Genomic DNA, 265,562 nt, shown 5'->3' with positions numbered 1-265,562 from the left:
CCAACATAATATAACATGTACTAAATTAATTTGATTTCGCTATTAATATTCAAACATAATTAAAATTTAAAATTTAAAATTCACTCCATAGACCACTCATATTATTCTTCGTATATTTAAGAGAAAATCCTATATTTATTATATTTTTTTCATTTGAAATTTTTTCTATAAAAGGTAGATGTTGTTTCTTCCTATATTTTTCATTTGAAATCCTATATTTTTTTCATTTGAAATCTTTTCTATAATTTAAATTTGATGTTTATCTAGGTATAGTTATTTCATCTTACTCCATTTGTGTGAGAAAAAAAATAGTTCTTTTTAATCAAAACAATTAATAAAGAAAATGGATTATTACTAAACAATGTAATTCTTTTTTGTATCATATTGATTCGTATTAGTCGTATTATTTAAAGATAATATTTTGTATCACCGTGAGGTGTTTAATAAAATAATAAACGAAAAACTAATTAATACAATAACTTTAATAGTCTCGCGTTGTATGTAAATCTTTCCTATTAAATTTATTTGTCTTAATTTTTATATCGGATTACTAATTCTAACAGTCAAAGCCAAAGCAGTTGCTAAAGCAGGGACATCAACTAATTAGCATTTGGAATACATCTCATATCTTTCTCGAATGTCAACATAGGAGGAGGAGGTTGTCGGAAACAAAGAAATAATGGGTCAGAAAAATATAAAAGGCACGAGACTTTAACCTTTTACTTTCACTGTTCACTGGTGTATATATAGAAACAGGAATCAAATTCAGAGGAAAGAGTAACTTCTCTTCAAGTCGACTTAGTTACTCTGAAGAATGATAAAACAAAGACGTATGGGACACAAACATATCCCAAAAATAATTTGCCACTTTCACTTAAAACCATGTGTTATACGGATACAGATAATCATATTGAGAAGAAAAAAAAAAGGAAAAGAACGAATAAATAAGAAGCTCGTGTCAGAAATCTGCAAAGACGGCAAAAAGATCACCATTGATGTAATCGTTGTCGACCAAACTGACCAAGAAGTAGCTTCCACCCACCTGTGACACAAAAGAATTATCAAAGCTCTAGCATCTAGCTGAAAACAAAAACACAGCACAGCCATCAAATACACAGGTTTTACAGGACCATAGTTTTAGAAACCAACCTCTTCAACCAATTTCCTGGATGCATCACCCTCAGGGTACAAGCTGGCCCATCCTCTTGACCAAATTTCAAATGCCTCATCTTTCCATACATTGAAACTGACAGGATCTACAATGGTTGGTTGTTTTATCTCCTTAGCTGGGAAGACACCCCATGTCACAGCATTAACATCAGTTTGACCCACATTAGATTTCCAGCTCCCTTCTTTATTCACAGCCATATAAGTTAAAGAGGTCCGATCCTTGCATTTATCAACTAGTGTATCCAGCTTTTCCTTGGAGCAGAAGAACTCTACATATGCCTTCTGATAAACATACCCACCAGATCCACCCCAGCCTAGGCCATATCAAAACAAAGGATTTAGTGTAGATTTATTGCAAACCCACAAATACGGACAAGATATCAATACCCTCAGTCATAAAATCCACTGATATTCTGCTCAGAAGATCTCAATATTCGTTCTCTATCCCTATTTTGTTTTCAGTATTCTGTTCAATCTTCCTCTTTCATTTTACAACATAAACTGGAAGATCATGTTCGAAGGGTAATCAACCTAACTGTAAGTAACCGAGTTGTAATAAATAATAGAAATAGTAAAAGGTATCAAAATATTGGGGAAGGAAATGAGCCTTACTCAACCCTAAAACCTAGCTAATGGAAGCGGACTGTGCAATTCTTGTAGGGAATATTTGGGCCATATTGCTAGCTAGACATCTTAACAGAATCCCAGATCTGGACATGTTCAGGTACCTAACACCTAGATGTTAGGCTCTCAAACCCATAAACTATGTACAAGTCAAGACAGAAAGGGAAAAGGTTGGCAAACATCTGACCATAACCATGGTCCAGACACAAGTAACTATAGTTGTTTGTGCTTTCATCCTGCCACGACTGCCTAGCACCTTCTTCTAACTCATTCCAAAATGCAAACCTCTAGAGATATTCAACTATCTAACTTGAATCAGAAAGTTAGTCATTCTTTCTATAGCTAGTACAAACTAGAATACTGTAAACCCACGTCCAGAAAATATCATGCATGGATAAAAATAAACTTCTTTTACACCCACCTACAGTTGGAGAATCTGACTTTTCCCCGTTAACAGCTGGCTGGCTATTGATGGTGAGAAAGCCCTTTGAGTTAATCCTCTCCAGCTGCTCATTGATGATCTTTGTCTCTGGCTGAAGACCATCTAGTTCTGACCAAGGATTGCTTCTTAACTTTCCAATGCAATACATTTTAAATCTCTGATATATAACAAGAGTGGGTAAATTTAGATGATGTTTAAGTGTTAGCAAGACTATTCTAGCAATGTTCGAAGTGCAAAAATAACTCCACCTCATATATATCTTCAATGCTTTTCAAGGGAACAACCCATTCTTCAATAAGCTTCTTGTCCCGCGAGCGTGGTCGCATGAACTGCAAGAAAAAAAAATGATGAATTATAGCACTAGCAAATTACAAGACGTACCAATTTCTAAAAGCTTCAATGTAGTTTTCACACTTCTGTTTCTGCCTTGTTTTCTTTTCCATGTGTTTTAGGCTTTGCATGACAAAGTAATTAGGCTTTGCGTATGACCTTTCTATTCATTTTTTTCAAAATAAAGAGTTTATACAGCGTCATAATCACACAAAAAATATGATACCAAAACCTTGTTTTCCAATGTAGGGTGCTCAATATAACTCACATGAAATCCAAGGTTTCAAATTGCAATTTACACTACAACCATAATTGTAGCCACAATATTGTGGTTTTGGAGGTTTCCAAAAACGGCATCAGAATCAAAATTGTGATTGCATCAACTACATTTGTGAACAATTTTCCACAATTCAATATCAATACAATTGTGACTACAGTTTAGACTATCGATCTTAATCTATTCAAGATAGAGAAGTATGCAGAGAGTCAATGTTTCTTAAAGGACTATTCTGATATGAATGATCGTGTGTGCAAGCGTCTAGGTCCTCTTGTAAAAGATTTCGAAGAACGATTAGGCTTTGGACAAAGGGAACCTTTAGGTGGCTTCCAATTATACCAAGAACGAGAACAACGATAGAGAATTGAGAAAAGGAAACAAGGTGCATATATTATTCATATCCCAAATAATAGTTCAATACTCTATTTATAGAGTACTAAAGATTACAAATGATAGAGATAAGTTATGCTAATTAAATCCCAACTAATTAAATCCCAATATCTACTAATTAAATCTTAACAACCCAACAATAATATTAATTAAATCCCAAAACTTTAGGATATAACATATTCTTATTAGATTCATCACTGGCAGCAGTATGTTTGACATTACATTTGGATTGATAGTTTGCACTTTTAGTTTCTCCCCAAAGTACTAATAAAATTTAATTTTAGATAAATGGTCTACTATTAAAAAATTTATCTTGATCTACCAGTAGTGCAGAGACTTTTTTATCCTCTGGGAAAGAAAATAAAAGTGTTAAATAACATACACAAATTTAAATCACTAAGTAACCGTGTGCACCTGATAATCAGTTAATGCACCATATGATGGGTTACAGGAATCACCCCAGCGCCCATGTGGATATTGATCCCATCCTATGGTTCTTGATATGTAGCTTTTTGGACGATTTGACCTTTGATAGTTGTATAAAGAAAGTAAGAAATCATTCATACAGATTCACTCATTATGGAAGACAACATGACAGTTGCAAAGGTAACATACCAAAAGATTGGACGGACGTCTTCTTTAACACGGAAAACATTTGTGGGACGTCTCCATGGTAAGGATCTAGAAATTTTGGACTCTTCAATTAAGCCAAGGTTCTGCCAAAAGCAACATTAATATCAACTTTCAAATAGGTTAAGTCTTCAAAAACTAACAATTAAAGTATACACATCACATGCCATAGGAGCCAACCATTAGTATTGCTAAAGCTGATTTCTCCATATTTAGTGTATAAAGATGCAATGCCTTAATTCCATGAGATAAAATCTTTTTGCACATTTCAGTTCCCAAGTGAACTCCATAAGACTTGACAGCTTCTTCATTGTCCTTGATAGGCTCTAAAGCAGACATAATGTCAGCTGGTATCTATATTGTGTCATTGAAAATAAAACAATGTATTAGTTCAAGGGACTTGAGTAATATAACAAATTGGTAAAAAGTGACAAGTACACGCATATTACATAACAATGACATATTATGTGGAAACATATTATCTTAACATTGATCCCTAATACTAGTTAATTATGTTCACTCGTCCAACACAACATTCTAGAATTTAACTATCTATCGCAAGTAATACTTTACCTCCCACTGTATGTTGAGGTTTAATTTTTATTAATATTCTGAAGCACAAGTGATATTTTCTTCCAGTATACATGTATATAAAGAGAGATCAATATGTATCGTTCAAGTGCCTTTTTTATGCTTTCTTTAGACTCCCATCCTGCAAGGTCCTTAAGATTATTGAAGGTTTCCAATACTTAATAAAAGGTCTATACAATAAATAAATTCTTACCTTTGTTTTACAAAACCCAGTCATGCGGAGAAAGCCCTTGTAATTATTAATGGGCATAATTCCAGGTACAATAGGACAAGTTATTCCAATTTGGCGACAGTCATTCACAAATTTCAGGAATGTATCCGTATCATAAAATAACTGGGTGACAATCAGATCTGCTCCGGCATCAACCTATAGAAAAACATGAACTCAGAATAGGAGGGCCGAGAAAGAGGCAGAAAATTAACAAAAAAAATCCTTGCAAAAGAATCCTTCACGACTGTCAACCCTTCACTTGCTACTTTTCATTTTCATTTAAAAGAAAGCTAAGTTTATCCAAAAATGACGCATTTCTCTTTAGTATCTTTTTTTTTTTTTTTGCCGCTCTTGTTTAAGAATAAAAGTCACAGATTAAAATAATTCCCTAAATTATGTTCCAGAACTGATAAAAAAAACTTTTAACACATAAAACGGGTGGATTCTAATTCAATGACTAGACCTTGCTCTTCAGGTATTCAAGATCTTTTTGATAACCTTCAGCTGTAGCCAACCCATCACTTCCAATAACATCCGGATGTGCCTCTGTAGAGAAAGACTGTAGATTGTAAGAGAAAATGATGGTGGAAAAAGGAGCAGAAAAGCACTAAACAGAATGAGATAATGAAGTTGAAAATCATGAGATATGCGGAACCTGGATAACCAGCGATTGTAATGCCAAAGTAGTCACCATATTTAGCTCTGATATGTTTCACCTACAAAAAATTAGCACCCAAAAAATCAGCACTCAAACAAACTGAACTAACAGGATCAACAGCTAGTATCAAATATGAAACTAAGCCCAAAGTTTTATCATCACTAAAAATGCAGTATAATGTTCCAAAATTCATTAAGCGTTTGATTTAAAAAAAAAAAGTTTCATTCTTTATATTTTCAGGCAGTGCAGAGTATCCAGGTGCTTTGCCATTAACAAATTTCCATCAAGGAACACGACTGACCCACCTTTAGAGGGTTCTCCCCTCCCAAACACGTTTTTTCCATCCACAAGACTTAAATCCAAATCTAAATCAAAAGGAGCAAGTTGCCAACAACTCGTTGGTTCAGCATATCTCAGATCTCAGATAGTGCAAAAAATGAGACACTGACAAGTTACAAGAGAGGAGTCGGTCTGTGTGCACAATTGAAATCTTTTCTTAAAAAAGGGTTTCTACGAAAATAGCTATAAACCATCAAAGTCCTTCCAGATGGAGTCTAGAATTGGTAAAATAGAGCCTGAGTGAGGGTGATAGGGTTCTGTAACTATCCCAGCTGAGATTGGCAAAAATATAATGAATTATATAAATGAGGAAAATTGGAGGTGAAAGGAATTGGTACCAGGTCGCGTGCGCAGGCAAAGCCGCCTTCAACCTGCACAAATTTGTCCTGGCCATGTGGGGGGTCACCTCGAAGAGCAAGCACATTCTGGAGGCCATTGGACTTGATGGTGTGGAGAGCATGGTCTATCTTCTCAACAGGCATGTTGGTGCAGGTGAGGTGCATCATGGTATCCACACAGACAATGTTCTGCATCTTGTTGGCAATTTCCAAAGTTAGATCAGCGGTGGTTCCACCAGCACCCCAGGTGATATCACAGAACGAGGGATTGTGCGCCACCATGCGGTCCATCCTCTCGAACAAATTGTCCACCCCATCCTCAGTCTTGGGCGGGAAGAACTCAAACGAGAACACCACCCTATTTGGATCAGCTGCGGCTTCATGTATTTTATCTATGATCTTCATTTTCTACAGTTTTTATCCCTAAGACCAGGCCAACCAAAACACTAGTAGATCAGATCAGCTAGATCCAACAAACAATCGGAGATTGGTATTCATACAATAACATTATACATCATTTCACATTTTATAATTATAGCATTAAGAAAGAAAAGTTGAAAGGAACGGGAGCAATAGTCGTTCGTACCTTGTGGTGTGAGGTGAGGTAGGGAGAGATAGTGTAAGCGCGCAATGTGAGCAATGTGAGGAGTGGAAGTGCGGTTATATATAGACGGAACGAGCGCAGATACAAAGGTAGATCTATCTCTGAGACACTATGGTTGGTGGCAACTGGCTACCGGTTACCGACCCTTGTTCAAAATTTCCTAACATTTGTGGGTGAGTGGGGACAACAACTAATTTCTTCACAACAATTTTGGAGATATTCTTTCTCCTCCTTTTTTAATTAAGATGGGTTCAGCTACTACAGTCATTTCAAATAAATATAAAAATTGTATACACTATTTTATTTTATTTTTTTATACTCAACTTTTCTATAGCATTTATTTTATTAATTATGGTATGGAAATAGATTGTGAACTTTCTAGTATTTATGTTTTAATTAATTTTTTAACTTTAAATTTCAATATTTTTAGTTTATATTTTCTTGTTTAGTATAAGAATGATTATAGCCATCATCTTTTCAAATAAATAAAATTTACTGACTTTTTCAATATAATTTTTTAGTTCACACTACTTTTAGTTAAATGTTAAAGAGAGTTGTTTATATATATATATATATATATATATATATATATATATATATATATATATATATATATATATATTCTGGGTAAGTTATTCCTTTTTCTTGTTTTGAAGAGTTTATAAAAATAATTAAAAACACTTTTCAATATTGTTTTATGGATTCTTTCAAATATTATTCAAATTACTTATAATTCTTCTCAGATTTTCACACTTCCACACTCTCACACCCTCAACTTTCCACTATCACACATCCGCTAATCCAAACAAAGTCTAAAGAAATCATATTCACTCCTCTTTTACCTATCCACTAAAGTTATGCTACTCGGCTAATATCTAAACTTGTTATCTACCATATCCAAAAATCTATATAATAAAATTCTATATAATAGAAAGATATATATATAAATATATAAGAAAATTTTAACTTGTGAAAAAATACTAATTTTTTATCTTATGTAAAAAATATTGCAACTAATTTAATAAATGGTTTAATAATAAAACAAAATAGCCAAAACCGATCATTTTTAATTGAAGTGGCATTTCAATAACACCAGCAACTAAAAAGAGTTAATTATGTTCAAATTAAAAATATTAAAGTGTTTTCCATAAATTTTAAAATATTTGCATGCTAGTTTTATTTTTAAAAAATAATGTTAGAGATCTATATCAACTCTATATAATCAAATTGTAGAAGCGAAAGAGTTTACAGAATCTATCTTAATGAGATTTTTTAAATCTATAGTTTAGTTTCTATTTTACTTTTTAATAAAAAAGTTATATTTTAATTTTTAACATATATTTTTGTCTGTGTGTATTAATATCTTTTAAGTGATAGATTATCTTTTTAGGTGAAACTGTAATTTTAAATTGTTTTGTTTAAAAAATCAATTAATGTGATTAAACAATTTGTTCCGTCGATTTGGTTTACAATGCTTATTTCTTTCTTTCCTATCTCACAAGCACACAATTTACAATTGATAAAATTTTGTAAAAACTCATTGAAAAGAAGAGTAAAATATAGCACATCTCACATAAGCTAACATAAGCTATAAAGAATTGAGAGATGTGTGTTTACTGAAAACAATGTTATATATATATATATATATATATATATATATATATAATGTGTATTTATGTCATGCTTCCAAGAACACACACAATATAGAAAAGAAAAGCACACAAATTACAAAAAGTCAAAAAATAAAAAATTAATAACAAACAGAAAAGAAGATAATAACAGTTGAGCTTTCTTAAATATATATATATATATATATAATTCATATTTATATTTGTATCATAATATAATCTAATATAAATAATAATTATTTATCTACCACTTTTATATTACTAATAAATTTCAATAAATTTTTCTCACAAATTTATTATAACATACTCAAATCCAAACAACATCACTTTCTTCATTATTTTCTCTTAAATTATTTCTCCAATACAAACACACCTTAAAATGAGTTTTTATTTTCTTAAATTTGAAAACATTGTTTTTTATTTTAAAAAATATATTTTAGTCACTTTTTATAAAGATATTTTTTATTAAATAGTTTCTTTGTAATTCACTTCTAAATTTTCTGTAAAGAGTAATTTTTGTTTTCTCTTTATTATACCTTTTAAGTATTAAGAGTTTTCAATATGATTTTTAAAATTTCATGATTCTTAAAAAGAAAATGCTGCAATTAAAAATTCTCAAAAATACCGAAAAAACTTGTTGAGTGGGTAATTTTAATTTTACATATATATACGAACAATTGCAGCTCATAAAACCAAAGGATCGTAATAAGAAAATAAAAATTGGCAAACCTATAGGGATTGATATAGTAATTTAACCTATAGATGTTTAACTATAAAATTTCGAAACTCATTAAACAGAAATTATAAATTACCATTTACTTTGTAATTATTATTAATTCCCATATTATTTTTCTTTTACTGCCGTGGTTGGTGGCTTCAGTTGGTAAGGATTTGGTGGTGGGCCAAATACTTGTGTGGTAGGTGCTATTTTGCATTATCTTTTCAAAAATAGAGAAAAGAAAACTATGTTTGGTTTGGATCACACAGAGGAATTAGGTTAGATTGCAATAAGGTATATATGTTATTTGTGATTAAAGCTTCATCCTAAAGGTTCATGCGAACAAAATCATCTTAATAGTCCCTCATTCTTCTCGTGTTGCACTTATTAAGATATTTTAAAGGCTAAAGTAATTTTTCATTTTTTGAAAAAAGTTGGTTTTTGCACATTATGTTGAAAGTACAAAGAAGATGAAGATGGAAAAGTAAGATTAACCAAAGTAATTAATAAAGAGGAAGTTTGTATACCCCTTAACTCAATGAATACGTAGTGAAACCTTAAGGAATAATAAATATTTTAACCTAGTTTTAAGTCTCTAATTTTAAAAGACTTATATGCTGAAAAGAAATAAATATGTATATAAAATTAGACATAGTGGAATGATTATTAATTTAAGTAATTTTGAATTGAAAATAGAAATGAGTTAACGAAGAAAAGAAGAAAAGAAGAAAAAGAAATAAAAGGGAGGGTTGAGAAGAAGGGAAGGAAGATTTGAAAGAAGAAAGAAGGAAGCATAGCAGAGAAGATGCGGTCTCAGGTGTTCTCGCTCTCAGCCAACAATACCTTTCTGCGACAAGCTCTTCCTCTTCTCGTCAAACCCTACAAATCCATTCTCTTTCCAACTGCTCTCACCTCCACATCTGCTTCACAAACCCTCCTTCGCAATACTCCACTTCTTCCATCGCTTAACCTATTCACCACCAATTCTCTTCGCAACTTCACTTCACGCGCCACCCATGTCAACGATGCTGGCTCCGTCGACCTGCCTCTCATTCAGTCCATGCACAACAAGGTATTCTTTCCCACCTTTCACTCCATTCACAACAATATTTTCTCACATACCTTATAAATGTCAATTCTCCCCAACAGATAAAGGAACAACTCAATGCAGAATCTGTCTCCGTGAAGGATGCTTATGGCGATGGTCGCCATGTTACGTGAGATTTCCTTTCAAGCTTTCAAATGAATTTTTCTGTCTTAGAATTTAATTTATTCTTTTCATTAAAGATTTTTTGGCAGGGATTATATTTCCTCTAAAACATACAAACTGAATATCAACAAGGTGCTTAAGAGCCTCAATTCAAAAGGCAATAATCTAGTAAATCTCCCCAGTCCCTATGAGAAACTCAAACTCTCTTATAATAAATCGTGAGCCGAACACCAGAGAAAATCGTTAACATATCATCTATTGTTGCAAACAGAAATCGTTAACATATTGACTATTGAGCTGTACTCCCAGGCCTATTGGCCGATACCTCCATTTTCATGACTAAACTACACAAATATTGAGCTGTACTTCTCAAGTTGCTTAAGGTTCAAATTTAAATACAACTATCCAAGCAACTTTATACCATTCAGCAATCAAGTACCTAGCAATTTGACTATTGAGTATTTCTTTTATCTTTGTAAATTAAGATTTTGCCAAGAGCATTGTTAATATATCTTAGGATTCACACATTTGTATCCCAACGGACTTGACAAGAAGAGTTTAAAAGTTAAGTTACTATACTCACTCTAGAAGCAATGTCAGGATGAGTTACAAAGACATAACTTAGCTTATGAACTAACCGTCGTTTGGATCTCCCAAGGTCTAAATACAACTCTCCTTAGTTAGGTACAAGTTTGATACTTAGATCTATTGGTGTGTCTATTCGTTTAGCATTTAAACCTCCCGGTTGTTCTAAAATATCCCTAGCATATTTCCTCTATTATATGACCAAAAAACCCTTGGATTGAACAACTTCAATACCAAGGAAGTATTGCAATGTAGGTCTTTTATCTTGAACTGTTAAGCACGATATTGTTTCAAATTGACAATACCCTCTTTATCAGTAGTGTCATAACAATGTCATTCACATATACATCTGGAACCAAATATTCACGGGGAAGATTGTACAGAGGAGAACGAGGATGCTTGTTTTTGCAATCAATACATCTGGAATAATCTTGAACAAAGGAAACATAATATTACTTACATTCAATGGGTATTATTACTTCATCGAATGGTAGGTTCATTGTTTTTTTTTCTGCAATACAAACAATTTCTTGATTGAAAGGCAATTAAGTTAATAGAAAGGGTATATATGTGTGTGTGTGTGTGTGTGTGTGTGTGTGTGTGAAAATGATATATATAATAATAATTATTCATTGTCAGCATTCATTGGTTGTCGGTACAGAGTCACTAGTGAGAGGGATTTATGACCCAACCTACGAACCATAACCTGATTTCGATCCAAGTGAAATAGTTATACCTATTTATCTTCTCATTACTAACAACAATATGTTTAGAAAAGATGTGATTATTTGTTTTGAATGTGGGATTGGTGTTAGAAGACATTCTGTTTTCTAGTCTGAAAATATAAAAGGATACAAGACTTATAGAAGGAAGTTAATATGAATTCTGTTATTTTGTCTTTTCTCATTCTTAATCATTTCTCTTTGTAGCTGTTTTTCTTTGTTTTACATTTTTTCTCTTTATCTAGATGGATACATGTATTGTTTATATATATTCAGACCTTTTTTATTTCAGTAAAAAAAGAAAAGAAAAAATATTTTTTCTGATATCCTTTATCTTCCTTCATCTCTTTTGTTCATTTCTATTCTTATTTTATAATAGAAAAAACATTAAAATAATAGTATGAGAAAAGAAGTTCAAACCACAAGATCAACTCCAGTGGAGCTACAACTGCAAGGGTGTGGTTGCACGGAGGAGGCAACTTCTGCGAGTGGCGATTGGTCCTTAGCCGTAGCCACACGTGCCGCCATACCCCAGTAATGAAGTCAGACCAGTGTGTACAAGATTTGCGTGTGAGGGCGCATGGGTTGGTATTATGGGTCATGCTTTGTACGGTTGTGTAGATTGGCATGACACGATCCCAATCATATGATCATTGGAAAAGTGGAAATAGCAAGGTCATATTTATATTTTTAATGATGTTTGTTCTAGTATCATACTTTTATTTATTCTTTACTGATAATAGAAAAACCTTGCTATTTCTAATTATAAAGATATGATCTTTATATATGTAATTATAATAAAAGCTAATACTAATATCTTTTGAAATAATAGTCTCTTTAATGTGTATGTTCCCTGCAAGAGAGGCTATGTATATTCCTCAGAAATCAGCTAAATATCCCGTTCTTCAAAGTTTGAGGGTGTAATTGATGCCACAAAGAGAGAAAAGGGGTCTCAAATTGAAACATGTCTAGTCAATTTTTTATTCCCTATGGTAGATATTTTTATTCCTTGAAGCAAGGTGCCAATTTTTGTACTATTAGCTGCATTTGAGACTTAGATCACAGCTTGGCTGGAACATAGCTCTAATATGTGGTGTGATGTTGCAGTATTGATGTGGTATCTACTGCCTTTGAGGGACAATCAGCCGTTAATAGGCAAAGGATGGTCTATAAAGCTATATGGGAGGAGCTTCAGACTGTAGTCCATGCAGTTGATCAGATGACTACTAGCACTCCTGCTGAAGTAGCCACACGAAGTGATAAAGGATCATGAGAGCATACATTGACTGGTTAGTTATGGGAGTGAACAAGGAGTGTTTGTGCTCTTTCTAGATTTTTGCATTGCTGTTTTCTAGGAATGAATTTCTAATTTTAAACTACCATTACAGTATTTCACATGCTACTGAACTTCAGTTTTTCAGTGCACATCCTTGGAGTTTCTACATTCAATAATTTGGCAGTGAACTACTTGGTCAAACAACCAAGCCTTGTCTTACTAGGTGAGGTTGTTTGCGTGGATTAAATTAAATAATGCAATAATGTCTTGTTAATCATTTACTGACAAAATTATGGACATCTAGATCCTTAAATATTTTGGCCATAGTTTTCTTTGGTCTTATTATTAGTGATTAAGCCAGTCTTCAATCTGATACACCCGCCTTATTATTAGAACTTTTATTGTTAATGTCTTCAGAAAAAAAGGTAACTGTAGAAGTCAATAAACTTACAATATATGAAAATTTTAATTGAATCACAAGTATCGTAAAAGTCAATTAATGACATGATTTTAATTGAACCATAGCGTAAAAATAGTTTTTGGACCATTCATTTATATTTACTTTTATTTCTTCATTTGAATAACAGATCTAGACATATCTAAATCTTCTAACTTGTGATAAAGTTTATTATCCTAGTTTTGATTTTATATTATGGTCGTTGCACTTTCACTAAACTTATAGTCCATGTCTAGTATTTTTACTACAGTCCAATGCTAAAAATGGGTATGCAGAAAAAATATTCAAATTCAGATTAGTCCAACTCACTTTTAAGTCCATTTTAATTTGAATTTTCTATTTTAAAATTTAAATTTAATTCAATTAATTGAATTTAGACGGAATATGGATTGAATACTTTTTTTATTAAAAAATTAAAATTAATGTTGATTCTTAAGAAATCAATTGGTCCAAGACAATTTTACGTAGTTTGAGCATTTTTGGGTGAATCATTTAACTTGCATTCTACTAAAGTATTATTAGCTTGATTTTAGTTGAAACGTTGTTAAATAGACTTTAACTTAGACTTTATTACTCGTTTTTTACTAGGACATATTCGACACAATCTTATATAGCCAAGGTATCATTATTGCAAACCTCTTTTAAAGCCTAATTATGAATTGCTTAAAAGTCTAATCTTATTTAAAAGTTTATTTACATGTCCTAATCTATAGAAAGACTTAAAAGAAAAGTTAATAAGCTTAACTATGCCAAAAGGTTAACGAGTCTTATTCGTCATACTCATACAAATTATTATTTGTTTCTAAGAACTAATATTAAAGAAAATAAGAAAATTTCAAAAAGTGTTAGAGTAAAAAAGACATAAGGGGTTGGTCTGTATTTTTCTAAAAAAACATTACTCTTAACTTCTTTGTCTTTTTTCTATGTCTATATGATAAAGACATGATAAAGTTAGACAATAAACTTCGTCATACGTAATTTAAGTTTACGTGTAACAACTTTTTTAATTTTTTCCTATACGTAAAAACTTTTTAAATCAATTTCTATATGTAAAATATATTTGATTTAGTTCTGATTACCTCCTTAATTTTTTTTTTCCGTATGAGGTTTACGCTCTTGATTCAATTCGTATAAATGCAACCTATTTTAATTTGGTCACAGGGATCAAATTAAAAAATGCACTACATAAATATATAGATACCAAATTAAAAATGTATTAAAAAAGACTAAAGGTGATAGACCAGATCGACAACAATTTATTATATAGAACTAATTTAGTTAGTTTTAATATATAATGGCTAAATTTAGAATTTAAAAAGTGAAGATCATCCTAGATTGTATGTTTAAACCAAACAACCATCGTAATATACATTAATTTAATTAGTAACTTTATATAATTGGTTTCATCATAAGCATGTTTATTTGTGTTCGTTAGAGTCGATCTAATCCTGTACACACGTTGAGAAGTAAAAAATCACAATATAAAAATGAGTTTCTTAAATTACACCTGATATGAAAAACCAGGTCTGTCTGTAATGTGAAATCAATTTCAATGAGGTTTTGTTCCCAATTTTCATGCATGTGCGGTATAATGCTACACAATGTTGAATTTATGAATTGCTATACAACTATACAAGTTTTGAAGACATGAAAGAAAGAAAGAAAAAAACTATTCATACTACTGTTGCACACTAATTAATGGAAGGTAATATTGGATTCATCCCAAGTCCGTATCCTCCAAAACTACCTGGCTCTGCATGCTTCACCCTACCAAAGTGTCTAATATGACGAAGAAGTCTTGCTAAGAAGGTATTGTGGCATATAGTGGAGCTGTCGCAGACCAAAGCTAAATGTTTGCGTGCTCTTGTGATGGCAACATTGATTCTTCTGCTATCCCCGAGGAATCCAACAGCTCCCAATGTGTTTGATCGAACCTATTTTATTATTATTAAAGGGGGAACACAAGTACTACTATGTCAGTTCATGTGAATTCAGAATCTCTTACATGGATCACGTATCTCAGGATTTGAAGGTTCAATAATCAAATTGGTAGTAGTAATTAATCGTGTATCTCACCAAACATTAACTTTACATAACATCCCATATGCAGAAGTTAATTATGAACAAGTAAAATGAGATAGTAGAGACAGTATCCATGTTTAAGGAATGAGTTTACATAAAGTCTTCAGAAGATGGTGGTTAATGACATAGAATAGAGGTGTCTATTGACCAAGTGATTAAATGTTTAATCCTTGTTATCACTATTCTTTATGATAAGAGTATAAATAAAAATAAAAAATTCTACTGGGTCTATGTTCATGTTTCAAACCCAACAACCTCTTGCATAAGGAAGGAAGCACGTGAGAAATAAAAACCATTCTTTTAATGTGGTGACTAAAATAAAATAAGATGACTAAACTTCAGTTATTGGAAAGAGGTTATATGATGACATCTTCAATTGGAATAGGATGTAAGGGACTTCATTTAACTGGCTTCCTCTTACTCTAAATGTTTTATTGTGATCATATTTTCACTTTTCTCATGTTTATTGACACTTTCCACACATTTATTTTTGGGGAGACTGCTCACCTCATCTTAAAGTCTTCTTAAATCACAACCCCTCTAATTTATATAGGACAAAACTTATATCCACTGCTATAGGTACTATAGGTGTTCTCCAATTAAGTTTCACCTTTATAATATGCTTTTTATCAAATACATTACATATTACCAAAGTAAAACTCTGAATATGATTGAAGAATAGCACCAACAGTTATTACAGTACTGTATGTAAGTTTTTTCCTTTAGATAGACATTTACTCTGTAATGTGTTTTTAATAAAGTGACACAAATACTCCTTTAATACTCCATTTTTTTCCAACTGTCGGATTGTGTGTATTTTCGAGTTCAAGATTAATTAATTTTTCTAAATTATATCCTTACTATCTAACTTTTAATTAATTTACATACTTATCATAAGAGTAGAAATGAAAAACAACTAAAATGCATTATTGTATAGTATAAATGAAAAGGGTAAATTAGGAACTTTATAACTATTTTATTAAAAAAATCTCTTGTACTTCTTTGTATGTGCTCAAAAAACTTAAATGATACTTAAAACGAAACAAAACAAATGTAGTATTTGTTAGGTTAGGTTCTCAAGTGGATGTAGCAAGAGGAGTCAATACCAAACCTAGGAGACATGGAACCAATGAGTCTTGAGCAACCCATATATAAGATACATTGACACTACCTTCAACCTAAAACCTACCTCGAAGGCATTAGGTTTGTGAGTATTATACTATAGAGATGATTAGGAAAGATATAATTGTCATTTAAGAAGACGTTAAAGTGCAATTTTACTTTTACTTTTTCATTAAGTAATAACTTTTTTTATTTGTTAGCCAGAAAATTGTTGAAATAATGGATCTAAATTTTGAATTTGGATCGTACCATCGATAAAATTACTGCATCAGCTTCCCGACCTTGAAAACTGTCAATGGTTGCAACCTCTGTACCTGCAGCTTCTGGAAATTCATCAAGCCTGTCCCTCAGAAGTTGTACTTGAGCAACATAGGGGGATTGCACTGCAATAGCAGCTGGGCTAACACCTGCATTTCCGGTTCAAATTAACAAGGAACTTACGTCAGCAAACACAAATGACAAATAAGTTGAATGAAAAGATTTCGAAAAAGTGAAAGAAAACTTATTTTGCTAAAATATTGTTAGAATGGGTGGTTAGTAGTTGTACTGAAAAACTGCTATATATGTTGTACCTATGAGCTGTTTACTTGTTAGCATTAATTACCTAGATTTTACTAATGTCATTTTCTTCTATAAATAACAAAGATCAGCAGTAGATAATCAATCTCTTAAGTTCTTTTTTTCATATCTTCAATCTTAAGTTGGTATCATAGTGGGTCGATCACACTATGCTAGTTTTACGGTTGTCCACCACTATCCTCCGCTGCTGCCATCAGCCGACGCCGGCCACCATCAGTCGTCGCCGACCACTGTCAGCCATCTTTTTGTCACTTGAACAACTCTGCATCTTCTTCACAGGGTTCATTGGATTGCCTTACCACTACACCACAGTGCATTGCGAAGTAGGATGACATAAATCAATATGCAGTAATATCATTTTTTTTCTTGGATTAAATATAATATGCTTTAAATATTAATGAGGGTTGGAAGTAGTAGAGAGACGCTGACACTATTTTTTCTACTCTTTCCATATATTCTTTATTATTGTGTGAAAACCTAAATTTTGACCTCCACTACTTGTCAAGACGGTTAATTATCTATCTGTAAGAGTAGATTTTGGCCTATGAAGAGAACAGACTCATGCGCCAAGGTATGGACAAAAACACCCTTTGGGACAGACCACATTGGTTTAATGTTAAGGGTCCATTCACGGTAGTAGTTGGGGCTAGGGGTAGTGACCAAAGTACCATTTATTGCCCGCCTGTCATCTTTCATTCTTAGATTGATATGAACGATCGTGTGTAGAAGCGTCTAGGTCCTCTCAGAGATTTCGAAGAACGATTAGGCTTTGGACAAAGGGAACCTTTAGGTGGCTTCTGATTATACCAAGAACAAGAACAATGATAGAGAATTGAGAAAAGGAAACAAACTGCATATATTATTCATGTATCAAATAATAGTTCAATACTCTATTTATAGAGTACTAAAGATTATAAAATCCTAATAAAATCTTTATAAAATCCTAATAAAATCTTAATAAAATCCTAATAAAATCCTAACTAATTAAATAAATGATAAAATCCTAATAAAATCTTAACTAATTAAATATGTGATAAAATCCTGATAAAATCCTAATAAAATCCTGATAAAATCCTAATAAAATCTTAACTAATTAAATAAATGATTAAATCCTAATAAAATCCTAACTAATTAAATCCTAAAACTTTAGAATATAACAATGCCCTCCCCATAACAACATTCTTGAATGGAACAATGGGTACTTCTTCTTCAAATCAAAGTAGAACTCCCAAGTTGCATCTTCAGGAAGTTGGTGCTTCCACTTCACTAAAACTTTTGTGACTGCTCTTCCTCTTCTCTTAACAGTCATGCGGTCAATGATAGCTTCAGGCTCTTTCAGTTGTAGTGGGTCTTCAGATTGATACGGCAACGTAGTGGAAACCACCATGTCGCCCACATGTTTCTTTAGTTGTGATACATGGAAGACATTGTGAATCTTAGAATGTATTGGAAGTTCTAGCTTATAAGCTACCTCCCCCACCTTATCCAAAACCTTGTAGGGCCCAAAATACTTTGGGCTCAACTTAGCATTTGGTTTGAAGCTTACGGATACCTGCCTGTAAGCTTGCAACTTAACGTAAACCAAGTCACCAATCTCAAAACCTCTCTCGGATCTGTCTATATGCTAGTTGTTTCATTCTCTCTTGTGCTCGTTTTAAATGAAATTTTATCACTTTCAACATTTGTTCTCTCTTGAGAAGGCTTCTATTGACCAATTCAATGCTGGATTCCCCCGATAAGTACGGTAAATGGATAGGAGGTGGTTGACCATACACAATTTCATACGGGGTGGCTTTTATGGCTGTATGAAATGTGGTATTATACCACCATTCTCCAAGAGGGAGCCATTGCACCCATTTGTGTGGTGAGTCAACACACATACATCTCAAATAAGTTTCTAAGCATCTATTCACCACCTCTGTCTGGCCATCTGTTTGGGGATGATAACTTGTGGACAGTTGAACTTGCACTCCTTGTACTGCCATAAACTCTTTCCAAAATTGGCTCACAAAAATCGGATCTCTATCACTGGTAATGGTTTCCGGACATCCATGTAACTTGAACACGTTGTCCAAAAATGCTTGAGCAACACTTCTCGCCGTATATGGGTGAGTTAAAGCCATAAAATGGGCAGCTTTGCTCAGCCTGTCTACTACCACAAAAATGACTTGTTTACCTTCTGAACGTGGCAACCCTTCGATGAAATCCATGGTGATGTGCTGCCAAATGGTTTGTGGAATGGGTAGAGGTTGTAGAAGGCCTGGAGTAGCAGCGGTGTCATATTTATTTTGCTGGCACACAGAACATCGTTGGATGAAATGTTTGATATCTTATTTAGGCCTTTCCAATAAACCACTGCCTTGACCCTTTTCACTGTTGCATTCATACCCGAATGACCGCCCTCTGCTGAGGCATGTAGCCACTGCAAAATCTTCTTTCTCAATATCCCATCTATCCCTACAACCAGCCTGTTTTTTCTTCTAAGTTCATTATTTTCCCAGGTATAATGTTTATGGGAACTTGTATTCGCCTTTAATTCTGTTATGAGTTTCTGTAAGTGAATATCTGTAATCCATGATTGTTGTATATCATGTAGTAACTCAGACTGTAGTTGTAAGGTAATTAAACCGTTGCATTCCACTACGTCCCTTCTAGATAATGCATCAGCGACAACATTTTCTTTTCTTTGGCGATATTCTATGGTGAAATCAAATTCCATCAGCTTGACTAGCCATTTTTGTTGAAACTCAGTGGACCATCTTTGATCTAAGATGTATTTAAGGCTGTAATGATCCGTCTTGATAGTAAAATGACGATTCAATAGGTAATGTCGCCATTTTTGCACAGCAAAGACTACTCCCACCAACTCCTTTTCGTATGTTGAATAAGCTTGTTGTTGAAGGTTAAAAATTCTACTAATAAAAGCTATGGGATGGTGGTCTTGCATCAAAACTGCTCCCACGCCTTGCCCAGAAGCATCTACCTCCACAACAAATACTTTTGAGAAATCAGGTAGTGCTAAAACGGGAGTACTGCTCATCATCTTCTTAAGGCTGTGAAAAGCTTGTTCAGCCCTCTCACACCAAATGAAATTGTCCTTCTTCAGCATATCCGTTAAGGGTTTAGCAATGATGCCATATCCGCGGACAAATCTTCGATAATACCCAGCTAAGCCCAAAAACCCTCATAATTGTTTTAGGGTTTGTGGTAAAGGCCAGCTTACCATAGCAGCAACTTTGTTGGAGTCCGTGGAAACGCCCTGTGCATTAATAATATGGCCTAAGTACTCCACTTCGGAAACAGCAAAATAGCATTTAGATCTCTTGGCAAAAAGAGAATGGATACGGAGAATCTGCAGCACTTCTGTTAGATGTTGTATGTGCTCTGTTATGTTTTTGCTGTAGACTAGAATATCATCAAAAAACACCAACAAAACTTTCCTTAAAAACCTCTGAAAAATGGAGTTCATTAATCCTTGGAATGTAGCTGGGGCGTTGGTGAGTCCAAATGGCATCACCAGGTACTCATAATGTCCCGAGTGTGTTCGAAAAGCTGTTTTCCACACATCGTCGGGATTCATCCGAACTTGATTATAGCCTGCACGTAAATCAATTTTCGAGAAAACAGTAGATCCTGCTAATTCATCCAGTAAATCATCAACTAAAGGAATGGGAAATTTGTTCTTGACTGTGCCCTTATTCAAATCTCTATAATCAACACAAAGTCTCCATGAGCCATCTTTTTTGCTCACCAGAACCACGGGGCTGGCGTAAGGGCTACAACTTTCCTGTATAATTCCGGATTGCAAATATTCATGTATAAGTCGATCAATAATATCTTTTTGGGTTGTGGCATACCTGTAAGGCCGTTTGTTGACAGGATTAACTCCCTGAATCAATGGAATATGATGATCATGGCCTGGTCGAAAGGGTGGTAATTGTTGTGGTTCCTGAAAGACATCTGCAAATTCTTGTAAGAGATTTGCGATCTCAGTTGGAATCTCATGTGCTGCAGCATGTGTAGTCAAGTACTGCAACAACATGTCCTCCTCTGCACCCACGTGCATCATAGACAAATGCACACCGTCAATAAAAGCTTTACTCAACTGTTGCTTGTGTGCAGATTTAAGCTTGGGGGCCATAGAGCCACGTAGAACATGTCGCCTTCCTTGTACATTGAATTCCATAGTGAGTTTGTCGAAATTCCATAAAATATCGCCCAATGTTATGAGCCACTCAATTCCCAGCACTAAATCGCAACACCCCAAAGGAAGGAGTAGCATATCAGCAGTAAAAGTTGTGTGCTGAATTGTCCAACTAAAATTTTTTACCATGGAAGATATCTTGATCTTTGACCCATCAGCTACCACGACATTCAAAGGGGCAATCGTCTCAATTATGCACCCATATTTTTGAGTCATTTGGGTATCTAAGAAATTATGAGTGCTGCCACTATCAATGAGAATATGTAAAGGTCGTTTTTGATGATATCCAGTTATTCTCATAGTTTTGAACCCAACCACTTCTGTTAATGCGTTGACTGAGATTTGTGGTTCCTTCCATTGTAATAAATCAGTCGCGTCACTGGGAGGACTATCCTGTGCGTCATCTTCCTCCTCCATCTCCATGACGTGAAGCTGTAATTTTTTGTGTACCCTACTGTGCTCCATTGAGTAGGGTTCATCACAAAAATAACAAAGGCCTTGGGCTCTGCGTTCTGCTATGAACTCTGGCGTTAAGTGGCGTGTGGGTTTAGGTTTGGGGACCGCATTGATTGGAGCTGATGATGATAGAGGCACTGGAATTGGATTTAAGACTCCCCTGTGGAATTTGGTCGTCGACTTACTGGAATTGACTGCTTCATACGTCCTGGCCAAAGTAAATGCATGTTGTAGAGATGTAGGTTGGAACATGCGTACCATCATTTGGATGTCTTGCTTTAAGCCACCCAGGAAGCAACTGAGAATATGATCATTAGCTAACTTCAATCTTGTAATGATTGAGTCGAACTCTTCATGATAGGCATCAACTGAAGTCTTTTGTCGCAGACGCATCAACGCAACCATGGGATCATCGCCAATTGCACCAAACCGATCCTTCAGACTTTTGGTGAATCCTGACCATGAAGGTGCATCCATATCTAAATCGGAGTTCATAAGTGCAGTATGCCATTGCAAGGCCTTGCCTTCTAGATGCACAAGTGCCAACTGTACCTTGAATTCCTCTAGAGTCTTGTCAATGAGAAAATAATTTTCGCATTGATAAATCCACTGGTTAACATTTTCGCCATTGAATCGGGGAAAGTCGATGCGTGCCAACCGCGTGCCACAAACATAAGAAGACCCCGTTCGAGGTCCGCGCGACATTGTGTCATGTGAGGGTCTAGGGGAACGTTCACCTCGAGATTGAGTAAGTAAATCCTGGATGGTGTCTTTCATAGAAAGATTCAAGGATTCCTTCAACGTAATCGCGAGTTCCATCAACCGATTATCCATCTTCTGGGAGATTCGATCTTCCATCTCCTTAGTAGCTTGAGCGGAGCGTGTTGAATCTGCCATTGAAGTATTGGAAGGTCCTAGCTGATACCAATTGATATGAACGATCGTGTGTAGAAGCGTCTAGGTCCTCTCGTAAGAGATTTCGAAGAACGATTAGGCTTTGGACAAAGGGAACCTTTAGGTGGCTTCCGATTAAACCAAGAACAAGAACAATGATAGAGAATTGAGAAAAGGAAACAAACTGCATATATTATTCATGTATCAAATAATAGTTCAATACTCTATTTATAGAGTACTAAAGATTATAAAATCCTAATAAAATCTTAATAAAATCCTAATAAAATCTTAATAAAATCTTAATAAAATCCTAACTAATTAAATAAATGATAAAATCCTAATAAAATCTTAACTAATTAAATATGTAATAAAATCCTGATAAAATCCTAATAAAATCCTGATAAAATCCTAATAAAATCTTAACTAATTAAATAAATGATTAAATCCTAATAAAATCCTAACTAATTAAATCCTAAAACTTTAGAATATAACATAGACATTTTGTTTTGTTCTTGCAATTTCTTGTTAATCGTAAAACATTCACAAGCGAAAATGTTTTGTTATAAGCTATTGCAAAATTGAAAGCTTTTAAGAGTCAAATGTCATTACCAGCGTAAATTAAGGAAAAGACATGCTGCAAAACTATCTCAGCTTCTCCTTCATTATAAAGTGAGCCTGTTCCAGCTGGGTCTAGATGCTCTTCGCAACCAACTGACAGACTTCCATATGGCATTCTAGTATCTAACAATAGTAGTGGGCATTGTGTTATCCAGGAAGGCTGCAACAACAGTAAAGTCAAACTTTCCATTCATGTAATAAGCAAAATATCGAAAAAGTAAAACAGTCCATAAAATTGCAACAAATAAGCAGCTAATCTTTCATATGCTACATTCATACAGTAATTCTTGATGAATCTCTATCATGAAAAGTTGTCTTTTTTTTTTTACATTTGTAGCATTATATTTTGTCTATCGAGGTCATCTTCAATACAAGGGTCACATCACAAGGTCTTATTTTAACTTATGTGGGTTCCACAACGTCACATCATATTTAAGACCTTACAAGTTTTGCTCCAATGCAAGGGTATGGTACACTTTTATAATTTTTTATTTACACTTTAATACAAGTACAACCTTTTCAAAGAGAAAAACAATGTTTTCTTTAAGACCCTTTTATGCCACCTTAGCATGCTCCAATGAGAGTTTCTATAAGACCTAGGTTTTAAATTCAAGACCTTGACTATGACCCTTGCATTGGACCTAGGTATCTGGTAGTTAAACAGTGTAATGTAAGGCATTTAGGAGAGTCCACGGTCTCTAATTTCTCTGGAGCTTTGTCATCCTGTATTTTCCTTTATTAGGCTATACTACACTGAACCAAACTTGGAGCTTGCTATTCAACAGAGATTCTTTGGTTCCTTTTTCTACAGTGCCAGGGTAACAATATCAAAGAAAAACCAAACACCGTCAAGAGATATTGTTTTTGTAGAATGTTCAAACCACTTGAAAGATTTTAAGTAGCACCTGTAGAAATTAAAGACCAGCAAAATAAAATAGCAACAAGAAAACGGTTTGAGAGACTATCATTGATGGGCATAATACCTTAACAAAAGGAGAGTCTACAAGAAGATGAGAAAATACAGTCTCAGAGGACTTCAACAATCCTCCGTACATCTCCTTTGAAGCCCAACTAGAAATAGCATCATTCATACGGTATTGTGTAGTTAACCTAGTGGTGAGAATCCCTTCATGCAAAGTTGCAGCTCTTTCCAATAGAGATATTCTTAGACCACCTTCCAAGGCCTTTCTAGATAATATGACAGGAGCAAGTTGGCATTGATCACCAGCAAGAATACACCGCTTTCCTTGCAATATAGGAATCCAGCAAGAGGGTTCAATTGCCTGCCCAGCTTCATCTATGACTACCAGGTCAAAAGTATCTAGCCTTCGAATTAAAGGGTCAGCTGCTCCAGTATTAGTGGCAAGCACAACCTGAGCACTAGATAGAACTTCATTTACTGTTTGCTTTTCCTTTTTCTTCAGTGACCTTCCCAGCTGCTTAAGAAGTTGGCGTATGCCCGCAGCTAGTGAATCATCCCTTAAACAATGTCTTAGATCTTTTCTTAGATCTGACTTCTTCCTCTCATACTCTTCTCGAAAACTTGCAAGCTTACCATTTACAATTTCTTCTAAAGACTTTGATCCCACTGTTTTTGATATGCGAGCTGGATTTCCAACCCGCACAACATTTAATCTGACATTTGATAGCTTTTCAACCATGTTATCTACAGCTGCATTAGTAGGTGCTGTAACAAGAACCCGTTCACCTTGCTGAACAGCACATGCTATAAGATGCTTGAGCAAACCAGTCTTGCCTGTACCAGGAGGGCCTTGGACAACCAATACAGGCCTTTTTTTATTCAAACCCAGTGCAATTGCTCTCCGTTGAGTATCGTCAAAACTTTCACTTCCTAAAATTGCATCAGATTTTTCTTCTGCCCAGTCAGCGAAATGATTCTTCTCTAGCCATGCAACATCTTCTCCGTCTCCAAACAGAGTAGCAACAACAGAAATTGAAGGATTCTTCTTACGCAAACCATTCTTCTGAAGCAGCATTAGAGCTTCACAGTTGCGCTGGCAAAGTCGTAAGCTTGTAAATTATGTGTATTTACATATAAATTAAGTGAACTAAGCAGTAAAATTTTAATGAAATTAAAAAAAAAACATAAAAGTTAAATTATATTAATCTGTACAAAGTTGAGATCACCAGAATGCAAATTTCTTTTTGGCAGAAAAAGTAGGTGCTGGGTAGTTAACACTTTTTAAAATACCACAATGCCTGACCTTTCCATAGCAAGTGTCAGAGTGTTGTAAAACCACAATACATGTTTTACCCCACGACTCAAAATGGAAATTAAATTGATTACTACATATTCACTTTATCAACATATAATAGTTAAGTTATTCACTTTCATAGACCACAAGAGATCTGAAGAGATAAGTTCATGAAGGACAACAAGTACTACTTTTCAACCTGGAAGACAAAGGATATAAAGCAAAAGTAAAAAATAAGGTGCTGATCTATGCTTTATTAAAAGACTAGGGTAATGCGAGAGCGAAACAAATAAAAAGAAATAAGACAGCAACTGCAGGCAACAAACTATCCACTATAAAATAAAGTTGATCAAATTATAGGACTTTAGGTGTTGAGGGAAGACAAGGAGAGAAAAGAAATAGAATATTCTGAAATCGATATTGATTTTATATGGCATGATGTCACACAACATTTAACACTGACCCTTATCTCAATTAATACTAGACTCATAATCTGGATTAAATGAGGGAATAAATGATGAAAATATAAGCAAATATGAAAACCAATCTCGAGATAATCTAAGATATTTCAAATTACTCCAAGACATCAAAAAGATATTTTGCATGCACTCTTTCTAACAAAAGTAACTGAAGGACAGTAACTAACAAAGAGCAACAAGTACATATGTTTCCAGATCAAATGCAGTTAATGTGTAACTTAAAACTTTGAAGTAACCAATGACAATTTCTTCAGGAAAAGAAACATACATTTTTTAATCATGACTTAAAACTACATACACCGTCTTTTTGTATCTTCTCACCAATACATTCTTCCCAATTATTAACAGAAATATTGATAACACTAAGTTCGCTAGAGTTTTTCAGTTCAATCCTTATTGTTTTTATCAGAGTTCAATAGATGCTCGTGTATGATGAGCGATCAACATATGATCATTGGTACATGATATATATAAATATTGTTCGTACATAACATCAGCAATTCCTTAATCCCTAGAGCACCTTGGCAAGGTAGAGATGACAGCTATAATAAATCTAAGATTTAACTTAAGTAGATCATAGGATTTCTTAAATACAAGAAGACGTATGTGTTTTTTTCATAACCCTGGGGAAGACCTACATAGTATAAATAGGAAAATTAGAATCAACTAATGTCCACAGCCAGCCAAGCAGACAAGAGAGCAAAGTCATTATGATAAAAGTGCTCAGAGGTGATATAGTCTTTCTATATTGTCAACTGTCAACATGTAACAACAACTTTCTAGCAGTAAAGAATTTGTGTTTAATAAAATTTAGAAGAGGATTATGAAAAGGAAGATGCATATTGACAGTTTATATAGTAAATATGTTCATAATTATTGGAAGTGTTCACCTTCCTAATCAAAATAGTTGAATTAACTAATTAATAGGTGACCATTTTTTTTCTTCTTCTCTTTAGATACCATTGATTTTATTTTACTGTGCTTGACTAAACACAAACAGTAGACACTCATTACACCCTGATTTGGATCACTACTCAAAACTTCTTCATTTCAACTTTCACAAAATTCATGGCACCCTTTTGCAATTCTTTTCACAAATGTTTCTTAGAGCCACAAAATTTTTGGCTAATGCATGATAAAAAATGCTAGCAACATGCTCTTTTAAAAACAAACTAATATTGGATAAAATTGATTGGAAAACAAATATTTCTGGGTTCCACTTCCTATTTAATGAGTCCGTCTCATCTCATGATTTTGTCATTTTCAATAAATTTTAACTAACAATAGAAAATGTGTCAGAAAGATGATGTTGTTAAAACTCATCCAAGAAATCACAAAATAGATTCCAATACCTCATAGGTCAGTGTATCAGCCAGTCCTTGAATACGGTCAATGCGCACATTCTTCCCAAATAGTTTAGAGAATGTAGGATCACCATGGCGTGACTCTAAAGCAATTGTAATACTATAGCCATCATCTCCAAAACTGTTTACAAATCCTTGTATGCAAGAAGTTGTAATTGCACCCCTGCTGTCATACGTTCTTACACAAACCATGTCTCCAGGTGAAAGAGCAGTAGGTGGTAACCGGTGGTTCCCTTCAACCTTGAATAATACCAAATGCATTCCCCCCAGTCCTGTTTGCAAAATGAAATTATAACCATAACAGGCAGACTGGATTTAGGTACAAGTTACAAGACTGCATTGATATAAGTAGCACCAATGCATGCATTCCATCAGTTAAGACAAAATGCTTATGCATCATATAGGTGTTTAAATATAGCTTATTGATTTGCTTAGGATTTTTTACTTAGAGAGTATAGACATCCAAGTGATCCAAAAGACCACATGTAATTATGATTTACATTCTAAACCTAGACGAGTCAAGGTTCATCTAGGTCTGAATCTATGATTGGGACTTGAGAAATATGGGGTACCTAGGTCCCAAATCGAGAATGAGATAAAGTATTTAAGTGTTTGGTTCTATCTCCTTAATAGATAGCTTTTGAGGTTGAGGTTCCCAAAAGTATGGGTGTTTATCATTCTACCTTCCATGTATATACACTTTCTAACCTAAGCTCAGTAATTTATATACTTTCACCCAATATTAGATACAGTAAATCAAGCGTGTTCAAGCGGTTATAGTAAAGATCTCAACATTTTGCATTGGGCAACCTGGTTTGCTGACGGTCATGATCACATAATGATTGGTGAAGAATGTCAATATAATCTATAAATGTTTTAAAGAACTAAGACAAATACTGACAAGCATGATCACTTTGCAAAGAACAATTGGAAAACCGAATTGAGTCTTGATTTCATGATAAAAACATTTGAAAGAGAGAAACAACTTAGACTGATTTTCCATTAAAAACAACTGAGTACAGTAAGCATAAACATCAATAAAATTGACACATATCTGACTCCAGAGTAGATGCAGTACAGCTAGGACCCCTATCCTCAAATGAACAAATGAAAATGGAGGTATATCTCAATAACTGGATTGATTGGAAAACAGACTGCAAGTATGTTTCACCAGATGTTTTAGATAGTCCAGGTCTAAAATATTAATAAATTTCCTGTAATTTACTATATCATATCATAGAACTCATTAGCATGTGAACAATTCAACTTCTTATATAGCACACCAACACATAAAGGAAAGACTAAATTTTAGAAGGAAGGTCAATACAAGATCATAATTTGTCCGAATAAGTGAAAAGAAAAGAGAAAAAGGAGAAGACCTGTAGAGGTACTGATGGCATTTAAATTACAAATGGTATCGCAGAGTTCTTGTTCAGGCTGGCTATGACTAACCAAGAAATCAATAGGTTTTGAAGAATCAGAAGCATCATCTGGTTTAGGAACGGCATCTAATTCCTCCTGAGTAAACTCCAATTCAGCATCCCTTTCCACACGGAGTAGTTCTGACATGTGATTGGTGAATTCATCAATCCTGTGCTGTATTGCTTTGACCTTTTCCAAGTCCATTCCTAAAACGCCTTGGACACTCTTGGGTTGTGCTATCTTTCTCACAACTGCCCTATGCTGAGCTGTAAATGAACCATTAAACAGTAAGACCCTATCTTTTGAGTTAAAAGAAACTGATAGAAAACCCCATCTCATTGAACACGGATCAAAGATATGAGATACACACAAAGACACCACAATCACAAATAGAAACAACACAGATTCATCTTAACACATTTGTTTTGTAATCATGTTATTGGTATAGAATATTCACAAACTTTACCGATGACTCATCTCTGTTGGGAAACTTGACTGGCCATCTTTAGTAGGATTTCCCTCCTAATCACGTTTTTTCTGTCAAAAAGACTCGAACCTAAACTTTGTCTATATGGGGACTGTACTTATATTTGTTATCTCATGTAAGATTACAAGTTTTCTCGACAAAAAAATCATCTCCGTTACACGAGCCCCTCTCACTCATAGAGTAACGCACTCTTCAGGTTGAAGGTTTTTCTCATCCCAAGAAACTCTGTTTACAGTGTAGTGAATGACTTCGGGAGACCAAACAACAAGTAATTGTTTCTCAAAATCCAGAAGCCAGCCCCTTCGTAAATAGTAGCAACGGTTGCAACCTTTCACTTGTCAACATATTACATCTCGAATTCACATTAGAAATTTGAATTGATTTTCTCAACACAATTGGGTGAGGCAGTGGGAGCACCGAATACATAATATAGTAAATTAATTTTGATTACAAAGTGTATGGGTGGAGAGAAATGAAGAGAAACCTGAATTGGCGAGCTGCTTAAGAAGTTTCCAGGACTTGGTGTCCCGCCAGTCCTGAATGGGGTTGTCGTTCTGCAGGTCTTGGAGAACAGCACGAAGCTCCCTCTGAAAATGGTCGAACAGAGTGGGGTAGTGCGTGCAGGCCTTCAAGCAAACACCTTCAAGGCCAATGGGCATAGGAACAGCATTGAGATAAGGCTGTGCCTGCATAATAAAAGTGAGACCCGGTCCCATGAGCTCCCACAACTCCATCTCTCCCAGAATCTCCGCCGCAGCTAAATCAGACGCCATGGCCCTCATGCTGTCGCGAATCCATCTCATGACACACTTCCCGAGATCCTTCTTACCAATTGGGTCTCCGTTGTGATGGACAGAAGCAGCCTCCTCCACCACCAACTGAGTATGGGAACTTCTTCTTCTCCTTCTTCGGGTTTTGGAGTTGGTGGAAACATTGGGTTGGGTGGTGTTAGTAGCGTTTGGAATAAGGCAATAGTGTCGAAAGGAAGAACGGAGGTGGGTGGAGGCATTGAAAAAAGGGAAGAGGTGAGTTGAAGTTGGAGTTGCAGTTGCAGCATGCCCCAATTTGGGTGTGGGTGGGACTCTGGCATAGAAGAAGCAAGTGAGGGCTGTTTCCATTACTGCAATTCACAGAAGCATGGTATTACTAAACAATGATTTTTGTTGGAGAAGCGCCAAGAATAAGAAGATGCCATGGCGGAGAATTTGAACCGCGAACTGCATTTGAGGCGTGGAAGGAAAGTGGCTTCGTTTTATTTCTTTTTCTCTTTTTTTCTCTTCAACATCCCACCTTCTCCTCTCATTGGCTCCTACGATTTTATGCCTCACGTGGCACCCTTTAACCCTTCTTCTTCTTTTTATTTTCATAATAATAAATTATTCATCTCTATTTAATATTCGTAAAGGACATTATTTCAAACATTTTTTTATATAATTCGTATTTTTTATTTTTATCATATATATATAATTATATTTAATATTAAAATTAAATAAACAATATCATTATTCACACACATTTATACTATCATTATGAATTTACAATTCATTTTAATAAAAAAACGCATAAATTTTATCAAACATAACTAACATAATATATAGTAAATTTATTGATTATTCAATTTAGTTTTATTTTAATTAAATATAAATTTTAATCAAATTAAAATATTTTTTATTTTATTATTTAATCTATTAAAAAGTGAAAAAATAATAAACATTAACAAAATATTTTAAAAAATATAAAAATTAAATATTTATATTTATATTTACTTTTAATTAGACAATTTTAAAATTCTAAATAATTTTTTTAAATAAGATTATATAATATTTTAATACTATTTTTGATAAAATTACAAAACTAAATTAGTAAATAATAAGATAACATAGAAGGATATTGATATATTGATTTTATCTGTAAAGTAATTTATTATACGATTAGGAATAAAAAAAAACTCACATATTACAACACAATAAAAAAATTGAAAATTTATAACTATTAATAAAAGATGAAAACTATACTATCAATTTATTCATAATCATTATTTTTCTTTCCAATTGTTTTCTCTTTTTTTCTTATTATTTTTATTATATATTTTTTTTAATATATCAATTTTTCACAAAATGAATATGTTGTTACAAAATTTTACATTAATTAATTATCATCAAAATAACACACCACCAATCTTATCAATTTTCTTACAATCTTTATTTATCTTTACAACAGTTTTTTATTCCAAAATATATCTTTATTAAATTATTTTGATTATACGATTGTGAAAATAAGTATTTAATTTAATTTTTTACATCTTATAACTATATATTTATATATATATATATATATTAATTACAATTTATTATATTTTTAAGATGTATTCAAAAGTTAATTTTAGTGTTTATAGTTTATTTTTTACTTTTAAATTATATTAAGACTAAAATAAAAATAAAAATATTATGTTTATTATAGCAATAAATGTACACTATCTTATTTAAAAAAATTCTTTCCTCTTTAAATCCCACTGTAAAATCATATAATAACCATAAATACATTTTTTTCAAAAGTTTTGTTTATTTAAGAACAATCAATTCAATAAAATATTCAATTGATTTGTAAAAATAGACTCTTATGATAAAGAAGAACCTGTATACAGAAGAAGAACCTGTATACAGAAGAAGAACCTGTATACAGAAGAAGAACCTGTATACCTCTATACAGAAGAAGAACCTCTATACAGAAGAAGAACCTCTATACAGAAGAAGAACCTCTATACAGAAGAAGAACCTCTATACAGAAGAAGAACCTCTATACAGAAGAAGAACCTCTATACAGAAGAAGAACCTCTATACAGAAGAAGAACCTCTATACAGAAGAAGAAGAACCTCTATACAGAAGAAGAACCTCTATACAGAAGAAGAACCTCTATACAGAAGAAGAACCTCTATACAGAAGAAGAACCTCTATACAGAAGAAGAACCTCTATACAGAAGAAGAACCTCTATACAGAAGAAGAACCTCTATACAGAAGAAGAACCTCTATACAGAAGAAGAACCTCTATACAGAAGAAGAACCTCTATACAGAAGAAGAACCTCTATACAGAAGAAGAACCTCTATACAGAAGAAGAACCTCTATACAGAAGAAGAACCTCTATACAGAAGAAGAACCTCTATACAGAAGAAGAACCTCTATACAGAAGAACCTCTATACAGAAGAACCTCTATACAGAAGAACCTCTATACAGAAGAACCTCTATACAGAAGAACCTCTATACAGAAGAACCTCTATACAGAAGAACCTCTATACAGAAGAACCTCTATACAGAAGAACCTCTATACAGAAGAACCTCTATACAGAAGCCTTGTCTTTTGGTCAAATAAAAAAAAAAAGGTTCATGTCTATTTACAACACAAAGTACAAATAGTAATTGATGTGATTTGTACATAAATAAAACATTATGATACTAGAACTATAATTTAACAACAGCATGACATATTTTCCCTAAAATCATAAATTTATGAAAAGTTAAAATGATTTCGAAAATCAAAACTTAAAAGAAGAAAATATAGAGGAAGATCAAAAATAGAGAAATGGTGATGACAGAAAACCAAAAAATAAAAATGAAAGTAACTTTTCTCTAAAATATGAGAAAATGATAATATTGTTTAATTAATGTTTTGTATGATTTTATTTAAATTCATAAAATTGTTATCGAATTCATCATGTACATTTGCCTCCTTGTTAAGTTCTTCTTATCCCTTTAATCATATTTTTCAACTACAATTTCAGAAGACAAATTAGTGTTTTACAAATTGAAATGTACATAAAGAGAATTACCGATTGTTGTGATGATGCGTGCAACTCCTTTTATTGAGTTTTTCCCCTCCCTCTAGTCACAAACTTCAATTACAATCACATAAAACAAAGATCAGATTAAGGTTTCACAAAGATTGATCAAAACATAGAAAGAGAAGTGAGAATGAAAGTACGATTTTACATGAAAGAGGAAAGGAAAGAGAAAAGAAAATAAGGTAGAAAAAGGATGTGGGAAGTAGGGTAAAAAAAGGATGTGGGAAGTAGAGTTATATTATGTGTACTGGAGAATCATAAAATCTGTTTCTTAAATTTTTTAAATTGCTACAATAGTGGAGAGTAATTAGGAAATAACAAAAATAATTATTTCAAAATTCAAACAAAAGAGTAAGGGTAACAATAATGAAATATATTTTTTGGCTGAGGCAGTTAAAGTAAATGTCCATCAACCATGTTTCAATTCAAAGTTTTACTTTACTCATTCTTTTCAAATGAACACAACAAATATCTTTTTTATTTAATAAAGAAGAAAATAAGTTTAAAACAGAGAAGTAACTTACAAATATCTTCAGTCTCCTACTATCCACATCTAGCAACAAAACAAACATTAACAAATATCTTTAATTTTTTATTTAATAGAGAAGAATATCTTTAAAACAAAAAAGATGTAACTAATCTCTCCACTCTTGCCCGTTAAATGATAACAAATAAAATAAAATTTTAAAATTAAAAAACGGTTTTATTAATTTCTGAAATTATAAAATGTCTAAATAACTAAAATAAATTAATAAAATAAAATATTAAATAAAGATAAAATAAGAAAAAAATTTAAAGCAGTTAAATATATAGGTATAAATTTTTTTATTTCTAAACTTAATATTCTTCTTCCTTATGCGCTAATGGATAATTTCGATAATTTGTAAAGTATGGAAGTGCAATAAGAAATTTCCTTTCCTCGCACCTCCTATTACTCTCAAATTAAGAAAATAATATTTTTATAACTTCATGGTTTTTGAAATATTTATCATTGTAAAACAAAATTTTCAGAACAGATTAAAATATATTCCAAAATTTTTGTTTTGAAAAACACAAGATTCCTTCATACGAGGTATCCTTATGGAACACTAGAATCTGAACTATATTCACATCCTAAATTCCAAAAATGATCTATCTGCAGGAAATCTAACCATTAAAATCATGACAAACAAGTACAAATAAACATGGGGTCCAACCAATCACATGTCCAAGCTAAGAGAGAAAAAAAAAGTTAATTTCAAAATATATATAATTACCTATGTTGTGGTTGTAGCATGGATGTTGAGTTTGATTTTATTTGTGTTGTTTATTGTGTGATAGGTACTGTTATTGACCTATTGATTAGGCATGGAGGGTTGGTCTAATGTAGTAAGTGGTTGTGTTTTGTAGGGTGTTATTTGTGTAATTTTACGTTTTGCTTATATAGTACTAATCTAATTCTCATTAACTTTAGTTTATTATTACAAGTTAAATGAGTTTAGGAAACAGTCTGTTTTATAAATCTAAAAGGAAGTCAATAATGTCTTATACAAACTACATCGATCAAATATAAGAGAAAAAGATTTAAATAGCTATTTAAATAGTATGCTAAAGACTGAGTCATTGAATAATCTTGTAGCATTAGTGAACACAGTATTTATAAATTAACAACATCAAATTCCAATAGATAAGCAATGGGGCACATTTTTGTATTTACATAACAAAATTCCAAAATAGTGGAAGTTTGAGTGTGGAAGGAAGAAAGCTGACGTGAATATGGTTTCAGTCTTCCCTTATCCTCATTTGCTCTTACCTCTTATATATCATGCCACCTTCTTCAATTAATTAGCTACCATATCTATAGAACAAAGTTAGCTCCAATAATTTTATCTACAATCTGTGTTTTAGTTCCAAGGGATCTATTTAAGCACTTCAATGGTAGATTTAATATAGTAGATTGGGGTGCACTTTCTAAGAACTCATGTCTCACTTTCATATTTTTTTTTTCTTCTTATAAAATAACTTCCTAGCAGGATAAGAAGTTTGATTAACGTAGACGTCTTCTCAACTCTTACATCACTTTGTATAGATAGAATACAGAAGATAGAAGAGAAGGGTGCAAAAGATGAAAAAAGAAAAGAGTAGTAGTAGTTATTGATTGATGATATGAGACTACAAGAAAGAAAGAAGGAGGCGGTTGGAGTTAGAGGAAATAGTTGGTTGGAGGTGGTTGTTGAGGACAGAGTGGAGTTCCTTCTCAAACCTAAGCATGGCCTCGGAGGGTAAGCAAACGGGCATAACCAACCCTTCATCTCCCTTATCATTTCTGAATGGTATATAAAAGCTTGCCACACCAGGTATGGCTCCAACACCTCCCTTCGCGGGTCCTCCGTACACAGCTTTACCCCACCCAAAATCAACCTCTTCGAACCCCGCACGTCTCACATCAGACACCAAATACGACCGAACCACCGTGAAGTGAGGCCGTCCTCGAGTAACCATCAGATCTGCCAACGACTGCATGTACTCCTCGCTCACTTCCGCCTTCGCCTTCCTCACCAATTCCAAAGCATACCCCAACGGATTCTCGCATAACTTCCCCGCAGTCGTAACCGCCACGGAAAACGCAAAAACGTTTCCGTAGTAACCTTCTGGAAGAGGAGGGTTGAACTTGGACCGCGCGTTCACGATGCAGATAATGCGGACCTCCTCGTCGCTGTCGGGTTGCAGGGCCAGGGTGCGGCACCGCCAGAGGCACGCCGTCAGGACATCGAAGCTGGAGCACTGGTTCTGGTGAGGGGCCAGGAGGCGCCGGATGGCCGAGAGTTCGCTGCGGCCGAAGAAGAAGGAGCGGTGGGCCATGTCGTCCAAGGGGATGATCGTGCCTTTCGTGTCGGGAACGACGTCGTACTCGCGGTGGCTGCATGTCACTCGCGGTGGGTCCCGCGCTTTCAGAAGCTCTCTGCGCCACACCGGTGGGACCGTGGGCTCCTGCCTCCCGCGCGCTATCTCTCCCACCGCCTTCATGAACTGGACCAGACCCGCTGCGTCGCTCATGGTGTGGTTCAGACGGAGTGCGAATATGAAACCCCCGCACTTCAGGCGCGTTACCTGCACGCACCCGTTCCACTTTCTCAATTCACGTGTTTTCACCTTGCAAAATCTTATCATCATATTTTTCAAATTTTAACCTTTTATCTCTTTTTAACCTTCTCGATGAATCTCTGACTTGGTGCTTAATTTTTTTAAACAATAATTCTTTCATAACTAACTTTTGTATTTTTCCTTACTTTCACTTATAACTTTTTTTAGATGAAAGTATATCCTTACAAAGAATTACACTCACTTAATAACGAATTTTAATAATATAATAATATACATTAAAATTGTTAAATAAAAAATAAAATAAATATAACTAAAATATTATTATTTTGAGTTTTGACGTAAATATTTGTTTCTTTTTAGTGGTGTGAAACTAATCATCATTCATTATTTTGATATTGTCTTGTGTCTTTTTCTTGATTGATAATAGATAGCAGTGAAGTATTCTAAAGTGAGGTTTGTGGAAGTTTTTCCTTTATGGCGATGAAGATGGTGGTTGAAGTGTGAAATAATGAATATACCTGAATGAGAAGGAGGGGAGTGTGAAGAACTCCTTGGGAGGAAGGAAGATCGTAAAGAAGATTCTCCCAGCAGGGGAAAGGAGGTTGAAGAGAGTGACCAAAGTGATCGAGAGTGACATCTGCATCAGCTTCTATGAACAAAACACCTTCCCCTGTGCAGTCCACCATGAGTTTCCGACCGGGTCCTTCCCTGAGCCTACCTGCAAAGGGATAGTAAAACACAAGCGTTTTGGCCAAAGCCTCTCTGATAACAGCAACAGGGTCTCTCCCTGCCTGCGATGGATCATAGCGATAGAACTGTATCACTGGAATCTGAAACCTTAACCCATCTTGGTCATCTATGTCTGAGAGTAGCTTAACTTCGCGAGGAGTGGCCTTGGCCGGAGCTACCAGCTCTGCCTCCCGCCTCTGCACTGTAAACACCAGAGATGTGTCCATTGTGAGTAATTAAGATAAAGAGAATGAAGAATGTGGAGGAGAGACAACCCACATCACTTCTATATATAATGGAATGAAGGCCCCACATCCCCACTTACTGCTTTAGTCACAATCCACACTTCTTTCTCACATTACCCCTACCAGATTATTTGCATGGTAATTTTTAAAACTAACCCCATATTAATATCGAAAAAACAAAGCGAAATAATAAAGTGGAAAAACACTTTTATGGAGTTCAGCTATATATGATATGTTGAGACCCTCACATTCTCATAAATTAATTTTTTATTTTATTTTATTTGAATTTTATCTTATCTCATATTTTTTTTTGAAGGAAATAGACATGATATGAAATGAGATAAAGACAACATATGGAATGAGATATAATGGTAGTTACTTGAGCATGATTACTCTATCTTTTAACAACAATCCTCAATGTTGTAATTAAGGTAATTATTTCTCTTTCTATCTTCACTTTTTAACATATTAAATGAATTTAATTATTTCAATTTCATTGGTTGAATCTGTTGATTGATTCAATGAAATGGGCATCTAATATTTAACACACGTTAAGTGTACCCTTTTACTTAAATTTTTAATTATATGTATCCGGAATTTATTTTTGAAAAATATAGCTTTATTGTTTCAAAAAGAAACATATTTAATAAAAAAAATGTTTAATTTTTTACGTCCTAAGCACACACAATTATCACAGATGGTTTGATATGAAATCAAAGAAACTTCAAGCATTGGTATTTCCTAGATTTTAATCTATATATAAACTAATTTACGTAAAAAACACTAATTCTCAAAGTAAAATTAAACAATTTTTTAAGTAAAAATTATTTGAAAGACAGTTAAATAAAATAAAAAATATGAGTTTTATGAGAATTTTTAAAATTCTACCGTTAATCTTTTCCTTTTATTGGTGGTGATAAGATGACGCGAGAGAATTAGTTTACGAGCGAATGCGTAAGGATGGCTCTAACTCATTATTGCAAAAATCCTATATTCTGTTTAAGGCTAAATTTTGTATTAGAGAAGTGAGTAAAAATTATATGATAACACCAAAATCATAAAGATAATATAATTTTTTTTAAATTAGGTTACAAAATTATTGTAAAAAATATATTTCATATAATAGTAAACATTTGTCTTTCTCAATAAATGTTTTTTATGGAGGAGTCTTTGAATTATTATTATTTTTTATGTAACTTCTTTTATCTGTAAGAATCTTAACAAAACAAAATTCAGTAGTTAATTCTTACTTTCGGATTTAAAGATTTATTTATAAAATAATTTATTAAAAAACTTGTTATTCAATGTAAAAAGTTGCATGGAAGATTATTTAACTTAAGGTGGAAAGTATTTGTAATTTATTTATTGTTCTCTCTGCTTTATTTTTCCTTCATCAAACAAAAATCCAGATTCAAAAGAAGTATTGGTGCTTGAATTTAATAAAACAAAATTGTTCTACGAGCATATTGCGCAGTCAGTTTGGAATAGAATATCTTAATTTATACTTTTGAGCAATTTCTTGTCAACTTTCTCCCTCAATAAGGAGGAAAACGAATGGAATAATTGCTAAAGACTTAATTAACATTTTATTTTCCATAATGTATCTTTTATATTTTTTAGCTTTTATTCTTTACTGACATATTTAATGCGATTTAACTTTCAAATTAATTTTTTATATATAAATTGCTCTTATATTACAATATTTTTATCTTAATCTTATGTACATATATATATATATATTTTTTTTTTCTCACTATTCTTATAAAGTCTCTTTTTTTCATTTTCACCTCTATAAAACAGTAAGAATCTAAAATAAAAAAATTGACTGGACAGAACAATAAAACCTGTGTAAAAAAATATTTTCTTCTTTAAATATGCAAATGGTAGTAATTTAGTTTTTTAATAAAAGTTTCGATTTAATTCACGTAAAAAAAATCAGGATAATAACATTCCATTACAAGAAAATCATGAAATAAAAACAAATTTTAAAAACAAAAAATAATTAATTGCTCTATTGACTAGATTAGATACCATTTTTAAAAACTAAAAAAAAATTAATTTCTAAATTAGTTTCTATTATTATTAAATAGTTTCTAAATTTGTATCTAATTAGCAATCAAAATTTTTGCTACCAACTTTAAAATCTAAATAATTGGTAGTTAAAACTTTATTGCTAATTAGATACCAATTTAAAAATTATTTAACAATAATAGAAATCAACATTTTTTTACTCTCTACAATTATTTCTAATTTAATCACTATAACAACTAATTATTTTTTATTTTTAAAATTAATTTCTATTTCAGGATTTTCTTTTAGTATTTGTTTTGTAATCAATACACAATTATTGTTATTATAAATTTTACTTATTCAAAAAATAAATAAGAATTAGTTTTTCGGAAACTAAATTAGCATGTATTGTTTTTTCACATATTTAAGCACGTCATGAGTTTCCACAGTCATTATTTGACTCAATAACTGGAAAATTGGTATAAACAGGACAAATTGTTGGTTGTTACGATGAGATATTAGTTTTGAAGAAATAGTGCAATGCAACTTTAATAATGACTTGACTTGACTTGGTACCAAAGTGGTCACCCCATCAATTATGTACAAAACAATAAACACACATATTAATAAGGTTAATAATTTATTGTACTAAACAATGACCGACAGAGCTAAGAATAAATTTTAAAATATGATTTAAATCCATCAACCAAAAATTCCATGTACTGGTCATTGATCGCGTGGCAGGAAAAAAAATGTTTGAAGCAAGTTGCTATGGAATATGAACATAAAAGCGAAAACGACAAATTCATATTTGTTGTTACAAAACAGCTTTGTTCAATATTTCTTGTACTCTGTTTCCTCGAAAATTTCCAAAGTCTCCTAGAAAAGGACTTTAAAAACCATGTAATGGGGTTGTTGAACATGGATTTGGAAAACATTGCAGCAAACATAGTTTCCTCCAACCTTCACTTTTGATTTTTCATTTCTTTTCCACAATTGTAATTTCAATATTACTTAAAAGGAGACAAACTTCTTTTCAATCGGATATGATTAAAAAAAGACCCTCTAACTCGGATATTATATATTGTTTTAGTTGAAATATAATTAATAATTTAATACATAATTTATATCAAAATCTATAACTAAATTAAAATTATAAAAAGTGATGTGATAAATTTCTACTACTTAAACTCAATAAATTCCAAACTTTTTTAGGATATGCATTAAAATTTAAAATTAATTTTTTTAAATCTGAATCCAACTCATGATGCTTTTTTAAGAGATCTTTAATTCATCTTCACGCCTGTGGATAAGGAGGACAACTATGGTGGAAAAACTCACGTCTTTTAAAGCTTTTATGGATTTATCTTTTCCTGTTTTTAATTTATTGTCATCTTTTATTTTCCACATCTAGGTAAACCTTCCTTTATATGGCTTAATGATGAGAATTTAATGAATATTTATTTTCTTATATTTGTCTTTATATATTATTTTCTTAATGCTTCTTAAAACTTTAATAATATCTTAAGTGGTTTGTGATTAAATTAGACAGGTTAAAATTGTCTCTTAGCGGTTGGAAAGAGGAAAAATGATGTTAATATCATGGGTTTGCCCATAAATAAGATGTGAGAATTTTCTTCTAGTATATCAATACTTTCTTAGTGTAATTCTATAGATGTGAAATAGTCCTAATATTTTATGGATAAGAAATATTTTTTGAATTCATCAATCCAAAAATATTGTCTGAATTGTGTAATTTAAAATTTAAAAATATATTTTAAAAATATATAATTTAAAAATAATATTTTAAATTATACAATTCAGAATATGTTTTTCAAAAATATATTTGAATTATGTAATATGAAAATGTAGAATATATTTCTAAATTATAGAATATATTTTCAGAATGATAAATTCTAAATTATACAGGAGTAAAATATAATTGTAAATTTAATGGCAGTGAATCATATTTTTTTAAGCTTAGTTGATAGAATGGTTATTGTTTTCTGATCATAGGTTGTACTTATAAAGCTGAATAATAGTTATGTGTGTTATATGGCCAAAGGTGGATTTGGATAATAAGATAGTTAAACCCTAATTAAATACGAAATAGTCATAATAAGCACTTAGATTTAAGTTCTTTTTATAAATGAAGAAATCAATTTGAACTGTTTTCACATAAGATATAAGTTGTTTCTATTACTTATCCTAGAAAAGTTGTCAAAATAAGTTGAAAACAGCCATTTTCAAAACTTTTTCCAAACACTTGCGAAAGTCCAGATAAGCACAAATAAACTTTAAATAAGCTCTTCCTAATAGACCTATATTTGAGCATGGAATTCATGGTTCCAGCATGAATTTATTTAAATGCTGAGAAATGTGATTATTTTAGTAGGGAATTGGTGCCAAACCCAATGTGTCCTATATACTAATGATGGTTGAAACCTTATGAGAGCTAACAAAAATTGGTTCTTAAACAGGATGCCTAACATAGTTTGTTCTAATGGCTAAATTGCATGAACTAGCATTTCCTGATACAACTTCAGAGAGTTCACCTCTCAAAGAGGTAAGAATAAAGGGTGTTTCAGGGTTAAAGAGAGACACATCAGGGATGTTAAGGTATGTCAAGGAAAGAGGTCGCATTGTACTAAATTTGGTCATGGTATATCTTTGATTTTAAACAGTTCCAAAAGAATTAAAAGAGTAAAAACTGTGAAGAATTATGCTATTTTTGTGATGAAAAATTCACTTTCAATCCGTCTTAATAGACAATATATATTTTTGCAATTGGATGAAATTTGAATAAGGATGCATTAAATGAGATTCCTCAGTTGGTAATATTAGAGGAACTTGTTTTGGATGATCATCATTTATCTCTCAATGCGTTGAAGGGTGGTAATGGTGTGAGATAGTGTTAATAGATGGAGATAGCTCTGATAATTCTTTGAATGGCTTGTCATGCCTTTTGGCCTCACGAACTGAACATGTTTCAAAGCTTAGTGAATGATATTTTTAAATGTCTTGAGGAATCTTGTTCTCTTTTTTCCCCATGACATTTAATATATAGTTCTTCATTGAATGAGCATATACATCATTTATAAGTGGTTCTCTAAATCCATCAACAACAACAATTATATGCTTGATTATATGGAATACCGAGATCAATTGTTTCCGACAGGGACAAGGTTTTTATCAATTCTTTTTTACAACATCTATTCAAAGTTCAAGGAACAACGTTGGTCATGAGTTCTTCCTATCATCTACAATCAGATGGGAAGATAGAGGTGTTAATCAAAACATTGGAAATGTTTCTCAGATGTTTTGTGTTTGATAATCCAAAAAGTTGGTATTCAATGCTACTGATTCTGTGTCAGTTCAGGAAAACTAGCCATATAGGCAACACTCTGGCTTTGAGAAAGACTCAGAAGTTGAATATTTGCTATTTTGGACCTTTTGAGGGTCTAGAAGAAATTCACCCTGATACTTCCCGAATTCACCCTATTTTTCACATTAACTTGCTCAAGAAATTCATAGGGAGCCCTTCACAACAATACATACCATTGCCTCTAACCACTACAGGATTCGGTCCTTTAGTTGAACCATTGCAAGTTTTTGAAATCCCATACCATCATAAGGCAATCACAGTTAATTTCTCAAGTTTTAATTCAATGAAATTCCTTAGATTATTCATCTGCTACTTGGGAGGAAGTTAAAGAGATTAAAGAAAACTTTACTATGTCCTGTAGTTACCAGCAAAATTGAATCCACACAACTTTTCCACTCTAGGAAAATTATCAATTCCTCTAAAATCATAATAAATAAAAACTACAAGACCATTCTACTAAACATAGCTGTTTTCCACACCACGCCAGTGCTCCTTAGGTCTCAGTTTGACTCATGATTGTATTAATAATTTGTTACATTCTGGAAATCTTCATTTAAGAAAAGAGCATAGTAATTCTACGCAATCTTTATTTAATAACTGAATTTAAGTTAAAATTGAAATAGTGTTACACGTGCACAAGCTTGACCACTAATAAAAAAAAGAAAGTGAATTGACCCAACCACCCGTGTGTCTGTCTATCATCTACTCTATTTACAAATACAAGCTTCACTATTAATAAAATTCTAAATCTATGGTCTTTTGTTTTTTCTTCCAACTTTCCAATGAACCTTCCCATCAACTTCATCCCTTCTTTTCCAACAACATTATCAAAAAAATCACACAAGTTCTCATCACCAAACTTATACCTCCTCACCACTCTCTATCTCTAACACTGCAAACAACTCCTTTGGGGAGAAACTTGATTTGATGCTCCTGCTGTCCACTCCTTCCTCTTTCAACCACTTCAGCCTCTCAACCATTGAATCAATTCCACACTTGGGATGTGCAATTCTCAAATGTGCAATCTTACTTCCTCTATCATGCTTCCTCACAAAAACACCTTCAACATTTGCTTCAGCCTCACAATTTTTCCTCTGCAGCTCTTCTCTGCATCCTTGTAGCCTTACAATCCCCTTTGCTGCTGCTTGAATTACAGAGTTATTATCTGTCTGCCACAAAACATGAAATAGAAAGTGTTGGGGAGATTCAAATTTCAAAATATACATGCATTCTGTTTCGACCACTTTCCATCACTTTTACGTAAAGAAAAGAAAGTTGGGCTTTTCTTAAAATTAATTTACGTATAAGTTCAATTAATTTTATACTTTTATCTTCAAAAGTGTTTATGGGAATATATACATAAATAAACAAAAGATATTCGTAATAGTATATATAAAACAATGTCTCTATACTTTAGTTCCATGTGGTAAAATTGAATGCAGGGCCAAGCAACACTGTCTCTGTCTCTGTCTTCTCATTCTCTCGCTGATCATGTGCCTGAAACTGCGATCTCTTTCATTCTCTTCTACATTCTTTCTCTCCAGAGGGAAACTTTTCCTCAAGAACGCAAGCATTCTCTTACTCGTGCTCTCTGAATTTGACCCATTTAAAGGGTTATTTCTTCTGGGTAGATCTGTATATGGAACAAAAGCACTTTGAGTTGCTGGAGGGAAAGCTTCAGCCTTGATGATATGGGAATATTGAACTACATCACTTTGATCAGTGCGCAAAAGGGGTTGATCCCAGAAAATCTCACCCAGAAGTTTCTCAGGAAAAAATGAATCCATGTAGTACTACTGTGCTTAGTGAATTTAGTTAAGAGCATATAAGAGAAAAAGGGTATTTATGCCTTATGTGCAGCAGAGGAAATGGGGTGCGACTAGATAGCCCATTGAAAACATGGTCTATTAAACTGTGTTTGACCGTTGGTAGGTCAAAGTTTATACACATAATCAAGCTCCAACCAATGACTATTTTGGAGGGTAGCCCCCGATCAAGAACCCACCAAATGATGGACCCACTTCATCACCCACCTTTCGTGAAACTATAGTCAACTTTGTTTCCATTGGATTGGGTATGGTATAAGCAAGAAAAAAAAACATAAACTAACGACCCAAATGAATGATGTCAACACTTGGCATTAATTTAGTTCAAGTTAAGAGGTAAAAGTAAAAGCGTCCAAGTTAAAGTTATTTAATGTAATTTTTTGAAGTTAAAAATGATCACGTATAGTGTAGTCTTGGATCTTGGAATTTATAATAAAGACAAAGAAGAAAAGTTTAAAAACTTAGCTTACGGAAAACCTTTTTTATGCAGCTAATTAAGTTGTAGTGTAGGTTACTTTCAATAAGATCGTTTATAAATAAAAAAAAAAGGATCATATTTGTGTAAGCTTAGTTGGTATTCAACGGCACCCTTATACACATTAACTCGATTATACATTGACTATTTTTTTTCTTTAACTAAAAAACCTGAATATGGAGCAGTGAAAGTACTAAAAGATGGGAGAAGAAAGAGAAGATTGAAAGGGTTGGAATGGGGTTGCAGAAGGAATTATTTATTGAATTATCTAACTCAGTAGATACAAAATATGGCATTATTTATGAAGTGGTCGCAGGGGACCCAGTTGTGCAGAATCACAAACATGCAAACATAGATATATAGAAAAAAAAAAAAACACACTTAGGAATTGAGGTTGGTGTAGTTTGTCGAAAACAAACTGAGGTTGTAATTGATGAGGTTTAGGCTTGGGTTGTCGGGGAGTTGAAGGCGTGGTCAGCAACATTACCACCATGGCAGCACTTGTAATTAACGGAGGTGACCTCCATGACGCGTCCACAAGAGGCATTGGGGCATGTTATGGTTGCGAGAACATCAAGAGTGTTGAATTCGCATGGTTGAGGAGCAGGAAGATGACGCTTGGTCTCATAGTACTCTTGGAAGGCAATGTCGAAGCCTTCTTTGACCAGAACTCTGTCTTTCCACTTTTCGAAGTCAGCCACAGTCTGATACATGGGTTGAGCATGCCCCAAAATCTTGACGTTGGAGCCTTTGCTGAGAATGGCCCATCCCTGCGTGTCCTGCTTCAGGCAAAGCAGAGACTTCACTATCTCTTGGATCTGACAGTCCAACTTCTCCGAGTGCTTCTTCTGCCTCTTCCCTTCCACTCCCATCCAGAACCGTGGAACTATCTTCGGATCATCCTTCCCCAAATGGTAATGCTCTATTATTGCATCTGCCCTCTTTATTGTTTCGTGCCTCTTTATCTTATCCACTGCCACACTGAATTCTCTGCTCCACTTGTCGCTGCCTCCATATATGAACACATACCTATCACCTTTCACCTGTATGCCGTGAAGATTTGTTTTCTTCACTTCATCCCAGAACCATTTCCATTTCTGCGCAAGTAGGTAAGCATCCGTTTTTCTGAAAGGGAATGCGTCGATCCCCCATTCGAAGATGATGTCCAAGGCATCATCATTGAGCAGCACACCCTGTGGTTTCACCACGGGAAGTATTGGTTTACCCTGGAACTTTAGATCCTCTTCAATCAGCCTTTTCCCTGGCAAGGCTTCAACGTACTCCACCACGTACCATTTTATGTTGCTCTTCAGAGTGTTGAACACCTCCCTCCGCTCATCACCCCATCCACTCTCCATCGGAATCCACAAAATCTTGAACTCCTCTTTCTTGAATCCGCTCCTCTCATTCGGATCCTCCACCAGTCCCTCGTAAATTGAATTCAGAAGCCGAATCTCGTCTTCTATTCTGTCCAACCCCGAAATGAATAGCAGCACGTGCTTCTCCTTGAAAACCTCGACATTCTATTCACCAACAAAAACACAGCTATAATAATCATTCATTAGCTCATGTTCATGATATCTCTATTCCTTTATCCCTATCACACTCTGTTTAATAGATTAATTGTTATTTATAATAAGACGATTTAGAGCTTATAATAATTCAACACAGAATTAAACTAATACGATACGAACCACTATCCTTCTGGCGTTGCCATCGTATATTTGAGCGTTCTGGGAGCCATTTTGAGTGATCAAAAGCTTCAAAAAGTCTACGATGTCTTTAGGCTTGTTAAAGTTCCTCTTACGCCTCCGGTATTCTTCTACACGATCTGCAACAGTAAAAAATGTTAGCGAGTAAATTTCTTTTGATCTCGATCTTAAGTAAAAACTAGATGAAAAGGATGATATTGAAGGAAGCATGAACCTTTTTGCCACTCGCATATCACTAGTTGCCTGGTGAACTCATCCAGAGCGGGGGAAAGTTTGGCACGAAAATCCAGTAACTGGTAGTTCCTGAAACATAAAAAGTTTATGAATTACTTACTCGACAACATTTGACATGAAGAGCATGTAAGACTTACGATACACCCTGGATGTTGCTATTGCAAGCGACAAGGGAAGCGACAACCCAGTAAACGACAAGTGGGATCAGCTCCAATGCATCCGACAAAGCAGGCACATCCTCGGTGTCATAGCTTTCATCAGCAGACAAGGTTCCCCAACGATTGATCTTCTCAACAGCCTCCAGCACCAGCTTCACTGTTGAGTTCAGATCAACTAATGGAAGCTGTCTATGCTGAACCTGATTCAGCACTTTCAACGAGTTCCCTAGAGGGTCTGATGCTTGATAAATGTTCCAGAAGTTTCCATACTCCAAAGCAAAACCGGCTAGAGCTGTCAGCACTTTTGCATCCCACGAGAAGTTTCTCAGTTGTTGAAGAATCCTTAGGGTTGTTTGGTGTGCGTTCTCCAGCCCCGAAGGGGTTGTTATCATCTGTCCGTCACATCAATCAAATCAATTACTAAAAACATTTTCTAATTCATTTTCTTTTATCAACTAAAGTTGATAAAAATTATGCTTGCACAAACACTAAACCAAACACATAAAATATTATATATGTATAATATAAGAGAAACTGACAAATCTATATATTATAAATGCATGTTTCAGTTTTTTTTCTTACATAGAGATATTTCTAATGATTCTAAAGAATTTATCTTTCTACATAATAAATTTAAATTTTTAAAAAATTAATATATTTTTTCTTCTAAAAATTGTGTTAAAATTATATTAAAATTATTAGAAATCTAATAAATACTTTTTAAATTAAATATTTTTTAAATTAAAATTAAATTATTTGAATATCGTACAAGTCTGACACATGTATCCAATCCGAACATACTTTTTAAGAGATACGTAGGAATCTCATAATAGGTTAAAAAATAGTGTGATTTCTTTTGCAACAAAATCCACATTAAAACTCGAGACAGAATACCTGGGAGGACATGAGCTTGAGTTTGGCGAATTCTGGTTTGAAAGTGCTTATGGAAATAGCATTTCCAGCAAAACCATTTTGCTCATCGATCTGCATGACACCCAAAATTACAGTGAGGAATTGAAGATATAATTACCAATGACTAGAAAAAGGGAATCTATAAAACATAAAAAAAGATTTGGCAAGTTATATGAATATGATTTTTGTTAATTTACCTTAAGAATAGCCCCAACAACTCTAGTTGATAGCTTGATAACGCTGGAGACCACGTTGAAAAGTGGCTCACTATCAAACACTTCGTCATCGTAAGTGTGTGATGCGTACACTTTGTCAATGATCTCACTGTCACTCAAATGAAATGGGTTTGGCAGCTGAGGCTTTTGTTCAGGTTTTGCGATCGACATGTTGCTACTTCGTACGTTAATTAGTTTGGTTGGAAATGATGTCTTGTGCTATCATTAAGTTGCTACACCTATTTATAAGTTCAAATTCTTGGAGGCTTTACATTTGGAATAATTATTAACTTTAGGCTCTTTAGAGCAAAATTTTAAAAAAGCATATGAATACACAGCTTCTTTATTCCTGTATAGAAAACGTGAAATGTACCCTCTCATGCAAAGTTCAGGTTTACCCTAATGGATTCTTTGGTCAGTAGCCATATGATAAAGGATATAATTGCCATGTTTTTTTCTGCTATTGAGATTTGATCAAACTTTAGCTTTCTCAAACACTTGTCTAAAGGTTCAAGGCAAGAAGATTACGGTGGACAATAAAAAAAACAAGACCATACAAACCTTATACGACAATGATTTGTTTCCTTTGTTGGAATGGAATTCCTTCAACTTTTGTTTTCTTGAAGGACGTACGGTTGAAGGTCACTTGTCCCTAGGTTCAAGGCAAGAAGATTTCATAGCTATTCACGGTGAATTTTGTCTTCATCATTACGTTACTTCAATCAAAATGTGTATATTTATACTGTCTAATTTAAATTATATACTTAAATAATTTTTAAGAACTTAATTTTAATCATATTATAACATGCATATGAATTAACACAATTTAAAAATAAAATATTATTATAATTATTAGATTAGCAGTTATCTAATGTTGTATCTCTAATTGCATTTACAAGAGCTCCTATATACTAGAGTCAATTTATTCATTGAATAAACTAATGTTATTATGAATTTGACTTTTTGTGCATTTTGACTAATATTTTTGGAAAACAACTAAATATTAGATAAAATAGTTTAATAAAAATATTAGTAGTCATTGAAACATTTTAAGCTATCCTCTCAAATATTCTTTAATACATATGTATTCATTACCGGTATATATCCTCTCAAATATAATCTTTGCTTAAGTTTAACAGCTAGATTTTTTTTATATCACTAAAAAATAAATAAAATAAAATATTTCAGAAATGTTTTAATCTTTATACAAATATTTTATTTTATTTTTTATATAAAAAGTAGCTAAGACCAACCTACCTAAAATATTATTAAAGGATCCCTCAGGAACAAGTTAAATTGCTTGATCTTGAAGCATTAAACAACTAAAAATGTGGTGAAATTAGGCATACTTATTTTTTGTGATCTTTAAAAGTTTTGTGTTAATTCATAAAAAATACAGTTAAAATCTGGTGGTCCCTAAAATTTGGTGATTTTATAGTTTGTTAGTTTTATGGGGTTTCACACTTTTAAAGTGATTTACTGGGCAAACACTTTCCTTGAGAAGGACCGACCAAAGGTTAAGGCAAGAATATTATATTGGGCAAAGTTATTCGATGAATGTGGTGTGACAAAGAAGCAAATCCTGAAATGCATGGTAAAATTATTATTTTTATAATAACACCATTTAGTGAGAAGCTATGCTTTTATGCTTTTTCTTTTCATAATTGAAAAGTGTGAAGTTTAAATAATTCACAATTGAAAAGTGTAGAGTTATAAATAAATAGATTTTGTTTGGAGTTTTTTTATAAAAATAAAAAATAAAAAAATTAAGAGGAGCAAATGTTTACCAGCCTCTAAGCTTACTTACATGTATGAAAAACCCCTTACAAGTCAAAGTGGAGTGATGTGTCGTAATGATGAAAAAAATGTGTTAATTTTTGTTTGAAAAAAAAAAATAATAATATATTAGTTTGTAAAAAAATTTACATTATCGGCATATTCTTTCTCTGACGAAGAAATATACAGAATAGTTGATATACCATTACATGTATATGGGATAGTATCATGCAAGGGATTTTACCTTTATTATTTTTTTAAAAGCTCAACCTAATAGTTGATACCATTTCAATTATATTATTTTACATTCACATTGAGACGATTTTAATTAATATGATATAAAGATTAATCAACCTCGTGCAAGTGACACATGGTAGACAAGCTATGAACATGAACAAAAATTTGTGAACCATGAGCACAACTTCATCTTTCATCTTTGAGTGCCCTTGAACACGCAAATCCTATGGTAATACCACGACTTCTTCTTTGTTTAAAATCCTCCTAGAGACACCATTTTCGTTTAAAACCATATTCTTATAGGTGCCGAAAAATAATATAATATTTAGAAATTATATACAACGCCCAAATAACTGCATGGACTTAAGAATCCTACTTGTGCCTACATCCATTATTGCCTATTAAGTCTATGAGGTGATATAATAGAAAAGAGGGAACGGGGACACTTTCATTATAATATTATGACACTTTCATTATAATATTATATATAACTGGATATAAATCTCAATTTCTATGAGATTGAGTTAGATTTTTGAAATATAATATCAGTCAGGTTATTTGTTGAGTTTATCATAAGACGCAGAAGCTACGGTAACTCCTCTCCTGAGAAGTGTCGCGAAATTAATTCCCATATTTTATTGGTTTCTGAGTATGAAAGAGGAAAAAAAATAAAAAGATTGGAGGAGAATGCAGAGTAGTTTGAGAAGTATCTCTTGGATTGAATCAAAACCAATTCAGATAAACAAACAGACGCTGTTTGAAGCCATTATTTTCAACCCACAGAAGGGCACAGAATAGGCTTCATGGCAACAGCTGACACGTATAAAAATGATAATATGACAATAAAGCAGCAGCAAAGATAAATTGGAAACTCGGAACAAAGTCCTCCACAAAACTCATGATGATGATGATGATGAATCAACTAAGAAGCGTACTTCTTCTCAATCATGACATTGCCACTCTCTGGAACTTCAGCCTGGTTATGAGTATGACCGTGGCAGCACTTGTAACTGACAGAAGCAATCTCCATGGATCTGCCACAACCAGCATCAGGGCAGTTAATGGGGTGGAGAATGTCAGCAGGGTAGTTAGCCAACTGCATGTGGGAACATTCCTGAGGGTAACTGCGCCGCTTCTGATCATAGAATTCCTTGAAAGCCACGTCAAATCCTGCTTTCTCAAGCACCTTCTCTTTCCATATTTCAAAATCTCCCGCAGTGGACAGCATCGGTTCCCCACTCCCCAGAAGCTTCACGTTCGACCCTTTGCTCAGCAGAACCCACCCCGGTTGCTGCTGTTTCAGGCACAGCAAGCTCTTTATCTCGTCAATGGTGGGGTCCTTGTGCGTCTTCTGAATCATGTTCGCAAACAAACTCTCTATGCCAATCCAGAAGCGAGGAACGATCCCCAGATCTTCCCTTCCAAATGCGTAGTGCTCTATCACTGCGTCTGCCCTCTTGATGATCTCATGCCTTTTGATTTTTTCCACTGCCTGAGTGAACTCTTGCATCCACTTCCTGTCACTGCCTCCGTAGATGAAGATGAAACTGTCTGCTTTGATCTGATTCACAAGTTCTCAACAGTCAAACAACAGCAACAATGCTAACAATTTTAAGGCTCAAGTTTTGTATAGTTTTGGAAGCACTTACAAGGTCTCGAAGTTTGGGATTGACTTTCTTCATTTCGGCCCAGAACCAGTTCCATTTCTGCGTAAGGACGTCATCATCAGAAGGTCTGAAGGGGAAGGCATCGATGCCCCACACGAAAATCATGTGCATGGCATTGTAGTTCACCACTCTTCCTTGAGGGTTCAGCACAGGGATGATGGGTTTGTTCTTGTAGTTCAAGTCCTCTCTTATGAGTCTGATTCCTGCTAAGGGGTAGAAGTATTCCACCACGTACCATGGCATTTCTAGCTTCAGATTATCGTACTCTGCCTTGTGCAGAAGATTCCAGTCTTCCACCACGGGCACCCACAAGATCCTGAAGTCCTCTTTCCTGTATCCTTTCACTTCCTTAGGATCTTCTTGCAATCCCTCGTAGATTGATTGCAGCAGCCGAATCTCATCTCTGATGCTGTCCAACCCAGAAATAAACAGCAACACATGTTTCTTCCTAAAAGCTTCAATGCTCACCTGTTTTTTTTTCAAAAATAAAATAATCAGCTCATGTTCATGTTCATGTTCTTGTAAAAAATATATATCTTAGAAATAGTTGGTTACCATTTGTCTAGTGAGGCCATCGTACACATGTGGCTCGTGAACTTCGTTGTGGTAGATAAGAACCTTGATAACCTCAACAATTTCTGTCGGGGTTTGGAGCAACTTCTTACGCCTCCAGTAGTCTTCTAGGTCACCTGAAATTATTACACAGATCATCCTCATCAGCTTTCAATTTATATTTCTATATATATTCTTTCATGTCATTGTTACAGTGAATGACTAAAAGCTCAAATTTCAGATGACAGTTAATTCATCTCAAAAGTGGTTATACATGAAATCGATTTTTAAGTTATTTTCAATTATTAATTTCAAAAAAAATAATTAAAAAGTGTTACTGCATCTTAATTTATAATATATACTTTCACACTTTATAACAGTGGATCGAGTACATAACTGTTGGAAACATTCCTTAACATTTATCGTATCTATTACTTCCTCATTTTAATGTTTTTTTTTCTTTCTTATCTCTTTCACCACACCACCCTAATGCTCCCTAAAATGGGGTTGATCATATATAGTTTTTTCCCTAACCTATTCTCTTTCTGCTTCTGGTCAGATTCGCCTTCAATTTGCTGATAACGGCAGAAAGCTTGTCGTCAAAATTCGCTATTTCATATCTGTCATCCCTGCAGAGAAGTGATTGCAATATATATATGAGTAATGTTATTTATATAATCAATATATATTGTAATTTAGAGAAGTTGGAGAATGAACTTACGATTCACCAAGGAAGAAATCAAAATGATTAGCACAAACAACAGTGGTGACGATTGCCCAGTAGACAGCAACAGGGATCTCTTGCATGGCTTCATCCAAAGCTGGGACATCCTTCTTGTCATAACCTTTGGTGGAGAGCCTCTCCAACTCAGAGATGCACTCAACCGCCATCAGCAAGTTCTTCACCAAACTGTTGTAGTCTGCAACGGCTTGCCTATTCCTCTCCACGATGTGAACTCGATGCATCTGTGCCAATGATCTTCCCAGATTGTCTCCTGTTAGAACCTGAACAAGATGCCAAAAAGTTCCATATTCCAAAGCCAAAGCAGCCAGAACTAGTATTGCTTTTCCATCCCACGAGTAGCTCCTCAGCTGGTTAAGTATCAACATTGCTGTATCGTGCGCCTTATCCTCACCATGAGGCGTGTTCATCATCTACACTCGCAAAATCAGTTACTAACTATACATGCATGCATATTCATTCATACAAAAGTTTGGTAACCTCAACAATCAAACCCAAGTTTCTCATCTCAAATTCATATAAATTTGCATTCTTACTTTAGTTGTATAATGATTTCTTCTCTAATCCATATTTATTTATTTATTATTGTTGATAAAAAAATAAGGTTCAGAATTACTATTGCTGATAATAAAAGTGGAAGTGTCAAATAAATAGTAATCCAAAATGAATACTAGCTTCAGAATTACTGACCTGAGAAGCAATATGCTTGAGTTTAAGGAACGGTGGATCAAAAGTGGACAAAGCAACCTTGTCTTCGATAAGACCAACGGGTGTGCCAGTCTGCAAAAACAAATGCAAAATGATTAAACACACATATTTGTGGAAGCGATCAATGCATGGATTCAATAACCGAAGGTTAATTACCTTAACAGCAACACTGTCAGCAACTGCAGTGGCACGCTTGATGATGTTGGAAGTAACGTTGAAAAGCGATTCCAGGTCGTGCCTTTCAGCGGTGTGGACGTGAGTAATGTAGACTTTCTCAAGGATCTGATCATCAGTCCAACCCAAAGGGTTCGTGTTGGTTTGAAGCAAAGGGTTGGCTGGGGAAAGTGAAGCTGCCAATGCCATTGTAGATGATCTCTTTGTATCTCTCTCTCTCTCAGGTTTTGATGCAAGTTGTGTCTTCTGCTCTCGCAGCTTGGGCTATTTATAAGACTTAAGAGTAAGTAAGAGTATAGAGTTGCAGCAAGTGGTTTAGCAGAGAGAATCTAAGAGGCAGCTCTTTTGGTGACATCGATGATGGATTTTACCGTTTAGCCTTGTTTGGTATGGAGATTTTGGTGATGGTTTGGTGCAGCTTTTGCTTTAGAAAAAGATGAGGGTATATTTGTTCTCAAATGTTGAAGGAAGGAATAATTGTATATTACTAAAGGTTAAAGGAAGGGAATGTTCAATGGAAGAGTGAGACAATTAGCAAGGGATACCATGCTCTTTTGTCTCCCTGGGCTTAGTAATGACGTAACTGCATGCACAGGATCACATCACTTCGATAATATTAATGAATGTCCATATGATGTGATGTGATCTGATGATAACTTAGAATTAGATAACTATCTACTGTTTAAAGGTCACTTATATTAAAAGTATACTGTTTTATACAAATGTTAAACTAGATTAATAATATTTTTTTTTTTACAATTATATTACAACTTTAATATTATTATTTTAATATATTTTATATTATTTAATTATAAATTTATCTTTTATTATTTATATATATTTGTATCTAAATCAATCCTATCAAAATTATCATTGCTCGTTAAACTATGTGCATCTGAGGAGGAAAAATTTGAAGAGATTCTCAAAGTTATATATATTTAAATGCTTAACAAGAATATACGCTATTGGATTTTTGCCATTTTAGGTGCTTAATTTAAATCTTATAATTTACTTATTATTACCAAAAGCGAAAAAGCATTCCAAATCTTACTTTATTCTTGTCTTTGAATGCAGTTTTGTACCCATTTTTTTTTTCTTGTTTTGTAATGTAATCATTGAAAATCATAACATTTAAGCATATATATATATATATATATATATATGTATGTAAACTTTTTTGTGATTTAAAGTAAGAGAGAAATTACAGTTTATTGAATAGTCATGAATAATATATAATTTTTAAAATTGTACTAAAAAGCAAGAAAAATACATATTGAAGAAAACACAATGTTTGCCAATTATGATAAATTAAGTATGAGAACAGTTTATCAATAAAGACCCAAATATAAACAGTTTATCAAATCTTTGTAGTGACCTTGTAAAATCTTAATTTTTTTTTAATAGATTGGTCTAGATCTAAAATATATAGATGACTAATTCATTCACAATCTAGGTAATATTCTTTATGAAGTCTCATATTTTAATCCTATTTTTATAAATTCAAGACTGTATTTAAGATATTAGAATCAAACCCAACCTCGTTTTTTTAATAAAGAGGGGTATAAAGTAGTATATAAATAGTGTTTCAATACAATTATTGTTTTAAAAACATAATAATATTATTTTGAAGAATAAATTAATATACTTGGACAAAAATTACAGTGAAATATTAATTACACAATACATGTGAAATATTAATTTTAAATTTTAATGAATAATTTTTTGAATTATACAAATTTCACCCTATAATACGCATATTTATAAAAGAAAGGTTGTTGTAGCATTTATTTTTCGTCCAAAAATATATTTACTGTGTTCACTAAATATATTAATATTATTTTGATAAACAAACTAATATATTTTGATAAATTTTTGAATTTCTTGATTGAATTAACAGTCAATGTAGCAGTTATTCTTCTGTTGAAAAAAAAGTGTTGTTTTGTTTATTTGTTTCCTTCTCCATCTTTTGAACTTTTGTTTCCTTTTATCGTTTGCTTTCATAACTTTCACGAAACTCAAACTTATGATGTTTCACGTTAAACCTTTCCCAATTCAAGTGGGATCCTCATCACACACAAATAAGTTCCTAAGTTAGCAAAATTTAATAATTGGATTTGGTTTTAAAAAAGAAAAACATAAAATATGTTCTTCAATTAGTATTCTTTAAAAAATAATTGATAATATTAAGATAATCGATTATTAACTTTATTTGTCAGTGATTTGTAATGTTCGATTGTATTGGCAATGCCATTATTATATTCAAACTATGATTGGAAATATTATTTTCATCAACTATTAGTTGAAAATGTAGTCAGAATCAATAATTAAATTTTGCAACATATTTATTTATTGATGTACGAAGGTAATTTTGCTAAGATAAAGTAGTTTATGTACGAGTTAAATCCTTTTAAAAAATAAAGGAGAAAAAATATTTCTACTAATTTTTTTAAAAAAAATTATTTAATTTTCTATTTATAAATATTTTTCTATAAATTTATTCAAATGAACTCAAGAAAATATATATCAGTGATTTTGTAGTTCCTGCATATCACGTTTTAAGTCCAAAGAAAATAAATTATGTGTGTTTACCTAGCAGCTTAATCTATATTACATTTAGATTAAAATTATTTTCTTTTCATGTAGAATTTTTTTAAGTGAATTGATTTATGTAAATTCTGTTAAAATTGTGAGAAGTTCCCATTAACAATATATATAACTCATTAAATAATGTTTAGAAATGATAAATAACTTGTTAAAATTATCTAACGACACTTTTAATTACGAGTAATGTAAAAATAAATCTCCCTTAAAATCAATTTTTTTTAGTGTTTAAAACTATGCAGAATAAATGATATGCACAATGTGTGGATATAATAAGAAAGTAATTAAAATATGTTTCATAAAATAATATTATAATAGTATACAATATTTTTAAAAGCCCCGTGATAGTATAAGGTTATTATTTAATTTTTGACATCTTTAATGTATTTCTTACTTATTATTATGCATAAAAAATATCTTTATTTAATGATAGTGTTTATAGGTTATTTTGCAGTTCACAACTAAGCTTCCAACATCCAAGATTTGATTCAATATTCTGAGTGCCTCTTTTTCAGCTGATTAACTTGTTGAAGATGGATTCAATATATTTTTGGGAGCATTGAGAAATATAACAGTAAATAATTATAACATTCCATGATTACTCCATAATGTGAAGTCTAAACCTCATTTTGTTATTGAAGAAAAAGCAGATGAAAACACGTCAAAATGAAGAACATAAAGAACTTTACAGAGCATGATTGTCGTGTAAATAGAAAGTAATTAAGATCTAAATCCCTTTATTATGGAAATTTTAAATCCTAATAACATATATTTTGTGAATGTCTTGGGAAATATGGTACTTCATTTATGTTTTGCAGGTCATATGATATGAATATTTGTCGAGTACCTACCGACCAAAAGCTACTTTGATTTTCCTATATTTTGTTCTTAGCCATTTACTCCCTTTGACTGGTTACAAAATATAAAACGTGAGAAAATGTTTGGATTTTAAATTTAAAAGAAAAAGTACAAAGAATAAAATTATAAAAGTATTTACTTTAAGTTTCTTTCTTTTTTTACTTTGTTTTCAATAAAAAAAAAAATGTTACTTTAATGAAGAAAAAAAATTGTTTTAATAGTGTACTTTTTTAACAGTTGATAATGTACTTATATTTGTGGATAGTTAGAAATTACATTAGACATATATTAACTTGAATTTAAATGTTTTTTTTTATCGGCAACTTGAATTTAAATGTAAAATTGTTGTGGGCGGCAATTTTATTTATACGTTTGTCACAACCTAACAAAATTAAGTATAACAGATGTTAAATATAAGGTGATTGATGGCTAGTAATTATTTGATTATTTTGAAATGAGATTTTATCTAGGTTTAAATGTTTTAAATCCCCAAAAGTATATTATTTTTTATTTCAGCACCTATTTAATTTTTTTTAAGCTCTGAATAGTCCTTTAATAAGGATTCAAAAGATATGGTTTTGGTAATTTTTTAACGAATAACCAAATTAATATAAAAAACTAAATCAAAATTACCAAATTCAAAATATATTTAATGCATTAACATATCTGATAGTAATAATATGTTTATCTATATTAACATTACATGAATTGATATATTTATAAACTAATGAAATTCAGCAGAATCTCAGTTGTATTTGTTTACTGTTTTTATGATAAGGATTTAACCTAACAATAAACTTTGTTCAGATGAACACGTATTCAAAAGAATAAATAAAAGTCAAGGCAATAAACTAAATCCATTTCAAACACAACTCATACAATTCAAATATTGGATTGAAATAATTTAGGATCCAAGCCCACAACATATGCCAACGCTTGCCTAAGGCTGCTTCTTCCTGCACCTCCATACCTTCTTGTGCCATCCCCATAAATTTTTCTTATTCCAAAAATACCCTTTTCAATATTCCAGATTATATAATCAGAAAGTCATTTTTTAAATTCAAAATTAGCTTCCGGATTATGTAATCCGGAAGTCTTTTGTGATTAGCTTCCGGATTACATAATCCGGAAGTTTTTTCTATACATAAGATTAGCTTCTGGATTATGTAATCCGGAAGTCTTTTTTTCCGATGTGTTATTAGCTTTCGGATTACATAATCTGGAAGTCTTTTCTAAATATGAAATTGACTTCCAAATTATGTAATCCGGAATTTATCCGGATTACATAATCCATAGGCTTATTATTTCAAATCTAAGGGGGTGAAAAAAAAAGGATAAAATGGTATTTTCAAATTTAGTATGGGGGTGGCACAGGAAGAAAGAATCCTTGCCTAAACACCCCTGGAACTAACAAGTCTCTGTTTTCTTCTTCAACTGGGGAAAGTATTTGATATCAGAAAGCTTATAACCATGCGCCATTGAAAACTTGATAATTGAGTTTGAACATGCTAATATTCAGCATTAGATACTAAAATACTACTACGAAAAGCGTTAATGTTATTTCACTGAAGAGGGATGGGGGGTAACAGCATTGATCTACTATCTTGTTATCCTATGGGGAAAAACATTGTAGCCTCTAATTAAAAGGAAAGGTACACAATAAATGGACGTTATAAAATCATAAAACCAGGACCTAAGTATTAATACATGCTTATAAGCAAAGTCCATCTAACTTGTAAATGGCAGTACAAGACAAAACGTTCAAACTTGGATTGTGCAATCTGCAATTCAACTATCTAATAGTAGTTGCATGGAAAGACTAGAAACAACTGTCATAACAATTTTCTCAATCAAGTAAATCGGAAATTGCATTTTTCTTAAATGCTTCAACTAGAAGCAACTGGCTAGCCACTGATTTGTTGGGAAATATGTTATCAGCTTTCATCCTCTCTCTAATGCCATAGGCTGGAACCTTGGCGTTTATATATGCTTGTATCAGAGTTTGGAACTGACTTAATCGAGACGTATAACCAGACTTTCTCATTCCCTGGAAAATCTTCTCCGAGTTATGGACGTCACCCCTCTTTGCATACTGCTCTAAAATAGCCATATAGGTGCTAAACATTGGTTGCAACCCATACCGTTGGATTGCCTTCTGCAAAATAGAGTCTGCCTTTTCGACTTCACCTGCTTGGATATACAGTTTCACTAGTGCATTCCAGGTCAATGGGCCTATTTCCAATCCCTTATCTGACATTCGCTTAATAAGATCCTTACCCTTCTCTAGCATCTTATTATTTGCGTAAATTGTCAGAAGAACTGAGCAGTTCTTGGCATTAAGTTTCCATTTCTTTGACGCCATCTCAAAAATTGCTTCAGCTTCTTCAATTTTCTTTAACTTTCCCAAAGCTTCAACTGCAGCTAAGCAGTCATCAACCCGAGGCTTTGATTCACAGACCTTCCAAATTCTCTCCACTTCGTCGGCCTTTCCCAGGTCTGCATACAGACGAATTAATGTTGCACATGCCCACTGATTTTGTTTCAAGTTTTCACCTTCAATCTCCTTCAGAATAGCTTCAGCTTTTTCATTAAGCCCAGCTGAGGTGTAATGCCTAGCCAAGATTGCCTGAAGTTGGAGATCTGGTTCAAACCCTTCTGCCTTCATTGTCTCCAATACTTGCTCCATTCCAGCAATATCATTGGAGCGGCCCTTCGTGTCTACTAAGATCCTGTAAGTAAAGAGACAAGGTTTGACATTCTCTTTTTCCATCATTAGTAACACATCAGCTATTCTCTTCTTGTCCAACTTCCTGTACAACATCAGCAACTGGTTACAAGTAAATGATGTAAGTGGTAAATCCAAGTCCTTCATTTTGTTGAATATTCTCTCTGTTGCCACCAAATTGTTCTGACTAGCGCAGTTAGCCAGTAGCGTCCGGTATAATAGCTCACCTCTAAAAGATTGTGGAACACTCTCGATGTATTTCTCTGCCTTTTGGTGGCCACGTAACTTGGCAATTAAATCAAGTTTAGAAGCATAATCACTCTCCACAAATTCAAGCTTCTTGTTCGACTCTAACCACTGAAAGAGCTACAGTTCCAACAAAAAAAAAAACATTACAGTATAAAGCATCATATTGGAAAACTGGAAACTGAAAAAAGGTAAATATACATTATCAATGCCAACCAGTGAATTACACAGATATTATAGTTATTACTACAACGTAGAATACATCTATGGAACAAAACACTCAATGTCAGACAATGTCTATTTTATTATCAACTGAAGAAAAAAATGTGCTACTAAAAACATTTGCAACTTACAAATATGCAGGGGAAAAAACAAAAATAGAACCATTCCCCCTACTCCCCAATCCTAATCATACTTATCAAAACCTGGAAAGAAGTGTGGAGCAGAAAACTTCAAAAGTTCTATATAAGTTCAAGAAATTCTACAAGTTATGTTATGTTACAGGTCTGCTCAATTCTAAGTAGCCAGTGAATGCATGCCAATAATAATTTTCTCTGAATAGTTTCATTAATATCTAAACTATACAAGATGAAATGAGTTTTCCAAACTATCCACTAATCTGAGTTTTGATAAAAAAGAATCCTCCAGCTGATTATACGGAAATATTTGGTCTTATAGACTTATATTCTTTTTCTAAGGTTATTCTGCTGGAAATGATTTGTGTTTCAGATTTAAAAATTCATATGTAGTAGCTATTGAGGTCTGCATATGTGTTTCAGAAGTTTGAATCCTACAGTTGCCAAGTAGACTCTTTTCCCATTTCCAACCTTAACTAAACCTCTCTGTAAACACATTTTCTATTTGCAACCTCTTTTAGCACTGTCTGTGAGATGATTTTAAATTCTGATTCTTCCATTTTGGTTATTCTGTATACACCTTTGGATTAATTGAATTCTGGTTTTGGATCACTCGCTGGAAACTTTGGCTTTTCTGTATGAGGAGTCTAGAATTTGGTTGCCTGTATCTATGAGATCTGTTTTAGAATAAATGTAGACTTTATTGCTTTAGTGTTTGCCTGATATTTATTTCTGCTGAGGGTAAAATGCCCTTAATCTGATTTTCAATTTTAAATACGATTTCCTCAAATTATTGAAACTACTTGGAATCGTAACTTGGTTATGATTCACATAGTACTGAGTATTACTTTTGCAAATAACCCATATGATTATTTGATTTCTCTTAAGATCTCAAAGTCATTTTGAATACTAGAAGGAATCCTAGGGTTGTTTTCCCAATAACTATTCTCATAGTTTAAACATTATTGTACAGAACTTTAAAACTAAAAGGGTATTCTTGCATTCCACACTGAGTTTATCACTCAGTTTTAGCTTTATAATACTTCAGAGAAATATCACCTCCCTAGTAACCATCATGATTAAGATAGAAGTTGTTCAGATTCACAACCCAGAAAAATATTTGTGGCGTACGTTTATGATGTTTTCCTGGTTTCAAGACTGTATGCAGCAGATAATATGGGTAAGTGGGAGCAAGGGGATACCAATCATAGTTAACAACGACTGACAAAAAATGTAGTAGCAGGATGTCAGATTGTGCGGATGATTACTATAATGATAGATCTACAACCATAATTTATAGATTATGCTGGCCAGTGCCATAAGGGTACTTATTAGCAGGACGTGGAATATTTAAAATAAATACATGGGTCTGCACATGAGTGTGTTAAAAACAATATCCTTCTCCCATTATATGAGATTGACTGCAAGATCAGATGACAGCACTGTGTTCAATTGAAATTAAATTCCCGGAAATACTTCCACCTCGAGATTCACTGACCTTTAGACATCCAAATCACCTCTACCAACTCTGTCATTTTTTCATTGATGAGTGTCACAGCAGTATCTACTTGTGACCCAACTGTCCATATCCTATCATTTCTTGCATGACAACACAACCATCTTAACATACTCATTTATACTACACCAACTTTTCCTCCAGCATGCACTACCATAATACACTAAAACTTCACATTGAGCTTGGTAGCCTACTCTGTGTTCACAACGTGAGTAGGTGCTTAAAAGAACTATTTAAAACTAAAAATATTTATAACGTCAGCATGGAAAAATCAGAAAAGGGTTAGTAGCAGAATGCAGAGTGATGTAAAGAAAAAGATCTGCAAACTGTCACAAGGGTGGATAATGTGTGATTAAGGTTGTCAAGCAATAAACTTGAAACATCAAAGGCAACCTAAATTTATCAGAAAAATAAACGTTTAACTGGCTACATTGATAGAAGATAAAAGTTTCATTAATTTACCTGGAAAGCCCTCCCATACATTTTACGCTTCCGCAGATTGCGCATAGCCAACATGATCTCCTTCCGACTTAGTTCTTTCCCTTGTTCGACCCACTTATTGAGAGCAGAATCAATGGACAAACCAGGAGCATTTACAATTGCCTTGAATAGTTCCGATTGAGTCTGTCTACCTGGTGATTTTTTCTTGGTTGGATCAGTCTCAGCATCAGATAACTCCAGCTCATCATGTAGTTTTTCATCATTTTCATCCGCATCAGACAAGTCAGCGTCAGATTCATCATTACTCCCACCCTCCACCTCACCATCATCCTCTTTCGTGCTGCTAGCGCCGGCTTGTGAGGAAAGCTCGCGCCAGCCCACAGCAAAATTCAGGGAAGCACAGTCCATGCCGCAAAGCACATCAGCTGCCAGAAATCTAGCGTAGGTGATTTCACGAGACTGGTGCATAGCAGTCTCATTTTCAACCCAAGTGGTTGGCACTAAATTGACAGAAGAAGCACGGGTAGGTCCCGCATTAAGCACTTGGCTCCTGCCACAATAAACACCAAACATAAGCTAATCACAAGATTGATACAATCAGGCACTGTGCAGTAGGATTAAACATCAATGAACAGAAAAGAGAATCGGTGTTGATCGGAATTTTGAGAATCTGCGTCTGAATGAAAGTTACCTGAGACGAAGAGAAGTTCGACGAAGTGTCCACATGATGAGAAGCTACAGAAAATGTGAGAAATGGAGCGAAGGCTTAAACCCTAACTACAAACCCTCTCCTTTTATACCCTGCCTAAACCCTCTCCACTCCACACCCTTTTTTCTTTTACATAAAAGCCCTCACACATTTATCTAAATACTGATTTATAGTAAGATACACAAAATTAATCATTTTTAAGATTTTCATATTATAATAAGAAATAAAAATATAGGGAAGAATAAGTGCATTCCTTATATTATGTATTTTTAGGATTCCTATTTATTTGTTACAAAACAATGGACCTCATATATATGAATATGAATGGTACGAGAATAAAATTGTTGTTTTTGTTTTTGTTTTAATATGATTTTAGAGGACTCAATTAAAAGAACACAAAATGTTATTGAACTGAAATGGCAATTTAGGTAAATGTATGTTTATATTTTTATTCAAAATCATGTTGAGCAACAATCTTACAATTAATTTCTCTTACCAATATTTAGTGACTTGAACGGTTTTTTAATGCAAATCAACACGTCTTAAAATATCATGTTAAAGCATTTATGTGACTTTTTCATGTTTGTAATATATTTTTTTATATAGTTTTGTTCTAAATTTTTTCTAGTACGTGAATAGCTTATAAATTTATTTGTAATTTGTAATCATGAATAAAGAGGGTATTAGTTTGTCCTTTTTGTAAAAATGATATTGGGAATAATTTAAAAATGTTAAACTTACAAGAAAAAAAAATAAAGTTATCACATATTTGTTTGAGGTGTTTTACCAAGATTAGGGTGGGTAAAAAAAAAAGCAATGGGTAATGCTTGCAACAAAATATATTAACTTGTGGGGGAGAAAATATGATATTTTTTTTATTTAAGTTCACAATGATACAACAAAATGAATGGGTCAAATGATTTTGGATATATCGGGAAAGTTAAATACTACAAAGATAGATCAAGTAGCACATTGTGAATTGTTGTTTAATCTAATTATTAGGCATAATTTATCTAAAGAATTTGTTGAGTATCTATAACTTAGTACTTGGATATTGTGTCTTGATTCAATTATGGTTTTTAGAAATATAGTTAAGGCTAATATTGAGATAATGTATATGATAGAAAAGATAATCCTTAAGGAATTGTTTGTTTTCATCCCTAGTAGAATTTTTGAAATTTTTTATTTGTGGACATCTTTTGATAGTGAGGGTTTCATAGCTTTGACAACCTATTTTATTGACCTTGTTTGGAAGAAAAATACCAAACTTATTAACTTTCATCATATGCCTCCACTTCATCTAGGTTTTTAGTGTCTAAGAAAATTAATAATTTTTTAAAAGATGGGGATTGGTGAAAAAAGTTTTTTTTCCTACCAGTTTGGACAATGCTTATATTGATGATGTTATCCAAAATACTTTAAGAAGTCAACTTCTTTTACAACATGATTTGATATAAGATGGTAAATTCTTTAATGTTTGTTGTTATACACACACCTTAAGTTTCATTATTCATGAAAGATTAAATTTAAATGGTGATGATTTAGACCAAATTATAAATAACATCAAACATATGAGGGGGTTCAAAGAGTACAATAGTGAAATTTAAACAAAGTCTTAAAAGGTTAAGTGATATTAATGCATCAAGTGGGTTGATATCCTAACAAGATAGAACTCAACTTACTTAATACTTAAAAATCATCTTAAACATCAAGGTATTTTTGAAAACTTGTACTTAATTGATGAATCTTATTCATATTGTCATTTGGAGGAAGAGTGGGAAAGAGCTAAAAGAATTTGTAAGTTCCCGTTACCTTTTTAGAATATCACTACCTTGATTTCTACCATAAGATGTCCTACTTCCAACTTGTATTTTTTACAAGTTTGAAAAATTCAATAGTATAAACATTAAGAATATGGAACAAATGGTTATCCAAATTTGAGAAATATTTAAATGAATATAGTGTTATGCTTGCTTTTGCTGCAATTTTAGATCCAAGTAGCACATTATGTATTGTTCACACACGGTACAATCAAAGTGAATTCATTCAATCCCTCACATATTTATTAAATAAAGTAGTGCAATAAAGTCCTTCATCTATTTCAATAAGCTTTATAAATCAAAGAGTCAACATAAATTAATTATCAAAGTCATTCAAGCACCATTAAAAAACATATTCTTAAAAAATACACGAGGGTCAACCAAAACTAGTAAATAATTGTAATTAGTAAATAGTTGTAATGAAAAAAAAATGATAAAAGATTGCTGTTAGTGGATTATGAATCCACTCACTTTCAACTTGACTATAATTTTTTTATCCGCGAGTTAAGTTAGTTTAGTTTAATTCACATTTTAGAAAATTATAATTTTTCCAAATTACTATAATTTTTTAATAGCTTTGACAATATTTGTTTATTCATTATTCGTGAAATATTTAATAAATGTTAATGTTTATTTAGCACATTTAAATTTCACTCTTAATGTAAACTTCATGGATGCAACAAAACGTGAACATTATAACAAAATTATCACTGTGGCACTTAAATGTGAAAAAAAAAACATTTTTTTCTTGCAAGAGAGTTAGTTTGCAAGCCCGTGATGCATTGTTTTGGGCTTATTTGACTAATAATGTTATATATTGATAAATTGATTATGATTTATTTTAGTAAGACTTACTCGTATTAATTGCTAATGCAAGTTAGTTTTCATATTTTATTTTTTACTTTAACAATTTATCTCACATAGATAAGCCATATCTTTCTTTAAAAAAAAAAACTCAATTTGCACATCCAAAAGCCTAAAATGTGTTACATTTTTGCAACCCACTCATTCTATTTTAGGAAATTATTAATATTGTTATTTGTGAACAAGTTAATTAAATTTAATTATTTTGATTAAATCCACTAATTTAGTCTTATTAATAGGTGTTTTAAGGCGTACATTTGGACACTTTATATACACGTGAGATATTAATCTTTTCCACACTTTTAGGATTTCATGAGTAAAGTTCATATTTGTCCTATATTATATCTCTTTCGTTTCTTTCATATTTTTTTCTTTGAAATTTTGTTTACTGAAACATTTTGATGAAGATGTATAACTAAATGACAATCGATTTGAGATTCAAAAAATTACGGTAAAATTGGAGTTTCTAGTTATTTTAATTTGATAAATTCTTCATTTGCTTTTCATTTATTTTTTCGATTCAATTTCCATTTTTCCATAATTATGAAGTGTGATTATTTGGATATAACACTTGAACAGTGTTTTTAAATTGTGATTCCATTTTTTTTCATTCAACTTTTTTGAATTTTTACATGAATTGTAAGTTGCGATTGCGTTTATGTAAAGTTCAATATATACACAATTATGATAATTTGAAATTCAATTGATTTGGTTCACTTTGAATAATGATTTATGTTATTTATGATATTATAAATTTGAGCTAAATCTAGTCACTGTTGGATAGTTACATGAAATGTGCAAATAAACCCTCTCCCAACTTGTTTTTTTTTTTAATGTTAAATACATAGTAAACCAAAATGGATCAGAACAACTTTCATTATCAACGCTAATTACTTTTATTTATAAGTATCACTAAAATAATTGTTCTGATCGAGTGTTTTGATTTATATTTTTTATCAAAGTTTTTTTTAGAATGTATTTATTATGCTTTTCTTTTCGCATTTAAACTTTTATTGTTTAAATAAGGAAAATATTTTTCTTTCTACTAAATTGACAGAACTAAAATTAGTATATGTTAGGATATGTATGGATTGGAATCTTATTTGTAAAACATGAAAATGTTTTTTTACATGTAGAATGCGTATTAGAATATTGTGTTTGTATTGTCTTACAAAATTAAAAGTGTTATTACGAAGTAATCCATAAAACTGGTTCGTGAGGTTGAGGTTTGCACCCACTTATATATTATGAAATGTTCTCATCTTTAATCGATGTGAGATCTCCAACAAGTGTCTTGATACCGTAAATTTACGTGTTTAATTCATATTGAGAATAGTTGAGTTTGTATCTAATATAAACTTAAGATCATATGAATCTTTTATTACATTTATCTGGTATGTATTACATAATAATTTTGTTAGACATATTAAAAAGTTATTTTATTTATTATCACATGTGTTATAACTTTTACGGTGAAAATCGTTTCTTATGATTACTAAACTTGTTTATGCCTTAATAAAAGAAGTGATTAATAGAAAGAAATATAAAAAGAAAATGATTCTAATTAATTAAATTTTATTTGTTTAATAAGTTGTGTAATTTAATTTTTTTGTTCTTAGTATAATTAAATTATGAAATGGCAACAAGATATGTTTGTTGAGTTTGGGAAAATAGAATAAGGAAATATAAGCATATGTGGTTCCAACATCTTGATAGCGACCATCATCCCATTTGCATCAATGCTAACTATGATTCGCAAATGCTCTATGATGCTACATTTCTTCCCAATAGTGAAGCTAAAAAACTCACAAACATATAATCATGATAAAATAATGTAATTATTAGGATATATATACATAATGTAGACTAATTAATTATACTATTTAATCATTATACTATTTAATCCAAATAAACTTTCAATTTTAAAATAGTTTTATTCAATTAATGTATTTTATGTGCCAGACTTTCCATTCACATGACATGCTTCCTTAAAATTAATGCACTTAATTTGCCTTCTATGAGATCTCCTTTATATAACTAAAACCTTTATCGGTAAATTAAGAAAGAATACAAAATTTAAATTAAATAATATTTAAATTTAACGGAGAATATGACTAGAATAAATTAAAAAAAACATATTTTATTATGTATTTTTATTAATAAATAAACTTAGATTCTTTTACAATAAAGTGCAGCTATATTATCAGTTACATCACGCAATAAAAGTATATAATTACTGACCTCTAATTAGAATTAGTATTTGTTTCTACATAAAATTTCTGATTTCATATTTATTTTCTTTAATAAAATTGAAAAAGTTATTTAGTTATCAAAATATTAATTTTCTAAGTGTTAAGTACTCAGTCCCATTATGTTTCAATTGTTTGTTAGACGTGGTAGCATTCATACAAAATTAAATAATTAAGAAATTAATATTTTAAAAATGGTTAAAACCAAGCAAGTTTTAATTTTGATAAACTAGTTTTTTTTTTAAATTCTATTGATTTATCTTTAATATTATACGATAGTATGATGTGATATTCGTTAAATATTTTTAAATAATAGGTTAAGTAATTATTATATCTATTAGTGTATATGTGATATGTATAGTTTTTTTAAGGATACACATAGTAAATATTATTTATATATCTTAAATAAGGTTAGAGATAATAATAATTTAAACTTTAATAAATAAAAATTAAACAAAATTAATTTATGAAAATTAAAATAAAAATTAACCCAATTTTATTAAGAGGAAGAATAATCATTTCGAACTTTTTAAGATATACAAAAATTAAAAATCATCTCATAAAAACTTTATGTTTATAGCTACAAATTTTAACCCGCGAAAGTGTTGTAATAGCCCATTCTATCTTAAATTTTGTAAAACTATTTTATTATTAAATTATAATAGTTAAAAAGCAATTGAAAATAAAATGTATTTTTAGGACTATTTGATATTATGTTATAAAATCAAAAAAACCAAAATTGTAAGCACAATTCTAAAATAAAATTAAGAACAATCACAATCCACAACTTTTATGCAACTATATTACAATTTTTAATATTATTATTTTAATATTTTTCATATTATTTAATTATATATTTTTTTAAAACTCATTTATATAATTCTAAAAATATAAAAAGTCGTTTTCCTAAAATGAATTTATGAAGTAGCACACGTTTAGCAGCCAACATGAGTGGTCTTACCACGCCATGACCAGCCCTCACAAGGGTCCCTCCACTCACATGCTCCGTTTCCTTCAAATCAACGCTCCTCATTTCGATTCGCCTCTCAAACGCATCGCAACCGTCCATCCCACTCCCAACCCGACCAAAGGGTAGGTGAATGTGTCCCACTTTTGTCCTCCAATTCAGGGACATGTTCCTTTAAAGTCTCTGTGACTGCTACCGACACGTTATGTAAAAAAAAGGAGTACATCTAAACGGTAGAATGTTTTTTTTTTACATCTTATTTTACAGTCTAATATTAGTGTTTTTTTTTTTTCATTTCTTAACAATTTTTTTCATTTTATTTTAATAATCTTTGTTGAAAAACAACCTATTAAATTTTTTGTTCCGATTCAAGTAATTTAGAAAATATATTAGTTATGAAAGATGTACAAAAATTTGGTATTAGTCTTTTTCCTTAGAAAAAACAATGCACCTCCTTTGTTCCAACTTTGCTATAAAAGAGGCTTTCAATTTCAACTTTCTCACATTTACATCTCAACCGGAATACTGCCACTGCAACTCTGAAGGCTGCAACTTGCAAAGAGCAATAAGATTTGGAATATATTTTGGTGGTGGGAAATTGTGATCACACAGAAAGATGGTATTTGAGAGTGATCTGAACCTGAAGGCAACAGAACTTCGATTGGGGTTGCCAGGGACAGAGGAAAAGGAAGACAAAAACCTGCATGCACATGTTGTTGTTAGAAACAACAAAAGGCAAGTGCGTGAAACTTCTCAAGACTCTGTTTCCATCTCCAAGGCCTCACATCACCAACAACGTGTGGACACTCTTTCAGCCCCTCCACCCAAGTAAGTTTTCAAGAATCATGTTTTTTTTCATAATTCTGAATCTGCCATTTCTGCTAATCTTTCTGTGATAAGTATGGAAATCTTATAGATTTTTGCATTTTAAACATAAAAAGTAGAAGAATATGTTGGAAGATCAGTGATGGTGCGTGATTGGTTTGGTATTAGGGGCTTCACTTTAAAAAAGGAAGCTACTTGATTAATTTTATAAGAGGATCATTCTAAGTTTTTTAGTATGATAAAAAGTATTAAATATGTATAAATTATTTTTTTCGTCTAGTATATAAAGAAGTGGAAGGATTTATAAGAGAATGGGTAGAAAAGTTTGTAAGAGGATTAACTTAAATAATTGTTTGTTAATAACTTTTGTTGTGTTGTTTGGATTTGAGTTTTGAGGTTAATGGATTGAATTTGAATGCGTTTATTATTGGGATGGCAGGGCAAAGATAGTGGGGTGGCCTCCAATCAGATCCTACAGGAAGAACAGTGTGCAGGAGGGTGAGGGGGATGGGATCTATGTGAAAGTGAGCATGGATGGAGCACCTTATCTCAGAAAGATTGATTTGAAAGTCTACAGGGGCTATCCAGAACTACTCAAAGCTTTAGAAACCATGTTCAAGTTGGCTATAGGTAAGAGAACAATTTTCATTGCTCTTATTGTCTTCTTTTGTTGTGGTGTGGTGAATGAAAATAATCTGAACTGGGCTTGTTGTTGGTTCAGGTGACTACTCTGAAAGAGAGGGTTATAAGGGGTCTGAATATGCTCCTACATATGAGGACAAGGATGGTGACTGGATGCTAGTTGGAGATGTTCCATGGGAGTAAGTTCCCTCCCACTCTCTTTTGTTCACGTGTCTATTGTGTTGTCTCTTAGCTGTTTGTGTAAATGTTTCAGATGAAGAAAACAAGAACCATTTTTCCAGAAATCACACTTTCTTTTCTTATATTAACTGAGAAAATCATATTTTTACTTATGACAAGTGTTTATAAACATACTCAGAGAGAGAACTTAGTTTTTTTTTGTTTTTTTTTTCTGCAGCATGTTTGTGATTTCTTGCAAAAGGCTAAGAATCATGAAAGGCTCGGAAGCAAGAGGGCTGGGTTGTGGTGTATGAGAAAGAAAGAGGTAAATTACTATGGCCATGATGAGGAAAATCATTCTTTCAGCTTGGGTTTTGGAACTAAGGGATGTTGAATCAATGCTTTGCTATCACCATGCATGCCAATCTGAGTTGGAATCTAAAGTAGGGAGATGGAAGACTCTGTCTGTCTACAAGTTTTGTTGATTTTGTGGTTATTTTAGAACTACCTGTAATGAGGTGCTACATGCTGTTGCTTCCATTGAACTCTTTCAATGAGCAACCTCATACAAATTTGCCTTAAACCAAGTTGGTTGGTGAACAAGAGAGATAAAAGGGAATCTGATCTGTTCATCCAACTTTTTCTTTATTCTTTTTCTTTCTGTATGACAACAACACACAAACACAGGGTAATACATCAAATATTCATGCAATATTTTGCTATTCAATGGACACAAAATTAACTAAACCCGTGCTTGTTTAAATTTGGTGTATGATCTAAAAGTTGTTAATGTGGTTTTAGCTAGGTAAATGTTATGTTTAATTGGTGTTTGAGAGGATGATTTTATTGTTCATTTTATGTCTCTCTCTCGCACATGCGAAAGCAACATTTTAATGTTCACAAATAATTATTCAAAAATTGATACTGAATTTTAGTGTTAATTTGTTTCCTTTTAAAGAAAAACAAATAAAATACGAGTTACACAAATGATGTTTTTTTTATCGATAATAAAAAATTAATAAATGCGAGATACCTTAGGGGTGGTTCAATCTTTATACAAAGGAAAAGAAAACAAGAGATACCAGATAAAATTTCCAAACTAAATAACATAATCACTAACCGGACATAGACTTAAACAACATCAAACAACCGTTCTCATACACTCCAAAGGTACCATACACCAACTAGAAAAACGAAGCGGATCGAATTCTAACATTAATCCAAGACCAAAGCAAGGAGTACCATACACCAACTAGAAAAACGAAGCGGATCGAAAGCAAGGAGTACCATACACCAACTAGAAAAACGAAGCGGATCGAATTCTAACATTAATCCAAGACCAAACCTTTGCTTGCATTTGTGCGTAAAAGATAATAAAATTCCTGTGAGTCAAAGATAATAAAATTCAATCATGATATGAATTGAAAATCAGGAATTGTTTGAGAAAACATGATATATGATTATAAAAATTTGAAATATTTGATGATAATTATCTAAGAAATGAAAGAAGGAAAGAGAAAATGGTGATAATAATATTAATTGGTCTTGTCATTACCACCAATAATCCCACATAGGCATCATGGAACTGAGTTGTAAGTCAAATCAAACCGAATTTGTTAAGCAAAAGGAATTGGGTTAGTCTATACATTTAGTATAGATGTAGAGAGGTTGGTTGGTTGTTGGCAAAATAATTAATATCAACAACAACCTAATCAACAAACAACCTAATACATAATATCATGCTTAAACTTACAAATTTATTTAGGATTCTTGTTCATTCCTAATTTGTAGGTGAACTCTTATAAATTCTTTGACTCTTTTATATTTATGTACTCTTAGGCCGAACGGTAACAAAAATTAAATCCAGAAAATTAAATAATACAAAAATTAATTGTGACACACTTTAAATGTAAAAGAGTTTATCTAATACTATTTAATAAAATATATCATTATTATTATATTTGAGTTATTTTTAAAAAAAAATACCAAATGAGAAATAAAACTTGCATATTCAATAATCCTACCTGAATTCCATTTAGTAAAAAAAAAGAAACTTAATTACACGTTTTACTCTTCTCCCATCATTATTTTTTGTTTATAAATTTGAGTTACAGTAAGAAACATGAAGAGACAAGATTTACTGGAGATACTCTTTGTCTGTAAATAATGAATGAAAAGCTGAACCAATCATCACATCACTACAAACTTCATATTTCTAAAACCTAAAGTGTCATATGTTTCTGTATGCTAAAGCTCAAGCATCACACTTTATACTGTAAAGTGTCACGAGTCTGCATATCATAATTTTTTTTAATGAAATACTTTATAAATTGTTCATGTTAATAACCACTTTTGATAATTACTGGCTTTAGTTATTATAAATGATACGAATTTTGATTTTAATTCCAATCAAATATATAATTTTATCTTCTTAAATTGAAATCATTAATTTTATGATACATAAATAACATATATCATACATATTTTATATAGATCTTAGACAGATTTTTAATACAGCCAATTTACAACTAGTAAGCTGGAAATAAGAAAACAGAATCGTAGTGAAACTAAAAGACTTACAAAAAACTTGCTCAAAACTAAGAGACTCACTCCAAGTTTCTAATAACAAGTAGAAACTTATTCAAACATATATAATACTCCCTCCCTTATAGTTGCTTGGTTCAGAAAGGCCTATCTCATGGAGTAGTGCTTATTGTTGCCTTTTACACTCATAAATATCAACCTCCATCATATTTTATTTCAGAGGTGAATGTAAAAATTACATTTGAAAATACCTAAAAAAAGGGTGAGGTAGAGGAAGAAATGATTATGCTTGAGGGTCTTTTAAACCCTTTTTTGTGGTCATATCCATAGCAAAAAGAAGACCTAAAAGGGTTTCTTTAGATAAAAAAACCAAATGGATTTGTTTTGATGAAAATATCCAAATGGTTCTCTGAGAACACATCTACCTAGCCACCACCCTTGGTGAGCCAATCCCACCATCTGAGATGTCAAAGCCCAAATCTTCACTTTTACACAGTGCATAGACAATGTCCATTATGCTGGGCCTCTTAGATTGCTCTTTTTGCAAGCAAGCAATTGCAACTGTGAGAACACCCATCAAACTTTCCATTGGGCATGTCTCCCTTAAAATATCCTTATCCAACCATTCCCTCAGTCTTCTAACCTTCTCTTGCTCACTCTCCACTTCAAATGTTCTGATGGCACTTGCCCACAACAGATTTCCCTCCTTATCGATGGCTTCCTTCCCAGAAATCAGTTCAAGTAACACAACCCCAAAAGAGAACACATCCATCTTTGTGGAGACCACACCATCAGCCAGATATTCAGGGGCAATGTAGCCCTGTGTTCCCACAATGTGCATGGTGATGGCATTCATTCCAGACTTTGCAAGCCCAAAATTTGCAATTTTTGCTCTCTTGTTGTAGTCCAAGAGAATGTTGCTGCTCTTGATGTCTTTGTGCACAACTCGTGGCCTCGTGTGCTCGTGGATGTATTGGAGGCCATTGGCAATGTCAATGGCTATTCTTAGCCTTGTTTTCCAGTTCAACTTTTCCTTTTTCTCCTCGTGCAACCACGAGTATAGAGATCCATTCTCCACATATTCATAGACTAGATAGCAGTTTGCTTCTTCTGGGTCTATGCAGAATCCCTCCAATTTCACCAGATTCCCATGGTTTACCTTCAACACAAAAAATGACACATTGTTAACCAACCACTCAAGCATGAATCATGGTGGGCATATAGAATCAACCAAGTGCTAAAACTCTTACATAGATAGTGAGTAGCCTATTATATTACATTTATTACTTTGATACTTGTTCATTAGAAATGCAACCACCTAAATTCAACCACTACCTAAAGGCACAAGTGGAAGAATCTGAAGTGTTAACTATGATTATTTAGACAGATCCAAATGGGAATACATTTTAACAATTTTGTCATAAAATGGTAAAAGACAAAAAGGTAAGCAGCGTCTTTGTCTTTCGTTGTGCTTTTAACTGCTGCTTTATAGTTAAATCATTAACACCGTACTGTATAATAATATTAATTAACCCTGATCTGAAAAATATGACAAAGTTGAAACATCTTTTATTAAATAACTTGAAGCAACTATGCCATAAACCACTATTGTTTTATTCCTCTTGATTGATGCGTTTCTGACACACAAAACAATGGATAATCACCAAAATAAATCAAGTCTAACAATTTTTTAGAAATCCATTCAGAGAAGTTGCTTTACTACGATTCCGATTATTTTTTGTCCCAAGTATTAAAATAATTGTGTATCTCCAGGTTCCAGGTATCTAGAGGTTTATTCCCTTGGTTTGGTTATGCTTAATTCTAAAAAATTACTGGTGGGTTGACTACCATCAGACAAGTCACTTCACTTAATATCATCTGATTTAATCATCAACAATAAGATATTGATAAACTCCCACCCTATTTTATTCTCATACCTTAACCTTATCATTGACTGTTTCAAATTTCAATCTGTACTTACATATTTGCTTCTGCTGTATCCAGAATAACACCAGGAACTAGCACAATTCATTAATTGTCTTAAAAGACATAATTATATTCTCGAAAAAAAGCAAATAATTTATAACCATGATGTTTAGAGATTTTTTCTACTCTCATACAATAACAAATACCACAATCATAAGTTTATAACACTTTTATAAAACTTAAGCTTACCATAATAATTTTCAAGTGGTTAGTAATGCAAATTTTGTCACAGAAAGAAAATTCAAACAGACATAGAATTCAGTTTCAGACCTTAATCCAAATTCCAATCACAAATGATCCTAAAACTCTTTACACTGATGGCAGATGAAAATGAAGAACAAACAATAATGAGTGATGTTATGCAAGAATGTGAAAAAAGGACAAAGGAAAAGAGATTGGTGTTGTGAGTGGGTTACCTTCTGCAAGATCTTGAGTTCCTCATAGGCATTCCATTTCATCTTCTTGATGGCAAAGAGCTCCCCATCAATCTTTCCTCTGTAAACGGATCCCTCGATCAAGGACCTCTTATCAAATCCATCAGTGGCCTCCACCAGTTCCTCAACCTCAAAAACTCTATACTTGTCCAAACAATCCGACACATTTGCCATGAGGTTCACATCCAAACCACCTTTCTGCCCCTCTTTCCCTCCCGAATACACCTTCTTCCTCCCTCCCTCCTCTTCCTCATCCTTCACTCCTAACCTCTTCTTCATCACAAACTCTCTCCACACCCACACCCCACTCACCAATATCAACAACAACCCCACCAACCCCAACCCAATCCCCAACCCTCTAACAGTCCCCGTCCTATCCCTCCCACTCCCACTCTCACTCCCATTCCCACTAGGCGGCGCAGCTGGAGCCACCGCAGGCTGCGACAGAGACGGAAGCTGCTCCACCGGGATGAAAATGGTGTCATAATCATAGAGTGTGTCGTTGTTGACGTCAATTATAGCTTGTTCCTGAACCCCAAAAGTTGAGGCAATGGAGGAGATGTTGTCCTCGGGCTGCACAACGTACGAGATCATGTAATTGGTGTTGTTGGTGTCGGGGCATTTGCAGAAGACAGGGAAGATGGTGACTTGGCCGATGGAGAGGTTGGTGGCGACCAAGGTGGGGTTGACGGTTTCGACGGAAGGGTAGGTGGTGAGGTTGTTGAACTTGAAGGTGGAGACGGTGAAGAAGGTGTCGTTGGGTTGGATGACGTAGGAGATGTTGGCGTAGGAGAGGGACCCGAAGGTGGCATTCACGGAGTTGCAGGAGCAGCTCAAGGGGACGAAGAGGGGCTGGTCTTGGACCAGGGCGGAGGACGCGGAGGAGATGTTGCTCGGCGCGGCTATCATGAGGCGGCTCACCTCGAAGAGGTCGCCGACGGCGGCCAGGTCCAGGAAGTCGGGAGCGGAGGCGCGGTAGAAGGCGTAGGCGGCGCAGGAGCGGGTGCCCGTGCACGTGAAGCCCGTGTTGTTCTCCTGACGTGGCGTTTGGGCGTGGGAAGAAGGGAGCAAGAAGAAGAAGATGAATATGAGAAGGAGGAAGTGATGCAGTTTGAGGGGTGCCATCTTGTTTGTGCTGGCGGTTGATTTTGTTTTGGTGTTCATCAGGGTTTATATTGGCATCACCATCATCATCTTCTTCTTCCTCTTCTTCTTCTGGTCAAGATGGTTGAACAATGAATTTTCAGATTCCTTTTGAAGAAGGGTGTTCCATTTTCAACACCTACCTTCTGGCACACGATTCTAATAGTAAAGTTTATGTTTTTAATAACTTGATACAATTTATATTGTAGACTGAGGTAATAGTTTAATAATTTATATTTATCTTTGGTTTGGGAATATGAACACATTTGAGTCATGCAGAACTAGGTAGAGAACTAGAAGTGGAGTCTGCACTCTGCAAAAAATGGACCCAGAGAGATTATTATATCATGTGCTTAATAATTAATTCATTGTGCTATCTGACATAACGTCAAACTTGGTATCATTTCTTACATAATCTTGATCCCAAAAGTCTTAGAAGTTGAAGTTAGAGATCTAGAATTCCATTATTGATGAATTGGCACCTTGAATTCTAATGCCTTGACTTGGTCATAGCTTTATCCCAATGCAACTATTGTTCATATTTGTAGCACAACTTTCCCACAGTTTTTGGCAGAAAATTCAATATTGGTTTGATGTACATTCCAAAGCGACCTTCACAAGTTGATAATAAGAGACAGGGATTGGAAATGGAATACACTGTATTTTAACAGTATAAAGTATACTGCATAAAAGTGGTGATTAGAAAAATCAATACTTCAACGGTAGAACAATCTTTGCAATAGAATATGTTCTACAAAACTTTATGGATGACTATCCACTGAACTTTATGGATTATATGTTGTTGGTTTGTGATCCGAGAGAGGGTAGTGACTGAGATCATATTTGTGTTGATGGGATTTGTTGGAATTATTAAATCTAGCCAAAGAATCAATGAAGGTCTAAGTCCATGTGAACTGCATCATCTACAGCACATCAAAGGTTTTACAACTTACTTTCATTCTCTAGGTTAATCACTATTTATAGTGTCTCAAAATCCTTGCTCAGTTAAATCTCTGCAAAAGGTTGTGCTCTCTGACTGGAGATTTTTCATCTTTAATGTAACAGATGTTCTAGATTATAGCATAAATATCTGATAAGCTTCCATTTTCTTCAAAGATTACACAGTTAACCGATAACTATTAGATTTTGTTGGTAAACAATAGTGATGGCATGATGTTGACTCATCAAACTTTCCGGTGTAAGATGATGAGAAGGCAAATTTCTGGATTTCTTCAACAATGAAAATGGTCAAGCCATGACTGGAAGATGCCATGACATCATAGCAAACTAGAAGTCATCATAAAACTTTTGACTAGGGTGTTGTTACCTTTCCTTGGAGCATTTAATGGTCAATGTATGAGTAAAATAGAACTTAAGTTTTTATTTATTTTAATGAATAATAAGAAGGTAAAAAGAAAAAAGGAGAGGAACATACACCTCTTGATCCAACAAAAACAGAAAAATGGGAAAAAGTAAAAGATGAAAACAAAATATCAAATTGAAATGACTATATTTGGAATCAATTGTGATTATAAGTGATGAAATATATACAATTATCTCTTGGTTATGTCATCCTTCTGGATAGTAGTATCCCACAGGTCACCATATTTTTCATTGAATTCCCATATGTTCATGGTATTATAATCATTTATCAACTTGTCTCGAGCTCCTCTTTCCATATTGTATATGTGAGGTTCAAAGTGGTGGGGTTTATCAGGTTTATCCATCTCAATAATGCAAAATACGATGATAAATATGCCTGCTGCAATGTATAAGTACTCCCCCTGAAAAATTGAAATTTGTTAATCAGAAATTTATACAAAGTTAGCAAACTAACAGTGCAAATGCACTGTTATATTCAGAAATTTGATGATTGAGTCCTTCTTTTCTTCACTAATGCCAATAAACAATTAGATTTATGTTACCGGAACATTGAAGTACACCCCAAGAGCAATGGCTGGTGGGAAGAGCCATGACATAAGCCCTGCATAAAAATAAATGATAATAAGAAAAAATACCATTATAATGAAAATGCTGTGACTGATGATGAAAAACACACCCTGGAATCCTGTGGGGGGTTCTGCTGCTGCTATCTCTTCCATAATTGAACCCCAAAATGTTCCTGAAATGAATATTCACCATCAACTTTGTCAACAAAAACAGGAAGCACTTAGACAAACTTTACAGGTAAATAAATAATAAAGTACAAATCTACATGTTAAAATCATGGCTGGATTATACATTTAGGCACTTATCTCTTTTTATTCGGTGAATTTTATTATCTGTTTTTTGTTCTGTATCATATTTTTTAACTTTTATGTATTTTATATGGATTCATCGAATATATAACGATGCTCTAATGTGAAGGAAAAAGGCTAAGAATCAACCAGATAATTCTCTTACAAATCTCTACAAACGACACCATTCAGCTAGATAAAAAGAATAGCAGTGATGAAAAAAGTGAAAAGAAAGTTCAAGCAAGAAAGTGAGCAAGAGTGAAAAACACAGACCTTTCTGTTGTTCTCCTTCATTGAAAGTGTGGTGGCCATCATAAATTCCATACTCAAACTCATCCTGAAATTGGCATGAAAGAAGTGAAAGTGACGATGGAAGAAAATGGGTAGAAAAAGAGAGAAGAAAGCAGAAGAATTGTTGAGAGTATATACAGCTTCAATTCCATTGGTGGCATATACTTCTCTATAATCTTCATTGAGGTCAGGCTCTATCTCATTGAAACCAGCCTTCAACAAGAACCTTGGTGGGGTGTTAGTGTTGGTGAAGATGCCATGGCACTTGGTGAGTGGTGTTTGAGAACTTGAGAATGTTTTGGGTTGAGAAGGGATGGGAGGGAGAAGTGAGAGTGAGGAACACACTGCCATCTGTGCTTTTCTTGCTTCTCTGTCTGTCTATCTATCTATCTCATCCTATATATAACATGCTCCACACAACAACACACTTCAATTTTTTTATATTCAATTATCTTATCAACTTCCTATTACTAGAATTGTTTTGGAACAAGAAACAAATAATCATTAACTATAACTTCAAATCCTTATTATCAATGTTTATTTTATAAATAATAAAATAAAATTTAATATAAAATAATTATTTCTTATTAATCAGAAAAAAAATCTAATCTTATAAATTAATAAAAATAATTTTATTTAATCAATAATACTAATTTTATTTCATTATAGGGTTTATTATAATTTAGTAATTTATAAATATATTTCAAAATAATTGTAGGGAGATGAGATGCGAAATTGTTAAATAAAATATTCCTGCATGCAAAGCCAAAGAAAAATAAATTATTAAAATCAACTTTAGCACTGATTTTTAGTAACACTTTTAAGAGAAGTATCATACAAGACAAATACAAGGCTGTACTAAGAAAGAAATATTTAGTAGATTACAAATAAAAAAGTGTTTTTTTTTAATAAAATAGTCTCCACCTTCAGAAAAATAAATATATTATCACTATTCTTAATTTTACTTCTTCATACAACCCAAAACATCTCTTCATTCAGAGTCAATCAAAGGTAGCATTGCATACTTTCTCCTCATTACCCAATTCAATACTGAATCCTGATGCATTCATTACAACTTCCTTTTAGCATCAAAATCTGATTTTTATTTCATTTTCTGTATAAAGAAACAAACTTTTACCCTCCCCTGTTGCCACCCTTTTATACTTTACTAACTCATGCCACTGCAGTATTCATTCTCCTTCTTCACTATATTATTTCTCATCTTTTTTGTACCAAGCTGTTGATTACCCTGTAGGCTAATCTGCATACATTTCACAATTTGTCATTAAAGAAAGAAAATTGCAATGATCTTTTGTGCTTTTGTTTCAGGCTTGGAAATGCATAAGGAAGCTGAGGATGACTATGCTTACCTTTCTAACTTACTTCAAGAGTTCACCAGTATTCCCAACATTGACAAGGCATGGCTTTTTGGTTGTGAGTCTCCTTTGTTGCCCTCTTTGGAAAACAATAAACTTTTCAATTAGCACTAAAAGGAGAAAACTAGAAATAACCTACATAAGTTAAAATTAGATGAAGAAACTAAATCAGAGAGCTTTTTGTGAAGTACTTCATGCATTAGCTAATTTTAGCCCTCAGGAGAATAACTTATTTCATTTTACATTCTTATTGTTTTCTTCTCCATTAAGTATTGTTGAGAAGTTCATCGAAACACAGTTAATTTATTTCATTGATCTGTGATAGTTCCATTGCATTGCTAGCCAAATTGATATTTTACCTTTTTTCTCTGTAGCTCCAGGCTTGCAGTTGCAAGGAATGTTTGCTGTTTCCCAACCAGATCTTTTAACAAACAGGAGGAGGACATCCATCATGTCCTGTAACATTCTAAAAGAAAGGGACAGTTCTGTGAAGTTTCTGTGGGCTCCGTTTCCAATAGAGATGTCTGGCGTGTCTTTGATTGTTCCATCACCGTCTGGCTCAAAACTCTTAGTGGTTCGAAATTCAGAGAATGAAGGTCCTTGTTGCTTTCAGATTTGGAGCTCTTCTCGAATGGAGAAAGAGTTCCTTATTCCTCAATCACTGCATGGCTCAGTATACAATGATGGATGGTAAGTGATGTGTTATTCATGTCTTTTGTTCCTTTGATACTTGGTTACTTCAAAATTAGTAATGTATCTGTTAGGTTGAGTGATAGGAAGGGGAACACAACGGGGAAATGAATAAACTATGAGAGAACTAACAAGATAAGGAAAATTTCTACAATTCTCTGCTTCTTCACTATGCAAAAGACATTATGTTGTTCTTGTTAGTTAGTCTTTATGAGACATTATGTTGTTCTTGTTAGTTAGTCTTTATGAGACATTATGTTGTTCTTGCTAGTTAGTCTTTATGAGACAGTTATACTCTTATAACAGAAAACATAACATAAATATATTTTTCATTTTCGAAATTGACAGTTCATTGCTTCTAGATCACGTGTTCCCTCCTTTGGCTAACATGTGTCTTAGCCTCTCTATATATTGTTGTATCTTCCTAAGAGAATATAGTGAAATGAATAATCTCTTTCTTTTTCAGTCTTCTCTTCTGCACTCTCTCTTTTCATGTTTACCTTTCATTTCTTCTCAGTCAGCCATGACTGATACAACTTCAACCGTGTCCAAATCCTCTTTCCTTCTTCATCATTTTACTACCCCTATTACTCTCAAACTCATCCATGGGCTATCTTTCTTTCATTTTCTTCAAGGCACGGACGTTCCTTCTCGCTTTCTACCATCTTTCGATGCTTCTGCCGCTGCTGTTGTTAATCCAGAGTACACGTTTTATGTTCAACAAGATCATCTCCTAGTTGCATGGATGCTTTCTTCAATGTGACTATCCTAATGAAAATGGTTGGTCTCAACACTTCTGCCAAAATAGGGACCACTCTCAACAATTATATTGGATCTCATACCGGTGCTCAAATCAAGAAACTCAAAGTTCAACTCGAGAATCCAAAGAACAATGGCGATGTTCGAGCACCTGTCTTCTTGGAATCAAGAAAACTTTTGATTCGCGCCATAGGAGCACCCATCTCTGCTGACGAACATATCTATTAGTTGTGACTTACTGTTACTATTTTTAGCTCATTAGTTGTTTAGTTTCATAAGTACTCATATTTTTAACTTAGTAGGGCAAGTTACATCTGAACTATTACTGCAGTAATGTAGACATTCATTTTTCCTATTTCATATGGTTTAGGTTTGAGGGTGTCTCGTGGAACATGAATGAACTATGTATAGCATATGTAGCAGAAGAGCCCTCTCCTGCAAAGCCCACATTTAATGGTTTGGGGGGCTACAAGATAGGTGGTTGTGCAGATAAAGATTCAGGATATTGGAAATGTCAAGGGGACTGGGAGGAGGACTGGGGAGAAACATATGTTGGAAAGAGACAGCCTGCACTATTTGTCATCGACATCAACAGGTTTCTCATCATTCATTTCAATGATGGATAATATTTTGATATGTTTCTTAGATACGACTCTCGCTTTGGTTTTGATTTTACAGCGGAGAGGTGCAAGAAGTCAAAGGAATTGACAAATCTTTGAGTATTGGCCAAGTTGTGTGGGCTCCATTTACTGAAGGCTCAGAACAATACCTTGTATTTGTTGGGTGGTCATCCAAGCCAAGAAAGCTTGGCATTAAGTACTGCTCTAACAGACCTTGCGCATTATATGCTGTTAGAGTAAGAGCACTGCATCATGAGTCAAAATCTAATGAACCAGTACTCCAGTAAGTCACATTAGTTAGATCTTATCAACTCTTATTGTTTTGACCCTATTTGAATGTATTTACTTATTGCGACGTTGGTTATTTCTGAACTGAATTATGAAAGCAATGTTTTACATGTAGGTCAACTGAAGAATTTCATGCGCTGAACCTTACTCAAACTATAAGCAGTGCATTCTTTCCACGGTTCAGGTAGGCTGGTACTGGTGGAATCGGATACATGTTTGAAGACTTTTTGTCCAATAGTTATTAGGTTTTGGTTGTGCACGTATTGATTGATCTCCATTTGTTTCAAGGGTGGCAAACGTTTTTCCATTAAGTTTTTGGTGTGCTTACCTGTGATTTTGTTGACAAGAAAATGGAAACATTTCGAAAGATGAAGATGACTAGCGGAAGGATTAAGGTTATTAGTATATTGAATCATGTCAAGTCAATAAATCGTGTCAGTAAGGCTTGAAATTCTTGGATCTGGTGGATGGTGGTTGTAGCAAAAGGATAGGTTTCTTTCAAAGTTTCTTTTATTTTCCTGATGTTTTATTTTGTGTTTTTAATTTTTAAGTTTTTGAGATGTCATGGCGTATTTTTCAGAGCATTGGAAGATATGAAAAAGGTTATTTGAAAGTTACTTGTCTTTATGGTTGAAACAAAGGGTATTACTGTTTAGTCAGCAAGGGATGTAAAAAGGTTCTTCTGCAGAAAACCTTTTATTCTTATTTGTTTTATCTAAGTCAGTAAAACAATTTAATCAAATATTGGCTCATGAAACTATATTAGTTGTTTTGAAATATTGGTACATGAGTTGTATCCTTAAAATTCTGACTGTTATTTTATGAGTTTTCCACCAGCCCAGATGGAAAATTTCTTGTGTTTTTATCTGCAAGAAGTGCTGTGGACTCTGGAGTGCACAATGCTACAAATTCACTTCACAGAATTGATTGGCCAACTGATGGAAAACCGTTCCAATCTTCCAAAATTTACGACATTGTAAGCTCTTCCTATATGGCTAGTTTAGTTTTAATGTATTTGGTTTAACTGCATTCTTTAGTAACTTAGAGTGAAGCTCTTTTTTGCCTTTTCATCTACTTCATTTATTAAATACACTGGATTCAAGTCCAAGTTGTTGGATACACAGGCCTTGTAGTTTTTCATTTGTGTTGTTTATGCTAGCATTGAGGATCCTTGCTATTTTACAAAACAAAACATGATACGCTACTTGGTTTTATAAATAAGATTATTTTCTTTTCTTCTTCATACTACCCCTCCTCTTCTTAGTGAAATCTAAACATATGTCAATTAGTGCATATTGTTTTCAGTTAATAACTCTGGTCTTTTCAATCAATTTTGGAGATTCCTGTTGTGACGTGTGCTGAAGATGGTTGCTTCCCTGGGCTTTATTGTACCACTATTCATAGTAATCCTTGGTTATCTGACAACTGCACAATGATTATATCATCGATCTGGCACAGCAGTGAAGTTCTGATCTCTGTGAATGTGTTGAGGTAAGTAAATAACAATAGGAATGCTTTTTCATTTATCAAAGGTTGTGTATTCTTTATTATCAACTCACTTTCTTCATCGCGTTATAGTGGGGAAATATTACACATCAGCCCAGCAGATTCAAACTTCTCATGGAATCTTCTTACAATGGATGGGAACAATATTGTTGCCAGTAAAAACAACTGCTTAATTTGTCAATACCTGGGACTTATGAAGTAGAGGAATATGTTTTATCCTTTTTCTCTGTCAATCCTTTTGCAGTTTCCAGCAGTCCGGTTGATGTTGCTCAAATAAAGTATGGAATGGCCATTGAGAAGGAGACAAACACTACTACATGGAGTTGGTCAAATATATCCAGTCCCATATTCAGATCCTCTGACAAGGTTTGTTCTATTTTCTTGTCAGATATTATCAGAAATCATTGTTGCAAAAATAAGGCATTCTATTTAGAAGTGAATGATTGGATTTTGGCTGCAGGTTAGATCTTTGCTGTCCTGTCTCCAGTGTAGTATACTGAGGATCTCCGTCAAGGATGCTCATGATGGTCAAACAAAAGGTTTTCAAGTTATTCTGGATTCTTACTCATGGATATTCAGTGTTAAGTTGAATGACTTAATGAAATTTCAGATAGGCTTTAATTTGTATATTCTCGGAATCCAATTGATAAGGTATCCTATTAAATCTTATGAAATTCAATCCATATAATGCTCCTCGATAATGAGGTGAATTAACCTGATTCATGTGATGAAAATTTATACATACAGAACTAAATTTATTGGAAATCATACTGATTCTTCCCTCCACTCTCCCCAGCATGCACTGTCCCCACTCCTCTCCCAAAAAAGGAAAATGAACAAAAGCTAAATTTTGATTGGTGCATGAAGATAATAATACTATGTATTTTATCTTGCATAAAATCTTGATTTTATAATTTGATAAAGAAACGAGAAGAAACAAGAAATCAGAGAACTGAAGCTTTTTAGTTTTAAATGTTCACTATAAGGGGGCTATGTATAACCATTTAACAGAAATCATAAAAGAACTTTGTGGATCATTTCTTATGTGACTATTGAAAATATTTGACTTGATAAGTTGATCAAGATTGTCTTCTTATACAATGCAACCACTTATTTGGTGATATAGTACTTCAGGAACAAATCTAACACTTATTAATTACGCCCTATTCAATAAATCTTACTCAAATTTATTGACTAGTCAATTGACTTTATTTTAATTTCAGGTGCTACAAAACCTTTTGAAGCTATATTTGTGTCTTCTAAAACCAATAGCAAGATTGAATTTGATCCATTAATTGTGATCCTTCATGGAGGGCCCCAAGACGTCTCTTTGTCATACTTTTCTAAGTATTATGCTTTTCTATCTTCAGTTGGATACAGCTTGCTGATTGTAAATTACAGGTAGCCAACATATTCTTGAACTTCCAACCATTAGTTTTGGTTCAGTATTGTTATGCCAAGAGAGATTGATGGCCTGCCCTCAAACAGTTACTGGTCTTTGTGAGTTATTCATTTAGCTAGGGCTGAAAAAGGTTTTAGGTACCCAATATGTGACCGATCTTTGTTTTGAGTACCCTATAAGTTTTTTCAGGATACCTAGTAAATTAGAAAATTTTGGTTTAAGTCCCTGAAAAAAAATACTTCTTTGTATTTAATCCCTACTACTATGTTGACTCCTTCAATTGATTCCTGAAATATTTAGATTTTTTGTTATGCTATAAGGACTCTGAAAAAATATACTTAGATTGAATTTCCTGGACAGAAGTCTTTCATGCTCCATCTGCATCCCAATTATATTGTTTTAAAGTTTGCACTACTTTTCTTTGAGGAATAAATGTCATTGTCAACACCCGTAAGGAAACCCATTATGATCGCTTATAGCTTAAAGAACCTTTCGATGTCAAAACATGGATAAAGAAATGTTTTTAATTGTCCATTTTGAGGTTTCATATATGTTATTATTTCTCAGAGGTTCATTAGGATTTGGTGAGGAAGCATTGCAATCTCTTCCAGAGAATGTTGGGTCTCAGGTATTCATTATTTTCTACTTCTAATTCTAAATACTTTGATTAGGTTAAGGTATCGAAGCAAAGCTTTAATTTATAAGCTAGTTTTGCTGTATAGATACACTATACTTTCTGGGTCGGACCTTAATTTTAGTTTTTCATATATAGGATGTCAATGATGTTCTCTCTGCCATAGATCATGTCATCAACTTGGGTCTTGCTAGTCCATCTAAGATTACAGTAATGGGCATTTCACATGGTGGTTTTCTGACAACCCATTTGATTGGCCAGGTGCAATAAGTCCACTTAATAGTCCTATACAAATATATCTATACATGTTTTTGTCTCACATCTTGCAATATCAATTTGCTGTAACATATGAACTCTGCATTTGGTGCAGGCACCAGACAAGTTTGTAGCAGCTGCTGCAATCAATCCTGTTTGTAACCTTGCACTGATGATTGGAACAACAGATATCCCTGATTGGTGCTATGTAGAAGCTTGTGGAACCAAAGCCAGAAATTGCTTTACTGAACCACCTTCCCCAGAAGATTTGACTCTCTTTTATAGGAAGTCTCCTATTTCACACGTCTCTAAGGTATGTACATTGACCTATATAAACACTTGTGGATTGAATTTATGTGGTATTTACAAGAGCTCTGAACAAAACCATATTTAAAAAAGAGTATGGTCAGATGGACCTCTTAAAGGGAGTTTTTTTTTTAATCTTTAAGATACATGCTGAGATTGTCACCTTAAAACTCCTGGATACAGTTGAATTCTGGAATTATAGTTTGTATTTTTTATGAAATGGGCAGGTAAAAGCACCAACATTGTTCCTATTAGGTGCCCAAGATGTTCGTGTTCCAAATTTTGATGGGTTGCAAGTAAGAACTTAGGAGCTTTTAGATAGTCATAGTGAGGAGTTACCATCTTGATTTGTACTGTATTGACAGTAAAACTTTCAATGTTTAAATGTGCAGTATGGTCGGGCCTTGAAGGAGAAAGGAGTAGATGTCAAAATCATTATGTTTGAAAATGATGTTCATGCACTCAAAAGGTAGACAAAGTCTACATAAAATGAGAGAATCACTTCTGATTTTAACGTATTTTATTTTTATATTTTGCAGGCCACAATCTGACTTTGAATCTTTCCTTAACATTGGGGTGTGGTTCAACAAGTACTGTAAATACGGGGCAAGTGAATCACAAGAATCAAAGGATTAGAAGAGACACCAACTATTTGTTATATTGTCAAAATGAAAGACCAGTCTATCTGTTACCTTCTACTCGAAACGTGTTGGAAATGGTGGTGTTTAACATTTTTTTTTACTAATTTTGCTTGTTTTCCTTCCTATTTTTCACTAGCATACTTTGTGCAATGAAAAAAAAACTTAATATTTGGTTAAGAAAAAGAAATTGTGACTTCTTGCTTCATAATCAAGTTCATCCCTCATTTTAGCCCAATTCAATTTATAATACACTTTGTGCAATCAAGTACCTCTATAAATTTTTGTATTCTAAAAATATGATTACGTAATCTGGAAGTCTTTTTCAAATTCGTAATTAGCTTTTGGATTATATAATCTTGAAAGTTTTTTCATATGCATGATTAGTTTTTTTATAACATAATTTGAAAGTTTTTTCTAATATGAGATTAGCTTATGTAATTAGAAAGCTTTTTTTAGATGTGGGATTAGTTTTTAAATTATATAATTTAAAAGTCTTTTCTTAATTTGAGAGTCAGATTATGTAATCTGAAATCCAAAATACTATTTATATTCTGGATTAGATAATTTATAGGCTATTTTTGAATCTTATATTAACTTTTGGAATATGTAATACAAAATATATATAATTTTTTAAAATTTCTTATGGATTTTTTAATATGAGATTAACTTTCGGATTATGTAATCCATAATATATATAATTTTTTAAAATTTGCTTGAGTCTAAGATCTATTGAATAAAAAATTACACAAACTACATTAGATCATATTATTTCCACTACCAGTTGTTTTTCTTGCTTTTTGAAACATATATCCACAAAGGTTTTGTTTCATCTTTTTGTTTGATAGCTTGATTAAGTATATTCATCTTAATTTGCTAACAAAAATAAATTAAATATAATAAGTTTACTTAAATATAAAAATCAAATAAATTCATCCAATAAAATTAATTTATGAATTAAAAAACAAAACATGTAGTAAATTAAAAATTAATTGTAGTATAATATATTATATTTTTTAAATAAATATTCTAATCGAGTTAGAAGTTGAGTCGTCTAGGTGGTGAATCCGAGGTGATCGGTTATATCAATCTTTGTCTTGATTGACGAATTGTTGAGGTTTAGCGATGAAAATCAAGTGAAAGTTCAAATCTCCAATGCTTAAGAGTAAGAGTGTAAGATATAGGATTAATAAGTAGATGTATTGAGTATTAAGTCATAAGTCCTCATACATTATCGTATTTATAGACTAGTGGTTATATTTATATATCCATAAATATTTATCATTAGGTGGTTATATTTATATAACCATAAATACTTATCATTAAGTAATTATATTTACGTAATCATAAAAATGTTTATCATAATTATCAAAATATTTATCTTTAAGTCATAAAAATAATTATTTAATTACATTTATATTATTATATAAATATTTATCAATAAATAGTAGTTAATAACTAGTTATTTTATTTAAAATTATTTAAAATATTATAATTAAATATAAAATATTGTGATTTTAAATATTTTATTTCTTTTAAGTTAAAGTTTAAAATTATTTCAAAATATTAATCTTTAATAAAATATTACTATTTAAAAATTAATTTAAATTATAAAAAATAATTTTATGTTTGAATTTAAAAATAAAGTAAAATAAAAATATAACATTTAACTTATAAAAATATTCAGAATATTATACAATTATATAATAAATTGTATTTAAATTTAAATTAAAAGTAATAACACAAAATTCAAACAAATAATAAGTTAGGTTCTAACTTTTCTTTTTGAAAAAGTTTCTCTGCAACCTTCTTCTTCTTTCTTCTTTCTTCTTCGGTGCCTTCATAGTCTTCCTTTCCACCCTTTATCTTCTCACTTGTCTCGTTGTCTTTATCTTAAATTTTGCCCAATACCCCACCCTTAGGGATCCTATAAGGAACCTTTTGATTATTTTAAAAAATTACATTGTCACTTATACATCACACCCAATTAATTGTTCAAAATATTACATGAGCACGGTTGTTGTTAAAAAAATAGCTGCCTCAGAAGATTTTTGAAAAGGCTGTAGAATTCTCTGCCAAATGCCTCAGAATATTTTTTAATAAAAAAATAATTTAAACTAAATAAAAAAACAAACATTGACTTATACTATACTATTTAAATCATCATAAATTACCATTTAATGATGTGTCTTGTTCAATGATAGCTTTATACATATTGAATTTAAGTTTGCTTATTGTTTATGCATGCTAGCCACACCTAAGATGATTTAATGTTATTTTTCCATTATAAATCTTTAGTATGGAGTACGTATTTTATTTCATTTTAAATTATTATTTAGACAACAATGTAATTATTGAAGAACTAAAATACGTTTGAAATGTTTTACATTCCATTTTTTTAGATGTATAAAGTATAAAAGTGTAAAAAACGAAAATTTCAAAATATAGATAGAGGCCTATACCATTTTCTAAAAACTAATTTATGTTTTTTTTTAGCTAAATTAAACCATATAGATAATAAAACATATAATAAAAGCAACTAAAAATGCATCAAGAGACACAAAAGAGGTAGCATAAGAAAAAAAAGGTGTTTCTTACAGCACCCCCACAAATTTCTTCCTCCACCCCATGTTTTCTGAAAATACTATTTTACCCCTTTTAAAAATAATTTCTAAATTACTCTTTCTAGAATGTCTTTGAAACACATTTTATAATTTTTGGAGAAACATTCATATTTTTAAATAACTCAAAACTGTTAAGGATAATTTGGATATTTTGAAGAATATAGAGATGTAGAAAGAAAATTGTAGGGGTGAACACCCAAAAGAAAGGAGGTGCGAAAAGCAACCCAAATGTTAAAAGGCCCAAACATTACCAGAGTGTATCCGCGGAGAGAATATGAATCAGTAATAATCATCCACGTCATGCAAAGAGCCACGTGTTGAATGTAGAAAGAAAATTGTAGGGGTGAACACCCAAAAGAAAGGTGGTGCGAAAAGCAAGCCAAATGTGAAAAGGCCCAAACATTACGTGAGTGTATCCGCGGAGAGAATATGAATCAGTAATAAGCATCAACGTCACGCAAAGAGCCACGTGTTGAATTTAGATTGGGTGAGAGGGTGTAGAGTAATTACAGCAGAGAGCATTTAGAAAGCGTGTTGGAACATTGCAACAGAGAGTATTCAGAAAGCGTGTTGGGACATTGCAACAGAGACGTGAATGCGCTTTTCCTCTCTCTTCTGATAGGGTTGAACCGTGGCTTCCTTAGGGTCGGAGAACCTCTCTCGAAGAAAGGCTTTTTCTTCGTCATCGTCTCAGCAACAAACTTCCGGGTCGACCCGGATTGTTTTTACCCGTAATTCGATTTCCCGATCTGGCAGCAGAACTGGTTCATCGCATTACTCTTCGTCATGGTTCTCGAATTCTTCGCCCTCGCTCTCTTCCTCTTCATCACTCTCGACTCTGACGTTGCTTCTTCTTCCATTGCTTCTGTCTCTGCCTCCGCGCCTTCCTCCAAGGCGTCAAGGTTTCACTCTCTTTTCGTTTTACGTTTCTTCGTCGCCAAGGGTTAGCGATCTTCAATGATTTATTATCCGATGCAAAATTTCGATACCAGAAAGGTGGTTCTTCAGACAAGGACTGTGGTACTTGGAAAGCTCAAGGGGAATGGGAGGAGGAGTGGGGAGAGACGCATGCAGGGAAGAGGCAGCCTCACATCACTAGGTTTTGTATAATATATGGTTTTATGTTAAATTGATAATGAGTGATGTAACTTTTTAGATAGGAAATGCTAACTATAACAGTTATTTTGCAGTGGAGAGGTACAGGCCGTGAAAGGAATTGACAAGTCTTTGAGTATTTTAGGATTTAGGATTTAGGGATTAGGATTTTATGATTTAGAGTTTAGTGGTTTTAGGGTTTTAGAACGGAAGCTGATCTTATAAAGCAGAAGAAATAGTTAAAACAAATTAGAGATGAATGTGACCGTCTATTGGGGCGTGTACATGAATTAACTTAAAAAGAAACATTGCCAGTTCTATATATTTTTGTTATTTATTTCATTAATAATGCATTTATGTGCCAAGTGGATTTATGTTATTGTGGAGTTTCTTTATAGAAGTCGTGTGCATCTCAAAAGGATCAAATACATATACTGCAGAAGGAGTTCTTTGCTGAAAAAGAGAAGTTAAAGGTAACGTAATTGATTTTTATTCTTGGCATGCAACAACTGCTTACCATATAATTTTCTTGTGCAATTTATTGTTTTTACAATTAGACCTCAAAATAAAATTGTTTCAGATTTAGTTGTCAAGAACAATAAATTATACCACAAGAAAATTATATGGTAAGTAACTGTTTCATGCCAAGAATAAAAACCAACGACATTACCTTTAACTTATCTTTTTCATCAAATAACTGCTTGGACAAATCTTCTATAATGAAACCCTACAATAACATCACACAAAAAGTGTACTATTAATGAAATAAAAGAACAAAAATGTGAACAAAACAAAACAATAAACCTTAAGAGTTTTTGTTTTAATCGCTAACTTATCCTGGACATATTTTCTTCCGATATTCTCTGTTCAATGCTACTTTTTAAGTTAATTCATGTACTTCTCTCAATAGACGGTCACATTCATCTCTAATATGTTTTAACTCTTCGTTATGCTTTATAAGCTTAGGTTCAGTTTTAAACCCTTAAAATCGTAAAACCCTACAAACTTTAGGCTCTAAATCCTTAAAACCATTAAAACCTTATAAAGAAAGTCCTCACTAACATAAAAAAACAAAAATATATAGAAGTGAACAAAACAAAAAAATACATGGATTGAATATATTTGCTTGTGAATCAACACTATATAATAGATAAATTATTTTCTCAAATTAATTTAGAATATGAGGAATATGTAAATAAAATCAAAATTAAACAATTAGTTTGAGTTTTCCTAAATTGTATTTATTAAAAAACAAAAATATAATCTAACTTGAGAAATAAAATTGGATATCCTATTAAAATCACTACAAAAAATTCCAGGGTATTTTTAGGAGGAAGGCGAGGGATTTTTAAAAGCTGTGCCTATGGTTTTTATAACAAACTGCTGCGATCCGCTTCCTCACTCTTCTTCATTCTTCTTTGCTATGCGATTCTAACTACTATGAGGGTTACCAGAACCACTAGCTACTGAAAATTCAACTTTAATGGTGTGTTTGAATTGAAGAGAGGATTTGAGATAGTGAATTTGAAATGATTTGAAAGGAGAGTGTGAAGAAAGTGATGTTTGAATTTGAGTATATTAGAGTGAATTTATGAGAAAAATTTACTCAAATTTGTTGGTGTATTATTAGACTTATGTGATAGTTGTGATTTTTTTAAATTTTTTAAAAGATATAAAATATAAATTTACAAATTTATCCCAATCTTTTAAAATATTCGAATAAAAAAAATAATTTATTTATTTCTATCTTTTTTATAATTAATATTATTATTATGTAAATTTATTTTCTATGTAAACAATTATATTTTTTTTTTATTATTAATTATTTTTATTAATGCTATTATTAAATATTTAATTCAAATAAATTTTTTATTATTTAATAAAATTATTGAATTACATTGACAGAGTAGAGGGTAATTGCGTAAGTTGCTTATATGAAATTGAGTTTCTGTTGGGTTTCTACGCAATTCTTAGCCAATAAGTGAAGCCTTTCTGCAATTTCTTCACCTTTGCTCGCTTCGCATTCTTTGCATATTGCCAGATCCAAACAGAAATGATCCCTGTAAATCCATCCTGTGAATATTAATCACCTGTGAATAGTAATCACCTGGAAACAAACAAAGCATAACTGATAATTATAATCAACATGTTTGCCTATGTATTGCAGTATATAATTTGAGGAATATTCAACTTTGCCACTGTTTTTAATTTTTATACGTTGCTTTCTTATCTATTTTTCTCTTAAAATCTATACTAGTGGTAATTGAGAACTCTATTAGTTATTATAGTAATAAAACATGCTTCAGTGGTTCTGAACTTAAGGTGTTTTTCCATTAAGCATATTATGATATTTCATATTGAGCTATTTAATTTTAATAATTTAATATGAAGAATAATAGGTTCCCAGTAATAGGAGGCAGTCATTGTTATGATTTTATTGAAGTTAGTGACTTTTGGGTTACTTGTACCGTACCTGAACATATTGGCCTGTGATTGTGGGTTGCAGTAACAGTGTAAATGTTTTCAATTGTGGGTGGGTGTATAAAGGAACTTAATTAGGCTGGTGTAGTTCATTTAGTCAGCGGGTTAGTTTCTTACTAATTATTTTAGTACTTTGATCTTTGTTATGCTGGCATCACTTACCTTATTTTGAATTTAACTTGGTGCATCATGTTTACTTTGGTGGTAAGATAGTTGTTTGTAAGGATATGAAGCAGTTACAATTTTTTGTTTCCATGTTTTTATAGACAAGTGTTGTCAACCAATTAAAATCAAACATGGAGAAGTTATAAGATAGCAAAGCCCAAATGGTTTGTATCAACACTACCTAATCCTGTCTAGTTGCACAATTTTTTAGCTGTGCTGGTAGCTTGTATTTCTTATACAACCATGCAATTTCATTTGGGCACTTGCTTTTATTTATTTTACTAGATCATATATTGGAAACATTTGTATAAATTTAATTATTATTACAATTTTGTAGTTATTATAAGTTAAAAATTAAAAAATATTATATATATCAATCAAGTTGACCATATTAAGCTTGATTGAAATAGTATACTTAGCCTCATATAAAATTGATGCAGAGATAATCAAGCATTGAATTAAGCGATGCCTACCGAGCTTTTTGAATTGAGCTCATTGCAATGTTATCACTTTTCTGTTATGGCGGAAGGTGGTGGTGACACGGTTTTCCCATGGTGGCTGCTTTTGGCATCTCGGATTGTTAATGGAAATTGGAAATATCATTAAAGGCGTAGAAAATGACGGTAACAGCAACAACGAACAACGAACGCTGTAACCGTGGCTGCGGAAAATGAAGAAGGGATCGACGGTGCTTGGAGAGGATAAAACACCCTAAACCTAATTTTGAAAAAGCCCTAATAAGTTTGGACCTTTGGCCCATTCCAACTTTTAACTAATAAAACCATAAAATCCTAATTATTCATATGAAATTTGAATGAGCTGCGGCTGCATCAACTATTAAACCTAATTAAGAGTTCAAAACCTACTTAAAGTAAGTGTGGGTTTTTGGCCGATTCCAACTTTTAACTTATAAAATCCTAAAATCCTAATTATTCAAATAAAATTTGAATGTGCGCATCATCTATTAAACCTAATTAAGAGTTCAAAATCTACTTAAATTAAGTTTAGGCCTTTGGTCCATTCCAACTTTTAACTAATAAAACCCTAATTATTCAAATTAAGAGTTCAAAAATTAAGATTTAACCAAAGCCTTCCGCCAGTAGCTCTTAGATTTAATTTTTTCTGTTTTAAAATTTATTGTCCCAGTGATGTTATGGTGAATTCAACTATTGAAGATTATTATCATTCAGATCCCTGTATTTTTCCATAATACTACTGAGACAATAAATTTCATAACAAAAAAATTTGATCAAGAGCCTAGTGGGACAAAAGACTTTGGTTTCCAAGTACTGCTGACACTGATACTAATAAATACATGTGTTTTAGATGAAGTTCGATTTAAATTAAGAGGAACACCTCCGTTTTCAACAAAATCAATCAAGTCATAATAGGCGGTGTCGAAAGTTTGTCCTTGAGGCCGTGCTTGTAAGTCATTCATAAATATCTTCTCATAGTGTCTAATATCCAACTATACACACGATGATACATATCAATATCTTTCTCCTCAACTTGTGTCAACCTTCGTTCCTCAACATTTATATGGTAGATATTAGTAAAAAAAAAACAACTTTAAACAAATCTTCTTCCGATAGAGGTTGTGAGAATTGTGATAAACAACTTTTGGATGAGTCATTTGGAGGAGAGATTGACATTTCACATCCTTACGTTCATTTCACACTTCAATTCCCATCGTTCAAATACAAAGATGACGGTGTATATGGAGACTCGAAGCATTGTTTCCATCGGCCTAGAAGAGATAAAAGAGTAAAAGAGACCGAAGGTGTGCTTTTATGTGATATACTAGTTCAACTTTAAACAAAAGTTATAATATTCTTTTTTATTATTTATAAAAAAGAATATGATATATTATAATATTAATATATATTATATATAATATTTTTTTTGTTATTAATAGATATTATAATATTATAACTTGTTTCTTTAAAATTAAATTAGTATACCACTTAAGAACAACATCTTGGGCCTCTCTTTACTTTTTTTTTTCTCTCTCCTAGGCGGATGGAAACCATATTTTGGGTATGTCTTTATATACATTGTTATTATTTTTGTATTTCTACGACGGTAAACTAAGTGTAAATGGAACTTAAGGATATGAAATGTTAATTTCTCCACCAAATGATCCATCTAGAGGTTGTTTATCACAATTCTCAGAGTCTATCTAATGAAGATTTGTCTAAAGCTGATTTTTTTTACTAATATCCAAGCTGTAAACGTTGTGGATTAAAAGTTGACACAAGTTGAGTACAAGAAAATTGATATATATTGTTGGAATACTAGACACTACAAGAAGATATGACCTCAAGGACAAACTCTCGACTCCACCTATTATGCTTTTGTTGAGAACGAAGATGCCTCTCTTAATTCAGATATATTGAAAGAACATGTACATATATTGCATATGGTTATAGTTTAAAACTATTAACTATCTTATTCAACAAAAACGGATATATAACAAGATGTTCTCGTACTTTTGTATACACTAAGGACATTATCTATGATAATCTATTAATAAGTTAAAACTTTGTTAGTAAGGTGTTTTTGATAGTTTAAGTTTTCATTAGGTTAATATTTGTACTGTGTTCATACAAACTTGTGAGTTGTTATAACTCATTTTAAATTGTGGAATCGGTATCATAGTGCATGAGTCATAATATTATGACAAGGGAAATGCATAAAGTGGGAAAAGGCTATGCCATCATTCATGGCGTACGAGTTTCAACACATCAAACTCATTAAACACATCAAACTCATATGGTTTAGGTTTTAGGGTTTTTAGGATACATTGGTTTAAGGGTTTAAAAGGCTATGCCATCATACATGGCGTACGAGGTTCAACACATCAAACTCATGTGGTTTAAGTTTTAGGGGTTTTATGGTATATTGTTTTTAGGGTTTAGGGATTTTTAGGGTTTAAGGTTTTAAGGGATTTTGGTTTAGGGTTTTTTAGGGATTTTAGGGTTCAAGGGTTATGGATTTAGGGTTTAAGATTTAGAGTTTTTAAGGGTTTTAGGGTTTTAGAACTGAAGTTGTTGTGCTTATAAAACAGATCGAAGAGTTAAAACAAATTAGGAGATGAACGTGACTGTCTATTGAGACAAATACATGAATTAACAGAAAAAAAGTAGCATTGTACAGATAATATTGGGAGAAAATATGTCCGCAATTGGGTAAGTTGGCGATTAAAGTAAAAACTCTTGAGGTTTGTTGACTTTTTTATATTTTTGTTTTTTATTTATTTTATTAACAGTGTATTCTTGTGTCAACTTGTGTCAAGTGAATTTATGTTATTGTGGAATTTCTTTATCTGCCAAAAGATCATGTAGCCCTTTTATAATTTTCTTCTGTTCTTCCTACACTGTTCTTGATCGGTTAGAATGTTGATCTATCAACTTCTTCTTCCAACAGATAAAAAGAATGTATGAAAAGCATAAGAGAATTATACAAGAGCTACAAGATTGTTTGGCAGATAAAAAAACTCAATAACATAAATTCACTATTAATGAAATAAAAGAACAAAAATATAAAAAAATTAACAAAACAAAACAACAAACCTCAAGCGCTTTTGTTTTGTACAGAGAATATTGGGAGAAAATATGTCCAGTTGGCGATTAAAGTAAAAACTCTTGAGGTTTGTTGACTTTTTTATATTTTTGTTTTTATTTTATTTTATTAAGTGTATTCTTGTGTCAAGTGAATTTATGTTATTGTGGAGTTTCTTTATCTGCCAAACGATCATGTAGCCCTTTTATAATTCTCTGCTCTTCATACACTGTTCTTGATCTGTTAGAATGTTGATCTATCAACTTCTTCTTCCAACAGATAAAAAACAATGTAGGAAGAGCATAAGAGAATTATACAAGGCTACAACATCGTTTGACAGATAAAAAAAACTCACAATAACATAAATTCACTTGGCCCAGAGGTGCACTATTAATGAAATAAAAGAACAAAAATATAAAAAAATGAACAAAACAAAACAACAAACCTTAAGAGCTTTTGTTTTGTACAGAGAATATTTGGAGAAAATATGTCCACCATTGGGTAAGTTGGTGATTAAAGTAAAAACTCTTGAGGTTTGTTGTTTTGTTGACTTTTTTATATTTTTGTTTTTTTATTTCATTAACAGTGTACTCTTGTGTTAAGTAAATTTATGTTACTGTGAAGTTTCTTTATCTGCCAAACGATCATGTAACCCTTGTATAATTCTCTTCTGCTCTTCATACACTGTTCTTGATCTGTTAGAATGTTGATCTATCAACTTCTTCTTCTAACATATAAAAAAAAAATGTATGAAGAGCATAAGAGAATTATATAAGGACTACAAGATCGTTTGACAGATAAAGAAAACCCACAATAACATAAATTCACTTGGCACAGAAGTGCACTATTAATGAAATAAAAGAACAAAAATATAAAAAAAAAAACAACAAACCTCAAGAGCTTTTGTTTTAATCGCCAACTTATTCAATTGTGAAAATATTTTCTCTCAATATTATTTGTGCAATACTACTTTTTCAGTTAATCCATGTACTTGCCCCAATAGACGATCACTTTCATATCTAATTTGCTTTAACTATTCGTTCTGCTTTATAAACTCAACTTCAGTTTTAAAATCCTAAATCTTTAGATCCCTAAAAATCATAAACCCTAAAAACAATATACCTTAAACTCTTAAAACCTTTAAAATCATAAAGACCCCTAAATCGTAAAACCCTAAACACTTAACCATAAACCCTACCAGGGCTTGAGGTACTAGGAAACTAAAGTCTTCAGCAGCACTGACTTTGTCTTCAACACGAGGACTCGGTTGGTCTTTAGTGGGAGGAAGTACTACTAACCAATGATTTACTTTGTGCACTTGTTCTTGCAGAATTCTAATTTCCTTCTGCAGATCACATAGCCTCTTGTAAGTGGCTATATTTTGCTTTTGACAAACTTCATGTTGTTGAAGAATTGTTTCTCATTCACTGAAAGAAAGAAGGGTCAGTACATCCATGTTTTTCATGTGAACAAACATGTACGGCTTTAATAACAATGTTCGACCTTCGTTCTTCTTCAGTAAGGGCTATTCCCACAAAATTTGAAATACAAAATTATTTATTATGATAAACAAAATAAAGCAAAACTATCAATCACAAAGTTAACAATATAATCTACTTCAACTAAAATAAAATATCATGTATGTATCTTTTTCTTGACCGAAGGTTTACGCACGACCATTGCAAAAATCGTGAAAAATGAGAATTATTTTCCGTTTTGCCAAGTCCAACATGTTCAATTGTCCACAGTTGTTGCACAAAAACATTAGTGAATAAAAACCTTCGTTTTATGACTATGAATATTACATTATATCGTCCATTGTCGTGAATTTTGAACATACCTGCAATACAGCAACACAACCAACTAAGTATAACTCATACAAATTCCTTTGTTGGTAATATATTTTGGAAGTTCGAGTTATACTGGAAACAACTGATGAACTGCACCTCCAATAGTGCATGTGGAGTGCATCTAAATTGTCTAAAAGTCTAAAAGGAAAGCATACAAAAATTCTTATAACTCTTTAGGAAAATAGAAAACAACAAATGAAAGCAAATGTATAACCTAAAAAAATCATTAACATTTTCTCTTAGCCTAAGTTATTCATCAGTCATTTTCTTCATAATACTACGTATATTAATCTCCTCTCTGTCAAACAACTCATTTACCAACCCTTTTGTATCATCCTTTAAATTTACAACTTCCCCCAAACACGCAATCCTAATCCCACACAGATATCCATAAGTGATAAAGGAATTGATTTTTTCCTAAACATAAAACTTTACTTACTCCCATTCTAGCTACTTAGAAGTTCTCTTAAAACGGTAGTTGATATTTGCATTATGTGTTTTACTTTGCAATCCACTTAAAAGGAGTCTGTTGTATCATTTCTCGTTGAATAGAACACAATGTACTCCGTTTGCATTGTACTCCCTTTGCATTGTGTGTCTCACTTTAACCTAGAAATTCAAATTACACTATAGTTAATGTTTAATGCATTTCAGAGATAAAAAATTTATTAACAACCTTACAATATAATCAATTTTACATTGAAGTTCTTTACTTCACCATCACTCTGTATTGAACTTGAAGTTATGTTTTCTTATTGTTTGCAACATGACTTCAAGTTCAAGACAGAGTGATGGTGAAGAAAATAACTTCAATGTAAGATGAATTATATTGTAAGGTTGTTAATAAATTTTATATTTCTGAAATACATTAAATATAGTGTGACTTGAATTTCTAGGTTAGAGTGAAACACACAATGCAAACGGAGTACATTGTGAAAGTGGACCGTAGGTTGACTTCTTTTCAAAAAGAAAGTATACCACATGTCCCTTTTAAGTGTATTGCAAAGTAAAACACATAATGTAAATATCAACTACCATTCTAAGAAATTTTTAAGTAGGTAGAATGGAAGTAAGCAAAGTTTTATGTTTAGGAAAAAATTAGTTCCTTTAATGGATATTTTTGTGGGATTGAGATTGAGATTGCGTGTTGGAGGGAAATTGTAAATTTAGAGGATGATACAGAAGGGGTTGGTGAATGAGTTGTTTGATGGAGAGGAGATTAATGTACGTAGTATTATAAAGAAAATGACTGATGAAAAATTTAGGTTGAGTGAAAATGTTGATGATTTTTGTAGTTGTTTCTAGTATAACTCGGGCTTTCAAAGTATACTACCAACAAAAGAATGCGTGTGAGATATACTTAGTTGGTTGTCTTGCTGTATTGCAAGTATGTTCAAAATTCACGATAATGGGTGATATAATGTAATGTTCATAGTCTTAAAAAGAAGGTTTTTATTCACTAATGTTTTTGTGCAACAGTTGTGGGCAGTTGGACTTGGCAAAGCGGGAAATAATTCTCGTTTTTTCATGATTTTTGCAATGGTCATGCGTAAACTTTCAGTCAAGAAAGATACATGATGTTTTTTTATTAGTTGAGGTAGATTATATTGTTAACTTTGTGGTTGATATTTTTGCCTTAATTTGTTTATCATAATTTTTTATTTCGTGGGAATAGCCTTTGACTGGGCTGGACATTGTTATTGAAGTCGTATGTGTTGTTTCACATGAATGTATTGACCATTTTTTCAGTGAATGGGAAACAATTCTTCAATAACATGAAGTTTCCCAAAAGCAAAAGGCTATGTGATTTGTAGAGGGAAATTAGAATTTTGCAAGAACAAGTGTACAAAGTAAATCATTGGTCAGTAGTACTTCCTCCTGCTGAAGACCAACCTAGTCCTCGTATTGAAGACAAAGCCATTGTTGCTGAAGACATACCCCTTGGTGGAATGAAGATATATACAATAATGTGTTCATTGCAGGGACTGCACTTAAATCGGTAAGTGAATATATAGTGAACTAGTGATACTTATCATTACTTAATTAACTTATTTAAGTCAATTACTTTGAATATTTATTTTTTGTACTGTTGCAGTGTTGTTGATATAAAAAACTTGATTGGCTGGGGCTGACTTGCATTCATTAAGTCCCAGGTCAAAAGTTAACATTTCTTTGTATAACATTTGATTTGTATTGAATTATAGTTTGTAAATTGAAATACTTGCAATGTATTTTTAGGTTATGTTATTTGCATTTGGTTTTTTCATGTTTGATGAATATCATAGAACTAGAGGGGTTGATCGCTTTTGCTTTAATTCTTTCTTTGCGGTAAGTCAACTGTGTATTTATTGTTGTTTGTTTTTTTGATGAAGTTGGTGTTAACAATACTTATTGTTTGTTATAGAGTGTGATCAAAGAAATGACCATGAGTCCCACAATTTGGCGAAATGACTACATGTCGTTTTATAAAAACGGTTTCTTTGAATTAGAAGGGTTATCACAGTGTGAATTTGTGAGTGGTTTATTTATTTATCCTTAATTACCTGTTAATGGATTTTGTTTTCATGTTACGTTATTTATTTGGCCTTTGTTTCAAATTTTCAAGATTCCAGTTGTGTTGTTTGCGGAGGATGGAAGCTTCCCAGGGCTTTACTTTTCAAATATGCTCAGTGATCCATGGCTTTCCGATGGCCACTGTTTGGCATGGCAATCAAGTTTTACTTTCCATCAATGTGTTGAGTAGATATGACAGTAGGGATATTTTTGTCATGTTCATGTAAATCTTTATGCAAAATCATGACGATCAACTTTCTACATTTTCATCAAATGTAGTTGAGAAATATTGAGGATCACCCCTGCTAACTCAAATTTCTCCTGGAGTCTCCTTACATTGAATGGGAACAATATTCTTGCTGGTACTATCCATTAGAGGCTCAATTTACTTTAATACAGTTTTGTAGACAGGGGAAGTCCTGTGTAAAAGCAATAATCGTTTCTTTAGTGGATGTAAAGTGTAGTAGCAATAATACAAAGGTTATTCAGTACTTGTTCTTGGCTTATCTTTGGGTGCGTCTTCTTGGTTCTTAATACTTCCCCTGAAGATATGAATATACTGACTAGGTAATATGCTATCTAGGAATCTTCAGGTCTTGTCTAATCTTGATGGATACTATGATTTCCATCTTTTTCTGTGACAAACATAAGAAATTTCTCTCTTCTTTTGGAATCAACCTTCCACCCTAACTTTTCCTCTGAGGTTCAACAAGTACTGTAAATACGGGGCAAGTGAATCACAAGAATCAAAGGATTAGAAGAGACACCAACTATTTGTTATATTGTCAAAATGAAAGACCAGTCTATCTGTTACCTTCTACTCGAAACGTGTTGGAAATGGTGGTGTTTAACATTTTATTTTACTAATTTTGCTTGTTTTCCTTCCTATTTTTCACTAGCATCCTTTGTGCAATGAAAAAAAAACTTAATATTTGGTTAAGAAAAAGAAAAATAAATTGTGACTTCTTGCTTCGTAATCAAGTTCATCCCTCATTTTTGCTTGTTTAACTTTTTATTTTATTTTACTAATTTTGCTTGTTTTCCTTCCTATTTGGTAATGAAAGAAAACATAATATTTGGGAAAGAAAAAGAAATTGTGACTTCTTGGTCCATAATCAAGTTCATCCATCATTTTAGCCCAATTCAATTTATAATACACTCACAAGCTAAAATATAATTTGTAATATAATGGAATGAATTAATTCAATTTTTTTTTATATTCAAACTACGATTGAGTTTCTCAATGTAAAATTAGTTAGTCATGTCTTATCATGTATATAATATAAATTTTGTAATTTCCTATAACTTTTATCAGTTCACCTTTCTATAAAAATAACTGGGTGTGAGAGAGAGACTAATATAAAAAATAAATTACATCAGAGAGTTAGTAAATATGCCTAAACACAAAATGTAACCTTCATATACAATTATTTATTATTTCTTATATACTATTTGCCTTTTGATTGTTTGTTATATATTATTTGCTTTTTATTGGTAAATATTTTGTTAAATTTGTTACAAACTCAACTCTTTTCCTGTCAAGATCATTTCAACATAATGAACAAGGTATACAATACAATGCTAAATTCTCATATCTATTATACATATTATTTGTTTTATATATATATATATATATATATATATATATAAAGTTTGGACACTCCTCATTTAAATGGTGTTTCTCTATCGAATACATGTCATCTACACTTCTATAATATTCATCGTGTTGGTGAAGTGTCTAATTCAAAAAATATTTGTTAAATTTTTGACAATTTTATTACGGTTTTAATGCAATTTAAAAAAAAATACATTAATTTTTTAAAATTCAATTTTATTAAACATTTTCTATAAAAAAATCTGAAACATATATTTTATATACATTAATGTTTATTATTAATTTATATAATTTATATAATTTATAGTTACATAATATATAAATTAATGTATTTCTTATATTTTAGAAATTATAAGTCTATATATATCTGTATTATATAGTTAATAGTTTGTTATTATTTTAAATTCTTGTATTTTTATAAAAGGAAATTTATATAATAAATATAAGATATTTTAAAAATAAATGGAGAGCAAGATGTTTGGTAGCAGGAGCAGCGTGGGTAATTGGTGTGGAAGAGTAGCAGCATCACCCAATTATTTATTTCTCCCGATTCAACTTCCTATTCCTATTCCTAATCCAATTCTTCACTGTTCACGCTCATCACTGCAACTCACTGCGTAATAATCATTCATTTCGTTATCATTCATTCATTCCTTCATTCCTTCATTCATCATGCATTCATTCTATTTGCTTCAATCTGCAGCAGAAGACGCTTTTCGTTTTCACCAGTTCCACCAATGGACGACGAGCACCAAGCCAAGGAGCAAGAAGAGTACGCCTCTCACTCCGACCATCTCCACCAATTCACCGCCATCCCCACCATCGACAAGGCATGGCTCTTCAACTCCCACACCATCCACATGCCTTCGCAGGCAATGTTCTGCGTTAGTCAACCCAACCTTCTCACCAACAAGAGGAAGAAGTCCATCGTCTCCGCTTCCCTGCTCAGACAAACCGACGCCACCGTTGCCTTTCACTGGACTCCCTTTCCGATCGAATTCAGCGGAGTCTCCGCCATGCTTCCGTCGCCTTCTGCCTCCAAGCTGCTCATTGTTCGGAATCCCGAGAGTGAAGGTCCTTGCCGCTTTGAAATTTGGAGCTCCTCTCAACTGGAAAAGGAGTTTCATGTTCCTCAATCCAAGCACGGTTCTGTGTACACTGATGGATGGTAAACTTATTGTTGCTCTTTTGCCTGTTCGAATAAATCTTTTACTCATAAAGTTTCTACAATTAACTTACAAACTAATTTTAATTTATGTAGAAACTAATTTTAATTTATGAATGGAAATAGGTGACAAGTAGAGTGAGAAAGTAGTGCTAAATAGTAATATTAAACTGACATCCTTGTTTGGAATAGTTTATTTCTTGAGAAATAATTGCTTAGTTTTTTTATAAGGAAGACGTGTAAAATGAGTAATTATTTATTCAAAATACGCCAAATCAAACTTCTGCACAAAACTCTGTTACCACCTAAAATTTATGAGCTGGATTACTGTTTTGTGTTATTGTAGGTTTGAGGGGATCTCTTGGAATTTAAATGAAACTTGTATAGCGTATGTAGCTGAAGAGCCAGCTCCTGCAAAGCCCACATTCAATGATCTGGGTGGCTACCAGAAAAGTGGTTCTTCAGACAAGGACTGTGGTACCTGGAAAGCTCAAGGGGAATGGGAGGAGGAGTGGGGAGAGACGTATGCAGGGAAGAGGCAGCCTGCCCTTTTTGTCATCGACATCACTAGGTTTTGTATAATATATGGTTTTATGTTTAATTGATAATGAGTGATGTAACTTTTTAGATAGGAAATGCTAACTATAACAGTTATTTTGCAGTGGAGAGGTACAGGCCGTCAAAGGAATTGACAAGTCTTTGAGTATTGGACAAGTTGTGTGGGCTCCAACAATTGAAGGCTCTGTGCAATATTTGGTCTTTGTTGGATGGTCATTTGAGACAAGAAAACTTGGTATTAAGTACTGCTATAACAGGCCATGTGCATTATATGCTGTTAAAGCACCACACTATGAGTCAAAAGCAAATGAAACTGAGACTTAGTAAGTTTGAAAGTGAATATCTTTTTATTAAGTTTGGTTGTGCAGAACTAAAGTTTGAAGGTGTATTGACTGATGTAGCTCAACTGAAGATGTTCAGGCTGTTAACCTAACTCAAACCATTAGTAGTGCTTTCTATCCACGGTTCAGGTAATAGCCAAAATCATTTTGCTTTTATTCTATTTATTTCATATGCTGAAACAAAGTCCCACACCCCAGCCCCACAAAAGGGTAGAATTTTTAGTTTTCCAGTTTTTGGTGTGTAAATAACATATTTTGTAAAATATGATGAAATTAATCTTTAAGGCCTATATTCCTTGATACTTTCATTACATTATCAGTTTTTCCAAGTAAGATGTGTGAGAAACTATGCTCTGATTAAAAGCTGTCCAAAATCATTCCAAACATTCTCCTGAAAATTAGTTACATTCTAAAATGGAACATGTTATCACTTATCTGTTTTAGTATATGGAAGTAGTTCATTCATATTTCTCTTTTATTTTAAAATTTATGCAATGAGTTTATCAGTAACAAGTATGTGAATTTAATGTGTGTCAACTGCCCGTATTTAGAGAATATGAAAGTAATCTTTGAGGCATATATTCCTTGAAACATACATTAGATTCTCCATTATTAACTGTTTTTCCTAGCAAGATTACTTCTATAAAAGTAATCTTTTGCTCCTTATTTTCCCTAGACTTCTGTGCCAACTGCCACTATTTGGAGAATATGAAAGTAATCTTTGTGGCATATATTCCTTGAAACTTACATTACATTATCAGTGTCTCCTTGTAAGACGTGTGAGAAATTCTGCTGATTAAAAGCTGCCCAAATCATTTCAAACTTCCTCCTGAAAGTTTAGTTACCTCCTAAAATCTTACACATTATCACTTGTCTTTTTTAGTCACATGCATTTGTGTTTTTTTTTTCTCCAAAATTTAAGCAAAACTTATCAGTAATAAGTGTGTGAATCTGATTTCTATGATCTTGATTCCTATGAATAAATTTTCTACCAGCCCAGATGGAAAGTTTCTTGTATTTGTATCTGCAAGAAGTTCAGTTGATTCTGGCGCCCATTCTGCTACAAATTCACTTCATAGAATTGATTGGCCTAAGGATATGAAGCTTTATCAATCTTCTAAAATTCATGAAGTGGTAATTTTTTTTTTCCTTTTTTGTCTAGTTTAACTTTAATCTGAATGGATGTCATGGAGATTTATTTCTGTTGCTTCTCTTTTATTTATTCATTTTATTAAAGAGTATGAACTTCTCAACTATCCTATGCTTAAGAACTAGCTTTGGAAAATATAAATTTTAACCATGTGTTTATGGTTTTACATGAAATAATTTGTTAAAGCTTTTTCTATAATGGGTGAATGAGGCTGTCTTCTAGTTGAAAATCTATACAATTTATTTCAGAATTTGTTTACTGAAAAAACAGGAATTTTCCAATTGGTTCTCTGTGGTTAGCATGTTAAGCACAGTAACTTAGTTTTCCTTGTTATCGTTTCTGAATTCTAGCTTCAATTTCCATAGAAGATAATGAATGGATGGCTAGCGTCATGTCTAGTATCAATATCATGAATCATGAGGCTGTTCGTACTGAGGAGTTCTTGCTGTTAGCAATGTTTTAAAAACCAAATACTAGTTGTCTGAGGCAACACCCAGACGTAACCTGTGAACTCATTTTTATATTTTCCAAAACATTTTCAAAATAAATGTGGAAATATTCATTTTGTTTTTTATTGCTTCATGGTAATGTCTTCTTGTCTCCCAAACTTATGCTAAATATTTTGGCCTTTGTTTCAAATTTTCAAGATTCCAGTTGTGTTGTTTGCGGAGGATGGCAGCTTCCCAGGGCTTTACTGTTCAAATATCCTCAGTGATCCATGGCTTTCCGATGGCCACAGTTTGGTTGTAGCTTCTGTATGGCACAGCAATCAAGTTTTACTTTCCATCAATGTGTTGAGGTACCTATGACAGTGGGGATACATTTTTGTTATGTTCATGTAAATCTTTATGCAAATCATGACGATCAACTTTCTACATTTTCATCAAATATAGTGGAGAAATATTGCGGATCACCCCTGCTAACTCGAATTTCTCTTGGAGTCTGCTTACATTGGATGGGAACAATATTCTTGCTGGTACTAACCATTAGATGCTTAATTTTTCTTTGACCCTAAATATTGGAGTGATGACACGTGTTAGTTTATTCTAAATTGTTCAACTTCATACAGTTTCTAGCAGTCCAGTAGATGTTCCTCAAATCAAGTACGGAGCTATTGTTAAAAATACAACTAATAATGAAGAATGGAGTTGGTCAGATGTCTCAAATCCCATATTTAAGTGCTCGGACAAGGTTTTGTTAAGTTTCCTTTTCAAATATTACTACAAATTAATTAAGAAAGTGTTACATGCTCAAATTGTATCATTGGAAATTGGCTACAGGTTAGATCCTCGATCTCCTCTCTTACATCCAGTATAATGAAGATCCCAGTCAAGGATGTTTCTGAAAGCTTAACAAAAGGTATCTGCCTTATTCGGAGTCTTTTCGCTGATTAAATGGCACGGGTTTGCCTTAATATAGCTCTTAATCTTACCACAAATGGCTAAAGTAAACATCTCGTGGTATAATGTGGTTCATGGTATCTGCAACATAACCAATTGAACACTCAAGGAAGAAGAAACCCTTCCAAATAATTTTATTGGACATCTAATGTTGTGTAGTATGGTATATGAAAAATGTTATTCATTCTTCTCTGCATTCTTACTTACCCTTATAAAAAGTAAAGAAAAAGTTTCCAATTGGTTCATGAAGATGATAATGGAGACAATGTTAAGCTCTAAATAGAACCTGTATAAAGGTGCTGTGAAATTTAGAAAAGCTAAATTGTAGTGGGGAACAATTGAAAATGAAGATGGAGAAACTTGAGTAGAACTTATAGTCTTTTCCTTTATGAATAGTACTAGAAGGGTTAAGTGTGGCTGAAATGTCATGGATAAACAGTAGCAACATATAATTGATAGTTCTTTGCTGTGTCATATTGAAGTCATTTGATGGTTTAGATGATCTTGATCATCCCTAAAGTTATAAAACTGATTGCAGAGTTGAGTTAAAATAAATAAATCTGAAAAGTCGAAGGCATTTTATTCACAATGTAAGGTTATACTCAAATTTCTTTTGAGGAATTTATTTTCTTTTTTGTTATGTCAACTTCAATTTCAGGTGCTAGTCAACCTTTTGAAGCTATATTTGTGTCATCAAAAACTAAGAAAAGTGATGCATGTGATCCACTAATTGTGGTCCTTCATGGGGGACCACATTCTGTATTATTGTCAAGCTTTTCGAAGCCATTGGCTTATCTTGCCTCAGTTGGATATAGCTTGTTAATTGTTAACTACAGGTAAATAATATCCTCTTTGGTTCCAAGCATTTTATCAAGCCATACAATTTAAATTCACAAATTTGATGTGTTCAATCATGTTCCTGTTGATTGTTTACGTAGAGTTTCTTCAGGAGATGGATTCTTATTCTCACTGTGATGCTCTTTCTGATCAGTGCTAGGAGACTTGGTAATTTTGAGCTTGAACCACACATGAAAGAAACAGCCTTACTAGGTCTAAAATGCTGCACCATGTCATTAGTTATAAGTAGTAATTCTATTATGAGCTATATAGTTCACTTCCTGAATTTAGAGGGAGCTTTGAACTTTTAAAGTGGTTTATCAAGATAAAGCTAGCTTTATTCAGAAAGTTTGAAATTTGAAAAAATATTTGCATCATAAGCCACAAAAGGATCAAGAAATCAAATCTTTTTGGTTGGGCCTTGGGGCAGAAGAATAGAGTGATGGAGACCAAAAGTGAAACTAAATTTCCTATCATTTCAGTTAATGAGGTTCCGAAGGAAATATCTATTGTCATTTGTTTTCCAGAGCAATGTTCTTTGACAACATCAAATTACCAAGAGCCAAACCTCCATCTTTCTTATGATTTGGAATTATTTGAATTGAAACATAGTAATTATTTGGAATAACAAGGAATACATAGAATGAGAGAAAATAAATGCAGAATGAAATTGACAAAAAGAGGCAAGAGAGATCTAGGATCCTTGACAAAATACTTCGGTTAAGGAGGCTTACACTTTTCACGCGTCAGAAAAATCCTTAACTATTTTATCTGATTCTCTCTTTTTCTCCTTATGAAAAAATAGCCTAATATTTTGAACAAGCATATAAATTCATATCTGGATGATTCTTGTAGGACTTTAGAAATTCAAAGCTGCCAAATTTCTGGTTTGTGTGGAAAAGCCATCTGCCCACAAGATTATAAATAAAATTACTCCAATATCTTCCATTCAAATCATTCTAGTTTCAAGTGAACTGTTAGTTTATAATATAAACTTCTAATCTCTATTAAAAATCTCATTTCAAGGCACGAAAGTTCTCTGGTATGTATCTTTTACTTATAGAATGCACAGAATAATTCAAGCCTTCCCCAAGGTTGTAATATATTCAACATTTAATTTTATGTGCAATAGATAACTTATTATAGCATAAACCTGTTTAGCATCATATCCTCCTCAATAATATGTTTATAGTGTTATATTATAGGTTTAGTAGATAAAATAGATAATTGATGGAAATGATAAATAATAGGATTAGGTTAATGAATAATGATATTATTTATCCTATCATTTTTCTCCTATTTATGCTAATTTTGTGGTTTGGTAAGTTTGAGTGGATAAAATAAATAATAGATAGAAATGATTAATAATTGATGGTATTATTTAGTATCCTATGCTATTTCTCCTATTTATACTAATTTTGTGGTTTGGTACTTGTGTAAGCCCAATTTTGCTTAGAATAAGTCTAGCATTAACATTAACCCCAATATTTTAACAATAAGTTTGTTGTATCATATATTCTAAGTGTTTTAATGTAAAACGGAATAATATTGGTGGAACTTTTATGTGATAGCCTGTATCATCTCACAGCTCATAAGGCCTCTTTTGATATCCAAATAGTTATAGATGAAGATGTGTTTAAATATAGTCTGTTCTAAGCTTACACGATAATATTTTCAGAGGCTCAATAGGCTTTGGCGAGGAAGCCTTGCAATCTCTTCCAGGAAAAGCTGGCTCTCAGGTATGTGGTGGTTTTTTCTTTTAATTTCTAAATTCTTCTCTTGATAGTGGTGTTATCTATCCAACATCTCACCTTCAAAAGCTAGTTCCAACTTCCAAAGCTATTATCATATTCTGGCTATATTTCTTTTTTCATGTTGTTGGATCTGATCATGATTTGTTACATGCAGGATGTCAACGATGTGCTCACTGCTATTGATCATGTCATTGACTTGGGACTCGCCAGTCCTTCAAAGATTGCAGTTCTTGGTGGCTCACATGGTGGCTTTCTGACAACCCACTTGATTGGCCAGGTTCAACTAGTTCTGTTACTTTTAAATTCTGATTGTAACAGCTATTGTGATAATTGAACCATGGATTTATATTAACTTTAAAAAGGATATAGCACAAATTTATTTATGCTGGAGATTGAACAGTCAATTAATTTATGGTACTTGGGATGCTTATCTATTTTAGCATTGATTGACATTATTACAACAACTTCAGCATAATAGTTGTTGTTGAAAGGATTGGTGACAAAATAGGTAACACCATATTGAGAGGAGAGAAACTCAGAAGGTATGCTATGAGTTTCGTGTGTTGTGTACACACATGAGTATTCTTATTTATAATGAAGAAGAGATACAATAATAAAGAACAAATTCAATATCTAATAATGAGATATATTAGGTAAGACATTTCCTAATAAATTATATCATATCTCCCAATTTATTGTTATCAAACCATATTGTATGCTGTTTAAACACACGATTCTTCTTATTTATGATTGTTCTTATTTATAATAAAAAAGAGATACAATAAATAATGAGTGTTAGATGTAATGGGCTTAGGCTCATATCTTTGTATTTTCTTATTTATAAATGCATAACCCTATGTGCTTAATACACATAAGGGATTCAGCCTATGCCTCTCTCACTCTCTTTTATCTTAATTAGGAGCAAAATCAATATCTAATTATAAAAAGTATTTGATAACATTTTCCTATCAAATCATGATACCTCCCTATATAATATTATCAAATCATATCTCTAACATAATCAAACCATGTCTAACAGTTGTGATTATATAGATGCACATGGGAAATAAGGCCATTTGAACCCTGACATCTATTGATGTCCAGAATTTCTTGAACATTTTCAACAAATCCGGGATATGTGGTTTTGAAATGTTTGCTGAACAATACATCAACTGTACTATATTAACAGAATGGAACATAATTGGATTAGAAATAACTTATCAATGGCAGAAAATAACTTAGCAAATAATTTTTATAATGTACACATAATTGGATAATATAAAAAAAGCACTTCGAATATTATATAGAAAGGTGTATGTATAAATGTTGGCATTTAACTCAGTTTGCAAAACTAATATCCATTTTAATAGTGGTCTGACTTTGTTTTTTTTAAAGTTTTACAATTCCGTTGTGGTTTTGTTTTTTATGTCTTTCTGATTGCTGTAGGCACCTGAGAAATTTGTTGCAGCCGCTGCTAGAAATCCTGTGTGTAACCTTGCACTGATGGTTGGTACTACTGATATCCCTGATTGGTGCTATGTGGAGACATATGGAACCAAGGGTAAAGATAAGTTTACTGAAGCACCTTCAGCAGAGGATCTAACTCTATTTTATAGCAAATCTCCTATTTCACACCTCTCAAAGGTCTGTACACCTACATATGGTTTTGAAATATTAAATTGTTGTTATATTATTACTCAATATTTTAAGCATGCTTCAAATAAAGGATTAGAAAACAACAATTGCATGAGCATTTGTATCAATAACAAGCCTGCAGTTTTAGGATCAAGGAATAGTTGAGGCTTAATTTTTGAACAAATGCATTAACTATTTTAATTTTTCATGATTAATGAAACTTTTGTTGCCTAGAATTTTGATTTTATTTAATTTTTTTCCCTCTTATTCCTTTGAATTGCATGATGAAGTTGTATTGTACTATCCAGTGAACTGGTCTCAATGTTAATGCTCCACCACACAACTAAAATTGAAGCCTATTTATAATATTTGTCGCTGCTTGCTGTTAAAATCTTGCATTGATGATATGTTCAGGCAAAAACACCAACGCTTTTTCTACTGGGTGCCCAAGATCTCCGTGTTCCAATTTCAACTGGACTACAAGTAAGTATTATTATATAGCTGCAAACTCTTAGCCTTATAAACCATAACCAATATGACAGATAAATAAAACCATATTGTTTAAATTTGTAGTATGCTCGGGCTTTAAGGGAGAAAGGAGTACCAACAAAAGTCATCGTGTTTCCAAATGATGTTCATGGAATTGAAAGGTAAACAAATCTTAACATAAACTTACATCTCTCTTTCGTCGGTAACTATCTAATTTTGGAGAAGTTCATAAGAGAGTTCTTACAAATTACTAAATTTAGTTTAGTTTAAATCTACGTTTGATCCGTGTAAATAATTGCAATTGATAATATTGTTTGGTTCAACTTTTGTCCAGACCACAATCCGACTTTGAAAGCTACCTTAACATTGCGATCTGGTTCAACAAGTATTGCAAATGAGCTGCATTTTCAGAGAATGTACAAGACACTGTATTTCTACCTCTTTTTAATAAAAAGAATAATTCACTCAAGGTAATGTTATGAAAAGCACACAGAATACTTTAATTTAATAGAATTTCCCATCGATTATTTATTTACGGATAATTTTGTTTCAGATTTTGTATGAATCAAGGAGGACTGTTTTATGTCTGCTAATGTTTTTTTAGCACCTTACATTTTCTTTCAGCCCTTCATAGGTATGAAAAAAGTTCAAACTGTATATGTGAGAAGCATTTTGGATGGTTTAATTTAAAATCTATTCTGATTATATAATTTATAATTTAAAAAATATGTTTTGGTCGATCTAGAATATGTATCCGTATGCTTAATCTAGAAATATACTCTATAATTTGAAATATATTTTTACACAATATGAAAATGTATTTTTAATTATATAATTTTAAATTTTAAATTATATAATTCAGAAAACAAACGTTGAATTGAATGCAGAATTCAGAAACAGTGATGAGTACCTCATATTAAAAAAGGGGAAGAGGCTAGGTTTAAGGTTTAGGCACACAATGAGTGGGCTTATTGCAAAAGTCCATATTCAATTTTAAATATTAGGTTGCTAATATCAAATATTTATCAATTTTATTCATAATTGATTTTCTTAAAAAAGTTATAATTATTTAATTAATTTTTATTGTTTAAATTTTATGCTTTAAGGGTTTTAATAATCATATCACAATTTTGTCACATACTTTATTAATATATATTTTTTAAGAAGTTAGTTTTTAAATATGAGCGTGTTTAAAAGATATATTCGTATTTTGATTCATACCTGTATATTAACTCCTTATCATAACTAATTTCACTAGTTATTATTTTTCAGTCCAATTTTTTAAATTAAATAAAAAAACTAACTTAAAACATTAAAAAAAGTATATTTTATTATTTAAAAGATATAAATATATAATAATATAGCAAATAATAAACATTTATAAATTAAACATTTATATAGCAAATAATAGTATCTTTATTAATCGACTTAAAGATTATAGTTTTGTAAAATTAAAAATATTATTAGCAACTCACCAATTTTTTTTTAATTAAAACTGAGAACCTAAGAATTGTTTTTATAACAATTAAAAACATAAAATAAATATACTATAATATAAATATTGATGGAAGATTCAGTGAAGGAAAAAAACTCATTTCGGAGCTTCAGAATCAAGCGTCGCCCTTGCAGCCGTCGTAGCCGACGCGGCGTAGGATCTCCGGCGCAGTGAAGGCCGGCGTGCCGCAGGCGGTGTGGAGGAGGTCATCGCGGAGGTGCTCCGGGATCGCGGAGAGGCCGAAGTCGGAAACCTTAAGGTCGCCGGCGGCGTCTAGGAGGAGGTTCTGCGGCTTGAGGTCACGGTGCGCGATGCCGTGTCGGTGGCAGAAGAGGAGCACAGAGACTACCCGGGAGAAGTAGCGCCGCGCCAGGGAGAGCTTGGAGAAGAGCTCGCCGCGCCGGCGCAGTCGACGACGAGGTAGATTTTGGTCTTTGTAGCGAGAACCTCGTGGATTTTGAGGATGTTTGGGTGGTTCTGGAGGCGGCGCATGGCGTCGATCTCGCGCACGATGCGGGGCTCCATGGCGGCGTCGACCGTCTTGGAATTGTCGATGGCGTCTACGAGGGAGCGCGGCTGGTACACTTTGGCGAAGTTGCCGCGGCCAAGGTATCTGCCGAGGAAGGTTGATGGTCAGGAACCTATTTTTTATCAGCTCTATTATATGAAAGCATGTTCAATCCTTGGAAACATAGGCTTTCATTCATGTCCATTTCTGAAGTATAACGATATGGTTGTAGAGAAACAGTATCAGGATTCTGAGAAGGCCCCAAGTGGTAATGAGGATGATGGCAATGCCAAAGTAAATAGGAAAAAATTAAAGGGGAAAAGAGCAGTTGTAAGATGGATGAAGTTCTTTAGATTTAAGAAGAAGAAAGAGTATGAAAGGATGACAACAGAGGAAAAAATTTTATACAAATTGTTGAAGGTAAGTTTTATTTTTTATTTTTTTACTTTTATATCCACCTTTTTTTATTGTTTTCAAATAGTATGTAATGTATGGTTCTGCTGATTTGTTTTTGCACCTTTGCCTCCTTGTGCTTACTATATCCATATATATGTTTGTATTTCTTATTAATATTTTTCTTACTACTCATGGCTTGTGTTTACATTTTAGCATGAAACACTAGGATTGTCCCACTTTCATAAAATAGTGATGCTCTTGATAAAAATAAATCTATTGCTGCTGGTAGTGTTAATGTATGCTAAAACAGTTGCTTAACAAATCAACTGTAATATTTGTTGGTGTCAATAAAGATAAAAATAAATTTATGGTTCTCTGAATTGAATATTGGAATCTTAAATACCCAATTGCAGTAAGATAAACATAAACATGAATTAAATCTTTCAATCATTGAAGATGATTTACAGAATTATTTTAGTGCATTCATTTTGATAATAACCTAACAACTTGCCATCTAATTCTTCAAAGTATTTTTTTTTCCATTTACAATTTGCATAGAATTTGTAAAAATGTGTTTGGTAAATGGTGTTTGAAGATATCTGCATTTTTTAGAGTGGCATTGTTAGGTACTGAACCAAAAATCTGGTAAAAATGTAATCTTTATTTCTAAAAGATAAAGAAGATATACATAAATTTATCTCCTTTACTATGATATTTGTGGAACCTGTATTCTTCCTCCCAATTTCTCAGTTTTCAACTGACTCTAGCTAACCACCCCTTTCTTTACTAAAGATAAAAATTTGTTCTATTATGAACAAAACTAATTTCTAATACCCTACTCAATAAAAATAGTACTTGGACTCTCATTCTTCCTAACCTAGGCACTAATAGACATTTAATTCCTTGAATAGGAGATTTGCATTCATCTTTCCCTTATTAGCTTTAGTGTCACATTGCTTACTCTTTGTTAATGGCCCTTGGTAACAATAATGTTACTCTCTTTGCTTACTCTCTTGTCTTGGTACAGCATCATGTGTTTATCAGAGCAAGACATTTTTTTGTCCTCTATTGAAGGTTGATCACAGTGTTTCTATGTACAAACTATTTATTCTGTAATGGAAGAACTCAATTGATTTTGTTGTCTCAGTTATTGAACTTTCTCCATCATTCTAGGCTCGAAAGAAAGAAGAGAGACTTTGTGAAGCCCTAAAAAAGATTGAGCCTGCTGAATCCTCAGAAACAACCCATGATCCTGAGATATTGACACCAGAAGAGCATTTTTTCTTCTTAAAGATGGGCCTTAAATGCAAAAATTATGTACCAGTTGGAAGGCGAGGAATTTACCAAGGTGTAATTTTGAACATGCATCTGCATTGGAAAAAACATCAGACTTTGAAAGTAGTGGTGAAGACATTTTCAGCAGAGGAGGTTAAGGAGATTGCTGTTGAGCTGGCAAGATTGACAGGAGGTATAGTGCTTGACATTCATGAAGATAACACAATAATAATGTACAGAGGGAAAAACTACACTCAACCACCAACAGAGATTATGTCTCCACGAGTCTCTCTTTCTAGAAAGAAGGTACTGTGTTGTGTTTTCAATTTTTAGTCACTTTTAATACAGAATAGAAATTGAGTTTAACTGGGTGGGGTTTCAAAATTCTCCAACAGTTCTTGGTCTTCATTCATTGTCCATAATTTTATGGTGAAATTTCTATTGCACAGCGCTTCAGTTGCACAACCACTGTTATGTTTGAAATTTTGCATTTGCGGACCTTGGATGTGTACATACAATCACTCATGTTCATGCTACTATTTGTTTTAGAGAATTTTATGTTTCCTTTTATTTTAAAAATTGTTCAGTAGCTTGATGGTGTTAATTTTCATCTTCTGCAGGCATTAGATAAATCCAAATACAGGGATGCTCTCCGTGCTGTGAGGAGACATATTCCAAGACTAGAACAAGAGCTCGAAATTCTTCAAGCGCAATTTAAAAGTACAGCTGAGAGTAATATAGATGCTTCTGACGCAATACAGAAAATTGACAGGGAGAGAATTTTAAATTTTCAGTCAGAGAATTCAGATAAACTTGAAGAGTTGATGAATGATAAAATTGGGTGCACAGAAGATGAGACAGATATGGACTCTGAATTTGATACTGATTCTGATAAGTTATCAGATATATTTGAGACAGATTCGGATGTAGAGAAATTCACCAGAGAGGAAAAACCTCTTTATTTGGACGAGTTTGATAAGTTTCGAGAGCAAAGTGATGGAGAAACTAATGATTTTGAAGAGCATCTACGATCTCTGAACTCAAAATACATGGGAAAAGACCAACACTTACCTAAGCTGGATGAAGTTGACAGAATTTTTCTGCGTGCTACATCCTTTTTAAAGAAAAAAATTAAATGAGAAAAATCATCATGCTTGTCTAAAGAGTAGCCTTAGAGAAATTACAATGTATAACAATGAAGTGGTTTTGCTATTGATTCATTTTTTAAATTATAATTTTTTTAGATTTAGATCTTTATTTGTTTGATATGTTTAGAATTTTTTAGTTTTAAAAAAATATTTTATTTATTGTTACTTAACAGTTCAGTATTGTGCATATTTCTAGCTAAAATAAATAAAGTAAAAAAATAATTTGGAGACTCAATGATGCACTACACATACAATTATCGATGAAGGAACCAAAAGGTTGGTCCAATATGTTCCACTGGACATTTTTTTCTCTCCATTTTTTCTGAATTTATATACCTTATGTTCTTCATTCTTTATTGGAAATTATCTTTTGAAAACTTTGAACTTTATTATCCATTTTTATTTCAATTTTTCATTTCAAGGAAGAAGCCAAGAGTGTCACTCATATTAGGATAATTGTTACTCATATTTTTAGTATTTATAACTGCTTTCCATTTATATAGAATATTTGCATTTTTTGTGTAGTAAATAATTTCTATTTCTATGCTCAATGTTCTAAATTTTTATATGGCCAAAAAATTTCCTTCACTTCATTCTATTAATGCCAAATTTTCTTTTTCTTTTTACTCTTCGTATTTTATTATTATTACATATACATTTTAATTGTGAAAGCATAATTACTATTTTAAAATATAAAGTATTTATTAACGTAATTAATTAAAATAGTTATTGATTAATATCTTTTGTACTTAATTACAATTTGGTTTCTCTGGTGCTTTCTGGTTTCTTCTTCATCCATCTCCACTACGTGTTCTTCGTTGGGTTTAGGGTAGGTGGAGTTCAATTCCTGATTATTTGTGATAACAGTAATTGCAGTTTAATTTAGGAGAAAATCGTTCGAATCCCTAATTACAATTGCTGAACCAATGTCGGAGGAGAAGATGAGCGAGAAGGATTCCACTGAAGCTCAGCAGAATCCCAATCTGGAGGACTGCTTGAAACTGCTGAAAGGAGAGCGAGACGAACAGCGTCTTGCAGGACTTCTTCTCGTAACCAACTTCTGCAAAGCTCAGGATCACTCCTCTCTTCGGAGGGTCTATGATGCGGTTGGCCCTCGCTTTCTCTATCGCCTTCTCAGAACTGGTACTTCCTTCTTCCTACTCCTTCTCTCTTCATTTCTAATGTTTTTTCACACTATCTTTTTTTTTAATTAGGTCTCGGAAGTTCCCTCAATGAGAATCGCGATGCGTATTTAAGCCTATCCATCACTGTTCTTGCTGCATTTTGTCGCGTTCCAGATATAGCTTCTTCGGACGACATGCTTTTTAATATTCCACTTGTGTTGGAAGTAATACCCACCCTGTAATGATCTGCACCTGCTTTCATACACCTTATTTTTTCTTCAGAGTCCTTTTTTGTTTATTTTTTAATCTCTTGTTTAGGTCTGGTTCGTCTCTTCTTCAAGAATGCTACGAGTTTTTGTACTTGGTGTCTGCTGCTTCTGAAAATGGAATCACGAGATTTTGTGAATCTGGAGGCATCAAGGTACTAGCTTCTCAAATGACGAGATTTTGTGAATCTGGAGGCATCAAGGTACTAGCTTCTCAAATGACTGTTCTGCAAGACGGTAAGATTTCATTGTCTGCTGGTAATGCTCGCTTTCACCACACTGGAAAATAAGGGACTGAGTGAAACTATCAGTTGGTGTATTTTAATTTTTTATATTAGGGTAATTCACTGACACGTTATGTACAAAAGTTAGGAATGGTAACTATTGGTAAACAAGGATGTACTATTTATGTATAACTATCTGTGTTTGAGCTTTGGAACTGATATCAACAAGATATAGGTTCAGAGTGCTGGATATCCTCAACATGAATATTCTTTATCATTTTTTGTGTATCAACTTTCACGGCTTGATCCCTGGCCATCACCAAAAAAGGTTTACTGTTATATCTTTGGTGTCCCTGGGAATATTTCTCTCTAGAGATTTCATTTTTTATCATTTAGTAATTCTTATTTATAGTAACTACACTATTAGTGCGCACATTTACACATCTACTAACATTGGAATTATAAACGTCTGCTCCTAATTGTTGTTTACGCATCGTTATTCTCAAACACTGTGCAGGTTCATATCTGATGGAAGTATCTTTTAAACTTCTGCAATTGATTCTGGGTAGGATGTCCTTGGACATAATCCAGAGTAATGACTTATCTGACTTTCCAGTTATTGTAAGTGTGCTTCTTAAATATTTCTATTTTTTACTTAAATTGTTTTTCTTTTGATTAGCTATCTTGCAACATGCTAAATAAATATCTATAATGTGCTTGGTCAAGCAATGTTTTTGACACTTCTCTCTACAGGTGGCAGCAATAGCAAGGCAGTTTGCTGTTTTGCACAATTCCTTGAAATTCGAAGCTCTCCACTTGCTAAATGTCATTCTTACCTCAAAAGATTCAGTATGCGAACTTGTCTTACTCTGTTTTCCTTCAGTCATGGTTTTATGTAGTGATATTCTAGTATACTTGAAGATAAAATCTACTTAAATTGATATGGCACTGGAATTTAGTATATTTAGAGTTGTTGTATATTTCTTGATATTTTATCAAATTACCCCTAGATAAGAAATTAGATGGTGTTCTACATATTCTAGTCATCCCTCTGCAGTGTAAATCAAGTTGATTTGCTTGTTAAAATATTTGGTTCATAATATAGAATGTTTTCATATAAAGGGTCTATTTTGATTGATGGTTTATTTATACTCCTTAGGAGACCAATATGTCCAACCTGCCTTGTGGATAACCACAATTTTATTAATTGAATGATTTATGTATGTGCAACTTTATTCATTTACCTTGCAATTAATTGACTACAAGTACTTCACATTTTCAGTCACAACTTCGTGAGGCCTTACAGTTACTTCCTCAAGAAAGCTGGTCGCACAATATCCGCACTGGTATAATGGCTGTTCTGCAGAACCGTGTTGGTATGTTGAGACAATTTTCTTAATTATTAATGTGCAGTGCTATTTTACCTGTTATTTCAGTTTCTCTTTCTGTGTTCCTTCATTAGGTTTTTTAAAGTTATAATTTTAGCAATTTCCCATCAGCTGATAAAATTATGAGATGGAACGTAACCAGGGGGAATGAACTCTGAAAGTAAAAACCCAATGGAATGGGGAATTAAAATTTTAATTCCCAGTGTTCAAGGATAAGAGTAACAGCTATGAGAGACTGAGAGAGAAAAAATATATTGATAGTAATCTGTCTATTGCAAAACTCAACTAGGACATATATGCATTGGGTGGTTCCCCAGTTTCTTATTTTAATGATTTTTATTGCCACATCAGCAAGTTACAGCATTGTTTGATCTTGCATATTGAAAGGTTTTAAGTCAGCAGCAGGCTTTGTTATGGCAAGAAACTGCACACTTTATGGACTAACTCCTGTTCCCTAGTCTGGAGAGTTAGTTTTAATAAGGTGGTTTATTTGAAGGAAAGGTTGTGGATGAAAGGACACTTCTTCACTTCTTCTTTGCACTTTCACATGGATAATCTGAAGTTTTATAGAACTATCAGATGTCCTTACCTTACTGTACTGTATTATGGTTTTTTTAAGACAATAAAACACTAAGCTGTATGAAATGCTTGATTTATTATTCATGTACAGCTCCTGCTGAAAGGTTGCAGGCTCTCATTTTAGCTGAGTCTATGGTTTCCATGCATGGAGAAGATTGGTTGGTTAGCCAAGTAAACACAAATGATGCACGAGATCCAGCTTCAGCTGACATGTAAGCTGTGTTTGCTAATGTTAATTTTTTAATACATCTGCATTGTGTGCGTCTTGCTTCATTTTCTCACCCCTTCCCATTTTAGGTGCCTGTTACTTGTCTTGGAGCAGTCAAGGGTTGAAATTGCTGTTCTTCTGAATGAGTTGGCATATTTAAAATATGAAGCCCCTCAGGATACTTCAGCTACTTCTGAAGCAATTTTTTCGAAGCGACATAATGTGGCTGTTGCTTACTCTTTGGTTGAGAAGATAATAAAATTAATATCAAATGTTGAGGAAAATGGTGGTATATTCAAAGAAACTCAATTCACTCAGCCTTTAAATTCTGTTTTTTTAATTATGGTGGTTTAGTTGTATGTACTCCCATAACTACTATTGTCAATTGTAAACTATATGGATACGATTTGGAAATTCAGATTTTATTTCTATTGTGATTTTGATTACTTGGTAATGTGATACTCTTCTTGAAACCAGTGTTGACACTGTTGGAAACATGTCTCTGTGGTTAAGTTCCTGTTAATTGTGTATAATGCTTCTTCATCGTACTATTTCTTTTACAGGAAACCTCCTTGATGAAGGAACATTAACAAAGGTGATTCTCCAGCTTAACGAGACAATTGCTGTTGTCCTAGAGTATTTGGAAGATGCAAAGGTAACACTAATGATTAATTGCTTAATGTAATGTTAATTATTAGCGTTGTTAAGAGTCATTGTTGGTGTCAATTGTGGCCTATTCATGTACTTTGTTAGTGTATAACTCCTTTATACTAAATAATTCCCTAGTAGTAACTATAGTAGAATATCTTTAGTTGGCTGTAACTGCCTTGGTTAGACACTTACAACTAACTCTCCTTTTTAGTCTGTTGTAACAGCCTTGGTTAAATAGTTATAACTAGCTCCTCTCGAGTCTGCTGTAGTATAAATACTTGTGTAAACAGTGACTTATTATCTTTAATTCTATTTCATTATACAAGTTGTTTTTCTCTTTAATATACTTTGTACTACAGTCTTAAATATATACAGTTCATCCCATTATAGTATGATTTTCTTCTATTCTCTTTACCTGTTTACAAACACATGGCAAATTACAATGATGAAATCATACAGGAACATGGGCAAAAGAAAGGGGATGATTTACTTGCTTCGGTGCGAATTATTGGGAGGTATGACGTTTTAATGTTGCTTTCTTTTGAATTATTTTTACTTTGACACTTGATAGATTAACAATAATTTACTTCAAATCATATCTGGAAGACATCTTTCATATATTAGTGTGGCATTTGTTGTCATATAAATTTTTTAACAATGATAGACCTTCTTAACCTGTATATTATTCATGCTTTCACTGTCATACACTTGCAGTGTAGTATTAGGAAAGAAACATGCAAATTTAATTTATTTTCTAATGGTATAGATCATCTTAAGCTAATTTAGATAGTTGTTTCATCAATTTTCATCCTGTTCCTTAATCTTGTGCTAATTTGGATAGTTTTTGTTTCAGCTATCTTGCAGAAGCACCCTTAGCATGCAAGGAGAAGGTTCAAGATCTTTTAGGGTATATGCTTTACATTGAAGGTGAAGATGAACAAAGGTATATTCAAGATAATTATGGGCAAAAAAAATTCCTTTATAGTGGAGCATTTGCATAATTTAATTCTATGTTCCAGGCCCTTCTACTCTGTTTGCTTTCTTCTACCTTTGCTGTCTCAAATTACTATGAAGATCGAGGGATGCAAAGCTTTGGCTTCATGCAAAGGAATTGAGGCTGTAAGTTATTTTTTGGTTCCAGTACTTGTATTTTTAAATTTAAAATTTATGTTTCTCCTTCCTCTTTTTTGATATTGGTTTATTATTGCATTCACTTAAAGGTGAATCCTTATGAGTAAATCAAGATTCTAACGATTGCTTGATTGATTTATAGTTCATCTTCATATTCTCACACATGGCTTTCAGATTTATTGCTGTTAAAGATATGGTTTAATTACATTAAACAGGGAAATATGGTATGGTTTGATTACATCACAGGGGAATTTCTTAGAAAATATTTTTCAATATTAGTTATTGATTTTGTTCCTTATTATTGTAATTCTTCTTTCTTATAAATAAGAGTACTTACTCACATGCGAATAAGATGCAGAGTTACAAATAATCCTTTTAATATGATATCAGAGTGGTATGATCCCTGGTTATGTGCTTTGTCACTATTCCACTGCGTCACCTTTTCTATTATATTTAATTATGTTTGTCACTCTGATTTGTTATCTCTCTAGCAACTGATTGACTGACATGTTTTACTTAGTCTATCAAGAACTCTTGTGTTGATGACATTTGTAACAAACTTGACTCATGATACATGTGCACTAGCTTGAGGGAAAGTGTTATAGATATGATTTAATTATATTAAATAGGGAAATATGATATATTTTGATTACATCAAATAAAGAAATATCTTAGAAAATATTGCTCATTATTAGTTATTGATTGTGTTCCTTATTACTTTGTTACAAATAAGAGTACTCACGTGTGTACAAGATACATATTTACATCATTCGATAACAGTAGTAACAAACCAATTTCTTATTGTCTGGTTGCTAAATATATTGTGTCTATTTGTAGGTTTTAGATTGCTTCAATAAATTAGTTGGGTCAAATGCTTTTCTTGAGGATAATGGTTGCATCTTTTTGGCGTGTGATACAATACTGAACCTACTATTGAAGGTGATTTTCTTATCATAATGACCAGCCTTATAATAATATATTGATTGTGCAAAAATTCTAAACAAGTACCCCACCTTTTTTATTGTAGAAAGACAAAGTGCATACGATGTTGGATGAGTCAGCTAGTGTTCGTCTTCTTAAAGCATTAGCTTATTGGACAGGTACCATACTTGTCAGCAACCATTAAATGAGTGTTTTCTCATGAATCCTTAAAATGTGACATATGCTCTAATGCAAATTTAGTAGCATGTATGTATCTATTAAAGCAAGTGATTTCTGACAAGTACCATTATTTGTTTATTACTTTATTCATTGAATTGACAGTATGAAGTAAAGCATGCATCTTATCTTAACTTAGTTGCTGAAACATGGTTTGTAGATAACACTGATGAAATGTCAAGTATGATGATGGCTTCAAGCATTTGTGCACTGGTATTTGAATATACATCAGAAGAGGCTCTCTTGAATCGACCTGATTTCAACTATAGCACTCTTCGCAGTCTTTATGTGCTCATTGCTAGATGTCTGACTTCATCAGAGCAGGTGCATTGTGAATTCCCTTTCATTACTAATTGTAAATTTCTCTAAGTTGCATTGTTTATTCAGAAAACACTGTAGTACTTGAACAACTTTGTAAGAATTAGCAAAAAAAATTATTTATGCCCTATTTATGTTTATGTTCAATGATTTTAACACCTGATTACCTGTTATAATCTGTTGCAGGATACTAAAGAGGATATGGATCTTTTGGAGATTGTCTCTTCTGGTGATTATGTTTACTGCAATGCTAGTTGTTAGAGCACTAAAGGCTTTTTGAGGTAGTTGCATTTTCTAACTCTCATTGTGCAGGCTTCTCTCGATGGGCTCATCGGTACCCCCGTATCCAAGAAGCTGTCAAGAACTGATTTTGATCCTCTTAATCTGGATTTTAAACTTCAAGGTAGCATTACTAAATTCATTGTCAAATAAAAATGTGTTTATGGTTTGGGTTTGGCCAAACACATTATCAAACCCAATCAAAATTGTGTGGTCAGGTTGGATTGAGTTTCTGCAGTTTATCCTCCTAACCAACCAATCAAAAACGGATTGGGTTGGATTAGATCAATAAGTCGAAACATTTGAATTTATTTTACAATTTTATGAAAAATAAATAATTATTAACTAGGAATTTAGGATGCTAAGATAAATTAGATATCATGTCGTATGTTTACTAATAGAGAGTTCTACCATGATTATCCAACTTTAGGATAGAAACAAACTAAAATTTTCCAATGAATCAAAAGATGTAATAAACACCCTCCTTCTTGGTCCACCCAATCAAGTCGAAGCCTAGATAATTTCAAACATAAATTTTTTTATCTGAATTCAATGTAAGACAAAGTAAAATCTGTTGATACAGACAAAAACTAAAGACCGATAAGAGTGCTCGTAACTCTCTGGGGGACTGGACAAGTGTGAATGTTTATACGAAGAAATCTGATTTTGAATGACTGAGTGTAAGTGAACAAAAATGTTCCGTTTTTTGAATGGCTTTGTTTTTATAAATAGTAATAATAATGTCATATCAAGAGGTTGGGTTCATGGCTCAACCCACATATAAACGGGATTGAATGGGTTGAAATGGATTCAACTCAAACATTAAAATAAAAAACTGAATCCAAAATAATTGAAATAGTACGAGTCATATCAAGTTTGTCGGTGACTGTACCAATGAACACTTAAAATTTTTGTGTAGTTTGGTTTATTGAGCTTAATTTTAATTCATAAACATCTTTTACATTATTTTTCTGACTACTTGTTACAACATTAATTACCAGGTATTCTCTGTTGAAAAGATGATGTGACAATACATGCAATTGGAAGAAGGGTTACCAATGAGATGGGATAGGGTCTTCGGATCACACGGAGAAATCAGTGTTAACTTCATGAAAATCCATTGGCTAATTGATTATTAGAGATAGAAGGTGATATGTTAGGCTTTGTATATTTTATTTTTCATATATATTTGATTTTTCATATATGTTTTTCATATATGAAAGTAGTTAACTCTAGTCTTAAATCATTTGAGCTGTTTCTTCATGCAATTTCTAGTTAATTTCACCATTTTTTTCGGATGAAAAGATAATTTTATTCTAAAAAAATACATTTTAGATTATAGAATGAAAATTGAAAATATTTTTTTAGGCTTTATAATCTAGAACATTTTTTTCAATTTACAAATTGGATTATAAAATTTGAAAAGTATTTTCATCAGATTTTACAATAATTTGAAAAGTATAATAATTTTAAGAAAAACATTCTCATACTTTTCAGACTATATAATACATTTTCGATTAAAGAATTCGATAGAAATTTATGAATTAAGAAAATCTTTTAATCTATAATTTTTTAAAATCACAAATTCCAAAATAAATAAATAAAATCAATGAAATAAAAGATATTTTTAATGTTTTAATAAGTATGAAAGTAGCCAGAAGAAACTAGTTTGTTTCACTTTTTCTTTTTTTCAGATAAAAAAAATTTAATAGAAAAAAAACCCTTATTTTTAATGTTTTAAAATAAAGGTGAAATAAAAAATAAATTGTAACAAATTTTTTTCAAGACATTAATAAAGATGAATTATTGTAAAAATCTATATAAATTTATTTTAAATATAAATTAACTTTTGTTGATAAAAAAATCACATCAAAGAAAGTATTATATTGTCCATGATTTGAATGTCAAGGAATTTCTTTTAATATTAAATATTAAAAAATCATAATTATATAAATTTGTTTGTTTGTTTTTTGAACCAAATTCCATAAAGGAAAGGTGTAGTCTAGGTAAAAATTTGTATAGAATAAAAAAATATTCTTCAAATGAGACAATTAAAGACAAAATATATCACTGAGATCAATCTTAATAGTGTTTTAATAATTTTAAAATGAAGATTATGAAAAGAACAAGAAAGATAGTTAAAAATGAAATGGGTGAGAACAATCCCCATACGGTAGAGAGGTGCTTATTATAATTACATGTTATGTTATGTTTTATTTTAGAGGTTTCCCTTAATCGATCGATTATGTATAAAAGTCATGGATAATTAATTATATGTTTCACATAATCAACTATATGTTTGGTTTTAATGGCTAATCGATTCAGATTTTAAATGTTATATTATGATTCCTAACCCTAACTCCGTTATCATAATATTATTTCTACCTTAAACCCTAACCTTAACTATCGGTCCACTTTTTTGAAAAAAAAAACATTTTATAATTACAAACAAATAAAATGTACAGCAAAATAAATTGTATTCATTTTACACTTTTTTTTTATATCTAAAGACAAATTTGTAATTTATATTTTTATCAATTAAAAAATACAATTTTAATCAAATTCATCATATTATTCATAAATTTTCTCTACAGGTTTTCATTCTATTTAACCTAATACAAACACACTAACCCCTCAAATTCAGTAGGAAAGTCAAAGAAAGCATAAGGATGTGAAAGCATAGGGGTGTGAAGTGTGTGGTTGATAAGAAAATGATGAGTTTATTAAGAGTAATAACTTAACAACAAAAGCTGGTAATGATATGCACAAAGTAAGAAAAAGATGAAATGAAAGAGTTACTCTATTCATTCACTGTGATGCCATGAGAGAACAAGATCTTGAAGGCCAAGTCTCCAATCATCCCAATGAAGAAGGTCAAAGTCAACGGCACCATCAACAACTTTAACTGAGACAAGGAGCAAGTCAGACACAATCTCAAACACCTCAACCACCAAACCCACCTTCCCCTTTCCCAACCCAATTGCACCGTTCTTCCCAACTTCAATCCTAAACCCTAACCTCTCCCCAACCTCCTTAACCTTCGCTTCCACCGTTCCCACGCTCTTCTCCGAACTGAACCTCTTCTCCCTCCGCCTCCCCTTCTCCGACGTCGTCTCGAACAGTCCTCGCAAGTCCAACCCCGACGACATCGATATTATGTCAAATGCGTTCATCCCCAATTTGTAACCGTCGCAGCACTTGTTATACAAATCAGACTCCAATACACTCTCCTCCAACACGTTACAGCGAACCGCTTTCTTATTCCTCAACCATCTGCAATCGAAAACTCTTTCCAGTGAAATTCGCGATTTAGGGTTAGGGTCCAGCAATTGGTAGATGAGGCTGCGCGCAGATTTCGATATCCACTCCGGGAACTGGTAGTCGCGGCGGGAGATTCGCCGGCACATGGCCGGAATGTTCGAGTCGTCGAAGGGGAGGTGGCCGGCAAGAAGGTTGTAGAGAATGACACCGCAGGACCACGCGTCGGCCTTGGAGCCGTCGTAGCCGACGCGGCGTAGGATCTCCGGCGCAGTGAAGGCCGGCGTGCCGCAGGCGGTGTGGAGGAGGTCATCGCGGAGGTGCTCCGGGAGCGCGGAGAGGCCGAAGTCGGAAACCTTAAGGTCGCCGGCGGCGTCTAGGAGGAGGTTCTGCGGCTTGAGGTCACGGTGCGCGATGCCGTGGCGGTGGCAGAAGAGGAGCGCGGAGACGAGCTGGGAGAAGTAGCGCCGCGCCAGGGACTCCGGGAGGCGGCCGCGCAGGGAGAGCTTGGAGAAGAGCTCGCCTCCGCCGGCGTAGTCGACGACGAGGTAGATTTTGGTCTTTGTGGCGAGGACCTCGTGGATTTTGAGGATGTTTGGGTGGTTCTGGAGGCGGCGCATGGCGTCGATCTCGCGCACGATGCGGGGCTCCATGGCGGCGTCGACCGTCTTGGACTTGTCGATGGCCTTGACGGCGAGCGTGGCGCCGTCTACGAGGGAGCGCGCCTGGTACACTTTGGCGAAGTTGCCGCGGCCAAGGAAGCGCGTGAGCTGGTACCTGCCGAGGATGGTGCGTGGTGGCGGAGACGCTTCCATCGTTGTGGAAATGAATCACCACGCCAACCAACGGTCACAGACTGTGCTTCTCTTTATATACAATTTTTTTCTTTTTCCTCATTCCCATTCTGCCCTTGCCTTTTGATCCAAATAACAAAACCAAATACAAATTAAAGAAGTTTAATTAAAGTTTACATTAATTCTCTCAAACTTTATTTGTTGGGATACAAAAAAAAGATATTGAGAATGATTTATTTATGGGAAAAGTGTAATTTGTGAATAAAGTATATATATATATATATTTATGTTGTGTTAGTAACAATTAAAAAGATACTAATGAGTGAATGGTATTTAATGTGATTATTAAATTAGAGATTTGATGAGATTTTAAGTTTTAGTTAAATATTGAATCATATAGAAAAATGTATCAAATGATTTGTGTTGATAAAAAAAATCAATATTAAATCACACTAAAGAGATATAGGACAAATTATCCTATTTTAGAAGGTTAGTAAATAAAAAATATATAAAAATAATATTGTGTTAATAAAGTTAATGTGTGTTTAGTGTTTATTGATAAAGTAGTATAATTGTATTTTGATTTTGTTTAGTTATGTAATGAGTAGAAAGAGTAGGAATAGGAGGATATAGAATAGTGTATATAATTTGAGTTGGAGTAAGTATTTTGAATACAAGTTTCATCACATCACATATAACATGTCCCCTTCTAAAGTCAATACCCATTATCATTCTTTAGGCAACTAACAAAAATATCTCACACAATTCTTTCTCTCACATTTTCCATTTTCCATTTTCATTTCCTTTTGTGTTGCCTGTGACTATTGGTTTTTCAAATTCATTGGGATCCACAACTTCATTCATCAATTACTTTATTCATAAATTTATTTTAATTTTTAAGGAAATTAAATTCATTTCTATAAACCATACTTTTAAACAAAATTACTAAATCAGCCTTTAAACAAATTTATAAATGACTCTTGTGAAGTTGTTAGAAAATTGAAGTGGAGTCATAAAAAAAAACCTAGTCAATGATACGAACTTGCCACTTAATTTGGTTTTCATCTAATTTCCACCAACAGATCCAAGTGTTTACTTTCTCTTTCTCTTCCTACTTTCAACAGTCAAACTCAAGAATATTATATTTCCAATTTAAAAAAAAACAAAATTGTATTTTCAGAGAAGGAGGAAAATGAATGAGTAGCATGCATGGTATGGTATGTGATGAGGTGTCATGAATTTGTAGGTCATCATCATGTACATCATCATGTGCATCACCCCACCTCACCACTGTGTGTAGGTTAATTGTCTTCCACCAACCTTCATTCAGAGAGTGGTTCTATAATTTCCTAAAAAACCATTCATTTTTTGTTTTTTCTTATACTCCCATAAATGCCACGTTACAAAAATCTAGGTAACCTACTTTTATTTATGTGTCTTCACTTTAATAATACTATCAATAAAATTAAAGATTAATTTTATAAAATTGAATTATTAAATTCATTTCATGCCATCATTGTATTTTCATCATCATCAAATCATTTTACATCATTCAAAAAAATCTTATATTTTAATCCTCTGAAATCTTATTACCCTCACATTAATACTAATATATATGTGTTCAGTTGTGTATTAGTGTCTCTTCTCTTTATTTTCGTCTTCTTCTCACTATCATCTATAATTCATTAATGTTAAGTTTTTTTTGTCTTGTTATTTTCATTCTGCCAATCATTTTCAAAACTTTGATATACATATGCATCATTCATTGAGGTTTGTAATATTTTTAGCTTAAAGAGGAAGAACATGCTAAACCATCTATTAGCATGGTTGGAATTTGAAATGAGTAAATGCAGAGAGCCACAAATTCCAATAATTGATATAGTTTCTGATGTGTCACAAGTTTCCAAAATCAAAATCAGTCACTTTATATAAATCAATTATTGGGGAGAAGTGATAATTAACATCATAGTTAAATAGAAACCTAAAATTTATAGGAATATCTCAAAGTTATACTGGTATATGAATATCATTTAAGAAAACCTAGGAGGAGTGAATACAATTTTCTGATAATTATTCAATTTATTAAAAAAATATTTGTTTTCTATTTTAAAATTTTAATTTTCATAATTTTTTTAATTAAGTTTAAGTTAATATGTTATTAACTAATTATTATAATAATATTTAATTTAGTGAATATCAGATTATTTATTTTTTGTCTATAAAATTATTTTTTATTTAATAATTTTCTTATAACGATGAAACGTCTAAAAACACTTATTTTTACATATATCTCTTCTTTCGAAGTTGTTTCAATATTATTATTAAATTGTGTTAAAATATAATTTAAACTATATATATATTGGGTTTAAATTATAACATACAAAATCTATTTAAAAGAAAAGATAAATATGAAAAAAGTTTGAAAATTTGATTTAGTTGATTAATATTTACAAACTAAGCTAAAGTTGTTATTATATACTATCGTGAAAGTAGGTGCACCATTGTTTCTCAAATTAAAAAGAGAAAAATGAAACTTGCTTTTTGCATTTGGCAAGGACATTGTCCGTTAAAATAATTAATTTCAAACAAATTAATTTAAGGAAAGAGACATACAACTTTAGCTAGAAAATTAAGTGAATTATTTATTAGCATTATTTTTGTTAGATTCTTAATCATTATTTGATGCAATTATTTATTTGGGTCCTTGCTTTGATTTATTATTAATCCAGTTGTATTGTGCTGCATGACATAATAGCATGATGAAGATCCATTGATTTCGGGGAAAACTCCACCAATTTTTCAATAGTGGACTTTCAAAATAATTAAAGTAAGATTTGATTTGTAACCATTCACAACATCCTCTTTAATAATCTTACAATATGAATATAAAATACATATTAGAATCCCCATTAAATTTTTTAAATAACCAATATTTGTTACTTCATCTTCAAATATTAATTGTCACATATTCCATTTCATATTAATTATTTAAATTTAAATTCATTAATTAATTTTTTTCAAAAACATTCATTGATTATCAGTTCACAAAAAATATATACTCATTGCTTAACATTGACGATGTTGAACATGTATAGGATAGTCTTAAGTTTGATCTATCAATATTCTAATTTATGATGTTATTAAGAACTGTTCGTTCAATATAGTCTCATATCACTCTGAAGTCGTTCCTATTCCATCAATTTGGTCCATTATATTAAATAAAGTTAGCCGAATTATCATCTACTATGCAAAGTGGCACATACTGAGTGAGAAAACTAAACTTTTAAAACAAATTTTTAACATCTTCAAAGATGAAAATGAAGAACTCTTTTAGTGAGTAAAATATGCAGATTTAGAACCCCGTGAAGAAGTTTTCTTTGATCAGTCCAAACAATCCATTTCCTAGTCATAGAATAATCCCATCAACAGTTATTATAATCAAGAAACTTAAAACATTAGTTATGTTGGTAAAAGTTAGGAAAAAGGAAGTAATATTATTGAAACAAGGTACAATGTCGTTTGTTAATGGAAGTTGTAATTGTGTTCACCTACATCTCAACATCAAAGTAAAAATATCTGCAATAAAAAATAAAATAAATAAAATGTAGCAATAGTTATTGAAAGGTATATATATATATTTTTAAAAAATAAGGTGAAGTTTGTTAGTGCGATGTGAATAAGAGGATATTATTATATGCTTGAATTGAAGCACTTAGAAGAAAGTATTAGATATTATGTCATATCATCTCATTACTTTATTCTCTAAACTTCTTCATCAACAACAACACACACTTACAAAATAAGACACTAGGGTTAGGTGCCCTTTTGGTTGAGCTAGAGTCACACAACAATTAGCTAATTAATCATGTTTTGTGCCTTCTGTTTTTCTTCTAATTTTGGTTAAACATGTTGTCTTAGCTACAATCATTTTGTTTTAATTGACACCTACACTATGAATAAAACAAATACATCTGAATTAGAATAAATTCTCATTTTCTTTATAAATAAAGGTTGAGTGTTTATATCTTAAATTATCTTTTTTTTTCAATCATTATATAATTATGTAATTTATTTTTTTAGTACATTTTGTTTTTGGAAAATCGGTTTTCTTCACTCTCGGTCTGGGTCTTACTACGTCCTATTCTTTGGATTTTTTGGTCTGAAAATTTTACCAGACGTTCTTCATTGTGTGTATTGACTTTTGACTGAGATTTGGGACCCAGATTCGTCACACAATATTTTCAATAAATTTTTTATTCATCATTGCCAGTGTTGAAAGGAAGGTTCGTTTGTGTGTGAAACTGTTTGATTTTTTTCCTAGGTTAATACTCATCCGTTTGACGTGAAATTTGTCGTGTTTTGTCCCAAATTCAGTCCAGATTCTTACGTGGAATTTCAAGAAAAATTTATTTCGAGACAATTTTTATGAAATTTTGTAAAAAACCAAGGCTATCCTCTACCAAAATTTGTGAAATTTTGCCTTACTTTCTAATATTTTATTTTTGGTCCATATTGCATTGAAAAAATATGAAAAAATTCACACAAGTACTTTCATACGTTGTTTGCACCCTGCTAAGTTGACACATCTGTAAATAAATCTCAAAAAGAAGATATAGAGTAGAAAAGCCATGACATTTAGAAAACCTGTTTTGTTCACTCTGGGTCTGGGTCTGGGTCTTACTACGCCCTATTCCTTGGGTCTTTTGGTATAAAAATTTATCAGACGTTTGTCATTGTGTGTATTGAGTTTTGGCTGAGATTTGAGCCCCAGATTCGTCCCACAAACTTTTCAATGAATTTTGTATTCATCGCTGTCAGGGTTGAAAGAAAAGTTCGTTTATGTGTGAAACTGTTTGATTTTTTTACTAGGTGAATACTCATCCGTTTGACGTGAAATTTGTCACGTTTTGTCCCAAATTTCAGTCCAGATTTTTATGTGGAATTTCAGGAAAATATTATTTCGGGAAATTTTTTCTAAAATTTTGTGAAAAACAAAGGCTATCCTCTACCAAAATTTGTGAAATTTCACCTTACTTTCTGCAATTTTATTTTGGTTCCATATTGCGTTGAAAAATTCTGAAAAAATTTACACAAGTACTTTCATATGTTATTTGAACCCTGCTAAGTGGGCACATCCGTAAAAAAAATCTCAAAAAGAAGATATAGGTCAGAAAAGTCATGACATTTAGTTTTCGAAAAACCTGTTTTGTTCACTCTAGGTCTAGGTCTTACTACGCCCTATTCCTTGGGTCTTTTGGTCTAAAAATTTTATCAAACGTTCGTCATTGTGTGTATTGAGTTTTGGCTGAGATTTGAGCCCCAGATTCATCCCACAAGCTTTTCAATAAATTTTTTATTCATTACTCTCAAGGTTGAAAGGAAGGTTCGTTTGTGTGTGAAACTGTTTGATTTTTTTACTAGGTGAATACTCATCCGTTTGACGTGAAATTTGTCGCGTTTTGTCCCAAATTCAGTCCATGTTTTTAAGTGGAATTTCAGGAAAAAATTATTTCGGGAAAATTTTTCTAAAATATTGTGAAAAACAAAGGCTATCATCTACCAAAATTTGTGAAATTTCGCTCTACTTTTTGCAATTTTATTCTGGGTCCATATTGGGTTGAAAAAATCCGAAAAAATAACACAAGTACATTCATATGTTGTTTGCACCCTTCTAAGGAGGCACGTCCATAAACAAACCACAAAAAGGAGATATAGGGAAGAAAATCCAAGAAATTTTGTTTTCGGAAAATCGGTTTTGTTCACTCTCGATCTAGGTCTTACTACGCTCTATTCTTGGGTCTTTTGGTTTGAAAATTTTACCAGACGCTTTTCATTATGTGTATTGAATTTTGCAAGGATTTGAGCCCCAGATTCGTCCTACAAGATTTTCAATAAATTTGTATTCATCACCGCCTGGGTTGAAATGATGGTTTGTTTGTGTGTGAAACTGTTTGATTTTTTCCTAGGGTAATACTCATCCGTTTGACATGAAATTTGTTGCGTTTTGTCCCAAATTCAATCCAGATTCTTACGTGAAATTTCAGGAAAAAATTATTCGGTACAATATTTCTGAAATTTTGTGAAAAATCAAGGTTATCCTCTACCAAAATTTGTCAAATTTCGCCCTACTTTATGATATTTTATTTTGGGTCCATATTGCGTTGAAAAAATTCACACAAGTACTTTCATATGTTGTTTGCACCCTGCTAAGTTGGCACATCCGTAAATATATCTCAAAAAGAAGATATAGGGTAGAAAAGCCATGACATTTAGAAAACCTATTTTGTTCACTCTCGGTCTGGGTCTTATTACGCCCTATTCCTTGGGTCTTTTGGTCTAAAACTTTTATCAGACGTTCGTCATTGTGTATATTGAGTTTTGGATGAGATTTGAGACCCAAATTCGTCCGACAATCTTTTGAATAAATTTTGTATTCATCACTATCAGGATTGAAAGGAAAGTTCGTTTGCATGTGAAACTATTTGATTTTTTTACTAGGTGAATACTCATCCGTTTGACGTGAAATTTGTCACGTTTTGTCCCAAATTCAGTCCAGATTCTTATGTGGAATTTCATGAAAAAATTATTTCATGAATTTTTTTCTAAAATTTTGTGAAAAACAAAGGCTATCCCCTACCAAAATTTGTGAAATTTCGCTATATTTTTTGCAATTTTATTCTGGGTTCATATTGGGTTGAAAAAACCAGAAAAAAATAACCCAACTACATTCATATGTTGTTTGCACCCTTCTAAGGAAGCACACCCATAAACAAACCACAAAAAGGAGATACAGGGAAGAAAATCCAGGACATTTTGTTTTCGAAAAATCGGTTTTGTTCACTCTCGGTCTGGGTCTTACTACGCTCTATTCTTGGGTCTTTTGGTCTGAAAATTTTACCAAACGTTCATCATTGTGTGTATTGAGTTTTTGCAAAGATTTGAGCCCCAAATTCGTCCTATAAGATTTTCAATAAATTTTTATTCATCACTGCCTGTGTTGAAATGAAGGTTTGTTTGAGTGTGAAACTGTTTGATTTTTTTTAAAGTAATACTCATTCGTTTGACGTGAAATTTGTCACGTTTTTTCCCAAATTCAGTCTAGATTCTTACGTGAAATTTCAGGAAAAAATTATTTCGGTACAATTTTTCTGAAATTTTGTGAAAAACCAAGGTTATCCTCTACCAAAATTTGTCAAATTTCGTCATACTTTCTCATATTTTATTTTGGGTCCATATTGCGTTGAAAAAATCCGAAAAAATTCGTACAAGTACTTTCATACATTTTTTGCACCCTGCTAAGTTGGCACATCCGTAAATAAATCTCAAAAAGAAGATATAGGGTAGAAAAGCCATGACATTTAGAAAACCTATTTTGTTCACTCTCGGTCTGGGTCTTACTACGCCCTATTCCTTGGGTCTTTTGGTCTAAAAAATTTATCAGACGTTCGTCATTGTTTGTATTGAGTTTTGGCTGAGATTTGAGCCCCAGATTTATCCCACAAAATTTTCAATAAATTTTGTATTCATCTCTGTTAGGGTTGAAAGGAAAGTTCTTTTATGTGTGAAACTGTTTGATTTTTTTACTAGGTGAATACTCATCCGTTTGACGTAAAATTTGTCACGTTTTTTTCCCAAATTCAGTCCAGATTCCTATGTGAAATTTCAGGAAAAAAAAATTTCGAGAAAATTTTTCTAAAATTTGGTGAAAAACAAAGGCTATCTCTACCAAAATTTGTGAAATTTCGCTCTACTTTTTGCAATTTTATTCTGGGTCCATATTGAGTTGAAAAAATCCGAAAAAAATAACACAAGTACATTCATATGTTGTTTGCACCCTTCTAAGGAGGCACGCCCATAAACAAACCACAAAAAGGAGATATAGGGAAGAAAATCCAGGAAATTTTGTTTTTGGAAAATCAGTTTTGTTAACTCTCGGTCTGGGTTGTACTACGCTTTATTCTTAGGTCTTTTGGTCTGAAAATTTTACCAGACGTTTTTCATTGTGTGTATTGAGTTTTTGCAAGGATTTGAGCCCAAGACTTGTCCTACAAGATTTTCAATAAATTTTTATTCATCACTGCCTGGGTTGAAATGAAGGTTTTTGTGTGTGTGAAACTGTTTGATTTTTTCGTAGGGTAATAGTCATCCGTTTGACGTGAAATTTGTTGCGTTTTGTTCCAAATTCAGTCCAGATTCTTACGTGAAATTTCAGGAAAAAATTATTTCGGTACAATTTTTCTGAAATTTTGTGAAAAACCAAGGTTATCCTCTACCAAAATTTGTCAAATTTGACCCTACTTTCTCATATTTTATTTTGGGTCTATATTGCATTGAAAAAATCTGAAAAAATTTACACAAGTACTTTCATACGTTTTTTGCACCCTCCTAAGTTGGCACATCCGTAAATAAATCTAAAAAAGAAGATATAGGGTAGAAAAGCCATGACATTTAGAAAACATATTTTGTTCACTCTCGATCTGGGTCTTACTACGCCCTATTCCTTGGGTCTTTTGGTCTAAAAATTTTATCAGACGTTTGTCATTGTGTGTATTGAGTTTTGGCTGAGATTTGAGTCCCAGATTTGTCCCACAAACTTTTCAATAAATTTTGTATTCATCACTGTCAGGGTTGAAAGTAAAGTTCGTTTGTGTGTAAAACTGTTTGATTTTTTTACTAGGTGAATACTCATCCGTTTGACGTTAAATTTGTCACGTTTTGTCCCAAATTCAGTCTAGATCCTTACGTGGAATTTCAGGAAAAAAATATTTTGGGAAAAAATTTCTAAAATTTTGTGAAAAACAAAGGCTATCCTCTACCAAAAATTTTGAAATTCCGCTATACTTTTTACAATTTTATTCTGGGTCCATATTGGGTTGAAAAAATCCGAAAAAATAACACAAGTACTTTCATATGTTATTTGCACCCTGCTAAGTGGGCACATCCGTAAAAAAAATATTAAAAAGAAGATATAGGGCAGAAAAGTCATGACATTTTGTTTTCAGAAAACCTGTTTTGTTCACTCTAGGTCTGGGTCTTACTACGCCCTATTCCTTGGGTCTATTGGTCTGAGAATTTTATAATACGTTCGTCATTGTGTGTATTGAGTTTTGACTGAGATTTGACCCCCATATTCGTCCCACAAGCTTTTCAATAAGCTTTTAATCCATCACTGACAGAGTTGAAAGGAAGGTTCGTTTGTGTGTGAAATTGTTTTATTTTTTTCCTAGGTGAATACTCATCTGTTTGACGTGAAATTTGTCGCGTTTTGTCCAAAATTCAGTCCAGATATTTATGTGGAATTTCAGGAAAAAATTATTTCGGGACAATTTTTCTGAAATTTTGTGAAAAACAAAGGCTATCCTCTACCAAAATTTGTGAAATTTCGCTCTACTTTTTGCAATTTTAATCTAGGTCCATATTGGATTGAAAAAATCCGAAAAAAAATAACACAAGTATAATCCAAATTCAATCCAGATTCTTACGTGAAATTTTAGGAAAAAATTATTTTTGTACAATTTTTCTGAAATTTATTGAAAAACCAAGGCTATCAAAATTTGTGAAATTTCGCCCTACTTTCTAATATCTTATTTTTGGTCAATATTGCGTTGAAAAATTCCGAAAAAAATCAGACAAGTACTTTCATATTTTTTTTGCTCCCTGCTAAAGAGGCACACCCATAAACAAATCACAAAAATGAGATATAGGGAAGAAAATTCAAGATATTTTGTTTTCGGAAACCCGTTTGGGTCTTACTACTCCCTATTCCTTGGGTCTTTTGATCAAAAAATTTTACCAGACGTTCGTCATTGTGTGTATTGAGTTTTGACTGAGATTTGAGCCCCATATTCGCCCCACAAGATTTTCAATAAATTTTTTATTGTTCATTGTCAGGGTTGAAAACAAGGTTTGTTTGTGTGTGAAACTGTTTGATTTTTTTTACTTAGTGAATACTCATCTATTTGACATGAAATTTATCACGTTTTGTCCCAAATTCAGTCCAGATTCTTTCGTGGAATTTCAAAAAAAAAATCATTTCGGGACAATTATTCTGAAATTTTGTAAACAACTAAGGCTATCCCAAAAATTTTGAAATTTCGCCCTATTTTCTACAATTTTATTTTGGTTCCATATTGTGTTAAAAAATTCCAAGAAAATTCACACAAATACTTTCATATGTTGTTTGCCTCCTACTAAGGAGACACGTCCATAAAAAAATCACAAAAAGGAGATATAGGAAAGAAAATCTAGGACATTTTGTTTTTGGAAAACCGGTTTTGTTCACTCTCGATCTGGGTCTTACTACGCTATATTCTTGGGTCTTTTGGTCTGAAAATTTTACCAAACGTTCGTTATTGTGTGTATTGAGTTTTGGCTTAGATTTGAGTCTAGTTTCGTCCCACAAGATTTTCAATAACATTTTTATTCTTCATTGTCAGAGTTGAAAGTAAGGTTCGTTTGTATGTGAAACTGTTAGATTTTTTTCCTAGGTGAATACTCATCCGTTTGACGTGAAATATGTTACGTTTTGTCCCAAATTCATTCCACATTCTTATGTGGAATTTCAGGAAAAAATAATTTCGTGACAATTTCTTTGAAATTGTGAAAAAAACAAGTCTATCCTCTACCAAAATTTCTGAAATTTCGGCCTACTTTCTGCAATCTTATTCTGGATCCATATTGTGTTGAAATATTCCGAAAAAAAATCACACAAGTACTTTCATATGTTGTTAGCACCCTGCTAAAGAGGCACGTCCATAAACAATTCACAAAAAAGAGATATACGGAAGAAAAGTCAGGACATTTTGTTTTTGGAAAATCGGTTTTGTTCACTCTCGGCCTGGGTCTTACTACGCCCTGCCCTATTCCTTGGGGCTTTTGGTCTAAAAATTATATCAGACGTTCGTCATTGTGTGTATTGAGTTTTGGCTGAGATTTGAGCCCCAAATTCGTCCCACAAACTTTTCAATAAATTTTGTATTCATCACTGTCAAGGTTGAAAGGAAAGTTTGTTTGTGTATGAAACTGTTTGATTTTTTTACTAGGTGAATACTCATTTGTTTGACGTGAAATTTGTCACGTTTTGTCCCAAATTCAGTCCAGATTCTTTCGTAGAATTTCAGGAAAAAATTATTTCAGGAATATTTTTCTAAAATTTTCTGAAAAACAAAGGCTATCTCTATCGAAATTTGTGAAATTTCGCTCTACTTTTTGCAATTTTATTCTGGGTCCATATTGGGTTGAAAAAATCCGAAAAAAATAACGCAAGTACATTCCTATGTTGTTTGCACCCTTCTAAGGAGGCACGCCCATAAACAAACCACAAAAATGAGATATAGGGAAGAAAATCCAGGACATTTTGTTTTCGGAAAACCGGTTTTGTTCACTCTCGATCTGGGTCTTACTACGCTCTATTCTTGGGTCTTTTGGTTTGAAAATTTTACCAAACGTTTGTTATTGTGTGTATTGAGTTTTGGCTTAGATTTGAGTCCAGTTTCGTCCCACAAGATTTGCAATAACATTTTTATTCTTCATTGTCAAGGTTGAAAGTAAGGTTCGTTTGTGTGTGAAACTGTTTGATTTTTTTCCTAGGTGAATATTCATCCGTTTGACGTGAAATATGTTGCGTTTTGTCCCAAATTCATTCCACATTCTTATGTGGAATTTCAGGAAAAAATAATTTCGTGACAATTTTTTTGAAATTGTGAAATTTTCTGAAATTTCTGAAATTTTGCCCTACTTTCTGCAATCTTATTCTGGATCCATATTGTGTTGAAAAATTTCGAAAAAAATTCACACAAGTACTTTCATATGTTGTTAGCACCCTGCTAAAGAGGCACGTCCATAAACAAATCATAAAAAAGAGATATAGGGAAGAAAAGCCAGGACATTTTGTTTTCGGAGAATCGGTTTTGTTCACTCTCGGCCTGGGTCTTACTACGCCCTATTCCTTGGGGCTTTTGGTCTAAAAATTTTATCAGACGTTCGTCATTGTGTGTATTGAGTTTTGGCTGAGATTTTAGCCCCAGATTCGTCCCACAAACTTTTCAATAAATTTTGTATTCATCACTGTCAAGGTTGAAAGGAAAGTTCGTTTGTGTGTGAAACAGTTTGATTTTTTTACTAGGTGAATACTCATCTGTTTGACGTGAAATTTGTCACGTTTTGTCCCAAATTCAGTCCATATTCTTTTGTGGAATTTCAGGAAAAAATTATTTTGGGACAATTTTTCTGAAATTTTGTGAAAAACCAAGGCTATCCCTCTACCGAAATTTGTGAAATTTCGCTCTACTTTTTGCAATTTTATTCTAGGTGCATATTGCGTTGAAAAATTTCGAAAAAAATCACACAAGTACTTTCATATGTTGTTTGCACCCTGCTAAGGAGGCACGCCCATAAACAAATCACAAAAAAAAAAGATATAGGGAGAAAAGCCAAGATATTTTGTTTTCGAAAAACCGGTTTTGTTCTCTCGGGGGTGGGTCTTTTTATGCCCTATTCCTTGGGTCTTTTGGCTGTGATTTTGACCTCAGATTCGTCCCACAAGATTTTCAATAATTTTTTTATTCTTCACTACCAGGGTTGAAAGGAATGTTTGTTTGCTTATGAAACTGTTTTTTTTTCCTAAGTGAATACTCATCCATTTAACGTGAATTTTGTCGCACTTTGTCCAAAATTCAGTCCAGATTCTTATGTGGAATTTCAAGAAAAAATTATTTCAGAACATTTTTTCTGAAATTTTGTGAAAATCCAAAGCTAGCCTCAACCAAGTTTTGTGAATTTTCGCCATACTTTCTGCAATTTTATTCTAGATCTGTAGTGTGTCGAAATTTTTTGAAAAAATTCACAGTAATTTCATATGTTGTTTTGCAATCATTACATAATTATGTAATTTATTTTTTGAGGATTATATTGTATTAAATTAGTTTTAAGATCTTTTTGTAATTTTTTTCCACACAAGAGTTTTATATAACTCAAACTTATTTGGTGGTTATTGACAAAAGTATATGTATTGAAGAAAAATATTTTATATAAGACTTAGTGTCTTAAATTCTATGGCATCTTAGCATACTCTAATAAAGAGATCTCACAAAACTATTTACTCTAAGTAACTTAAGGGTTTATTTTAAAAGAAAGTCCATAGAAAAATTATAATTCAACTTCCTTTTTATTAAAAAAAAAAAACAAAGAGTAATAAAAGCAATAAATTTAAGAACTTATTATGGAAAAAACATAGTATAAAAATGGTATGGGGCATAAGTGAGAGAAAACATGTACCTCCACTACCCTATAACCTTAAAAAGAAGGAAAAAAAGAGATTCTACCATTATGGGCCTTTAGGTCTCCCGTCAACAAAACAAATAATGGGCCTTTAGGGTCTCCCGAAGCTAACTGAAATTTGAATGAGGCGTGGATTGCTTCTTCCGCACCTCAATATATTCTTCTTTCACATTCATAAATTTTGTATTCCCAAAATATCTTTCCGTAATATTTCGGATTATATAATTCAGAAGTTTTTTTTCTAAATTTATAATTAGCTTTCAGATTATATAATTCAGAAACCTCTTTTTAAATGCATAATTAGTTTCCGTATTACATAATCCGAAAGTTTTTTCTAATATGAGATTATGTTTTGAATTATGTAATTTGAAACGTGTCCGGATTATATAATCCGAAAGTTATTTTCAAATCTAAACTTATGAATTATATAATCTGAAATAATTTTTTTTAAATATACTCTAAATTATATCTGTAAGTTGTTTTTAAATTTGATATTAGTTTTTGAAATATGTAATATATATATATATATATATATATAATTTTTTTCAGAATTTATAAATTTATAGAAGTGACACAAAAACAATAAAAAGGTATTTTGAGTGGCTCATTGTGTGACATTCTGAAACCAACAGCAAGAATAGTGATGAAGATTATTGTGCATATGAAGGAGTAGTACTTAGAAACCTCATTTTTAATTTGTTTAAATAAAATTGAAATTGTATCTGATATTTAGATTTGAAGAATGAAATATCCTCCATGAAACTGGATTACACCTACAAACACATGTCTCTTCTAATATATCTTTATAACACTTTCTCAATTATTTATATCTTTTAAAATAACCATGATTAAACATTAAATGTGTTTTATGTACTTTCATTTTTAGTTTTTGCTACCTCAACCTATATTCAAATTATTATCTCTAATATTTTTATAATGTTTTTTCTATAATATAATAAATATATAATTTTGGTTCTAATAGTTATTTTCGTTACCTTTTAACAAGATATTTGTATTTGTGTGTTGACATGTAATACTGTTACATTATAACAACGTCAATTCAAGAAAATAAAAACCAGCGTTAGTATTAAATTATCATAATTAAAATGTGCCAATTTTAACATAGGATAAGTTTGATCAAGATTTCATTTTTTATACATTTTTTATTCCTGTATTTGTTTTCTCATCTTTATTTCATATATTATTTAATCTATAATTTTTCCATTTTTAATTATGTAAGTGATGTTTTAATTATTAAGACGTGAGATCTTAACTTAACCTCTCACTCTAATTGATATAAAAAATGTATATTATAAAGTTCATGAAATAAATAAATAAATTATAAAATATGACGTCAAATTTTAGACCTGAGTATGAAATAACAGTGGAAACATTATAGTATAATATATTTGAAGAAATAAAAAATGTTGACTTCCTGAGAACAATATAGTAGTGTATGACGTGATGCAGATATATTTGTGATATTTTGTATGTCAAATCATCATTGATGAACAACCATTAAGAGTTTTTCACTGAAAATCCTTGTAAATTCTCCATCTACATGTTATTATTATGTAGGCCTAATATTTATATGTGATTTATTTATAATCCTTTGACAAAAAGAGAGATGGAGAACAGAAAGAGGTAAGCAACAATTTTATTTATTATATATCTCTAAAATTAGTTTTTATTTAATAATTTTGTTATATTATATATTTAAAATAATGTTTTTTTGAATTTTTTTTATTAAATTATTAATAAAACGTAGAAATATTAATTCTCAAGACAAAAGATGAATTTTAATATATATTATTCATATAATTAACTTCCATGTATTATCATACTAAGGATACATCACTTTAGTTTACAGAGTGGAAGAGTGTAGAGGCTCAATCACCATTGTTTTTTTCTGAGATAGTTTTACTTATCTATCACCATTTGGCTTCTGTCTTATTCTACCTTATAAAACCCAACTTTTCATGAAAGCAATTATTTTATTACTCATAATACTTGAGTGTGCCTCTATACTACTATATATAACTTATATATTCATTTTAAATTATTTAATACTCTATTGATAGGTATTGAATTGACTAAAATAATTCTAACTTCTTGAAAAAAATTGGAACCAATATATTACATCTCGAGTTTCTAAAAACTTAGATGATAAAGTTTTTATAAAAGAGTAAATGTGTGAGTTATAATTGAATAAGTTAGATGATATCACGTGTTAATTAGTTTGACAATTTTGAAGATAATATTTTGTAAGCAAAGACTAAGTCGTGAGTAATAAATGATTGTTGATTATTCTTTTGGTGACTTTTCTAATTTGATGCAACTTAACATCAATCTAAGTCACAATAGAAACACCTTAGTGTCAATTTTCTTAATAAGAACCACAAATTGTGACTTGATGAACATAATAAGCAATGAAGATTTGTGTGAAGTTGTTGTAGCAATGCAAATATAAGAAAGGTTGTTTTCAATGGGTTTCTATGGAAGGTTGTTTCGTGTGAAGGATGAGAATAATGGAATCTTATGCACAAAAACGTTATTTTCTTGACTAATTTTTTGAAGGAGCATAGAAAATGGAAATGAGGTTGCCAGCAATAGAATAGGTAGTTGTTTGGTGGGAAGGTTTGGCATTTAAGAGAGCAAAATGGTTAAGGGTTTGTTGTTGGATGGATGATGAATTAATTGAATATGATAAGAACACTCATTCTAGAGACATTACTAAACCAATGTTTATCTCACACATGTCACACACATATGCAAATTGCACAATTTAATTTTGAGTTACAGAATTAATGTATGTGAACAATGTTATTTCATGATTTTAAGGTTGGCAAAAGTTGTCATTAAATTACAACTAATTTCACATTATTTTCATGAAAAAAATATATTAAATATAAATTAATTTTAGAAAAAAAAATAATTAATTGCTAAGATGATTAAATTATATATTATTTTAAAGATTAAAAATATTATTGATATCTAAATTAACTTCTATCATAGATAAATAGTTTTCGGTATCTAATTAACTACCGTGACTTTTTAGCTACCAACTTTAAATAATTGATAGTTAAAATTTTAGTAGCTAATTAGATATCAATTTAAAAACTATTTATTAATAATATAAATTAATTTAGATATTAATAATTTTTTTAGTTTTTAAATAATATCTAATTTATTAATATAGCAACTAAATACTTTTTATCTTTAATATTAATTTTTATTTAATAATTTTTTAAGGGCTGATGATAATAACTTATAAAATTTATGAATGAAAGTGCTTAATTACTTAATAATATCCTTTTCCATAGCTAGGTGAGATAGGGAAAAGGTTATTCTCATAACCTAGTCATGTTGACAAATCTGAATTATCGGTGCTACTTAATTCAATTTCCATTTAAATTTATGGTTTTAAACATATAAGTTACTTTTATGTTTGATAATAATATTATACTGAATTTCATCATTGTCTTTTTTTAAAATAAAAAGTGACTAAATATAAATTACATAGTTACAAAATCATTTGTAAGTAAAATCAAATTGAAGGAATTTTGTATTCACTTAACTGTGCCTTTTATCAATAAATTAACGTTATTTCTAAATTTTATATATCAACCTATTTTTTATGTATCTTATCACATTATATTTTATAATTTTTACGCATTTTATTAATCTATCAAACATTTAACATTTTGTACTGTTATTTTAGCAAAAGAAGTTGAAATAAAAAATTGAAACAACGCCATATTTTATTTAAAAGTCAGTGTTGATGTCATTACTTTTTTTTTTAAAGTGGAGATCTTTAACACACATTTTCATATTAAAGTTCAGTTTTTGTTGTAATATTATATGGTATATATAATGTGGTTTGGAAAATTTGTTTGATCATTACTTATTTTTTACAATGTCCTATTAATAAAGTTATCGAACTACACACTCCCTATTATTAATTAAAGTTTAGTAAAAAATATAAATTATGAGTGAGATTGGTTAAATGGAAAATGTGACTAAAATAATTTAGAATTTATAATAAATTTCAATCAATAATAAAAGATGTTAGACAAAGTTATGACTACAATTTCCCAAAAAAAATTGTGCAGGGATGGGAAAAATAAGCAGTTAGTAGAAATATTTATGAAATAAAACATGTGCATTTCAATAAAGTTATAGTGTGCCTTAATTTATTAATCAAGCACTGATTAGTAGGCTTAGAGCAAGATGACTAAAATATAGAACAACTTTTCACTATAAAAAGAGTGAAACATTTTATAGTTATACATACCCTAAATAAAAATTAAATTTAAAGACAAAAAATAATTAATAACTATATTAACTAAATTAGATACTATTTTATAGATTAAAAAAATTATTGACATCCGTTAATAAAATTTATAAACTATAATTTTAAACTGATATTTAATTAGATACTGAGATTTTAGCTATTAACTTTAGAATAAATGTAATTAGTAGTTAAAACCTTAGTAGTTAATCCGATACCAATTTAAAAACTAATTTATAAATTTTATGATACCTATAATTCTTTTTAGTATCTAAAAATAATATATAACTTACTCAATATATAATGATTAATTATTTTTGTTCTTAATGTTCATTTATAATTAACATAATTTTGTTGTAGTAGTGATATAAAAGAAACACAATTGATAGTTGATGAGTTTAATTATTTACTAAATAAAGATGTAAAACTTTTAGGCAGGAATAAATTAATATAGCAAAAGTGAAGGATAGATAGAAAATTGTAGGGAGAAAAGAGAGAGTTGAAGTTTTATAGAAAAGTGTAAGGGATGAGCACAGCAATATTATATATAAGGAAAGAAAGAAAGCAATAGCTTCATATATACATTATGTTTATAGCTCACCAATTACCATTCTACAGTTTTGACCCAACCAGCCATGCTCTCACCACTCTCACATCCATGCATTTTCCTTCCCTACCTTTATTCATCAGCAAACATTAATAACCATCCCTTTTCCAACACTTCTTTTTCTTCTTATTTAATCATTATTTCCAAAAAACTTCTACCAAACACCCCCTTCACAAAATGCCCACAACTTTATCAACATACACACATTTACTTCATAACTGCTAATGTCAAATATATATTTATATATATATGCAGTATTTTCCCAGTTGGCAAATTGAATGTATGTGCATGTTCTGAATTAAAAGTTCGTTGGGGTAGTTGTATCCACTACCCATCTCTCCTTTCCCACTTGCACTCTTTAAAACCTTCCCTTCTTCCACATTTTTTTGCACCAAATTCATATTTCTCTCCCTTTTCTTCCCAAGCTGTTCATTTGTGTTTGTTTTACTAGTTTCAGCTGAACTCAATCCAATCTTACTGCAAAAAATTGCTTTATTAACAGTCACAGAAGTTTGTCAATTTTTGTTGTAGTGTGTTGGTTTCCTTGATGGCAGATCAGAAGAATGAGAACCCAAATCGGGGAAGTGTTAATGTTGAATCAGCAAAAGGAAGGAACAAACTTCCAAACTTTCTGCTATCTGTGAGGCTGAAGTATGTGAAGCTTGGGTACCATTACGTGATCTCCAATGCTATGTACCTTATGCTCATACCCCTTTTTGGCATAGCCTCTACTCATCTAACAACCCTTTCCATCAAGGACTTTCTCCAACTGTGGGAGAATCTCAAGTTCAACCTTGTCTCAGTCACAGTGTGTTCCAGCCTCATGGTGTTCCTTGCTACCCTTTACTTCATGACCCGTCCCAGGGGCGTGTATTTGGTGGATTTTGCATGCTACAAGCCTCACGTGGACTGCACGTGCACAAGGGAGACTTTTGTGGAGAAGTCTGGTCTGACAGGGTCGTTCTCGGAGGAGAACTTGTCCTTTCAGAAGAAGATTCTGGAGAGGTCTGGTTTGGGACAGAAGACTTATCTGCCTCCAGCAGTGTTGAGTTTGCCACCAAACCCTTGCATGGCTGAGGCTAGGAAGGAGGCTGAGGAAGTGATGTTTGGAGCCATTGACCAGCTGCTGGCAAAGACTGGTGTGAAGGCCAAGGATATTGGGATTCTGGTGGTGAATTGCAGCTTGTTCAATCCCACACCATCTCTCTCTGCCATGATTGTGAATCACTACAAGCTCAGAGGGAATGTCCTCAGTTATAATCTTGGTGGCATGGGTTGCAGTGCTGGCCTTATCTCCATTGACCTTGCCAAACAGCTCCTCCAGGTTTCCATCTCTTATATATATATACATATATCTTTCCAATTTCAAGTACCAAAAACTTTTGTGGTTTAAACTGTTTAATGATGTTTATTAGTGTATTAGAAGAAAAAAAAACATGAATGCAAACATTTCTCATCATGAATCGGTTGTGCCTATACACAAAGCATTTAATGTTTAGCATACATAGTTTTAATCTCACAAAATCACATGAAGTAATGGATAGTTTCTGTGTTTAAATTTCACATGACATGATCACGGTTAAATGTGTGGATCCCTCTGGGAATTCTGACACGATACACATAAGTTTTAATATTGAGAATTGAAAATATGAATTAAGAATATGGTGCATGGCATTGAATGGACCCCAACTTTTATAGCATGTCTTTAACTATGTTTTGTTAGGTTAGCCAACCCAATGAATACCCTCCAAAGATATGGAACCTTTGCTTTTATTTCTCCTTCTTCATCTTCTTTAAACTAATCACTCATCATCACATCACCTTAATATTTATTGCTTCACAAATATTCCATTCACATGCATAATTATCTAGCCTCATCCATAATCTCTAACAATGGTGACCAAATTTAGGTTTTCCATTAATAGTTTTCTGCATCTCATTTGACTATTCCATCGTAACTATTCAGCATATTATTATCCAATCATAAATGTCATTATTTATGAAGAGTTTTATGTTGGGTAATGATATATTAAGTTAAAACATCATTTCCATTTAACATTTAGGATGTTATTTAAACCCTAAATCCTAACTTCTTGTGATAAATGTTAGGTTCATCCGAACTCTTACGCCTTGGTAGTGAGCATGGAGAACATCACTCTGAACTGGTACTTTGGCAACAACCGATCAATGCTGGTGTCAAACTGTCTGTTCAGAATGGGAGGAGCGGCGATCCTCCTCTCGAACCGCTCCGGCGACCGCCGGCGGGCGAAATACCAGCTAGTCCACACAGTGCGCACACACAAGGGAGCAGAGGACAAGTCGTACGGGTGTGTGTTCCAAGAAGAGGATGAGACAAAGAGAGTTGGTGTGGCCCTCTCAAAGGACTTGATGGCAGTGGCAGGAGAGGCCCTAAAGACGAACATCACAACACTAGGACCCCTAGTCCTTCCCATGTCAGAACAGCTCCTTTTCTTTGGGACCTTGGTGGCTAGGAAAGTGTTGAAGATGAAGATAAAGCCCTACATACCTGATTTCAAGTTGGCATTTGAGCACTTTTGCATCCATGCTGGAGGGAGGGCAGTGTTGGATGAGCTGGAGAAGAACCTTGAGCTAAGTGAGTGGCACATGGAACCTTCTAGAATGACCCTACACAGGTTTGGAAACACTTCCAGCAGTTCCTTGTGGTATGAGTTGGCCTACACTGAAGGGAAGGGAAGGATCAAAAAGGGTGACAGGACTTGGCAGATTGCATTTGGATCAGGATTCAAGTGCAACAGTGCTGTTTGGAGGGCTCTCAGAACCATCAATCCAGCAAAGGAGAAGAATCCTTGGATGGATGAGATTCATCACTTTCCTGTTCATGTGCCTAAAGTGGCACCAATTGCTTCCTAAATCAAATCACACCCTTTTCTTTTTCTTTTCAAAAATAATATATTCACAATTTGGTCCAATATACAACCTTTGATGATATGAAAAAAACACATTTCATGAGACTAAAAATAATGAGGTTGTATATTAGATGAAGTTGTCAATATATATATTTTTTTTTCATTTTTATTATTTTTGGGAAAGCTAAGGGTTCAAATTCAAGAAACTTTTCTTAATAACACTAAATTAAACCCTAAACCCTTTAATTTATTATTCTTGAGGAAGCTGAGGGTCTAAATTAAAGAAACTTTTTTCTAATCAACACTAAATTAAACCTTAAACCCTAAATTAAAGAAACTTGTTCATTGTGAATTTTACATTGGTGATCCTAGGAGATGTGAAAAGAAAGAAGAGAAGATCATTACCACTCCCTGTAGTTTGCCAATGTATTTGTTTATGTAACAGTGTGATCAGTTTAAAGATTGAGCATGCAGCTATTCTCTTGTTCAACATTTATTTCATTATTTTCTGATAAGGATTTCACTACCTGAATCCAACTTAAATTATTTTAAAAGACCTTCATGATTAATATTGTGTTCGATGTTAAATTCATTTTTAAGTTTATAAATACAATTTAGAATCTAATCTAGTTAGTTTGTAGTAAAAAGTTCGGTAATTACTATTAGATATCAATTTAAAAATAGTTTATAAATTTTTATTGATAACAAAAATTATTTTAAATATTAATAGTTTTTTAATTTTTAAAATAATATCTAGTTAATATTTATTATTTATTTAGAAACTTTATAAAATTTTATTTATAGTAGAAGTTAATTTAAATACTAATTTTTTTAATTTATAAAATAATTTTATTAATATTTTTTATTTTAAAATTAGTTTATAAATTTTTATTAATAATAAAAACTACTTTAAATATTAATAGTATTACTTAGTAATTTGTAGTAATAATTTGTTTTAATTAATATAATAATTAATTATTTTTATCTTTAAAATTATTTTATATTTAATGATTTTTAGTGTTGGAATCAAATTTAACCTTGTTTTTATTAATATAAATGAGTAATAATTAATTATAAGCACAACATAATAATAATTTTCCACTTAACACAATTATACACTATCAACTAAAGAATCATGAGCTAATTAACATGGATTGAAATCAAATTTAGATAAAGAATGGGGGGAATTTTTCAGCAACAACTTCTGTCAATTAGTGATGGGAATGAAACTCAACGATTTTAAATTTTTTTATTTATAAAATTGATTAATCTAATATGCTTCAATCCCCTCTCTTTACTGATAATATGGGCGTGTGCATGTTTATTTTCCTCTATAGTAGTATAGAAATAGTGTTTGAACACAATTATTGTTTAAAAAATATAATAACATTATGTTGAAGAATGAACCATCTTTGGTTTGTAACCATTTCTTCTGTTTTCTCTTTTGTTGGATTTCCTTGTCGTGGTGCTACCTATATGCTTGTTGATTTTCATTTCCAGTCTTGAGATTTCTTGAGTGTTCATATAAAACATTTTGATGGATCTTTATATAGCAAGATAGAAGATATGATTCTTGCATGCAGAAAGTTGTCTATTTTTAAGATCATATGTTGTTGATTCAAATCTTTCATAAAAGGGTCTTTTCAACAAGTTTTCTTTTCTTTTTTGGATGACAGCTTTGGAGTTGTGGATTGCTTTTGACATGATGTTTTGTTTTGTTTTGTTGTTATGTGAGATGGTTTCAGATGAGGTCTGCAAAGCAGTGGAATGTGGAAAAGGAACATGCAAAGCTTCTGAGAACACCACTTTCTTCTTTGAATGTGAGTGTCAACCTGGTTGGAAGCACACTCTTTCCAACGATGAGGACATGGTTCCTTTGAGTTGTTTTTGTGTTGCACTATCAATTCAATTTTGTGGTAAGAACATGTCACATAAAATTTGTTGGTAGCAGTACTCATATCAATCACTTTGCAGTAGTAATTAGAGTGCAGTGTAGTTGTACTTGTAGAGCCACACTGAGTGATTATGGACTTGTCAAGCATTATTGACCAATGATATTGGTAGTTTTGGGCAGTGACACCAACATGTGAAGATGACCTCTGCATCCTCACTGGCCTTTCCTTTGGACATTTCTCTCTTCCATTGAAGCCCTTCGCCGGCAAAACTACTCTACTCCAACTCTTTTTAATCCATCTCATATAATCATCGTATAAAATAAAATATAATATTACTCACACAATAAATAAATAAATAAAATAATAGTTCAACTTTTGATAATTATAATCTTTTAGAAGATAAAGATTTTACACTATTAATGCAACTAAAAAATTGAGAATATTAATATTTTATTATAGTTAGAAGTGTTTTGATTGGAGGCAATGGATAGATATAAGGAGGTGGCTATTGGCTTATGGTTGGTGATTTTCCCAAATAAGTATAGAAAGAGATAGCTCTAATGAAAAATGTATAATGAAATAAATAGTGGGACAGTGGACAAAAATTATAATAAAATATTAATAACATAATAGATGTGAAATATTAATTTAAAATATTTTATAATAATTTTTTGAATTATACAAATTGCAGTCCAATACACATTGCTCCTTCACGAAACGTTGTTGTTTCTTCACAGGGTTTTTCATTGTAGTTTTCTTCATGGGCACCCTTTGAGAATCCAGAGATTCTAATTCTGAGATCCATTTTGTTATCTAATTCTAATCAAAATACAAAGTCTGCTTTTGACAATGGATTTGAAAGTGGAATAAGAATAATTAAGGGTTCGTTTTCTTTACTCATCTTTTTCAACTTTTCTTTCCTTTCATTGTTTGCTTTCATAACTTCCACCAATTTCAAGACTTGTCATTTTTCACATTAAATCTTTCCCATTCAAGTGCTGCCTCCAAAACTCACAAATAAGTTCCTCTGGGTTACGAAATTTAATAATTGGATTTGGTTTTAAGAGAAAAAAAAAACATTAAATATGTTCTTCAATTACTATTCTTTAAAAAATAATTGATAATATTAAGATAATCGATTATTAACTTTATTTGTAGTGATTTGTAATGTTCGGTTTGTATTCATTCGCATGCTATTATTATATTCATTTAGAGGAAGTGAAATAAATATGTAACTGTTGCAGTGCCTTGTCCCTAGGAATAGGAATTTTTGGATTTAAATATGTAGTATGAATCAAGAAATCATATATTTAAATTCTAGCACTGATAACAAAAGTTGTGAGTAAGAGGAGAATACTTCAACAAAATATAAAATCTGCAGAATAAGTGATACAAAATGTGGAGGTAATAGGATAAAGCGATTAAAAGATTTTTTTCATTTTGGTCTCTAGTCTGTGGACACTTGAGTGATAGTAATATATTTACAAACTAAAATGAAAAAACAAAATTCACTTTAGAAACTTCAATGAAATCTTGAATTCAAAAATTTATTTGAATTTTTCTTAATTTCATGAACTAATATGAGAACAAAATATGACGCATGATATTTTTCTCTTTTTTTCCAACAATAATTTAACAGTATATTAGGATGGGTTTTTGAATAAACTGGTTAGATATGAACATAGTTACGAAATCATTCTACGAGAGAGATCATTTCTCCTTCTACCAATTGAGCATTTTCCAGCCAATAAACTAACAAATAGAAACTAAAAGTATTTGTCATCATACAACTCGTGTACATTACAACATGAATACACACGAGGTATTGTGCAATCCTAGCCAAAGACATATACATATATTATGAATTTTCAAACGAACCAGTCATCCAAAAAGCTGTCAAAGTAGCAAAACTATACGTAGCACGGATCACAAATCAGTATCGTATCAAGGTTTGGCGTTCACATACCCCATATGCCACGAGCTGTTGCCACTTTGTTATTTGGTCTAGATGTTAGTTCATACAATATCCTTGCAAATGTATCAGAATATCTTCCATCAGTAAAAAGTATCTCAGCAAATGCATTCTCATAGGCTAGCAGCAAACTTCTGTTTTGTGGCTCAGAAACTAAGCTTTCCAATATCATGGCAGCTTTCCGGCAAACTTCAGGGACCGGATGTGGTGTCTTTATCACTTTAAGCAATCGATCAATAGCCCTGTGTTTGATGAAATTTTATGAGTGCTATTTAAAGAAAATTACTGTCATAATTTACCATTTCACAGTATCAAAATATAGTGTTCTAAAAAAATGGAATAAGGGGTTCACCATCTCTCGTTAGCAATCTTCAACCTGCAGTCCATATTAACTTCAGCAAGGTTATAGAGTGCACCTATAGCAGCTGCCTGTGCATCTAATGCAGGCATGCTGATGAGATCAATTAAGCGCTTGTGTATCTGCATAAATAAACCAATGTTGATTATATTTTTTGAGAACACGCAACCAACTAACAAGCAAAACATTACATGCATAAAATAAAGTTTAACCAGTGGAAAAAATGGAAGCAAGAAAGGTTCATTGTCAGGATTAATGATCAAACGCCCAAGTAATTCAGCGGCAGCACAATGCCAGGCTTTGACTGCAGATTCCAACATCCCCATGATGGCCTGAACTGCCCGTTTTTCTCTGCAAGTAATACAATTCATCAATTAGCAACAGAGAATTACAATAGTGTGAAAAAGTTGCATTCAAGATAGAACAATCACTTACGTTATTTTAATAAATGATGGCTTGGATGAGCTAAATATTCGAAGATCCAGTAGTGGAGCTAAGTTAACGATTGTCTCCAGAGCATTTGTGACAAGTTCCTCATCCTCTGTCAACATTATGAACATTAAGAGACAACTTATGACAAAAGAGTGAACCAATTCTTGTAGTGATAGGGCAACACATAATGGTAATTAAAGAAAATAACTTTCATCACAGATTTATGGAGTTTCTTGAAACCAACAAAAATCAGATATTGTCTTGTTCTGCATAGGTCTCATTTGAATGAAATCATGTAGAAACCCTGTTGGACTCTAAATGTGGACGCCTCTCTCTACAGGGACCAAAAATCAACATAAGACATAAGATATTTGGAATACACTTAAACTTTAAAGGGGTAGTAAATTTAATCTAAACAGACTTTGACATAAAACTGATCCATAAAAAAAAGTCTAATTCAAAGGTTGGTATTTTTATGAGGACAGGGAATGATAGCATTTGTTACACAGTGATACCTTAAACACTACACGAAACCAGTCAATTTTTTGCTCACTAGGCAAATGGATTAGTCCATATTTCCAAAACTTCCAAAAGCTATGACGGGAGATGGTAGTGCTAATGCTTCTATTGATCAATATATGCACAAACTATACATAATCACTATTTCCCAAATTTTAAAGCATAAGATAGCACTCTAATCACTATGGATATATCATAAATTACTATTTCATCATATCCCACCTCCAATTATTGATTATATATTCTATACAGATTATAATATCCAAGGATTTGAACTTCTAGCATTTAATAACCAAACAGGAAATAGAAAATGGCTGCACTCATACTAAATAGGTCCATCAGTCTGTAAGTATAGCAGAGAATAGAAGCATATTGTCTCCCAGAATATATTCGCATACATTATGTCAACTTGTCAGATGTCTCAAAAGAAAAACTAAGCAACTAGAGAAGATCCTATTTACATCAGACACAACATTTTCAATTCCACACATAGACAATGTACCATGACATATATCAACCAACAACTTAATAAATTTGTTCACTTAACCATCACAATCATGATCACATCCATATTCACCCAAGTCCACATCATCAGAGAATAAGATTTTTCTAAATAATGTTGCTAATCAATGAAAAAAAGGGTGGTTCAAGATAAATTTTAGCCCTTAAATTTTTTCCGTGGCCTTTGTAGTCACTATTAAGGGTTTAGTACCTAAAGAACTAATATCTTGATAATAAACTATGTAGGGGCCTGTCCAACATGAAATATAAGGACCAGTTTCGTGTAACGAATAAAAATTACAGAAATCAAAACCAAAATTACTGAGAAAATGTAAGAACTGGTACATAATGATAGGGACCAAAAAACAAATAAGTAAAAAAATATAGAAACTTACTAAAACCAGATAAGAGAATTATTAGGAAAAGAAACCAGAAAAGAACAGAAACCAAAAAATGTGGAAACCAGAGCACTAAAATATACTATAAACCAAAAAAGATTATAGGTTATAACAAGCAGGTATCTCACCTACAAGATGATCTTCTATGCATTGGAAGGCTGTTTCCAAACAATGACGATGTTGGGCCATTATAACTTCATTATCTGGCATGAAAGAGAAGTTCCTGATGATATTTGAAGCAGTAACAGCACATTGCTGTTTTTCTGCTCGCCCTTCATCATCTAAATTAAACAGACCATCTTCATCAAGCCATAACTCTGTAAAACGAGATTTTGTCACACCACTGTGCTGTGTTGATTCAATACCAGCAGAGCCAGATCCTACACTGCACAAAGAGCATAATCCTACAATGAAATTCATTCTCTCTTACCACCTCCATCTCCAAAAGGAAAACATACAAATTACAATCAATTGAAAACTCAAAATCAAAGACGATATTCAAGTAGAACAAATTTACCCAGGGCGGTGGAGAGCACTAGTCGAGCCCAACGCCTGATATTCATTCCCAAATCCAGTCACAACAGAATTAGCACCTAATGTTCTGACTCTTGTTGACTTGGCTAATTCCTTTGGGAGTGCTATATCCCGCCAATCATCTATCTGTTTTAAGTTACAACAGGACCGTGTAAAATATTAAAAAGGGTAATAATCTCAACAACAAAATACAAAATTTAAAACATGATAGGTGACACATACAGCTTGAAGGAGCGCATCAAGCAACCCAGGAATTTTCGCAAGGGGAGTTGCATCCTTTCGCATGTCATCCTTTTCTTTAAATGAGAGCAGAGTAAGAGTATTCAGAGCCCAGGTCAGCTCACTCTTCAGACCACTTTGAAGAGCCAAAACAATTCTTTTATTATTCTGATCTGCAAGAGAAATAAAACAACAAAAAGGTGTTAAAAAAAGCCAAGATAAAACATTACAATATGCCAAAAACAATACTCCCATATACTTAAGAAAGCAACGTTATCCTTACACAGCATACCCTAGCCACAAAGTGGACTTGCATTGTTCTACACCTATTATGCATGATTAATAGTTCCTCGAATTTCTTGAAACATCAAATTAAGTGGTTATTCATGTAATTAAAGATAAACAAATTTTAGTAAAATTCACAATATGATTATTAGTGCAAGAGTGCGTGTGTTGTGTAAATTCAGGCACATTCAAACAAATTACCATTTTTAAAGAGAAAATATAGACCCAATATTGAGTATAAAGAATTTCAAAAGTCATGGAATGGGAAGATGCTGTGAACTAACCGGCAAAGGAGTTGTGAACGTGAAGGGAAGGACCAAGAAGCGTTGACGGAGCCGCCGAATCGGCAGCGGAAGCCGCGGCGGAGGCACTACTGCTACCGCTTCCGAATGGACGGCCCCTCTTGGCCGGTGGAGCCGCCCCGCCTCCGCCGGATCCACCGGACTTGCCCTGTTCCCTCTTCTGCATCTCTCTCACTCTTGGAGTTTTCGAGTTTGCGTTGCGATTTCGAACTGTTTTGGGTTTGGTTGGCATCTTAGTTGGGCTTCTTCTTGGATCCATGACGCTAGAAAGGCCCAAGATAATTATAATGTGCACTTCCTATATTTATAAATAAAGCTCTGTCTATATTTTCATTCCTAAAATACCCCTTTTTCAGAAAGGCTCAAATTGCATTTCCTTTAGTGGATTTTTTTTGTGAGGAATTGGTTCTACGTGGTTTTAAAATTATTATATTTGAAAATATTCTATATTTTTCATAAATTAAAAAATTAAATATGAAGAAATATTTGTTAGACTGATTTTTAATCCATAAAATGTTAATTAGATAATCATAAATTTTGAAAATAAAATCGGATGGATTTATTATTTATCTACTTATTTATATAATTCGTCCAATTTAATCCAAATACATTTTTTAAAAACTTGATGGATTAGATTAGATTTTACATTAATAATAAACAAGTAGATTCTTTGATGAAAAGTGCAACCTCAACCTCAACCTCAAGATTCGCAAATACAAACCAAAAACAATCTTTGGGCTTCTAATCTTGGGCTACAATGACCCATGTGTTCGTTATTGCAATAGTTGAAGCCCATTTCTATCGGCACCTCTACATTTTATATTTATGCCTCCATTGGTGCAAAAAAAAAACATTTGTCTCCAACGTACAAGCCTTTTGGGCTTTCTTTACCTTCTTTTCATGAAGGACCATAAAAGGACTGTTTCTTCCTGCACCTCTATACCTTCTTCTATCATCTCCATAAATTTACGAATTTCAAAAAATGCCTCTCTACAATATTTCAGATTACGTAATCTGAAAGTTATTTTTCAAATTTGTAATTAACTTCCAAATTACATAATCCGGAAGCCTTTTTTCATATGCATGATTACTTTTCAGATTACATAATCCGAAAGTCTTATTTAGCTTTTGGATTATGTAATTCGGAAGTCTTTTTTCAAATGAGTTTTCAAATTACATAATTCGAAAACTAATATATAGAGGTGACACAAAAAGATAAAAATGTATTTTCATATTGTGTATGGAGGTATATTGTGTGTGGAGGTGGAAGAAGAAAAATAGGGATGAAGAAACTATACCATAAAAAGTTATAAACCTTAAAATAAATAAAGTCCCAAAAATTAAAATTTCCCATAAAGTCAAAATTTGCATGAGTGAATAGGGCCACCTGTAGGACATTAATCCTGCAAAACTAATAATGGATAGTTCAATAATTTTGCTATTTCACATAAAATAATAATAGTATCAATAAAATATTCTTTAATGAAGTTTCGGAGAGTCTACAATAAAAAGAGGACAAAATATTTAATCATGATTTTTACATTTTTGTCTTTTTCATTGTTAATAATTATTAGGTACGGTTTACTACTTCACTTTTAAAATAACTCTATTTAAAAATAATTTCGATTGAATTACTAATGTTACAATGTTAGTCAATCAATACTTAACACCGAGAACAAAAAGATAAAATTATTGCCACAACAAAAGCAAAAGCTAGATGTTTTACTAAATTATAAAATCTGAAAAGGAAAAGTTGTTCTAACGATGGGACTAATGAATATATCGTTTAAAAAATATTATTAATGCGATTTTATAAGATAATAATTATCATAAAACGTAACAAATAAATAAACTTATTAGAATGTAAAAATATACACATTTTTTTTGAAGTGTTTTTTATGACAAAACTGTGAGATATGATAGCTATCTCAACCAATTTAGAACTACGTATAAAATATATACATTATTTTAGTGTTGATTGAAAGCTTGGACATAATTTGATGAAGATTGTGAACATTAATAAGCAAACAATAGAATTAAATATTGGGTTTGGTTTGAGTTAGATATGGTTTCAAGGACCATGAAAGTGGTTCAACCAATCAAAGACTCCTAATCAAGATATTTTATGTTTTTTCTAATGTGTTTCATACAGACCTACTTTTGGTTTGTTTTTGTGGTTCATTTTAGGTACTTAAAGTTTCAACCAATTGCTGTGTTGGTTATTAGGAGTTGAGAATTACAAAACATTGAGCAAAACAAACCAATAATCTAAGCTAGTTTGGTATGAACATGATGCTTGAGTTTATTATACAAGAGAATAAAATTGTTTGGTATTTTATATTGTGGTGAACTTTGTTTGATGTTGTTCTCCCCAAGAGTTGGTGGTAATTTGATGATATCAGTTGGTTTTGGTTAGGATCATGCATCTACAATATTCTTTGATATGATTGAGGCCAAAGAAACATTGACAACTGATTGTGCACACCATGTATTTGTTAAACAGTCTTAGTGTCAGCTAGGCTACAAGGTCAGGTGTAAGCTATGGTTCTATGAATCCTACAAAACAAACACAGTGTCTTAACATCAGTACTCTGCCTCCATCTGCAGGGCTCCTACCTATGGCTATATAGTTATAGACTCCTTAAAGTTATTCCTCCAAATCATACACCTTGTTAATGTTTGTTCCAGTTACCATGACTTGGTGGTAACTCCAAGAGTAGATGAGGAAAATTAAAGATGATTGATGAGCTTTTTTTGCAATTACTAGGACCACTTCTGTGTGCTGCTGATCACAAAATAGCTAAATACAATGTAATTGATGATGCATGGCTGTGTTGTTGTTCATCGTGAAACTGCCAAATTATGCAGAACATAGTTATCTCTATCAGCTACTGGATGGGTCAGTTGATATATATACATGTATACCTTATGCTTTTCATAGCATCTAATGTTGATTACTACATTTCTAAAAGCACTTTTCTTGACCCTTCATATGTAAAATATAAATAAAATAAGACACTTTAAAGATATCTCAATTCTTATACAGATATTTCACAAAAGTGTTTCATAAAGTAGTCAGAGCCAATCTCATTAACACTAACCTACAAACATACTTCACACTCTGGAAACCTTGAAGCATTAAACCTTGAAGCATTAAAGCTCAACAACGTCGAGAACATGGTGTCTAAGGTTGATTCCACGTTTGTTACATCGCTTTCGGTCACAAACAATAATAAATGTTGGTTTTAAAGTTTGAAATTTAATCTATGTCTCGCTCTCAACTACTGGTCTTTCCAAGGAAATTCAACCCATCTAGAACTTTTCTTCAATGTGAGTTTAATGTTGAATAATTGGCTCAACCAACCCACACAACATAGCATTATCTGATAGAGAAAAGTGAACCAATACCATTTCATCATAGCATAAGTTCCCATTAAACATTTCATGCAACAAAATGTTTTTAATTCTTTATAATTTCAAGGGTGGCATAAGAACAAAAATAAAGAACCCCACCATAAGATGATGTCCAACTATAGTGACAAATAAGAACATAGGTTGTCAATTGTGGATTAGTTACGGTTAATAATGTCTAAGGTGGGGCACTCAGCCTTTGTAATCTTATAAAAAAAAATCTCTTTTAACACTGAACAATGTCAGTGTCCAAAAAGGTAACCATAAAACGTAACATAATAGGAGCTGCAGAGTAATTCTAGTCCATCTCAATGTCATACAATTACTGCTTTAGCATATTTGCAGTAGCAGAAATTAGATTCTCCATCAACCAAATGAAAGCAGTAAAAGGGCAATGAATTGGCCTAAGCCATGAAAGTGATAACAAGATAATGATCATGCCCACTTAGAACATGAGTCATGATGTAATTTGTAAAGTGAAAATTTTCTTTTTTGGTTGATTCTCACCATATTTTCTTATGCCAAAGGTTGGATACCTCAAAAATATATGAACCATAATACTTAAAAAAAAAAAGCCAAATTAAGTACATATAAATAAGTAAAAATAACTTGTTTTCAAACATGTTGAAACCAAGAAAATTATTGAAACTCTTCTTGGTCAGCCGATCGGTTTGCACTTAACTCCTTCCTCTTGGACTCTTGCAACTCTCATCCTTCCATTATTTTTCATCTTGAATTTCGGACTCGGATGATACCTGCAAAAGACACTCTGACACTCAAGTCAAACTTCGACACTCGACACTAACTATTTAGTACTAGATGATTGTGTTTATTTATATTAATTATTGTGGGTTCTTTATTGTTATTGGGTCTAATAAAAGTGTATTGACTAATGTTGGATCATTAATCAGTTTCATTACTTATTACCTTGGTTGGTTTGGAACGGATGTTGAGTCTCATATCAGTCGTATGATCTTGACCGGTACATAACTCATTTTTGTTTGTAAGGTAAATTTATGGAGTTGAATTAAGTTTTATATGATAAGATTTAGTATTGAAAATGCATATGTAAATTAGTGTGAGAATATTTACTAGTCTTTAATTTGAGATAATTTGAGATATTGGAAGAGAAAATTGTATCCTTTAGAATGATTCAAATAAGATTATTTAATGTAAGAGAAATTTTACAATCTGTGAAGAAAAGAAAAGATAATGGTGATTCCATTATGGCAAACATGGTAAAGGGTAAAGGCAATGTAAAGAGAGAAGCAAAAGAGATGCAGTAGCACTATGTCACACAAACACACCACACTGGTTCTTGTGCAAATATGTATAAAGTAATAAATTAAAAGGAGTGAAAGGGTTTTCATTTTCTAACACCCTTTATTTGTTTTTTCCCTCTGCTAGTCTCAAAATGTCAGTTACTGTATTGGGATTATGCCACAGGCTTCTAGGATTCCTCCACTGGAGCAGCAGACCATAAAATGGAAAAGCATTTTATGCAGAATCTCAAGATCCAAGTGATCCTAATTCCAGAGCAAATTTTCATTTTTATTATTTATTTTGTACCCTGGATGCTTCTGATTCCTGGATACGTAATATATATATATATATATATATATATATATATATATATATATATATATATATATATATATATATATACTTTTCCTTATGCAGTGATGCAAGTTGTTCTCTTCTGGTGAATAAGTTAATGAATCTTATGCTATTTTCTTCATGATGTTGATTGTACTGATTCACCACACTAACTACACATACAGGAATATCCAATGAACCAATGTTACAAGAGAAGAGAAAAAAGAAAACCTATTAAACTCAAACCCTCTTCTTAAATGTTGGATACGTACATCGGACACGACATTCGTAAAATACTTATAGTACACATATTGGTGAAATGTCCAATCCAAAAAATAGTTATTAAATTTCTGACAATTCGATTTTAACACAATTTTAAAAAAGATAAATACATTAATTTATCTAAAAATTCAAATTTATTGTATAAATTTTTATTATAATTATAAAAATAAGGAATAAATCATTTTGAACTAACTATGAAAAACATCTTTCTATTAAAAAAAATCTGAAACATACTTATACATATAAATTTTTTTTTTTTCAGAGACTACTTTACAACGGACGACCACCCGTAGGAGATTTACTGCACAAGGCCCATGCAGAGGAAAAGCTTTATCCCAGCAAATAGAAGATGTTCAGCTCCACACAACATAGGGATTAGCACACTTTCAGAAAGAACATAGAATAGTAGATGATCCAACATGCGGAACACGACGATACGTATCTCCGAATCCATATCCTATCTTCTCTTAGTGGTTATTCTACATAGGAGAAAACATGGTATGTAACAATAATTAAAATTTAGAGGACCCCATTTCATCTAATCAATAATAAAATTGAAAGCAACACCTTACTTTTCTTTTTCACTAAAGCAACATTTGAATCATCAGATGTTGTTCATTAGTTTAGAGTTAATATATCAGTGGTGGTTTTCGTCCTCTGATTTTTAGCTTCAAAAACAATGGAAGAACAAACAATCTTAAACCATGGTAAAACCTTAAATTGGAAAACTTAATCTTAACCAATTTGTATGATCAAATCTAGTATAAATCATCAAATTTAGCAGTAAAATTGAACCTGCTATTTAAGTGATAAAAAACTTGAGAAAAAAAATCATAAATACTTTTTATTAATAAATTATTTAAAGAGTTTAATTTGATGTCCTTGGTTTTGAAGTGGAGGAAGGTGTCTCTTTCTTCCATATGGCATCATTTTTGTGGTGGCTCCCATTAACATTTATTGGTAAAATGGGTTGCAACTTGTGGTCTAAATACCACAAGAGATCACCAATCATGAATTATTCAATATTCAACTCACAAAAATAATAATAATCTATAATCATAAACAAATCATAACATCATCCAATATTGGTCAAGTTAATCATGTTGGTTATATATAATGTAAAATCACTCTTATTTCATTCTAAATTTGGAAGAAACCATGTATATACTAAATAAAATAAAGTAAATAGATTGTGGTTTTTGAATTGATTCCTTTTATATTATAGTTTATTTTATTCTATGGTACATCTACTAGTCTAATAAAATTTTGAGAAACTTTTCTCGATCTTTGTAAGCTCTTTGTACTCGAATCTACTAAACTTTTCTTGATAAAAGAAAATAATATGAAGTGAATATGTTATGGTAGAGTGAACATTGATTAGGAGATTTTGTGCATGTGGGGTCATGAAATGTTGATTTTTGAACTTGATTGAGAGCGTTGTATTTCTACTTTTTCTTGGATAATGAAAACTTGGCTCCTATGTGTGCATTTGAGTTGTTTTTGGGACACTTTTGTTCCTAAGATTATGTATGCATCATAGACATTACCATGACATCCCAAAACAAGAAAATATGATGTGTTGGAGAGTGTTCATTTTGTTTCCCTATTTGCTACTATTTACTAGACAACCCTCCCATAATTCCAATCACAAATTGTTGAATTTATTAAATGTCAAATATCATAAATCAAATCCCTCAAAATTGAAATAAAAGTGTGTATAAAAAACAATTTAGGTTTATGAAATAACATCATCATTATCTCAACATATAGTAACTTGAACAAGCTACTATCACTTCAAGTGAATTTAATCATATACACAAGTCGAACATACCATTAATAAGTGAATTTAATCATATACACAAGTCGAACATACCATTAATAAGTGTTGTATGTTTATGAAATTAAGTATAGAATATAATATAAAATAAAGTATATGAAAATGCACTTAAATATAATTTCATTAGTATTCATATGATATTGATATATGTATGTTGAGATATATATGATGACAATTATATATTGATAATAAGTTGTTTTCACAATTTTTTTTAAATAAAGGTTTAAGCACTCTAATAAAGTACATGTTCTTCACTTTAATGTCCTACTAGGGTTACAAGGTAGCACTTACTAGCTCGACAAGTTGTTTTCACATAATTACAACAATCATACTTGACACAAAAGCATATTTTAAATCAGTTTATGGTGAAAACAAGTAAACTTCTATTTGATAGTTGTGATTTTAGCATATTAAAGTTTTTTCTTAGGTATATTTTGAAGACTTTTAAGTACCGAAGACATATATACAATACGATTTGTTTTATATATATAGTTTTATAATATTACATAGCATGATAATAATTTTTTTTTCAAGAGATTATAAAAACAACATAAAGATCTAATTACATGAGTTTAATAAAAATACACCAAAAACATATACATTCATATTAGAAAACAAAATAAATAAATAAAGTAAAACAACAACAATAAATTACAAACACAAAATTGTTAGAAATATTCATGTATTGTCGTAATTGAGATTAACAAATATATAAAACAATTAGCTAAAAAATTATTTAAACCCACAACTAAATCATTAATCAGGCAACATCGTTGAAGAAAGAAAACGATAAAAAAATAAAATTATATCAAAATAAAAAAGAAAACCATAATTTAAGCAATTAAATTTCAATTATTTAAAAAAGTGTTACTACACATTTTTCTTTAAATTCAACTGTGACATGGAAAAGTAATTTTACACTAATATAAATGATTCTATAATTTTCTTAAAAGTCTTCAACGTATATGATTAAAGCAAAACTAAAATCCTTAAACTCATTACAACTTCACAATGTTATTAACTTAGTCAACTAACACTTTCCTCCCTCCAATAATTTAGATATGCTTTTGATTTTTTTGGTGCATACTTTATTCAATAAATTAATTATGTCAATGAAGTCATGGAGAAAATATCTCAGGCTAAAAAAATCTAGTAAAATCAATATAACATCTTTAATGCATTATCATCATTATATAATAATACTTACTATTTTAAACTACATGACATATTATTAAATAAATTCAATATGTCATATATTATTAAATTGAAAATATAATTTCGTTTAACTCTTATTTAACTTTATAATTATTAAAGGATCGATAGCAAAGTCTGGCACACACTGAACCACGTAGAAAAGTTTGTACCACACAAAATAGATTTTAATTTCGATTTCTTCAATTATTATAATCTTAGAATCATTTTTAGCTCTATCTTATGAAAATAAATACTATTTGGTAGCTTAATTAAGTGTAATATATATTTGGTAGTTATATTAACTTATACTTTTATCATTAATAACGACATGTTTGGAATTGAGTTTTGTTGAACATAATAAACATTTTTTAAAAATAACAAACTTGGTATTTTTACTTTTATATTTCAGAACGTGTTATTTTTCACGTTCAACGTAGGTTTAATGGAAAGTCCAAATATATTGTAAGTCGTGAAGTTCTTTCTAATAAAATGTACTTTATTCATATAAAAATACAAATTGTATTTGAAAAGAAAAAAAAAGTTAATTACAACGCAATTTCTTTCTAGTTTATTGTCTGATTATGAATTAATTACTATTTGAAATGAAAATTTGTTCACGTAGCTAAGATTTATTTTATTGCATCAATGGGTCGTGGTCATGTTTTGTTTTCCTTCAAAATTACATATTTATTTTAAGGAACACAGCTCAAATGGATTATAATTCTTTTATATTTTTTACAACTATATTATCATTAAGAAAATTCATCAAATTTCTCATCAATTAAATCTAATTAGTCATGTTTAATAGAGTATGTATTTTTAACAAAGTTTTCTCAGTTATAAGATTTGAATATGGACATGGTATTTTTTATTATAAAGATAAAATTATTTTATATTAAGATGAGTGATGATGAAGTTTGGAAGCTAGATGATAAAAAATTATAGTAATAATAATAAGAAGAAGAATCATAATTAAGAAAAAATATACATATAAAGAAGTACGTAACCGTCAATTAAGCTGTGCAGTGTTTGATGTAAGCAACGTATAATGTGAATTTTATAAGATAATGTGTTTGCTTGACGCAATAAATAAATGTAGAAGAATTGTGTTCTTAGAAGTCATTTTTGGGAACATGTCTTGTGGTTTATATTTGTACAAAGCCTTGATTGCAAGTTTTGTTTATGCTTAGGCTGAAGAGTGAAAAAGGGTTAATAAAAAAATCAAGTTATTAGTTTTAGATTAAAGTTAATTTTGGAATTTTCCAATTTTAATAAAACCATGCACTATCTTATGATATATGATATTATGTAATTTAGAAAGTGGGATGGATGTGAGAGTGGATCCATATATCCTATGATATGATATAATGAATGATACGATATGATGATATGAGTGACAATAAAGAAAGAAGAGATATGAAATGAGAATGGATAAAGGCTTTTTCACTTTGTTTTCTTTTCTTTTTCCTCAAACTCCCACCCCTTCTCTTCTCTTTTCTTTTTGTTTAATTATGTTTGGTAGTTCAAGAATGGATATTGTTGGAAATCCTACATCGATTAGAGATTAGAGTCTTTCATAGTATATAAATGGATGCAAACCTCACATCATTGAGCCGATTTTATGAGATTGAGTTAGACTTAAAGTCCACTTCTTAACACATATCAATAATAATTTATATTTTTTTTTTTAATTTACCGAAACACCTTTTAAAAATAAAACCGTAACAGAATATCGACTTTCATATAGATAATATCCCAAATGCGTTGATTGACTGTAACACCAAAAAATTACACATACCTCAAATACGATCGACTCTAACGTCGAGACATTTATGTTTAGGGAAATACAGTGACGAGGAAGTGAATGAAAGGTTGAAAAGAATGATGGGGATGTGGTTTTCGTGTGGTTTGGGCAAAGCTCCGTAAAAAAATGAAATTTGCACTTCCTAAGTAACCTCTCTCCATCAAATGGGCTACAACCAAACAAACAAACATTAAACTAAAAATTAAAACACATTGTTATGTTAGAGGTTAGGTGTGTGGTTGCTTTCATCACCCTATTTTTCATTTTATGTCTATTTATTATTGCAAGCTTTCAAAATATGCTTTCATTTTTTTATTTTTCAATACTGTTTTTATTATTTTTTAAAGTTTTTGAAGGCAGAGGGAAAAGGACCCCTATTTTTTTGTTCTGACAGGAGAGGTTTGTGATGGCCCCACTCACTTTATAAATGAGTTTTGCAATATTAGTAATGAGATAAATAAATGCCTATTTTCTTGAAATATTATATACTGCAGTTGGCCATGGCAATGGATTACTGGAGGCCCACTGCAATGATTGTGAATTATTTATGTTTACTTCACAAGAGTGTGTGTGAAATAAAGAAACAACTTATCAGAATGCCTTATTTTAACACAATTTTTCTCTTATAATATTCACACGCAAAAACTCTTCCTGTTTACTTTGCATCAATTATTGGAATCAATATTTATGTACTATTATTAATCATTTAAATTTTCAATATGAATTATGACGTACGAAATAATATATAATTAAATAATAGTACAGACTTATCCTTATACTGCACTATAGTAACTCTCGTTAGTCAAATCCTCAACACATTACTCTTTGAATTTATTTTTCCTTTTTCATCATTTGGTTTGGTGAAAAGAAAACTCCACATAGAAAGATATAACTTTTGAAAAATTACCACTAGCCTTTATCTCTTTTCACCATCTCATCTGAGTTATCTTATAACTTATATTTTCTTTCTTTGACTTATTGTATATTTTTTTTTTATATAGAAATAGATAATCTTAGTGTACAAATATATTTCTCATTTTTTTGGTAATGGAAAAATTATAAAGCAAAACCAACTCGAGTCGTATGGACCCAGATCAAATTTTTCACTAGTCCACTGTGTTCACTTTATCATCAGAATTAAAAAAAAAATCTTAATATCTTTTTCTGATTTGTTAAATAGAAAATATTAAACAATTTTGTATGTTTTAAAACATATTATTTGTTTTTTTTTGTTTAATAGTGGCTTATAGCATGACTAACAGTATTGCAAATAATTGGGCATATTCTGTCAGGTTTTATTTAAAGGGCTTGCTTGGTGAGAGAAAGTAGCAGAGATTTTAACTTTTTCACTTTTTCCTCTTTTGCTTTTGCTGTACTCCAAAAGATTTTAAGATAAAATAAAAAGAAAATAAATTATTTATAATATACCAAATTCAATAAAAATTTACCCCTCTTCAAGTGATTTCTTCCCAAGTTCCCAGTCCTCACGAAATTCGAGATGTCACAACCCTTCTTCCTTCCTCAGCAGCTCCATCCTGCATCCTGCGTTTTTATCAGTCCACAGTCACCATAATATTTTTATATAATCAAATACATATAATTATTAATTTGGGTACCAGTAGTTTACAATGCTTCATGGATATTAGAATGAAAATTGGAAAAAGAAAAAGGAGGAAGTAGTTGAAGTCCTTAATCTAGTATTCATGAAAAGATGAGAAAATTTCAGATAGGAAAGTTTCATACTTGCTTGTCTCCTTTGAAGGGACCAGAACGTTGTGAGTTGCAACACGATGCCAATTTTTTTTTGAAAGTTGCTGGGTGGTGTAAGTTGTAACTTCTCTCTGCACTTTCTCAATCATGATGAACCAAACCAAACACTCACCAAAAAAAAAGAAAAGAAAAAGTGGTTGGTATACAAAATAATTTAAAAAGAGAGAAAAATCTGATCATAGCAGAAGCATAGTACTGACATTTGGGAAATCGAAGCAAAAGAATCTCTCGGCGCCATGCATGCATCTTCAGGTGTTTTTCTTTTTCTTTTTTAATTTTATCAACTCCAGAAATTTTTTAATTTTCAGCTAATTGATTTTTATTACAGATCATATTGCTATGGCAGCAGCTTCTTACACTTACATGGTGCCAACCAAAAATCAAAATAAAAATAACAAAAAGTTACTTCTTACAAATTTTCCCCCGCTAACCAAAGAAGGGAAAACAAAAATACTTCATAAAAAAATAAAAATAAAAACAGAGAGACTCATCCGATATTTTCTCTTTTATACTTTAATTTTTTAATTCAGAATTAAAAATAAATAAAAAAATAACAAAATTTTGTTCTACGGCCTATCCTTGAGAAGAGAGGCCAATCCGGTAACCACCTTGGTCCCTCTCTCGACACTCTTCGGCTTCACCGCCGGCGGCTGCCACGGTGGGGTAGGTGATGGCAACTCCGCCTTCTCCTTGCCGGAATCAGCCTCGCTCTTCGGCGGCGACTCGCCGAAAATCAGCTCCAACTCACCGCAATCGCTCTCCCTCGACGCTGCATCACCGGAGTACACTGTTTCCGGCGGAGCTACGGCGACTTGCACGGAGGAGGACGGGGGTTGCTTCTCCCTAACGCTAGACGGAGAGAGCCACTTTGCGAGCATGTAATCGCGCTTCCTCCACGGCGGAACGTGCATTCCTTTCTTCTTCAAACTCTGCTTGGCCGCTTCGGAAACAATCGCCACGATCTGCTTCAGTCTCTCCGATTTTCCAACGAAGATGAACGGCAGCGATTGAAGAATTGCCTTGTAAGTTCCCGTGGATCTCGCCACCTCAAACTCGGATCGAAAATCCACATCCACGATCAACCTCTCACCTTCCACAATCGCATCTATGAATTCATATTCACCTAAACCAAAACCGAAAACACACTCAGTCAGCCAAATTCAAATTCAACTCCAAACCCAAACTCAAATTGAAATTCACAGTAAATTAACAGTACCAGCAGGACACGACGAAGTTTTCTCCCATTTCGATTTGCAGATGGAAGAATCGTAACCAAGAGAGGATGAAAGTGCTTCCGCAACTACCTTTCTTAGATCGTCTTTCCTCTTCAACGACTTGCCGTTTTTCTCCACGATTCTCGCCACGTCAGCTAACAGGTTCCTCTCGCCTACGCTCGCGCAAGGGATCAAAGTCTGCTTGTCACAAAACCAAAATTATCATAAATCAAAGAAACTATTTATAAAATTAAAATAAAATTGGAGTAGAATTGAGATTGATTATCTACCTTGAGCGATTCAGCCGCGTCGGCGTTGGACGATTCCGGTGGCGGTGGAGAACTGAAGAGATCGAAATCGTCCTCGTCGGAGCTATTCGCGTTGAAGCAGTTGCAGCGGTTGCGACCGCATTTCGGTGCCGGAGGTTGTTCCTCCATGAAATTCTGCACCATTTTTGCCAAGCACACCGAGCTTGGTTCAAACTCTGTTGCTACATCTTTGCTGATCTTCGGTAACTGACGGTCAAAGATGAACAACCGCTTCAGCCGCGACTTCAACACCGACTCGTTCCGAATCACAACCGCATCCTTCACCTGCTCGGAATCGATGTCGATTGCAATTGGTTGAACCTTCATCGGAGCCATGCGTTTCTTCTGATACTCTTTTTTCTTCGGAGCTTCTAATTTTTTTTCTCAAAAAAAAAAACCCAAACCCTATTCAACACACATTCATCCTTCTAACTTCCTACACCAGTCAATAATAAGTCACGGATTGGGCGTGTTCTTCATGAGAGAGGAAAGGTTAAAAGAAAAAAAAAATAGGCATAAGAAAATGTTAATTCGAAATTGCGTATGTACGGTTTTCTTTTCTTCTAGGCTAAGAGAGTGAAGGTTTGAAGGTGAGGGTTTTCATGGAACACGTGGCGACGGTGGTCGGAGATACAAGCATTGGTCATCGAAGGGGAGTTTATCGTCGCCGGAGTGTTCATTCTCCGGCGGTGAAGAAGAAGAAAGGTTTTAATAATTTCTTTTAGTTTTTTCTTTTTGTGTGTTTCAAATTGTTCTGGATTAGGTGACTTGGTGGGATTGGATTTTATAACGAGTCAAGGTTGCTGACATGGCCATTAGCACGCCACGTGTTTCTGATGTGGCATCAGTCGTTTGGACGATGCAGTTTGATAACCACACCCAGTGTGCACCGAAAGGTTTCTCCACCGAACGACGCGTGGTGAGAATGATTGCCTCAACTCTGAACCTGTGAAGTTACGATTGAGCCCTTGGGTGTAATAAAAAACACCCACCTTCATTTCATTCATTAACTGATTGATTGATCATATTGTTTTTTCTTTTTTAAATTTAAAAATTGAATAAAAAACAAAAACTAATGATGCTTGAGAGTGGAGAGATGAAGAAGATCTTTATGGCGTGTATGTGAAGTCCATGCTGTCATAGATGTTTGCGCCTAAAGTTTTGGACACGTGTACATCACAAATGGTTTCAGATTATATTTTATATCTATATAAAATAAAATACCATTATTTTGAATGATTGGAAGGTATCCAAATTTAGTTTATGTCATTGCCATAAACCATATAATATCCATAATACTTATTATTGAAAAAAAATGTTAGAATATGTTAATAATATTATTTTATTCTTTTCTCTTATTGGGATAATTTATCACATAAATAGTACACGTGAGTCTAACAGATATCTTAATTTGATATTTGGTTCAAACCGATCAACATAATCAATAGTGAGGTTATTAATGATCTAATGTTTGTTAATCTTCTTTTATTAGGTCCATTAACCACAATGGATCCATAATAATTATATAAATTATCTCAAAGATTAGGTATGTACGTAATCATTTAATCCTAAATACTATGTGTCGAGTGTTGGACTCTAACTTGAGTGTCGGAGTACCTTACATTTGAGTCCAGAGCTAGCGAGGAAGAGAAGTGGGAGAACGAAAGTAGCGAGAGTTCGTATGAGAGAAAGGAGTGAGGTGCAGACTGATCCACCGAGAAGTTGCTCGAATCGTTCTCTTTTTCCAATTTCATTCAAAAACAAAACCAAAAAAATCTGTTATTTTTGTTAACATTAAATCAATAAATTAACCTACATTCATCATCAAGAAGGCAAATTAAAATTCTGAATTGTGTTGCACAAGTTTGGATTGTGATCTTACTCACTTTAAAGTCTCATATACCATTTGCTTATTTGTCTATTATTGTTGGAAACATGAGCTCATTTTACTCTTATTTTTTTTCTAAATTATTTTTTGATTTGGAATAATTGTTTCCTAGTTTTAACATTTAAATGATACAATTTTGAAAGATATTTCATCTAAGACATATAAAGAGTTTCCTTTAGCATGATGGTTTATTGTTGCAGGAATGATGATAAACCCTAGATCATTGATGCCCTAATGGACTTCATTCATACTGCAATCATAGTCTAGGTAGCTTATGCGTCATTTTATGAGTGTGGAGATTTCAATTTTTCATGAACATGGAAAGTTTAGGTTGAAATGATGGAAGGAATTGTCGTTTATGAGAGTTAAAAGGGTGAAACACAAGAGTTATTACAAATGAGGATTCAAGAGGACTCTACCATTCTACAATGTTGGGTCAATTTCTCATCATATTTCCTCACAGACATCTTCACTGCAAAATAATAATATCATTCTTACAATAACATAATTCACTTAATGTGAATTGGGGAACAAGAACTCAATGGAATCTTTTAGGAGAAAAAGAAAAAAAAAAGGGAAAAAGGAGGAAAAAGATGAAAGGGATATTTCATTTACCTTACATTTGGTGTCCCAAAAAGAATAAAAAAAAAATGAAGAGGATAAGCTAAAGGATGAAGTTGAGCTTCATAAGTTTCACCATTTGAATCCCTCACTTTCTCTTTTTTGTTTTGGAAAAAGAGAAAAAAAGAAGAAGGAAAGAAGCATGTAGCAGAAATTATGAAGATTCTAAATATAAAACTTAAACTTCATATCAAAGTATTTTTGGATAGAACAACTTTAATTTAAATATTTTATTTTTAGTCGACTTTTTAATATATAAATACCAAGTCATTTATGAATTTATTCCCTTTCACAATTTTTGTGTATTAAAAATTTGGAATGATAAATTAAAGGCTGGGTCAGCCAACAATAATTAAAGCATTGTATGACACATTAAGGCCTAATTAAAGTAATTAAAGTATTAATTAATAGTTTGCAAAACACGTGTGCATGGCACATGGATATATAGTTAATTAATTAATATCTCAAACATGGTTATTTTTGAACTTAAGAAAAGGAATTTAAGCCACAAAGCTTGTGAGAGGTAATTTGATGATCCTTTAAGTATTATGATGTTAAAAAGGGAAACTGTTGGCAATTAGTGATGCATAATGATGTTGAATGGATTAAGTTATTGTGACTAAAAGGTGTTTGGATTTATTTTTCCATGATGGAAGAGTGTTGATGCCTCTTTAGTGAACATCTTTTGATGATGTCTAGTGAAATTATTGAATTTTGTTTGTGAAAAATCCCATCTTTTGCTCTAAATCTTTTGGGAACATGGGGTGGTTATTATCTTCAAAGTTTCACTAATTGGTTAGGTGAGAAGTCTTGAGAATTGCATTAAGGAGAGGTCCTACATTCCTTCAAAATTCACAATCAACTATATAAATTAATCAATATTTCTAAAACAATCATAATTATAAGATTTAACTTTCATTTCTATTAAAAAGTGGAGTTTAAGTCTAACTCAATTTCATAAAACCGACTTATAAGGTGAGGTCTGCTTATAAGCTAAGGGTACCAGCTCGTGTGTGAGATTATATATTATGAGTGGTTCGATAACGACCCGATAACGGGTGATCTGATAAGACCAACAAACTCTCACTAAAATAGACTTGAAATGACTTTGATACCATATTAAAAAATAGATTTTAAACCTAACGCAACCTCATAAAATCAGGCTATAAGGTGAGATTTTCCTTATTTTCTAATCTCTAAGCGACATCTCTAACCCTTTCTTTCCAACACCATGAAAAATTCTTTTGGTGCATCAACTTCTCACTCACATCATGCCATTTGGCCCAATTTCATGGGTTGTTTTACTTGATCTAACAAAATCTCAAATATTATTATTAGTTTTCATGGGATTGATTTTACACCACATTCAATGTGTGGACTACACCCATGACGAATGGCACATTTGTGAGTTCATTTTCATCATTAAAAAATGTTTGTGTTTGTTTGTATCAATTACTACAAAAGTTGGTGTGTAAAATAAAAATGCTTATTTTCCTATGTTGATGCATATAATAAAGAACAGATAATGACTCATGAGGACATAAAGGTTTTTGAAAATGAAGGCCATGTAGGACATCATACCTAGTCCTTACCAAAACCATTTCTTACTTTTTTTTTTGTTCTCTTGTCTTCTCATGTCAATGCCTTAACCCAAACCATCTAGGGTTTTTTTAGGGTTTATGGATTGTTGAGGATGAATGTGTGGGCCACTAAATGGGTTTATGGATTGGGCTGATTTTGATTTCATCTAATGAAGGTATATTAGTATGATGTATGCATGAAAAAAAAAATGGAGATATAAAAAAGAGTGTTGTTAATTTGAGCGATGTGGGACCTAATAGTGCATATATATAACTGTTGATAATAATTGTGAGTGTAGCAGAGGTTACTCTTGTGCTCATTTCTTTCAAATGTGTGGCAAGCTCTCAGCCAGAGGTTTCAATTCAATCATTATCCAAAAACATTAAATTTTGTCAAATATTTTAGTATCATGTACATATTTCATGGAATTCATAATAAATATGTGGTTTCAATCTTCTTTTATGGGTCTCACTCTCAAATAAATTCCAATAATTAGAGACATATTCTTAGAATAAAAAAAGTGTCTCAAAATCCTTTACCATAGTTTCTACTCATCTCCAATAATATATTTGTGTTCTGTGGCTTTGGTAGGACTTTATTCAGCCATGTCTAAGCAGTTTTGAAGAAACTTTTTTACTGTTTTTCAAGTCACAGCAATGTCCTTGTTTCGGGCCAATATCATTTTCAAACAAAATTTATCATTAGTATTATTAAGAAGAATTGGACTCTAAGCCTAACTCAGGTTTATGAGGTTGATGTTTGCACTCACTTATATATAATGAAAGACGATCTTCAACATATTTCCCTTACTTACGCCGAGACTATATATTATGGGTGGTCCGATAACATATCCAACATAAGCACTCGCTAGAATAGACTCGAAATGACTATGGTATCAAGAAGTGAACTTTAAACCTAATTCAACTTATGAGGTTGAGCCGGCTCATGAGGTTTGCACTCATCTCATTTGAAAGTATATTTATGAATGTATCAAAACTAATTTAGAATATATTGATAACTTATCTTCGTATCTTTTATCTTCTAAAGGAATAGAAAAAAAAATGAGTTTTATCCAAAATCAACCTCATAAAACTTCATATTAGAAGGAAGTAATCAATCAAACCTGAACCTGGAGAATACGACGAGAAACAGTTAACAATAATTCAGATGAAACTCAAAGTCTGAACGTCGTAAAAAAAGGAAGTACTAGGCCATAATGAAATATAAGAAATGGACCATCAATGTCATCCCAATATCATGGGCCTAATAATGGGCCAAGAATGTTTTACTGGGTCGTTTCTTTCTGCACCCCATACGCTAAATTTGGAGATCTTAGCCTATGTGATCACAGGAGTATGTACTACTACAGTTGAATTGGACGTGAGATTTGTTTTTATCAATTAAAATCAATTGCCATTTGAGTGTTCTGAGGATAAAGTTGAGAAAACAACGTTTAATCACAAACCTCGCTTTCATTATCAATTTTAAAGTCCTTTTTAACATTATTATTAATTTTTTTTCCCTCTCACTAACGTTAATTCGTTGTAACTTGTGGTAAAACTGAAAGAAAAACTACTCAAAATTTGCACCTAACATCTTTTACATATTAAGAAAATTAGAGTATAAGTTAAAATTAGAGAAAATATTTATGTAATTTCTCATAACGATGCATGTAATTTGCTCTTCATTTTTTTTGGAGTTATGGTCTTATTTGTCACTTAAACATTTGCCACAGAGTAAAAATGAAAAACACCAATATGCATTATATTGCTAGTACATATATAAATAAATAAATAAAAAACTTAATAACTATTGAATAACGAGAAAGAAGATGTTTTTTTACATATTTCTTGATCACACAATAACCTTAAAGTATACTATTCATGCTTCTGTTCTAAGCAAAGATACTTGGTCCAGTGGGTGGCGTTATATCCGGCGGAGTACTCGGCGGCGGCACAATCTCCGGAGGCCTCGGCGGATCCACTTCCGGCGGTGGCTGTGGCATCTTCTCCGGCGGCTTCGGCAGCGGCGTGTCAATCCCGGGTGGGGTCAGCGGCGGTTTCGGGGCATCGGGTTTCGGATTCGGGTACGGGCCGGGAGCAGGATCCGTGACTATTTCGGGCGGTATAATCGGGTCGGTTTCCGGGTCACGGGTAGGAAACACGGGTTGCTCACTGGGAACGGGAGAAGGTTGGATTTTCGGCAGGGAAGGGAGCTCGGGTGGGGCCCGTTGCGGGTATTCGGGTACTTGATTCGGGTGAGGGTTGAACATGGTGATTTTGGTGGTGTTGGTGAGGAAAATTGAGGACGAAGGAGTTTTGGAAGTGAAAAGGGCGTGGGGAGAGAGAGGAATGATTAGGGTTGTTATCTTGAGGGTTTGTGAGAGAGAGGATGAGATGAATGTGGACATTGATGAAGACATTGTGTGTGTTTTTGTTTTTGGTTTTTGGTTGTTCTTGAATGGCCTATGTTGTTGTTTTTGTTGTTTATACGAAACAATGTGAATTGGTTTTTAACTTTGCATTGCATGGGAAAACAGATGTAAGTGTTTAGAAGACTCCAACGCACCATGAGATGCTCTTTTGCATGTTTTTAATTCACCACCTGGCAAATGTAATCAACAACCCATTATTAGGTCTTCAAATTTATTTTACTTATTACATAGTGAGATTAATGTAATTAATTTAGAATTAATTAAGGTCCAAAGCATATTTGCTTTAACTGCTTTCACGTGATTTCTTATGTTTGCTTTAATTTGCTTTAACGTAGAGAGCGTGACCTGCAATGCACACAAAAAGTGATAAAAAGTATTTTGACAAGCTATAAAAAAAAATTAAAACATATTTATATGTATAAATATTTATTATAATATATAGATTTGTGTATAAAAGTAAAAGTTAATAGAATAAAACTAATAATAGGGTTTGGTTCCTCCCTTGAAGACAAAGAAAATGTCGCTAACCTTTTAGAATAACAATTAATTCAGATTTACCATTTTACCCTTCTCTCTCGTTCCTACACCGTATAAATAGTCCCAACGCCACGTTTTCACTTTCACACTTTCACTCACTCCACTCACTTTTCCGTTCAACGATCTTCACGCACTCACACGCTTCCTTCTCCATGCACTTCGGAACCTGTGCCTTGGGTGCACCACACCGTTGGCTGCACCTACACCCACACCTGCACCAGCAACACCGAAACAGAGAATGGACGCGAGTCAGACCGATGGCGCGTGGCGGAGGAGGAGGAGCACGAGAAGATGTAGACACTTCCTACTTGGACATGTGGAAGAAGGCGGTGGAGAGTGAGCGGAAGAGCATGCAGTTCAAGACAATCGCCGAGCGCGTGGCCTCGACGCGTCACCACGGCACTGTGGAAGATGATTTGGAGAAGAAGACTACCGAGTTCCACAAGCTTCTCGAAGTCCCTTCCGAAGAGCGCGACCGCGTTCAGCGGATGCAGGTCATCGACCGCGCCGCTGCTGCCATCGCCGCCGCCAGGGCACTCATTCAGCAACGCGGTACCACCGATTCCGGCACTGACGCCGACGCCGACGCCGACGTCGACGTCGACTCCGACGAACGACAGCGCGGTACAACCGAATCACCTGTTTCGATCTCTTTCTTTTCTTTCTTTCAGTCTTTTATGTTATCACTCAATAATCACTCAATAATTAAAAATCAGAATATGAAGGTTTCTAATATTTTACTTTTTGTAATTAAATTTTGGCTGCATTTTCTTTTTCTGTCAGTTTTAATAATAATGGAATACGGAAATAAGGAAATAAATGCTTCTGTAGCATTGAGGTTGCATGGTTTGTGAAATGCATGAATTTTGATGTTTGTAATATAACGTGCTGTGAAGATTCTACTGCTGGATTTTCTTAACTAAGAAATGGAGTGGTTCAATTTTGTTCTATTTCTAAATGTAGATGTCATTATTGATTTCTTGTATTTTAGTTATCAAAATTTGAAGTTAGCATTGAAATTGAGATTACGGGGTGTGTTAATTTCGCATTTGAAGTTTTTAATCTAATATTCTATGAAGATGCTATTGCTGATTTACTTGTTTATTTTATTCCCTAAGAAATTGATATTATTCTTGGGAGATATTGTTGTAAGTGTTGATCGCTTACGTATTGGTTTATTCTTTTTTTTTTTTTTAAATTATGTGCTAGAATTGGGTTCGGAAACAGGAGTGCAGAGTGGGGGTATTCTTGTGCAAGAGTCAGCACCTGAGGGAAGTGGTGTGCCTGGCCCTGATTTTTGGTCCTGGACTCCTCCCGTGGAGAGCGATGTTCCCACAGATGAAGGCAATGGGTTGCAGTTAAATGCCAAGCCTTCTGTTCGTCCAACCTTGCCCAGTGCAGTTGTGGAGAAGGAGCGGAAATCTCAATTTCTCTCTATTCCATTTGAGAGTTTACTTTCTAAAAGCGAACATATTGATACTCTTCCACCGTTTCAGTCATTTTTAGAGGTTAAGAAAGCGGAATCTGCATATGAACCAGAGTCACCTTCCTTGTCGCTTTCCCTGGAAGAGGAACAGGTTCTTGGTGAATCTTCTTCTGGCTATGCAGAGGAAGCAGCACATGCCCTTAGTGAGGCCGATAAATGGTCACCTATTGGAGTGAATCCGGATGGAACAAGATGGTGGAAAGACACTGGAATTGAGCGAAGACCAGATGGCGTGATCTGCAGATGGACAATGACCAGAGGTGTTAGTGCTGACAAAGAGATTGAGTGGCAAGAGAAGTACTGGGAGGCTTCTGATGATTTTGGCTACAAGGAACTTGGTTCTGAGAAATCTGGCCGTGACGCATATGGAAATGTTTGGCGTGAATTTTGGAGAGAATCCGCGAGTCTGGTTAGCAAAAAATTTGACACATTTTAATTTGCATCTAAGTAGCTTTCTTATTATTATAGTGTCTCATATAGTCTGCTGAAATATGTTTAGCATATTTCTAGTACTCATCATTACTGCCTCCGTTCAAACTGTGTAATTGGTCTATACTGTAGTTGTAGCTGTAGCCACTGCACTAATAGGTCTTGGACAACTGATTCGTTCTTCCATTTCAGTAAAATCAGTATAATCATACCAAGTATGGTTTTCGCTTGCAGGAAGATGGGGTTATGAATTTTGAGAAAACTGCGGACAAGTGGGGAAGTAATGGTAAAGGTAACGAGTGGCAGGAAAAATGGGGGGAACGCTACAATGCCGCTGGTCAATCAGAAAAATGGGCAGACAAGTGGTGCAGTATTGACCCAAACACACCACTTGAACCAGGGCACGCTCATGTTTGGCATGAAAGGTAAGTCAAGAAAATTATATTAGAATTTGAATGCTTTTTTTTAAAGTATTTGGTCCTCACTGTTTAAAATGTTTAATAATCCATTGGAGTGTATGTTTGTTCAAGTCTCCTTCGACTGCTAATGATACTTTGCGCAATTTTGGGAGCATTAAGAACTCGGAACATGATGACTCGGACTGAATTATTCTGAGCTCAGTCTATGTGTTTCATGCCATCATCATACCAAAAAATTTTAGTCTGCAATATATTTGTATGAATTCAAGAAAATTGGTTTTCAAAGTCACAGTAGTATGTTAGAAATATTTTTCGAACAAGATGTTCTAAGCTTTATGCAAATTGTTTTTTCCTTGTAGCTTGATTTAAAAGGTGAAGGAATATATTATTTGCTTGCATTGAATTCTGTGAGTGGAGTGTTTGTGAGGGATCTGCTTGCTATGTGTGATTTGAGAATTCCATGTTGAGATTTTGATGAACAGAAATGGTTTTGGCAGGTGGGGTGGGAAATATGACGGGTATGGTGGGAGCATAAAGTACACTGATAAATGGGCAGAACGGTCAGTGGACGGTGGATGGGAGAAATGGGGTGACAAATGGGATGAAAACTTTGATCCAAATAGTAATGGCGTGAAGCAAGGGGAGAGCTGGTGGGAAAGTAGGCATGGAGAACGCTGGAACCGAACCTGGGGTGAGCATCACAATGGATCTGGTTGGATTCACAAGTACGGCAAGAGCAGTTCTGGGGAACACTGGGACACACACGTTAATGAAGAAACCTGGTATGAGAAATTCCCTCATTATGGCTTCTTTCACTGCTATGAAAACTCCGTCCAGCTCCGGGAAGTTCCCAAACCATCTGAAATTCTGGAAGTTCCCAAACCATCTGAATTTCTGGAAGCTCCCAATCCATCTGAATCAGAAATACAGCAAGTTGAAGAACCTTGATTAGCCAAAACCATCTCTGAAAACACGCCAATTACTTGTAGGATGATTACTGTTTTTTTCCTTCTTTTCCAATATAACAGAGAAAGATATATAAGCATGTCACTCTTAGAATCTTTTTTCACTCATTTCACACACATTTCATAATTGGACGGTAACAGTTAAAGGATAACAATCCAATATTTGTTGTTTAATTGAAGAGAAAATTTTGGATAAAAACGATTCAAATAGTGTTTATTGATAATACAAAATCCAAAAATGAAATTTAAACTAAGATTGATTAAAAGTATAATATTCCAAAAATAATGTATGGTTTTAAACTAGTAAATACATAAAATCCAAAACGCTTGTAATTCAAGTGGCAAGCATCAGCTAGCGCCAGAATGGATATGTAGAATGGATATGTGGTGCATATCCACCTATGTGTCTTTTTTCTCATTGCATAATCCTTCCTTACGCAACTTTACCTCTACCACCCTTTTCCAACAATTTTCTCTCCCTGCTTCACTCATCCTATTCCTGTCCTGTTTTCATGACATAAACCATCAACAGTTGCTTTCCACTTTGGTAACAATTCCACACGCAATGTGCCATTCATTGCAACTGTAATATTATTACCCTTTCTTCATATATATCAGTCATGGCCTCCTTAATGCTCAGTGGAGCTCAAAATCCAAAGCTCATCACTGGCTTAGTCTCAACTGGTGTTAACTTCAACGACAAGTGCTTCATCAAGAAGGGTGTGCTCTTTCATAACAAGTTCAGGGTCAGAAAAAACATGACCCCCAGATGCAGCTTCTCAGCCTCAAGGCCTGCTTCACAGCCTAGGTTCATCCAGCACAAGAAGGAGGCATTTTGGTTCTACAGGTTTCTGTCTATTGTGTATGATCATATAATAAATCCCGGGCACTGGACTGAAGACATGAGAGATGAGGCGCTGGAGCCTGCCCATCTCTATAGCCGTAACCTGAGGGTGGTGGATGTTGGAGGTGGAACTGGCTTCACAACTCTTGGAATAGTGAAGCATGTAGATGCCAAAAATGTCACAATTCTTGACCAGTCACCCCACCAGCTTGCCAAGGCTAAGCAGAAGGAGCCCCTAAAAGAATGCAAGATAATTGAGGGTGATGCAGAAGATCTTCCTTTTCCAACTGATCATGCTGATAGATATGTTTCTGCTGGAAGGTAACTACAACTTTTACCTTTAAAGCCAATGGTGGAAGCATAATTTATAGTGAAGCGTGCTTCTTTTTTCAGTGGGGGGCCATAAAATATTTTTACATATAAAGCATAAAAGGAATTGAAAATGTTGGAAATGACCATGGCATCCCCAAGTCACTCCATAGCTTCGCCCCTCAACAGAATTATATTGTAATATCTCTAAAACAAAAATTGGTCTTCTAAATGATAAATCGGCATCTTGCACAATGTTAGCTAGTGTTATATGTTTCGTGTTTATGACTTCTGAGTTATTGTTACAAACAAATATATGGATCAAAGGACAAAGATCAAACTCACAGGAGGTAAACAAGATATTGATATCTATGAGGTAACTTATTGAATTGGTTGAAATAGATAACAAAATGAACTACAAATTCTTCTATTTATAGATCTTATATCACCTCTATCCACATATAGCTAGCTTTATAACAATCTAATCAGTCATATAATCTAATAATCATGACTGTTGTTCAGTATTGAATACTGGCCAGACCCGCAGCGTGGCATTAAGGAAGCCTACAGAGTGCTAAGGATAGGGGGGAAAGCTTGTGTTATTGGTCCTGTTCACCCAACATTTTGGTTATCTCGGTTCTTTGCAGATGTGTGGATGCTCTTCCCCAAGGAGGAAGAGTACATTGAATGGTTTAAAAAGGCTGGTTTCAAAGATGTTGAGCTCAAAAGGATTGGTCCAAAATGGTATCGTGGGGTGCGTAGGCATGGTCTCATCATGGGTTGCTCAGTCACAGGAGTGAAGCCTTTGTCTGGAGACTCTCCCCTCAAGGCATGTATATATAGTATTGCTTTTTCTTTCTTCTCCCTTTTTTATTCATACAACACTTCAGCTTTTGCTTTTGTCAAACACATATGCATAACTTAAGATTCACCAACAATAACTCACTCTATGTTGACGCTGTGTTCTGTTCTTGTAATTTTAGTACAACTTTTGAAGTATGTTTTCATTTGGCTTTATGCAGCTTGGTCCCAAGGTAGAGGATGTAAAGAAGCCTGTAAATCCACTAGTGTTTCTTTACCGGTTCATCCTTGGTGTCATTGCATCCACTTACTTCGTACTAGTGCCCATTTACATGTGGATCAAAGACAAAATTGTTCCAAGGGGCATCCCCATTTGAGATTGGAAAAAGTAGGATGGTCAAGTTTTCCATCTATGCATCAAAACAGATGTTTGTGTAGTGTGAAGTGTGAAGGATAACAATTCAACATCTTACTTGAATCTTTCCACCTTGCAAACATAGGAGGAAAGAGTTGCTTCCATTGACATGCTTCAAAACCATTAGCTTAGCTATGTGCCATTACTAGCTTCATCTGTTTTTGTTGGAGAGGATTTTACAGATGCAGAAGATGTGCTGAGTTTAATTTGTATTTGTCATTTGGCAAAGAAATATAGAATGTGTGATGTGGTAGCCTCTTGTTCAATGAACCATGTCAGCACCAGTAAAATGTTGTGCTTTTTTTTGCTTTGCTTTGTTTTTGTCAATCTGATAATTTAAAGATGAAATTGCACAATTTTTTTTTGAAAAAGCTATCTCATTTAGTATTTCAACTGAAAATAGGATGTAAGAAGATAAGTAAATGTATGTGGTAAAAACTCAATAGTGTACATGTTTACCTACATAAAAAAAATTTGAAGTTGTTAATAAAAAAATTTAAGTAGTATACTTTTATTTGGTAACGACTTTGAAAATTACAACTTATATTCTAGAATTCTACCTATAATATGGTTTTTATTTAAATAGGTTGGAAGGTGTTCGAATTTAATTATGAGCATTTTAGAAATCCGATTTTAAAATATCCCAATAATTTTCTAATTTCTGACCAATAATATTGCAAATAAAAGGCTAGAAACAAATTGACATAGGCAATATATTCTATAACCAACAAAAGTTAAAGGCAATATGATTCTCTTTCTTTTATTTGTACTATCATTTGTACTATCATTTTATAAATGGTTCTTGGAAGACAAAATTTACAATATTTATTAACTCTCAACTTTATTAAGAAATGAACTTTAAGTCTAAATCAATCTCATAAAATCGATTTATAAAAGTGAGGTTTGCATTCACTTATACACTATAAAATGTCATCATCTTTAGTCGATAACGCACATTCTTTATGCTGAGACTACCAACTCATATGTGACTTGATAAGTTTAACAAAAAAATTATTAAGATAAGTTCAAAATGAACCATATTAAGAAGTAAATTTTAAGTCTAACTCAATTTTATAAAATCGGTTTATAAATTGAGGTTTGCATCCAGTTATACACAATGAAATGTACTAATTTCTAATCTCTCCGATAAATTTAGATTAATTCTCTATATCAAATTGTTGGAATAATCTTCTATATTTCAAAAAAGTGTTAGCCTTGTTTTGAATTGGAAAGTACAACCATTCCATAATAGTTAATTAATTTGGTTTTCTATTTCTTGATATCATGAAACAATTATTAGTAATCACTTCCCACTTTCTGATATGTGTTCAATTCTTACTATTAAAAAACAATTATTGTTTTTTTTATAAAAAATATAGTAAGTAAAAGTAGATTTTGGTTAGTTATTATCACTATTATAATAATAATAATCGAAACACAAGTTTTGACTCCTTCCAATGAAAGTACATTACATGCCATTTTTCTCCCTTTGGGAATTAATAAGAACAACACCGCGTCTTTTTCTAATTCTCAAACCGCGTTCAAAGCGATGAATTCATTCAACGCCACACCTTGCATTTATGAAACCTCTTTCTCACGTCAAATTCATAACTATCACAGTCAATATTTAGAAAATTATTTATTTTGTTTTCTATTATCATTTTATATCAATTTTAATATCCATATATTTATTTAATAATTTTTATTTTTTTATTGGAAATAAAAAATAAATAAGTGTGAACTACTTCAGGTGGCTCAACTCTTATACATAAAAAGCAAAACACCTTACCATACTCTTACCATTAAACGCCTACCTGATTATCTAAGGAACAACCAAATTAACCACAGGAAAACATTAAATTATCATCCTCGTACAATCCACTGGGTTCAAAACCCAATTAGAGTATCCGAAAGAAACACAATGAGACTTTACGTAAATCCACGACCAAACATTTACCTGTACTTAGGCGAATATTTATTTAATAATAATTTTTTTATTTTGTTTATTAATATTTAATTTACCCCTGCATACTAATCCACACATACCCTTTCAATGCATGTCAAAACACTGTGTCCCCTAAACATCAAATCCTCCACCTGTCCAAATTTCATCCCAATATAATAATATATCATTAAACAAATTTTTTTTATTGGAATAAGTACACAAATTTGTACAGATCTCAATAACTTTTTTATTCATTTTCTCATATATAAACTATTGTGAATATTATTATATACAATAAAAAGGCTTTTTATAAAAAGCTATTGAAGTAATCATGTTTTAAATTGAATTTAGATCTTTAGTGATTTTGATAAAGATGAAAGAAGAAGGGTTAGAATATGATTTTTTTTTTCATAACAAAATCACAATTAGACAACACCACAGTCATCAACGTGGTTTGACTAGAATACTTTTTCTTTTTTTTTTTAAATTGTAATTGAAAAAGAAATATTGTGATTAAGCCTTTCCACACTGAAGGTAACCCTATAAATACCCCATTAAGGTTGAGGTAGCTATATTCACCACACATCAATCAATATTGTTTTGGTCTGATTTGAAGCAGAAACACACAGCATGGCAGATGTTCTCAGTGCAGAACAGATTGGTGAGATCAAAGAAGCCTTTGGCTTGTTTGATAAAGATGGAGATGGTGAGTTTCTTTTTCTCTTTTTCAGTTTTAATTCAAAATCCATTTGGGTATGTGATTCTCTCAGTACCTTTCTAGTCCAACTTTCATCATCGATTAGAGATTATAATATTTCATTATTTATAAGTGGTTGTAAATCTCACCTCATAAGTTCATCGGTGAGGTTGAGTTAAACTTAAAATCTATTTCTTAATATGGTATCATAGTCACTTCAAATCTATCTTAGTAAATATTTATTTATCTGACTGTTATCGGAGCATCCTTATATTACATAATTATTTTCTCATATTACAAACTCTTTAACACTCTCAAAAGATATTACACCAAACCTTTATACATAAAAAAAAATAAGATAAACCAGTTAAATTCACTTCATTTTTCATTTCTATAAGAAATTGTGTAAAACATATGCAGTTCAGAAATATAACAATGGTAAGTTATATTTGTTATATATTTTATAAGTAATGGTATGTTGAATTAACAGGGTGCATCACCGTGGAAGAATTGGCCACTGTTATCAGATCACTGGATCAGAACCCCACAGAAGAAGAGCTCCAAGATATGATAAACGAGGTTGATTCAGATGGCAATGGAACCATAGAATTTGTTGAGTTTTTGACCTTAATGGCCAAGAAAATGAAAGTAAGTATATCTTCATTTTTCTTATTCAGAATGAAAGTAAGTATTTGATACATCTTATAAAGTCGGTTTTTAGGCTAGGTTAGACTTAAAGTTCACCTTTTTAATATAGTAGATTTTCATTCATTTTATATACTATGAAATAAAATGCTTTAATCTTTAGTTGATGTAAAATCTTCGATAAATTATAACAATACCCATCTCATTTTTCTGATTTAGGAAACTGATGCAGAGGAAGATCTGAAAGAGGCTTTCAAGGTGTTTGACAAAGATCAAAATGGTTACATTTCAGCAAGTGAGGTAAATTAATTGTATTTATTTAGATATGAACTTTTCTTTCTTTGACGGCAATGACAAATGAAAGCATTCTAAGGGTTTCTTCAAACTTGAACAAAAAGAAAGTAGGGTCAAGATGTTCCAACTCATCAATCTCTTCTCTTTTGTACTTTTTTTCAATATTTTTTCTATTAATCTGCGTTTACTTTTCTGGCTATGTAGCAGAAGCTGCACATATGCACCTTTTTTTCTTATAAAATTTCCACCTCAACTTTCAACCCATCTTAGTCAAATTTCCTCCTTCTATTATTCATATTCATGCGGTGTCACTTTTTCATATTCAATTCATCTATGCATATATATGGAAAAGAGCTAATCAAATTTATCAAATAACATGTATCGGTAAAATGTTTAATTTAAAAAATATTTATTAAATTTTTGATAATTTTAATATAGTTCTAACATAATTTTAAAACGGAGATATACGTTAATTTTTTAAAAACTCAAATTTATTGTATAAATTTTTATTATGATTATAAAAATAAGAAATAAATTCTTTTGAAAAAAAAATTCTTTCTACTAACAAAAATTTAAAACATACTTATACACGTAATTATATATATATATGTATTATTTTTATTTTTTTATGTCGTATAGTATATTAGTGTTTGTGATAGATAGCATTAAAGTAAAAGAAGAATAAAAAGGATTAGGATTTTACATGAGAATCTTGCTTTTCAGTTTTCACTCTCTTAATTTATTAGTATTAACTAATGATCATAAATGCTTAAAGACAAGCACATTGACCTATGTATTAAATCCAAAAGGATAGTTAATTATCTGGGTTCTTTTAAGTGAATTTTTTTATTTGAAGGCTCATAAATGAAAACTATAATTGGAAGAAATTTGTACTGAAATCATTAGTGAAATTTTCAGATGTTAATAAAAAGGGTAAATTTTGTCCCAGTAAAATGATTATGAAAAATAAAATTAAAACCCTTTGTTTGTTATGCAGTTGAGACACGTTATGATCAATCTTGGTGAGAAATTAAGTGATGCAGAGGTGGAACAAATGATTAAAGAAGCAGATTTGGATGGTGATGGTCAAGTTAACTATGAAGAATTTGTGAAGATGATGATGACAATTGGATGAAACTTTATTATTGGAATTCATTATTTGGCCAACAAATTAATATTTCTTCTTATTAATGTTTCTTGTACTAATGTAGCACATCTCATAACATTTCATTTGTTCAAAACTCCAACCCATCATTTTTTTTGTTTCATTTTAGAAATCCTTAATCACGTTTAAAAATTATTTGGAGTTAATTCATTTAAGAATTGCTTTAAATTATACTATTTTTTTTTTATATGTTAATGTTTGGAATGATTTATTTTATTTTATTATATATTATTTTATTTGTTATTTTTTTTTAAATACTTAATGTTCTGGTCGAGTGGTTACTTAATCAATCTAGTCGAACATTCAATTCTTTTTTCTTTATCTTCTCCTCACTTGTTTCGTTCTTTTCTTCTATGTTCTCCTTTCCTTTTATTCTCTCCTCCTACGTCCTTTGACTCGGACTTCACGTCCTCTTCCATGTTTTACGCTTCTTTCTTGAAGTGTTTTTTGTGTTCCCATCGGTATTCTAAACCCTAAACCTTAAACAATTCGTGTCTTACCTTTGGCCGATCAGCTCGACGTGGCTTGTCAGGTCAGCAACCGAACTCTAATCTTTTAACTTGGTCCTTAAGATGGGTAATTTGACAAATTTGACCAAACCACATGGATGGTACACTTAATATAAATTAAAATTTAAAATTAAAATTTAAAATTAAAATTTAAAATTAAAATTTAAAAATTTAAAAACTAATGAATAATACAAATATTGTCACAGTACTTTTCCTTATGGAGATTAAAGATTGAAATTTCACACCTATAAGATATTAAACCACAAAAATCAAACACAAGAATGAGGTTTTATGAGTATAATTGTCCAAGATCAGAGTGGAAAAAAAAAAAGTTACAACATACAATCAAAAGCAGAAAAGTTGCTCTCTCTACATTTGTGAAATCTCTCAAACAAAGTAAAATTTCACAAGGAACCACTTCATCTTGAACAAGCATCAGAAAATAACCACAGAAACGAATGATCATAGCTGCTGCTGCACTTCCCCTGCTGTTGGTTGAACTCAACCAGGATAATCTCCAGATCAAAACTTCACTTTCAAAAAAAAGTAACAAGGCTTTTAAATTGAAGTCACAGTTGCCATTTCTTTGCAATCTTTGATATTAGGGAAGTTTGTAGAGAAATGCCACAGATGTGGTTGCAATTGCAGTCACATTGTTGTCATGAAATCTCCAAAATCTTGAGGTTGTAGCCACCACAGCAATTGTGAACTGTTTTTAAAACCTTAGAAATTGGAAAGAAACTCGCAACACAAAGGAGAAAAGTAAAATAGAATGGTAAGTATAATTCTCAAGGTACAGTTGCACAACACATGCAGCTGCTGAAGAAGGAAGACCGAGGCTTTCGCTTCTCTTGTCTTTTATGTGAAGTAGATGACACTGTATTCTTTGTGCCAACATGGTTTTCTTGTATCTGTGCCATGCCTAGAAGATGAGCTTCTTCCTCTTCTTTCAAAAGGCCTATGAATGGAGCTTTAGATTTCTTAGAGTAACTTCTTTCCATAGTAACAATTTTCTCTTCCACTGGCATTTCTTTACTGTGTAACATGCACTGCTCATATTCACCATGAGGCATTGAGTTGATGTGTTTTGAGAAGCTTTCATTTGCAGACTTATTCTGATGAAGCAATGGAGTCTTGTCTGATTCTTCAGGCCTTGCTTCCTTTCTGAGGTTGAGATTAAAGCTTGGTGACTTTTGCATCTGACAAGAGGTGTTTGGATTCTCAGGGTTTGATTCAGTACTGAGCCTTGTTATGCTTTCCCTTGTTTCATAGCCACCATTTTCAAGTATGAACTTGTTTGAACATGGTCCAATAATGGACATGGTAACTGTAGAAGTGCTTAGTTCTGCCCCTGCATATGAAGCTGCTTCTGCATGTTGTGGATCTTCTTTACCTTCTTTCTCAAATGCTTCATCATCCTCCAACTCAGAAGAATCAGGGTTGTTAATATAAGCATCAAATTGTACTCCATTATCAGTTACTTTAGGTTCTTCAACTTGATCATTGGTGACAAGCCTGGAGACATTAGAATCAAGTGACATATTTCTCTCTCCATTGCACTCCCCATTAGACTCTATTGACACATCACATGTATACACCATGTTGTTTTCCTTCAATGAATCTTTCATGGATTGATCTGGCTTGTAATAATGTGAATTTTCCATTGACCCACTTCTGCTTAATATACTTTTTCCATATGGTGCCTTGCAATTTTCCTCATTGTCAAATTCAAGAGGTGAGATGAGGGAATCCTCAGTAGTACAAATTACCTTGGTAAATGAATTACCATTGGTGGTGGCGTCAATACTTAGGGAATCAGATGTAGTTCCAGAAAGATCTATCAAACTTCTCCCAAGCTCGTTTCCATCTTTACCACCTGACTTGTCAGTACATAATTTTTCATGGGATTCCATTTCTTTTGCTAAACCATCATCCTTAATCAACTCAGAATGAGAATTAGTATCTAGCAAATTATCTTCAAGGAGTGAGTCTGTACCTAGAAATGATTGTTCGGAGAGAAATTTATCTGGCTCATGATGCTCATAATGTACACTTGATTCTTGAATCTCTATATTATTTGTCATGTTCACAGCACTCATTGTTAAAACCGTCATTTCCTCTTCATATGCTATAATTCAGAACAAGACAACAAACAGATCTTAAATTTCTATTGTGAGCTTACAATCTCTGATAAATTAAAATCTAAAACATTTCAAAAAGTAAATGTAATCTGGCACTAACCTTGTAGGATTGGAGGCTCATTATCAAGGTGATGATTACATGTTAGTAATATTTCTTCTCTCAAACATGACTCTTCTTGCTTCTCGTATTCTTCAGTGCCTTCTAGTGAAGAACTTGACAGGCTCTCAGAGTTTCTACCTTCAGCTTCAACTGATCCAACCTTTGAAGAGTCATGTTGTCTCACTTCGGCTTCTTCATCCCCTGTAAAAACAGAATCCTAAGTTTAAGTTTTAAGGTTTAGGGTATATAAGTGGATAAAAACTCACCTTATAAGCAGATTTATAAGGTTGAATTAGAGTTAAAGTCCAATTCTTAATAACTATGGATAAGACTCTCAAAATATTAACAGAATTGTCCTAACCTTGTTGGATTGAAGGATCATTATTGAGGACATGATTATCTGTCACTAACATGTGTTCTCTCACGCATGTCTCTTCTAGCTTCACATATTCTTCAGTGTCTTCCAATGAAGAAGAACTTGACAAGCTCTCCAAGTTTCCACCTTCAGTTACAACTGATCTATTATCAGGGTGTCTGACTTCAGTTATTTCATCCCCTACAAAACAGAATCCTTAGTAATTTTTTATAAATTACTCTTAGACTTTGGGCATAAAGCCTAACTCAACTTGGTTTAAGTAAATGTGGATAAGGGCTATCAAAATATTAACAGTATAGCCTTAACTCCTAACCTTGTGGAATTGAAGGCTCATTACTAAGGTGATGATTACATGTTTCTATCAGGTGTTCTCTCAAGCATGTCTCTTGCTTCTCATATTCTTCACTGCTTTCCAAAGAAAAACTTGACAAAATCTCAGACTTTCCACCTCCAGCTTCAACTGATCCATCGTTTGGAGAATTTTCAGGTTGTCTGAGTTCAGTTATTTCATCTCCTATAAAACAGAATTATGAGTAATTTTTTAAAATTACTCTTAGAAGTTTAACTAGGAATCTAACTCAATTTTATAAAACTGATTTATAATAACTATATTGGTCATTTCTATGGTGTATGTGGATCCAACACAACCCTCTAAGTGAGATTTGAACAATCACTATTAGTTATTTATATGCATCAGTTTTGAAATAAATTACTAACCTGAACCTTCAAGAGAATTTGTCAACTTCAATGCAGCATCGGAAGCTGAGATGATGTTTTTTTCCTGAACATCTATGCCATTAGCAGTAGGGTTTACTACAATAGCATCTTGTTTATCTTCCTGAGTTTTATCATCAAATTCACTTGTTTCATCATCAAAATCCAGCCTTGTTTCTATGTGTAGTTGATCAAATTTTTCTTCTACTGTTTTGTGCTTTTCATGATTTACATTAGTATCATCCTCAGGGTCATCTCCTTCCAATAAATCATTTTCAAGCGAACTTCTAGAATAGTTGGAAGTTATTCCTGTATCCTTCTCTTGAACATCTTCAACTTCAGAAGTTGGATGTGTTATATTTTCCATATTCATGTCATTTTTGCAAGTATCTTCTCCCAACACATCATTTTTAAGCCAACTTTTTGTATTGTTAGAATCTAACCCTGTTACTTCCTCCTGAAAAGCTTTGGCTTCTTCCTCCTGAACATCTTTGCCTTCATCTGATGGAATCATTTGCATGTTTTCTTTCATATAATCCTCATGACTATCTTCTTGCAGTATAACTTTTTCTAGTTCAGTTGTTGTATCTTCTGAAACCAGTGCTGCTGCAGCTTTCTCCTGAACAACTTCAGCTTCAGCTGTTGGAGGCGTTTGATTTTCCATATTTACATCACTTGCATGAGTATCTCCTTTCATTGAATCATTTTCAAGCACTCTTTTTGTATGGTTAGAAGCAAACCCTGTAGTTTTCTCTTGAGAGTCTTCATCATTGGCTTCATCTGTTGTAATTGTTTGAGCTTCCCTTTTTACATCTTCTGCATAACCTTCATCTTGCCATGTACCTTTCCCTGGTTCATTTGTTATATCAATGGAAGCTTTTTTCACAACATTGGCTATAGATGTTTCATTAGTATCCTCTTGGAAACCTTTTTTCTGGGCTTCACTGAAGTTATCTTCCTCTGCAAAAGGAAAATGAAATCAAGAGTTAAAGGTATGAAAACTAGCACTTTACTTAACAAAATTTTCTTGAGCATTCCAAAAACCAACATGTACCTTTGATAGCAGATGTGTTGTTATTACCCATTTCGTTGCCCATGCTCAGCTTTCCAAATCCTGCAAGATAACCAATGTAAAGAGATTATGCTGTAATCCCCGCACAATTGATTTGCTTATAAGAGAACAAGATATATGAACTAAAAAGGCTCCAAGTTCAAAATCTCCAAGAACAACAAGGCTAAGCCATACCATGATAGTGATACTGATGATGAAGTTCACATGCTCTTAACTTTAGACATTTGAGGACAGCTTGATTTCTGTGACATTGCCAGAGTGTTTATAGCCAGTAACATGGTCTTGCTTGCTCCATATTCCTCATTCTGGGTCCTTTATGTTTGCCTAATTATCACACCCTTAAAGTAATTCATCACAATATAAAACGTCATCTCCTTTTTATCTGGCATTACAACCTTAGACCATGATATTAAGAAGTGGACTTTAAACTTAATTCAACCTTATAAATCAATTTATGAGTGGTTCGATAACGGTCTGATAGTGGGTGGTCTGATAAGTTTAATAAACTCTTGTTAGGATATGCTTAAAATGACTCTGATATCATATTAAGAAGTGAATTTTAAGCCCAACTCAATCTCATAAAACTGGTTTATGAGGTGAGATTTGTACTCACTTATACACTATAAAAATGCTCTAATCTTTATGGGATCTTTAACACATGATTGCTTCATAATCTAAGATAATGTGACCAAACGTTCACTTTCGGTGAGTCCATGATTATTAAGCGGCCTTAGCCTATCACTGGCCATATGAGTATTATTTAAAATTTTCTAAAAAGTACTGTCATTGAAGGAAAGCATGATGGCAGAGAAATTTGCAAACACTGATTGAAGAGTGGGGGAATTACAATTTAACAACTTATAACAAATCATCATTGTTTCTATGCTGTTTGTTGTTGAGCTTTTGGGAAAACATATTCAACCTAAAGGACTTTCCATGTGTTTGAGAAAACTTTCCAAGTGTTTTTCCTTTTCTAAAGTAAGGAGTGAAGGGTTTTGTTGCACTGTCTGAATGGACAAAGGACCCAATGAATCATATATGATACAGGTAGGATCTTGGGACATGTCCAGTAACAATTGGCAAAGAATGAGATTGTCTATTTATTTTCCATTTGTAAAGAGAATGGTGTGATGATGATGATGATTAGGTTTGGGATTGAGTAATTGGGTCTGTTGTTTCTTATTTTTCTTTGGGTACATAAAGTCCATTCTTTGTTTGCAAGGTGGGTTGGGAAACAAGTACCATAATTTTTGGATGGTGGTGTGCATTATTTCTGTGTACTTGCTACTTTTCTATATGATAAGAAGTTTAACAACTCACACCTTCCTCAATTGTTTAACTCTTGGAAAGGAGCATAAAGAAAAGTGTGTCGCTTTTGCCAAATGACTGATATTTTTATATGATATGGCTTCTGTCCATACTCATCTTATTTAAATAAACTTCATATCAATTAATTAAATTACAAAAAAAAATTCTTCATATTACTTGTAATACCGGATAGTCGAAATGGCCAACGTGGACGAATGACTGAGAAGGCCGAATAACTCACATAATCCAAACAAAACCCGTTAAACTTCATTTAATCATAATTAAGTGTATCTGTAAAGTGTGATTAAGACATAATTAGATCTTCTTTTAGACCCATGAAAAGGTTCATGACAGTTGAAGTTCATCTAAAACGTATAAATACCAGAGGTAACCAAGCATCTGAAGTAATTTTTTTCTCTCAACTCACCTACATATTGTACTCAGACTAACTTATCATCGGAGTGCATTTACACCCCACAACCATTTGATGAAAAAGAAGATCTAATTGGAGACCCCACAATCATTCGACAAAAGAAAGATCTAATTAGAGACTAACGCACCTGAAGACCATGAACACCGGAAGCAGAAAACTAAAGAAGTCACTCTAAGAGAAATTCGATCTAAAAATTATTCAAAATTACTCTATTATCAAAAAAGTTGTTGTGGTAAATTTATAACTTTGAACATATTTAGTCTCGGTAAGATAATTAGTTTTGATATTAATTTGTGTGGGAGTTTAATAACAGTGTTTTGTTAAATAATTTGTTAAAACGAGAAAAAACATATTCTACAGTGAAAACTGATTTTCTTTTAAAACACATTCTTATCATTTCTTATCCAAATCAAATTTTAATAATAATTTATAGCTAGCTATATATAAATATAAACATATTCTCATGTTCTATTTACTTTCAACAAATTTTTTATAATTTTTTTGTTTTATTTATTATAAATGTAATTTTGAAAATGTTAAAATGGAGACAAAGGAAATATTGAAAAATTAGAAATAAAAATATTTAAAAAAATAAATAATATTTCAAAAAATAGTTATAATTTAGAGATGTTATCAGGTGCAGCGCATGGTGTGTGGGTAGCAAAGTAGCAGGAAGTGTGAAGAGATAAGAAACTCAGAAGCAATGACAATGGCAATAGCAAGTTCTGGAAGTTATGCGCTGTCGTTTAGGAACAAACCCTGTAACACTCTTCATCTTCATCTTCTTCTTCTTCTTCTTTTTCTTCTTCTTTCATTCTCTCTTTCTCTTTCTGTTTCTCAACTGAATCATTTTCATTTTCAGCGGATCTCGGCTTTGTCACCTCGCAGTTGAGCGGTCTCAGAATCTGCTGCCCTAAATTTCCCAATCTGCCCCTCACCGCGTCTCCCTCGTTCACCGCACCTCTCCCCATCGTAGCCAGTGAGCAATTCCCGCTTCTTCTTCATTTCTCTGCTTTCACTCAATTCGTTAACCCTAACATTCATGTCGCTTCCGATTAGTAATTAGGTTCACTCTAACTTGCAAATTTTGTTCAAACATTGTTTTCTTCTTCTTTTTAAAATTATCTGTATCAATATAACCAAATTCTCAAAATCATTGCAGTTTTAGTCTTAAAATATTCAAATTTGCATCCATATTTGTATTTTTAATCTATAAAAAATGTATTGCTCGAGTGAGGGAAGTTATTCTAGTAAAATTGTTTCAATAAAAAATATTTATTCTGTTTTTAATTTATGTGGCTGTAGTTGTTTTAAGATAGGGGGATTGTAATAATACTACTTATGTGCTGTAGCTGTACCAATAGAATTTCTTCGTCCCACTTCATCAACTAGTGATGTGGTTAAAAGAGAATATATATATTAAGTAGGGTAATAACTTTACTTTACAAACCAGTATTATGGATCCAAACCCACACTATAAGTTTAAGTAATCGAGTATCACTGCAATAATATTTCACACAGTTGGGGAAGTATATGGTTTAATGTTTTTCGGCTGTTATATAGTGTAGTATATTTCTAAAATTCAAGAGATTGTTAGGCTTGGGTATTGTGTGAATTTGGAAGAAATCATAAATAGTGTTAATGTAATATATTAATTGCTCTGATTCTTTACGTTTTTTTCTCTGATTTCAAACTTTATATAGCAAACCCTGAAAACAATTGTTACAAGCTATAGTTCCACTATTCTGTATCTTTTTTTTTTAAATTGAAAATAGAAAATAGAAAATATTTTTCAAACCAAACTTCAAGAAAATATGCACAACTAACAATTTACCTGTTGATGTGAATCATCTTCACTATCATTAGTGTATGAGACTTAACTGCAATCTATGAAGCACTGATGCTTCAATGTGCTTCACATATCCATTTCTGATACTGATATCTAGGATGTTGAACTAGTACATCTCGTCAAAGTTTCCAAACTTCCTTTTTTATTTGTTTCACGAACCTGATAATATCAATACTTCACCTATATGTATTGGTGAAGTGACCATGCTTTGAAGACATTTATTTCTAAGAAACGTAAAGTGTGTCTAATGTAGAAACATGGAAACATTGTCTCTTCATAAATCAAAATGGAAATTGTTTTCTTTTTGTATTATTTTTTAAAAAAAAGTAATGATATTGATAGTGTTGTTCCTATATATAAATAATTGAAATTAATTTATTTTGACAATGATTTATGATTTTATTTTATTTTGGTAATGTCTAATAAATGTGTTTATTAATTAGGTATCTACAATTGCAGTTATATATTTATTATGTTTTATAAATTTTTAAATATGTATCTTACACATCTTATCTTGTTACTTTAAATAAAATATTTGTATCGCCATATCCTATGTGTTTTGCTGATTCAAAAAAAAAGGGAAAGATAAACTAGTAGGTTGGAGATTGATTCTTCTTCTAATGCTGTGATTTTATTGTTTTTTCAGAGAGAGTTTGTCCCTTCACTGGAAAGAAATCAAACAGGGCCAACAAAGTGTCATTTTCAAACCATAAGACAAAGAAACTGCAGTTTGTGAACCTTCAGTACAAGAGAATTTGGTGGGAAGCGGGGAAGCGCTTTGTAAAGCTTCGTTTGTCAACTAAAGCTTTGAAAACCATAGAGAAGAATGGACTTGATGCAGTTGCAAAGAAGGCTGGAGTTGATCTCAGGAAGAAATAAGAGTACCTAATTATGGTTTTGTAACAGAGTGGAAGAATACATTCATGTTCCTTAGATTTTTCTTCTAAGTATATTAATTTTCGGAAGCAAGTTGTGTTGTTTGTAGAGAAACAAGATATGGGGCTGTGAATCTCACTAATGGAAATCTTTGACAAACCCCTCATGCAGCTTATAATGTTCATAGGATCATTAGTAGCTTCATAAATGTGAATTATCCAACTAAATTGATTTTTTTCTGTATCTTGAATTGTACCACAACCACAAAAGTTGTTGCCAGAGGCACTGACTTTTTGTGGCAATCATTTTGGAACTCTTTTGCATCCAACACACACCCACCTGTTATTTCTTGGCTTTGTGCATTAGGAAACTCCAATCCAAACACATATTCAATATTTAATATTTTGTACACCTTTAAATTCAAATAAAATGAATCAATGACATAAACAGTAAGTGTATAACTTAGCTTAATTTTCTTGGTAGGTGTAAATATGAATCAATCAATGAACTCATCAATGCAGTACACAGATACATGATAAGCAAACTTGCAAAATGCAAAGTTTTAGTTAATCAGACCACCCCAGAACCTTATTCTTCATTACATAACACTTTGTTCCCTAATCTCAACATTGTTCCAAATAATTTTGAACTTTGAAAGAGAATGGCAAAGTCAGTCTTCTCTCCAAAATTCACTGGAAAGGTCAAAAGCACAAAATGCAACATATATGTGCATAGACAAGAAAAAAACACATTCAGACAAAGTTGTTTTATTGGTCTTTGGTCACATCATTCACTGGGATTTGGATCTTATAAAATAAGTAAGAATAAAACAAACACTTTTAGTCGTTAATAAATAACTGTAAAATGTTTTTTCATTTACAAACTTATAGGAACATATCCTTCCATACTTGATATTTGTACCTCTATTTTAAATTGCTTCACAACAACTTTTCTCCTTAAATGCTGGCTGATTAAGGGGGAATAGGGCAAATTCATTGTTCATATCATTGTCAATACATAAATTTCTCCCTAAAGTAATCACTTAATTTTCATTTTAGTTCTCGTATCGATTGGTATCGGACGAGCCAGTTTCGGACCTGGTGACCCCGACCAAGCACTAATTACAAAAGAATAAGACTTAAAGAAAAGAATAAGAAGACAACCAACACATCAGTACAATCAGTTTGAGATACTATTTAGCCTATGTCCATAAAAAACCGTTCTTCCTAGAAAAGTTAACAAATCAGTATGGTACACTTTTAATATAATCATACCACAGGAACCATGGATATACAAAATTCTACAACAAAAGAAAAAAAAATAGAGAAAAGCTTTGATTCAAAGGATAATGTTGGGCCTTTATTTGCAATGCACAGTTGAAGGCACAATAAAGCAAAAAAGAATCAAATTGGATTTAAAATTTTGGAAATTTATTTTTGGGCCTAAAATGTCTCCTTTCTCTTAGCTTTGCAACTGATAGGCCCATGACCACCTCAAGCCTTTTGTCAGCTTCAATAAAGGCATAAAGTAGACACTAAAGCAATTGCAAAAGTTTGGGACACTTTCAGTGAAAATCATGTTACAATTTTGTTTTTTTATTTTTTATTTTACTTTTCATTAAATCATGGACCTCCTCTCCATTATTGTTTTGGAACCAAAGTAATCAATTTAAAGTAACATTACTAACTTTTTTCAACCATTGTCAAAAATATTAATTTGTTTTTATTTTATTTTTTTGGTTTGTGTTTGCCAACTACAATAAACACTGCATGTTGGTGTTAGGAAAACTGAGGTAGCCCAAATTACTGTACGGAAAATGGATTCTATGGCCCATGCAAAAAGATGGATTGGCCCATGGACTTTTAGGACAGTTGTGGGGCCCAAATCAAACACATAAAAGACAAAAATCTATATCTTTTTCTCTTTGAACTTGTCCCACTTTTTTTTCTAGAAAAAAGTTAAGGTGGGGCTTGGGCTATGGGATTATTAGTGGATGATAACCATATAAATAATAAATTATTTACTAATGAGTAAAGTAGATAATAGAAAAAAATTATATCATCTTCAGTGACTTTTCTTTATATCATGTTCCAATTTTATGAAACTATTACAAAAAATCCTCTGTTTAATATCTAATAAAGTTATTAATTTAAAACTCAAACTCCTCATACTAATTAAGTTGATAATGATTATAGTTATCTCCTAATTAATCCGTGTAAACATAATGATAATAGTCTATCATAAAAAAATTAGCTATAATCATAATTAAAACTGGTTAGAATGTCTCTATATTTTTTAATAAAATAAATTTACTAATGGTTGTTATATTAAAATAAATGCTGGTGATTTTAATATATTATACTTTTGAAAAAAAAAGTATGAAACAATTATTAGGGCAATTATGCAAAGAGGTTGGGAAAAGTATAGAGTTGAAGAAATATGAAAGATTGATCATCCAAGCCTGCATTTCCAAACACAACAAAACACAAACCCTAAGACATTAAAATAGTAATTATAGCTTCCTTTATAATAACAATAATAATAATAATAATTTAAGAATGAAGAACATCTTTATTCATGGAACAACATAAATGGTGTGTTTATATGTGGTAAGTAGGTAGAATGTGAGTATCATCATGATGCCACATGCTTCATCATGGGGAGAATTCCATCAACATATTTCTTTATATCACCTAGTAACTCATAATGTTTTTTATTTATTTTTTAAATATATTTATGTGCTATTTTTCTAAATTTCATAAATAATGAATAAAAAATATTAATGTTTTAGAGTTTAATCATTAAATAGAAACTAAATTTATAGATGAAAGTAATTAGTTACTATTTGATTAAATTATATATCATTTAAAAATTAACAAAATTATTAGTATCTAAAGTAGTTTTTAATAAAAAATTATAAAATAATTTTTATATGGTATCTAATCCCTATTAAGGTTTTAGCTACTTATTACTTTATATTTTAAATTAGTTTTTACTATTTTTTTAGAGGTTAATTTAAAATTTAAAATATTAATCATTAAAACTTAGGTAGGTAATTTAAAAATTATTTTACAAATTTTTATTAATAATGTAAATAATTTTAAACATAAATAATTTGTTAGTTTATAAATTAGTGTCTAATTTAATTAATATAATGAATAATTATTATTTTTTAAAATTTAATTTTTATTTAATAACTTTCTATAAATAGGATAACTATATGACAGGAATTAAAAGAAAAATTATGTGGAAGAAAAATAAGAATGATGAGACATATATGATGTTATAGATTGGTAGGTGGGAAAGTGTGAGAAAGTTATGAAGAATAGATTATATGAATATGAATATGAATATGTGATGATTGTATAAAGTTGTAGCAAAACATTTCCATTTACACCAAAGTATAATAATACAGTATAATGTGTATCTTTATAAGGTGAAGAAAGAAAAAGGTAATAGGTTGTTGGGTTTGGCATGAGACCAAAATGTTGAGAAGCTAAGTCATAGGTTAGGTCCATTTATTTCTGCATTAATCACATTACTAAATTTAAACATCTTCTTCTCATTAATTTGGTATCTTCTTAATATGTACTTTCAAAAAACATAGTCCTCTACATTTTCAATCTCAACAAAATGGGTCAATTTCTCTCTCTCTCTCACACTTCTGTGAAGGTAATGATTTGGTGCAATAAATGTATTGTGGAATGATGTGAGCATGCAACCCAAACCATCTAATAACCCATCATTATGTTGCCTTATGGTCCTCACAAATCTTCTTCTACTCAATTCCCATATCCCTTACCACTCTTTCCTTTTTTTTTTATTTTAAATTTAATTCAATCTTATAAAAGTAAGTGATGTTTGCACTCACTTGTATATTATAAAATGTTAGTCGATATAAAATCTTAAATGCACACCCTTCACATCAAGGTTAACAACTCATAACATTATATAACTCAATCTCATAAAACTGTTAGTTGAGCTTCAGGTCGAGTTATATATCATGAGATGTGATAATCTATAATCTATAATTTTCAACAATTATAAAATTAAAATATTTAGCATTCAAGTTTTCTTATATAGAGAAAGATTTTTTTAATAAGATTTGAGAATGTTGGAGTTATGGAAATGAGTGGTCCCTCACTCATGTGTTATATCTCGTGAATGAATTGTTATATCTTCTTTAATTTCTTTCTATTTTTTTTTCCTTTTCTTCCACTCACTTTCCGCTTTTCAAACATTTTATGATGATAAAAGTTGTGCCAAAAGCTACAAAATAAGTAAATTCATGCTGGCTTTAAGATTTCCATAACTGAAAAATAATCACATCCACTATAGTTTTATTCAATAAATAAATTTGTGATTGCTCTTTTTTTAAATCAAAGCTTTAAGACGTTATTATTTCAGTTACAAAACAAACAAACATAAGAGACAAAGAAACAATAAACTAACAATTATGAAATATTTTTAATTTTTTTTATCAGTAAATAATAAATAAAATAAAATGAGAAATTTCAAAATGCTTAGACACTTATATAAACATTTTAGGAGTATCTCAACCTTTATATAAAGACTTCATGTTTAAACTCTTATACACAAAATAATCAAGGTCAACCTATCCGATACTTAACTTAGAAACATATTTTAGATTCTTCAAACCACAAAAACAATCCTCAAATAAAAAAAAATGGTAATAATCATCAACCTTAAATATTTTCACAATGTTGGGTTCATTGTTTACAAACATCTTTGAAATGTTTGATCAGAATACAATACATCAGTTTGATGCATTACATTTTCTTATATATTTTGTACAGTGTTTCTGGTTGCTCTATTATTGTTTTGGGTTACATTTGTTTATACTTTTTCCTTTTTTCGTTTTTAGACTTTGTTATGTGTTCCCTGTGTTTTTGGTTTCACGTTCACCCATTTGTAGTGTGTAGTTAGATTTTAGAGACTAAAGCTTGAAAGTATGAAAAATCATTGGAAGTTGTGAAACACTTATTGAAAAAGTTAAAAAAAAGTGAGGCAAGCATAAGAAGAAACAAGAAACTGAAGAAAATGTGAAGGAAAAGAGATCACAAGGGTGTTGTAGAGTGAATCATAACCTGTGAAAGTGGTCCAAAGAATTTCAGGGTTTGAATCTTAATAATGTTCATTTTAATATTGAAGCAAAATATTTACACTCCCCTCAATATCTCTATAACCTATAGATATAAACAGAGTAATAAAATTTGAAGTGGGTGAATTGAAGAAGTAAAAAAGAATAGGATGATGATAGTTGTGTCTGCAACAAAATAAAGGTTATAATGTGTGTTATTGAGGTCAAGAAGTAATGATCCACTACCAGGTTTCCAAGATGCAACCTTCCAAATTACACTTGAGTACTTTCGTCAAACACCTATTCCATTTCCCACCGTCGGATACAATTTCATCATACCATCATCATACACAACACACCAACTCCCTAAACCAATTTAATCTATCACTAAATTCTACAATTGGAGCGGTCGGCACCGAACGATCGAGACATTATATTAAAATAATTCAGTACTATAAATATGTGGCAAACTGTTACAATTAACATTGAATAAGTTATAAATACTTTGAGAAACACTCCTTTAATATCAAGGAACCACTACACACGACCTAGAGACCACTACGCATGTTTTCAGTAATCGGTTACCTGACCCACACAAGCCTAAGTCCAAGTCAACTTACAAAAGGAACTTCTGAAAGGGGAAAATGTACGTTTTTATAATATCAAAGAGACTTGACTAAACATTGACACTGACTTGAGCGTCGGACTGCAATCGCAAATATCCCGCCGATCAGACGAACGCACGCGTGAAGGAGGAAGGACTCGAAGAATCAAGTAACTACAAACAGGACAACAATTGTATATAGACGTGGATTAATATTACTCTAGCCCTTATATCCGCACAATATAACAACCAAAATATTTTTAATTTAAAATGCACTTTCAATTAATTATGATTCATTCGTACATTGAAATGTAAAAATAATCATTTATGGTAAAAGAAAATCACTCCTTTCATTTAAAAAAAATAGTGAGCTTAGGTTTTGTCTCTCTCACAGCCACACCGCATGATCCAATGATTAGCATTAGCCAAAGGCACAGTGCACCCCCACCGAACCAGATTCCACCATCTAATCATATGAAAGCATCAACCGTGCAAAAGCTGGCCCACATGAGAGTGGCGTGAACCGAGAAGCACCGAATCATAGCGCAAAACTCCAACTAGAAAAAAGAGAGTAACATAACAGTTGGAAAGTGGAGAAAAGCATTGAATCGACCGTTACGAGGCTTACCCAAGCAAAGCGTAAGTGAAGACTTCACATTATTGCGACATTTGCATTGGGACGAGGAAACCATTTTCCTCACACTCTAAATTATTACTTCTTAAACTCTTTTCTATCCGAACTCTTTTCTTGTAAAAGTTAAGGATTAATTCATTGTTTTTTCAAAATGAAAAAAAAAAAAACAAAGCATACATAATAACATTGCAGAAACCTGCAAGAGAGAGGACTGCAACTTCGAATTATTCTTCTTCCTTGTATCATTGCTTTTATAATCCTCAGTACCTCTTTTGGACTCATTACCCTCTTTCTCTCTCTCTTCAACTTTCACCATTTTTTTAATACCTCTCTCTCTTCGTAGCCTCTGCTGCTACAACAACAAGGGGTGTAATGTAGGAGAGAGAAGAAGAGGAAGTAAGAGGAATACAAGAAGGGAAGGCAGAGCCTTTTTTTCTACACGTGATAAAGAAAACACCAAAAGCTCTTTTGCATGCGTGTATAAGATTCATCACCACCACCATCTTCTCCCTTTATCTTCCATCTTTCTAAATTCTCAATCTTTCCAAACTCACCCACTATAGTTTTCACGTGGCTACTACTTGCTTAGTTAGTCACAGGGCCTTCTTTGCTACCCGAGAGAAAGAGGGTGAGTTCAAGTTGTGTTTTTTCTCTCTCCCTTTTCCCTTCTCATGGCTTGGTCGCTTTTCATTTTCTGTTTTCACTTCAAGTCATTTGTTAGAGAAAGCATTTTCTTATCTAGCATAGCCTTTGCATTGCATTTTTGTTGTTGTTAATGTTTGTTTATATTTTTTTTCTGTCTGCAAATCTTCTAGACAGTGATTTTTCTACCCTTTTCAATGTTTATTCCCTTCACCTAGGATGGTTTGTTCTTGATTTTTGTTTTCTTCTGGTTGTTTTATTCTTTACTCCAAGGCAGTCCTCACAGGTTTGTTTCAAACCTGTACAGTCAATTCTTTTATTCCAATGTTTTTGTTTGTTTATTTATTCAAGTGTATTTTTGTATGTGGCTGTGTTTGGTGAGGTTTTCAGTTTTTGGTGGGAGGAGACAGGTCTAAGGAGTTGGTTTTGTCTTCTGGGTATTTTTCATTTTCTGGGATTTTCACACACACACACACACATATATATATATATATATGTGTCTAATCATATTTTATTATAATAAGTTTTTCTTTTCCTTACACTCACTGATTAATCTTTTTTCTTGCTACGTTTGTTTCTGATATTTCGTGTGAGTGTGACAAAATCTTTATAGCCGAGCTCCAAAATTGCAGTGAGATTTCCTTTGAAGCGAAAGGGCAGAAGAAAATTTTGTCAAAATTTGCTTTTTTTGTGATACTTAGCCCTATGGTTCTACCAGCTCACCATTTTTGGGTTTGCTTGCTGAAACAGGGATGACCTGTTGGATTTGTAAGTTTTGCAAAGGAATGATAATAATGTTTGTATCCTTAAACAATGCATGTACTTTACAGTTTTCACAGCATACCAAGACCATATTTTACTTTATGCATCACTGAAAACACAACTCGAAATAATTAAGTTTTACTTTTTGGGTTCTTACTTTACAGCAATTACTACACATTGATTTTCTATCTTTGTTTGTTTGTTCCTGGCTGAAGCAATTGGCACTGCTTTACTGATATAAGCAAAGACTAAACGTCAAAAACTGGTCATCTTTGACAAAGTGTGCTTCTTCTTTTGTGTATCCATTGGCCACCACTCAGCACAAAAGGCGAACATGCCAGTGAGACAGATGAGGGAGAGCTCAGAACAACACCTTGTTATCAAGCCCCATTTGCAGAACCCCATGAATGGAGCCAAGAAGGTTTCTAGAGCTGTACAAAATGGCAAAGGTCCACCACCACCACCACTGCCACAAGAACCCCACAACCAAACTTCACCTCATGCAAGGAACAAGGGGAGAAGAAGGAGCAGAGGTGGCAGAAAATGTGATCAAGGAGATGTTTTGATGAGACCTATTGTGACAAGTGGTTTTGGAAATGGAAGCACCATGTGTGGTGAAATAGAGATGGGATACCCTACATCAAGCAAGTCTTTGAGCTTTGCTCCTAGGCCTGGCTATGGACAAGTTGGTATAAAGTGCATTGTGAAGGCTAACCATTTCTTTGCTGAGTTACCGGACAAGGACCTGAACCAGTATGATGTAAGCTCCTTTGCTTGCTTGGCCTCTATCACTCTACTGTAGCCATCTGCAAGAAAAAATAAGTTTGGGGTTTGTGAGTGACTCACACATCACTCTACTGTGCCCATTTTTGGAAGTATTTAAGCTCTTCCTGCCATTCCCTCTTCTATGTGCTGTTCAATTGCAGAAGGATCTGAATGGGGTTTTGTTTTTGCTGTCCTTTTCCTAGTTGTGACATTTATGACTCCTTAAATTTGGTCTGAAGCTTTGTTCTTTTGGTTTGTTGCCTTTGCCGTGTTTTGTAGGTCAGTATCACCCCTGAAGTCTCTTCCAAAGCTGTGAACAGGTCTATAATAGCAGAACTCGTGAGGCTGTATAAAGAGTCTGACCTTGGGATGAGGCTTCCAGCATATGATGGCAGAAAAAGTCTGTACACTGCAGGGCCTCTTCCCTTTTCCTGGAGAGAGTTTAAGATAAAGGTTGTGGATGACGAGGCTGGAGTTAATGGTCCCAAGTAAGATTTATTGCGTATATACAGTTTAAACATACAGAATATATGCATAATAATCTCATACTTTTATTTGGCTTTAAAACAAAAACATGATGGACTATATGTTTGCGTGTATCAACTGTATGCATTTGAATGAAGTTCAATTTCCAAACCAACTGACACTTGCCCCATTTTCAGAAGGGAAAGAGAATATAGAGTGGTGATCAAGTTTGTTGCTAGGGCGAATTTGCATCACTTGGGCCAGTTTCTGGCTGGTAAACGTGCTGATGCTCCACAAGAGGCACTCCAAATTCTTGACATTGTATTAAGAGAGCTTTCATCTAAGAGGTAGTTTTGCTGAGTAATTGAGAGAAAATGTGAATTTTTAAGTTCTTTTCTCTCACAAAATCTGCTTTTTTCTATAGGTTCTGTCCAATTGGGAGATCCTTCTTTTCACCAGATATTAGAACACCCCAACGGCTTGGAGAAGGTTTGGAGTCTTGGTGTGGATTTTACCAAAGCATAAGGCCTACTCAGATGGGTCTTTCCCTCAATATTGGTATGTTACTTACCATGGATATCATTTTTTTTTAAAAAAGCTTTCATGTTAGACATCACTATGCACCATGGATATAAATTTCTGAGGGAAGTACTGTTTTTTAACTCATATTTATGTTTATAATCTTCTTGCATTTCATTGAATCTCAGATATGGCTTCTGCTGCGTTCATTGAACCTCTTCCAGTTGTGGAATATGTTGGCCAGCTATTAGGAAAAGATATCCTATCAAGGCAATTGTCTGACGCGGATCGCATCAAAGTACTTATATGAATAAAGCTTGCTTAGTTATTTTTTTTGTACAGTATCAGTACTGTAAAACTTACAGAACTACTTTAAGATGTCTAACAGATTAAGAAAGCTCTTAGAGGAGTTAAAGTTGAAGTAACCCACAGAGGGAGTGTTAGAAGAAAGTACCGAGTTTCTGGTTTGACTTCTCAACCGACCAGAGAACTTGTGTAAGTAATAATTCTGATTTTGTGATATTTTAGGATATGCAGTAACTCTTGTTGTGCACCATGTTCAAAGAAGTTCCAATTATTTTCCACAAGTTCTCTTAATGGCAAGGCCTTATCTCTTCAGGTTTCCTGTTGATGAGAACTCAACTATGAAGTCAGTAGTTGAATATTTCCAAGAGATGTATGGTTTCACAATTAAATATACTCACCTTCCTTGCCTTCAAGTAGGAAATCAAAAGAAAGCAAATTATTTACCTATGGAGGTAAGGGGAATTCCTGGTAATTGACATAGCTGCTCTTCTTTCTAGTAATTATTTGATTAATCTTACTTCTGGTTCCTCAGGCCTGCAAAATTGTTGAAGGACAACGCTATACTAAAAGGCTGAATGAGAAACAAATCACTGCTCTCCTGAAAGTTACTTGTCAAAGACCTCGTGATCGAGAAAATGATATTTTGCGGGTACTTTGCTGATTTTGAATTGATTAACATTTGTTCAAAGCAGTTTTACAGTTAAAATTTCTCTCCAGTACTCTGAATGTATGACTACAAGCTTCTCTGGATATAAAATAAGCTAACATTCGCTATTTATATTTGGTTAGAGAGCCATTATTTATGTTGTTAACTTCTCATATTCCTTCCTAAAGTGTACTTAGCAAAATTATGTTCTAGCCTTTGTCTGTGTCACTTACACCTTGAAAGTCAGAATAGTATAAAAGTTGCAGACTGTAATATGATTCAAACAATGCTGAAATCGGAACATGCAAATGATGTTTCAAAGTTCAAAGCACGTGAGGGAGATATTATAATAAGTAAAGTTGAATAAGGAAAAATGCATTCAACTATGACATTTATATCTCCACAGACAAATAAAATGTATCCATCATATATACGAGAAGCTAAACTTTAAATTTGGGCCGTCACATTACCGATTTAGTTTTTCTTCATGCAGACCATTCAGCACAATGCTTATGATCAAGACCCTTATGCAAAGGAATTTGGAATCAAAATAAGTGAGAAGTTAGCTTCGGTAGAGGCTCGAATTCTTCCTGCCCCGTGGGTAATGTGCTTCTCCACCAAAAGATGTGAGATAAAGCATATGATGATTTCTTTTTCCATTATTCATTGATATCTATTTCTTGTCTGCAGCTTAAATATCATGAAAGTGGGAAAGAAAAGAATTGTTTGCCCCAAGTTGGTCAATGGAATATGATGAACAAGGTATTGTTTTCATGATGAACATTGATGTCACAATGGTCTGTTTTCAAGCAGCTATGAATGCAACTATTTTACCTTTGCTTTTGAATGGTACAGAAAATGATAAATGGGATGACTGTCAGCCGGTGGGCCTGCATAAATTTTTCAAGAAGTGTACAAGACACTGTTGCTCTCACGTTTTGTACCGAACTAGCTCAAATGTGCCAAGTATCTGGCATGGTAGTTTTCCTTCTATTATGTTGTTTAGTTTTGAATTGTGGACAAGCTTTATTGAAATTTATATTGTTTTTTGGGTTCTAGGAATTTAATCCAGAGCCTGTTATCCCCATCTACAATGCCAAACCTGAGCATGTGGAGAAAGCTTTGAAACATGTTTACCATGTGTCAACAAACAAAACCAAAGGAAAGGAATTGGAGCTTTTATTAGCAGTATTGCCTGACAACAATGGTTCTCTCTATGGTAAGCCACCTTCAATAGTGATAAATGTGCATGATTTATCAGGTTCTCTCTATGGTAAGCATTGTTCCAAGTTTAAATTCTAAATGCTCATAACTTCATATAACTTTATTTTGTTTTCAGGTGATCTAAAGCGTATTTGTGAAACTGACCTTGGTTTAATTTCTCAATGTTGTCTGACGAAGCATGTCTTCAAGATCACTAAGCAGTACCTGGCTAATGTGTCTTTGAAAATCAATGTCAAGGTTTGTTTTCTCCCAAATCTCTTACATGAAATAGCACTTTGCAAAGTAAGAATTTTAAGTCTACTATCAACTTCTGTCAATTGTTTGACAATTCTGGCTTTTTTGGTTTTCTTCACTGTTATTGCATGGATACATTTTTGTGCATAAAAATCGTGTGTACTGATGATGGTTATAAATTGTTGGCTAGTATGGGTTCCACATCTCAGTAGTTGATGCAGATAGGCCTAGTAATAAAAAAATGTTTGTATTTTTCTTTGAAATGCTTTCAACAACGACTTAATGATCATTTGACATCTACTTAATGCAGATGGGAGGTAGAAACACTGTTTTGGTTGATGCTGTAAGTTGTAGAATACCACTGGTTAGTGACATACCAACTATAATATTTGGAGCAGATGTTACCCACCCTGAAAATGGAGAAGATTCCAGCCCTTCAATTGCAGCTGTATGCTTTTGATCTAGCTGTCTTGGTTTTTATAGTAATGCAATGGTTCTTTTGGGTTATGGTTGCTGATATCTATTACCCAATCTATAGGTCGTAGCATCTCAAGACTGGCCTGAAGTGACAAAATATGCTGGTTTAGTGTGTGCTCAGGCTCATAGGCAGGAACTTATACAAGACTTGTACAAAATGTGGCATGACCCTGTTCGTGGCTTAGTTAGTGGTGGCATGATCCGGTAATACTAGAAACTTGACATCCTCTTTTCTAATTCTCAATGTTGTTTTTTTTGTTGTGGAATGATGGGATTTTGACTATACAATTTTCACTTTCTAAATATTTTGTTTTGTGTCCTTTTATGCAGAGATTTGTTGATTTCCTTTAGAAAGGCAACAGGACAGAAGCCTCTAAGGATTATATTTTATAGGTATGTAATTTTAATGTATGTTTAATTATGATGCAAGGTCAAGGCATATTGTGACTTGCATAACAAAAACATTTAGTTTGAGTGGCTAGAGTGGCAGCATTCCTAATTAAAAATATAGGGTCTATAAAAAATTTGTTCATTCTAAGATTTTTGATAGATTCTATCATGATACACTGTTGCTTAGAATAAATGTCATAGAAATATGCACTTTACTCCAATATTTGAAAGCTGTTTGTTAACCTTAGTGTCAATAGTCTGCTTGCAAGAATACATCACAGGTGCATTGTTGTGAAAGCAATATTTCATGTCTATCCGAGGAATGGTATCAAATTGTAGCCTATGATATTGCTAGATGTGTAGTCTAAATTTATCCAGAGATGTGAGGAACATGGTTCATTCAAATCAATATCTGCTAAATTTTTTAAACATTATAGTTTGTTGAAACTGTTGTGCTAACAAGAAATTTGAACAGGGATGGTGTAAGTGAAGGGCAATTTTACCAAGTTCTACTATACGAGTTGGATGCAATTCGGAAGGTCATTATCATAATTTATCACACTCCCATCATACCTTCTAATAGGTCAATTTATAACACATGTTCTGACAAGAATACATATATGTATATACTTGCAGGCATGTGCTTCTTTAGAACCAAACTATCAACCTCCGGTAACTTTCATAGTTGTACAAAAAAGACATCATACTCGGTTGTTTGCAAATAACCACAGGGACAGAAACAGCACAGATAAGAGTGGAAATATATTGCCTGGTATGATGACTGTACCTGAATTGAATTCCCCATGTAAACAAATAAATGAGTCATTCTTTCTGGTTAAAAGTGATTGTGCAATTAGATTGTTTTTTCATTCTTTTCAGGGACTGTTGTGGATTCTAAAATCTGTCATCCAACAGAATTTGATTTTTATCTCTGCAGTCATGCTGGTATTCAGGTGGAAGATAGTTTTATATCTCTTCTATTTTGAGCTTTATGATTACAATGTTGATTATGAAGCAACATATTATTTAGCAAAGTTTTGATACCCCTTAGATAATTAGAAGGGTTTGTTAGAGATAATGTCATGCATTGGTTTTTTCATATTGTGGGTTGAAAGTAATGGAAAAGTTTCATCATTCGCCTTGTCTTGTTCTAGGTCCATCTTTCAGGGATTGCTCTAAATAATAGGTAGAGTTTAGAACAACATAGATTTGATAACTGCTAGGGAGGGATTAGTACAGTAGGATCTTAATTTTTCTGCTCTTGTTTTGGTTTCTCAATGCATGATTTATTATGGTAGATAAAAGAGATTTGTTGGTAGTAGCACTGAAACTTTAATCTGTCTTGGAAGAGAAAAACATGTATCCTTATTGGCATTCCTCTCAAGTTTGGGTCTAATGCTTAGATTAAGATCTTGGAAAATGGAGATTGTCTAGCTATGTTAGCATGCAAATCTAAATCTCTAATTTGCTTCAATTATGAATGTTGTCTGTATTATGATGCAGGGTACAAGTCGTCCTGCTCATTATCATGTTCTTTGGGATGAAAACAACTTTACAGCAGATGGAATCCAATCTTTGACTAACAATCTATGCTATACATATGCCAGGTGTACACGCTCCGTGTCTGTTGGTAAGCCCTCCTCCACTTTAGGGTTTAGGATCCATCTACTTTAGGGTTTAGCGTTTAGGGTTTAGTCTTCTCCACATTAATGCAATATTTCTAGACTCAAATACAAATAAAATTACTTAGTTTTGCATTGATTAAGAATGTTAGTAATTCCTTTAATGTTCATGGTTTAATAAAGCAAAAAAGTTAAACTTCATACATTGTTGGGGTGATGTCCTGGTTTAAAGCATAGAATATGTCTTGAAATAATAACATCAGATTGGATTGAATTAGTTGAAATTTGTTTCTTTACATTACACATGTCTTGATTGACTTCTACTTTGTTTACAAAGTATAAATCTTAATGGATTTGATTTATATGCAGTTCCTCCTGCATATTACGCACACTTGGCAGCTTTTCGGGCACGGTTCTACATGGAACCGGAAATGCAGGAAAATGGCTCCTCGGGGGGTGGTGGTGGTGGTGGTTCCAAGGCAACAAGAGCAGGTGGAGAGTGTGGTGTGGTGAAGCCATTGCCAGCCTTGAAAGAGAATGTGAAGAGAGTAATGTTTTACTGTTAGATTGTGTAGTTGTAGAAGATGCATAAAATGAATGTTGATCCATGATAATAGTTCTAGAGGCTTAGTTTAGGATTGGTACAAGTATTTGGGTGGACATGAGAGGCACATCATAGGTTTAGTGTTGCTAATTCTGAGTTCCAGCCATCACCAAAATTGTTTAAAGATTAAATTAGGCATCTGAAACAAAGTTCATGAATCAATCTTTTTACAGAAAATTTTGCCTGAAGGGGCATTGTAGATGTTGAAATAGTAGAAAATTTTCAATCCCATGCAATATTCTGATTTTGTTTTTTATTTTTATAATCATAATAAAAATTTATATAATAAATTTAAGTTTTTAGAAAATATATGTATTTTTTCTTTTTAAAACCGTACTAGAATTACCATAAATCTAATAAATATATTTTGAATTAGATAATTCATCGATTCGTGCATATGAGTGTTGTATGAGTATCGGTATCTAATACGTATGTTTGACATAGACACGTCATTTGAATATCGGTGTTCGATACATATGTTTGAGATAGACACATCATTTGAATATCGGTGTCTGATACATGTGTTTGACATACACATCATTTATCTTGATAAGATGAGTGTATGAGTGTTTGAGTCTCATAAGTATAGGTTTGCTTGGCTGGGAAAGTGTTTTTTTTATTTGTTTCTTTTAAGAATTTATATAGGAAATTGTGAAATATTTTGTATTGATTCTGTGTTATTTTAATATAAAAGTATATAAATAATTATAAAATATATGATTAAATTTATTAAATTATTGTTATATTGTATATTATTTGAATACATATATAAATACAAATAAAATAAAGAGTATGATTATTAGTTTATTCATTATACAAGAAAGGTGAATCTTTAATTTAAAATTAAAAATAATGTATTTTAAAATCCTATCACTCACTTATTAATTACTCAAAAAATCCTTTCTCTTGTTACACCTCGAAATATGTAGACTAAAACAATAAAAACAATATTACCCTTTTATAACAATAATCTTTAGCTTTTATAATAATAATAATAATAAAAATGATAAAGTATTATTGCGTTTGTTCTAGGACTAAAATGAATTTCTTTTAAGTTAGTTAAATTTTTAAATTTAATTAGAAACCACCATTTTAGACGGAATAGTAGGATGCTAGTACAATCGAATTTTTAATCTATAATTTGATTTTATAAATAATCTTCTTTCAAATAATTTTATAAATAATGTTATGTTATAGTGTTTAATTTTTTTTTTTAAGTTCATGTTATTTAATATTATTTTATCTTTTATCATTTATTTTAAATTTAGTAATATAAAGTTGCCATAGTTTTAGTATTATTGAAAGTTCCTATAAATTCAACACCCTTATAATATCAAATCATCGTCAAACAAACTATCTGCGTGAAGTTTATAATATTTGTTCAATCTTTTATTGTATAATATATTATTAACGAGTCATAAACATATTATATTAATTGTTTTTTAAAATTCAATAAAAAAAAAACAAATAACATGGTTTAGAAATAATTAAGAAAACTTTTCAAACAAATGTACTTTTCTAATATATATTTATTTAATTGTTGTTATAATTTAACAAATAAATCTAATAAAAAAATTCACGAGACTATATATTAAGGTTCGGACATTTCTTTTAAATGATGTGGACATGTCGGACACACGTATCAGTTATGACACTCGAAACACTTATCGGTGAAGTGTTCAATTCAAACAAATTTTGTTTAATTTTTGAAAATTTTAGCACAGTTCTAACACAATTTTAAAAAGGATAAATACAATAATTTTCTAAAAACTCAAATTTATTGTATAATTTTTTATTATGATTATAAAAATAAGGAACAAATTTTTTTGAATCAGTTCTGAAAAATATCTTTTTACTCCTAAAAATAAAATCTGAAATACACTTATGCACATTAATATTTATTGTCAATTTATATAATTCATAATTATATAGTATATAGATCCGTGTCCTTATGTCCTACATTTTAGATATTTTACGTATATCCGTGTCCATGCTACATATAGTGTTTTTGTTTTTAAAGTATCTATATATATATATTTTTTTTTTTAAATTGTAATAACATTGGTAAATTTATCTTATATATTAATTTAATAAAATGATAATTATTATAAACTTAAAATATAATATTATATTAAAGATACTTAAATTTTTGAACTTTGTGCTTGTATTTAATAAATAATGTGTTAATTTTTGAAGTTGTCTAGAAGCACGCATAAAAATATCAACCAATATTTCATATTTATTGAAAGTTACTAATAAAAGAATATTGATTTTTTTTTAAAAATAAAAAATTTAATTACCCTTCAAGAGAAGATGTTAAATAATAACTTTGTTCATGTTATTTTAACTTTTTTTGTGTTTATTATATATTTAAAACATTCCATTTCCACCTTTTTTTAATTCATTTTTGGTTTGGAAAATACGGTGTGAAGAAAATTTAAACAGAAGAATACCTAACGTAAACTCATGCTGTGTTGTTTCATGTTGACGGCACCACCACCACCACCACCGCCGCACCCTCTCAGCAGACGGAAGAAACACAAACAACTTTTGCCGCTCATTCTCCCATACTCAACTTCACGTCTTTGCTTCTCCGGTAACCCTTTAATCATGTTTCCACCATCTCCCTTTTCACTCTCTGCATTCTTATCATGTTATATTATGTTCCTTCAACTTGGTTCAATTTGCAGCTATGACTCACTCATTTTACATTACATATATATGAAAATCACTTTCTCTTTATTAAAAAGAAAATGGGTTTTCAATATGCGTGTGTCTGTATGCACTCTATCTGTTTGTCAAAATGTCTCTCTTTGATACCTGTCTGTTTTATTTCCTTTTCTTATAGGTAATACTTTTTGAGATTTTTTTTTTGGCAAATACCCATATCTTGTGGTAACTTACATTTTTTTATTTTGTTGAAAAATATTCATTGTATGTTAATTTACATGTTTTAATGCAGAAAATAAAGACTTTATGGATAAGGGTACAGTTTTCATTCTTCCATGTAGTTCTATTGTTTTGTTGTTAAAGCTAGTGGAAGGACATGGGGCATGAATGAGAAATTTAGAGTGAGCATATTGTGTTGTGTTTGGAGTAGAGCACATGTGGTATACGGCAAGGTATGCAATTCCTGAAACTTCCTCGCCTTCTTATGTCACATGTGAGGAGGATACATCTACATTCACAGCCGTTGCCGTTGCCGTCAGAAAGCACTTATAGATTTGATGGTATTGATGATGCTGTGGCTTTGTTTCACCGCATGGTTGATATGCATCCCCTGCCATCGATTGTGGAATTCACCAAAATCTTAGGGATGATTGTGAAGATGAAATACTATGCTACAGCTATTAATCTATATACCCTAATGGAATACAGGGGTGTTGTGCCGTTCACAGTCACTTTTAACATTTTGATCAATTGTTTCTGCCACATGGGTCGGATGGATTTTGCTTTCTCTGTAATGGGTAAGATTCTTAAGTGGGGATGTCAACCAAATGTTGTGACTTTTACTACGCTGATGAAGGGGTTGTGTGTTAATGATAAGATGCTGGATGCACTATACATTTACAATGAAATGGTTGCACGAAGGATTTGGTTTGATGATGTCCTCTATGGAACTTTAATCAATGGGCTGTGTAAGAGTAAGATGGGAAAAACAAGAGCTGCCATTCAGCTGCTTCAGAACATGGAGGGACAGTTGGTTAAGCCCAATCTTGTAATGTACAATACAGTTGTTCATGGTTTGTGCAAAGATGGACATATAAACGAGGCACGTGTTTTGTGTTCCAAAATGATTGTTCAGGGAATTTTCCCAAACATTTTCACATATAGCTCATTAATTTATGGTTTGTGTCGTGCAGGCCGACGAAAAGAGGTTAGATCTTTGCTGAATGGGTATTGTTTAAACAATAAAGTGGATGAGGCCAGAGAGTTATTTAATTTGATGATTGAAAGAGGTGAACAGCATGACGTTATTAATTACAATATTTTGATGAATGGGTATTGTTTAAACAATAAAGTCAGTGAGGCAAAAAGATTATTTCATAGGATGATTGAAAGAGGTGAACAACCTGACATTATTACTTACACTATTTTGATGCATGGATATTGTTTGATTGATAAAGTGGATGAGGCAAGAAAATTATTTCAAGGGATGATTGTTAGGGGTTTAGTGCCTGATGTTTGGAGCTATAACATCTTGATTAAAGGTTATTGCAAGATTGAAAGAGTGGATGAGGCTGTGAATTTACTTAAACATATGTTTCTTAAGAATTTAGTTCCAAATATTATAACTTACAATTCTCTAGTTGATGGCTTATGCAAATCTGGGGAAATCTTGGATGCATGGAAGCTTGTTGATGAAATGCATTATTGTGGTCAACTTCCTCCAAATGTAACCACTTACAATATCTTGTTAGAATCTTTATGTAGAATTGGGCATGTTGACAAGGCAATTGCGATTTTTAAACATCTCATCTTTGAAAGAAGTTTTGCCCCTGATGTTTGGAGTTACAACATCTTGATTAGTGGCTGTTGCAAGAATAGAAGAATGGATGAAGCCATGAATCTTTTTAATCAAATTTGTTTCAAGAATTTGGTTCCAAATATTGTAACCTACAATATCTTGTTAGATGCTTTATGCAATGGGCAGCAACTTGACAAGGCAATTGCATTATTAATATACCAAATTGTTGATCAAGGTATTAGTCCAAATTTGCACACTTACAATATACTTATAAATGGGTTGCACAAAAGTGGTAGGCCAAAGACTGCACAGAAGATTTCCCAGTATCTTTTCATTAGAGGCTATCATCCAGATGTCCAAACATATATAATCAATGAGCTTTGTAAAGGTGGATATTGTTAGAATAAAGGCAGGCCTCTCTTCTAAATTAAATGGAAGGCAATCATCGGCTCCCTTACATCATATCCGAGTCAGTTATTCATCTCCTTTGGAGAAAAATGTGGGAATGATGAAGCTCAGAAGTTTTTTTGACAAATTGTCATTAGATATGTGGAAACAAGGTTAGAAGTTTTAGTTTCAATTTAACTAACTTTTATGGTCATCCAATGCTCGTTAATTTTGGGTATCATATGTTTGACTAGATAATATGCTGTATTCTATTATCTCAAATCCCAATTCTCCTTTTCCTTTTCAAATACGTAATATCTGTGCACTTTTCCTAAATTCATTAAAAGAACATCTTTTTGGGAAACATGGCTAAGGAAAAAGGTTTTTTGACAATTGCTAGGCCTTCCCTGATTGCAATCTCCTTTCACTGATTCTGATTTATGAAAGTTTACTTAAGGGAAATCCTGCTTGCAGTTTTGCAAAATCAGGATCCACATCAGCCAGTCACTAGGGCACCCTGGTCCATGGGATCTTCTTTTTAACTGCTTCTCCCCTTTTCCCACTATCTTCAATTTCAACTCCAGGTAATATTTATTGCTGATTTGGAGCTTAAGTGTATATGAATGTTATTTATCAATTTCGCAAGTTTTCTAAGGCAAATCTGAAGTGACTGGCATCATATTTGCCCTTTATTATTATTATTAATTAATTGGCTCTAGTTAGGTGTACAGATTTTTCTTGACAGAAGATTGTTTTGTTAAGGTTTGAAGATTAAATTCTTCACTGACCCTTTCAGAATTGGAACGGAGAGTGCTTTGTTTGTTAGGTAGTATATGTTTGGAGAAATTTCTGCATAAATATTTCTAGAAGAGAGAAATAAGAAGAAAAATGAAATTAGTTTATAGATAAGTTAAAAATTAAATTTTAGAGAAGTTAATGAGAAATAGTTTCTGCAAATTAGTTTATTCATCAAACTAAGTTTACATTATGGAAAATTTGATTTTTTTTATTCTTATTTTTATCTTCTAAATATATTTATGGAGAAGTTTGCTTCAAATAGATAGACCCATATTATAATAGGTTCAAGAATCTGTTTGTTGTACTTGTCTTACGTTCGTATCTTATGTATATTCCAAATGTGATATAAAAATAGTTTATATTTCAACATTCATTTATATTTGATTGCAGGTAATAATAGTTTCATCGAGGCAACAGCTAGAGAAGTTGCTCCTGCAAGCTTTTCATGCAACTGTAGAAGAAAAACCTCGAGATTTTTTTTTATGTGCTTTGTGAATCGTGGTTTTTAACCCTGTGAATAAGGGGTAAAGGGAGACCAAAACAGACACGGGAGAAAATTATTAAAAGGGACATGAAATAATATTCATATGAATTTGGTTTTTTACTGAGTCTGGTGGCATCATCTAATCTATGTAGCTGACCATACTTAATGGTATGAGGCCATTGTTGTTATGCATGGTGAGCAATTCCTGCTAAACCCTTAAATGATACATTGTTTGAAGTCATTTATTGGATGAAATTTGATATTTATGCATCGTTTTTGCAGATGAAGAGAATTCTTGGGTAGCTTGGTGAGGATTGTAGCTTCCACCCAAATCACATTCATAAAAAAAGGAATGGGGTGAAGAAAGGGGGATGTATGTATGGTTTTCATTGACTTGAAAAAGAAAAGAGTTTGCATTTATACGACACTTTGACCACCCATACACCAAAGAAATTAGAAAGAGAAAAGATCACTAGAACAAAGTGTAACACAAGATGAGAAAAAGATAGGTGATCCAAAATTTATTTATTTATTAGTTTGTAAAGCTTATCACAATGTTTAGAAATGATGAACTTATTCCAAATCGATACCACATATAGATTGAGATATCTTTTGCTCTAAAGTATGAATTTAAATTATTTTAATCCATTAAAAAAATGTGATATCAAAATTGAAATTAGAGTTTTTCATACGTTACTTTCTACAGAAACTAATTTGTAGAAGATATTTCTCTAAATCTGGTTTTTAGCTTATGGATAGAGAATTTTCTCTAAATGGATCGTCAATTCTAGGAAAAATCTAAAGTGACTAATTAAGTTTCAATAACAATTAAAATCTTTTAATGTAGGCGTTGTTTTGCTTGCTAATGTTTGGTATCAACACCTCCGAGTAAATAAATTGTCTTTAAAAGAAAATTAAAAAATCTTAAAATGATAAAATTTTCCTTTTAATTTTCATTTTTTTTAAAAGACAGTTGTTCCTTTTAATAAATACAGGTCCTAAAAAATATTTTTTGGGTCCAGCCCATTCATTATGGGTTCAAGTTTTTATTACTAAAAAAATATGGGCCTCACATTTAGTCTTTACACCTCCCCCTCCTATTTATTTACGCACCCCCATCACTCACACTTTCTCACTTTGCACACACTATCTTCATTATCTTCTACACCACACTTTTGAATGTACATAAAATGATAGAATGTGGAATGTACATAAAATGATACTATCTATTTTGAACGCAAACACTACAGGTAAACTTGTGAGGAAATTAAAAGTTGGTAATACATAATGTACTTCCAAATAAAAAGTGCTTGTATAAAGTATGACATAACATGGATGACATGCTAGCATCATTTTATTCATTACCTGATTTCTCAAATCATTCTCATCTAGAGTGAACCACTACACTCAAAATTTATGAACAGAAAATGAGAACATTAATTTTTTTATACTAGATAGAAAAATGAAAAATAAAATAAAAATGCGTGTTGGATGAGAAAATAAAAATAAAAGAATGTTGAATAGAAAAATAAAAGTAAAAACAGTATTGTATTATATGAGAAAAAGGTCTCTAAATAAAAATACAACAAATCATTACAGAAAATTTATAAAATTTATATAAGACAAAATACTTCCATTTTAAATTTATTCTATCAATATAATAATATATAGATTAATAATTTATTTAAGATTTAAAAAGATATAATGAAAAGAATAATATGTTAATTTGTAAAGTGAAAATAATTTTTCTATCAGTGCGCTTATCATTAAAATGATGAACATAATTTAAATTAAAATTGGATATCGGAGGTTATAGCATAAAATTAGCAAACAAACAAATATTAAAAATATTTACTTTTGTTGCTTATAGAGAATACTAAAAGAAGTAAAAATCAGTTAAAAATATTTCTATTATAGGAGTTTAATCTTATAATCTTCTACTAGAGAAACATTTTTCTTTCAACCAAAGAAAAAAACAACTCATAAATTAAAGTAAAAAATCTTCTAATACTAAAAAGCAACAAATCATGAAAAAATTTAGAAATATTAATTTTAAAATACTATTTTACATCTCCTAAAACCCTAGTTACATCATCTCCCAAATTACACTGAACAAAACAAAAACCTAAAACCCTAGTTACTGTTACCGTCTCTTTTTCCACACAGTGAAAATGAGATACCAATGGCGTCTTCTTCACCACCTTCTCCGTTCTCGCCCCTGCATTCCCAATCACTCCTCCTCCTCAATTTTCCGTCGTTTCACCGTAAATTCCTCCTTTCCGTTAAACCCTAGTTTTCGTCGTTTTTCTTCCGAACCTGTTATCGATCACTCCGATAATGACCACGTCCTCCTCGCCGACATTTTCTCCAAACCTATCAATTCCGACGACGTGAAAAACCTCGTCGATTCGAATCGCATTTCGATTACTCACGATGCTGTCCTCGCGGTTCTGTTGAAGCTCGATTCCGACGTCGACGCGACGTGGAGGTTCTCCCAATGGGTTTCGAAGAACTACCCCGAGCAGGTGAGCTCCAAGTGCTACAACAAGATGCTGTGCGTTTTGGGGAACAAGGGTTTGGTTCACGAGTTTTGGAAGTTGGTCTATTTAATGAAGAAAAAAGGGTATGGGGATTCCAAAGGTGTGAAGGAGAGAGTGGTGGAGTGTTTTGAGAAGGGTGGAATGAATGGTGACGTGGCGAAGTCGAAGGGTTTGTTTGATAACTCGAATGAGAAGAAGTGTGCTATAGTGTGTAGGATTGTGAGGAACAATGTGTGGAGTGGTGATGTTGAGAGGCAGATTAAGGACCTGAGTGTTGGGTTCTCCGGAGATATGATCAAGATTGTTTTGGAGGGATTAGCATCAGAGCCGGCTAAGGCGGTGATATTTTTCCGGTGGTTGGAGGAGTGTGGGATGTTTAAGCATAATGAGGGAACTTACAATGCAATGGCGAGGGTGTTGGGGAGGGAGGACTCCATTGATAGGTTTTGGAAGCTTGTTGGTGAGATGAGGAGTGCTGGGTTTGAGATGGAGGTTGAGACCTTTGCTAAGGTTTTTTGGAGGTTCTGGAAGAAGAGAACGGTAAAGGATGCTGTTGGGCTTTATGAGCTTGCTATGGCTGGCGCGAATAAGCCTTGGGTTCCGTGCTGTCTCTTTCTGTTGAGGAAGGTTGCTGCTGGGAAGGAGCTGAATATGGATCTGTTTTCGAGGGTTCTGAAGGCTTTTATCGGAAGTGGGAATGAGTTGACTGATTCTATGGTTGGTGCTGTGCTTAAGTCTATGACCAGAGTTGGTAGGACTGGAGAGTGGAACAAGGTTTTGAAAGAAATGGAAGATTGTGGGTTTGTTGCTGGTAGTAAATTACGGAGTAAAATTGCCTTTACACTTAGTGCTGCCGGTTACTTAGAGCAAGCTCATGAGTTCGTGGATAGAGTTGAAGGAACTGGGGATTATGAAGATTGCCAGACATGGGAATCTTTGATTGAGGGGCATTTTGTCGCCGGAAACATTGATAAAGCTTTTGATTCTTATAAAGATATGCATGAGAAAAAGGGGGGAATTAGAGCAGCCAATGCCAAAACTTCATTAGTCAAAGTCAAAATTTCTTATGTGGCAATGAAATCACTTTGCCAAACGAAGAGCACAATAGATGCATGTAAGATTATTAGCCGACTATTGAATGAAAAAGTAAGACCCTGGCAAAGTATTTACAAGCTGTTGGTAACCAAGGTTTTGGTTCAGGGAGGATTTGCAGATGCTTTGCCTATTTTGGGACTAATGAGAACCCATGGATTTCCATATTTAACTGATCCATTTATTGAATACCTGTTGAAGAGTGGAAGGTATGATAGTGTGGCACCTATTGAATACCTGTTGAAGAGTAACAGGTATTTGGAATGTAATCTCAGGTTGTTCAGGACTCCAAGGTATGATAATGTGATACGGAAACCCAGGTTAATCAGTACAGAGCAGATTCCGTCTACACGGGCGTTTCTTCGTGTGCTTAAAGCCTTATTGAAGCAAGGATGGCATGAAGAAGCACATGATTTGGTTTCTTATAGTCCACGCCACATTCGATATGACGCAGATGTCTTGAATGTCTTTTATTCCATGAAGTCCAAAGAAGCTATGAAGATAACACTATTTGAACCAAGGCAATAGAAACTCTTGTGTTTTACTTCATAGTTTGTTCATTTTCTAATAATGTTTATACAATAATTTTGTTATATCATTTAATCATTTTATTTTCTTTTTTTATAAATACTTATTTATTTTTATATTCATTCTATTCCACAAAATTAGTGCTTCAATCTTTGAAGGTATTTTCCTAGTGGAAATGTTTTGCAAATGCATCTGAGTCCTTAGTCCTTTGGGAAGACTTACAGAACCTACGGATAAGAAACAAAAAACAAGCTATATTCTTACAGATAATGTGACAAAAGAATGTATAATTTAGGTGTTCCAATTGAAATTCAAACACACCTGAAGAATGTATAATAACTAGACATTATTCGAATTGAAAATTTAAGTTTTGTGCCAAATTAAATAAAATAGTTTAGTTCTAATATTTTAAATAATTACATCACAAGTTATAAAATTGATTATTTGTACAACCTCTATAAGGAATTTTTATTATTTGGTAGTGCCATAAATAAATTCATTACAATGTTATTATTCTTCTCAGCTCACTAACTAATGTATAATAAAACTCATCAATTCAACGTTTATCATCAGCATATCATCACCAAGAAGATTTACCTTTATTATAAAGATACCACAAAACCATATAAACTTGTATAAACTATGACATGCTAGCATCATCCTTTATTCATTACATGGATATCTCAAATTATTTTCATCTTTAGTCAAAATTTATGAACAGAAAAGAATGAGAACATTAAATTTTTGTACCTAATTTATCTACACAAATATTCACAAACAGAATTGGAGTGCTTGGCAAGGGATCAAGCTGATACTCAGACTAGTCAAAGTCACTGTTTTGGAATGCATTTCCCACCCCATTGTCAAGTTTCTGCAACACAGTGAATTTTGTCATTGAAGACAATAATCCAAGTTAATGTATTAGTATGTCACACTAATGGAAAAGAAACTAAAGCAACAGATCATACACCACAGACAACCAATTCTTCCATCCTTTACTTAATAATTTTCTTTATCAGTCAAAGAGAATGGCTGCTGCAATTTAGCTTCACTGGCAAGTAACAATTAAGTTGCTTAGGATTTAGTGAACCCAACAAAGAGAAACATTATCCTTTATTTTTATATTTCGACCAAAAAAAACTATCACAAGACAACAACAGCTCATTTTCCTTTCAAAAATGAAAAGAAAGGGATGATGAGTTGAACTTATATCAACTCCTTAGCTAGTTCTTTTATCAGGAAATATCCTAATGTAGTATTCATTCCATCGTAGAAACAGTAATATAAGCAGCGGTAACAACAAACATTTTTAGATACAAGGAAGGATTGAAGAACAAAAATACTTGAGGAAAAAGGCAGCTGTGTTGTTTGATTACAGTGACATATGGCATACACATATAATGTAGATTCAGATACGTACTTTGGCAGGTATATCAGCTGGAAACAAATTTCTAGCGGTTGCATTGAATTCGAATTCACTGAAGATACAGAATTTTCAAATCAGAAGCATGCACAGCAAGAAAACCATATTAAAAGGTAATAACAAAAGTTACAGTAAAAAAAAAAAGATGATGAATTTAATAAACCCCACGATCGACAAAGGTCGAACATAAAAAGAAAAAAGTTGCAAATAGTTATCATGAGGTATGTGGGTAAGAATCTCCATACCATCTGGAGAGTACTAGCTGCCAGACATATGGGATGAAAAACACCTCTGGGTGACTCTCTTGTTCATATGTGAAGTGCAGTTGAGTAAACATCTGCAAAACAAGATACAGTATTACAGAAGCAAGGCAAGTGATCATCAGTAAACACAAATCATACAATAATTTCATTTCACCTTCATCCCATCAACGCGCCAAGACCGACAGTTTACAATTACCATTTGGAGCACTTCATTGACTGACCATCCACCATCCATTCTTTGGGCATCCATGCGACTGTTAAAAAAATCTAACACCTGCAAATATAAAATACAGCACATTACTTGAACACTCTTGAAACATGATATATTATACAAAGACAATGTTCACAAATGTAACTAAAGACTATGAAATTCTCCTTTAAAGTTCCAAGATTATAAAGGGAAAATGTTTAAAGTTATAGATTTAGAAGGAAACACATGAAAGGTACAGTATATATGTTTTCAATGAGCTCATTGAAGCGGGGGTGGTTCTTGAAAGGCCGAAAGATATCCTGCTTCTGCATTATTGCATACACCACCTGTCTCAGTCACAAAAGAAATACATTTGATGTAAAGGTCACAATGCGAATATAGTTTTTTATTATTGGGAAACATGTACAATTTCTTTTGTATATGTTTACCCTGAAATTAATCAAGTGCAGCATTACACTGTACCTCAGGATTTCGAGGCAATGCATAAGTCAGAATTGCGTTTATAATTTCTAGTACAAGCCTCATGAAATCAGTATATATGTGCAACTCCGCCGACTGTATTAAAAGAAGATACATTTAGAAAACGGAACAGTCAAAAGTTTGTAGTCAATGAATCATACAAGTGAAAAACCCTTATCACATACCATATCTACAAGGCTACTTATTTCAATTGAGTTGTTTTCTGCAACACTGAGCTTATTATCTCTGGGATCAGATAATTTGTTATACCTAATGATAACCAAAATTAAAATCAAAACGTTTATACAATAAATCAGTCATTCAAGATATAAATATGAAATGGATATAGTTTATTATGAAAGGCCAGAAAGAGAGGCAACATACTTCCTTGAAAGGATATGAAAGAGGTTGACTAGCCTCTGAGATGCATACGCACTCAAATGGTGGACATGAGGTGCCATGTTTGCCAATGTTGCCAAACACGTTGTATAAAGATATACATCCTATCACAATTCAACACTATTCCATTAATACACTCATAAGAACAGTCTAAATGTCTCTCCTCATAGCCATCTTAATTAGCCAATGTACTAATGATATGAAACATTAAGTAATCAATCAGAAGAAAATGGAAGCTTAAACACATTGTATAATTAAATTAATAGTTCCACTTGCATTTAGATTCATACCCGGAGTTTAGACAAATTATACTGTACAGTTCTGATAAGAATGATTATCATGAGGGAACCAAGAGAAGACTGGAGGAGGAGTCGTTCTTTGTACCATGGAATGGTTGGCAGTATCTGTCCATAAACATACTAGATTACATACTATTTAGCACAATCATTACAGAATAAGACTTTGTCTAATGCCAAAAACCAAGTCTTACCAGCTTATGAATTCCCGCATTGAAAGAAGAATCTTGACTAAGTATGAGAAGTATAATCAACAACATGTAAATTTGATTGGCTGTCCTCCTTCGAGTGTCGTATAATGCTTCTAGAATGGGCATTAACTGTTAATTTCACAAGATAAACAAAGATCAGATTATCAGAGCATGACTAAATCCTCATCCATTCTAGATGCACTGATAAGACTGGTATGATTAAGACATAAGAATGAGTTATGATATTTTCAAATCAATCAGTTACATATATCAAATCATAGTCAAGGAATCCCCTAAAATTTATTTATACAGTATATTAATTAATTCATTCCACTTTTTCTCAAGAGGGTTTAAGTTTATTTCTTCATACCAATGTATCCATATCAGTCCGGACCAAGACATACTCCAGAAAGGTGGAATTCCCTTGCAACAATGAGTAAAGAAGTAAGACAGCTGTTTCATCAGCTAAGCACCTAGAGAAGGAAATTTTTTGCAACGTTTAAAATACTGTCATTCAATATAATGAAGTATACACTAAATGTACATATGTATATATCACAGACACACTTGCTATTAAAAATGTAAAACAAAAAAATAAGATACCACGTGCATACCCATAACTTCATATGCATAAAAAAGTCCAACAAGAAAAGAAGTCCAAGAATTGTTGCTTGATCTACATGCGGTGTGGGTGACAGAAAAACATAAGAAACAAATACTCTGTCATCATAAGATTCCCCTACAACTGATTATTGATACATGTTCTGATAATCTCCATTTTGAGAAACAGAAGTTACCATCTTTTCACAATAGTATGCAGATCATGTATAATCTATTTTGAATAGCATAACTCAACTATTAATAAATGTAAGTTTGCTACATATCTAGTAAGTCAGTTATCAACTGCACATTCAGATAGCCTGATACTCACATGCCAAGGGTATCAAACAACGGTGAAAAAGGCAACTTTACATGCTGGTCACTATGTGCATTATCCCCAAAATCTACAAGATCCACTGCATTTATAGCATTGGAAAATAAAATTATTGGTCTTTCCAGGTCAACTAAAAGAACATGGAGATATAAAAGATATATTACATTCACAATCAGTTGCATGCTCTAAGGCCATGCAGTAAGGGTTGTCAGAAAAATATGTATCCTCTTTAGGTAAAGAAACAGAAGAGGCAGATACTTGATTCTCTGTGACAGAATAGCCCTCACTCACAAGACATTTACGATAATGAATGAGAACAAGAAGCACATCAAGACTGCTATCCGCTATTGGATTTCTTGAACCTTCACTGCTTGAGCTGATCAAATAACTGAATGGCAATAAAACAATATTTGCTGAATGGAGAAAAGGAAATGTCAAAGAAGTGACCGTCAGTAACTCTCCAACATTGAACAATAAGAAAATTATCACAATATATATAAAGGGTCTTCCTGAAGGACACTGGTTAAGGAATTACAAAGAGAAAGTTTTTACTAAAAAACAAAAATTATAGACAAGCACATTAAGAATCATAGGGAAGTGCACTTTTGCACATCACTTTTAATTCCTTAAACAAGTGTCTTTAGGGCACTGGTTAGCATTTTCCTTTCATAAATAACCATGTATGTTCAACCTCAAAAGTCCATATATAGAAAACTAAATTCAGTCCCCATACCAGCTGCAGAACCAACTCTGTCTAGGACGCTATTCTCGGTTCCATCGTAAAACATGGCATAAGAAGCTCTATTAAAAGGAACATGAGGACGGGTAATGTAATTTAAAAGCAGTTTGCACACAACTGAACTAACCAGATGACCATCCTGCAAAAGATAAAGTGCAGTAACTTCAAATTCGCTAGCGGGTCATACATAGAAACTAAATAGCCAAATTAGATATTTAAGCTTTAGCTTCTTACCTGAGCCATCGCTGCATCAAGAAATGGGTTCACATCATTCGATCTAGGAGATGGCTCACACAGAAGCTGAGTTGACATTGCAATAATCATAAAATTAAGCAGCTCCAGATGTAGGAAATATGTGTTGGGACTATAAGAAAAAAATATATATAATCAGGGCAAAAAAAGTTTGCAGTTTCACACAATAACGCAACGAAAATTTACCAATTTATTATCCATGATATACCTCACATCTACAGATGCAATAAAGTTAAGCACATTCCTCATAACAAGAATTTCAATGGTCTGATCTGCATTAGAATAGAGCATCTGGATAAATTTCAATAACTAGAAGAGGAGATTCCAGGGCCAGATATCTGAAAATTTACTAACTTACCATAAAACCAAATAAATGAAAAAGTTAATTTAATGCACTGACAGTGTAAAATAGTTTTGCACTATCTTCAATCACAGGTTGCCATGAATAATATGCTTCTTGACTTTTATAACAACTAATTTAAAAGCCATACTTTCTAATGGTTGACAATATAAAAATTACAGTAATAGTGCATAGAAATGAAATTCATAAATAAATAATAAAGAAAGAATAACCTTGGTAAGGGTACTGAGCAAAGATGAATTTCTAAAGTCCTATGAACGTTACACTACATAGTACTTACCTCCCAAAATACTTTTTGGTATTAACTCGTTATCATGGAGATACAAGTACAACACAAGAACACCATCTTGGGCACTTTCAATCAAGTGTTTTAGGAACACTGAAGTGAAGCTAACTGCATTAACAGCCTTTTCATGAACCAACAGTGGCACACCAGAAGTAGACATGGATTTCTGCAAGTAGCATGCTAAATGAAACAAAATCTTGGCAAGATGCCTCGTTTTGCAGTTGTTTTTTGCTGCAAAACGAAAACCAAACATTAGAAAGCAAAACAACACCTAATCAACAACAAACACATTAAAATAGCAAGACTTTGAAAGAGGGAACCGACTTTAGCCTCCTCAAAACAAAAGAATGACGAGAGAAAGCAAGAGTGTATGAGAAACCTAATAACTGGCAAGCTTCGTGAACACGTTCAAAGGGCAATTCGGCATCGTAAGGAAGCTCGAGAAGCTTTTGCCAGAAGTCAGAGGAGAGAGGTAAGGACTCGTCGCCGACGAAGGTTCCGACGAGACGCTCCACCGTGTACGGTGTCGACGGTGCCGCACCCATTGAGTTGTTTCAAATAAAAAACTAGTTTTTTCTCTCCTTTTTTTGTGGCGTGTTCAGGGAAACGGCATTGTGAGGAATGACGGTGAGAGATGAAAAGGGTTAGATGGGAAGATGAAAATGAAGGTGGGTTTTGAAAATGAGATGTTGGTGCTCTACAACAACAACAAGGCGAAGAAGAAGAAGGAGCAATGGCTTTTCTAACACACTTTTTTGCATTTGTTATGTTCAGGAGAATCAGCTCTCATTCAGACAAGACAAAAGATTGTTACATTATTTTCAGAAATCAGAATAAATAATGAAACAAAAAGGACTAAGATCCAACTCCTTCATTAGTAACATTTTTTCTTAAAGAAATAGCTAATTCATAAATAATATATTTATATTTTACATCACAAAAAATATTAAATATTATTTAATTATGATTCATGGTATATAGTGAATATATTAAATTTTTGTAATACTTATCTTAAAACTATACTGTGTCAATGATTTTTTTATTTGTTGGTCATGTATTAATTATATACACCTATTAAACTGTATATTTTTAATGCAATTTTCATTAGTGCCTAAATTTTAATATTTTTTTTATTTAAATAGTTTTGCTTGTAATTTTATAAGTTCCAACTTTGACATATAATGAAGAATATGGTGAAAGATTGTTTTAAAAATATAAAGTAAATAGGTTCTTCTTGTGTTGAAATATATTTTTAGGATAATGCATCCTTGTTTTGACAAGTATACTTTAATTTGAGTTTATTAATTATATAAGAAAATACATAAGATCTATTATTTACAAAATTTTGTATCGAGGAAAAGGGTGAGATCTTTATAGTAAAAAATATTTTTTTCTAAAAAACTTTCAAAATTAAAATATAATTATATTTTAAATTTTCTTCTATTAAAAAAATATTTTTAGTTCTGAAGTTAGAAATTAGTGAGGTGGAAAGTCATTTTAGAGTACTTGAAACACTATTTTATAATATGTGAGGTCCATTTTAAATTGTTTGAAAATAATTAAGTTTAATTAAAGAAAATAGTGAAACTTTAACCACCAATGCCAATGTTCTTTGCTTTTCAATTATATTTATTACAATGATGTTTACAAATAAGGATATTTTTAAATAATAAATTAAATTAAGTAGTTAAATTTTTTATATATATATTTAAATTCATCAAACATTTTTTTATTTACTTATATTCGAGTACAGATGAACTACTTGTTCATCAAATGTAGAAAACCTTTACCTAATAAGAGAAAATTACAAAATAAAACTAATAGCTATATATAAAAAAAGGAAAAAAGATTTAAAGAATATATTGTCTTATTTTATTTTATTTCTCTCTTGAAAATAATGCAATTTTTTTACCTAATGACCTGTTACTTAAAGGAAAACATTTGAGTTTAAGTATTTAATGGTTTAAAAGAATCATTTCTAATTAATTTACCAGTAGATTTTTATCAACTTCTTTCATAAACTCAAAGTAATATATGCATAAATGGTAAGAGAAATTCTTATAATTAATTCTTAACTTATATATAAAGTTAATTTTAATTTATTAAAGGAGTTGTTTTTTATTTTTTATTTGATCAAAATATTTATTGAAAAATGAACTTAATATAAATTGATTTTAATTTAAATAATGATTTGGAATTTTAATTATAAATTCAGAATCATATTTTTTTCAAAATTACTGTTTATAATAATCTTATTCTATGTGAATAATTTTAAAAAAAAAATCACTTCGATTATTTTCTTCTTAAAATGTTGTTTTAAAAGGTTTGCAGAAATCAACGTGTGCTATTCATTCTCCACCTCGAAATGCATTACTCTATTTTTTTCCGTTAATAAAATAAAATTAAAAAGTTTAGAAATAAGACAATCTGGGCCAAGTGCCGCTTGCCATAAGGCCCAATAGCAGCCCAGAAGCCCAATACATGTCAGTCATGGTCAAAAACCACCTAAATTTTCTGTTTTTTAATGCTATATTACAGGCACTTGTATGCAAAAAATAAATTATATTTATGCCATTATAATTTAATTGAATGATATTATTCAAATCAAATAATTTTTTAATTATTATAATTTTTTCCTACCATGGATATTTCTAATATAATGGATCAAAATTTATTATGCTTATGGCGTTATAACAATTATTACTTAAAAAAACCCTTTTGTTTAAGATTTTCAACTAACATCATTAAGAAGATAATAGTGAATAAATCAAACAATAAAAGTAAATTCTACAAAATTATTTTCCCTCCATTTTATATCATAAAGAAATTAGGTATGTTATACACTTTCTCCCTCTCTTTTTTTAATTAATAAAAAAATATATAAATAAAAGAGTATAGGAAATATCTCAATCCATATGCACGGTACTATATAAAAAGAATAAACAAAAATTACAATTTAAAAAATTATAGAGTATTTGTCCAAAGTTAGGACGAAATCAACAATTAACAATAATCTCAACAGATAGGCATAATATAATTTTCAACAAAGAAATATTTTCTCTTTATGATTGCACAGAACACAAAAGCTTACATGATTCTTATTGTGTTAAACTAGGAAGCTGTTAACCTAAAAGATAAATAACTAGCAGATTATATCTTATTGTTCAAGGTGAGAACAAACCTCAAAACATTTCATACATCATATCCTATTTGTAAAACACAAAACTAGAAGAATGAAGATGAGTGTAAACATGTTAAAGGACTCAATCACCACAAAAGATAAAGAAAATCATTTTTTTATTTAGATTAGTGATGGATATTCATCCTTTCAATTGTGTTATGCTAAAAATTTACTCCCCATCAAAAATACTTTCCCTAAACATAACTCTATTTTTGTGAGATCAGATTTTCGAGATCATTGTTATCCACATAGATTTTCAAAATAAGTTTTGTCTTTTAGTTAAACCTAGACCAATAAATTGATAAAAATTTCCTACACTGGTATTATGTAACATATTTGAGATTCCAATCCAACTGAAATCTAAATTACAAACCTCAAAAAAAATTATATATTGGGTAGATTCTATGTTGTTGAAAAAAAACAAAAATTTACCTTTTGAAAATCATAGGAACTTATTTTTTTATATAACCTCAATCATATTTATGGATTTATTAGTTATTTAAAAATTCATTCTACCATCCCCAAACAAAAATAGAAATTCATCAATAATTTTGTTTCACATCCAAATGAAATAAACACATATAATAATAAAATAAGAGTGAACTACATTCTTAGAATTCTATTGTATCTGTCTAAGTCAATTACATTAATAAATGACAAATCAATCATATAAATGAATTTGGTATTATACCCTAAACATAACAATCAATTGTGAATAGTTTTCACTAACTAAAGAGTATATATATATATATATATATATATATATATATATATATAACATTTACCTAAAAAAAGTATTAAAATAATAAGTATCACTTTGAAAATTCTAACAAAATTTGATTGGTTGTTGTTAAAGTAGATGTGATGCTGATCACAGTTTTTGAAGATAGTAGATGGCACTAGAATTATTTTGGGCTGGGATGTGATAGAAAACAATAAAATAGTTTTGAATAATATTTTTTTAATGTATAAAAGTGTGTGTTGGTACTTCTGGATGTGCTTGGAATGTAACCAAAACTTTAATCTTGCAATCACATCTCAACACCACAACATCCACTTTATCAATTCATCATCACCTTTTTATATATTTATTTTCATTTTAAATTATTAAGCCACATTTTATTTATCTCATATTTTATCTTAATTCACTAATCACTTACTTAGTCTCATTAACCATGAAGTTATTGAGAAATACCAATTAACTACAAATCTCAATATATAAATGAACTTTTATTTATTTTAGCTGCTATGAAGTGTCTAAGAGATGTTGAGATCTTCAAATGCGTTCCTTCATTTTCCATATATTACACTTATAGTGATCCATAATAATTTCAACTCAAGCAATTCAGGTACCCTTTCCATGAACACAATACCAGTGAAAAAAATTCCAAATGTATTAGAGTAACAGTAAAATCTGTGATGAGATGATGTTTGAAGTTATTTTTACCAAAAGTTTTAAGCTCACCAAAACAAACTTGCACTGCATCAATCTTATTTAGGATTTAGAGGCTAAATAACCAAGTTCCTGAGACAACAAAATTATATCTTCATTGTCATCATTTTCCAATGCTAGTAGATCTTCTTCAACACCCTCATTCAAAAGTTCTTCCAAGAGTACTTCCTCAATGCCTCCATTTCTACTTTCAAGTTCTTCACCACAAGTCTTCTTTTGGCTTTCACTTTGTATGTTCATAGCAAGCTCTATGTCAGAAACCTCAAGCTCTGATATCTCAGTGCACTCCTCCTGCTCAAGTTTAACCAAACCTGAGCATTCTTCAGCATCATTATGCCCTTCATCAATAGCTCTTCTTCTCTTGTTGGAAAAAGCTTCCTCCAGCTCTTTCCTCCACTCCCTTTGTTGAACCAATTGTTGCAAGAAGTTGGGGTTCTGCATTATCCTTGCCAAGAACTTCATCGTCTGTTGCTGTTTCTGCTCAGTCTTTTTTAGCCTATTTTCCATTGATTGAAGGTGGTCTTTTGTGTTCTGCTGTTGTTGTCTAAGCTTCACCAGCTCCACCATCAGAACTTGCTTCTCACGTCTCAACCCATCCATTTCTCCATCCAATACTTCAACACAATGGTCCAGAGATTGTTGTGGTGGTTGAGGTTGATGAGTGGTCTTCCTCCTCCTTATGATCTTCAATAGATGTCTTTGTCCTCTGAGAAACCCTTCATTAGCAAACTCCCATTTATCAGGATCCACCTTTTTAAACCCCTACAACAACACCAAGTTCCTTCTATTCAAATCCATAAAATCTCACTATGTTGGTAACAATGAATTGTGACAGCCATATCTTAAGAAACCCTTCAATCAAAGAAGATCAAAGTTACAGCTCAAATGGAACATGTCAACAATTATAATGTGTTACGCAATCTTTGTACTTCTCCCTTTCAAGACATTAAACAAACAGAAAGAGAACAGGAAAGGAAGGTCAGCAAATAAAATTATACCAAACACCAATCAAATTTACCAACTATAATACACAATCAGCAAACGAAGACAGAAACAAATTACTAATAACACATTCATATTTATACACAAAAGAATATATACATTGCAGTTATTCATAATGTCATACAATTTCATTTAATCACAATGCAAGCAACTCTCAGTTCAAAATGGCACAGATTCATCATTTCAACATGAATGCATATGACATGATAGTCTCATTTTTCATATGGATCAAAATAAAACACCATTTGATCAACACAAAACTGTTATGTTTGTACAGACATCATTCTTGCCCATTCTTTAAAAATCAAATTAATAAAATAGAGTTTAAGTTTAACTAAACCTCATATTAACTTATATAAAATTAGCTTATGAGATTTATGAGACACACTTATATATCTAGTTGATGTGTCCAAGTGGATCATGCTGTGTATGTAGTATAAGCATGCATATATATATATAGAGAGTAATATACATACATAGGTATTGAGCTGTCTGACAAAGCTGGAGAAGTTGTTGTGTTTGAAGTATTTGGGGAGAAGAGTGATGGAAAAAGCTTGAGGATCCCACACAACGAAGCTGTTGTTTTCTCTGCTCCATGAAACTATGTCATCAGTGGAAACATCATCAACTATGTCATAAGTCTTTGTGAGGAATGGTGGAGGACCACTTTCATGAAGCCCCTCAAGTGGTTGTGGAGCAACAAAGCCTTCTCCATGAACCTCCTCCTTCACAATCACAGGACCATCATCAACACAACTCATATTAACAAATTAATCAACACAAACTTTCATCTGGGGTGGTCAAAAACGATGTCTTTGGCTTTGATTTTTGAATGTGAACCTCTCTCTCAACAGGGTCATCATCAGTGTCAACTATTTAGTTATCTAAAAATTGGAGCTGCTTTTGAATGAAACTCAAATGAAAATTATATGTAAACTAATTCAATTTTTATATTTCTTTTCAAAAAGTTATTTTAAAGAAATACTTTCAAACATGCATCAAATTATAAATAGTATCTGTTACTTTTGTTCTTTTCCTTTTTTGGAGTTCTTTCTTTATAAAGATCACATGAGTGTTGAAAGGAATGGAACTAGATATTTCTCATCTCAATGTTTCACTGTGTGATTTCTCACTGAGAGAGGTTTCTAGAAAATTTTAGGATATTTCCTCTTTGGTTTTTTCTTCAATTATTGTGTTCATCTGATTTGGTTTGTGCTTTTCAATGTTCACAATGCTGAAGGAAATGAGTTGTCAGAAGTTTCTCCAACTTTTGTGAATGGAAAGCCTAATGTTCTTTAATACATACAACAAATTTAGAATATATAGAAAAGGATGTAATATAAAAAATATGATTACTGTAAAAGCTAGCAAAACAATATTTAGTATATAAAAAATGTTTATATTTAAATATTCCTAAAATGCTGGTTATGTTTAAACTAAAAAAATAACTTTTTTTTATGAAATAGTTATTTATTATGATTTCAACCTATTTACATAAACTTTTTCAAAAAAATAAATAATTTTTCTTTTTTTATATAAATAGGGTAGAACATATCAATTATTGTATATATAAAAAAATCACTTCAAAATAAAATTATTTATAATTATAATTTTTTTAGCATAAGCAAAGAGATTTGTACTATTCTTAGATATAATGTGAAACATATTATTAGTTATACTAATGTTCTGCAAATGTGAGAAAAAAATACTTAACTTTTATTTTTATAAAAAAGGTATTTAAAAAATTATAATATATATTCCATTACATAACTAATAATGGATACTAAATTTATTTATAAATATGTTAACAATATTGTTGATTTTTTAATAGATATAGATAGTATCAAATATTGGTATTTTCTCATATGAAATTAGAGATATTGTTTTTTAATTTAAATTAAATTAATTTAATATTATATATATAGAGAGATAATTTAAAAACATTAGAATCTAAGAACATAGGGAAAAATTAGGTTTGGTTTGGAGGAACATTTTATATGATTGGTCATATTTCTAGATGAATTGGCCCACATTTTATTTTATTTTTAAACTAAAAGGCTAAGAAATTTACACGTCACACTTGTTGACGTGGCAATTTTAGAATCACAAATAATTTTCCATTATATTTTACTGAAATAAATTTAATATCTCCTAATCCAAGAAATGAATAAAAAAATGTAAAGATAGATTTAGGTGAAGAGTCTTTAATGATTGGTAAGCCAAGACTCAATTCCAATCAACTTAAGATATTTTAGAAAAAAAATGTATTATTTTTTGTGTGTATAAAATTAGAACTTTATATTCATGTTTTACATATTAATTTAATTATATTTTTTATTGAATAATGACTCAAATTAAATATAAAAACTAAATGTAGTCTGCTTTATTTTAGTTTTAGTTTAATATAAAATTTACGCAACGCATGGTATTTTTATACAGTTAAGATTACAATACAAATAACCTTAAAAAGACATATTTAAGTATTTTTTGTTAGTTGTTAGTTAATTCTAAAAATATAACATTATATTTAAAGTTTAATTCTTAACTTTGTATTTCAAATCTGAACTAAATCATTCTATTTTTGTTGATTTATTATTTTTGTTCTTTTAATCAATTTGATTTTTAACACCCCCTCTAGATAATTTGCGGAGATACTAGGAATTTAGGATTATAAGAATAAAAAACAAATTATTTTTCTTAATTGGGAAATATCATATTAACTTTAATGTTTTGATTTTTGTTGTTTGATAGAAAGAAAGAAAAATGAATGAAAAAGAAAGAAAAAGAGAAATAAAAAAATAAAATGAAAATAAAAATTATTTTATTGAAAAAATGAAGAAAATATTTTACAATAATATTGTTTTGTTTTTTTTATAAAAGATAAGATCTGAAAAAAATTATAATCTCTAATATGATCAATTATGGGGTATTATCAAAACGGAAAACATAATTAAATATAGTGCAATTTCATCAAATTTCTCCTGTTTCCTTTCTTTCTTGAAAAAAAAAATCATTAGGATTCGATTACACTTCCTGTTTTTCTTTCTCTATATTTTTTCTTCTTCTCTTTCTTTCAACTCATAATAGAGACAGTAATGGATGATTAAAAAGTTAATGATTAATGGTTAATGGGTTTTTTTTTTAATGTAGAAATGAATTTTAAGCATAATTCAACCTCATAAAACCGGCTTAAAATCTACTTCTTAATATGATAAAAGAGTTATTTCGAATCTATCGTGTCACCAGTTATCGGGTCGTTATCGGACTATCCATAATATGTTGTTCCACGCACAAACTATTACTCTCGACGGAAAGGATGTGTTGGAGATTCTACATCAATTAGAGATGAAAATATTTTATTGTATATAAGTGTGAGTAAATCTTACCTTATAAGCTGATTTTATGAGGTTGAGTTAAGTTTAAAATCAAATTCTTAGTAAAATATACTTCTTTACTTCTTAAGTCAGAAAAAGAGTAGATGCAGTATAAAAAGGACCAATTTATTTATGTCTTGCTCATGATGATGCAAACTTCACTTGTAACTTAAATCTAATATATGTGTGCATGTGTAACTCAGAAGTTCAGTCATATGCATATGTGTCATGATAGCAGAAATATATTCTCCACATCTTGTGTGATTTTTACACATAAGAATCAAATTTGAACTCCAATGGGAGACTGACATGCATGTCTCTAATGGCCAATAAGTCCCCATAATCATCCTGCAAGTATGCTTTCAAGAATGCAACAATGACTCCTCCAACAAACCTCCTCATTGGTTTCCTTGAGTCTCCATTTTTGCATAGACAATATGTAGCTTTCCCCCTAATTCCCTTGGTATCATCATCTAGCATGTCAGAGTGGCCATAATCCTTGGCCACAAAATACCATGCAGGTTTCTTACACTCCTTGAAGAAATTTTCATGGTTCACACCCTTAGGTGCACAAGGTGGAAACAAGGGATTCCTTTTCACTTCACCTAGACCTGACCCTATCACCATCACTGGCATATCAAGATCAAATGAGTGAGGAACATAGGTCAGAACTGGTGGAGGAATTTGCTTTCCTTTGTCCATTCCATCAACTGGGTCCACTCCTATCAAGGCTGAAAACTTGATATCAGTGCTGATGTTTAGTCTCCTCAGAGAAAGAGCAAATGCTGTTTTGCCTCCACGACTATGGCCAGAAAGTGCTACCTTGTTCAAGTTTGGTATTACATTTGGTGGAAGAAACTTACACAGTCCTTCAGATAACCAATTTGTTATTGCAGCTGCAGAATGAATCTCATCACTTGTATCAGGTCCTGCCACTGTGTACAACTGCCAAGTGCAAACAAGATTTAAATTAACCTTGCAGTTGAAGGGATTCATGCCACTAGTAATTATGCAGCAACAATCAAATGAATGGCATTCCATCACAGAGAGCAATGTTTATTGATACAATAAAGTTATAAGTGTTTTTGAGAGCTCTCAATTGAAAATGCAGATTCTTTTTCAGTAGAGAAACTCTTATATAGATAGCTTTGTATCCAAAAAGACTCTAAATTCCATATTAGAATGTTAAACTTATATTTTATATTTATTTGAGAAGTTGAAATAAATAAATGAAATGTATTTCGGAGATATATTTACAAAATATGATTACAGTCTTGAAACCATTTACAACCTAATTAAGAAAAGAAATAATAGGTAATAAAAACAAGAAATGATAAATAACTAAAACTATACAAATAAAATCAAATCATTAAAAGATATTAAATCTGTCTTGATAAATAAAGAATGAAATCTGCATTTGGAATAATTATCTCTTAATTATGCAACAATGTCATTGATTGAAAATGGTTTTGTTTTAAAGTATAGGGGCTGTTAAGCAATCATGTAATAAGTAGGTTGGGTTAACTGTTAACCAAGCAATGTGAATTTGAGTCCTTCCAATTCACTCACAGTAATGAGAGTATTTCCTTTAGATGAGTTTTCTTGAAACAATAGTAACCTTGATGAGGTACACATTTGGCGTGTAATTCTGAATCTGGAGACATGTCCAACAAAGGTTTCTACATGCTTTCTACATTTTGTTTGGTTTTGAACAAAGAACTCAAATGAGGACAACATTCTAATGCCTTGATGAATATGTCCTTAAAAAGGATAGATGCTTCTTTCAGGCAATGGGATTTGAATAGTATGGATATAGATACTAAGTTCAAAATTCAAATGATACAAAAATTATACTCTGCATAATGGCCTAAAGAATTTGATTTATTAACTTGAGGGTAGACCAAGAAATAGCAAATAAACCTCCCTCATTTGATTTTATAGTTGATGGATGTAGCATTTCAAAGATATGATCCTTTCTCCATTCATATGGGTTAGTTGCATCAAAAAGGGTTAGTCATGCAGTGGGAAACACAGAATTGATATGTATCCCTATGTCTAAAGGGAAAAAAACTGACATTATACTCATGCAGTGGTAAACACAGAATTGATGATGATAAAAGAGAATAACTTCTGTTATGCTTGTGTTTATGTACTTTTAATAATCAAGTAATGGCAACATGATAAACTAACCTACTCATTATCATCATGTTTTTCTAAGAAATAATAATCCCAAATCTATTTTCCTCAACTTATTCATAGAACACTAATATTCGTGTATAAGAGTTTAGGGTTTAAGGTTTAGGCTTTACACTGAAGAATAAAATGGTAATGGTAACTGACCTGAGGAGCAATGACAATGAATCCATGAGAAGCAACATGTTGAATTAGCTGAGAATAGAATGAGTTGTAAAGTAGATAGCCATGTAGGAAGATCAGCACTGAGAATTCTCCAGCTTCATGAGGAGTGGCAATCAAGAGAGGTTTTGGTGGGGGAACTGAGCATAGAAAACAAAAAGTTACACAGTGAACTGAACTTTGAGTAACCAAAAAATGGAAAAACATAATTGTAAAAGTTAAGGGAACCATAGTGTACCATTGTTCTGTGTATATGATTCAGATTCCACCCTTAAAATCTCAGTTGTGTACTTTCCAGTGTCAAATACACTTGTAGATGATAAATAAGAACAGATATAAGAACACATAACTGATAATTGAGCTTCTGCTAAGTTTTTGCTGCAGAATTAGATGACAAACTTGTGGCTTTTATGTAGCCTTGTCACCTTTAGTTTTTTTGGATATTTTGGTTTGGTTGAAGATGATATTTAGTTTTAGTGGACCAAAGGCCCAATAACATGTTTAAGGCTGCTAAAGATTCTTGGCAATTTCTTCCTGCACCCCTACGTTTTTCTATGCAAAGACAAAAATATCCCTATTATTTTTTAAAAATTCCAAAATACACATAAGACCCACACTACTCTTTCTTCTTCCGGACAATGCAATTCGGTAATTTTACGGAATAGGAAATCCACATTTATTTTTTTGCATTCTGGATTGAGAAATCCATAAATCTTCCAGATTGGTGAATCCGGTAATCTTCCAGATTGGTGAATCCGGTAATCTTCCAGATCCATCAATCCGTAACAAAAATTAGACTTCTGGATTCAACAATCCGGAAATCAACAAGTTGCTTTCGAAACACCCCTTTATTTGAAAAAGAACATGAATCACTTCCGAATTGATGAATCCATAGCACACTCCCGGATCCCAATATCCGGTGACCTAAAAAACTCTAGCTTTTTTAAATAAAAGGTGAAGGTCAGTTTTGGGATTTATAAAATTGTGGGGGTGCAGGAAGAAAAACGTAGGGGTGCAGGAAGAAGAAGCCAAGATTCTTTATGCACAAAATTTGGGAGCTTTGTTATTTCCAACCCCGGTTTTGTTAAGTTCACACCTTCTAATTCTTCTATATAACATGTTTTCATTTCAGAGAAATACAAAACAGAAAAAATATTTTTGTTTCTTAAAAGAGTTGTTAAACTTATAACTAATTTTTATAATAACCAGTGACTCCAAGATATGATTAAATAATATTGTGTTGACTATTGGTTTTAATTTTGTGCTACTTTTAAAAATACAAATACATGTTAAATGATTTTTTTCATTTTATTGTAATACTCGAAGCATCGATATGTAGTAGATTTTTTGTTAATAAAAATATACTAAATCTATGATATAAAAGAATATTTTATCGATAGGTACAACCTTTTTATTTAATAGATACAAATACAAAAGTCAGAATATACCTAAAAAAATGTGACAAGTTCTACATTGATTTATCCGAATATTATAAATCTAATAAAGATGAATTTAAGAAATAACTAATTATTTTTAATAATTTTTTTCACATATTATTTATGTAATTCAAAATATTTAAACATGATGAGACTGTATTTATTGTTTATTCCTATTTTCATAAAATCTTATCCCATAAAATTTAACATTTATTCATGGATTGAAGTTTTTTCTTTTATTTGATTATTTATTCTAACAAAACTTTATTTATTGCATCTTGTTTTTCACCTTTCTATCATTATGAACAACTTTTCTTCCTTACCTATCTCATATTATAAGATTTGTTGTACAAATTTTATGCTGCAAGGGAATCTTCTTATGAGAGGTGCGTTATTTTATTAGGGTTTACTCGTTTCATCATTTATCTTTATGAAATTTTGAGACTTTAATTAAGGAAGCAAACTCGACAAAAAAAAAATAAAAAAATTATACCATTTAAATCAATAACTTGTTGATTAAGGATTTAGTATGTTTCCTTTTAATTTTTTTCATAAAATATTTCTATTTTATTTATATAAATTATTTTTTATAAATAAATAAAATCCCCTCTTAAAATTATTTTCTTACAAAACTATATAGTAGAGATACTGATAATAATATAATATAAACGCGGATATGCTTATAATTTCTAAAATGTAGGATACGGGACATATATCTATATATTATATAATTATGAATTATATAAATTGATAATATGTTTCAGATTTTTTTGGAACATAAATATGTTTTTTTATGACTGGTTTAAAAAGATTTGTTTTTTATTTATATAATTATAATAAAAATTTATACAATAAATTTAAGTTTTTAAAAAATTAATATATTTATATTTTTTAAAATTGTGATATAATTGTATAAAAATTATTAAAAATTTAATAAATACTTTTTTAATTAAACACTTCATTCATACGTGTTTTACGAATATCCTGCGAATATCAATATCCGATACCATATATAATTTAAGTGAAGAGTCCGAGTCTTTTTTGCTAAAAAAAACAAAATAAAGAAAGTGAAGAGAAAAATGGTAATTAGATTGAAATGAAAGAACCTAAAAAGGAAGGACATTAATGGAAAAATCCAAAAAGCAACAAGTTCCCATTAATGTTGATTCATATACAGAGGTTGTTGAGGGAAGGAATAATCACTTAAAAGCAATAAGCTTAAGATTTGGAGAAGGAACAGCTTTTTCGTTTCTCTGAGACGGGCTTCTCCAAAACCCAGAACCGTAAAACCGCTCCCACATCTCATTCTCCAGCTCCACCACGTCCGCGTCCTTCTCCGCCACGCTCCGCCGCCGCATCACCGCCGCCACGTCGCCCTCGTCGTCGCTGCACAGCGGATACAGCCGCCCCAAGCCCATGATGTCGTCGCAGCATCCGCACGTGCACCGCCGCACGTGCGCCGCCATCTCCAACCCCTCCCCCATGCTCTGCAGCCGCCGCCGTTTCCGCCTCAGAGCCTTCTGGAAAAGGCTCGCCGGCACCTTGTACACCGCCAGATACACCATGTTCGCCAGCCCGAAAGAGAAGCAGCAGCACACGGCGGCGGTGCCGCCCACCGCCTCCCCCAGCCGCGTCCCCGCCTGCGGGTAACTATGGCTCTGCTGCAACAGCGGCTGCCGCCGGCGAGACACGGCCGGTCGGAGAATAACCTTTTTCGACATAACTGTCATAACTGTTTTCTAACGTTAGTTAGTTTTGTTTTTCTTTTTCTCTTATCCTTCTTTCTTCTGCTTCCAATGATAATCCGCACGGTGGTTTGGTTTGGATTTTGTTAAACAATGTGAAGAAAGAAGGGAGAAAAAGATCTGTTAGAGAAAGGTTTTTTCTTTTTTCTTGTGCTTGGCCATGGCGAACAGGGAAGAAGACTCAGATCACAACCTCACTTAAATAGGGACAAAAATTGTTTTTTTAGGGCATTCAATTTTTGGAAGATGATGATTAAGCTAAAATGTAGGAGCAGATAATTAAGGTGTTAATTGAGGTTGTTCTTTTAGGGTTTGGATTAGAATTTGATGGAACCTACAAATAGGTGTGTTCTCAAAACTGACAACTGTGTCAAAAAAAAAATTTATTTTGATTATTTATATCTTTCCAAAAGATTTGATCATTTTGGTCGATGCATGACATATTATAATTAGATTATGAAGTAATCAAAGAGTTGTGATGTTATAAATATTTACCAACATATATTTTTAGTGTTGTTTACTAATATAATGAAGTTATAGTTACTATATTTTATTTTTTTAGTTATACATTTCATTTAAATATTACATTATTATTTTACTTGAAGAATAAATAAATAAATGAATAATCTAATGGAGTTCACATTTTTCAAGACCCATATTAAATTAAAAATATTATTCATGTTTTTAAATTTTAATGTAGCTATATTGAATATTTTATATGTCTAACTTATCATAAATTCAACCTATCAAATTGAATTATTTCTATACTCTAGGAAGTGTGAAACTTCAAATGGTGGGCCTGGGTATCAATGGCCGAAAATCAAATGGGTATTTCTTTCTGTACCCCCTACATTCTATGCAATACCAGAATTATTCTAGATTATTTTGGATGATTCTGGAATAAAGATTAAAATGTATTTCCGAAATAGTAAATTCATAATTCATAAAATATATTCCAAAAAGTATGTTCTGAAAATATCCTGTCCAAAAGTCATTTTTAAAAGGGATAAAATGATCTTTTCTGAGATTGATGGTGCAGGAAGTCATTTGTTGGGATGCAGGGAGAAATAGCCCAATCAAATTGTAGAAAAGCCCAGCCCAACAACCAATTAATTGTCCCAGCCCATCAATGGTCTTGCCCTATTTAGACTCCAAACAAGACTGTTTCTTCCTGCACTTCCATATCTTATTCTGCCATCTCCATACACAATTTAAAAATACATTTTTATCCTTTTTGTGTCACCCCATAGATTAGTTTTCGGATAATTCAGAAACTTATTTGAAAAAATACTTCCAAATTACATAATCCGAAAGTTAAATAAGACTTCTGGATTATGTAATCCAGAGAGTAATTATGGATCTGAAAAATGGTTTCCGGATAATCCGGAAGCTAATTACACATTTGAAAAATAACTTCCAAGTTAAGTAATCTGGAATATTATAGAGGGGTATTTTTGGAATTTGGAAATTCATGAAGATGAAAGAAGAAGGTATGAAGGTGCAGGAAGAACCGTCCCAATCAAACATGGTGTTCTTCACAACACTATACACAATCAAACAAGTTCCCATTGTATAGTTCAGTGGAAAAAACCACTAAAACTTATTTATGTTGTATAATCAAATCTATATACAAAATATTTTTTAATACTAATTAAATTAATTGTGGTTGAGATTTTTATTTTTAATTAATTGAATTACTTACACTGTGAGCTACTGTTTTTCAATAGTAATTGAAGTAATTTAATATAGATTGTCCTTTAAAAATATAATCAAATTAAATACAAATTCACCAAGATAATTTCTAATTCTAAGGATTAGCTTGATTACGAATGAATCAATATAAAGAATATACTATTTTTTTTATTCCGTGATTAATTTTATTATCTTTTTATTAGTATCATAACTATTTGGAATGAATCAAAATAATTATGCTTATATCAAGGTGATTTTGAAAGTAACTTCTTTTAAGTTAGAGTAAAAAATTTGAGCATAAGAATTAGTATAACATTTATTTTTACTACTTAATATACAAAGTATTAAAATTATATTAAACAGTATTAATGTAAATATTTTAACCATTATGTTTATTAAAATAAACTAGATCTGATCGATTATTATTATAAAGTTTATGCTTCGATAACAACTGTGTTTCTTCATTCCTATATTACTTATTAATTAAATAGAATATTATGAATTGTTTTTAATTTAAATAAGTATTTATACAACTATTACTCTTAACTAGTAAAAACACATACATCATTGCACATCTGTATTCAGTAATAAAAAAAGTATGATCACTTCTAAAGTGTTAATATAAATACATTTTGCTTTCTCACACTTAACTGAAATTTTAAAATATTTAATTTGCTTAAAATAAAACCCAATAATAAGCTAATTTGATTCTGAAAACTTTGAAAGTTAGCAAAAAATAACAGGCAAAACTGTGCTCCATGATTCTTTATCCAACTATGAATATATTTTGAAATTGAAACAAAGAAAAAGTAGTCTCAGTTGAGATCATGATTGGCAATGAAGCAAGAGAATAAAACTTTATGAAAACCATTTAGAAAACAGAAAATAAAAAAGAAGTGCATAAAAGACACTTTAAATTTAAACTTACCACATGTTGCAGTAAAGTTAGGAATTATTTACATGTTAAGTCACTCTCAGCAATATTTGCCAAGGCATATTATATATCTGTTCAGCACTTTTACTTTAAACAAACAATACACAAAGTGAAGAAGAAGAATATAATCCAAAACAATGATGACTATCTCACAAACCTTAAACTATTTCTCGGGATCCAATGAGGGAAAGAACAAATCAACATGTATAAACAAAAGACATAGATCATCATCAACCTTTGTCTTTATCTTCAATGCTACACTTCACTCAAATCTCACCCTTTCTTTTGTTCTTTTCTTTTGACTACCTTTGGTCTAAGATACTTACTCCTTTAACTTCTTTCCAAATCAGCAAAAGAACAACACCAAGTTTCACATGATTTTCTCTCACTTTGGTTCAAATGACTCTACTTTCCCATTCAAAAAATACATAAAAGTATCCAAGTGTGCCCCCCAAGATTAAAGAAAGTAAGAAAGAAAACCCCATATGACATAATTGGAACTTCATTTCAATTTTTTTACATTTGGATCAAACCCCCACCCCATCATGTATCAAAAGCTTTACTACCATGTTCATTAGATCATTATCATCATCAAGCATACTAGCAAGAATCCCATTCTCATCACCCTTTTTCCCTTTACCCTTTTCCCAAATCCCAAAATTTCTTCACAATCAAACGTTACATATTCTGTTTCTGTTGTTCCTATCAGCAGCAAGAGATAGAAGCCTTGACACACCCTGAGTCCACACATCATACTCTCTCTGATTTCTGCACTCAAATTCAACAACACCACGCATCACTGTTTTCAAACCAAAGTAGCGACGGTTCTCTCCACCTTCAAGCAAGTGGCGACCAGGCCAAGCAGCCATGTCTTTGATCACTCCAAGCACCACATCTGTGCAATATTTTCAAAAAAGGGGTTTGGAATTAAACTTAAAGAACAACCCTTTTGATTCTTTTTCCTACTTTAAAGACCACAGCTTTCACAAATCCCCAAACCGGAGCAAGACCCACCTCCAATTCAGTTAAATTATTTGAAGAGTGGGACAAAAAAGTAAACCAAAATCAAAGACTCACTCTTCTTCTTTTTTGTGATGGTCCCAGCAACGTGCCTGCTCTTCATCTTCACCATAACCTGAGCACAAAAAGAGGCTCCAAAGGGTTATCACAACTTGCACATTTCTTGGAAAACTAAAACTTGATCTGATCCCTTCACATCACATCATACTAAGCACCCTCACTTTATAACTTTTTCCACAACCAGGTTCATACTCATTATCACAACTCTTAATTGATCACCAAATAATTGCTTATCTATATACCCTAGAACCAAAAGTACATTAACATTCTGCATAATACATCATTTGGAACAAAGTAAAGAAAAAGTCGCACCTGGTTCATCCTGTTTATGTAAACGGATACAATTTTCCAATGCAGTTCACCTGCAAGACCAACCATTTCTCAAATCAAATCATTTCCTAATCATCATACAAGGAACAAACACATGACATTTAAAAATAACACAACAAAATCTGCTTCACTGATGTCTTTTTACTCCACAGACACAAAACACAAACCATGCCAAATTATAGCAGACAACAAAACTTACTGTAACAACCCTTCTGAATCAAACAAAGTAAAATAATAGAACAGAAAAGTAAATTTCAGGAAATATACCAGTGCGTGTGCGTTTCAGAAGTTCACAACCTCTGGCTAGCAATTCTCTGCTACAGATACCCAAGAAATTTTCTTCTGCCACCATTTCACCACTGAAGCTACTATTAGAGCTACCATTGCTACCGTTACCACCGCCACCGCCACCGCCACCACCGCCACCACCGCCACCCAAATTCTTCTCCACAGGAATCACAGCTGCTATGTTCCAAACCTCCTTAAGGACCCTCGCTTTCAACGTGGCAGCCCCACGTAAAGCTGCAAAATCAAGCCACAAACACCATGCTTAACACAAAAGCACCAAAACCCCACAAAAAAAATTCTATGTAGGGGCAGAAACAGATCCATTTTGCAAACAATAACTATTGTTACCTGAAAATATTGCATGAGCATCAGAATAAGATAATATAAAGTTGTCGTATGTCAGGGTATATTACAAAAAATGCTAGCATAAAACAAGGAATAAAAACAATAATTGAGGGAAAATTAATTCACTTTAATTTCGAGAGACTAACAATATAAAGTTTTTTAATTTGGTTCTAAATTTGAGCCAGTGTGAAGTAAAAATGAAAAATAATTATCACAAAATAGTTATCCAATTATATTGTTAAAATTTTAATGTTAAAGCAATTAAACTGAATGCATTTGTTTCTACTGTCATGCGCATACCTGTGGCCGCAGCTGCCGTCAACGTCGTGATGTCGCCGGCGGACCTCACGTTCACGGCAGAGCTGACCACCGAGGCCAGGTGGTCGCGCTCTGCACCCATGGCCTCGGCAGCCTCCACACACTGGGCTGCCACCAGCGTGGCCGCCGACGCCACCGCCATGTCAGTCTTTGCCATCTGCTCGTCCTTTCTGGAGCCGGAAGAGGCTGCAGTGGCGGCGGCGATGGCGGCAACAGCGGCGGCGACGCCAGCAACGGAAACAGCCGCGTGGAGCTGAGCATTGTGCGCCCTGGTCTCCTCCTTCTTCTTCTCCTTCCTGTCCTTCAGCCACCTCCCCACTGTCTTACCACCGCCTGCGGCGGCTGCCGCGGCGGCCGCGCCGGCACCCCAGTATTGACCATTCAGACCGGTGATGATGCTGGTGGCGTTGTGGTTGTTGTTGGAACGGTTATACTGCAGAGAAAAAATTCCATGTGGTGGGCCCTTCTTAGCAACAACATAGACAAGTAACCAACAACTTGTATTGCAACATAAACTTTGTGTTACACAATGGATCTTGTCGTGTCAGAGAAAAATATTCTGTGTCTATTTCTGAATCACTAAACCTTATCAAAATTTGTAAATATTTTAGTACCAAGTTAACAAAATTTGTTAACATTAATCTCTGTTCTGAACAAAAGAACAAGATAATAACCCTGGTGCGGCAGAGTCAAAAACTGTTCTGATCTTTATTTATATTTTGTTCTGTGCCTATGGTCATGTTCATTCCATAATTCCAATTATCCAATAGGGTGGTCCATCAGCTATTAATGCAGCCCTATATGGAATTTTTTTTTCAGGCATGTTCAGAAGGATGGTTATTGTTGGTGGAATTCACCAATTTCACAAAGAGGGGGACCAGTGCTTAACCTTGTCACTGAAATTGCAATGGAAACAAAAAACCTGCAGCTTTTGGTATTGTAAACCTAACAAAACAATTGAAACACTCAGAAACATGCGAAGCAAAAATGGTCCATTTTTGGCTGGGCTAAAAACACTATTTTATGTTAACTAACTAGTTTTGTAATTTTAAGAAGAACAAAAACAAAACAAGTACTAACTAGTTTGTTTGTGTTTGTTTGCAATGAAGAGAGAAAAGCACAGGAGTCTCTCCAAGTTTGTTTTGTTTTGTTGGTAAGTGAGAAAGCTGAAACTACATGGTTGGTCTGGTTGGTTGGTTCGGTCCAAGTGTGCAGTGATATCAGTGTTCGTGCTTTGCACCAAAACAAAAAGTGTAACTCCATTAAAAATAAAACATGTTTGTCGGTTCAGAGAGAGAAAGAGAGAGAGAGAGAGACATAGTTACCTTGAAATCGTCAATCTCAGAAGGCGAAACCGGGGGGCTGTCTGTTAGGGAGCCATTAAGAGGGCCACTGCTGTGAGAGAGCCTTCCTGAGGTCCTTGGCGATACCTCCTGCTGACCAAACTCAAAACCACCCATTCTGCTTCAGTCTTTTCTCACCATAAACACACAAAAATCGAACACAACTCATACAAACATATTCATTCTAATGCCTTTTTCATTCTAGCTTTAATCATTCCTATTCCTATATCCTATAACCAAACAAATTTTATCTGTCTATATTTATAAACTACTAAATTTTATTTTCATGCTTGCTATTTTTTTTAGTTTTCATTAATTTTGACAGTAAAAGCTAAACAGGTTAAAAATTATACATACATGAACTGAAAAGTTTAAAATGTCTAAAATAGATAAAGTTGAAATGTAAAAACTAAGAAAAAAAAATTACAGTAATCTTGAAATTTTTACAGTACCAAAACCGATACAGAGAAAAACGATTTTCAACTACTAGTATACTCCTACTGAGCAAGTACCACATTGAAAAAAATGATTTTCTTATTCTCCTTTCGACATAGAAGTAGTTGCAGAGAGAAGAAAGTGAGAAATTAAGGATGAAGAAAGAGTGGAAGAGATAGTGAGCATACGGAGTGAGACATGATGCGATCCATGATCATTTGCGAGGTTTCAGAGGAAGCGAAGGAGAAAGGGTTGCCAGAAACAGTGGCGGAGTCTTCAACTTCACCCGCTATGTCTTCGAGTATCACAGAGGCATTAGAATTGCTAGAACAAAGGTTAAGGTTGTTGTTGGTTTTGTTGGAACAAGGTGGAAGCTGTTGAGACGAAGAGAGGGTCTTCGAGACTTCCAGCGCGGAGGCGCTCCACGACCGCGAGAGGAACTCCATGGGGTCGCGTGGCGCAGTACCGTGAAACGGGTCGGGTCTCCAAGCGGGTCGCTCCTTTTCCATTTTCGGGTTCGGGTTTCGGAGAAACGAAGACGAAGAGGTTTTGTTTTGTTCAGAGAATCAGAGAGGTTTTAAGAGGAAGAGGGAAGTGGAAGTAAGAAGTTCTATTAAAAGAGTACCCAGACATCTGACAACCGTTGATCTTGGTCAGGATTTCATCTACGGCTCTCGTTGTTCGATGCCATCATGCAAAATATACCCTACCACACTTCATAATAAAGAAGGGAAAAAAAAAATTTACAAAGGAAAAACCATGTTAAATAGGTAGATTAATTATAAATTTTAATTGATTTAGTAATCTATTTATATAATTAAATATCCAATAAAAAAATATCCTTTGGTGTTTCACTCACAATTGTGGTAAATAAAAAAATGTATCTTTTTCCAAAGTGGTGAAAAGGAAAAAACATCATAGATAAGTTCCACTTTATACCCAAGTGAATAAAATCAAAGAATTGAGGGTAAGATTAAAGGAACTTTGGTATATAAACCCTTCTTTTGGGGTAAAGTGAGAAAGTATTTGTATTTCATTTTCTCAAATTCCATGTTCATAACTTTTTTATATCAAGACTAAATTCATTTTATGCAGAAGAACTAACTTGTCATTAATATTTATTTGAATAGGATAAAAAAAATAATAAACTTATTTTATTTTATATATAAATAAATATATATTTGTTGTTGTAGGAGATTCCACATCGACTAGAGATTAGAGTCTTTCATTGTATATAAGTGGGTGCAACCTCAACTCTATAAGCCGGTTTTATGAGATTGAGTTAGGCTTAAAATTCACGAGTCATTTCAAGCTTATCCTAAGGAATGTTTGTATTGAATGCCACCTGCAGTTGCTTGAAATTAATTTTAAAATTTTTTTCTGAAAATAAAAAAAAATGCATGAGATATTTGTCTTTTACAAGTGAGGGTGAAAATGGTACATTTGATGAGGGTGAAAATGGTACCATATTATTCCTTCGCATATAGGCAAAACAATAACAGTGATTTTTTCATAATTGCCCAAATCAATTTCACACACCTTTTGTAACAACTGTAAAATTATTTTTTTTTTCTTTTCGTTCAATTATAAATCATTTGTTACTTTTCATACTAATTATCTTAAAACATATAATATTATACTTTTTTTCTCATAAAAAGAACTAATCATAAAAAATAACAACGATATAGTTACAAAGAAAAAGTATCATAAAAACAACACTCAATTTCAAGAACAATTTTTTTACTGCTTTAGACAAACTCATCCATCTGAAATTCATAACAATGTGCTGTTTAACAGATTAACTAAATAATATATGAAATTTGATATAAGATTTTAAGAAACTTATACAATCACTAACAAATTTTAAAAAATTATTAAATTATTTTATAAACTAAAAAAATTATTGATATGTAAAGTAGTTTTTATTATTCATAAAATTTATAAATTAGTTTTTAAATTAGTATTTAATTAGCTACTAAGATTTTAGTTATTAATTACTTTAAATTCTATGGTTGGTAGCTAAAATTTTCCTATTAGAAACTAATTTATAAATTTTATTAAAAAATAATTTAAATATTAATAATTTTTTTAATGTTTAATTAGTTAATATAATAATTAATTAATTTTTGTTTTCAAAATTAATTTCTGTGTAATGATTTTGTTGTAATAAATTGTATGAAAAATGTTCACTAATATTTAGGAATTGGGCCGTATATGTGTATTCTTCATTAAAAAAGTAATTTAAATTTTAAAAGTAAATCACACAAAATCATAAACTTTTGTGAAAAATAACAATAATAAACTTGACTTTCTAGTTGTTAACTAGTTTATCTTAATGTTGGTAAAAGACTTCAACCATAAGACTTCTCCTCAAAATAGTAAATAAATAAATACATTGTCACAAAATAAGATGTTAAAATTGCTTAATATAAAACCTCAATTAATAATTTGTACTTAGAAAATTTATCTTAAAAGTGATATATTCTATTTTCAAAAGCTATAAAAATAGGATAAAACATGTTTGACCTTCTTCTAAAATTTCTAAAATTTCTAAAATATTAAAAATATTTTTTATTTTTTTCTCTAAATTTAAACTCGTTATAGCAATAAAGAGAATTTTATATACATTTAATTAAATCAAATAAAAAAAATTCTAATTACAAAAATTGTGTTAACACTGTGATTGTTGTTCACAAAATAACAAAAATATTAAATTTAAAAAATAATATAATATATACTACTAAAAAGTTATTAAATAAAAATAATTTAAAAAATAAAAATAATTAATTATTATATTAACTAAATGAATATTAAAAATTAAATTAATTAATATTTAATTAATTATAAAATTTTAACTTTCAATTATTTAGATTTGTATTAAAAAAATTGGTAATTAATTAAATAACTATTTATTATTAATAGAAATTAATTTAAATATTAATAATTTTTTAAATTTTAAAATAATATATAATTTAATAAATATAAAAAAAAATATTTGTTTTTAGTGATACTTTTTTGAATATTTTGAAAATTTGAGATGTTTTAGCAACAAAATAGAAGCAAGTTTAATGATCTGACAGAGTCTTGAGCAGTGGTGTGAGATCTGAGTTTGGTGCATTGGTCTCACAGTTTACTAAAACCTGAATTCACTGCACGAGGAATATGAATATGACAGTGTGTGAGATTATTTAACACATTCATGTTTTAGCATTTACTTCAACATTAATGAATCCTTCACGAGTTCCTAGCAAGGAAAGAGGGGACAAGGATGTTACACTTGCATGAAGAACAACTCTCTCATCACATACTATTACCTTTCAGACTCTCTGATTCCAAACATCCATCACTGTAACTGTTCCTCCATTAATCAACTTCCTCTCTCTTCCTTCAAACCTTCATACATATTATAATATCTTCATCACCCTTTCTTTTTCATTCTTAATTCATTCATTTATCATCATTAACCACTGCATATCATTAAGATCTTTAAAGATGGAGTGGATAGTGGTAGATCCTTCGTAAGTTTTCTCTTTTGTTCAATTGATTCAATTAAATGTTCTAGTGGACTTTAAATTTAACTCAATCCCATAAAACCGGTTTTTGTTAGAGATCTCACATCGACGAGAGATAAAAATATTTCATTGTATATAAGTGTGTGCAAACTTCACCCCATAAGCTGATTTTATGGGGTTGAGTTATACTTAAAGTTCACTTTGTAATATGGTATCAGAGTCATTTAAAGTCTAACCTAACGAGTGTTTGTTGGGTCTATCGTGTCATCTGCTATCGGACCGTTATCGGATGGAGATCTCATATCGACTACAGATACAAATATTTCATTGTATAAAAGTGGGTGCAAACCTCACCCCATGAGATGGTTTTATGTGATTTAGTTAGACTTAAATTTCACTTTATAATATCTCTTTTGTTCAATTAAAGGTTTCGTCTTAGATTTTTTTTTAAAATCCATTTTGTTTGTGTTTTTTCTAAAATTTCATCTATTTGTCTTTTCTTTTCAGATTTAACTTTGATTTAGATTTAGTTTTAATTTTAATTTTTTGGTTTAGACTCTTATTAAAATAGTTTGATAGGTTTTAGAATACTTTTGTTAATTTTTTTTATTGTTTTTGTATGTTGCATAAGATTTGGTTCATGACATGTTTTATATTTATATATTTATTATTGTTAATAAAAAAAATAGCATATGATATATTTATATAATGTTGAATCTATTCATGGTTACATTGTCCACTTGCCACACGAATGGAAAAAGAAAATGGTGGGAATAGTGTTGATTATGATTCATCTTTGGTTCAATATGTATTTTTTGCATTATCGTCAAAAAAGTACGTACGTGTGAGTACACCAATGTTTGCATTAATAACTACAACACTCATATACTCATTAAATAATATGATATATACACATTATTAAATTCATGTTTTCACCTTCAAATACAAAGCCAGGGGGTAGTGATCTTTACACCAATGTTTTTTGAAAAGTGGAGTGCATTTATTTAATTAGATAATTGTTATAGTAAGTTATTAACTGATTAATAGGAATACTAATAAAATATATTGTTTATTTCTCTTTTATTCATTATTATTCTTTACGGAGACAATTACAAATCTTGAAAAATATAGAAATCTTGAAAATATATTTTGTTCTTAAACGGATTAAGACTGAGAGAACAATTATTTTTCTTCTTAGTTGATTGGATTATCTTTATCTCTTTTCTCTCCTAAACGCCTTCACAACACTCCTTTCGCTTACCTCTTCCTCTTCCTCACGAACTCCAAGCTCGAATACTATCTGCAAAAGACATTTCGACATCTTATTCGATGTTCGGTGCAATTAATGCATAATGATGACATATATTTTTCTCAAAATGTATAACTATTTATATGATTATCATAAATAATTTGTTATTGAGTTGAATTAGGATTTTGGATCATAATCAATAATGTATTACATAATGTTTATTTGGTCTTGTAGTCTCCTGTTAGGTTTAATAAATTCAGTGTATCATAAATTCAGTGTATCAGTCAGCTATAATCGGATATTGAAACCTCCACCTGTTGTCCGAACTCGACTGGTACACATTTTATTTAAGAAAAAATCTTTAAATAAGTTTTCTCTTGGAATCCTTCCTTATTGCATTAATCCTTAATACAAACCTATGACCTGTGACATGAATCGTTCTTGCATGGACAAAGACACTATCAATAGACACGAGACAAGTAGCCATGATCCAGAAAATGAGATTGTGACCAAACCAAATGAAAACAGTACACAGTAAGAAACACCAATAGTCATTGTTACTATCAATTATGCTGGAAACAATACTTTGTGTCTTCATTCTCAAATCTGCAAGCTGTTTTAAGTTAAACAAATATACGTATGAGAGAAAGATACAGTTTAACAACCAGTGGCCACCACACCATAACAGTAGATATTCAAATAATTAACATTCACAAGTTTGTAATTTGTTAATCATTAGTTCTATGCACATGCACCAAGAGGGTTAGAAGAATAGTGAAAGAAATAGAGAAGGAAGAAAGGTGGAAGATGAAAATTATAAATTTTATTTGATAATAACAATAGTATATTAATCACTTCATTTTTTAAGTGGGTTTAATAATGTTTTTTTTGTATATAAAATACACGTTTTCCGTTTAGGATTTTATAGTGTTCTTTTTTTCTATTTCAAAACTTTTTTTTAAGTGTTAAATTGCGTGATTGTTGTTCGACCTATATCCATAAAAATAGAAGATTTTGATTTTTTTTTAAAATTTTAACAATATATTGGTAAAAAGAAAAAGAATAAATATTATTGAAACATAACGTTGATATGTGATTGAGGTATGGGTTTATCCTATATTAATTTATGAGTGTAATACTTTTAACTAGATGACAATTTAAAAATTATTTATTAATAATAAAAATTAATTTAAATATTAATAATTTTTATTTTTTAAAATAATATTTAATTTAGATAATATAGTAATTAATTGTTTTTTTTCTTGTAGAGTAGGTTAAAGGTAAAAACATTGTGAAACTGGTTTAATAAAAAAATTATAATTGCTGGATTAGAGAAATAAAATATTAAGAAAATGTAAAGAAAAAGTAGAAATCTGTTGAGATTCATTTAATCAGAAGAAAAAGTAGAAAAATGGGTTACCAAAAGTGATCACCTCACCCATTAAAAAAATAAAAAAAAATAGAGAATCTCTTTGTTCATCTTTGTACCTAGGCTAGGGTGGAAATATAGAGAGAAACTATTCATATGCAAGACCATGCTGCACATGCAAGCTTTTGGGACCATAATGCAATAAACTATTTTCTATTTTTACTTTTTAGTTTCAAATTTTTTCTTTATTTTTCTCTCCATCAAATCTTATAAAAAAAATTAATGAAGTTAATAATAAAAACAAAAATAAAATCATATATATACTTTGCTAGTTGAGTAAGTAGAAAAGTACGCAAGAAAATAAATATTAATTTAAATTAAGTTGTTAGTTAAGTAGGTGGAAAAGAATGTCAGGAAATAAGATACTATTTGAATTAACTTATACAGTAATTTGATATAATAGAAAAATTATTTAATTTAAATAAGAAAATTATAGTATTTGATTGAATTAATATTAGTTTATCATATTTAAAAACTATAATATACATGAAATATTAATATATATATATATATTAATAACATAAATTCATCTACTATATTTTTTTATGGTACATTTATACTACTCACATACTTAAACACTTAACTATATTTTTGGAAGACTCGTGTATTGAAATTAATATAAAAAACATTTATTTCATCAACCATATTTCTCATGACAGACTTCTATTAACTCACATACTAAAACCCTTGACTTTATTTTCGAAATACTTGTATTGAAATTAGTATTCAAAGACATGCACATGTCACACTACCCATTGTGAATCCCCACAGTAATGCACATAATAATCTCAACATCAAAACATCTTGTATGAGAAAGTTAATTCATATGTCCTAAAATATCAGTTCTTTTTTCACATCCCAAACAAAATCATATCAACCTCATTCGATTTTCACCACTTGAATAACTTTGATAAATATAGTCAAAATTATCTTTTTCACAAGACACTCACAAGACCATACACTATATTTTCTTTTAACATCATTGTATACTTCACATCTCACATTATTCAAAATCATACCATTTAATCACTCTTAAAATTCAATCTCAATCATAATCATATTGAGAATTAGAATCTTGAAAATAGAAAAAAGAAAGGTAAACTGCTGGAATAAATAGTATTATTTGAATGATTGAATATATATGAATGTAAGTGTGAAATGAATATGAATAAAAAAAGTATGAAGGAGAGGGTATGGTGGGTCCAAAGTGTGGCTCAGAGTCTGACCCAACAATTACCAGAGAGAGTCTGTCACAGATACCTTTTACCATAACAAAATCTTCACCCCTCACTCACTTTCACTTTCTCCCCCAAAAGCTTCACACACCAACACCTTTTCTCAAACCCTTTTTTCTTTCTTCTTCCCAAATTTAATCAACCCCATTTTCATCTCTTCTTATTCACTTCACTTTTCAATCAAACCCTAACCTTAGATCTTTAAAAACACTCAAACATCAAACTATTTGTGCTATGAATATTGTTTTCATTTCACTTGTGGATTTTTGGAATGTTAGTAATGTGGAAGGGACATGGAACTAACAAAGGGCAAGGAATATTTGTGTGGTCAAATATGTGGGGCTGTAAATGGTTAATTGGTTGGTCACAATGGTGAATAATTGGATAATGTTTGTACTTTTGTTTCTTTTAATGCCAACATTTTTGGCACTTGCACCCACATGACAAAAACATTGTTCTACCTTGTTGGATCTTCCTGGTCAACTATTTCATTGAACTTTGGGCATAATTAGGAGAGCAAAATCTATGTTTTGCTGCAACTTCCCCTTTGTGTCACAGACTAATTAATCTTTATGCTGTGCAGAATCTCATGGAAAATAATCCACTTCAATGCAATGTCTATTTAGTTTTAAAAACAAATATCTTTTTGGGTTGTTAAGAAAATTTAGGGCAAAATAGAGTTTTAAAACTTCATAAAGTGAAAATTTCTTAGAATAGTCTCTATCATAAATAACCTTTTCATTTATTTCGATAACCAATTTTGAATCAATAGTTTTGTAAAAACTTCAAACAAATCTCACCTTATAAAGTTACGTTTGATTAAAATATTTTTTTAATATTACGACTTAAGATATCACTAAAAAAATCATAAAATAGAAACCAATTTGTAGAAATTAAAATAATTAGTTGAAATAGTAACTAAATTAGAGAACATTTTAGAAACTAAAAAGAAATTTAGTTTCTAAATTAGTTTATATTATTTTCTATTATTGTTAAATAGTTTTTATATTGGTATCTAATTAGCAACCAAAGTTTTTGCTACCAAATTTAGAAACCAAATAATTGGTAATTAAAACCTTAGTTGCTAATTAGATACCAATTTAAAAATTATTTAACAATAATAGAAAATAATAGAAACTAGTTTAGAAACCAATTTTTTGTTTAGTTTCTAAAATATTCTCTATTTTAGTTTCTATTGTAACTAATTATTTTGGTCTCTAAAAATTAGTTTCTATTTCATGATTTTTTTTATAATTTCTCAAATTTGTGTTCGTCAAAATTAGTATTTTTGAATCTCATAATTTTAAATAATTTCAAGAAAGAAAGTTTCCTTTAGTTTATATGTCCAAACTATAATATGGGTACAAAAATTAGGAATTAAGATTTTTAACTGAAAAAACTAAAGAAATGATTTTAAATTTGCTGAAATAAAAATAAAAATTAATTGATTAAAAATATATAAAAGCATAGAAATATGATATGGTTATTATGGGATTAAAGTGGTGGGGTTTTTGCATAACTAGGTTGGTCCAATGTCATAAAGGCATAGTTTTCACCATTAATAACATAAAGAAACAACTTTAAGCTAAAGAAAATAGTGGTTGAACTCTATGAGTACCTTTTCATAATCTTCCTAATACCAAAATTCTGGAATTAAAGTTTTGATGGGACCTTCAACTGCATATTAATTAATGCTTCCTATCTATCAAACAATCTTGATAAACCTGATGGATCAAGTTACATAAATTTGATGGGACTTCAATTTCTTGGACAAATTTATATCTTTAATTTGCGATTGTGATCTGATTTGATTTTTGTTTTTGCTTTTTTCAAATGTTACTTAAGCTTCTTTAGAAAAATAAAAATTTAATAAACCTTTTTTAATTTAATAAATGTGTGTGTCTATATAAATAATAAAATATTTTTTTTAACTTAAAAAATAATTGATCAAGAAAAAATGATGAGACTATCAATTACTTGGTGCAAGTATATGTTTAATTTGCAATTGTTTGTGTTCACAAGTTTTATTCTAATATGAAGATGAGGAAAATAAAACGATAAGGTTGTTGCTGAAATTGTGATTATGGCCACATTTTAAACCTTAATATATGTATTAAGAAAGTTTTGTTTATTATAATTCATTTATATTGATTTGAAGGTTTGTGGAGGGGATTCTACATGAAAATGGAGGATATTTTCTGTTTTTTGTTAATGTAAATAATAGGTTGTTAATGGTGGGTAGTGCTGCAATTTAATCATACGTTGTAATGATTCAAAAGTTGAAAAAGTGTATAATAAAAATCAGAACCATATTCAGTATTTAGACTCTTTTATGTCTCGATACTATTCTCATATTTCATAGTGATAACTAACCTAAGATTTTTTATATAAAAAAAACTATCTCATTTTACATGTTTTTTAAAGTCTCTTAGGAAAATGTGTTATTAGTAAAAAAATTAAGAAAATTTTGAAAGAAATAGTAAATTTTAATTTTCTTAAATTTATAAATCCCCAATTTGATCGGTATTTTTTCCTTTATTTTAGTTCTCACATTTTAGAAAATATGCAATATTGTTTTAATCCATAAGTTTGAATATGTGTACATATTTTGATGGCACTTTTAATTAATATATTGGATATTCAAAAAAAATGTGTGATTAATTAAAGGTTATAAATTGAAACGAATTTATCCTACTTCAGGAATTAGAGACAAGTTTTCGTTACGTCACGATTTAAAACATGAGAAATAGTATAACTACAACTATATTTTATGTATTTTTTTTGAAAATATATTCCACGGTTTTATCCTTAAAAAATACATTAGTGAATTAATGAGAAATAAGTGTTGGAGATTCCACATCAACTAGATATTAGAGTATTTCATTGTATATAAGTGGGTGCAAACCTCAACCTCATGAGTAAGGGTGGGCAAAAAATCCAAATTACAAAATCCAATCCATAATTATCCAAATCCATATTAGTTTTGATCCATTTAAATGGATTTATTTCAAATCCAAATCCATATTTTTGGATTTTAAATCCAATCCATTTAATTGGATATGGATTAGATATGGATTGGATACATTTTTTGATTATCCAATTTGTATTTTGGGTTGGATTTTGACTTGGCCCGATCCAGGTTGAGCCAAGATAATTCAGGTGCAGGTTGAGCAAAGTTGACCCAAGTTCACGTCGAGCTGAATGGGCCCGAACCGATGTCAAGCCGAGCGGGCCCAAACTGATGTCGAGCCAAGCGGGTCCAAGCCGATGTCGAGCCGAGGGGGCCAGGGCCGATATCTAGTCATTCGAGCTTGGGCCAATGTTGAGTCGTGCGAGCCCGGGCCGATGTCTAGTTGTGCGGGCTCGGGCCGATTTTGAGTCATTCAGGGCCGATGTCGAGCCGAGCGAATCCAAATCGATGTCGAAGTGAGCGGGTCTGGTCGATGTCGAGACGATCGGAACCGGACCGCTGTCGAGGCGAGTAGGCCCAGGCCGATTTCGAGGTGAGCGGGCCTGGGCAGATGTCGAGCCGACCGGGCCCGGGCCAATGTCAAGAAAACTGGGCCCGGGTAGATGTCGAGTCGAGCGGCCCCGGGCCGATGTCGAGTCAACTGGGCCCAGGTCGATGTCAAGTCGAGCGGGTCGGGCAGATGTCGAGACGACTTGGCCTGGGTAGATGTCGAGGCGACCGGGCCTGGGTCGATGTCGAGCCGACCGGGCCCGGACCGATGTCAAGCAAACTGGGTTCGGTTAGATGTCAAGTCGAGCGAGCCCGTGCCATTGTCGAGTCGAGCAGGCCCAGGCCGATTTCGAGTTGAGCGGGCCTGGGCCGATGTCGAGTTAAGTGGGCCCGGTCCGATGTCGAGGCGAGCGGTCCCGGGCCGATGTCGAGGCGATCGGGCCCGGGCCGATGTCGAGGAGAGCGGACCCGGGCAGATGTCGAGCTGACCGGGCCCGAGCCGATGTCGAGCCGACCGGGCCTAGACAGATGTCGAGCCGACCGGGCCTAGACAGATGTCGAGCCGACCGGGCCTAGACAGATGTCGAGCCGACCGGGCCGAGACAGATGTCGAGCCAAGCGGGCCCAGGCCGATGATGAGCCGACCGGGCCCGGGCCGTTGTCGAGCCGACTGGGTTCGGGCCGTTGTCGAGCCGACCAGGCCCGGGCCATTGTTGAGCCGACTGGGCCCGGGCGTTGTCGAGCCGACCGGGCCCGGGCCTTTGTCGAGTCGACCAAATTTGGGCCAATGTCGAGTCGAGTGGGCCCGGGCCGATGTCGAGTCGAGGGGGCCTGGGTCGTTGTCGAGCCGAGCGTGCCTGGGCCAATGTCGAGTTTTTGGGCCCGGGCCGATGTCGAGTCGAGGGGGCTCGGGCCGATGTCGAGGCGAGCGGGCCCGGGCCACTGTCAAGCCGACCAGGCTCGGACCGATTTTGAGCCGATCGGGCCGTTGTCGAGCCGATCGGGCCCGGGCCGTTGTCGAGCCGAGCGGGCTTAAGTCGATGTCGAGCCGAACGGGCCCGAGCTGATGTTGACGGGCCCGGGCTGATGTCGAGTCGTTCAGCCGAGGCTGATGTCGAGTTGTTTGGGCCTAGGCTGATGTCTAGTCGTTCGGGGCGAGCCGATGTATAGTCGTTCGGGCCCGAGCCGATGTCGAGTCGTCCGGGTCGGGGCCGCTGTTGAGTTGTCTGGGCCCAAGCCGATGTCGAGTCGTTCGGGCCCGGACCGATGTCAAGTCATCTGGGTCGGGGCCGATGTAGAGCCGAGTTGGTCTGTGTTCAGGTTGAGTCGGCTTAGGCCCAGTTCGAGCCAAGTTAGTCTTTATCCATATCAAAATGGATTTAATGTAATTGACAAAGTGGATTTAATATAATTAACAAAGTAGATTTAATTTGGATTCAATCCACTTTAAATGGATTTTAAAAAAATCCAAATATATTTGATCTAGTTAAAGTGGATATGGATTTTAAATCCAATCCACTCCACTTATTTGGATTTAGATTTAGATTGGATTTTGGAAAATCCAATCCATGCCCACCCCTACTCATGAGCCAGTTTTATGGGGTTGAGTTAGGCTTAAAATTCACTTCGTAATATGATATCAGAGCCATTTCAAACATATCCTAGTGAGTGTTTGTGTTGAGCCTATCGTGTCACCCGCTATCGGACCACCCATAAGTTAGACTTAAAGTTCACTTCATAATAATAAGTATATAAATTTTCTATAACATCAACTCTAAACTATATAAGATTATATTACCAATAATAACAAAAATATGAATTTATAAAAAGAATAAGAACTAAAACGATAATCACAATATAAAATATTAAAAGGAACCAAAATCATTTTTTGTTCAGAAAGCAAGGAGTTGCCTGAGTTTGGTGAGCATTTCCTTTTTGAGCAAATCCAGATGGGCATTTTTTATATGGAGCAGAAGGTTGTGATTGTGTGATTAGCAAATTGTGAAGAAATGAAAAGGCATAATATGATGTGACAGAACTGCATACATGTGTGTGAGGAAACAAAGAGACAAGATGAATTGGAGAATGATTATGGCATATCTTATAGGAAACAATGAGTCATTTGATGGAAGTGTAGCAGTGTTCAAAGATGTTCAACTTTCAAATCTGGTTTCAATGGAATATTTGATTATGAGCACTAACACACCAAGTGTTAATTTGACTTGAAGATGAAGATGATGTATCAATCACAATGTGCTTCACACATATAAACTTGGTTTTCTTAATTTAAATTTAAATTATGTTTTTCCGATATTAATATAGTTTCACATCGGTTAAAAATTTAAAATAAATAATTGATTTTTCTTCTTCAATACATTGAAATATCTTTAAAAATATGAATAAAATCATAGTAAAACATCGATATTCAAAACAAACAATACTTCAAATATATTAATTGATTGAGTGTTATCTTTTAAATTTGAAATAAATAAGGAATTTAACAAAAGCTCCTTCACTTTTATTTTCTAAAAAGACAAATGGCGTGTAGATTAATTCATCGGAATTAGAAAACATTGTAAAACTGGGGCAGTGAGAAGAGAAGTTAGTTTTTTGATGATGTTCATAATGATGTTTAATCTATAATACAAAGGGCCCTTAATTTAATAATATTGTAATCGATTATAAGAGTTTGAAATGTTGTTGATGGAAGAGAGTATTAGATTTTGGTACAAGTGCTAATCATATTGAATAAAAGAATAGAAAAGAGAATGAAGAGTTATCATAATAAACCCTAAATCTTTGGGATATGTTACTCACGGGGCATGCTTTTGCTAACAAAAGATTCCATGGAACCTAACACTTAACTCAATATAGTAATCAAACCACACACTTACCTAAATTACGAATACTATTAATCTTTAATTATCTTCATAAATAATTAGCATAGTTGTTTTCATCCATTGTCAGAGGATGGAACAAATAAAACAAAAAATAATATAATACACTCATTATAATAAAATTATTGAAAAAAAAACTAATTTTAAAGATCAAAATAATTAGTTATTAATTTATTAAATTAAAGACTATTTTAATTTTTTATATTTAATTTTTTTATTATTAAAAAAATAATTTTAAAATTAATATTTAAACATTATTTACAAAATTTTTAGTTACTTACTATTTTATATTTTAAATTAATCTCCGTCACTCTTTTAAAAACTAAAATTTAGATAATTAATTTAAATATTAATTTAAAAATTATTGTTATTTTTATTAATAATAACAATATTTTTAAATATGAATAATTTTTTAATTTTATATTTAATTTAGTTAATATAATGATTAATTATTATTATTATTTTTTAAAAAATTTATTTTTATTTAATGATTTTATTTTATTGAATTAAAATTACATTTAAGAGATTAATTTATTTTTTTTACATTTATACTTTTAACAAGTGTAGATTGACTTTTAGTATGTTTTGTTATTTATTGGAAAGAGAAAGTGCATGGGATTCGAGAAAAAATTGGAACATAACGAAGCACAAAGATGGGCACACGTAGTTCCAAGTTCCAAAGTTCATTCGAGAATCGGCCACTTTAATGTTACCATTTCTACAAATAAACATAAAAAAAATAGTTTAACAACTTTAGTTTAAAAGTTGATTATTAATAAATAATATAAATACTTATATAGCCTCTTTTTTTTTCATGAGTAACTCTCTATAGCATACGTATTTATACCATATAAATAACTCTCTATAGCATACGTATTTATACCATATAAATACGAAAATATGTATAATTTTTAAAATATAGAATACGAAATATGAATTTATATATTATATAAATTAATAATAAAGATTTATATGTATAAATATGTTTTAATTCTTTCTTTGTAGTAGAAAATTATTTCTAACTGGTTCAAAAAGATTTGTTTTTTATTTTTATAATTATAATAAAAATTTATACAATAAGTTTGATTTTTTAAAAAATTAATGTATTTTTCTTTTAAATTGTGTTAAAACTGGATTAGAGTTGTCAGAAATCTAATAAATATTTTTTTGAATTACGTATCCTACAAGTATTAATGTCCAATACGTGTGTTCAACACGAACACCTATTTAAAATGTGTGTATAAGTCTCAT

At 32.3% G+C, this 265,562-nt stretch overlaps 33 protein-coding genes and 1 long non-coding RNA gene across 47 annotated transcripts; 14 read left to right on the top strand and 20 right to left on the bottom strand.

Annotated features, from left to right (window-relative positions):
• Nucleotides 1-693: 693 nt before the first annotated feature.
• On the bottom strand, nt 694-6,810 carry LOC137827610 (methylenetetrahydrofolate reductase (NADH) 2-like). The gene is made up of 12 exons (XM_068633818.1): nt 6,587-6,810; nt 6,001-6,423; nt 5,321-5,381; nt 5,129-5,211; nt 4,648-4,821; nt 4,044-4,217; nt 3,849-3,949; nt 3,648-3,759; nt 2,485-2,565; nt 2,216-2,393; nt 1,150-1,484; nt 694-1,042 (listed from the first exon to the last, which is right to left on the bottom strand). Exons 2-12 carry the CDS (start codon nt 6,403-6,405, stop codon nt 959-961), a joined length of 1,788 nt encoding a protein of 595 aa, XP_068489919.1. The 5' UTR covers nt 6,406-6,423; nt 6,587-6,810; the 3' UTR covers nt 694-958.
• A 2,808-nt stretch (nt 6,811-9,618) lies between these two features.
• On the top strand, nt 9,619-13,116 carry LOC137827609 (protein BOLA4, chloroplastic/mitochondrial). 2 transcript variants are annotated; one of them, XM_068633817.1, is made up of 4 exons: nt 9,619-10,022; nt 10,100-10,167; nt 12,575-12,756; nt 12,856-13,116. In XM_068633817.1, exons 1-3 carry the CDS (start codon nt 9,756-9,758, stop codon nt 12,738-12,740), a joined length of 501 nt encoding a protein of 166 aa, XP_068489918.1. In that variant the 5' UTR covers nt 9,619-9,755; the 3' UTR covers nt 12,741-12,756; nt 12,856-13,116. The 2 variants fall into 2 exon arrangements, with proteins under 2 accessions (XP_068489918.1, XP_068489916.1); XM_068633815.1 differs by having other exon boundaries at nt 12,575-13,116.
• A 1,566-nt stretch (nt 13,117-14,682) lies between these two features.
• On the bottom strand, nt 14,683-30,449 carry LOC137827608 (DNA polymerase alpha-associated DNA helicase A). Its single transcript, XM_068633814.1, has 7 exons — nt 29,608-30,449; nt 28,594-28,902; nt 27,203-27,486; nt 24,139-25,170; nt 23,147-23,315; nt 16,654-16,811; nt 14,683-15,134 (listed from the first exon to the last, which is right to left on the bottom strand). The coding sequence occupies exons 1-7, from the start codon at nt 30,239-30,241 to the stop codon at nt 14,892-14,894; spliced, it is 2,829 nt and encodes a 942-aa protein (XP_068489915.1). The 5' UTR covers nt 30,242-30,449; the 3' UTR covers nt 14,683-14,891.
• A 4,621-nt stretch (nt 30,450-35,070) lies between these two features.
• LOC137827607 (benzyl alcohol O-benzoyltransferase) lies at nt 35,071-37,088 on the bottom strand. The gene is made up of 2 exons (XM_068633813.1): nt 36,566-37,088; nt 35,071-36,053 (listed from the first exon to the last, which is right to left on the bottom strand). Exons 1-2 carry the CDS (start codon nt 37,001-37,003, stop codon nt 35,115-35,117), a joined length of 1,377 nt encoding a protein of 458 aa, XP_068489914.1. The 5' UTR covers nt 37,004-37,088; the 3' UTR covers nt 35,071-35,114.
• Nucleotides 37,089-42,968: 5,880 nt separating this feature from the next.
• LOC137827606 (transcription factor bHLH92) lies at nt 42,969-44,234 on the bottom strand. The gene is made up of 2 exons (XM_068633812.1): nt 43,829-44,234; nt 42,969-43,585 (listed from the first exon to the last, which is right to left on the bottom strand). The coding sequence occupies exons 1-2, from the start codon at nt 44,201-44,203 to the stop codon at nt 43,277-43,279; spliced, it is 684 nt and encodes a 227-aa protein (XP_068489913.1). The 5' UTR covers nt 44,204-44,234; the 3' UTR covers nt 42,969-43,276.
• A 723-nt stretch (nt 44,235-44,957) lies between these two features.
• LOC137827605 (protein SIEVE ELEMENT OCCLUSION B-like) lies at nt 44,958-48,189 on the bottom strand. The gene is made up of 6 exons (XM_068633811.1): nt 47,931-48,189; nt 47,716-47,805; nt 46,801-47,213; nt 46,644-46,732; nt 46,412-46,548; nt 44,958-46,240 (listed from the first exon to the last, which is right to left on the bottom strand). The coding sequence occupies exons 1-6, from the start codon at nt 48,117-48,119 to the stop codon at nt 45,158-45,160; spliced, it is 2,001 nt and encodes a 666-aa protein (XP_068489912.1). The 5' UTR covers nt 48,120-48,189; the 3' UTR covers nt 44,958-45,157.
• Nucleotides 48,190-50,659: 2,470 nt separating this feature from the next.
• On the bottom strand, nt 50,660-54,195 carry LOC137827604 (protein SIEVE ELEMENT OCCLUSION B-like). The gene is made up of 7 exons (XM_068633810.1): nt 53,787-54,195; nt 53,613-53,702; nt 52,902-53,335; nt 52,715-52,809; nt 52,184-52,317; nt 51,611-52,096; nt 50,660-51,522 (listed from the first exon to the last, which is right to left on the bottom strand). Exons 1-7 carry the CDS (start codon nt 53,991-53,993, stop codon nt 50,884-50,886), a joined length of 2,085 nt encoding a protein of 694 aa, XP_068489911.1. The 5' UTR covers nt 53,994-54,195; the 3' UTR covers nt 50,660-50,883.
• Nucleotides 54,196-58,916: 4,721 nt separating this feature from the next.
• Nucleotides 58,917-63,394, bottom strand: LOC137827603 (pentatricopeptide repeat-containing protein At1g80270, mitochondrial-like). Its single transcript, XM_068633809.1, has 3 exons — nt 63,239-63,394; nt 62,569-63,097; nt 58,917-60,354 (listed from the first exon to the last, which is right to left on the bottom strand). Exons 1-3 carry the CDS (start codon nt 63,271-63,273, stop codon nt 59,110-59,112), a joined length of 1,809 nt encoding a protein of 602 aa, XP_068489910.1. The 5' UTR covers nt 63,274-63,394; the 3' UTR covers nt 58,917-59,109.
• Nucleotides 63,395-69,572: 6,178 nt separating this feature from the next.
• Nucleotides 69,573-71,529, top strand: LOC137827602 (auxin-induced protein 22B). The gene is made up of 4 exons (XM_068633807.1): nt 69,573-69,984; nt 70,421-70,611; nt 70,703-70,802; nt 71,021-71,529. The coding sequence occupies exons 1-4, from the start codon at nt 69,773-69,775 to the stop codon at nt 71,094-71,096; spliced, it is 579 nt and encodes a 192-aa protein (XP_068489908.1). The 5' UTR covers nt 69,573-69,772; the 3' UTR covers nt 71,097-71,529.
• A 1,796-nt stretch (nt 71,530-73,325) lies between these two features.
• LOC137827596 (serine/threonine receptor-like kinase NFP) lies at nt 73,326-77,204 on the bottom strand. The gene is made up of 2 exons (XM_068633799.1): nt 75,729-77,204; nt 73,326-74,485 (listed from the first exon to the last, which is right to left on the bottom strand). The coding sequence occupies exons 1-2, from the start codon at nt 76,908-76,910 to the stop codon at nt 73,748-73,750; spliced, it is 1,920 nt and encodes a 639-aa protein (XP_068489900.1). The 5' UTR covers nt 76,911-77,204; the 3' UTR covers nt 73,326-73,747.
• A 1,176-nt stretch (nt 77,205-78,380) lies between these two features.
• On the bottom strand, nt 78,381-79,826 carry LOC137827597 (photosynthetic NDH subunit of subcomplex B 5, chloroplastic-like). The gene is made up of 5 exons (XM_068633800.1): nt 79,556-79,826; nt 79,400-79,463; nt 78,949-79,011; nt 78,815-78,873; nt 78,381-78,673 (listed from the first exon to the last, which is right to left on the bottom strand). The coding sequence occupies exons 1-5, from the start codon at nt 79,766-79,768 to the stop codon at nt 78,443-78,445; spliced, it is 630 nt and encodes a 209-aa protein (XP_068489901.1). The 5' UTR covers nt 79,769-79,826; the 3' UTR covers nt 78,381-78,442.
• Nucleotides 79,827-80,345: 519 nt separating this feature from the next.
• LOC137827595 (acylamino-acid-releasing enzyme-like) lies at nt 80,346-88,111 on the top strand. Of its 4 annotated transcripts, none has more exons than XM_068633794.1 (18): nt 80,346-80,428; nt 80,747-80,851; nt 81,168-81,483; nt 82,613-82,837; nt 82,921-83,145; nt 83,266-83,334; nt 83,988-84,126; nt 84,490-84,641; nt 84,729-84,811; nt 84,901-85,022; nt 85,117-85,195; nt 85,880-86,057; nt 86,626-86,686; nt 86,831-86,953; nt 87,063-87,260; nt 87,481-87,549; nt 87,646-87,722; nt 87,793-88,111. In XM_068633794.1, exons 2-18 carry the CDS (start codon nt 80,755-80,757, stop codon nt 87,887-87,889), a joined length of 2,310 nt encoding a protein of 769 aa, XP_068489895.1. In that variant the 5' UTR covers nt 80,346-80,428; nt 80,747-80,754; the 3' UTR covers nt 87,890-88,111. The 4 variants fall into 4 exon arrangements, with proteins under 4 accessions (XP_068489895.1, XP_068489897.1, XP_068489898.1 ...); XM_068633796.1 differs by having other exon boundaries at nt 80,425-80,668; XM_068633797.1 differs by lacking the exon at nt 80,346-80,428 and adding an exon at nt 80,439-80,603.
• Nucleotides 88,112-104,296: 16,185 nt separating this feature from the next.
• On the top strand, nt 104,297-113,757 carry LOC137827594 (acylamino-acid-releasing enzyme-like). Its single transcript, XM_068633793.1, has 17 exons — nt 104,297-104,452; nt 104,539-105,003; nt 105,347-105,571; nt 105,663-105,881; nt 105,960-106,028; nt 106,895-107,033; nt 107,697-107,848; nt 107,943-108,025; nt 108,119-108,240; nt 108,330-108,408; nt 109,108-109,285; nt 110,965-111,025; nt 111,195-111,317; nt 112,487-112,684; nt 113,090-113,158; nt 113,249-113,325; nt 113,499-113,757. The coding sequence occupies exons 1-17, from the start codon at nt 104,298-104,300 to the stop codon at nt 113,560-113,562; spliced, it is 2,478 nt and encodes an 825-aa protein (XP_068489894.1). The 5' UTR covers nt 104,297; the 3' UTR covers nt 113,563-113,757.
• An 891-nt stretch (nt 113,758-114,648) lies between these two features.
• LOC137827601 (uncharacterized CRM domain-containing protein At3g25440, chloroplastic) lies at nt 114,649-118,087 on the top strand. 2 transcript variants are annotated; one of them, XM_068633806.1, is made up of 4 exons: nt 114,752-115,284; nt 115,400-115,587; nt 116,737-117,144; nt 117,459-118,087. In XM_068633806.1, the coding sequence occupies exons 2-4, from the start codon at nt 115,507-115,509 to the stop codon at nt 117,975-117,977; spliced, it is 1,008 nt and encodes a 335-aa protein (XP_068489907.1). In that variant the 5' UTR covers nt 114,752-115,284; nt 115,400-115,506; the 3' UTR covers nt 117,978-118,087. The 2 variants fall into 2 exon arrangements, with proteins under 2 accessions (XP_068489906.1, XP_068489907.1); XM_068633805.1 differs by having other exon boundaries at nt 114,649-115,587.
• A 661-nt stretch (nt 118,088-118,748) lies between these two features.
• On the top strand, nt 118,749-126,580 carry LOC137827599 (uncharacterized). 3 transcript variants are annotated; one of them, XM_068633804.1, is made up of 19 exons: nt 118,749-119,129; nt 119,201-119,348; nt 119,429-119,531; nt 119,580-119,613; nt 120,118-120,221; nt 120,354-120,449; nt 120,883-120,976; nt 121,659-121,779; nt 121,865-122,064; nt 122,339-122,430; nt 122,886-122,941; nt 123,280-123,369; nt 123,446-123,545; nt 124,395-124,496; nt 124,585-124,657; nt 124,876-125,039; nt 125,220-125,262; nt 125,346-125,436; nt 126,314-126,580. In XM_068633804.1, exons 1-18 carry the CDS (start codon nt 118,913-118,915, stop codon nt 125,399-125,401), a joined length of 1,893 nt encoding a protein of 630 aa, XP_068489905.1. In that variant the 5' UTR covers nt 118,749-118,912; the 3' UTR covers nt 125,402-125,436; nt 126,314-126,580. The 3 variants fall into 3 exon arrangements, with proteins under 3 accessions (XP_068489905.1, XP_068489903.1, XP_068489904.1); XM_068633802.1 differs by having other exon boundaries at nt 119,429-119,613; XM_068633803.1 differs by having other exon boundaries at nt 119,429-119,613; nt 126,301-126,516.
• A 1,432-nt stretch (nt 126,581-128,012) lies between these two features.
• On the bottom strand, nt 128,013-129,539 carry LOC137827598 (CBL-interacting serine/threonine-protein kinase 7). The gene has a single exon (XM_068633801.1). The coding sequence runs from the start codon at nt 129,383-129,385 to the stop codon at nt 128,117-128,119; it is 1,269 nt and encodes a 422-aa protein (XP_068489902.1). The 5' UTR covers nt 129,386-129,539; the 3' UTR covers nt 128,013-128,116.
• An 18,277-nt stretch (nt 129,540-147,816) lies between these two features.
• Nucleotides 147,817-150,997, top strand: LOC137827593 (3-ketoacyl-CoA synthase 11-like). Its single transcript, XM_068633792.1, has 2 exons — nt 147,817-148,864; nt 149,650-150,997. Exons 1-2 carry the CDS (start codon nt 148,088-148,090, stop codon nt 150,430-150,432), a joined length of 1,560 nt encoding a protein of 519 aa, XP_068489893.1. The 5' UTR covers nt 147,817-148,087; the 3' UTR covers nt 150,433-150,997.
• Nucleotides 150,998-153,976: 2,979 nt separating this feature from the next.
• Nucleotides 153,977-158,112, bottom strand: LOC137827591 (armadillo repeat-containing protein LFR). The gene is made up of 8 exons (XM_068633791.1): nt 157,826-158,112; nt 157,260-157,429; nt 157,021-157,163; nt 156,632-156,888; nt 155,089-155,194; nt 154,866-155,004; nt 154,648-154,775; nt 153,977-154,537 (listed from the first exon to the last, which is right to left on the bottom strand). The coding sequence occupies exons 1-8, from the start codon at nt 158,100-158,102 to the stop codon at nt 154,282-154,284; spliced, it is 1,476 nt and encodes a 491-aa protein (XP_068489892.1). The 5' UTR covers nt 158,103-158,112; the 3' UTR covers nt 153,977-154,281.
• A 9,875-nt stretch (nt 158,113-167,987) lies between these two features.
• Nucleotides 167,988-169,850, bottom strand: LOC137827590 (uncharacterized). Its single transcript, XR_011083761.1, has 3 exons — nt 169,711-169,850; nt 169,416-169,509; nt 167,988-168,136 (listed from the first exon to the last, which is right to left on the bottom strand). It is a non-coding gene; the product is annotated as an uncharacterized lncRNA (long non-coding RNA).
• A 180-nt stretch (nt 169,851-170,030) lies between these two features.
• Nucleotides 170,031-172,022, bottom strand: LOC137827589 (uncharacterized). Its single transcript, XM_068633790.1, has 3 exons — nt 171,242-172,022; nt 170,954-171,149; nt 170,031-170,860 (listed from the first exon to the last, which is right to left on the bottom strand). The coding sequence occupies exons 1-3, from the start codon at nt 171,593-171,595 to the stop codon at nt 170,304-170,306; spliced, it is 1,107 nt and encodes a 368-aa protein (XP_068489891.1). The 5' UTR covers nt 171,596-172,022; the 3' UTR covers nt 170,031-170,303.
• A 5,221-nt stretch (nt 172,023-177,243) lies between these two features.
• LOC137829479 (extensin-like) lies at nt 177,244-177,621 on the bottom strand. The gene has a single exon (XM_068636281.1). The coding sequence runs from the start codon at nt 177,619-177,621 to the stop codon at nt 177,244-177,246; it is 378 nt and encodes a 125-aa protein (XP_068492382.1).
• A 770-nt stretch (nt 177,622-178,391) lies between these two features.
• Nucleotides 178,392-181,715, top strand: LOC137827582 (protein LIKE EARLY STARVATION, chloroplastic). The gene is made up of 4 exons (XM_068633781.1): nt 178,392-178,944; nt 179,530-180,215; nt 180,470-180,660; nt 181,152-181,715. Exons 1-4 carry the CDS (start codon nt 178,473-178,475, stop codon nt 181,600-181,602), a joined length of 1,800 nt encoding a protein of 599 aa, XP_068489882.1. The 5' UTR covers nt 178,392-178,472; the 3' UTR covers nt 181,603-181,715.
• Nucleotides 181,716-181,867: 152 nt separating this feature from the next.
• Nucleotides 181,868-184,294, top strand: LOC137827583 (2-methyl-6-phytyl-1,4-hydroquinone methyltransferase, chloroplastic-like). The gene is made up of 3 exons (XM_068633782.1): nt 181,868-182,784; nt 183,295-183,601; nt 183,795-184,294. Exons 1-3 carry the CDS (start codon nt 182,240-182,242, stop codon nt 183,948-183,950), a joined length of 1,008 nt encoding a protein of 335 aa, XP_068489883.1. The 5' UTR covers nt 181,868-182,239; the 3' UTR covers nt 183,951-184,294.
• A 2,207-nt stretch (nt 184,295-186,501) lies between these two features.
• On the top strand, nt 186,502-188,905 carry LOC137827585 (calmodulin-like protein 8). The gene is made up of 4 exons (XM_068633785.1): nt 186,502-186,639; nt 187,121-187,278; nt 187,495-187,575; nt 188,567-188,905. The coding sequence occupies exons 1-4, from the start codon at nt 186,564-186,566 to the stop codon at nt 188,702-188,704; spliced, it is 453 nt and encodes a 150-aa protein (XP_068489886.1). The 5' UTR covers nt 186,502-186,563; the 3' UTR covers nt 188,705-188,905.
• Nucleotides 188,906-189,512: 607 nt separating this feature from the next.
• On the bottom strand, nt 189,513-193,972 carry LOC137827584 (uncharacterized). Its single transcript, XM_068633783.1, has 7 exons — nt 193,821-193,972; nt 193,629-193,688; nt 192,578-193,534; nt 192,174-192,374; nt 191,846-192,040; nt 191,485-191,685; nt 189,513-191,371 (listed from the first exon to the last, which is right to left on the bottom strand). Exons 2-7 carry the CDS (start codon nt 193,669-193,671, stop codon nt 190,032-190,034), a joined length of 2,937 nt encoding a protein of 978 aa, XP_068489884.1. The 5' UTR covers nt 193,672-193,688; nt 193,821-193,972; the 3' UTR covers nt 189,513-190,031.
• Nucleotides 193,973-195,936: 1,964 nt separating this feature from the next.
• Nucleotides 195,937-198,355, top strand: LOC137827580 (large ribosomal subunit protein bL28c). Its single transcript, XM_068633780.1, has 3 exons — nt 195,937-196,148; nt 196,250-196,366; nt 197,883-198,355. Exons 1-3 carry the CDS (start codon nt 196,091-196,093, stop codon nt 198,113-198,115), a joined length of 408 nt encoding a protein of 135 aa, XP_068489881.1. The 5' UTR covers nt 195,937-196,090; the 3' UTR covers nt 198,116-198,355.
• A 6,298-nt stretch (nt 198,356-204,653) lies between these two features.
• On the top strand, nt 204,654-213,308 carry LOC137827579 (protein argonaute 10-like). Of its 4 annotated transcripts, none has more exons than XM_068633777.1 (22): nt 204,654-205,079; nt 206,071-206,615; nt 206,900-207,108; nt 207,283-207,432; nt 207,510-207,643; nt 207,793-207,902; nt 207,993-208,099; nt 208,224-208,362; nt 208,443-208,559; nt 209,050-209,157; nt 209,247-209,318; nt 209,412-209,534; nt 209,616-209,775; nt 209,896-210,017; nt 210,325-210,462; nt 210,553-210,695; nt 210,822-210,884; nt 211,357-211,420; nt 211,518-211,653; nt 211,761-211,834; nt 212,385-212,511; nt 212,873-213,308. In XM_068633777.1, the coding sequence occupies exons 2-22, from the start codon at nt 206,190-206,192 to the stop codon at nt 213,067-213,069; spliced, it is 2,919 nt and encodes a 972-aa protein (XP_068489878.1). In that variant the 5' UTR covers nt 204,654-205,079; nt 206,071-206,189; the 3' UTR covers nt 213,070-213,308. The 4 variants fall into 4 exon arrangements, with proteins under 4 accessions (XP_068489878.1, XP_068489880.1, XP_068489879.1 ...); XM_068633779.1 differs by having other exon boundaries at nt 204,658-205,079; nt 206,176-206,615; XM_068633778.1 differs by lacking the exon at nt 204,654-205,079 and adding an exon at nt 205,720-205,861.
• Nucleotides 213,309-214,311: 1,003 nt separating this feature from the next.
• LOC137827577 (chlorophyllase-2) lies at nt 214,312-240,986 on the bottom strand. Its single transcript, XM_068633774.1, has 4 exons — nt 240,822-240,986; nt 240,569-240,723; nt 238,419-239,173; nt 214,312-214,350 (listed from the first exon to the last, which is right to left on the bottom strand). The coding sequence occupies exons 1-3, from the start codon at nt 240,928-240,930 to the stop codon at nt 238,496-238,498; spliced, it is 942 nt and encodes a 313-aa protein (XP_068489875.1). The 5' UTR covers nt 240,931-240,986; the 3' UTR covers nt 214,312-214,350; nt 238,419-238,495.
• On the top strand, nt 215,507-219,852 carry LOC137827578 (pentatricopeptide repeat-containing protein At5g16640, mitochondrial-like). The gene is made up of 5 exons (XM_068633775.1): nt 215,507-215,703; nt 216,070-218,135; nt 218,437-218,546; nt 219,151-219,438; nt 219,527-219,852. The coding sequence occupies exon 2, from the start codon at nt 216,232-216,234 to the stop codon at nt 217,975-217,977; it is 1,746 nt and encodes a 581-aa protein (XP_068489876.1). The 5' UTR covers nt 215,507-215,703; nt 216,070-216,231; the 3' UTR covers nt 217,978-218,135; nt 218,437-218,546; nt 219,151-219,438; nt 219,527-219,852.
• Nucleotides 221,239-223,487, top strand: LOC137827576 (pentatricopeptide repeat-containing protein At3g02490, mitochondrial-like). Its single transcript, XM_068633773.1, has one exon. It carries the CDS (start codon nt 221,416-221,418, stop codon nt 223,402-223,404), a length of 1,989 nt encoding a protein of 662 aa, XP_068489874.1. The 5' UTR covers nt 221,239-221,415; the 3' UTR covers nt 223,405-223,487.
• Nucleotides 223,983-230,041, bottom strand: LOC137827574 (uncharacterized). 2 transcript variants are annotated; one of them, XM_068633769.1, is made up of 18 exons: nt 229,598-230,041; nt 229,213-229,449; nt 228,780-228,843; nt 228,554-228,683; nt 228,314-228,458; nt 227,745-227,993; nt 227,578-227,662; nt 227,017-227,119; nt 226,650-226,775; nt 226,450-226,563; nt 226,145-226,263; nt 225,946-226,030; nt 225,764-225,856; nt 225,538-225,627; nt 225,245-225,364; nt 225,073-225,164; nt 224,825-224,882; nt 223,983-224,275 (listed from the first exon to the last, which is right to left on the bottom strand). In XM_068633769.1, exons 1-18 carry the CDS (start codon nt 229,761-229,763, stop codon nt 224,225-224,227), a joined length of 2,127 nt encoding a protein of 708 aa, XP_068489870.1. In that variant the 5' UTR covers nt 229,764-230,041; the 3' UTR covers nt 223,983-224,224. The 2 variants fall into 2 exon arrangements, with proteins under 2 accessions (XP_068489870.1, XP_068489871.1); XM_068633770.1 differs by lacking the exon at nt 224,825-224,882.
• LOC137827575 (heat stress transcription factor A-6b-like) lies at nt 233,778-235,781 on the bottom strand. Its single transcript, XM_068633771.1, has 2 exons — nt 235,331-235,781; nt 233,778-234,614 (listed from the first exon to the last, which is right to left on the bottom strand). The coding sequence occupies exons 1-2, from the start codon at nt 235,613-235,615 to the stop codon at nt 233,895-233,897; spliced, it is 1,005 nt and encodes a 334-aa protein (XP_068489872.1). The 5' UTR covers nt 235,616-235,781; the 3' UTR covers nt 233,778-233,894.
• Nucleotides 240,987-243,089: 2,103 nt separating the features above from the next.
• On the bottom strand, nt 243,090-244,175 carry LOC137828433 (uncharacterized). The gene has a single exon (XM_068635012.1). It carries the CDS (start codon nt 243,747-243,749, stop codon nt 243,219-243,221), a length of 531 nt encoding a protein of 176 aa, XP_068491113.1. The 5' UTR covers nt 243,750-244,175; the 3' UTR covers nt 243,090-243,218.
• Nucleotides 244,176-246,515: 2,340 nt separating this feature from the next.
• On the bottom strand, nt 246,516-251,117 carry LOC137827569 (VAN3-binding protein-like). Of its 3 annotated transcripts, none has more exons than XM_068633763.1 (7): nt 250,718-251,117; nt 250,077-250,187; nt 248,734-249,184; nt 248,068-248,322; nt 247,783-247,832; nt 247,468-247,525; nt 246,516-247,285 (listed from the first exon to the last, which is right to left on the bottom strand). In XM_068633763.1, the coding sequence occupies exons 1-7, from the start codon at nt 251,036-251,038 to the stop codon at nt 247,062-247,064; spliced, it is 1,470 nt and encodes a 489-aa protein (XP_068489864.1). In that variant the 5' UTR covers nt 251,039-251,117; the 3' UTR covers nt 246,516-247,061. The 3 variants fall into 3 exon arrangements, with proteins under 3 accessions (XP_068489864.1, XP_068489863.1, XP_068489865.1); XM_068633762.1 differs by having other exon boundaries at nt 250,077-250,196; nt 250,718-251,110; XM_068633764.1 differs by having other exon boundaries at nt 250,077-250,184; nt 250,718-251,110.
• Nucleotides 251,118-265,562: the final 14,445 nt, after the last annotated feature.

This window comes from Phaseolus vulgaris, chromosome 7 (genome assembly GCF_000499845.2).
Source record: "Phaseolus vulgaris cultivar G19833 chromosome 7, P. vulgaris v2.0, whole genome shotgun sequence".
NCBI classification, from domain to species: domain Eukaryota; kingdom Viridiplantae; phylum Streptophyta; class Magnoliopsida; order Fabales; family Fabaceae; genus Phaseolus; species Phaseolus vulgaris.
Note: the sequence above shows the minus strand (reverse complement) of the source record. Positions and strands in the feature narration are given on the sequence as shown.

Bases quoted from the DNA above. Each gene is read 5' to 3' on its own strand.
- LOC137827582 (XM_068633781.1), top strand. From the start codon at position 178,473: ATGCACTTCGGAACCTGTGCCTTGGGTGCACCACACCGTTGGCTGCAC. The intron at 180,216-180,469 runs GTTAGCAAAAAA...TTTCGCTTGCAG, and splicing joins GGAGAGAATCCGCGAGTCTG to GAAGATGGGGTTATGAATTT. The intron at 180,661-181,151 runs GTAAGTCAAGAA...TGGTTTTGGCAG, and splicing joins GCTCATGTTTGGCATGAAAG to GTGGGGTGGGAAATATGACG.
- LOC137827583 (XM_068633782.1), top strand. From the start codon at position 182,240: ATGGCCTCCTTAATGCTCAGTGGAGCTCAAAATCCAAAGCTCATCACT. The intron at 182,785-183,294 runs GTAACTACAACT...ACTGTTGTTCAG, and splicing joins AGATATGTTTCTGCTGGAAG to TATTGAATACTGGCCAGACC. The intron at 183,602-183,794 runs GCATGTATATAT...GGCTTTATGCAG, and splicing joins CTGGAGACTCTCCCCTCAAG to CTTGGTCCCAAGGTAGAGGA.
- LOC137827594 (XM_068633793.1), top strand. From the start codon at position 104,298: ATGGAGAGCAAGATGTTTGGTAGCAGGAGCAGCGTGGGTAATTGGTGT. The intron at 109,286-110,964 runs GTAAATAATATC...TAATATTTTCAG, and splicing joins TTGTTAATTGTTAACTACAG to AGGCTCAATAGGCTTTGGCG. The intron at 111,026-111,194 runs GTATGTGGTGGT...TGTTACATGCAG, and splicing joins CAGGAAAAGCTGGCTCTCAG to GATGTCAACGATGTGCTCAC.
- LOC137827608 (XM_068633814.1), bottom strand. From the start codon at position 30,241: ATGGAAACAGCCCTCACTTGCTTCTTCTATGCCAGAGTCCCACCCACA. The intron at 27,487-28,593 runs GTCTTCTCCTTT...TTTTGCAAACAG, and splicing joins TGCCATCAGTACCTCTACAG to GACTGGGGGGAATGCATTTG. The intron at 16,812-23,146 runs GTAATGACATTT...CCGGAAATGCAG, and splicing joins CTTTTCCTTAATTTACGCTG to GTGTTAGCCCAGCTGCTATT.
- LOC137827575 (XM_068633771.1), bottom strand. From the start codon at position 235,615: ATGAGTTGTGTTGATGATGGTCCTGTGATTGTGAAGGAGGAGGTTCAT. The intron at 234,615-235,330 runs GTATGTATATTA...GTGTTGTTGTAG, and splicing joins TCAGACAGCTCAATACCTAT to GGGTTTAAAAAGGTGGATCC.
- LOC137827602 (XM_068633807.1), top strand. From the start codon at position 69,773: ATGGTATTTGAGAGTGATCTGAACCTGAAGGCAACAGAACTTCGATTG. The intron at 69,985-70,420 runs GTAAGTTTTCAA...TTGGGATGGCAG, and splicing joins CTTTCAGCCCCTCCACCCAA to GGCAAAGATAGTGGGGTGGC. The intron at 70,803-71,020 runs GTAAGTTCCCTC...TTTTTTCTGCAG, and splicing joins GTTGGAGATGTTCCATGGGA to CATGTTTGTGATTTCTTGCA.
- LOC137827580 (XM_068633780.1), top strand. From the start codon at position 196,091: ATGACAATGGCAATAGCAAGTTCTGGAAGTTATGCGCTGTCGTTTAGG. The intron at 196,149-196,249 runs GTAACACTCTTC...TTTCATTTTCAG, and splicing joins GTCGTTTAGGAACAAACCCT to CGGATCTCGGCTTTGTCACC. The intron at 196,367-197,882 runs GTGAGCAATTCC...TTGTTTTTTCAG, and splicing joins ACCTCTCCCCATCGTAGCCA to AGAGAGTTTGTCCCTTCACT.
- LOC137827585 (XM_068633785.1), top strand. From the start codon at position 186,564: ATGGCAGATGTTCTCAGTGCAGAACAGATTGGTGAGATCAAAGAAGCC. The intron at 186,640-187,120 runs GTGAGTTTCTTT...TTGAATTAACAG, and splicing joins GTTTGATAAAGATGGAGATG to GGTGCATCACCGTGGAAGAA. The intron at 187,576-188,566 runs GTAAATTAATTG...TTTGTTATGCAG, and splicing joins GTTACATTTCAGCAAGTGAG to TTGAGACACGTTATGATCAA.
- LOC137827609 (XM_068633817.1), top strand. From the start codon at position 9,756: ATGCGGTCTCAGGTGTTCTCGCTCTCAGCCAACAATACCTTTCTGCGA. The intron at 10,023-10,099 runs GTATTCTTTCCC...TCTCCCCAACAG, and splicing joins TTCAGTCCATGCACAACAAG to ATAAAGGAACAACTCAATGC. The intron at 10,168-12,574 runs GTGAGATTTCCT...GTGATGTTGCAG, and splicing joins GGCGATGGTCGCCATGTTAC to TATTGATGTGGTATCTACTG.
- LOC137829479 (XM_068636281.1), bottom strand. From the start codon at position 177,621: ATGTTCAACCCTCACCCGAATCAAGTACCCGAATACCCGCAACGGGCC.
- LOC137827604 (XM_068633810.1), bottom strand. From the start codon at position 53,993: ATGGCATTGGCAGCTTCACTTTCCCCAGCCAACCCTTTGCTTCAAACC. The intron at 52,318-52,714 runs GTTAGGGAAAAA...TAATAATTTCAG, and splicing joins CAGAAGCAGAAAGAGAATAG to GTGACCTAGAAGACTACTGG. The intron at 51,523-51,610 runs GTAAGTGCTTCC...CTTGTGAATCAG, and splicing joins ATCCCAAACTTCGAGACCTT to ATCAAAGCAGACAGTTTCAT.
- LOC137827576 (XM_068633773.1), top strand. From the start codon at position 221,416: ATGAGATACCAATGGCGTCTTCTTCACCACCTTCTCCGTTCTCGCCCC.
- LOC137827578 (XM_068633775.1), top strand. From the start codon at position 216,232: ATGCAATTCCTGAAACTTCCTCGCCTTCTTATGTCACATGTGAGGAGG.
- LOC137827584 (XM_068633783.1), bottom strand. From the start codon at position 193,671: ATGGGCAACGAAATGGGTAATAACAACACATCTGCTATCAAAG. The intron at 192,375-192,577 runs GTTAGTAATTTA...TCTGTTTTATAG, and splicing joins AAATTCTCTTGAAGGTTCAG to GAGATGAAATAACTGAACTC. The intron at 191,372-191,484 runs GTTAGTGCCAGA...TCTGAATTATAG, and splicing joins TGAGCCTCCAATCCTACAAG to CATATGAAGAGGAAATGACG.
- LOC137827591 (XM_068633791.1), bottom strand. From the start codon at position 158,102: ATGGATCCAAGAAGAAGCCCAACTAAGATGCCAACCAAACCCAAAACA. The intron at 157,164-157,259 runs GTATGTGTCACC...AACTTAAAACAG, and splicing joins TTGATGCGCTCCTTCAAGCT to ATAGATGATTGGCGGGATAT. The intron at 155,195-156,631 runs GTGAGATACCTG...TAATGTTGACAG, and splicing joins CATAGAAGATCATCTTGTAG to AGGATGAGGAACTTGTCACA.
- LOC137827597 (XM_068633800.1), bottom strand. From the start codon at position 79,768: ATGGCAGTGTGTTCCTCACTCTCACTTCTCCCTCCCATCCCTTCTCAA. The intron at 79,464-79,555 runs GTATATACTCTC...TGCCAATTTCAG, and splicing joins CCACCAATGGAATTGAAGCT to GATGAGTTTGAGTATGGAAT. The intron at 79,012-79,399 runs GTCTGTGTTTTT...TATTCATTTCAG, and splicing joins TGAAGGAGAACAACAGAAAG to GAACATTTTGGGGTTCAATT.
- LOC137827605 (XM_068633811.1), bottom strand. From the start codon at position 48,119: ATGTCGATCGCAAAACCTGAACAAAAGCCTCAGCTGCCAAACCCATTT. The intron at 46,733-46,800 runs GTAAGTCTTACA...TTTATGTTTCAG, and splicing joins AGCAACATCCAGGGTGTATC to GAACTACCAGTTACTGGATT. The intron at 46,241-46,411 runs GTTCGTATCGTA...GTTGGTGAATAG, and splicing joins GCAACGCCAGAAGGATAGTG to AATGTCGAGGTTTTCAAGGA.
- LOC137827599 (XM_068633802.1), top strand. From the start codon at position 118,913: ATGTCGGAGGAGAAGATGAGCGAGAAGGATTCCACTGAAGCTCAGCAG. The intron at 123,546-124,394 runs GTAAGTTATTTT...GTCTATTTGTAG, and splicing joins CATGCAAAGGAATTGAGGCT to GTTTTAGATTGCTTCAATAA. The intron at 124,497-124,584 runs GTGATTTTCTTA...TTTTTATTGTAG, and splicing joins TACTGAACCTACTATTGAAG to AAAGACAAAGTGCATACGAT.
- LOC137827589 (XM_068633790.1), bottom strand. From the start codon at position 171,595: ATGGCTCCGATGAAGGTTCAACCAATTGCAATCGACATCGATTCCGAG. The intron at 171,150-171,241 runs GTAGATAATCAA...TGTGACAAGCAG, and splicing joins ACGCGGCTGAATCGCTCAAG to ACTTTGATCCCTTGCGCGAG. The intron at 170,861-170,953 runs GTACTGTTAATT...GTTTTGGTTTAG, and splicing joins AACTTCGTCGTGTCCTGCTG to GTGAATATGAATTCATAGAT.
- LOC137827596 (XM_068633799.1), bottom strand. From the start codon at position 76,910: ATGAACACCAAAACAAAATCAACCGCCAGCACAAACAAGATGGCACCC. The intron at 74,486-75,728 runs GTAACCCACTCA...TTTGTGTTGAAG, and splicing joins AACTCAAGATCTTGCAGAAG to GTAAACCATGGGAATCTGGT.
- LOC137827593 (XM_068633792.1), top strand. From the start codon at position 148,088: ATGGCAGATCAGAAGAATGAGAACCCAAATCGGGGAAGTGTTAATGTT. The intron at 148,865-149,649 runs GTTTCCATCTCT...GATAAATGTTAG, and splicing joins TTGCCAAACAGCTCCTCCAG to GTTCATCCGAACTCTTACGC.
- LOC137827607 (XM_068633813.1), bottom strand. From the start codon at position 37,003: ATGGACACATCTCTGGTGTTTACAGTGCAGAGGCGGGAGGCAGAGCTG. The intron at 36,054-36,565 runs GTATATTCATTA...GGGTGCGTGCAG, and splicing joins CTCCCCTCCTTCTCATTCAG to GTAACGCGCCTGAAGTGCGG.
- LOC137827606 (XM_068633812.1), bottom strand. From the start codon at position 44,203: ATGGATTCATTTTTTCCTGAGAAACTTCTGGGTGAGATTTTCTGGGAT. The intron at 43,586-43,828 runs GTATAGAGACAT...GTTTTGTGGCAG, and splicing joins TTTTACCACATGGAACTAAA to ACAGATAATAACTCTGTAAT.
- LOC137827595 (XM_068633794.1), top strand. From the start codon at position 80,755: ATGCATAAGGAAGCTGAGGATGACTATGCTTACCTTTCTAACTTACTT. The intron at 84,642-84,728 runs GTAAGTAAATAA...ATCGCGTTATAG, and splicing joins ATCTCTGTGAATGTGTTGAG to TGGGGAAATATTACACATCA. The intron at 87,261-87,480 runs GTATGTACATTG...TGAAATGGGCAG, and splicing joins CTATTTCACACGTCTCTAAG to GTAAAAGCACCAACATTGTT.
- LOC137828433 (XM_068635012.1), bottom strand. From the start codon at position 243,749: ATGACAGTTATGTCGAAAAAGGTTATTCTCCGACCGGCCGTGTCTCGC.
- LOC137827610 (XM_068633818.1), bottom strand. From the start codon at position 6,405: ATGAAGATCATAGATAAAATACATGAAGCCGCAGCTGATCCAAATAGG. The intron at 5,382-6,000 runs GTACCAATTCCT...AATTTTTTGTAG, and splicing joins TTGCCTGCGCACGCGACCTG to GTGAAACATATCAGAGCTAA. The intron at 4,822-5,128 runs GTCTAGTCATTG...GTTTTTCTATAG, and splicing joins TTGAATACCTGAAGAGCAAG to GTTGATGCCGGAGCAGATCT.
- LOC137827579 (XM_068633776.1), top strand. The intron at 207,109-207,282 runs GTAAGATTTATT...CCCCATTTTCAG, and splicing joins GCTGGAGTTAATGGTCCCAA to AAGGGAAAGAGAATATAGAG. The intron at 211,654-211,760 runs GTATGATGACTG...CATTCTTTTCAG, and splicing joins GAGTGGAAATATATTGCCTG to GGACTGTTGTGGATTCTAAA.
- LOC137827569 (XM_068633762.1), bottom strand. From the start codon at position 251,038: ATGGAAAAGGAGCGACCCGCTTGGAGACCCGACCCGTTTCACGGTACT. The intron at 250,197-250,717 runs GTATGCTCACTA...GGTGGTTTTGAG, and splicing joins ATCGCATCATGTCTCACTCC to TTTGGTCAGCAGGAGGTATC. The intron at 248,323-248,733 runs GTATGCGCATGA...TTGATTTTGCAG, and splicing joins GACGGCAGCTGCGGCCACAG to CTTTACGTGGGGCTGCCACG.
- LOC137827598 (XM_068633801.1), bottom strand. From the start codon at position 129,385: ATGGAAGCGTCTCCGCCACCACGCACCATCCTCGGCAGGTACCAGCTC.
- LOC137827601 (XM_068633805.1), top strand. From the start codon at position 115,123: ATGTTTGGGTGGTTCTGGAGGCGGCGCATGGCGTCGATCTCGCGCACG. The intron at 115,588-116,736 runs GTAAGTTTTATT...CCATCATTCTAG, and splicing joins TTTTATACAAATTGTTGAAG to GCTCGAAAGAAAGAAGAGAG. The intron at 117,145-117,458 runs GTACTGTGTTGT...CATCTTCTGCAG, and splicing joins TCTCTCTTTCTAGAAAGAAG to GCATTAGATAAATCCAAATA.
- LOC137827603 (XM_068633809.1), bottom strand. From the start codon at position 63,273: ATGTGGACACTTCGTCGAACTTCTCTTCGTCTCAG. The intron at 63,098-63,238 runs GTAACTTTCATT...TTATTGTGGCAG, and splicing joins CGAACTTCTCTTCGTCTCAG to GAGCCAAGTGCTTAATGCGG. The intron at 60,355-62,568 runs GTAAATTAATGA...TTGGAACTGTAG, and splicing joins TGTATGGGAGGGCTTTCCAG to CTCTTTCAGTGGTTAGAGTC.
- LOC137827574 (XM_068633769.1), bottom strand. From the start codon at position 229,763: ATGGGTGCGGCACCGTCGACACCGTACACGGTGGAGCGTCTCGTCGGA. The intron at 226,564-226,649 runs GTAAGACTTGGT...GTTTATGGACAG, and splicing joins ATGCGGGAATTCATAAGCTG to ATACTGCCAACCATTCCATG. The intron at 225,857-225,945 runs GTATGTGATAAG...CTTTTAATACAG, and splicing joins TAAGTAGCCTTGTAGATATG to TCGGCGGAGTTGCACATATA.
- LOC137827577 (XM_068633774.1), bottom strand. From the start codon at position 240,930: ATGTGTTCTTATATCTGTTCTTATTTATCATCTACAAGTGTATTTGAC. The intron at 240,724-240,821 runs GTACACTATGGT...TTCTATGCTCAG, and splicing joins ATCATATACACAGAACAATG to TTCCCCCACCAAAACCTCTC. The intron at 239,174-240,568 runs GTCAGTTACCAT...TGCACTTGGCAG, and splicing joins TCATTGTCATTGCTCCTCAG to TTGTACACAGTGGCAGGACC.